This window comes from Cyprinus carpio, chromosome A24 (assembly GCF_018340385.1).
Source record: "Cyprinus carpio isolate SPL01 chromosome A24, ASM1834038v1, whole genome shotgun sequence".
In the NCBI taxonomy this organism is placed as follows: domain Eukaryota; kingdom Metazoa; phylum Chordata; class Actinopteri; order Cypriniformes; family Cyprinidae; genus Cyprinus; species Cyprinus carpio.
The window spans coordinates 14,430,983-14,719,340 of NC_056595.1; the positions used below are offsets into that span (position 1 = coordinate 14,430,983).

General features: G+C 36.3%; 4 protein-coding genes across 14 annotated transcripts; 3 read left to right on the forward strand and 1 right to left on the reverse strand.

The window, feature by feature from the left end:
* Positions 1 to 2,191: 2,191 nt before the first annotated feature.
* Positions 2,192 to 80,010, forward strand: LOC109048989 (uncharacterized protein C8orf34 homolog). The gene is made up of 15 exons (XM_042714278.1): positions 2,192 to 2,275; positions 12,475 to 12,619; positions 12,707 to 12,838; positions 20,400 to 20,528; positions 20,932 to 20,960; positions 21,610 to 21,773; positions 27,836 to 28,002; positions 46,116 to 46,251; positions 52,464 to 52,546; positions 53,811 to 53,884; positions 66,233 to 66,362; positions 74,217 to 74,689; positions 75,887 to 75,983; positions 78,536 to 78,583; positions 79,374 to 80,010. The coding sequence occupies exons 1-15, from the start codon at positions 2,207 to 2,209 to the stop codon at positions 79,379 to 79,381; spliced, it is 1,884 nt and encodes a 627-aa protein (XP_042570212.1). The 5' UTR covers positions 2,192 to 2,206; the 3' UTR covers positions 79,382 to 80,010.
* A 5,936-nt stretch (positions 80,011 to 85,946) lies between these two features.
* Positions 85,947 to 167,009, forward strand: sulf1 (sulfatase 1). 9 transcript variants are annotated; one of them, XM_042714287.1, is made up of 21 exons: positions 85,949 to 86,244; positions 125,879 to 126,130; positions 142,679 to 142,907; positions 144,444 to 144,683; positions 145,705 to 145,856; positions 148,671 to 148,840; positions 151,328 to 151,478; positions 151,568 to 151,743; positions 152,301 to 152,429; positions 152,734 to 152,790; positions 155,236 to 155,371; positions 157,579 to 157,789; positions 159,174 to 159,429; positions 159,541 to 159,637; positions 159,724 to 159,818; positions 161,324 to 161,496; positions 161,622 to 161,764; positions 162,036 to 162,159; positions 164,119 to 164,152; positions 164,593 to 164,646; positions 165,280 to 165,462. In XM_042714287.1, the coding sequence occupies exons 3-21, from the start codon at positions 142,739 to 142,741 to the stop codon at positions 165,311 to 165,313; spliced, it is 2,601 nt and encodes an 866-aa protein (XP_042570221.1). In that variant the 5' UTR covers positions 85,949 to 86,244; positions 125,879 to 126,130; positions 142,679 to 142,738; the 3' UTR covers positions 165,314 to 165,462. The 9 variants fall into 9 exon arrangements, with proteins under 9 accessions (XP_042570217.1, XP_042570216.1, XP_042570219.1 ...); XM_042714283.1 differs by lacking the exons at positions 164,119 to 164,152; positions 164,593 to 164,646 and adding an exon at positions 131,428 to 131,547 and having other exon boundaries at positions 85,947 to 86,244; positions 165,280 to 167,009; XM_042714288.1 differs by lacking the exon at positions 164,593 to 164,646 and having other exon boundaries at positions 85,948 to 86,244.
* Positions 167,010 to 169,709: 2,700 nt separating this feature from the next.
* Positions 169,710 to 215,476, forward strand: LOC109048992 (solute carrier organic anion transporter family member 5A1-like). 3 transcript variants are annotated; one of them, XM_042714290.1, is made up of 11 exons: positions 169,710 to 169,820; positions 170,271 to 170,412; positions 170,598 to 171,582; positions 195,135 to 195,267; positions 195,814 to 196,016; positions 199,460 to 199,624; positions 204,595 to 204,793; positions 209,882 to 210,041; positions 210,539 to 210,780; positions 211,367 to 211,431; positions 211,724 to 215,476. In XM_042714290.1, the coding sequence occupies exons 3-11, from the start codon at positions 170,628 to 170,630 to the stop codon at positions 212,164 to 212,166; spliced, it is 2,565 nt and encodes an 854-aa protein (XP_042570224.1). In that variant the 5' UTR covers positions 169,710 to 169,820; positions 170,271 to 170,412; positions 170,598 to 170,627; the 3' UTR covers positions 212,167 to 215,476. The 3 variants fall into 3 exon arrangements, with proteins under 3 accessions (XP_042570224.1, XP_042570225.1, XP_042570223.1); XM_042714291.1 differs by having other exon boundaries at positions 170,623 to 171,582; XM_042714289.1 differs by having other exon boundaries at positions 170,271 to 171,582.
* A 1,482-nt stretch (positions 215,477 to 216,958) lies between these two features.
* Positions 216,959 to 230,315, reverse strand: LOC109049342 (cysteine/serine-rich nuclear protein 1-like). Its single transcript, XM_019067058.2, is given in 6 exon segments — positions 216,959 to 218,374; positions 218,377 to 219,190; positions 219,761 to 220,057; positions 220,146 to 220,405; positions 223,686 to 223,888; positions 230,082 to 230,315. Coding segments are annotated over 5 exon segments (1,704 nt in total). The 5' UTR covers positions 223,870 to 223,888; positions 230,082 to 230,315; the 3' UTR covers positions 216,959 to 218,225.
* Between the last annotated feature and the right edge of the window lie 58,043 nt (positions 230,316 to 288,358).

Sequence of the window (288,358 nt, forward strand, 5' to 3'; positions counted from 1 at the left end):
TTTTGAATAAAAAAATGTCAAACCTTCAAATAAATTTGTAATTAATGGCGGGAATCAAATGCAGAAAAAATGCTTTTAAGAGTGGCATGGAACAATCAGCCTATTCACTGCTGAGGTGTTATAAAAAGCCTTCAGTTTTTTTGATGGAGCTGTGTGACTAAATCTTTCAACTTTCAAAAGACAATATTAACAGTGATTTTGTTCAGGTTAGGACTTTTGTGGTGCAAATCTGTTACAGATACCTCTCCAGTTGAATGTATTTACCAGTGTGTTTGGCACAGTATGCAGGTGCCAGTTCCGTGCTGCACACGAAATCTTCATCTCCAAAAGCTTTTCAGCATGTGGAAGCATGTGTTGTCCAAAATCTCCTCAAATGTGCATTGACCCCTGGCCCTTGATAAAACACAGTTTGGACCAACACCAGCAGCTTCATGGAAACCCCACCATCAATGACCTGGGTATGTAGGCAACAGGCATTTTGGCACATCTTCTCCCCAGTCTTCCTCCAGACTCTGGCACCTTGAATTCCGAATGGCATGCAAAATTTGCTTTCACTTTTTGACCAATGAGGTTTCCAGTGCTGCTTCTCTGTAGCCCAGGTCAGGCGCTTCTGTTTCTGGTTTCTACTCCAGACTCAGTCCACAATCTTCCTCAGGGTCCGGTCACCTCTTCTCGTTGTGCAGCGTTTTTTGGCACACTTGTTTCCTTCCCACAGACTTCCCACTGAGGTGGCCTTGATACAGCACTCTGGGAACAGCCTATTCGTTCAGAAATTTCTTTCTGTGTCTTACCCTCTCGCATTGAGGGTGTCAATGATGGCCTTCTGGACAGCAGTCACAGTCTTACCCATGATTGCGGTTTTGAGTAATGAACCAGGCTGGGAGTTTTTTAAAGCCTCAGGAATCTTTTGCAGGTGTTTAGAGTTAATTAGTTGATTCAGATGAATTAGGTTAATAGGCTCGTTTAGAGAACCTTTTCATGATATGCTAATTTTTTTGAGATAGGAATTTTGGGTTTTCATGAGCTGTATGACAAAAATCATCAGTATTTAAACAATACAAGACCTGAAATATTTCAGGTTGGTGTGCAATGAATCTAAATATATGAAAGTTTAATTTAAAATCATTACATTATGGAAAATAATGAACTTTTTATCACAATATATTTTTTGAGAAGGACCTGTATAATATGTGTTGTATATATCTATATATATATATATATATATATATATATATAGGATATATATATATACATTACTTATAACATTATTTATATATGTGGTGAACAAAAGTTTTAGCATTGTATGTAAGCCAACTCTGGAACTATTTTTTATTTATTTATTTTTTTAAATGGTTAGGGGCCATAGGGGCCAAAAAGCAACATTTTATTTATTTATTTATTTATTTTATTTATATTTATTTATTTATTTATTTATTTTCATTTTTTCATTCTACTGCCCTTTTTGTGTGAATTGCGTGTTTAGTTTGTATTGGTATTATATGTGATTATTGTGTTTAGTATTTTAAAAATATATATATTTTAATAACTTTTTTTTATTTACTTATTTTTATTATTTCATTCATGACAACAATCATAGTTATAATAAATAATGGGTCACTTATTAATGGTTACATCTTTTTTTTTCATTAATAGTTTAATAGTTAATTGGATAATGGGTCACTTATTGATGTGTGATGCTTATGTATTTTAATGCATTATACTTTTGAAACTGGGATAGGTAGCCTAAGCATTACAGCCTAATACATTATACATGTGGCTGATTTTCGTATATATGCTAGATTAGACTATAGAGACTTCATAAGAATTCTTTATAATGCAAGTTTCATAAAAAGTACGTGTATGTGAATTTAATAATGATACTTACTGTGTGTAAACAACGAGGGCGGGTCTCTCAGACCTGAACAGCCAATGAAAAAACACTCATGTAAGGTGTAATGTTTTTGATTGGCTTTGAGAAGAAGCCGTTGCCAGCTACTCTGCCGAGACCGGAGGAGGGATAGTCCCATCAGATAAGATAGTGACCAAACCGAGAGAGGACGCAAACCCTGGTACTCTCAGCATGTGCTGGAGCAGCAGCCGAGCTCTCAGCGCTGGATGAGATCCGTCCGCAATCCCGCGCCTATGAAGATGCTTGGCGATATTTAACGATATCTAAACCCTTTGCTGTTTAACGCAACACATTCTCATGGCGTCTCTACAGCAGTCAAGAATTCAGTCATATCTGGAGAAGAATAAGATCGGACCCTTGTTTGAGGTATGTTACAACTTTTCACTAAAGATGTTCGTGAGGCACCTCGCGATTTTGCTGCATTGTAAACGAATGAAGCAAGAGCTACTTGTGTCTGCTTCAACGCACGTTTAGATGTGAATTAGAGTTTAATTGTAATCTGATGGTGGCAAAATACATTTTAAGAACGTTTTATTGTCTTTTTATCAATTTGATTTTATAAGTGAATGACTGTAAGCGGGATATTTGCGCTTATGAGGACAGAGCAAATCCTCCTGCATTCACTTACCTTCAGTCAATCAATAAACTGTGGGAAACTAGAGATGTTGTACTTGATTTGTTGCATTAAAAATCAGCCACTAAAGCATTCAGCTCTCGTAGTAGCCTAGTCTATAGAAATAGTATGTGGTAATGTGATGGGAAATTTCTGCTGACTGGACGCTTTCTATCAGTAACTTAAACTGATGCCTCTGTTTCTGCTGTCGGGATTTTCGTATTAAAATATACTGTTTTTGGAAAAGTCAGGCTTATGTCAGCACTCTTCCTAGGTTATTTCTTTACAGTTGTAATATATGGTGTATTTTGGCCCATCTAATGAATGCTGTACTGTAAATATATGGAGACAAGGGAATGCTGTAACACGGTGTGAGTTGTAACGAGTTGTAACGTTTTAACCAGATTGCAATTGAACTACACAGGATGAAATGTATATCATACATGACCCTTATGAAGTGACAATAGAAGCTGTGAGAATCTGTAACAAATTTGGATTTATAGGACCAAAATCAGTTTTGAGGTAATGTTAAAAAACTAGAAGTATCATGAAAAGGTTCTAGGCCTAACACTTTCTAATAAAGGCTTATTCTTTCTACTGGTCCTACAAAGATTGCACAAAATGAGACAGTGTATATGTTTACATTTTAAAATGTTTATAGAATATTAATAATAATAATGTTTAAAAATTGGAATACTACAATAAATTCATGTTATTGGATTAACGTTACAATCCATATGTAACAGAAGCAAACTTTGTATTCCTCACTGATAGGAGTAAGTACTAGGTTTCTAAACTACTTAAATGTATAGCAGACATATTAAATAGGACATTTAAATGTTATAATCCCGGTCTCCTCTACTTTTGCACTGTCAGCATCATTGGATAATCAGCATGGTGTGATGAACTAAATAAAAACTATAATAAATGCATCAGATTGCCTTTAAAATAGTATTAGACTAGTCATGTAGCCCACAAATATGTCTTAAACAACAGAAACTGGACACACCAGTCACCTTGAGAAAAATTACTTTTTTGCTCCGCACCATAATGAACCAAAATAGCGTTGTCATCCACCAACGCTATTACCTCTATAAGGCATCTGTAGTAAGAAGCACAGTCCATACGAGACAAACTGCTGATGTATCAACTGTCTTGTAGCGGGGACTGTGTGCATGGGCTGAATATTGAACAGCAATAAAGCTAAAAGCAGCGCGTGTGTGACCTAGTACCATGGACAGCGGCGCCGCGCAGAGATCCGCCACATGAACGCGTTTCCCCCGGGGGCGAGCGCTGTGAGTGGGTTACGCGAATGTCTGTCGCCTTCTCTCTTTTTTTTCGCTTTTAAATTGTTTTGGTTTTAAAGTATTTCATATATGAGAATTGATTAGGCGAATAAACAGTCTCTTGAAACTGCCTCAGATTAGTCTGAAAGTTCAAGTAGTACTTCTAAAGATGGTATAACCGAAAGGACAAGAGTTTTAATTTAATTTAATTTAATTTAATTTAATTTAATTTAATTTAATTTAATTTAATTTAATTTAATTTAATATTTTTAAGTGGATGCTGCACACTGGTGGTGGTTGAGGAGAGACCCCCCACATGATTGTAAAGCGCTTTGGGTGTACAACTATACACAATAAAGCACTATAAAAAAAAATGCATCATTCATTCATTCATTTCATTTCTTTTCATTTCATTTCATTTCACACCAATCCATTCATCCACTGCTTGTCCTGTGTAGGGTTGTGGGGATGCCAGAGCTATAGGCAGGGATAATTTTATTTATTTATTTATTTTTTAATTTTATTTATTTCTCCAAAACTTGTATTATGACAGCTTACCTCGTTGAGTGCAATAGCGCACCCCAATCTTGGTCTTTGTCTTTTCTGTGAACTGTACTGTATCTTTTTTCTTAGGCATCAATGGTGGAAATGATAAATCTTTGTTTTTTATATAAAATATTCACTGGCGTAAAAAAAGTGTGACAACTTGCCCCAGTTCTGCTTGTATGTTCATTAGTATCATACAGTAAGTCAAATTCTGTAATGTAAAGTGTTACCCTAAAATTTTATTTGCACTGCACTTTCAAATCCATTCATAACATGTGACACAAATATTAACATATTAAAGAGTGACACCGGTTTTGTCCATCAGGCAATGCCTCTGTTATTTTATAACGTCACTGCAAACAGCTGATATAGAGCCTCGGTTTGTTTGCACATCATTACTATTATCAGTATCTCTTTGCAGGTGTGTTTGCCTGGTGTGTTTCCACAGTATGCTGTAACTGTGCTCAGTACGAACGCTTTGGCACAGCAACACAGACATACTGTACGAAAAAATAATGAATGATCCTCTCAAGCTACTTTACCGGTTCTTGAAAAAAAAAAGAAGATGCCAAGTAAACTTAAATCGAGGTCACTGTGAATGCAATATGCATGGGACTGGGGAATAAGATGATGACTGTAGCTGCTGCATCTTTAAAGTGTTAGACCTTCCTCACCGAGGCATGGCAACACAGAACTGTAATATTTTATAAGTCAGTATTTTTTGAAATGTGAAATACATTTGTATGCCACAGCATTTGGCCACTGATATGAATATTCATGCTATAAAACTAGTTCTTTCTCTCTTTAAACTGATTTATCACACTAACACATTCAGTGCCAGCAGCAGCAAGGAGAGAAGAGCAATTTGTTACCATTTTAAAGACGTTATCGCTTCACTTAAGTCCAGATAGGATGGGAGTTGACATAGTTAACTGGTGTTCGGTCCTCTGGCAGCTCTGGATTAATAAGGAAGTTCTCCAGAAAAAAACAGAAAGAAGGACAAAATTAAATAAATGTAACAATGTAGACAACACTTATAGCATGCTTATACACCTTCAAATAAATATCATTAAATCTAGGGGCTTTAGCTATTTAAATTTTTCCAGAAGATTGACATACTGTGTGGGGGTTGAGGATCGAGGTGTACTCTAGCTGTGTTGATTAGCGTTAACAGTTTTGCCTGAGCACTTTTTTTTTTGCATTCATTAGTGAAGAGATATTATAATTTACAACTTCTTGAGACTTTCCTAGAAGATTCGCCTTCTAATGATGCCCATGATCTATATTGAGAAATATCTTCTCATTTAGTTCTATAGAATTTTGCAAGAAGAATAATAAATATGGAGGAGGATTTTCACATAATAACAAACCTAAGACTAAACTTAATTCATGCAGAATTCATGGATTCGTAGGCAGTTGCTCCACTCAGCTGTGATTAGAATAATTTTGCGGCAGGAACAGGAAAACAGGTTATCAATAGCCAATCAAATTGGCCTCCTCACTGTGTAATGGTTGTAGGCAGTGCAATAAAGGGAGTGAAATGTTTGTAAAGAAGCAGCATAATTGATCTCTGTTGCGAGAATTATGCATTCAACCACAAAATACACTGGACTTTGAGCAAATGGAGGTTTGATTAGCATACTAATGCATTCAAGCAATAAAACCACAGGCAACAACACACAAATCATTTCAGTATTTGGAACATATACAGTTAATATATTCTTCATTCGTTCAGTATGTGTTTATGTTTATCCGGGAATCCTGTTGTTATGGCTGGAGGTTTGATTTACTTGCAGTTTACTGAGCCACAAAAAAACTCGTTAGGAATCTGGTAGCTTTATTGGCCCCGATTTCTCTACTTCACAGACGGGGAAGCATTTTTGTTTAAAGGAATATTTCACCCAAAAATGAAAAATTGCTGAACATCAGGCCATCCAAAATGTAGATGGGGTTGTTTCATCATTGGAACAGATACGCATTACATCAATTGCTCACCAATGGATGCTCTAGTGAATGGGTGCCATCAGAATGTGAGTCCAAACAGCTGAAAAAAAACATCACAATAATCCACAAGTAATCCAAAAACACTCCAGTCCATCAATTAACATCTTGTGAAGCAAAAAAACTGTGTTTGTAATAAACAAATCCCTCATTAAGACTTTTTTTTTAACTGTTTATTTTTATTTTTTTAAGATGAAATACACATCCTCTATCCATAATATTGCTTTCTCCAGTGGAAAAGTCGTCTTGTCTGAATCAGGAGAGAAATATGTACAGATCAAGCACTGTTTACAAGTGGAAATTGTCCAAAGCAGTTCTAAATAAGTATCCTGGTGGATTTTGATTTGTGAAGACAACAGGGGTTGGACATTTTCACTGGAGGAAGTGTTTTTAAGGATCATGGACTGCTGTATGGCCAGAAGCATTAAAAATATATCAATGGTAAATTTACTCGTGGATTAATGTGATGTTTTTATTAGCTATTTGGACTCTTATTCTGAAGGCACCCATTCACCGCAGAGGATCCACTGGTGAGAAAATGATGTAGTGTTAAATTTATCCAAAAACTCAAACAAACTCATCTACATATTGGATGTCCTTGAGGTTGAGTGCATTTTCTGATTGTCTTTTCTTTTTTTTTTTTGATGAACTATTCCTTTAAGAGTTCTACAAGACAGAACAGTATATTGACTGAAATCATGGCATGGATGCTTCTTGATAGGGTCTGACCATTGTGCTATATCATAAGGGATGTAAATGCAAGATTTATAAGAAAACCTGCCTTTGCCATAACACCATCCCAATGCATTTCAGAGTCAAGGGTACACCGGCCCAGAGTGCATTGCTTTGTTCTAGAAAGTAATTCAGTGTACAGAGCAATTTGTGCGGCTCAGGGCTCTGTGTAAGGATCACAGCCTAGACCTCTCTGAAATAGTGTCAGCCGATGTTCACTGAACTCTTGGTGTGAAGGAACTAGGGATTAAAAGTTGTTTGAATTTCTGTTCTTCTAATTTCTCCAGAGCATGCTGTACCTGTGTCTTAAAGCTGCAGCGTGTGATTTCTGCACCAGCATCATCAAACAGGATGTATAAGGAATGTATGTATTTCATGTGCAGTGATTTTCCCTTTTTCTTGTTCACACTCTTAGCCTTCAATGGTTTATTTTAAAAGGTCATGCAGTGTGACTGAAATACCGAATGCAAAAAGACTACCTTTTTTTGCATTCATTAATGAAGAGATATTTTATGATGCCCAAGATCTGTATTGAGATTTTTTTTTTTCTTCATTCTGTACAGTTTGTAACTGTAACTTAAACTATTACTTCTGGTAAGATTCTAAAATGTACATCCAATGGACACTTTACTATCCCATGAGGCCATAGGGAGGGTTTGTGAATGGCAGTGTAGTAATGCGACTGGTGCAGGGTATGTTACATGAAAATATGGATAATATGGTACGCCTGGATTAAGATATTTTCTGGCTATAGATTTCTTGAGCCGCAACTGTCATTGTGAAGCTCCTCAGTCTCCCACAAAGTGACAGATTGAATGCTACATCAGCACACAGAATATCGATAAAACCAATTGGCCAAAGAATCATTGCATTTCCCGCTTGTAATTGAAAATGACACCCACCACAGGCAATTGACACCTTTGGGTTGGTAGATCTCAATGGGTAATATTGATATATCATGTTTCAGCCAAAAAGTTCAGATGGGATTGGGAGCCTATAACTTAACGGTATATTGTTGAGTGATGTATGACAGAAAACCATTTTCTGTCATTCAGTAGTCAACCTTAAATGAGACAGAAATGCGTAGGATGTGTAGGTCTCGTTGAGACTTTGTTAATTACAGCAGAGGGGCTGGACACACACACACATGCACGCACACACACACACACACACACACACACACACACACACACACACACACACACACACACACACACACACACACACACACACACACATGCACAGCTCTGTACAGTACCCTGAGGAGAGACACACACTCACAGCAGGGTTGGATAATGGAGAGGAGATAGAGAGTTCCCTCTCTTGCCTTTATTTATAGAGGTTTCTTGGCGGTCTGGGCAGTAATTAATGTTTCAGTGACCTGCAGACACCCGAGGCGTTGGCGCAGCGTGAGCTCCCCTCCGTTGATCTTGAACAAATGCCCTGCATTACGAGATAAGCTCACCTGATAGTTAAAAGCAAAATAAATGCAATATTAAGTGGATCCCATGATCAAATGCTTCTTAAGAAATGTGACACTATCCGAATAGGAAAGTCTGTGATTACCACATTTTTTCACAACACTTCTGAAATATATTGACCTTTGTTGAACACCTTAATTAAAGGTAAACCCCTTGTTTTGCGGCTGCGCACACATTCATCATGGATTTTTTTTTGCCAGCTTTCTGCGTTTGTGAAACAGTTAGGTGGTTTAAGTAGATATCCCAGTCGACGTACTGTAAGAAAGTTAAAGCAGTACAGAAAGTCTGATTATGGACTGCTCTGAACGATGTATCAACGTCCTCATCTTATCTATTATCTTAATTATGCAAATCATTGTTTTTTTAATCAAAATTATATTAATGTTTTTTAATAATCTTTTATACTTACCAAGGCTGCTTTTATTTGATCAAAAAACAGAGTATAAACAATAATACTATGACATATTTACAATTTAAAATAACAGTTTTCTATTATAATATATTTAAAATTTTAATTTATTCCTGTGATTCAAAGCAGAATTTTCAGCAGCCATTAATCCAGTCCTCAGTGTCACATGATCCTTCAGAAATCATTCTAATATGCTGATTTGGTGCTCAGTTATTAATAAACATTCCTATTATTATCAATGCTAAAAACTGTTTTTGGAGCTTAAAATTTTTGTGAAAACCATAATGCAATTTTAAAATATATTCAGTAGAAACCGTTCTTTTAAATTGTAATATTATTTCACAGTATTGCTGCTTTTACTGTGTTTTTGTTCAATTAAATACTTGGTGGGATATATATATATATATATATATATATATATATATATATATATAAATATATATATATATATTATATATATATATATATGTGTATGTATATATATATATATATATAATATAGTTGCTATGTTGTCTGTATTGCTCTCTGCGGCTGTACCACTCCTTGCCTTTCCTCCTCCTTCTGTCTCAAGGGCTGGATCCCATCCAGAACTCTGACCCAGCCTTCAGTCAACGTCTCCCTGCTGTGACGTAAGGCATAAATGAAGGAATCAGAGGAATAACGAGAGTGCAGTCTCAGGAAATGCTGAGCTCTGGTTAAAAACTCAACATATAAATATACAGTAAGAGCAACTGTGGCAAAATATTAATAACTTATTGCATCCATACTGTGTCTAGACAGTGAGTCAGGAGACTAATTTTAATCCCGTAAAAAGGAATTGTTACTTAATTTTCTGAAGAGTTTCTGGCAGTGACTGAGACAGTCTGTAGTACTCTGTTGAAGGAAGAAGCTTAATGGACGTGAACAGAAGACATCAAGAAGATTTGCATCAGCAAGAGCAAGGATAAAATGTTTAATGAAAACAATATGAACGTTATTTCAACCAGTCATGACTATTTGTTTACAACATTTAATCTGCCCAGCTGAATGTTTCTGGTAAAGCAATTTTTATGATTGTTTGTTTAATCAGTATAAACTGTTCGTTTGAATGTTTCTTTCTAGGCAATTTTATTATTTTTGTGATTATTATTTTAAATTTTTTTTTTTTTTTTTTTGATTTATGTTTTAAAAAGTAAGTGTTTGTTCTTGATATAATATAAAATTATAAGTTTAGTCAACTGGTTATAACTAATTGCAGCAGCATTTTTACAGTGTACCTGTATATAAAATGCAGCACAAATAACATTAACTAAATATTTTTAATCAGGTTAGATATCTAAATATCTCAATATCTCAAAATTAAGATATGTAAATTTGTTAATTTATTATGTTCATTTTATTGATTTTTTAATTTTATTTAATGATTAATTCGATCTGTCAATCAATCATTCAATCAATCAATGTTTTAGTTTACTGAAAAAGTCTATATACAATTGTAGCCTATACAATATTTAAGCATTGTTTAAAAAGGGCCAAATTTTAATCTAATTTTTAGTTGAGTGGTGTTGTGTTTTGGTTTTTTGGTTTGTGTTTAATAAATTTGAGTTGATGGTTGTTGTCAATTGCATTGCACCCTGCACATTTTGGCAGATGTAGTAGATCACCTGGTGTTTTATGTGTGAAAATGTGCTTATTGTGCATGGGTTACATACTACTGCAGAAATAGTAAGAGTAGTACGGTGGGACTGGATATCTATCCAAACATTCTCTGACAGAGAATGTCAATGTGCTGAAGGAAGTGCTTTGGAAATGTTGTTCAATACCAGAGCTTGTTCTTTAAAACTGGCACTGAACTTGGCTTCAGATTGTCTATTAGAAAGGCTGAGATTGCTTCCCCCTGCCAATTTCCCAGTCTGTCAGTATGATCGAGAGATCCTGTGTTTCTCCATCCTGATGATGCAAGAAAATCAATTGAAAAGCTTATTTCTGTGCAGGGATTTTGACCTAAATTTGAGTATATCTATGTATGCAGATATTATTAGCATACAGTATCTTATTCACTGTCAGTCAGTCTTTTCTCATTGGATGTGACTTCCAACCATATCATCACCCTGTTTACATCTCTATTAAAGAGGTCAGTGAAGTAAGCAGGGAAAACCCTTCTCAGATAACATCAAATGCTTAACATTTTTTAAATGAGTGTGTGCTAATCCACGCTGTGCTTTCCTGTTTACCACAAGGGCAATTGCTCACTAGGGAGCCCGGGGTAGTTACAGTAACAAAGCCCTGCTCAATTTACATCCTGCTAAACCCACAAATTACAGCTTTCTTTTATGTACCCCCTGTTACTAGGTTAGTTTAATTACCCAACAAGGCTTATGTGCCTTAATTACCATCTTGTTAATTTGTGATTGTCTGGCTTGTAATACAGAACTTATGTTTTTTTTCGTGGAAGAGCCTACGCTAAAGTGGAAACTGATAAAACTTGTTTTTACATGCACTAGACTTATTTATAAAATGTCTAATTTTGTTTTTATATCTCAAAAAAGTCATAATTGGATAAAAGTAGTTTTCCCAGAGGAGGGTAAATTTGTGTTTCGCAGGTGTACTTTATGGTTTTAGTCCAGTCTGAATCAAATATGATTGTGATTTCGACACTTTGATTAAACAAATTACAGTGCAAATTGCATCTGAGGGGTGCTCTCAGGGGTCCTCTGAAAAAAATTTTCCTGTCCGGACTGGATTTTCTGTGATTACAGTGTATTATTGGTTTCAGACATCTTAAAAAGTCTTAAATTTGTTTTAAAACTCCTCAGATACCCCTGATCATTAAATATTTTATTAAATCTAAATTCCAAAATAAAATTTCTGCTCTAGCACCCCTTTTCCAGCCCCCTGTTTGGAAACTCCTGGTTTTGAAAACTAATCATGTCTGAATAAGACTTTATATCTACATTTTAAATGTAATTTTGATGATGCCTACAAGCCTTTTTTTAAATTGTATTTTCCAACATGAATCTCAATTTTAGTTTTGAACAGTGGAAAGGTTTCCAGAAATCGAATCCTGTCTGGATTGGATTTTTTTTTGTGATTGCAATATCTTATTGGTTTCAAAAATTTTGACCCCCCAAAAAATTGATGCTCTCCTACAAAAAAAAAAAATAAATAATTTAAAGAGTTACCTTTTTTTTACTGTGTGAGAATAGTGTTAGTTATGTGATATTATAAACAATATGTTTTTGTTTACATTGAATTTTTTTTTTTTTGGTATTTTCAGTTTTCAAATTTATTTTTACATTTCCTTCTGCAAGCTATAGCTCATATAATACTCAATATAAGTGAGAATATTACCCTGACCAATTACCTAAGTTTTCCTGAATACTTGCCAACACTGCTGATTCAGGTTGGCACGATGCAAGCTTGCGTGACAATGTGCCACATTAGCTCAAGTTCTCTGGCATTTACTCACATGATGCTGGATGTCGGTACTCTAATCACTTTTTGTTTGGCTCTGATAGGAGATGATGACCAAACTGATAACTGAGACACCAGACCACCCCATTCCTTTCCTCATTGGCCATCTGCAAACCAAGCAGGAGAGTCCTGGCAGGATTCAGAGGACCCTGTCAGGATCTGCAGCATTGTGGGCCGAGAGCTCCTCAGGTGGGTATAGTTCAGAATCCTTCAAGCTGTTTTGCACAAAGAGAAAATGTAGATCACTACGAGTTTCCTCCGCCTCTCTCTCTACAGAATACAAAGGTACACGACGGGACTCCAGGGGTTATGAAAAACCTTGGCAGATCCATCCCAAGAAACCCAAGAAATCAAAGAGCGACCTGGCCATGTCCAACATTTCCCCTCCGTCTCCTGAGTCTAAATCATGTGAGTCCCGCTGCAAGAGAGAAGCTAGTGTCATTACATCAAGTTTAATGTGATTCAGCTGGTGGCTAATATGAGATCAGCCAAGCATTTTCAGAAATCAGAAATAGAGGAGACTGTCTGTACATTAGTGAACAATGACGACTTCTATCTTTAGATAGTGCCATTATGGAGGCTATCAGCATGAGCTCTGAGTGATACGTATTGCTGAGGGAGTAATTCGTATCAGAGCCTTTAATAATTTAATATGATGCTTCGTTACTGACAGCAGTTCTATTTCTGCCTGAGTGGAGGCTGTTGGCCAGTTTTGGGGAAATGGCACGAAGGGAGATTGTAACCCCATTTTAAACTGTGGATGTGTGCCTGTGCCCATTTCCACCTGACTTATTTAGATGGTTTTCACATCAGTGAGTTGGTAAAACCCTGTGATTGTGTTTTTGTTCTTATACTTTTAAGCAATAGTTCAACCAAATTTAAAAATGTTTATTATTAATGCTGTTCCAAATGTACTGTATGACCTTTCTGCTCTAAATCCAAAAAGTATGAAAAATAAGAGCTTTATTTGAGGTAAAGGCCTAAAATTAAGTCACAAATAGAACACAAAAATCATTGGGTGCATTTACATACACAGTCATATGTAGATAAGGATTAACCCTATAAAGCCTACCTTATCATATTCAATATGAAGATTTTTAAGGCCTCTGAATTATCAACAAGATCAAAACGTTGCTGTTGTACACAATATTCTACATGCCTTCCCTCATCTGACTGATATTTGTACTTTTTTTAGCAAGTAAATTATATAGAATATAGAGATATAGAATTTTATTATATACTATGGGAGATATAGAAATTATATTTATATACATTTGTAATATGTTAGCCTATTATAAAGATCTCATTGGTTTAAATGACAGATTATCAGAATTGTGTTACTTTTTGACCATATAAATAACAACATCTGCACCAAATATTCAATTTGTTTTGAAGCTCTGTATTCCCACTATATCATACTATATAAACCATAAAAGCTAAAATAAAACCTTGTATGCAACCCCCCCCACCCCAGATCTTTTTTATATTTTGTCAGTTCTCAATAAACATTCCTTTTCCAATAAAAGAAAACTGATTTTTAATGAGTATTATTTCACATGTCAGGCTTTACAAGGTTAATTGTAGGTCATGTAAGCTAATCAAAAAGGAAACATATTCAAAGTCTCAAAAATGTTAATTTATTTTGGGGGTTTTATTATGAACATTTGGTAACATGTAAATGCACTTCTCAGAGTCAAGTTTTGTTATTCTCAAGTGTGTATGAGATTTGAGAGCTGCAGTAAATTTTGCTTCTTTTTTGCGTGAATTATTCATTTAACATCTTTGAAGTGTTAGCTACATCAGGTGTTCACAAAAATGTAGGCTCTTGGTTTCCAGGCAGTGATGTTTCACATAATGAGTCCAGAGGTTACTCTTTAGCAAAATAAACACAGTGTAATTTACACATGGATACATGCTGCAGTATGCATAGTAACTCTCATTTTCAATCTCATGCATGAGACAGAAAGGCAGAATCTGTTCTCCCTAAGCAACAAATTGTGTAGGACTCTGATATGCTATAGATCTACCTGATTTATTGTCATGATTTTACGCAAATCAAGCTCATGCATAAAAGCACAGTCCTTAAGGCATTAAGATACTCATTGCAGACCAATCCAAATGATCTCCCAGATCATCATAACATTCACTAATTGGTCGTTCTGGGTATCCAGCGTCCACTTTTACTGCTGTGGCGCTTGATCATGTAAGCTAATAAGCTGTTTTGTTCCTTTATCTGAGATAACCTGTGCTGTCATTGTGTCATGGAGTTATACTATTTTTCTACCCTCTATTATATATAATTAATTAATAAATTTTTGTCAGATGAAAATGCAACTCTTACTGTGTCATAACATTGCATGCTCACAGTATTTTTTGTCCACATAGGCCATGTTTAAAGCAATTACAGAGGCTTGGGGAATGTGGATGGGAAAACACCCTGTACAAAAATCATTTGCAAAACATGCACTGCACTGAAAGCAAATACCTCTGAGTCACAGCAGTGGCAAACACATTTATCTTGACGTTGTAAGTGTTCTAAATTATTCAGTGTTACACTTTTGCTGCAAGTGCTCTTAGTCAGACTCACAGAGGTATTGCACGTGTCTGGCAATCTGCGCACATTTGGATTTTTTTGCATTGGGGCTATGCACAGTGACAGCGCTAAAAAAGTACTTTTTTCTGAAACAAATTGTCAAGAGTCCTCGGATGATTGATAGAGTAAAATTGTCTTTAAAGTGGTGGTTGATTATGATTTCACTTTTTGAAAATTAGTTAGTGTGTAATGTTGCTGTTAGAGCATAAACAACCTCTGCAAAGTTACGATGCTCAGAGTTCAATGCAAAGGGAGATATTTTCTTTTAAAGAAATCGCAGTTTAAGGACTAAAAAAAAAAAAAAACGGCTGGTAGGGACTACAACAAGCTTCTTCCTGGGTTTGTGACATCACTAACCCCAATGTTTACATAAACCCCACCCCCGAGAACCTGCAACTACCCGTGATGGTAAGGGGGCATGACGTTTACCGACTACTTGCACTAGGTGGTTAGCGAATCTCAAACACACTCAGCCCGCTAACTAATCAGAGCCCATTGCATATTTCTGAGTGAGGGGCTTCATAGAACCACGAACTCAACAGAATGTTTTGATGAGAATGGAAAGAGCGGTGTAGAATAAATTTAAAATATGTGAAAATAATGCGCTTTTTTAAAAACTAAGCATGAACACATGTTACACTGCACCTCATAAACACAATCAAGCTTTTGAAAAAGCTGATCAACCACCCCTTTAAAATGCTCATTGATTGCTCAAGTCAGGAAAGTGACTGATACTGATTTTAGTTAGATGGGATATTTCCATATTTATCAGATTTTGGTATTTTCTGACCTGAGAAGTATGACGTGATTTGCGTAAATTAGAAGAACAAAAAATTGTGTTGTAATTCATTCTAACAATGTATGGTTGTGAAAACTTGATATGGCTTGTGTGATTATCAAATCACAAAAGTGATTTAATTAGTCTGATGTGCTACGTGTTTCAGAGTAAGGCTCAGCATTGTGTTTATTTAGACTAGGGATGTCACGATACCAAAAATCTAGTATTCAGTACTGAGACCACCAAAAGTACACAATACTTGATACCCAATTTGATACCATGGTAAAAAAAGAACACTACTTAAACTTGAACTTTTTTTTCCTCATCCATTGCTATGGTTATCACAATGTCAAACATTGCAATTTCAGATTCAGTCCCGCATTTTAATACAGTCGTCACTCCTGAAACTTTGCAGTGTGTACTTAGCATGAAAAATACAACTTTTATTCAAATTATGAATGGGTTATACACAGAAAATGAGCAAAGACATTCCCTTATAATCAGCGAAGATGATATCATTTAAGTTCAGCCGCATCACAAACTCAATGAGTGAAAACTCCTGTTATAATCAAAAAATCTGACTATATTGTGTCTATACAATGAATCTCTTATTTAAATCTTGTTTATAATTTGTTGGTTATAACAAAACTGTTGGTGAGAGTGCAGCGCTCATGCTGAATGAACTCTGTTGTGATTCTGATTGGCCATTGCGTTTACATACTCAACAAACATATGCAAAAACACTTAACTTAAGCACTTAACTTAAAACCTTTGACGCTCTTCACAGACACTCACACAAACACGGGACCATTTGAAAGCAGCCGCTTGTCAGTAGGGGTGTAAATCAGATCGTTCATCACAATACAATACGATATCGATTCTCATTTCCAGCGATATGATATTTGTCGATACTTCAAAAAATTCTACAATACAATTTCGAATCGATTTGATATGGGAGAATATCGATCAATATATCGATATTATTATATTATATACCTATTTTAAACAGCCATCTACATTTTTAATAACTAAAATTCAACTAAAACATATAGCATGAACACTTATCATACATTTTCACATCCTGTTCCTCAATTGGGACATTAAAAAAAAAGTCACAAACAAGATCAGTAATCTTAAGATATGACAAGTCTTATGACAAGTCAAGACAAGTCTTTCAGATTTCTGTGATAAAATATGCAATGTGTAAAATTATGTAAATCCTCATTAGGAAACAACATAAACGAGGTACTCCAGTTGTATGAAAAATGCATTAATGTATATATATATATATATACAACATAAACGAGGTACTCCAGTTGTATGAAAAATGCATTAATGTATATATATATATATATCGTGTACTTATATTTTGTTCAGTGCTAAAAATCTTTTCTACAGATAACCAAATTACAAGCAATAGCAGAAAATAAATACAATATAACAAAGAGACAAATTAAATAAACAGTGCTTTTCAGGTTTTTCAGGTAGATCTAAAATAAATTTTCAGGTACAGAAATGCAATAATCAAATGTAAAATAACACTGCATAGTATTCACTGTATAGATTAAATATAGATTAATCCTTATAAAAGTTGTCCAGTCAAAATCAGTTAAAGGTTATTTTCTTTGAAAGAAGATTTCTGGTAGTCTGCTTTTAGAATAGCACTGATTGAATATGCTGATACACATGCGTTTTCTTTCTCAACTGTTTACGTTAAGACATAGGCCTAACCGACTGTGTATACTAGTCCCGACACGTGAGTTTGAAGCTGGGCCTGTCCTTCCCATTCAGTGCGCGCCCATGCAAACTACCACTGTGATAGTGGACCAACATGCTCAAAAGTGCAGAGTGTGGCAAACTACCGTTCAAAAAACTAAAACAACTTTCCATCCGGCTTCAGGGTTGGAAAGCTATCCTGGATGTGTCAAGTTGGGCTCTAAAAACCATAGAATGAGGCTACTCACTTCAGTTCGCTCGCAGGCCACCTCGCTTCAGAGGTATCATTAAAATTTTGGTACGGGACAATGAAGTTCATGCTCTCCAGCCCAAAGTGGCCCCACGGACTTTTACAAAGTGCATAGACATAGCTCTTAACCCTCTGAGACAGATGGGAATCCACATTCTGAATTACCTTGACAATTGGCAGAACTTAGCCAGATTATAACAGGAACTCATTGCTCACAAGCCGTTGCTGCTCAGCCACCTGGAGCGGCTTGGCTTGAGAATCAATTTAGCCAAGAGCTCTTTGTCTCCCAGCCAGCAAGTGGTCTTTCTGTGGACAGTTATCGATTCTGCCTGGATGTGTGCATGGATTATGCCAGAACGTTCCCTGACTATTTAGCAGCTAGCGGCATTTTTCAAACTTGGGACTTCACATCCCCTCAGGGTTTTCCAGAGGATTCAGTATTGGCTCAAAGTGCATGTCCCATCACATGCTTGGCACCTGGGACATTTTCATCTCAGGGTAACACACCGCTGTATCGGTGTAGTTTAGAGTTGTGTAAAATTGGTAGACTGTTTTAATGTTTTGTTCATTTGTGACTTTGGTTCAGAAGGAAGGTGGTCACAACAGATGCCTCCAAATCAGGTTGGGGAACTCTGTACAAGGGCAGACTGGCATTTTGCTCCTGGTCGAACTTGGAGCTGGGTCAGCACTCCCCTGTATGGCTTACCTCCAGTTGCAATGCTTCCTCAGGTTATCAGATGGGTTAGGGAAGTCAGATCCTCAATTGTTTTATTGGCTTTTAATATGGGTTAGTGAGATGTAGTTCCCCGAGTTGATACAGCTGCTATCGGCAGCCCCTTGGTTGATACCACTGAGGAAGGACCTTCTCTTACAAGCAAAGGGAATGATTTGGCATCCCCGGCCAGAGCTGTGGAGCCTTCATGTTGGGCCCCTTGGCCAGGAGCCTTTGCAGCTGTAACTTTGTAGTGTAACTACCGTATTTTCCGCACCATAAGGCGCACCGGATTATAAGGCACACGGCCGATTTTTGAGAAAATTTATTTTGTGTTTTTTATATAGGAATTTATATATTCCGCCTTATAGTGCGGAAAATAAAGTAATACCATTTTAGAGGCTACAGCTCCATCTCCATCTACATCTAAGCCATTTAATGGTCAGTGTGTGAACTGTCAGTCAGTGCTTCCTGTCTTGAGTTTGGGCCTATCAGCTGTGGAGTTGTCCTCACACCGAGACACGGCCATGTGCCAAAAGTGCTTTCTACTCCATTCAGAGCACAAGTCATCACCCTCTTATTGCTCCCCAATTCAGAAGGTGAGCAGGGTCCTAATCCACTCTGCCTGGTTTGGTTTCTTAGAGTGTATTTTGAGCACACTGGCCCGTTTAGGCACTCAGAGCAGTTCTTTGTATGCTTCGAAGGCCACTCTGTAAAGGGCAGACGGTTACAAAGCAGAGACTGGCTGGATATTAGATGCTATAGCCCTGGCTTACGCCTCAGCAGGCGTGCAGTGTCCTATAGGTGTGACAGCCCATTCCACCAGAGGAATGGCCTGCTCCCGGGCGTGGTCCAGCGGGATTTCTATTGGTTATATTTTCTATTGGTCGACTGGTTGTCACTTTCTACCTTCACTTGATTTTATAATACCTAATCCCCTTTGTAAGTGGAGAGGGTAATGTTATGTAGTCCTCAGCTTAAGTGGCTTGGGTCTCATTATTGGCTCATGCTAACAGTGGGCCCTCAGTACGGGTGCTCCGTTGCTGGGCTCGCAGAGCGGCTTCGTTCTTCACTTTCTTATAGCACAGCACTATTGGATGTGTTCCCCATAAGCATCAGCTACACAACGGGAGAGACCATTCAAAAGGGAATGATCTGGCTATTAACATAAACTTGGTTCCCTGAGATAAGATAATGAGCATTGTGTAGGCTGCTGTGCTATAAGGCTGCACGCGAATCAATGACTGTCACTTCAGTCGAAAGATTCTGATAAAATGATGCTCAGAGCTGACTCCCTTATCTCAGAGAACTGAGGTTACGTTAGTAACTAGAGCATTTGTTCATAGTCAGTTTCCTGATTCCTTTATTTTAGTTTTACCTCCAGTTGTCAATTACCATGGACATTCAATAGCGAGCACACATGTTTGTATTTAGTTCATCACCATTGTGTATTTCATTGTGTGTTGCTCAGTTCCTCTCCCACATTGTCTGCTTTTGTTTGTGTTTATGTTTTCACACTGCCTCGAGTTTGTTAAGCCTTTGAAGTTTGTTATAATAAATATTACTTTTATTTGGAAACCTGAATGTTCTTCTTTATCATCTTGGACAAAACGACAGTTGTTGTGTAAAATAAAATAAAATAAAATAAAATAAAATAAAATAAAATAAAATAAAAAAATAAAATAAAATAAAATAAAATAAAATAAAATAAAATAAAATAAAATAAAATAAAATAATTATGATTGTTATATTTTTAAACTTTATTATAGTTATACTTTGTTTTAACAGTACAGTAGTAATATATTAATTAATTTATTTGTTTAATTTCTATAATTTTAATGAAAATAATAATAATAATAATAATAATTATTATTATTATTATTACGTTTTTGAAAGTATTTTATTTGTCTTCTGTTGCAGTGCCTCGTTCAATACTGCGCCCTACCTGGGACTGGAGGACCAAACCGGAGAGCCGAGACTTTGATGAGCTCAATCACATACTGCAAGAGAGCAAAAAGCTCGGCAAGGCCCTGGAGAACCTGTCCCGCAGTGAGTGAACTGACAGCTACCCAGTGCAACACACGCATGGAAATCTTAAGGAATAAACTGTGTAAAAGTTATATTCTAAAATAAACTCATTGTGTTGCATCTAAAAGCTTTCTAGGTCAATGGTTCTCAACTGGTGGGTCATGACCCCAAAATAATTTCTGACAGCAGGAAAAAAGCAGTGCCAGAAGCAAATAATAAATACAGCTAACTATAAATAGACTAAATAAATAGGCTTATCAAATACATATAAAAAATATATTCAAGGTGAAAAAAATTACATTTGGTACTGTGTAGGACCATCATAAATTCTGAGACCTGAAAACTAATTGAGAACCTCTAATTTAGAGTCTACAATAAACTATGTTCTGATGACATTGACCTTTGAATTATTTCCTTTGCACAGGTATTGCTGTTTCAGATGACTTTGACCTGGTATGATGTTTTTTTCTTCTACTTTTTATCTGGTGTGCTTTATTTCAGTAATGGAAATTAAATACTTTTATGGATTTATTAAGGAGATAAAGTAAAGTCTAGTTTGATTGTGGTTTGTGTGTGGAATTTAATTACTTTTATGGATTTGTTAAGGAGATAAAGTAAAGTCTAGTTTGGTTGTGTTTTTCTTAGTCATATTTCTCAGAATACAGTACAGTTTTTAAACTTTAGTAGCCTGTCTTTTTTGGCTGCTTGCCCAGGCTTCCCTCTGTTCCCAATTTAGTATTTCAAATGAATATTAAAACATTTAGCTATTAATGCAAATGAATTTCTTCCTGTAATACCGTTATAGAGGACATTTTCTCATAATTGCCAGATGCTGATAAACTAGTACAAAAGTGTAATGTCAAAGCTGCATTTTTTATTACTGCTCACCATGCGTGTCCTCCGTTATTAAAATCTATTCACTATAAAAATGACTGGCCACACAAGTAGCTTAGATAATGAGTCATACTTCAACATCAGTCCTTTTAATTATCACCTCTGTAATTGATTACTCCTTTGCATAACCACAGATTGTTTAATGTTTATGTCTCTATCCGATCATCTCTACTTTTGTGCTAATCACAACTTGCCCTCCCTTTCAAAGGACCCTCTGGCGTATAACTCAATACTGAGGCCGCGGGTGGTGGGTGAGTGGGTGGGCCGTGAGGAGGAAGATTCTGACCCACTTGCAGCTGAGATGCTTCAGCCCCCCGTCCCAAGAGCCAAAACTGAGGGTTGGGTGAGCAAAGACAACAGCCCTGTTGGAAGGTGAGAAACACACCATTTCATTGGATTAGATACCAAAAATGAGATATGCAAACAAATGATAATAGATATTTGTCTTGTGAAACCCTTATGACTTACCTTCCTTCTGTGAACACAAAAGGTGATATTTAGCAGATTGTTCAAGCTGTTCTTTTCCTTTCAATGGAAATAAGTATGGATCATGGAGATCTAGTATTTGAAGCAAAATTTGCAGTGAAAAACAACAACAACGAAAATTAATATATATTAATAATAATCAAAAAATGGCAGCTGTGGTTGGCAGAACTTTATCATAAAAAATATGGAAGCCACATGTTTTAGACATGTTAAGACAGATTTCACTTGAATTTACAGTAACATATAAACCATCAAGAATTCTGGAAATGTCAATTTATGATTTTTCTCTGTAAATTATAAGATTTTTTTCACTTCCAAAAACAGTACATTTAATAGTATTTTTTAAAGCATTTTTACAGTCTTTTGCTGTAAAATTACTATAATTTTGTACAATGTGACTTCAGAATACTCGCATATTCTTACTTCCTCTTAAGTTGTTGAAAGGAAAGAACATGACAGCCATCACATTATAATTTGTTCTAGAAGAAAGGGGAGTTTATTTACATATAAAAAGTGCCGTAATAAAGTGAGTCAGAGTTTAATAAAGCATATGTCATACTGTATAATGTACTTTCTCTCAATATCTCCATAAAGCTCAGATGTTTTGTCAGGCTTTCTAATCAAAGAATGCCGTAGCCTCCGGTAACCCCACATAAATCCCTCGAGGGGAAATGTTCTTTGAATGTGTCTGCATAGCACAGCTATATCTTTTAAACAGCAATTGCAGCTTCTTGACCCTTTTAAGACGTTACCAGGGTGATTTTAATTGGCTGGTGTTTGAATGGAGGGCAGAGGCTGGCCACAGAGAATGCAGCTAATTAGAAAGGATCAGATATTAAATAATAAATCATATTCAGAAGCTGGCTGACAGAAGAGACTTCATTCCATTAAAATATTCTCTCACTTGATTACAGTAAATTATGGAGCCTTGGGTGGATACCGCAGGCGTCCCCAGTGCACATAGCTATACAAGCACTGCCAGAGACTTTCATTGCAGAGGACTAAGGCAATGGGCTGCTGTGATCTCTAGCCTTAGTCCTCATCAGTATGAATGAATCATTAAATGAGTAAACACATTCTCCTTTAGCATTGTGCCTTTTTAGTGAACCACAATACAGCTAACAACCAACTTTGAGATTAAGTCAGTGTAGTTATCAACTAGCTCTAATTTTATAGTTACCATAGTTTTAAAACCTGTAAAATTGAGTTAATACCTACAGTATTAAAAAAAACACAAACTAATACATTCTTACCTTTGACAATCTATGTAATTACCTCAGGAATTAAAATTTTTACAACCAAAGGCTGCGCAATGTTGTGATCTTGAAACTCATTGATTTTTATTGTGAGTGATGACACACTGACTGTTTCAAGATGGTGGAAGCATTGACATGTCCGGAGCAGTAAAAATGTGGCATTTATTTATACATACTGTATCGACAGTATGTTGCCTACCTTGTTTGTTTCCTAAGTTAGTTTCATTTGTTTCACTCTCACCTTGTTAGCCCTTGTTATAGTATGTTTTTATACCACATTGTTTACTGTGTACATTGAAACCGATAACAGTGTCTCTTTTGATAATTGATAATAATAGTGCCTTGCTCTCATCCCTTTAACGTTCTTCATGATTAAGCGGTGGGGCACAACCAATTAATCAGTGTAGCTACTTGGTGAAAATAATCATTACACTACAAGTTTTTTTTTTTTGCAGTGTATTTGTGGTCTGTTTTGAACTTCCTGACATTTCCAGGGCTCGTTCCAGACGGGGACAAGACACCAAAACCAGGGCTGTCCCAGATAATGGGGATATCTGGTCATCCTTATTGACAGCCCTAGTTCAAACCTTGCTTTGTCATTCAAGACATGAATCTGCAAGTTCAAACCCCATGAGCAGGGGAGATAAATCTTCCCAATAGCCCTGCACATGTGCTGAAGCATAGCAGGGCTGTTTTCAACACCTGTTCTGCAATTTAACATAGAGAAAGAAAACGGCAGCTTCTCTGTATAAGTGACCACCGCCTTGCCTCTTCTGGAACAAAATGCTGTTTTTCCCTCATAACCTCATCCTAGAACAGCGAGGCTCTCCTTAGCTGTCAGTCTTCGGGTGCTGCAGACAGACGGTGGAGGACGTCTGGGAGAGAGTCGAAGATGCTGGGAAATTAGGTAGAGGCAGAGGTGGATTCTGGGAAGGGGTATTGTGACTGATTATAGAGATAATAAAGCCTCAGTAGGGGACTCCTATTCCCTTTACACAGAGACAACATATTATAAAGCATAACCCCTTGTTCTCTCTCTTTTTTCTCTCCTCCTCCCTTTCCGTTTCCATCGAACTCCTACGCTTCACTTCGTTCTTCTTTCCTTACATTCATAAACATCCCCATCAACCCACTCTCACTGGAGGGTTTCAGTTGATGAGATTCAGGGGGTCTAAATGCTCAGATGTGCAGTATATTCTGCTGAGACCGTTTGACTCTTTTGCAGCCCCTAAAGTGCCTACTTTGGTTTTGATTAAGGGCTAGGAGTCAATCCCACTGTTCATGTGGTGAAAGAGCACTTTCTTCCCTTTTATTCATCTGGTAACTCTCGAAATCAATTACAATTATCAGTGCCAGTTCCAAAAATTCAATTATTATTATTATTATTATGGATTACAATTGATTACAATTATCCGTGTTTGTTTATTTATTTATTACCGAAACACCATAATAGCACTAATTTTATTCCCTTTTATCCATTGATTACAATTGATTGCAATTATCAATGTCAAAGTTTATTTATGTATGCTCAGTATAAGCCTTAATGGAGGGAAGGTAATAAAACCTGGCTACAAAAAGTAAGTTCAGGAAAATTAGGTTTTAGAATATTTGCTTGTCTTATGTAAATAAAGTATCCATAATATATGCAAATACAAGAGGGGAGACAGAGAGTTCACTGCTAATGAGTATTGTGTATCACTGCCATCTGTAAAAGCTGCATCTACTAAACCACCAGCTGACCTGCGATCAGTGAATCTGTATTCACCACACTTCCCACTTACTACATAACACTTCCCAAATCATTCGTACTTAAAACACAGATTTGCTGTGTATTTTGAGTCGTATTGAGGTTTCTGTCAGCAACCAAGAATGACACGTGTCCCCCTTATTATACTGACCAATTTGTTTTGTTTGCTTAACCTTTCCAGGTCACCATCCATCCTTTCTCCAGTCCTATTGGATGGCTTTCCCATTTACAACCAGTTGACTCATGATGGCCCTTGTGGTCTGTGTAATTTCAACCTATTTACATCATGGTTATTCCATATTACTTCATTCTCAGCTTTGGTTTTGTGGTCTTGTTTTTCTTTTTTTGAAGCAACGAATTATTCTGTGGATACTATCTGTTCTGCCAGGAGGACATTGTGGAGAGTTTCTCATCCCACAGGAACGCGGCAGCAGTACAACTTTAGTTCTGTCTAACAAGGCTTCATGTCTCCATACCAACCCACGCAAGGGTTTACATAGTTTCCTTGAATTGCATTAATCTGAAGCAATATGTTCTCACTTTCATTTATATTAGTAGCGCAGCCTCAGATTCATTGTTTGAAACAGTCTAATGATTTGAACCCTGGTCAGGCCCCATCTGAGTTTCAGCTTGTTCCTAAATCATTATTTGTATCAGCTGTGCTTCACTGCATTTTGTTTAACACATTCCCCTTCACTAGAACAAGTGCCTTAATAAGTGAAATGAAAGGATAAATCAGGTCACTAATTGCACCTCTGTGTAATTAAGCCAAACTGAGCTGGAGTTAACATTTGTATTTATGTGAAATGCCACTGTTTTTGTTTTGTGATTTTTTTCTTCGCTCTTCTATGCATAAAACAATTCATGTAGTGCCATAGAGGTTTAATGGAGTGATTGATTCATAAAGCTCTCTGTTCACAGAATTAATAACATTTGTTTTCAGAGTTTTCATTTGCTGGTTTACATTGAAAATGTAGGATTGATATTCTAATTTAAACCTGGAAATCAAAAGGTGTTCTTAAGGGACAGAAACAAGATGAGAGGAAACACAAACGTTTTGTCAGCCAGTGGAATGCAGAAGTTTTTCGGCAAAACACAGACATTTTTGTAAGCAAATGTAAAGTTCTTTGGGGGAATGTACAGTAACAGTTTTGTGAGAGAGTGCAAATGCTTTGCGAGAGAACATGAAAGAGGATGCAAATTTTCATGGGGAATGCAACTTTTTTACAAAAGAACGTAAAAGCATTGAAATATTTCTAATTATCTCTTTTTTGTTCACCTCTGTAGGTTTTGGGTTTGTACAAAAGCGAAAACATGGGAACTTTATGACACAAAATGAGCTAGAAATATTAAAAATTCTGCTATATATTTCTAGGTCATTAATGATACTTTGTGTTGGAAAACAGTGGCATTAAATTAGAAAAAATACATAACTGAAGCGTCTTCGCTAGTGGTCTAAGACATTTGGACAGAACCATTGTACTGAATGATTACCAGTTTACTATATTTATATACCATGGTATATACACAGTTATCTAAGAACTGTAAAAATGTCCACAAAAAATGGCTGTGGCTGTTTTTTTGTTGTTGTTTTTTTTTTTGAGCTGTGACCTATTATTTATTAAGCCATAGTGCTTACGTTGGAATTTCAGGTTCAAATCTGGCTTGTACAATATTGTCTTGATCCTTCTCTTCTGTGAAAAAGGGCAAAAGGCCTACAAAATAATCCAATGCAAGTGCACAATACAGTGAAAATGAAAACAGTATCTGTTCTGAATACTCTTTGTTTCTTGTTGTGTTTCATACTGTGAAATGTGTGCTCATATGAATGTTTATGAGCACTGGGACATGTGTCTCGGCATTGCTGACACTGTTGTACATTACTGGAGAGTTGGAAATTGGCTAAGTGACACCCAATTAGGGAAAAAAAGGTGAAAAGGGCTAAATGATTTAAAGTAGACAGCTGTGCAGTATTAGCATAGCCATTAGCATAGTAATGTTCAACTCAGGATATTAAAACAGCTCTGCTTTGGCCTTAACCTTTCGATTATCTGTGAGTAATGTCATTCCAATAAGATAATAATCAAATTAAACCTCTGCAGACTATTTTTATCAGTATTTATCTACATGGGAATCATTTTGCCAGTATAGACATGAAGTGCAGCATATGTTCATTATTCATTCAATTTATTTCTCCATCAATTTGCTCTAAATTTAATAATTGATCTGGTATTTCTTGCCCAGAAGCGAACCCTATTTTCTTGCTATTTTTAATTAATTAAAGATTTGCAATATAGATACAAGGACATAATCAAATTTGCTCTCATGTTTATATATTCATATAGATGTAGGATTGCACATTTGGTGTAGTTAAATTCCTATTCTTTACTCGCATTTTTTGACAATTTGATGATGTTTTTAATATTATAATAAGTGAAATATCACCATTTAGTGTGTTTTTAATAAATGATGATTTTTAGCTTTTTTTTTTTGCATTTAGTTAGGTTTCTGTTGTGTCTGCCAGCTCAGAGATGCTGAAAAGAAAACACGCAGCCAATTTGTTATGGGCTGTTTGAATAAGACCTCCTCCAAGCCATATATGCAGTCCAAAGCAGCAATTCACTTATAAATGCGACCCACAGAAGAGAGGTGTTGGGTGAGCAGTAGCTCGATATCATTTTAAAGAGACATGCACCGAAATGGGACGCTGTGAACAGAGCTGTTTTTGACTAGGTTAAAAGTATGTTGATTTACACGACCATTGAGGAACTTTAACCAAAGTATGTTACAAACATTTCATGAGGACCCTAAAGAATCATACCAACTTGTGGAAAATGGGCATCCGATGTCCCCTTTAAACTTTTTAAAATTAAGCTATGAAAGCAACCACTGTTTTAGATGTTAACGCTATATTCAGTTTCCCCTCTCTCTCTCTCTGTCTGCAGCCTGAAAATGGAGACAAAGGGTAAAGGCTTAAAACAACAACAACAGAATCACAAGAAACTTCTGGCAGCCATGTTGTCTCAGGACTCGTTTGACTCCATGCCTGACTCGGCCCCCTCAGTCACTGAAGACGAGATGGAAGATGAGGATGATGCCATGGAGCTGCTGGGTAATGAGTGAACACACATGCACAGAAATATCACTCTAGCTTGTTTCTTACTTATTCCTCCTCATAAGCACATAATATACAGCAATCATATTCTCACCCACACACAATTACATGTTTGTGTCTTATATCACCACTGATTTTGAAGCATCATCTGCAATCTGTAAATTATGTCCTGAATGCCTTTGATTGCTAAAGAACATTCAACATCATCTAAAGAGTATCTTCTCATATCTGCACTCTTGCTAACAAAATTTCATACTTTTATGAGAGGGAGTTCACATGTAGTATATAATATATTAGTTATAAAATCTTGTAAGATGTACAGTATTGTGAATTATAGAATGGCAAACATAACAATAAAAGACAGGGTGTCATCCATAAAAACTTTGTATGATGAAAGTGAACTTGCACCAAGGCTTCCAGCTATGCAAACACATAAATTGTTGTTGATAAATTCAGATTATTCTACTGTAAGATATTCAACATATACTACACAGTATCAGTGTTGCTATTGTTAAGTCAAACTATTATAACTATTAAATAGTTACGCATACAGTAACTATTAAAAATTATTTTGATAAGCTGAAATAGAACAAAACAGAAATATTCAATGAAAAACTTAAAATTTAATTTTGATTAGATGAAATTTTTATTAAATTGAATTATTTTTAAGAATGAAATTAAAATTAAGATAGGTATATTATTTATTATATGTAGATTATATATTATATATAAAACATCAAATTGACAAATGCATATAAAAGTACCCAAATTTTTATTAAAATTCTAATGAAAACTGAAAATATAAAATAAATGTTAATTCAAAATATGAATACATATTGTAATATTATATAAATAACACTAAAGTAACACATTATATACTGTGAATCAGTGTTTATAAACCACTGTTTACAAATTGATAAGCAGACGGCAGCAAACAGCACAGTCATAAAATTATACTTAGAAAAGCAAGGACAAATGGCCATGGATTGTATTATTCTATTCTCAACAGACTGTTACGTTTAGAATCTCTATGAATCACTATGATTTATCCTTGCTGCTCCGGTGATTACATGAGCATGACATAAGTCTCTGTTTCTGAGCTGGTGCCAGACCACCCCTCAGGTACCAGAGATTTGTAGCTGTTTAGCTCTGAGGTGTTAGCAGGTTGGTCCCTGCATGGGTGTAAGACGTAACCCAGTGCCTCCCACACCAAACACAACCTGTGCTTGCATGTGGCAAATCCGTTGTTTTCAAACTTGAATGCATCTTTAATAGTATTGAATGTACCCTTGTAATGTACTTCAAATAATATATATATATTTTGATTGTATGTTTGTAATGTGTTGTTTTCAATATATATATATATATATAAATGTGCTTGCAGATAATATAATATTAATTAAATAAAAGGCTACTTGAGTGCACTTAGAGAGACTTTAATGAACACACTAAAGTAGAATTTTAAAAAGTGGATTTTGTAATAATGTCAAATTTAAAGTAATTCTTTAAAGTAAATTATTATGTTTTAATAATATTTTGGCATGGTTGTCAATACATTACTTACAAGTTTAAATAGAAAGGACAATATTTTGTTTTTGTAATTATTGCATTTTAGTTCTATAAATTATATTTTAGTGTCAGCATTGATAGCCTTGTGAGCGGCACACGACATGTAACGCAGTTGCGCTTTGAGTCATGGCTCACAGATCTTTGCCAATCCTGCCCCGCCCCCTTCTCTCCCACTTCACTTCCTGTCAACTTACTGTCCTATTGAAATAAAGGTAAATACCAAAAAATAAATCTAAAAAAATGAAGAAAAAAAAATGGTACTTCACTTATACAAATGTTTGTCAGTTTATTTGGCAGTACCAAAAACTATTTGAAATAATTATTAAATTAAATATAAAGTTGTACATAATTCTTACTTCAGTGGATCCAAAAAAAAGAATTAAATAAATAAATAAATTGCACATCACAACACATTAATCATAATATTTATGCAATAAGTATTCTTTTAAAAAAAAAAATAGTTCACCCAAATGTCAACACTCTGACATCAGTTGCGGGACACAAAAGGAGATATTTTGTGTAAAGTTCATGCTACTCTTTTCAATACAATGAATGTGAATGGCACCATAGCCCTAATGCAAGACTGTCAAGGCAAGGTTTTGAGTAAATAACAACTTAAAAATTGGTTTATTTGCCACAAAGCTATCGCAAGGCTTCAGGAAACTTGCACAATTCACATGAACTGCTTTTATGATGCTTTCAGAGCCTTTTTTCCTGGTCACTTTCCATTCTCATTGTATGCAACTTAGAAATGCATCTACTTTTGTGTTCCACATACTGCTTTGGATGAAAGTGTTTTTCATTTCTGTGCAAACTATCTCTTTAAATAACCTTTTCATGCATCAGCGTTTATTCCTGAAAGTGGTACTAAAGAAGCTTTTCATCAAGTGCTGGTCGTGTTCTTGTTTTGTATCTGAGCGTAAAGAGTTTGCCTTCTAACACTCCACACAGAGACCTGTCTGGGGCTGATTTCATTTTGTTCTTTTTTGTGGGACGCGGTGTGCCCTTGGTTGTGTGTGTCTGTTAGCCGTGACCTGGTGAGCTAAACTGCTGCACTGGGGCTTTCTCCTGCAGAGGATGCTGGGAGATAATGAGATTTTGTGTGCTCTGAGGCAGCAGCAGAGAAGGCATGCGGAGCTGGGATTTTGGGATGGGAATTCTTTAGTGATATTTAAACAAACTCTTTCTGTTCTTCATCATTCAATTTGTCTTTTGTCTAACTATTAGTGATTGTTCATTAAAACTCCCACTTTATTAAGCTGAGTTTGACCTCTTTGACAGAGAGAGTATGTTGTAGAGCTCCCTGAAACTTTCCAATTGCACTTGCCATCATTAAAGAAGCTCACTTGAGTGCCTGCTAGAAAGCCTCTTTACCCCCTTAGCTGACTCCCAATAACCCAGGAACTGCAAAAGAAGATGTCTATGGCTATCTTCACAATACTATATACTACTATACTACCAGTACTTTTTTTTTTTTTTACAGAAGAATATAGTCTATTATCTATACTGTGCATATTATGTATACTTACTACATTTGCCATAAATGTGCAAAAGACAAGGTTTTCAAAAATGTTAAAACCAAGGTCAAATATGATGATCCCCACCCCCACCCTCCTTAAATAGCTATATATTTGCACATAGAGAATATAAATACATAACTATAAAATATGTGTGACTAGAAACTCATTTATTTTGTGTAAGAAAATATTATGAATAAACCATTGTTATTTAAATTTTGCTTAATAGTGTTTATTTTATTTTATTTTTAACAAAAGCTTATTTGTTCATATATTGTCAGTGATCCAAATTAATATAACTTTACTTTAATTTACAATTTTAATGATTAAAAAATAATTAAAATTACAAACTAATTTATAATTTGTCTCACTTCCCATCACTATTTTCTGCTTAGCAGGAAACACTCCTCTCACTGTGGAACCCTAACTCTGTTGCTTTAAATAGATATTGTATACGGTTTGCAGAGATGTTTTGTAACATTTTGTGTGTAGACAAAAAGCCATATAAATCATATTTTACTCCAAATAATTATAGACTTATTGATTAGGTGAGAGAGATATATATGAGGATATGTGGTTCTGAGATGAACTGCTCTCAGTAGTTGCAGGCTGATGGAGTTCCTGGTGTCTAGTAGTGACCTGGGCTCATCACTCATATTGAACACCCTGTCAGAGGAACTCAGACAAACAGTGAACAGATGGGAGAGAGTCATCGAGACAGGAGTGAGACACTACATCTTTGGATCTCATTTCTTGTCAGTCCTGTGATCCCTCCTGACCTAAAGCAGACTACAGTGTGACTCCCAGTCTCATTACAGCATCATCACAGAGAGCTGTAAAGGTCACAACCACCATCATGTGGCTAATTAATCCCTTTTGATTGTGCTGGAAACAATATTACCTCAGAATACAAATGTGCTCTTATTAAAAGATAATCTGAACATAGGAAACATTGGCGCTTTTATTCTGGCCATTATGTTTAAGATATGTAAGAAACGTTTGTTATACACTAGCAGTCAAAAGTTTCGAGTAATTTAAATGTTTTAATGTTACTTTTTAAATTCTCGCATGCTGATCAAAGCTGTATTTATTGCAATGTAAAATATTTGTTTTATTTTTAAATATATTGTAAAATGCAGTTTATTCCTGTGATGGCAAAATTGAATTTTCATCCATCATTTTCAACAATTACTCTAGTCCTCAGTGTCACATGATCCATGAAACATTTCTTCTTATTATCAATGTTGAAAACAGTTGTGCTGCTTCATATTTTTGTTGCAACCGTGACACTTTATTTTCAGGATACCTTGATGAATAGAAAGTTAGAAGAGAATTTATATGAAATAGAACATTTTTCTAACATTATAAGTGTATTTACTGTCACTTTTGATCAATTTAATGCACCCTTACTGAATAAAAGTTGTTTTTTTTATTTGATTTGATTTTTTTATCCCCCAACAAAAATGTTAAGCTGCACAACTGTTCTGACAATTGTTCAGACTTCCTTTATAAAAAAACAACAAAAAAACAACAAACAAACAAACAAACAAACATAATTATTCCAAACTTTTAATATTTAACATTAGTACAGACAAATTGACAACGCTTAGACATATACCAGTCATGATTTCTATGTTTATAAGAAAAGTAAAATCTAGTTTATAAATGACTGGTAATGTGAGATTCAAAATGGAATATCATTTGATTGCTTGTATACCCCTTAGTTATGAATTTGGTATCAAATCTGTCCTTTTCATTGCCATTTCAAATGATCGGAAGTTCGCACGTGCTTATACTGACCTCTAGTGGTGGAGATCAGCGCAGCATTTCTCTAAATGTATTATTGTCGATTGTCCTGTTCTAAACCTCCTCATCGATCCTCCTCTCCTGCCTGCGATAAAAACTATTCACATATGTGCAGCATTACTGTGAGAATCATTTGAGCCCATCAGTCACCGATACCCTTCTCTCTCTGGAGAAAATCTCTCCCCACCTTTCCAAATACTCTATAGAGAAATTAACTTAATTCAAGCAAGTGTAATTATGCTAATGAATAAACCCTGTACCTGATGTCTTCAGCCCATTGTTTTTTTTCTCAATTTATCATGCATTCAGTGGAGGTTCTGCTCAGGCTGTTTACTGAACATACTGAATGGGCACTTCAGGGAATCAGCCGCTGTGCTGCTCTAATTGTCTTGCTCCTCCGGCAATTCTGTGAAACTGCAGTGAAATTAATTTTTAATATATCACAGATTCAGGGAAAACTGAGGAGAACTGCTTAATTCTGTTTTTCTCTATTTTTTCTTTTTTCTTTTATTTGAAATATTAACATTTTTATCAATAGGGTAATGGTACAACATGCTTTCATATCACTCAAATGTTTAATTTAACTGTTTATTATTATTATTATTATTATTATTATTATTATTATTATTATTATTACTAACCTCACAGGGATTGAAGTTTTGTTAAAAGTTACTGATACAATCATTCTAACCCTGTGAACTTTAGGTGTGCTCGACTTCACCTGAGGCTGGATTTAAATGGATAGTTTACTCAAGAATTAAAATTTGCTGTTAATTTACTCTGGTGATTCATAGAATGCAAGTCATTGGCTACCATCCCTTTGAGAAACAAAAAAAGCATATACAGGCTACACAAAAATAATACTAATGGCTCCTGACAATATATAGAGATAAATGTGTATAATGTATACATATATGTGTGTGTGTATGTGTGTGTATATATCTATTATGTGTATATATATATATATATATGTATATATATATATATATATATATATAATATAGTTATATATATATATATATATAATCCAGCCATTGGCTGGTTATCAGAGCTTGTGCAGCTGCTCTAGTTTCATTAACAATTAATATGTTAATGTTTTAATTGTTATGAGTTGTAAATGACTTCAGTATGTATTTTTCCATTTTGTCCTACAGGCCAAAATATATGAAAATTTAAATTGTTACCTGTCAGCTGTGTTATTCAGTATAGTACAAATTATATTATTCATGCAAATTGATCAGTACCTGTATATTTTTGTAAGTTTAATGGGTAGCATGTTTTTTGTTAGTTTTTTTATTAATTTTAAAATGATTAATAATTATAGTATAAAATGTTGTATACAATTATATTATATTAGTTTATGTTAGATTTTGTTATTATTATTATTATTATTATTATTATTAGACATATGTGACTTTGGACCACAAAACCAGTCATAAGCGTCTATTTTGCAAAACTGAGATTTATACATCATCTGAAAGCTGAATAAATAAGATTTCCATTGATGTAGGACAATATTTGGGAGAGATACAGCTATTTGAAAATCTGGAATCTGAGGGTGCAAAAAAATCAAAATATTGAGAAAATCGCCTTTAAAGTTATTCCAAATGAAGTTCTTATCAATGCATATTAGTAATCTAAAATCAAGTTTTAATATATTTACAGTAGGAAATTTACAAAATATCTTCATGGCGCATGATCTTTACTAATATTCTAATGATTTTTGGCATAAAATAAAAATCAATCATTTTGACCCATACAATGTTTTTTTGGCTATTGCTACAAATATACCCCAGCAACTTATAACTGGTTTTGTGATCCAGGGTCACATATTAGAGTTTGACTTTCTCAGTGTCAGCTTTTTACCACTAGATGGAAATCATAGTTATTTTTTCCTTCATTTGAACAGCTTGAACTTTTGGAAGTAAAATGAACCAGTGCATTTGCTGAAATAGGAGACATACATTGTTTACGGAGGGTTACACAAATCTGACATTAGTTATCCGGAAAATTATATATAATAGTCATAAAACTGTTGCCGACCCAAAGTCTCCTTTTATTCTGGGATTATTGACACTACATAGTAAGTTCTTTGTATAAACAAATCAATGAACAAAAGCAGTCTCAGTGGAAAATGACTCACAACTTTTGTATATGAGATAAATACATGTGGGGCCACTCATCATATATAGTCTGCACACAGTCCACCACTTTTTCAACTCTTCAAATGGGGTTTTTGAAGCAAAACCCTGTTTTTGGCAGCATGTTGTTGTCTTTTGGTTAGCTAATAAACCAACATGGTAGAAAACCCTTTTCCCAAGACAACAGTGCTTTCCCATACCAGAGCAACACTAAAGATTGCCTTTATGACTTTCATGGCTTCATGAACTTGATGAAGATACAGATGTAGCCACACATTTACAGTAAATGATGTCTGAAGAGAGAGCTCTGGTTGCTTTTTTGCTGTGCTAGTCAGTCTTGGTGAAGACAGATGCTGACAGATATGTGTAACTGAGACTAAAAGAAATAATGTAGATCTATTCTCAGGTTGTTTTACCGGTCTTAAGCTGTGGCCAGTCGGCGGGATGAATAAACTATTTCTGCCATGGTTTAGGGTTTCAGATTTTGTGGTAACGGCCTTTTATCTGGTATATTGTCTGTCTCTGAATATGAGTCAGGTCACGTCTGACACCTTTCAAACATGAGAAACAGATTTATGAAGGAGTGTTCATGTGGGATGATGGGACAGAGTTGATAAATGGTGCCCTAGTTTCACACAGATCTTGCGTTGTAATTGTCTGGAGGGTGATGCACATATGGAGGGGGTCTGTGGGGGGTGGAGCTCTCTCGTGCTGGATGCCCACCCGTATGGCACATTTGAGACACCCACTCCATCTCGTTCAAAGAGACCCAGATGATATAGGGGCTGTGAATCTCTTAGTGTGGTTTGGTTGGTTTGGCTGACAAGAAAAATATGTGAAATTATGGGATATTTTATTTATTTATTTTTTTTGAGAAACTCCAAGTGCTGAGAGAAATATTGTATACTGGTTCATTGGTTTTTGACTGATATGTATATAAGCAGAGTTATTTGTAGCTTGTAATTTCTATGTCTTTACTGGGACACATTAATTACTAAAATGAATTGCAATATATATATATATATATATATATATATATATATATATATATATATATATATATATATATATATATATATTTATATATATATATTTTGAATAAAATGTAAGAGGCCCTTGATCATACAAAATCATTAAGACTGATTGATTGATTGATTGATTGATTGATTGATTGATTGATTGATTTGAACAAACGTGACAGTGAAGACATTTATAATGCTACAAAAGATTTTTATTTTATTTATTTTAAATAAATGCTGTTTGTTCATCAAACAAAAAGCAGCACAATGGCTTTCAACATTTATACTATAAGACATGTTTATTAAGCACCAAATCATGGATCATGTGAGATGGAAGACTGGAGTAATGATGCTGTAAATTCAGCTTTGCATCACTGCAATAAATTGCATCTTAAAATATATTAAAATAGAAAACAATTATTTTAAATTGTTGTAATATTTCACAATTTTGCTGTTTTACTGTATTTTTTTGACTTCTTTAAAAAAAAACATTTTAAAAATCTTTCCAACACCAAACTTTTGAACGGTGGTGTATTGTAGTGTAATGTATTATTAATATAGTACATATATGTGTAATATTCCATATATCTGTCCATCCTGTACTATATAAAGATATTCCATCACTGGAAACAAATTTAATTAATTAATAATTGTATTTATTTATTTATTTTTTACCCAGGTTCAGGGAAAACTGAGGAAAGCTTCTTAACTCGCCACCTCACTATAAAGACTAGCTTTCTTCAGGCGATATCTTCTCTAAAGAAAGCTTCCTATCTTGACTTTGTGCCCGGTTTGGCCAAAGTGTTTCTCTACCCTCGAGCAGGGTATGTCCCTAAAGTCCCTCCTCTACACCACGGCCTGTTGTACTCCAGGCCTTCTGTCCTCCTCCCTCCCAGGAGTCCGACCAGCAGAAGCTAAGAGAGGTCTTCCTGCTACTACGCAGACCCTCCGCCGGTGGATTGTAGATGTCATTTCCATAGCCTCGAGTCCTCTGATCTCCCCTCTCCGTTGGGAGTCAAGACTCACTCCTTCTGAAGTTGGTCTTTGGAGCGCGATGTTCCCGCCTATTTTGTCAGGTGCCTACCTGCTTTCTGACCCACTCCTGGCTCCGTCCTCTCACTTTAGCTGAGCTCTTCCACACTAGGCAGCTATTTGTAAGTCTTTCAGCGTGGGCATTCTCGTTCCCGTAGTGTTTCGACGCAGCTCGAGTTCCTGAAGGAGAACGTCTCTAGGTTAGCATGTAACCATGGTTCCCCAAAAAGAACAAGATGCTGCATCTCAGGGCCATACTTCCGGCATCCCTTTCAGCACTTGCTTTCATTCCTAGAAGCTGATGCCGGTTCCACCGCAAGTGCTTTTAAGCTTCCTGGTTGTAACGTCACCCTGCCCGTGATGTCCGGCCCATCCATTGGACTGATTACACATGCGATTCAGAGCGTGGTCACGCTGAAGGCATTCCCGTAGCATTTCAACGCAGCGTCTCATTCCCTTCAGGGAACCATGGTTACATGCATAACCTGGAGATGTTTTTGCATGAACCCTGTGAGGACAGCCAAGGAAAGTATGTAATTTTTGGCCAATTAAACTATAAATAGTTTTATTATAGTAAAGTGTTTTATAGTCCCTACACATTAGCATAGAAGAATAGAAGGTATGTGTTACTCTGGACTGGTGATGACCCGAACAGGCTACAATAGTCCAAAAATAATCACTTATTATAAATGTACTGTAGTGATTTGGGATAAGACAAAAAGGCAGTTTGGTAGATGAATTTTTGATGTACTCGCTCATTATATATATTTTGCAAATATTGAACACTTTGCCTCTTATTGATTATGCTGTGATTAATCCTGTTATACTTGATCCTATTTTATGGCAAATCTGCGGGTTATCATTTTGATCTGTTTCACTTTAACCCCCCAGATGACGCTAACTCTTGGTATTTTATAGATGTGGTATAGTTTACTGTGGCAGTGGATTAAGCGATCAGGGTGCTGCTTTTGTTTGTGATGTAATGGCTGTCTTGGCAGCCGTCGCCAACCTCTGCTCTTCCCTGACGCCAAGAACTCTCTCCAGGATGCGGAGACACAACAGTTGCCCTGACAACAGTGTAAACAAATAACAGAGATGCACCACTGTAACCAGTATGCATAGTGTTTGTCAGTGATGCAAGTGATGATGGAACATGCTGGTGTAAGTTACAGTGATCTTCAATCTTTCACATGAAGGAGGCTTGGCTGTGGCAACTATATGGTATCTTTGATACACTGATAAGAGGGTAAAAAGTCCCTCATGAAAAATTATTGCTCTTATATGGCTTTTACAACACACTTGCAGATGCATTATCTAATTTCAAGAAGTGTGCAGTTGTGCCAAGATGCTGCAAGCCGCAGCTCAATGATTGAATGTACAGGCCGCAAGTGAGCCATTTATTAAAACTGAATGACAGCTGAAAAGACCCAGTGAGATTATGATGTAACCCACAGAACCCTAGAGGATTTACAGTAGAGCGGTAACCTCAAAATATGATGTACTGTATGGTAATAATGAACCCATAGACCTAACAACAAACATCTCCAAAAATCTGACATGTAACAAACAGTGAGTCATGTTTGAGTCCAGGCATTGTGGATATGAATGGTCTGTTTTGTAATCTTGCGATAATGTTATTCTACACAAATGCCCCTGTAACTTTTGGTTTGTGTGTGTCTGTGTTCCTCAGATTTGTTTCTTGGTCTTCATGATGTGATAACAGAGACATCACCTCTGCTATCAACAGTCAAGCATCTTTGCAGTCGAGAATGGTGTGTGTTTGCCGGAGATGCAGAATAAATGTAGGGTTTGTTGAATGACTTATTGGCTTCAAACTAGGGTCCAGGAAAGAAATTACAGAAAAAAGTATAAATAAATAAATAAATAAATAAATAAATAAATAAATAAAATATTGGGGTCTGAAACATTTGTTCATGTTTTGAAAGAAGTCTCACAAAGACTTCATTTATTTGATAAAGTAATACAGTAAAACTACAGTGCTAAATAAAAATGCTTAATATTTTAAAATAGTATTGCAATTCAAAATAACTGTTTTCTATGTTAATGTGATTTAAAAAGTGATTTATTCCTGTGATGACAAAGCTGAATTTTCAGCAGCCATTACTCCAGTCTTCAGTGTCACAGGATCCTTCAGAAATCATTCTAATATACTGATTTGGTGCTCAAGAAACGTGTGTGATTATTATTATTATCATGTTGAAAACAGTTGAGTTGCTTAATTAAAAAAAAAAAAAATACATTTGTTCATTTATATATATATATATTAGGGCTGTCAAATGATTAATCACGATTAATCACATCCAAAATAAAAGTTTTGTTTACATAATATATGTATGTGTACAGGGTATATTTATTATGTATATATAAATACACACCACATAAATTATATATTTAGAAAATATTTACATGTTATACATTTATATATTTATATTCTTATAATTTTATATTATATATAAATATATTTAATATATATAACATAACATATTCTTCTTAAATATATACATGCATGTGTGTGTATTTATTATATACATAATAAATATACACAGTATACACACATATATTATGTAAACAAAACTTTTATTTTGGATGTGATTAATCGTGATTAATCATTTGACAGCCCTAATATATATATATATAAATATATAATCATTTGACAGCCCTAATATATATATATATAAATATATGTAGAAAACAGAACAGGACATTCACAGTAGTCCCTGCATGATTTAATTTAAATATTGCTTTTTATAATCCATATTTTCAGATAATAATTTTGGAAGTTTTTCAATATATACTGTATATATATATATATATATATATATATATCTATATATATATATATATATTATATATATATATATTTAAATTAATTATATCTATATATCTATATATATATATATATATATATGTATGTATATATATATATATATATATAATTTAATTTAAATATTGCTTTTATAATCCATATTTTCCAGATAATATTTTTTTATTATTATTATTTTTTTTGTGTGTGTGTGACAATGTTGTTGTTTAAACAACATTGTCTTCATAATATAACTTTTATCCTCACGCAGTAAAAATCATTTTAAAATATGTAGCTGCATTTATATTTTAGGAAACGGTTTGTTCGCAAGGTGACCATTGCATTTGGGGGTCCTTAGCAACTAAAAGTTTGTAAACCTCTGCTTTATTGAACTTTATCTGTTTGGAGAGACTCATCTCTCTTCTTTTCAATGTAGCACAAAAGAACCATCTGTATCTTTGTATGGATCAATTATAACTGACCAGCAGGTGGCAATATTGTACATATCTGCTTTGTATTTGAACAGTTTTAACAATTGCCATTTGTGTGTAAACTGATTAAATCATTTATACTTAACTGTGTTAAAAATGTATACTTCTGAAGTGTCAGTGCCTCAGAGTCTTCCAGTCCTCATCAACATCGGCGTCGTGTGTAACTCCACATAATCCTGTCTTTCATTAACTCTACATATAAATTTTGAAAGATCATTCATCATCGCCCGCCATGACAGATGTGAAATTTTTGCAGCGCGGTAGGCAGAAGTATTTTAGAGAACGAAAGGGGCGACCCGGGACCGTAATTATAAACATAGTTAAAATACTGTTTTCATTACAAAGCATAACAAAAATGATTTTCCCACTCACTTCAAAGTGCTGTATGTATGTGAGGACTAAACCACAGTGTTGGAACGTGACATTTTAGTCTTAATGAAACACAAATGCGGAAAGTGTGCAAAGTCTGAGACGTCTAGAGCTTCTCGACAGCGAATTCTGTCAATTACCCGGCTCAGATAATTACGAGCTAGAGATGGAACATAAACACATGAAGAACTTTGAAGTAAATCTGGAAACGTCATGTCTGCATGCGTCGTCTGCATTTATTATAGTTTACTGTGGTATGGCTATGTGATTATCGTCAACATCTGAAATGAAGAAAAAAAAATATATATTTATATGTAACTCTTGGTGGGATTCATGTAACAGTCTGAAGAACTTTATTCAGTTATGTGTTACAAATAATGACTAACAACCTCAACATGAACCACAGTCATTTGTGTAGACTGTCTTTGGTGCATTATACTACATGGAAACTTTGTCTAGAACAGGCACACACACACACACACACACTCCTGCCCATTGCTTCGGTTGGTGTGAACAATTACAGACAGAAATTCCTTGTCATCACTCCTGTCTTTGTTTGGATAACACTTTCCACATCTCTCCAGGGGCTCAGCATCCCCGACAGTTGATTTATTCCACATTGAGGTATGCAGTGACACTACAGTAATGCATGACTGCTGCAAACGCACACTCTTGTTTTGTCTGGATGTGTGCAGCCACTGGTACTGTTTTTGCTTTTCAATGTTATCAAAATGTTTTATCTGGTACTGTTTTTTGCTTTTCAAATCAATTAGTGGCTTAAATTGTCATGTCTTAGCTTGTAATTGCTTGTAACAAGATTATTTTCAAAGTCACGCCACTCTCTTTGTCTTATGTTGTCAGCAAGCTCTAAATTCTCAGATAAGACTCAAACAAATCACAATGAAATTTGTGTCTTCATGTCATGTCTTATTTTGTAGCATTGCTGGATCGGCAGTCCTGGCAGATTTATTAAGGAAAGGCAGTGTACCATTTAAAGAGCCTGCATACACCTTTGTTTCCCTCTGTGTCAGTTCTTTCCAAATGGCATAGAAGAAAAGCCCACTCTGCAGTCTCTCGCTTTACTATGGCAGGAGTTCAGATCCCTGTCAGGCCGATGAAGAACTTTTTCAAGTCTTAAAGTCCACTTCTGGCTCGGGCATTGGTGCATTTGTGAAACAAGCAGCTTTAAGTCCACATAAAAGAAGAAATTAGTCAAAGCTCTGTGGGAAAACATTTAAAGAAAGACCTCCAATTGAAGCCCAATTAATCAGGGTGGGTTTTTATGGGCACAGTTTCTCACACACTGACCCCCTTATGGAAAATGCTCAGGAACATGCACTGATAATATCTGCCAATGATTTTTTCATAGTCTTTTCTATCCATTGATACAGTTTTGAAGTGGAAAGAGCAACTATTATACACCCAAAAATGAAACTTAGGCCTAAATTTAAGATTTATGTATTTGAATTGCTAATAAACTCCAAATTCATTTAGATTACACAGGGTAAAGTTAATGAGTTAATGTGATGCATATTTGTTAGTCATAAATACATTTACAAAGATTGGTATGCACTCTAAATGTGTTTTTGTTTTTTTGAGTCAAAGCAGGAGATAAATGCAACATTAATTTTATTTCCTGCTGTATCTCATAAGAAATAAATAAATAAAAATAAAGGGCAGACCAATCTTTGTAAATTTTTAACATAAGTCTTGGAACCTAACTACCTGGGATAGTGCAGTGAATACATTGATTGAGTCATAAATAAATGAAATGCGTAAGATTTCTGTACAGTACAGTACACAATGACCAGTTTTATATATTTATTATCAACAAATGCAGTTTGTTTTAATCTCTTACATTTTATTTAGACATTATAAACATGTTCATACCTTTTAACTGTATCAATTTAATTGTCTTCACAGTGAACAGATTTATGCTGATTCTAAGCAATTTGAAAAAAAAAATGATTTAAATAAAATAAAATATGCAAAGCATTAAGAAATTATGATCTGTTTCATGTATGTACTGTATGACTGACAAATATTCATCACATCACATTTTCCTTCACTAAATGAATGAAAATTTTATATCCAAACCAAACACATAAATCTTTATTTAGGCCTAAATATATTCTACAAATTACAGAAGACTGGAGGAATGGCTGCTGAAAATTCAGCTTTGCTATCACAGGAATAAGTTACATTTGATAATATATTAAAATAAAATATAAATATTTTAAATTGTTATTATATTTTAATATAATATTATATTTTGATCAAATAAATGCAGCCTTGGTAAACATAAAAGACCTTTAAAAAGCCCTTTAAAAATCATACCAACCACAAATATTACAGTAAAATTTTATATTTGATTCAATTTCATATGCAATTCAAATACATATATTATAAACACAGTTCTGCGCACTTTTTTGTGTCTATCTCTATACTTCTCTCAAATGCAAAATTTCAGCCAACTCATATTAGCAATAACAAAATCGCTGCCATATTGCCACAGGTGCCCCCCTCAGTGTTGACCCACACACCCTGGTGCCCAGTCCGAAAAGAGAGACTTTCCCACGACGGACAGCTGCGATCTCCTGTACAATGCTGCGTGTGTGTGTATGAAGTGGCCTCTGGCTCTCTCTCTCAGCTGGATCAGACCTGCGATGATGAATGAGGCATGTAATATAACCACACTCGCTGGTATTTCACGAACAAGGCAGTGTCAGCATTCCCGTGCCAAGCAGACCTCCCTTTTAAACAAACACATGCTTTCCGTGCTTGCACAAAGACTCATGGGAGAAATCTTGTGTTGACCCCATGGAGCGTTCGCACACAAAAAGGTGCGTTTGGGGGGGCTTTTAATTGTGACTGATAAGTTGTTTCCCACTGGGCCCCTTCCCACATCAGCAGCTCGAACAAAAAGACGAGGCAATTGAGAGATGTAAAGTGAGTCGAGTAAGAGTTTCATGGATGAATAGGCCAAGTCTAATCCCTGCCATTAGCTACACTTACTTGTCTAACAAGGTGTTTTTTTTCTGTGTGTCCTTCCACACGCTGTCAGTTGGCAGTGCGTCTCAGCATAAGTGGTATAGTTGGTATATAACACCTACAGCCCAAGGCACAGGTGGGAGGTGCTAACCTCACGGAATGCAGCTCACTTTACCCCACTGCTCCTCGTTCTTGCTGTATCATAATGTTTGTCACATGAACGAAACCCCCTGTGAGAAACATGCTTTGTCAAAGTGGCATTATAAAACAGTTCTGGCTCTGAAATTGGATTTGATGAGCCGTGCCAAAGATATTATACGCACACCTGATCATACATCTATTGAATTATATTGCTACAAACCATTAAATTGGTTGCAGTATTACAATTCTGCTTGCTGTTAGGCTGCTTAGATGGTTTTGTTATTCCATTTTAAATATAATTTTATAAATATAATTTAAGAAAATAGAAAATATAAATATAAAAACATATTGTGGAAATTTACATTTAAAGGAACTGTTCTCTATTTTAATATATTTAGAATTTTTCTTTATTTATTCCTGTGATGGCAAAGTTGAAATTTCAACACCCATTACTCCATGTTATCTTTTTTTGTATATTTAGATTTAATTTTTTTTTTATTCCTGTGTTTACTTTTACATTTTTCTCACAGCACTCTCTTGATTCTTCACAAAATACAGTAATTTTTTTACTTAAATCTTTCATGTTTATTTATTACTTATTTTGTAGGTATCTACCTTGCATCAGGGTCCTGTTGGGCTTGATTTAGTGACTATGACCAACTGACTACATGTTATCCTTTACATAAACCGGTTTATGCTTGTATACACACATTAATATATGAATAATGTTAAAGCTTTAAGTAGAAGCGTCAAAGCACAACAGGTCTCTGAAAAACCCCAGTCAGCTGTTTCTTCATAATTGTGCTGGGAAACCCTGGGAAACGTCCTAGCTTTCACCCAGCGACCCTGTTGCGTGTTGTAGAGGAACAGCTGTAGTGTTAAGAGATGTACAGCTCTCTGATCCAGTCCTCTGCACCTGTTAACTGGGCGCAGGCGACCACGCTGTGAGCATATGCTGTGAGAGAGTCACCAGTGACCTCCCGGAGTATAGAGTGGCCCATCTCAGTGCTGTTAGCTTTGTTTATCTCTATTCATGTATTTTCTCTCCTCTTCTTTCTGTCTGTCAGTCTGTTGTAATGCTAGTAATCAGAGAGTACTGCTGGGAACCCTAAAGTGCATAATATAAACTCCTTAAATCACCAAGATTCTATCAGATTTATTGAAGAGAATTATTTGTGCTTGTCATCCTGTGTGAAACTTTAATAAAATCCAGCAGATGTCCTTAATTTAATTTAATTTAATTTAATTTAATTTAATTTAATTTAATTTAATTTAATTTAATTTAATTTAATTTAATTTAATTTAATTTAAGAATAGAATAGAATAGAATAGAATAGAATAGAATAGAATAGAATGGAATGGAATGATAAACATGGTTAACCGTGTTCTGTTTGCAGTCAGTGTAAGCTCTTAGTATTTAAAAAATACATGCTTCATATTCAAATATAAAGTTGATGCTTTAAGACTTATGTCACAAAAAAGAAAGAGAAAAATGTCAGAGAACTCAATGTATAAAACATGAATAAATTCTGTGAATTTTCTAATTCAGTTTAAATTTTCTCATTGATTTGATGATTTGTATAATAATAATACTAATAATAATATTTTTTTTTTTTTTTTTTTTTTTGTTATTATTGTACAAATCATATTTATAATGATGACAACAACAATAACAACAATAATAATAATAATTATTATTATTATTGTTGTTGTTATTGTTGTTGTCATCATTATAAATAATAAATTAATCATGAAATGGTTAAATATTTTTATATTTTATTGTAATTTTAATAACAATGATATAAACTATAATCATGATGATAATAATAACAACAACAATAATAATAGTAATAGTAATAATTGTTGTTATTGTTATTATAAAGACAAATTAAACCATTAAATAAATTTATTTCAGTGTTATTATTTTAATGATTATTAAAATAACATTGCAAAATAAAAATAATAAATTATATAAATAATATATTTGTTTTTTTAATAATATAAAAATATGATTAATATTATTTTTATTTAAAAAAATGTATTATTATTATTATTATTATTATTATTATTATTATTATTTTTTTTACTCATACCTCATAAGGATCTTTGTGACTCCAAACAAAGGCAGTAAATTCAGTATGATCATTACCCGAAGGTTAAAATCAGATTTTGATTCTCTTTCTATCTCTGTCTCTTTGTCTCTCTCTCAGAGGATCTGGATGACCTGCGAATGGAGGGAGTCACTGGCCTGATGCTGTCTGGCAGTAAGTTCAGCCAGGGCCGCAGCTCCTACTTTTCAGAGCCCCAGGCAAAAGTTACTCTCAACATCTGCTCAAGGTGTGCAAGGTAAATGTTTGCACAGCTCAATATTTACCAACATGTCTACCAACAGCTCTTTACTCAATGACTTCACCACTCCAATAGAGCCGCCCCTCAGCCTGTGAGCGTTGTCACCTCTGCAAACTCAAGTGGTACACACAATGTGAAGAATGTCATCATTTTGTCTGCACTAGAATGCACTGCCATATATCTTAGTCAAGTCACGAGTCACGTATCCTGACCTCTGTTTGCTGAGAGGTCGCACCCGAACCCCTTTCAACTGGATATGATGGCAACACGCAGCATTCCAGCAATCTAGAGTTAAAACTCTGAGAGCTAAAGGTGAATGAATACATGCCGAGTAATGCACAATATACATCAAACTGAGTTGACTATGATATGTGCAGTTATCTTAAGACTATGCATCCGGGTGTTTCTTCGACTATGGGCACTTTTGGCCCTTTGAATTTTTAGAAAATCACTCTCTTAAAGCACACTTTTCATACTCTCACTAGTTGAAATCATTTGTTCATGAACACTGACTAATTGTGACAGAGGAATTCTGTGATTTATTTTTTTCTGAAAGTCATGAACATTTCCATCACACTGTCATTTCCAAAATATTTTAATTAGCATCCTCTTTCAGAAATGACAATTGTGGAATGGACATCTTTGTTTTTGGAATAAAATGTCTGACTCCTTTGTCATGCTAAGGTTAGTTTCACAGCTACAATTTTAAGCATTCTAAATACACAATTAAATAATATTTTCTCACTTCTTGCATAATTTGACACCTTGACTGGAAATATAAATAATATATATTTTTTTAAATAATAAAAATATATTATATTTAAATAACATATTTAGCATATTTTGTATTCACACATTGTGTCTTATAATTCATCTTGAGCTCTTAAATTTTAATTATGTATTAATCTTTTTTTAACTTTATGCACACAACCTTCAGAAGTTTGGGGTTGGTAAGGGTTTTTTTTATATACAAAGGATGTTACAATTTAGAAGAACTGTTTTCTATTTTAATATATGTAAATATTTTATTTATTCCTATGAAGGCAAAGATGAATTTTCAGCAGGCCAGGCGCTTCTGCCGCTGTTTCTGGTTACTTCCTATGAAGGCAAAGATGAATTTTCAGCAGCCATTACTCCAGTCTTCAGGGATACATGATTTAATGCAAATTGTGTTTAGATAATCATATTTTTAAACATGTAATAATTATGTTATATTTACTATACTGTTTACTATAACTATACTGTTTTAGTGTGACATTCATATAACAACAACAGCGAAAAGATTCTGTTATTTTAGATAAAATATTACCCCAGGACATAAAAGTGTCAAAAGTTGAAGAAAATTTTGAAATTAATGTGAAAAGATTATGTTATTTTAGATAAAGAGAAAGCATACATATCGATATCTTAAAAGCATTCTATAAATCTGATTGTATTCATAAGACCCACAAACAGATAATCTTCATTATCACTTGTTTTTGGTTTTTATTTCCTGTTGTGTAGCTTGGGTCTGGGCAATATGATCATATTTCACACCGTTGGCTGTGATAGGGTGACTCAGTGCTCATGTCCAAAGCCAGGCTCTGATAAGAAACAATCTGCTGCGTTAGATGGCTGCCATGCTCCTACATCCCCTGCATTTGTTTTGTTTGACTCTTTCTTTTTTGCTTTTCATTTCTGCCCCCTATCAGATTCAGCACAGATACTTTAGACATTCTTTACAGTCTACAAGATGCTGAACACATCTTTGCATGTTTATCACACAATCACCATTTGTTTGTGCACTGTTTATCACATTGACGTGGAAGTTTATTTGTTTATATCACAGGTTAAATGTACATGATTGTGGATATGGCCCACCCTGGTTACATATTCGGATCAGAGCTTGGGTTTCTTGCATTGATCTTTTTTTATCAGTGATGTCAGATTTATGAACACATCGTCCTTTTGAATCTGAAACTTGAACAGTTCATCTGAATAATTCATTCATGAATTAGATTGCATCAGTCCAGGTAACTGACCTTGACTGTTTGCACACCTGGAAGCTCTTCAGTGCCATATAGACTTGCCAAACAGCAGCAGCCATATAATGTGAGGAAACTGATGCCCATCTCTCTCTGTTTTATCTTCTCTGTTTCTTTGCCTGGGCATGTGGCTACTTGGAGGACCCAGGCAGCATTCTTCACATTTTCTAAGGCTCAGACATAGGAATCCTTTTATCTGGACATTTGTTATCTCAAGTGGTCAATGAGTGAAGAACACAGTGCTTAACAGCAGTTCGGAAAGTCTGAATGTTAAGAGACTTTCAAAACTTAAGCCCGTTAAGTCCATTCAGTGGATTCACCGATTTATTGGTGGTGTGGTGAAAATTCTAAAAATACACTGCCGTTCAAAAGTTTTTAATATTTTAAAAAAAGTATTTTTTATGTTCACCAAGGCTCCATTTGTTTAAATACAGTATTTATATTATACAGTAAAAGGAGTATTGTGAAATGTTATTACAATTTAAAATACAATTTTCTATTTTAATAAATGTTTGAAAATGATTTCTGGGACTGCAAAGTAAATTTTCAGCAACCGTTACTGCAGTCTTCAGTGTCACATGATATTTCATATATAATATGTTGATTTGCTGCTCAAGAAACATTTATTATTATTTGTGTTGAAAACAGCGGATTAATATTTATGTGAAACCCACAATTTTTCAGGATTCTTTGATTAACAGAAAAAAATATTATTTGAAATATAAATATTTTGTAGCATTATAAATGTCTTGTGTACTGTCACTTTTGAGTAAATATGTTCTTGCTGAATAAAAATATTAATTTCAAGGAAAAGGAAAAAATAAAAAGCTTAGTACATTTAGAATAACCTATAAACCTATAAAGCCTCGTTTTCATTTACAGTCGAAGTTTTATCAATGCAGTGCATTGCAAATAAAATGCAATTAATATATACAACTAAATAGTGAATGCAACAAATTATTTTTTCTAATTATTCATGTTTTAATAATATATTCTCAAAAGTTTTCTCACAAGGTTAATTTCAATCATCAGTTACAGTGAAGCTTAAACTGTTTATGAAATGTGAACTTGTGTGTTCTTGTGTGTTCTTGCACCACTGTAGGAAAAGGTCATGGGATTTATTCCTTATCTGCTGGTGTCTGTCCTCTCCGTGTGATGGATGAGGTGATAAACTATAGCCACACATGCTTAGGAAACAGCTCGTCTGGAAGTAGCACAATCCCTTTCCGCAGGGCTGGCCCTGACCAATTTGGTGCCCTAGGCTAGATTTTAGTTAGTGCCCCTTGCACAGCCAATTCCACCACCGATCATTCACGCAGAAACTGCATAGCGATATAACATAAAACAAATTACATATGAAATAAATAAAACGGTTGCACAATAAAAAAATTATAATAATACTAACATTAACCCAGCTAGCAATTTAAATTAGAGAACTTTATTGTCCAAAGGCAGATACAGTACTGACATTTAAATCTTAACTTCTTCATTTCAGACATTTATAAATTTAGGGATGCACTGATCTTAACTTTTCATGGCAGAATCCAAAACTGATTTTTAATGTATTTTATTTAAGCAAAAGGCAAGAAAGAATGAAAATATGAGTACATGAAGAATATGGTTAGATGCTTTATCAGCCTATATTTTGATATAAATTAGACTGTATAATTTCAAAACCTGAAGCAAAAACAGAATGGCCTGACTTTAGCTTTGTGAAATTAGGCTACATAAAACATACCAAACAGCAGATGGGCTGAATGAAAATGAAAATTCACTCTCTGTCAGCAGGTGGTGCTTAAGGAACAGCAGTGATGCATTGTTTGCTGATTTCTGCTGTAAATGCATTATACAGAGGCAAGTAAATGCATTATACAGAGGCAAGATGAAAGGAAAATGCCATCTAAACTGTTTCTTAAGACAGTCAGTTCCCCTCAGAGATGCATTCAGACTTTGCGCATTGTGAACAGTGAGCTTGCTCTGCCTGCTAATGTATTTTCTCCTTTTTGCGTCTCTGGCCTCTGTTAACGCCATTTACAGACTCCGAAATAAAACAAAAAACGTCCGGTTCCGATTTATGGGCGATGATCGATTGGTGCAGCTCTGCTCAAAATCAAATATTAAACTGCTTTTATTTTGGTGGTCCATTTTGGTGGACTTTTTTTTGGCTGCCCCTATGTATGGAAGGCACCCCTAGCATTTGCCTGTTTCGCCTATACCATGGGCCACCGTTTTCATCTTCTCCTTAAATTGGCTACAGATATGACACGTCTATATTACGTTTAGGGGTATATGAATGAAAAGTGCATCTGATCCATTCTAGGACAGGAGTAGCTACTATAAAAGGCAATATTGTTTATAGGATGCAGAGTAGCCTTTTATAGCAAAGCAGGGCCACAGCTGCCAAATGAATTCCAAGACTCAACCCGTGTCTGTTATTATTGGGGACTGACCCGATCAAGCACAGCTGTATGAATCATTCACCATCATTATTTTAATTATTCACTCAAAAGATGCTGTAAGAAAAGAAACTGCCTCAGATGGTGTGCAAGACCAGATCTGCTTTTTCTCAGGGGCTACTGTACGTATGAGAGAGAATGAGGGAGAAAGTCGTAGGTGGATTTGATATATGAATAGACAGAGAGAAAAATAAAGTTGCATAAGCTGCAGTGAAACAACTAGACAGGTAAATAGGTAAAAAGAAAAGAAGTTGTTTTCTTTTATGATTATGCGTATTAGCTGCCCTGATTCTCTTACGGGAAAAGGCACGCAATGGCAATGAGAAATGTGAAATGAATCAAGCCTATCATTTGCTAAGAAGCATTTGGTGATTTACAGTTCTGAAGTGAAACCGCTCCAAAATAACAGTTTGAGAATATGACATTGTTGAAGAATAAGGTATGACAATTGTACTGCTGTAAGTCTTAATTTTCCTGTCCTCTAAGAAATTTGTGAGAAGGTTTTAATTGGATGTGCCTACTTAAATCAACCTGGTATGATCCTGGCCACACAATCCTTTTTTTTTTTTTTAAGCATACTGATTTTCACTGCCTTAAAGCAATAGTTCACTCAAATGTGAAAATTTGCTGAACATTTACTCCAAGATGTAGATGCAGAACAGATTTGGAGAAATGTAGCATTATATCACTTGCTTACCAGTGGATTCTCTGCAGTGAATGGGTGCCGTCAAAATGAGAGACTGAACAGCTGCTAAAAACATCACAATAATCCACAAGTAATCCACACCACTCCAGTCCATCAGTAAATGTCTTGTGAAGCAAAGAGCTTCATGTTCCACTCTCATTCTGATGGCACCCATTCACACCAGAGTATCCATTGGTGAGCAAGTGCTAACTTTCTTAAATATGTTCTGGTTAAGAAACAAACTCATCACCATCTTGGATGGCCTGAGAAAGAGTATATTTTCATGATATTTTCATTTTTGGGTGAAATATTCCTTTAAGGATCATGGTAGTGTATACAAGATGGCCATAAAGGGATAATTCACCTGAAAATGACAACTTTGTTGTTTGTCTTTCTTTCCTCAACCACAAAAGGAGATGTAAGACATTATGTTCATGCTATCAAGCTCCAAAAATTACAATCAAAGATCTCTTCCCCTCTGAAATAAAGAGCAGCATCGAATTCTGCTTTTGAGGATGAGTAAATGATGAGAATATTTTCGGATGAACTGTTGCTTTAAGAGCAAGCCCTCTTTAAACAAGCTTCTAATCCCAGCATCCTCTGAGATAAGACATCATAATTGATGGGTGTTTGGGACAGCTGAACAGTTTGGTGATTAGTAGATTGTTGTCAGGTCTTAAGCGTTCCCCTGTGTTACGCTCTGTCTACATTCCAGCCTGCCCATATCCTCATCCTCTCCTGATAGTGATAAGACAAATAGACTGCTTTGGCATGGTCTCATCACCTTTTATGAATAGAGACTAACTGTCTCCACTTGTTCTCATCCAGCAAAGACACTGGGTAAAAATAGAGATTTTATTTGATACTGATCCATTACACAGAGTTCTTTCATAGCCTCAGGAGAGAGTTTGCTCTGAAAGGAGAACATGATAGTATTTTCACTGTTATCTTACACAGCTATCATAACTGTGGGGAGAAATGCATGCCACTTATGATGATTATGAAATTAAAACCTGTAATGCTTAATTTTTGTATTTTTTTTAGGCTTCAAGGGGACAGTCTAACTGCAAGGTCTGAAGAGGAACCAACACCCCATGTCCCGGAGCAAGCTGTGCCAGAAATACCTTGTAAGTATCTAGTCATCACTGAAATTAATGGGGCCATGGGACAGCATTTATCTATGGTATATAAAGTCACACAAAATGCCAATCCTTTCCTATCCAAATATATTGCACTAACTATATATGTATGTATGTGTATACAATATATAATATATATATTTTATATATATATATATATATATATATATATATATATATATATATATATATATATATATATATATATATATATATGGGTTATATATATATACACATACACAACATTTGGAATATTGTTGTTGTTTTTTTTAATGTCTCACACAAGCTGCATTTAAAAAAAAATACAGTAAAAAGAGTAATATTGTGGAATATTATTATAATAAAAAAAATAGAATGGGTTTCTATTTTAATATATCATAATCCTAAAAACTGTAGGATTCTTTGATGAATAGAACATTAAAAAAAATAAAAATAAGTTAAAAAAGTTATTTATTTGATATAGAAATCTTTTGTTACAGAATACTTCATTGTCACTTTTGATCAATTTATTGCAGCATTAATGGATAAACGTATTAATTTCTTTCTTTTTTAACTCTTACTTATAACTCAAACTTGTGAAAGGTGGTGTATGACAGTGGTTTCCCAATAAATCAAGGAAGAAATCATTGGGTAAAAAAAAAAAAAAAAATGTTATTTTAATTTGCAGTAATATTTTACTGTTATTGTATGTTTGGATAAATAAATGCAGCCTGAGCATAAGAGATGTCTTTTGTCATTGAGATGTCAAAAACATTAAAAAACAACAAACATTAAGTGCAAAGTCCAAACTTCATAATAAATCAATTTTAATATTATAATAATAATTTTACAATTTTTTTTGTTGTTGTTGCTTTTTAAAGATTTTTTAAAAGTATTTTTCCATTATATTTGTTTAATTTTTACATTTTAAATTCACTATTTATTAAAATTAAACTCGGTAAAGGACTTCTGTGGGCCCCTCTCGACACATAGCCCTGTAAATACCTCCCAAGCAGTTCTATAGACATCCCACACTGCTTTTCTCTCTTTAAATCACATATCATATCCTGAAAGAGCAGATTTATGTATCATGTTATGCTGAAAGAGGCAGCCTGTTAAAAATTATTTTTTTTGTTTGGGATTCACTCATTCTTAGGAGAAATTTAATCTATCCATTGTCTCTTGAGGGGCCCTTTGGTGCTGAGTGTGGGAGTGTATTGTGAGTGTGTGTGTGGTAAAGGCTTTATTGTGTTTTTTTTTTCTTCTGGATCAGGTCCATTACCCGCGGTGACAGAAACCCTGACAGCAGCAGAAGGTTTGTTTGAAGACTGTCTGTTGGGTGGGAGGGTAGGTGATGGTTACTCAAGCAGAAATGTTCGTTATATTACTTTCCCAAAGTCATTAATGTCTACAGCATCATCTCCATTGTGAACGCTGTCAGAGGGACAGCTAAAACCACTTGCATCGTTCTCCAGGGAGGACCGTTCCCAGCGTGACTTGATATTTGTCTCCATGCTAGTCAAGCTAGAGGGGACGCTTACCTAGCCAAACAATGAATAAGAGCTTATCATGTGAAAAGGGTACATTGTATTTGATTAAAAAGCTGTTAAATGGGTTCAGGGTTTGGATGAATACAGTCTTGGCTGTTTACTTCGTGAGGAAGCACGCAACACTTGCGTCCTTCTCGCAGTATTGTGTTGTTAATGGAAAAGTGTTCGTTTACATTCGAGAGAGAGGTCAGTGAGGACACCTGTGTAGAAATCCCCCATTCCATCAAATCTGTCAGCAACAGCCACCAGAGACCAGAACACTCTTCCAACAGGGAACACAATAACAGGAGTCTGGAGCTGTTCACACAGAACATGTTCATGTGTTCAAAGACAGCTCAACAGAAAGCAAGTGTCGAGTCTGTCTATCTGACTGATCATCTAGCCATCTGTCTAGCTGTCTTTTTGTCTGTCTATCCGTCATTCATTCTATCTATCTATCTATCTATCTATCTATCTATCTATCTATCTATCTATCTATCTATCTATCTATCTATCTATCTATCTATCTATCTATCTATCTATCTATCTATCTATCTATCTATAGCTACAGTATCATCTGTCTGTCTGTCTTTATCTTTTTTCGTCTGTCTGTCTGTCTGTCTGTCTATCTAATGTTATATTGGTCTTTCTGTCTGTCTGTTGTTCTGTCTATCTTTCTTACTTTCTGTCTTTCTGCCTGTCTGTTTGTTCTAATTATAGTTCTTTCAGTCTATCTGTCTGTCATTCTGCCTTTCATACTACTGTTCTGTCTGTTGTTCTACAGTATCTAAACTCCAGGGCTTTTCTGCTGATAAGCCAACAACTTTCTAGTTTAAATTAGTTTCTTTCTTCCAGATAATTTAATTCAATATTCTTACATTCAAATTTGTATTGCAATTCTGCATCCTGCTTGCTACCTGAGTTAAAATTCAAATTGGGGAGTTAAAATTGGAATTTAAAAGGTATTCAATTAAGTTCTGATTCACGCACCGCTATTGGTATTTAGAGTTTTTACAATTGCTAGGACACATTTGTCAATACTTAGAGTTAGGGTTAGGGTTAGGGTTACTTACAGTTGTGGAGAGTTTTGAAAAAGTGACCAAATTGTTGAGAAATGGATCGAAAAACATGTAAAGAGCACTCTACAACTGGACTAATGACTGTTTTCTTGTCATGTAGAAACACAGCCATAGAAAAACTATTAAAAACCGTTCAGACCTATGTGAACAACCCATCTCCTTGCATTCAGAGATTGACTCAAAATCTCATGAGAATTTAACTGTATACAGGTTTCTGTCACTACAGCAACCCCGAGATATAATTATATATTTTTGATGTGGTTGTTTTTCTATCAGATAATTATGTATAGAGAGTGCAGATATAATTACAGAGGAAAAGTGTTGGAAAAATCCTCTTTAGGAATCGCTGGCTGAGTTGTGTGTGGAGCTTATGGGCTGAGAGCTCCAGACAGAGTGGCAACACCAGGCGTGTGAGGCTTCTTCGTCGCCCAGTGGGGACACCCAAGGAGCTGTGACTACCCTGAGAAACCGTACCACAGAGTAAACAATGCTGTTCGAACACCGTATAGGGCCTCACACACACTTAGGTCTGCTTTCTCATTCACATAGAAACATGCTCTTTACTTTGGCATGCATTTTTAAGACCTGTCTCTCTTTCTGAAAGGGAAAAAAGAAAGAGAGAGACAGAGAAAGTGTGAAAGGAGGCCCCAGCATCTATAGATTAAACCGTGCCAGTGAGCTAAGAGCGAGACGGCTAATATTTCCCACATGGAGCGGCGTGTGTGAAAGGATCAGATCACCTACTGCTGCTTTTTAAAGCTTAATGTGGTTTCTTTATGGTTAATTGCTTATTTTGGGCTCTATTTGAAAGGCAAATGTGATTTGTCTTTCTAATAGCTTATTACTTTAACTGGTCCTTGGGGGTTCTCCCGTCTTGCCGCCCAGGGGGCACGGAAAACAAAACGTAATACTTTTATGAGCTGAGTCACTTCTTGGGACAACATCAGTCATAGGCGCTTTATCTGTGCTGGTCTTCTCCTGGCTCTAACTCATGTTTTTAGCCCCATAAATGATGATCAGGATGGGCAGAGCTGCTTTTGGGCTCCAGAATGCATAGAGCATCTTGGGAGACTTCAGTTTGCTTGTTGGCCTTTGAACAGCATGTATTTTTTACATCCATTCTACTGTTTTACCAAAATAATGTCTCGAAATAAAAATATTTCAAAAACATGATATTATTATAGAACTGGTTAATTATGCTTAAAATGGGCATGCTTTATTTATTTATTTATTAAATTGATATCACACTATTAAGTAGTTAGTCAGTTAAGTAGGAAGTCAGAAAATGTCAGAAAATATATTAGAACCAATTATTCATGCTACCCTTTGCCGGTCAGTTTAGGCTATAATTCTGAAGTTCTCTAATCAGCCGTTTTTAAATGAAATGATCAGTTTTGTTTTCATAAAATGATAATCAGATGATATAACTGAATTGAACCTCTTGAGTCTGGCCTAGATGTTTTATTGTTTCACTGACTGAGAAGGGATTATTTTATGTTTCTGCGGATGATAATTACATCCATGTCTGTATTACTGAAATATTTGTTTATGTAGGGCTAGAAAATGTGGATAGGTGTTTTTTTTCCTATGGGCTTCACTTTTGTTGTGACAGCCTCCCAGCTTGGTAGATGAGAATATTTCAGCTTCAACCTTTTCTATTAATATTGGCTGCCTTTGTAATATAAGCCATCGCACATTAATGGGTCTCTCTCGTGTGGTTTCCGGTCTTGATTGTCTTAGTACTGGGGTGATATATATATATATATATATATATATATATATATATTTATATATTGAACAGCCTTGAGGAGAGCTTGCTTTGACTGCGTGAGCTAAAATGGTAAAGTTTGGTCATGGCTGTGCATTGGCCTTCGTGATCTTTCTGATTAGGCCTGCTCATTAATAACATGGAAAAATGTAGTTGTTCTTGACACAGAACAATTCTCTGTTCCACGTTTCAAGTTCTGGATTTGTTGTTTCAGTCCTCTACTACAGTCTAAATTTACCTTCATGTCAAGCAACTACAGACCTGATTAACATAGTTCAGCATGTGCAACAGAATATTTTGTTTTTCTTGTATTAAACATCCTGAGCATGAAATCAGTGGACTACTGAAGCAAATTGCTCAAACAAATCTGATTCAAACAAAAGCATTTCAGAAGCATGTCATGTGCTCTGGTGTTTTTTCCTCTTTCTCATCCATTCCTATAGTCTTAAGCAAAAACGTCTGTTGGTTGGTTATCGATTGCTCACAAATGCACTTTTTGTATTCCTTGCTATCATTCAGTATTTGAAGTGCTTTTCTTAAACATTTACTTTAACATTTAACAGGAAATTATTTATTTAATTAATTTTGTAAGTATGGAGATGCTATTGGCATCTGTTTCTGTAGTGGTCCACACTATATAACATCTGCTCTTACTTCAGGAACAATCATAGATTACTTTTATTTTTACTTTTATTGACAGGTGAAAATGAGGATCCTGTGTCGTTTGTATAATGCTTTTCAGAACTTCATGTTATGCAGTCAGATTTGATTCCCTTAAGTTAATTTGGACAAATAGAAGGAAATAGCATTGTATTATTGTTTTCTTGAGTGAAACAGCTCGAGTGGCTGCAATTTCTTCTTTTGTTGGGGGTCCCTGAGCTCTTATGGGGACCCTGCATCTCCCCCTGAATTCAAACACTGAATGTAATTCAGGCAATTTATAAGATATATGCCAGAGGAGATGACAGACTCTCCCATATATTCCGTCAAGCCGTCTGGTTCATGTTTTTCACTCGTTACAAATTTCTGAAATGTTTACCAGCTAACATAATATACCGATAGCATTAACAAATGATTGAGTGGACCTCTAGAACAAAGATATATGTCAGGCAAGACGCAGAAAAACACGCTCCAAAATGTCACACACCTGCCTGAAGCAAATATACGATGCTCACTGTCTAAATGGATGTTTTTCAATGTGATTCACATATTTGACTTTCTTAACAAATCATAAACAATTCATTTTGTGATCTGGTTGAATGAAGTCTTTTCAACAGGTTATGTGTGTTTTATGTGAGCTCTGTGGGTTTGTGTTGTTTTCTTCATGTATAATCCAGGTGCACACATTATGTCATGCTGTAGGGCTCTGTGGTTTAGAGTTTAATCAGATAATAAATTTGTTAATGTCCAATTCCCTTTTGATTTTGGCACAGTGCCTGTTAACATACATAATGAGGATTTGGATGCTGCCAACTCAAGGTGATTTAATAAACCTTTATGTTAGGCATCTGCCGCTGCTGAGGCCCAGAGGAGAATGAAATCATGGTGCTCTTAGATGGACCTGGCTGAGGAGCTAGAAAAAAGGGACTTTCCCTTTTTTTGTGTGTCTCACATCCTCTGATCCAGCAGCTAGTGCTCTGCTGGGTTCCAGCTAGGGGAAAGAGATGATGGCTGATGAGGACGAAGAAGTTGAGACTGAGTCTTCCCAGCCCTCCTGCCCTCAGTACGCTGAGCTGTTTGAGGTTATGGAATGTGCCACAGCAAGGTTTGACTTGCCATGGAAGCGGGTCAGGAAGGAAACTGCTAGATGGTTTTGTGATGTGCTATAGCTAGGCAAGACTTTCCATGGCTGCTGTTCATTCCAGAAGAGGTTGCTTAGCTTCTGGGTGTTTCCAGTGATTGGGTTGTTTGAAATGCTTTGCATCACTGTCTGCAGTTGAATTTTGATGGTGTAATGTTAATGGATGGGATTACTGTGGGTGAACCTGGCTGATATTGAGGTGAAAGAGAAGGGTTTTATCCTAGATGTTTCCTCCTTTCTGCCGCGTGTGGGTAGGGCTAAGAGGAGGCGAGAGTCAAAAGGTAAGAGGCAAGACCTGAGGGAGGTGATCCAGATGAGGCACTTTGGTGACCTCTTTGCGTTTGTGGTCCACTAGACCCAATTAGGACCTGAGGGAGGTGATCCAGATGAGGCACTTTGGTGACCTCTTTGCGTTTGTGGTCCACTAGACCCAATTAGGTTCTATGAGTAGGTGTAGTTGAGGATTCTGCTCCTCAGCGCTCCTGAGGGCTACTTGTGGGTAAGTCTCTGGTACAGAATCCTGGTTCCCTTGATAGCGCATTGCTAGGCCTGTCTTACTGGGCCTCCCTGTTCATTCCATCACTGGAGAACCCTGACACAGAGTCGTTCTAGGAGCCCCCTTGGTCATCAAGGTCCCAGAATAGCGCTGCAACCTCAGAGGCCCTAACAGGGTCACAGAGCTCCCATCAGGTGACTGCTCTCATGGTTGAGTTGGTGGTGCTCCCCTCAATTGTGGGTCTCCTATGAGTATCCCATTACTGGAGCCCCCATCATGCGCCCCTGAGCATGTGAGTTTTCCTCTCACTCTGAGAATTATGGACTCTTCTCTCTTGAGCCTGTGAGGCAGTCATATATATATATTAGTGGTGTCAAAATTAAAGCATGTTAAAGCAGGCTATTAATTTTTCAGTTTAACACGTTAAAAATACTGAACGCAATTAACTCAGGGGCGGGGCTAAAGTTGGCCACCCCACTCACAACTGCTGCTTCTGTCACATTTTCTCTTGACAAGAAGTGGATTTATTCAGTCACAGAATGGCTGAGAATGGAAAAAGTTGTGCTCCACTTCACTTCAGCGCCAAGCGTGAGTCAAACGAGCGCTGAAATGGTACTGTGCTCGCAGCACGTACTCTTCATTGGCACGCACAAAGACCCCGACGCACGCTGTAGCCTGTATCCTTTCATATCAAAGCACAAAATAAACTACTTGCATGCAATGTCATGGTCAGTTAAGTCCTGAAGTTACCTAAAAGGCGATTAAAGCTGCCTTAAATCTGTGCATGCATGTAATATACTTTATATGAGTTATATTTAAGAACATGTCTCTGAAATGGTTTTCAAAACTGTTCTGAAGCAGCCCAGCATTGTGTCACTCATCTAACACACGCGATTTAACTCGTCAGCTCTTTAATAGAGACTTTAAGATCTGAAGTGGGTCAGAAAAGGTCAAAAGAGTTAAGAGGGATTAAACGTTAGTCGTTAGTCGGATTAATCGTTAGTTGACCAGAAGAGGCTTGATCGCTGAGTCGCAGAAGAAGAAAAAAATCCACAGGCGAATTCACAAAGTCTGTGACGGACAGATCGTTAATGGCTAGTCTACGGTAATAAAGTACATCAGACAGGACATCCAAATCATTCATCGACCTCAAATATGTCCTATCATCTGAAATATGTAAGTATTAGCAACTTTACATGGCTGCTCAATCTAATGTTAACAGAGAAATGTGCGTTCTTGTGTCTGTGCGGAGCATGGAGCTGAACAGTAGCTTTCTCGCTGCAGTACAGATGGAGGCGCCGGTGTGCTCACTTGCTCTTAAAATAGACTACTCCGTCATTTTTGGTCATACAGATAAGAGTAATGCATCTTGAATGTGAAATTATTGCAATATAAAAGTATATTTAAAAACTTTAATGTTAGGTGGGATTAATACGGATTAATCGTGATTAATTTTAGAAAAATGTGTGATTAATTAGTTATTTATATATAAACTTATAAAATAACACAACTTAAACTATAATTAAAATGGAAACTGAAAATCTAAAAACATCTAAATGTTGTTACTAAGAAGCATTACATCAATAACTTCCTTTGTCAGACTTTAAACTCAAAGAAATTGCATAAAAGAAAGAGAAATTATATACCGGACAGTTTTATGGCCATTTTTATCTCAGACACCCAGCAAACGAAAGGTGGAAGAGGCTTTCAACTGCTTTTAGCAGCCCAGCCCAGAAGGACTGATGCAATGTGGTCGGTGGTATTTGCTTCCTGCAGGGGTGGGCCACCGCTCTTTATTGTGATTCTCTTCCCTTGTGGCAGGTTGGTGTGGGCAGAACACTAGCCTCAGTGCTCTGTGTACTTGCTATACATCACTGTGGCTTGAGCCTGCGGCCTCCAACACGGCCGTAAAGAGCCAGCACATGCAGATGCGACAGCAGGCATTGAGCCAAGGCAATGTTGTCCCTGTGCGGTAAATAGACACAGGCCAGTCGCGATGGCAAAAGTATATCCTCGACTTTCCCTTGTGGCTTTTGATGTTTGATGTGCGTAAGAGAAACTCTGCAGCTTTACTAGCCTGTTTAATGGACTTTGAGAGTGAAGTGTTCTGCTTTTCCTGTGAGGATTTAGGTGAATGGTTGATCGGTCGCCAATGGCTCGGCCTAGGATTCTGAACATGGGTACACAAGCACAGCATGAGTACTTAAAATGCAAACGGTTGTTGAGTGGTCTCATACAGTATTTATTCTCAATCTGCATTTCATTTCTGAAGCAATTGGAACCATGCTTGTGAGTGGACGGAAGCCCCTTTAAAAGTGGTTACAAGCTTTGGTGGACCAGTCGGTTCGCTCTTAATCCACAATTTCTCATTGCAAACATAAAACAGCTGTTTTGTTTGGCCGGTAAACAGCTTGTCTCTGATCAGCTCACAGGAAACTGATTTGTTGAAACTAGTTTGACTCATTCTCTCCCGAGTCGCATGCACACATCACGATCAATAAAGACAAATGTCGCTGTAAACCGCAGTCATGCTGAAGGAAACAGCATTGCATTTCCTAAGTATTGTTTCGGTTTTCAAATATCTAAGATGTATTATGGGTTTGTATAGTCAATGATGGATCTAAGTGGAACCAATAAACCTCAATAGAACGGATTGGGCCAGTAAGGCGTAATCAGAAATGAATCATTCTCGAATATTAAAGCTGACATGGATCTCTTAACTGCAGCAACATTGTTTATGAAATTGTTCCTGTTAACTGTCATTCATATTTATTTGTTATTACTGTAAATGTAGATGCTTGTCTATAGAGAAATGTCAAAACATTTTTGAGGGAAGAGTTTTCTTCCCGGATGAATTGTCGCTATGAGGGCTGTGTGTCGAAAGGATTTGGAGATTCTCTGCAGAGTTAAAATGAGTGTGTGTTTGTATGCTTGTCCTCTGTCTGTATGTATGGAAATGACCTGAATTTGCTCTGTTTAAATTAATAGTGCATTATGGGCCAGGAAGCCGGAAACACAGATATGGTTTTGTTTATATGTATGTATCTTGTTAATATATATTCTAATATCTTATATCTTATTCTAATATCTCATATATATATATATATATATATATATATATATATATATATATATATATATATATTCTTCCATTGTTGTTTATCTTGTTAGTGTGTTGGGAGAATAATGTAATATATGAATATTCTCTCTCTCTCTCTCTCTCTCTCTCTCTCTCTCTCTCTCTCTATATATATATATATAGATATAAATAATCATGCACTTGTGTTTGTTTATATGATTTTAAAAATGTAGTTCAATTTAGAAGTCAACATCTTGAGGCTTTATAATGTAAAAAAAAGTGTAAAATTATAAATAAATGGAGTTTAGAAGCAGACGTTCAGCCAGTCGAGATACAACTGTTATTATGTTGATTTGTCCGCCACCATTACCAATAAACAATTAATAGTTTAGCTATTTCTTCCTGATTTAGATGATGGTGTTTATAAATACTTTTCAGCACTTGTGCAATGGAAGTTGGCAGTAGTACAAATGAATTAGAAAGTGTAAACAGTTAAAAAAAATAAAGATAAAAAAAGGCATTGTCCAAGGTCACTTGCTGGACAGTGTTTCTAGTCATTTAATTTATTAAAGGCAATCAAATATTTAATTTTTAGAAAATAAAAACATTATACACAATACTTACTGCATTCAATACTGACATTACTTTCAGACACAACTGCAATGACTAGAAATATTGATAGGGGTTATTTAATACTCTCTTTCACAAGTCAAAGTCTACACCCATGATGTGTACAATATGTATAAGAGCTCCAGATGACTGTTTAAAATGTTAGTGAAACAAAAAACTATCCAACATACCCACCCTCTCTTTTAATTGCAACTTCTCAAGTCCGTCTGTTCTCCTTGGCAGTGGTGGACGAAGTACACAAATCAAGTACTTGAGTAAAAGTACAGATACGTATAATAAAATAATACTCCAGTAAAAGTAAAAGTACTCCTTTTTCAATTTTACTCGAGTGAAAGTACAAAAGTACTCGATTTTTTATGTACTTAAGTACTGATAGATAGATGTATTTTGCTATTTTATATAGGCTGGCTACTTAATTTTATATTAGCACATATTTTTTTATAATCCTACTGCTCAAAATACCTGGAATTTTCTCAAAATAACCACTATATGGAGTCAAGATATATTTTTGTTGTTGATATATGGACTATGTTGATGAGAGTGATGTAGTAATGTTCACTGTGAAGCTTACACTGCGATGTACCTGAGAGAAAACAGATTGGTGACCCTGGACCACAAAACCATAAGGGTCAATTTTTTTGAAATTGAGATTTGGGCATCATCCGAAAGCTGATTAAATAAGCTTTCCATTGATGTTTTGTTTGTTAGGAAAGGATGATATATGTCTGAGATACAACCTATTGGAAAAATCTGGAATCTGAGGGTGCAAAAAAAAATCAAAACACTGAGAAAATCACCTTTAAACTTGTCTAAATGAATTCTTAGCAATGCATATTACTAATCAAAAATTAAGTTTTGATTTATTACAGTAGGAAATTTAGAAAATATCTTCGTGGAACATGATCTTTACTTAATATCCTAATGATTTTTGCCATAAAAGAAAAATTAATCATTTTGACACATACAATGTATTTTTGGCTATTGCTACACATATACCCCAGCGACTTCAGACTGCTTTTGTGCTCCAGGGTCACATTTGATAATCAGATTTTCACCGGTAAGAAAAAAAGTGTTTTAAAATTTGTTGTTTTGCAGAACATCACAGTTATATATGACATGAGAATAAGGCCTGAAGTTAGAAAGAACATTTTCTCAAACCTTGTCTGTGGTGTAAAAACACTCCTGGCCAAATACTCCCAGAGGGCATCACTTCCCACTTTGATAATTACTGTAGTTACCACTGTTCTGAACATCACAGCCTTTCTTTTTCCCCCAGATATAATATATCTAGGTGGTTGAATAAAAATATTTGGACTTTATTTTTTTAAAATAACCTCAACTTGTTAGCTAGACAGTTAGCATCAGCTACCAATATTTACTTATTTTCAGTATGGTTATTAATAAACATTCATATCTGTCTACTTGGGTGGTTAATTCAAACAATATAAACGTTTATACGGTTGATAAACAGATATAATATAAAAACAGACGTCACATAGGGATAAATGCGTAACATTTTAATACAACTGTTAATGTTATGGCAGCGGGAATTTGAACGTGCATTAGTTGCGCGCGCTCACAAGATCTCCCGGTTGTGAATTGAGTTCACTAGAGACTCGCACTAAACGGTTCATTTGACTCAGTGAGTTGTAGACTCGAGAACAGCTGCAATCAGATCATTCTAATTAGTGAATGAATCGTTTGGTGCGATTTGCGAACCGATTTAAAAGGTTCATTGAAAAGAATCCATTCGTTCTTGAATCAGACACCGCTTCTGCGTCTCAGAGCACGTGATATATTATAAGGAGTAACGATATGTTTTATGAAATGTAGTGAAGTCAAAAAGTACGATCTTATGCTTTGGAATGTAGTGAAGTAAAAGTAAAAGTTACTTAAAATAAAACTACTCCAGTAAAGTACAGATACTTGAATAATGTACTTAAGTACAGTAACGAAGTAAAGCTACTCCATTACTGTCCACCACTGCTCCTTGGGGCATTTATGAAAAATATACTGCAGATCTGCCTAGATTTAGTGAGTTGCTGCAACAAAGACCAAACCAGAATCAGCATATAAAGTGGAAGTGAAGGACTGCCAGCGTATTCAGTGTGATGTAGGAGGTGGTCAGGCCTGAGCAGCATCTTGACTTGCCTTCAGTAATGTTCTGAAAGACAGATATTTCCTGGTTTGGGTGGGTGTATGTGTTTATTGAGATTTACGATGCTGCTTATGGTCTGGAAATCAATGCGAGATGATGATCTTACAAGGTTTTGACTTATAACGTAATGTTGTCGCTTAGTAGTGAACATATTACTTCATGTACTGCTTTACCAACACTTATATACTGTTCCTGTGGCTTGGTGGTAGAGCATTGCGTTAGCAGTGCAAAAGGTTGTGGGTTCAATTCCCAGGGAACACACATACTGATAAAAATATGTATAGCCTGAATGCACTGTAAGTTGCTTTGGATAAAAGCATCTGCTAAATGTAAATATCCTTTGTAGTAGGTAGCAGCTTGCTAGCCTAAGTTTTATACAATTGTTCTTCACTCTTTCTTTAGCCAGTTGGCATGTTAAGGCTTTGAACACCCATCATTCACAAAGTACGCTCTTCATTTTAATTTATTAAATATTTTTGCTATTTTCATGAAGCTAAAAGTTAAAATTTTGTATTTCAGTTTTGTTCACCATGTTTTACCCTCCCAAAGAACAACAACCAACAACAAGAGAATGTTTAATAGCAAATCTGACACACAGTTGTCAGTAGCTAGGCAAACCAGTTAGCTTGCTAGCTCAGCTAAATGTTTTTAAGCTGTTTGTACACTTGACACTTGTCAATTGAAATTCAATACCTAATGCTGGCTTTAATATGTGGAGGTTAGGTAAAATAAGAATATTTATCTGTAATTCTTTTTGTTGTTTGTCTGTGGTGATATTATTGGGGTTAAGCATCCTTCTGTTACAACATTTAATGATTAGTGATTAGCATTTTGAATCCCACAAACCAGTCATCATCCGTTCTTGGATCCCTAGAGTTTATTGATTGTTACTTCAAAATCCTGTTACCACTACTGAACATCTAGCACAGTGTTCACAAATAAAAGTTCAGCCCTTGCCGCCATCCAGACTTTCATCCCAAAGAATTGTGGTTTTCAGTGTTTTTGTAATTTCTCTTAAAAAATAATTGGCTCTCATTATAACTGATATGGCACAGTGTTGTAACCATAAGTAGTATATAAAAAAGGAGTGAAATTCAAAGCTAATGCAACTCTCTGTTTCTTGTGTGTGTGAATATGTATATGTGTGTGCTATAGCGTCACCCTGTCTGGGCATCGGATGTGAAGCCGATCAGAGGCACGAGCCCCCAGACGCCCAGACGTGCTCTGCAACTCCAGGACTCACTTTTCTCCAAAGAATTGGAGAACATGGGCAAACATCTTGCTGGTAGGCTTTTAACACACAGACACCCACATGCATATAAAATGGCACCTTTCCATTACAGCGTGACACTGTCAAAGGCCACACATTTCAAAGTCTGCCTGCAAACACAGGGATGAAGGCGTCTGATTGGCTAATTAAAAGCTGATCCACCTATTAAAATATATAGTGAAAAATGGTGACCATCTTTGATTCATTTAATAGTGCCACCGCCACACTAGCTTGTTAATGTCGCTGTGAAGTGACAAATCTCTGTCTGTAGATGATCAAGCTCAGCTAGTGGTTTGATCTCACAGACCTTTGTTAGATGTTGTGTGTGTGTGTGATGCTAGCTCGTTTGGTAACCGCTTGAAAGCTTTGGGCAAAATCAATGGCACAAACAGCACCAAGTACTCCAACATGTGTCGCACAGTTGTTTGTTTACGCATGTGCTGCTTTTTATTTCAGTTTGCGTTCATACACCGAATACATTTGAAACATATTAAGTATTTAAGATGGGCACTTTCACTAAGTCATCAGGGCAACAGCTGTGTGTATGTGTGTGTGAATGTGGGAGGTTGACATTTAAACACGAAAGGTTAACAACCTTAGCCAAGTAGACACAAATATGTAGCTTTTGCACGCATACTTAGCTAATCGGAAAATACTATAATTGTTTTTGATGTTTCACCTAAAACTGTTATTTCAATGTGATTAATGTATCTCTCTCTCTCTCTCTCTCTCTCTCTCTCTATATATATAGTAGTATATATAGTTATTATTAATATAGTTAATAATTCTTGTCACCATTGTCAATATCACAAAAAATACAAAATAACAAATAATACTAGACTAAATAAAATAAATAAATAAAATCAAGCTCACTGAAGACAAATAATTGGTCAGCGATGAAAGAAACTTATTCTGTCAGGACCACTATCGTCAAAGATGATTGACAATTAGCATACAGTTTGGATTGGAGTTATGTTTCTGTTCTGGGCAAAAACTCCCTGTGCATCCATGCAGCCTAACATTACCCCCCTAGGGTAAACAGAACAGAACCAACATAAATGTATTGCAGATCTAATTTATGGTCAATAATTAAATGTATACATTTTAGAAATTTGTCTGATTCAAAGGGAATCAGAAGGCCGAATCCTGACTGGGTGAGAGGAGGAGCTGGGGATGGAGGAGGGTAATTAGCTATTGAGCCAGAGTGAAAGCTGCTGGTAATACTGAAGGACCTTATGTATGGAAGCTGTGATAGGCATCATATCACTATAGTTAGACGTGGATATATATATATATTTATTTATTTATATATATGTGTATTTTGGAATTGGAATGAAATAATTCCCACATTTCTCACTATAAACATTAAAGAGCTACATGAACGTGTATGCGGTAAATGTTTATATATTTGTACCAAGTGTGCTTGTTATTCCATGACTCAGTCAGTGGGAAGCTTATTCTGACATCACTTTGCGGGAAAAGTCACCCCTGCTCTCAGATGGCATTGATTTACAGCCATTTGTCTGTTGAGTTATATCTGAACAGAGGCATCCCCATAGGACCAGGCATTAGGCCCATTCAACAGCCTAATTTACCTCTTTCATGCTTTTATTAGCTGTTAATGTTCTCTGTGTTGAAAGCCAGGCTTCTTCTTTTATCTCATTATTACCTCAATTATGTGGTCAACTAAATCCTCAAGATTCCTTTTAATTTACGATCAAGCTGCGTTTTTTTGTTTTAGGAATTTAAGAGCTTGATATTTTACTTCTGCCCAAAGGACAACATTATTGGCTGTTTTTTAATGGCAGAGAAAAGCTATCCGTCACTTTTGAATAAATAAAGCATTACTTTTAGCTAGCTGGAATTCCTCAGATCTCTCACACTCTCTCTTCCTCTGTGAGATGAATGTTTTGAATGTGCATAAATGTAGGGAGAAAGTCGGGAATCAATAAGGTTGCAAGACTTTTAGTATTTAGGCGACTTCAGCATTCATCTGGCAAGCCTTATGCTACAGACTTCCATTCACTCCTTGCTTCGTTTGATCTCAAACAACTTACCACTGCAAGCATGCACAAATCAGGCAACCAACTTGACTTAAAGGGTTCATATGATGCGATTTCATGTTTTCCTTTCTCTTTGGAGTGTTACAAGCTGTTTGTGAATAGATAAGATCCCTAAAGTTGCAAAGACTAAAGTCTCAAACCCAAAGAGATATTCTTTATAAAAGTTAAGACTTGGCCACGCCCTCCTAAAATCCCTCGTTTAAACACGCCATGATTCCAGTTCGAAGATTCTTTATAAAAGTTAAGACTTGGCCACGCCCTCCTAAAATCCCTCGTTTAAACACGCCATGATTCCAGTTTCTATCACGAGTTGCTACGGTGCAAAAAACTCTGGATCCCTAACATCTGTCATGGTTTGCTGTTCTGAGGAATTCATTCATATTGCAGTGAATCACACATAGCACAAGGAGTAGACATCAACAATACCGGACAAAGAAATGACTAGACACACCTGGATTCAATCAAAACAAACGGGGAACACCTGGAATGAAATCAAAGCACAGCACAGGAGACAGAAACTGGGTCACAGAGCACATGGGGAACAAAACACAACCAAAGCACGGAACAGAATCTGACAATGTCACACTTGACTGTGTGTGAAGACGTTGCGCAGTGCAAATCCTTGAAGTGGTGTAGTGTTGTAAAGTTTTACAGTTTTCAGGGAGTAGGGAGCAATGAACACTGGGATCATGTCAATGGGAACACAGTTCATGCACGGAACTCACTTGTAACAAGCTGATTATCTGAATCAGGTGTGTTAACAAAGAGAGACATGCAAAATATGCAGAGCTGGGGGGCACGAGGACTGGAATTGAGAACCACTGGTGTAGAGTAGTGCTTGTTGTTTGTCGTTTCTCTGATCACAGATGCAGACATGGTTTTATGTTTACACGGCGCGATGCAATGCAACACGTAAAAACACAGTATAAGTCATTATAATCTGTAATTATGTCCCCACTGGATGCAACAAATGGCTTGTTTGTAATGGGTTTTATTGTTTTTGTCTTGTCGCACCGGTGTTCAGACTGGAACATGCATCACAGTATGGCAAGGGGCATAAAATTTCGTCACACGCTTTAGGCATTTGGCCAATCACAGAGAACACCTCGCTTTTCAGACCGACGAGCTTTGTAAAAAACAACACGTTTCAGAAAGGCGGGGGATAGAGGAGAAACGATAATGTACAGTATTTGGAAAATAATGTGTTTTTTGAACCTTAAACTGCATAAGCACATTTTATTACACCAAATACACAAAATAATGTTCTGTTTAGCAACATCATATGACCCCTTTAAATTACACATGCAATTGTATTGCAGACAACATTTTGGTAGAACACCTACATATCTCTCACTATTTCTTCATTACATTTAAACTACATTTTGCTACCTGTGTGCCACCAACCCTTATATTTTAGATGAAACCTACGATCCCTTTCCCTCTCCCATCTTTTTAGTATCCTCCTCTCTTCCCTCATCTTTTTTTTTTTTTTTTTTACCATTTTTTATCTCTGGATGTGAATGCAGCAACTGACACTTTATGTTCTACTTTAACCTCTTGTCTAGACAATATTTGTCCTCTCGCCTCCAGACAAGCACAGGCTGCCCCTTCTAACCCCTGGTTATCTGATGTTCTTCGTGAGCATCGGATCAAACTCGGGGCAGCAGAGAGAAAATGGCGCAAACCGAAAGATCTGTCAGACCTGAGTGTGTATCAGTCTTTGCTTTCATCTTTCTCTGCTGAAGTCCATACTGCCAAATCTTCATACTTCCACAACAGGATCTACACTGCTCCAGACACACATAAAATTTCTTTAAAACATTCAATTCTCTCCTCTGTCCCCCTACACCAACTCCCACCACTTCTATAACAGCTGATGATTTTGCCACATTCTTCACAGACAAAACTAGAACAATCAGTAGTCAATTCTCAGCCCCACACAGGACCTCAAACCAACCACATCCACTGCTAAAACTCCAATCTTCTCTTTCTGTCCCCTCACTGAGACAGAAGTATAAAAACTTCTCCTCTCCAGCCATCCTACAAGTACTCTAGAGCCAATCCCCTCACACCTTCTCCAAGCAATCTCCCCTACACTTTTACCAGTATTCACACACATCATCAACACATCCCTCCTCACAGGCACCTTCCCCACTCCATTCAAGTAGGCTCGGGTAACCCCACTGCTCAAAAAACCTACATTAAACACTTCTCTTATAGACAGCTACAGACCTGTCTCTATCCCTCCATTCATAGGGAAAACCCTCAAATCAGTTGTTTTCAACCAGGTATCATTGTTTCTTTCACAGAACAACAAACTGGACGCTAACCAGTCAGGTTTCAGGAGTGGCCATTCAACTGAGACTGTGCTACTGTCAGTCACGGTAGCCTTGCAGATTGCAAAAGCTGATTCCAAATCATTAGTTTTTATTCTGCTGGATCTATCTGCTGTTTTTTGACACTGTCAACCATCAGATCCTCCTGTCTGCCCTCTCATCAGTGGGCATCACAGGGATTCCACACTGGTTTGAATCCTATCTCACTGGTAGGTCTTTCAGGGTGGCCTGGGGAGGGGAGGTATCCAAAGCACATCATCTGGTCACTGGGTTTTCTCTGGGATCAGTTCTTGTACCCCTCCTCTTCTCCATATACACTACATCACTGGGTCCCATCATACAGGCACATGGCTTCTCCTACCATTGCTATGCTGATGACACACAGCTCTATCTCTCATTTCAACCAGATGATCCAACAGTAGCTGCACAGATCTCAGGGTGTCTGGTGGATGTCTATCTCTGTGTGGATTTCATTATGATCTCTGGTATGTCTGACTTGAGGTGGTGCTGCGCAAAGTACTGCAATAGCAATTTGAAAGCAATCAGACACATCATTCCAGCTACGTTCTTCTACAATTACCCCATCAACTTCAGTCAGAAATATTGGTGTAATCTTTGATGACCAACTCACCTTCAAGGACCACATTGCAAAAATTGCTCAATCTTGCAGGTTTGCATTGCACAACATCAGAAAAATCAGGCCTGTTCTAGCGGAGCATGCTGCACAACTTCTTGTCCAGGCCCTTGTCATTTCTAGGCTGGACTACTGCAATGCTCTTCTGGCTGGACTTCCATCAAGCACAGTCAAACCTCTACAAATGTGTTCCTGTGGCTCAGTGGTAAAGTGGTAGGTTGAATTCCCAGAGAACACACATACTGGTTAAAAATAAAAATAAAAAAATGTATATGAATGCACTGTAAGTCGCATTGGATAAAAGTGTCTGCTAAATGCATAAATGTAAATTTAAATGATTCAGAATGCAGCGGCACGACTGGTCTTCAATCAGCCCAAAAGAGCCCATGTGACACCTCTTTTCATCTCCTTGCACGGGCTACCAGTTGCGGCTCGCATCAAGTTCAAGACATTGATGCTTGCATAGAGAGGCTTAAAATCACTTTCCAGAACATTCTTGTTCATCATTCCTGGCTGGTGGAATGATCTTCCCATCCCTATCCGGAATGCTGAATCCCTGACAATTTTCAAGCGACAGCTGAAAACTCATCTCTTTCGACGCTACTTGACTTCATCCTAAATTAAAGGAAAAAAAATGTCTTTCTCTTTATTTATTCCTTCTAGCTTGTACTTATTTAAACAATGCCTGAAACTTGGTATTACGACCACTTCCTGTGTCTGTTTGCCTCTTTAAGAAGAATCACTTTATGTATTGCCCAATTGTAAGTCACTTTGGATAAAAGCATCTGCAAAATGACTAAATGTAAATATAGATGTTCTAAACGATGGGTTTGCGTGCTTGAAGACTGTAGTCTTGTGGGAAGCACGTTTGATTTTTTTGATCAAGAGCTGTTTATAATAGATTAGATGTGCTGCTTCTAGTTAACTCTTTAGAGTCACCCCTCCTTATCTTTGCTTCTTTTTTTAGTCATGGGGTCACTATATATGCTATAGTTTCCTTTGTCACTACATTACCTTCAAGGCCAATGCTCAATATAATAAATAATGATAAATAATTAAACAATTTTGTTAGTAAATGGATGACACAAATAACATTAGTAATGTTTGTCACTTTTAATCAATTTAACACATCCTTGCTAAATAAAAGTATATATATGTATATATATGTATGTACTTGTATGCGGTGAAATCAGAGATGCATTCCTTAAAAATTTAATCACAATTGTTCAGCACAGACTCCTTTGAGACATCTTAATACCATGTGTAAACAGCAATGTGTCTCATCTGACCATATGTTTCATTAGAAGTAATACTCTTATCTATTTTGTAGGACCAGGAATTTCAGCATTCGTAGTTCATCATCAAGTTAAAACCTTCTGTTCGTGATGAATGATTGTTCAAGTGTGTGTGGTGTTTACAGTGAGCATAACTGTGGCTCCTATGTTCTCAGCCTCCAGCACGGACTCATTAGGACCCGTAAGCTCAATTGCATACTGTTATAAATATTATAAATATAAATGTGGGATATTTTAAACACTGGCACAAAAACAACAACAACAAAACATATTTTTCATTCATTTTGTTTTAGTTGTCTTTATTTGGTATGGTTTGCCATCATCACAAATGATTTATGTCTGTGTAATAATTTCACAACAAATCCTTTCTGTCACAGGTGAGAAAGCACTGGAATAAGTTCCTGTATGCCTTTTAAATGAGACAGCGAGGGTTTGAAATTACGTATGGTTGACTACAGACAAAACAATCTAATTATCCATTCACACAATTAACTGTATTATATATCCCAACAATCTGGAATAGTTTCTATAAAGGTGGAGTAATTAAGAGCGGTATTAGGGAAAAGAAATAGCATTGAGCATTTGCACTATTACATTAATAATCTGGACAAGGTGCGTGTGTTTCATATTGAAAAGTATCATGAGGTTTCTTTGGAGAAAGAACTGTTTGCTTACAAGTAAAGTAGTCAAGGTTTCTGAAACACATTTCAAACTTGTACATACTGTTTATAATATGTCACATCTTGTTTCCTCCGAATCCTCATTTCCTCTCAGACTGAACACTGCTTGATGTGTCCAGATGTTCCATCTGAAAATGTGCAACAGACTTTCATAAAAACATATATACAAAAAAATATTTGACTTGCTACCAAGCAAACAAATATATTGACATAAAGCAGGCCATATTAAATTGCTCTTGTACTCATACAAAGTAAATGTGCCTTCCAATTTACACTTTACAGCTGACAATAAATACTGCTGCCATGACTGTTAAAAGACCTTGGCAAAACTTCAGGAAATTGTTTTGGTGGTTTGTTAATGGGAATCTATGAGTGGTGAGTTAATACTCCACGTCAATACACTGATGTGTTTTAAGGCTGTTAGTGTGTTGAATCAGAATACATGCTGGAAAAATGAGTGTACAACAATTTTTGGGAATGACTAATACTGTAAATCTGTAAATTATAATACACATAGATTCTTAGCTGAGCAAACAAAAGTCAAACATGCTTGGCTAAAATGTCAACTCTTTCTCATATGCATCTTTTAAGTCATTAATTTGAATGAGTCATTTTAAATGTTGCTATATATATATATATATATATATATATATATATATATATATATATATATATATATATATATATATGTTAAATATTTAAAAAGATATTAATGATATTAATGAGCATACTCAATGTATTAATCTCAATTTATGCATTTAGTCATGTCCCACATAATCTATGCACAAAATGTTTACAAGCCGTGACTATTATTGTCCCCTAGATGGTGATTCTTTGCTTTTATTGTCTTGATTTCTTCAGAGGTGGAGAAGGACTTGGCCAAGCTAGCAGAGCAAGGGAAGTTGAGCCGAAGTCCAAACAGCCCTCATAGGAGTTTGCTTTTAACCCCCCTCTTCCACACCACTAACACTCTGCCTGTGCTCGGACAGACGTCCAGACCACAGTCTCCCAGCAGCCTTTCCACAAAGACCACAGGCCTGCCCTTTCACAACACTAAACCCACAAGCTTAGTCATGGACCGGACATCTCCCAGCAACCCCAGCAGCCGTGCCCAGACCCCTAGTGGAGCACGGCCACCCAGCAGACCTTTGACCCCCAATAGTCTCATGATGCACTCGTTGACTGCCGGAACCCATGGGAACAAAGAACGAGTGTACAGGCGCTCTAGAAGCAGACCCGTCACACCAACGGGACAGATAACCAGACCGATCCTCACACCGCCAGGCCTGAGCACTACGGATTTATATGGAGGTCTATGGAGCACATTGACAGAGGTACACACGCACACACAATCATAGACACAATGTTTTTATATATATATATATATATATATATATATATATATATATATATATATATATATATATATATATATATATATATTTTTTTGTTTCTTCTGCCTACTCATTTAATTACTTTTTTAAGAATGATATAATATGTATTTAATAGCCACAAACAGGAATTGTATTGTTAGCTCATATTCTTATGACTGATGAGATTATAAAACATAAATGGACTGATCGTGCTCTGATTCTACCCACCTGGTCCCACAGCAGTTATTTCAGCTCCTGAATAACAAAAAGGAAATATCCGCCTGTACATCTCATTCAGGTCAGAATGGGATCTACAGGAAGAAAACAGACGATTTGTCCGTCTCTTCTGTTTTCATATAAATGATTTAGCACCGAAATATGGCATACTGTAGATGTATGAACGCCTCCTGTCTGGCCTGTACCAACGATACCTTTAATGCTGAAAAATAAGAACACATAAAAGTCTTTAGAAGCGAACAGGGGGCAATTTATTTATTAGAGGTTGGCTCAGAGGATTCGACCCAGAGGTGTACTTATTTCAAAAGAAAATAAAAACATCTGTAGAATGAATGGACCTGACATGCACATTCACCGGCTCTTTGCATCTTGGGTTTCCAGTTCACAGGGGATTTTGTTGCTTTTCAAATCACCACCTTTCTGCACAGCACACAGCAGTTTTCACTGATACATCATTACACTTCCTGAATTTTGAAGCAAATTATGTCCTTTAAGAACTCTTGAAATCAAAATTGGAGTTTTGTGGTATTTAGTTGATAGTGTGTCAGTTGTATGGCTATGTATATGCTAGTGTACTCTTAAAAACTGCTGTTTAAACCATCTTAATTTGGTTTTAGCTACTTCAAGATGGTCTCCCAGCCTGGTCAAGCTGGGTGGCCAGCTGATTTCCCAACTTCACCAAACCAGCCAAAAGACCAGTCTGACCAAGTAGGGAGACCAGAAAACGAGCTTATGCTGGTTTTAAAGGATTTTTTTATTTTTATTTTTTCCAGTAAGGATGTTCAGCAAGGCTCTGAAAGCATTTGGACACATTTTGACAATTGAATTCAGACTTGAGTTTAATTGCATTATTTAACATATATCAAGCCAAGTTGCAATTGTTATGATTTATGTCTCTGTTCCCATCATATGTGTTACTAGGATGAGTTTTACCAGCAGTTGCAGGCAGTCAGGAAGCCCTGGCGCATCTCTAGTGACACGGAGAGTGACTGTCTGGAACCACCCGAGCAGGACAAGTGTGAGTATTATAACTCTGACCCCATCCCATTCACAGACCAGATCATGACATAAAGATTTGATTATGATATCGTTAGAATCACTTTCAAAACTATTTGTTTTCCAGCCGATGAATTATATAAACATTGATAGCCAGTCAGAATTCACCTGAGTTTAAAGAGCTTGAGTATTTAAAGAGAAAGACAGCAAAACTGTATTTGTTTTCCAGCCGATGAATTATATAAACATTGATAGCCAGGTTATCATTATAGTTATTGGTGTGAACGGGCCTTAAGTGTACCATTTCATATCCAACATTAAAAAAAAAAAAACTTTAGAAGTGTCTTATTACAATTTTTGTCAGTTTAAAAGATCTTTTAAAGCTACAAATGATGCATTTACAGATTGGCAAGCCTGGAATTCTGTAGAAGCCAATTAATGACAATATCTGAGCTCTCATCCCTTGGAAATAAATGTGTCAGGTCGAGGGAACCACTTCCAAGCGGTGCTTTTTCAGCTTCCCTTAGTCCTCACATATGCAAGACTGCAGCATGTGTGGCTTTGAGGTTGAAAAACATTGGGCACTTTAATTATGTTGATATGGTCTCATGAACATATCTTAGATCTCCATTCCAGTGGAAGTCTGAAAGATTTAAGCAAGCTTGGAGTCATTAGAGGATTATTATTTGTCCAAATCACCGTCAGTCGTCGCTAATAAATACCGCTGGCCTCATTTTTCACTATTTGAACTTGACATGGCCAGAATCTCAATGTCCCTCATGAGCCATTAGTCTGTTAATGACCACAATATTGTAGTGTATTAAAGCTCTAGCCCTGAGAGAGTGTCTCTGAGTTCATGGATTATGTAAGAATGATTGTGATTTTTATCAGGATGAGGAGAATTATCAATAATTGATCAAGAGCATAATAACAAAATGCCAGATGCAGAACCAAATCCTAAGTTCTGAGAAAATGTTACTGTGGATACTGTATCTTTTTAAACTCAGAAGCACTTTTAGAAAAATATTTGCTATAGACCTGGTATAATATTTCTTTGGTAAACCAATGATTTCGACATATGTTTGGAACACAGAATTGCACGGTCCACAGATTTCTAGACAAGCAAAATATTATACAAACAATCCAAGCTTTGCTATCAAATGTAATTTAACTGCACATGACAGGAACCATTTTGCCAAAAACATATCTTGCGTAAAATAAGTATATATTGTGCTAACAAGCATTCCTGCTGGAACTGTCATGCCAACCCAGTTATTTAAAGGAACATGAGGCACAGTCTGTTAGTGAGAACGCCTGGCACTGCCAGCCGCAGGACGTGACAAAATGCCATTTGGCATTCAGGACATTTGCTGATTGGCTGCCACAGTGACTGTTGACGCTGTCTGTTAGAGTTTAGCTTATGCCAACACAGGTTTCTGAGCAGACATCAAGTGCAGGGCAAAGAACAAGTTCCATAACAATTTCCTGTTATTGCAGGAACGCCCACAATGGGGTAACCACTAACCCTTAAAACATTTCGGTGACTGCTCCATTCATTTTGAATTTCATGCCTTTAATACAACGACTCCCTTTCCTAATGAGAACTGATAACTCTGGCTTATGTTCTGTAGGGAAGTTTAATTTCTCAAATGAAATATTTTAGTAGTTTGATGTTAGTAGTAAAATGTTTGTATATTTTAACTATGACTGATCGCCAGGACCACACAGAATCTCTGTGTAGAAATCCACAGAACTGGAAGACCCGTTATCCACAACCTCCGGCATTTGTGTATTATTTTTGTATATTTGGTAATATCTTCAGCTGCTAGTACAAGTATGGTAAACATAGCTCTATTTTAAGCATTATATCATGTTTACATGGGTTCTGAATGTATGGTGCAGATTTGGCATTTCCTTCCAAAATCAATGCAAAATGACTGCAAACTTAATTTGGAAATTTCGTTACCATACTGCTTAAAAGTTTGTGGTCAGTATGCTTATTTTAATACTTTTGTTCAGCAAGGACATATTAAATGTTTTAAAAGTGATAGTAAAGACATTTACTTTTGTTACAAAAGATGTCTACTTCATATAAAAACTGTTCTTATCAGCACTCTATTAATCAAAGATATGTTAAGGGTTCCACAAAAATATTAAGCAACGCAACTGTATTCAGTATTATTATTAATAATAAATGTTTCCTGAGCATAAAATCAGCATATTAATATTAATATTATTAGAATGAATTCTGAAGGATCATGTGACAACTGAGGAATAAATTACATTTTAAAATATATTATAATACAAAACAGTTGTTTTAATTTGTAATAATATTTCACGGTAATACAGTTTTACTGCGTTTAATTAAATAAATGCAGATTTGGTAAGCATAAAATACCTTTTTCAAAAACATTAAAAAAAATCTTGCCTACCTCAAACCTTTTTTGCTGAATTTTGATGCTGTTTTTAGGTTTCGTTTTAGGTGTCTCATTGTATTATATTGAATTATATGTTTGAAAATTCTCAGCATGAAACCATTTACAAGCTTTTCTTCTGTATTTTGGCTCTTTTTAGGTAATCCAAGTGGAGGGAGAGATTCCAGCAAGAGATCAGTGTTCTCAGGTAAACATTCCAACACATCAGTCCATCAAGCTCACAGACGGCCAACTAATTGCCTGCGAATGAATCTTATGAATCTTAGCCTCTGAAAAAAGGTTGACAGCAGATTTGGGTCCTAGTCTTGCCATATGAATTCTTCTCTGAAATAAGATGAGTTACAGACATTCAGTTAAAAATATGATAACTAGCTTGTCTATATGATGATGATCTTGTGAAAGCATTCAGCATTCCTTCACATTACAATCATCGAAATTACAAAAAGTGACCCGGGCCTCATTTACTGACATAGATAAATGGCACCCACAATGCTATGAGATCACTTTTATAACAATCTGAGACTACATGAGGTCCCAGTGTTTTGGAAAGAGGCCGTCTGATGTTCGTTTCTGTTGACTTAGCTGGGTGCCACTTGAGCATGTGGCAGCTGAGAGTCATGGTAATGACGAAAGTGTCTCCTCTGTGGTTTGACTTTTCATGCCCAGCCGAGGTTTTACAGTTGAAAAGGGCAGACAAGCCTGTATAGTCACATGCAGCCAGTTAAGCTTTGTGGTGGAACTACACTAACCGGCCCAAAGCTGAGTGCCGATTCCTCTTACCTCATCCGTACACAGGCCTGTGAATGTGCAGCATGACATGGATTGGCTCAGTTTTCCATTCTCACGTTTATCTTTGACATGTTCAAATATTAAAGGCTGTTTCTATGGTAATTACTGAGGTTGTTATGATTATTAGTGGTCATATGGAACTGCCGTCAGTCTCCAGGCAACTGATGTTTTTTCTTTGCTTTCTACAGGCTTGTAATGGTGTGTACGGAGGACACAGAGCCAATCAAACATTTATGCAATTTAAAGGGGCATTTGAATATTGTGAGTCAGCAAGAGACACTTATTTTTTTTTTAATTTTCACTAGAAGAAAGATTGTGTACTTTTTTTCCACAGAGGCCAGTATTTCTTAGAAATAAAAATGTTACAACCATTTGAAATTCTAGAATGTAATGTGTTTATCAGAAAAAGATAAGCCTGCACTTGAACTTTTTTGTCTGTCAGCATGCTTAGATGTCTGTTCATAAAAGTATTTATTGCTGCCTTGCATAAATAAACACAATTTATCACATGATGTGCCAAATCAATGGTTGATAAAGGGATTTTTTTATAATTCTTTCAATAACAATCAACAAAAGTGGACTTTTTATTGCTTTAGAAGAGAATATGAATGTTAGAAATGTATGTACTGTATAATGTTGGACATGCACAGCACTGCCCCTGTTGACCTCAGCATGACACTCTCTCATTCCCAACAGCATACAACTGGAGACGACACATTTCTATAGAACTTACTTTAACTTTTATACTCACAGAAAAATATGTAGCCTGTTACACCTGGTATACAGTATCCTTGTATAATGCCAAATAAAAAGATTTGTATAAAATTGGATTTGTCTTCATTTGTAAATTGCAACTTGTGGAAAATGGGCATCCTATGACCCCTTTAAGTAAGAGCATAGGGATACTGACTTGAAGGATTCATGGGAGTGGCCGTGTTCCTTTGCTGCAATTTGCTTGTGTCAGATCTCTGATTGGTGATTTCTATGCAGAATCATGAGTAATGTATTTACCCACAAAATGTTTTGTGGACTGTTGGATTCAACAAAGGCATATACAGTAGCATGGATTAACTACCTCGTTGCTCAGGTATGTCTTTACATTTTACAAGTAATCATAATAAAAAATGCTCCCCTATTGAGAAAATGAATGTGATTTTTAATTCAGAAACCTGAGTGCAGCACTGTATATTTGCTGTTGTCCATGCCAACGCTATTTCTCATACCTAAATGCAACAGGTTACATCTTACATCTTACTTCTGTAGTGTTCATCTTGTTGCAAGGCTTAATGTTTGGTACATTGTAATGGACTATTTTTTACTTAGTGGAGCTTTAAATAATATACAGGTTGGATTATAAAAATCTCATCTCAGATCATTATTTCATGTTCATGTATTTATTTATGTCACAACTTGTTGTGTAACAAACATGGATAATGTATCATCTAGCAAAATAAATCCTGCCAGGTTGATTAGGACTCAAACATAGAATGGAACATCTATTCATCTTCTAGTCTTTCTGTCTGATGAGTTCTGAAATAGACTAAAGCAAATTCACTAAGCAGCAGTTACACAACTACACATGGCAGACTCCATCTGTTTTGTTTTTGGACATAAATTTCAGTGGAAAAGACCTAGATCGCCTTCAAATCTCATTGGATTTTAATCCAGACCCAACTGTGTTTGGGACTCGATGGTGACATATTTCAAAACAACTGCACTTGTTTGACAATCACTGTAATCTCTGGAAATCTTTTCCCACTTATGGTTGATTACACTTCTCCTTTTCCCCATCAGCATGACAAATGTTGTTTTCGAAGCTGACTCTACTGAGAAATCGCCAGCCCTCATTTTGTGGTTCATGCTTCAAGTGTTTCAAGTTGGTGGTGGTGATGAGCATGCCTTCGAGACACTCTGCACTTACTGTAGGTGTTTGTACAATTCAAAATAAAAGCGATAGTTTGAATGGCTTCTTTTGAGTTGAATTTCTTAAATGTTTAAATCAAAACATCTTCAACTTGAGAATTTGCAATAAATGTAAAATATGTGTGACTGATTTACATGAAGTTGCTACTGCTTTATAGAGTTTCAAATTGTTCAGTCTTATGTGCTTTATTTAAAAAAAAAAAGCGAACCACTTAACTTAAAGTACTAATAACATAAAAAAAAAAAACTTGCATTTTGGCTTTAAATCGCTTAGTATATCAAACACAAGTATATTAAACACAAGAAGTAATCAACAAATTGATAATTTGAAAACTCATCCTAACATCACAAGACAAAATCAAAAACAGTGTAAATAATCCGGCAAATGGTCAAACAGTACAAACATTCATTATTCATACATGACTTATATGGTAAAAAAGAAAAAAAGATGCATTCTATGGAAGCTTGTTTCCACCACATGATGTATATGATACATAAATCTATCTATCTATCTATCTATCTATCTATCTATCTATCTATCTATCTATCTATCTATCTATCTGTCTATCTGTCTATCTGTCTGTCTGTCTGTCTGTCTGTCTGTCTGTGCACTATATTCATGCTGCAAAGATTTTGATGGTACATGATTAAATATATATATATATATATATATATATATATATATATATATATATATATATATATATATATATATATATATATATATATATATCCCACATCCTTTTTTGGTTTATTGGGGAACATTTTATTGATAAAAATTTTTTTTTGACCACCCCTTACCCCCCATCCCATCAAGAAATCATTACGTGAAAAGGGAAAAACACTTGAAACACATTGATATATTGCATTTGATACAGACGAAGGTTTGTGTCGTGGTGCAGGGTTGGGAAACTTTGGTCCTGGAGGACCACTGTCCTGCAGAGTTTAGCTCCAAAAACAATTAAACACACCTGCCTGTAGCTTTCTAGTGATCTTAAAATACATTCATTAGCTGGTTCTGATTTGCTTGGATTGAGGGTTGGAGCTAACTCTGCAGGACAGTGTCCCTCCAGGAACGAAGTTTGCCAGCCCTTATGTAGTGTGTCATGTCATATCATGTACTTCATGGAATGATATTTTACTCCGTGTGAAACTTCAAAAAGCACTTCTTCTCTTCACTTTGGGTGTTCCTGTGTGCTCAGGAACCTTGCATCTTCCCTTTTTGTCACACATTATTTGCCCGTATGTATTGTCAATGGGAATTTATGGTTAGGGATGGGAGCTGTGGACCCCTGCTTCCTTACCCCTTAAGAAAAACTGAATATCTGAACATGCAAAATAAAAAAAAAGTTCATAAAACCTGACAAAAGTCTCCTCTACACCTTCATACATACACACACACACACACACACACACACACACACACACACACACACACACATTTTTTTTTTTTTTATGTACAGCTCATGTCATTGTCAAAAAGATTACTAAAGCAAATAATCTTACCTTTTTCTCACACCATGTGTCAGAAAAGGAAGTCCTGTCTTCGAATGGTGCTTGATAGTGACTCCAACACCTGGACTGTTTTTTGATACTTTTCAAACATTTTAATTGGTTGCAATCATTTAAAAAAACATGTTCTGAACATGGGAGACAAGAAAAACTTTCCATTGCCTGAGGGCAACGCTATGCTGTAGAGGGTTAATTGTAACTTTTAAATGATTTGCTATATTATAATATTATTTTATTATTGAATGGACATTCATAATCGTGAGATTAAAAAAAAATGCTATTGCCTTTTTTTTTGTGGTGGACAGAAAGAGTTGTGAGAAAGTCAGAATTATGAGTTTATACCTTATAATTCTGCCTTTTTTTTCTCTCAGATTTGCGAGAAAAAACAAAACAAAAAAAGCCTGAATTGTGAGATATGAACACAGTGAAATAAAAAGTTGCTCTATTATTATTTCTTTTTTTTTACTTTCTTGGAAACAGGTTTCCATAAATATATTTTATTTTATAAAGTTTAAAATAGTCAATTAGTTAGATTAGTTTAAATGTCAACGTAGGATTTAAATTTCATGGACTATAAGACATAGTCAAAGCAGCCACACCCAGATCAAGCATCTGATTCCTGGGGTCTTTAGCCCCTGCCAAACCTCAAACCCCTTTTCACACTCCACTCTCAAACAGGATGTGGCTAGTTAAAGGGTTTTGTCTCGGTCAAGTGCTACAAAATGAGCAATTCCATTAAAAGAGCTATGAACAAATCTTCATCAGTATCCTGTGTAAAATTAAAGATTTAATTATGTGTGCCATCTCATTCCGCTATATCCCCACAACGGGAGTCAGAAAGACGGTTATTGCTTGAATGGAAACATGACTCAAACTTGCCATTACAAAAGAGTGAACAAAAAAAAAGAAAAAAAAAAAAAACCACCGGTATTGAGATATTTCATTTATGAGATTTCAGTTTTAGTATTGAGATGTTTCATTTATGAGATTTCAGTTTTAAACTTGTAAATGGTAGAATGTGTTCCATTCACACAAGATGGAATATAGACATAAGGTTGTCTCTTTTTAAAGAAGAAAATTAGCAGATTTTTGGCAAAATGAATTTTTTTTTAAAAAATTAAAGTCAAAAGTTATAGAAGTTTAAATGTACTGTAAATAAAATGCGCTATATTATTTTTTATTATATTTTATTTATATAAATATTTTACATAACAGGTTTTACTCATTGGTATAAAATTAAAGCCTTGTGTCTAAATAAGTTATGTTCCAAATCTGAAGTTGATATGAAAAAAATTGAGGTTCCTGTGAGATTTTATTTAGGGCGTTATACCACAAACAGCCACTGGGAGCCATAAAAATTGCTTTGAATTTTGTTTAATGAATTTTTACCTAGATTTCTCTGTCAATTTTACTTCAATACTCAAAATAACCACCAAATGTGGAATCCTGAGACTCAGACCTTTCATGATATAGATTATAAAAAGTTTTGATTCTAAAAGACCGTAATGCATTTTGTAATAACTTGACACTGCCCACTAAGGGGGAGGAGACCGCCATAAGATTTTAAAGTACTATTCCATGGTGATACGCAATGTCCGATTTCAAAATGGTTTTTACAGGATGAATCTTGGGCTTCTAAGCTTTCAAATGATATATAATTTATGATGATTACTAAAAGATTTATAGAGAAAAAGGACAATAGCGTCCCACAGGTGGGACGGTGACAGTTAAGGGGTTAAACTTGTAAATGGTAGAATGTGTTCCATTCACACAAGAGACTCGCATACAGTGCATGCCTTAATGTCATGATATTTTGTCTGTCTGTCTGTCTGCATTATATTTATATATTATTTTGCATTTACTTTTATCTATCTATCTATCTATCTTTCTATATCTATCTATCTATCTATCTATCTATCTATCTATCTATCTATCTATCTTTATCTGTCTGTCTATGCATTATATTTATATATTAATTTGCATTAACTTTTAGATGATTTACTATTTGATAACACTATTTTATTATTGACTGAAAGGCCAATAAAATATTTGTATATAAATAAATTATTTATTTATTTATTGCATACTTTTACTATTGGACGTGTGGCTCTATCTCTGTACTACATTTACATTATTATTATTTTTTTTAAGATCCCTGTAGTGTTACATTAAATTGATATATCGAGGTCTAAAAAGGTTAACAACCAATAATATAATATAATATAATATAATATAATATAATATAATATAATATAATATAATATAATATAATATAATATAATATGTGATATCATTGAATTATATACAGATATACTGTCAAGGTCTCCAGGCCACCTAAGACCATTATGCAGTTTCACTTTTTTCCCATCTCTTCCTCTCCTGAAAATTTTGGATCACCACCAGTGGTCAGCTGTGATGTATACTGTCAAGGTGTCCAGGCCACCTTATGTGTTTGTGAATGCAGTTAAACTGTTTTCAAAGCCAGGCCGAGGAACATTCATAACTGTGGAACTTCTGTTCATAAGCGTCTGCATTTGAATTGCATATTTTTTGGAGAGCCAGCTGTTCCTTCTGAAGAAAGTCTTGCTTGAAAGTATTTGCTATGATCCATCCCCATACAAAACAAATTATTCAGCTGCACATAGTCAAAAGAGGATGTCATTTTTTTCAAGTTCATGAGTTCTCTTTTTTTAATTTTCAATGCTTGATTTGTATCTGTGACCCCTCAGAGATCTAAAGGTTTTAGAGAACAGGTTTAATCTGACCTTTCAATAAATGAAAAACATTGCTTGGTTCCCAGAATGTCAGACCAAAGAGAAGCATGAGTGAAGCATTATGTGGCAGGATCTGCTCTGATGGCATTTACTTGGGACAAACCTCGATAACAACTAGCAGAACAGGTAGGGACACAGGCTTTAGCTACACATGTGCTGACAATTTAGGGCTCTGAACTAAATTTAACAAAATAGCGGGAAGGAGAGGCCGGGATAACATATTTCACATTTACCTTCATAATACACAGACACTGCAACAAATCTACCTGCAATCTTTTGGTATAAGCAACATTCATGTGCCAACAATTACAATATCATTAAAATAAGAAAGATTTCAAAGTTTTAAAAATGTATATAAAGTTAAAAATGTGGTCAAGAACAGTCTTCAGCCGTTATTCCATAACTAATATTGCCCATAACCTCATCAAATGCAACAATCTAATAATTTTGCAACTTTTTTTGCAATTAGATGTCATTTGTTCGGGTAGTAAACAAACCAGCTTTGATATTGGAGCTTTCAAAATGGCTGTCATTTAATTAATTAGCTTCAAGCTAACAATCCACTGAGAGGAGCAGCATCATTGATGTTGAGTTCAGCAGAGGTGGGGCCTCCAATCTACCTGCCTTAAGGCAGATAGAACAGATAATCAAAGAATTCTGAGGTTTCCCATTGTAATTGGGCTATTATTTGGAAAAGTGGAGGAAGTTTATCAAGCTTTTAACAGAAGGTCTTTTGGCTGAAGTAGCACAGTGGAGAACTAGCCCTCTGGCTAACTGTTTTACTGGAAGTATTGAGACCAAACATGGCTGGCTAGACGATTGTTTGAGGTCCTGCTCTAAATGACTTAAGGTGAGTCATATTTCAGTAACAACAAAGACTTCTTTATATTGGAGCAAGGGAGCTGCTTGAGCTAAATTAGTTAGTCTCTCATAAACTCGGTAAACTGTGTATTTCAAGGTATTTTGTTTAATCTTCAAAAGTTACTACTAGTTTGAGCAATAGTAGCTAAAACTAACTGCTTAAATTCACTTCTGATATGAAAAATGGAAAGATGCCTCTAAATTTAATGTTGCTCAATGCAGGTCATTACAGGTGTTGATGCTTTTTAAGTGAATTAACTTTTTTCATCTACTTAATTGATTTCTGCAGCCTGGAACTTTGACTGCAATGATTTTGTGTGTGTGTGTGTGTGTGTGTGTGTATTTATTTATTTATTTTTTTGTTGTTATTTGAAATATTTTGCAGTCCTTTACTGTTGGATATGTAGCTGTTTAACACAATATCTGTCTGTCTGTATAAATTTATGATTATTAATAAATCCGTTTTTTTTTTTTTTTAATTATTAGACAAAGAAATGCCAAATTAAATATTATAAATAATATAAATATTAGTTGTGTGGGGTGTTTTTTTTTTCTTATCCTTTTAGAAATCAGGGTTATTTATTTATTTTTATTTTTTTCAGAAAAATTTTGCATACTTGTCACTATTGGACATGCAGCTCTAAACACAATTACTTGTGGTCAGGTTGTTGGCCTTTTCAGTTAGAAGTATGTAGCTTCCAACAGAGCCACTGAATCATTTCATCCTTGAAAGTGTTTATCCATGAATGTGCTCATCCAAATGATGTGTTTTGGAGTCGATAATCATCACTTGAGGTTTTTGAATGAGCTATGTACTTATTTGAACTATGCACGATTGGTCACAATAAGTACGAATAATTTCAGGCTCAGCAAAGGTTTAAAATAAGTACAACAACATCAAGGCCTATTCTCACTGAGTTGTTAGGCCTGGAGAAATGTTTCAGGTGTGAGAGTTTGTGGTCAGTAGACCAACATGAACTGTTTGGTTCGAGAGGCAGTATTCCATTACTGGCAGACAGTTGTGTCGCAGGAGAGAGTGACTTTACATAGGGGGGTTGCATTTGTGAACCAACAGCACTTCATCCAGCAGGCAGGGGAACAATTGTGCTTTTCATTCAAGTAGAAAGATTATGGATTTTGTGCAGCCCTCTATGTCATTGAGCTGTTTCGTTATTTCTTCTTACCTCATTTGTAAGGCCTTTAAATGATACGTTATGCCAAAACGCAGCACACTTGGTAAGTGTGATGATGTTTCTATTGACTGTAAATTATCGTGGACTGATGAGGGAATCATCTTTCTCAGGCACACACACATTGAAGCCCTCTAGGCAGTAGCGTTTCATACTTAAACTGAAACACATACTGTAGGTTGTATTCCCTTTACCACAATTTGGCGTTAAATTGCAAGCCTTGACAGAACTGGAAGAAAATCTGCCTTTGAGTTCTATTTCATGGTCATTTTATAAAGATACCCTTGAACATGAAGTGCACATCTGGATTTTTATTAAACCGTTATTTGTGAAATGGGATCAGATGTTTTATGCAGTTTCTTGGGATCAAGACCTCTATGTCTTACTCAACTCATTCACCCTCATGTTGCACTGATGAACAGGCAGTTTTTAAGGGTGATGATACTTTGAAAGCTGGAGTTGTTTTCTTTGGCTGTGTACTTTCTGTAGACAAACTCTGGCCAGTACACATTTTTGAATCTGGCTTTGTTCAGATGCTATTGCAGTAAGTTTGCATCTTTCTTTCATGCTGACTGAAACAAACAAAGACTTCTTGTTATTGGTCATACTTGCTTGTGGGGGCTTTTATATTGCTAAAGCTGAACCCCCGATTAGGACATATTTGAGAGATGAGAAGTGACTGTTAAAGGCATAGATCAACCAAAAAAAATAAAAAGTGTAATTTACGCACCCTGATCCAAAGCAACTTGTAGAACACAAAAAGACATTTAGCAGTATATCCAAGCTCCACTCTTCCATTTATATTTTTAGTTAGTTATATTTTTATTGTATTAATGTTTTTAATAATACCAATTATGTTATAGCTTGATGCTATAAAAAGCTAAAATATATACTTTAAAATATATCTCTGACATATATAAAAATGTATATATTTATATATTTTTTATATTGCTATTTTTTTGGTATGTAGTATATATCTATTTATATATATACCTTAAAATACAATGCTATTTAATCTATCTAATTAAAAATCACATTTATTCTATTTCATATATATATATATTGTGACAGGCTTCATTACTTTTGCTGACCCTTTGATAGCATTAATCTTATCATAAAAGTGGCATGCAGGGCACACAGTATGTTTTGTTTCCATAAGCCTCACATTGTACAAATTGGTTTGTAATTGTTGCTACTTAAGTACGTTTTTTCGTATGATTAGTTTGATTTTCTCGTATGTTTTTTTTTAGTTGTTTTTTTGTTGAGTTTTGATTGTTGATGTGATCATGTAATGGCCCGATGTCTTGACACACATGAGGTGGCTGAACACAAACTCCATGAATAGGCATGTTTACTAACCACAAGTGGTTCCACTCACAAAAACTATAACAGCACAGTACACAACAGGGGTGTAGTTGACTTTTACAGCTTCCTGGTGGAAAAGAGCTTTCAGCTGGCCAGCACCTGCAGAGTCTGAAGGCTGCAATGGGCAGGTTAGTGGATATTGGCTAGACAGAGATGACCTTCTGAGCAATGTGGAAACCTTTTTTAAAGGCCATCTTCAAGCTTCAATATCAGATGGATGAAATTGGCTAAGACTTCACTGACAGACTTGCAAATGATTCTGTCAGGCTGACTCATTTATTGTGCCTTTTTGTTTCTGAGTCCCCGGGACAATAGGGTTTAGGCGTGTTGCTCAATGTTCTCATAAAGCAAACTGTCCAAGCGAATAATAAAAAAGGCTGTACTTTGGGTGTGCTGAGGTTTTCCTGTCTCTTCATTTCCTCTAAATGAAATCAGACTGAAATGTCAAAAACATCTGTCCTAACTGATTACCTCCTCTTGGTGTTCAGTCTGGTTTTTTTTTTTTTTTTTCTTTCTTTGATTTATTCAAGCGTGAAGCGCAGTAACCATAATGGGTTTGCTCCAGTCAACTTCCTCAGTGTTCAGGAGGTCATCTAAAACTCGAGGGCCACCTAGTTCCAAGGTTGTGGGACGGAACTGAGCGAATATGATTGGGTGAGGTCTTTTTGAAGGAAATGTCCTGAGAGATGCTTGACCGAGTCAAAGTACACATGGATCAAATGTTTCATGTGTTTCATGTATTCATAAGGTGCAGCAGGATCCCTCGATGCTGAGCTCATGATTAGCCACCTGAAAGGAGGCCAAGGGCTGAATTTCAGCCCAACTGGTAGATATCCAGATGTTTTAAGGGAGCCGCGCAGCTTGTATGAAGAAAGAAGGTGGTGATGTGCCAGACTAGCAGTGTAACACTTAACATGGACACAAATCTTAATGACTGGTTTAAAGAGAAACAGACTAGGCTGTAATTTATGTCCTTTTATTACGCTGCTCTGTGGTGTTTGTTTTTGGTTTAAGGATGAATATGATTTGGTTTTTGTCTTTTTTTTAAGGAGAAACATGACTAGGCTGTAATTTATGTCTTTTTATTACACTGCTCTGTGGATCATCCGGGTAACTGAAGTCGGCGCTGTACTATTTTGTGTACAATTAATTTGTCATGCTGGTATCTTGGACTTGCTCTCGTTTCATACAAATGCAGCTGCTGCCATTTTGATACGATTGTTTTGTACGCTGTAATTGATTATAAGATAACTGACAAACTGGTAAGATTTTAAAACATTTTTGTCTTAAATCTTTTATCACCATAATTATGTAATGAAATGTTGTGTAATAAGTGATATGACTGTACCGTTTCTGTTAATTGTCCGTCTAGTTTGAACTTGCCGCTTGCTCGCAGCTGATGTGTTGTGTTAAGTGAAGCTTTGAATTATTTTATTTCAGATCAGTTTTTTATTTTTTATTATTTTTTTATTTTGTGGGTAGTAGTGTAATAAGCGGGGTAATGTACATCCAGCCATCTATACATAGCATAGACTTCTCTTGGCTGCCCTGTTTATGTTATTTCAGCTGTGTTTACATGGGTGGAACCAGGCTTCTGTAAATTTTCTAATTATTTGCTTTTCTTTTTTTTTGACTCTGGTATCACATTCTGAATCCTACACTCTTGACTGGAGTGAAAGCCCCCCTTTTCTCACGGAATGGATTTAACAAACACTTTTTTTCTGTACTTTCTAAGGAAAACCCAGGTTTCTGTTTTTTGTTTTCCATAGTGCTCTGAATAATATAATCTTAAAATTTAAATGACATTGATTGCTTATAGCTTCATACTCGATCTGCTAGACTTGACTTCATACATCAGTTTAAATAAATAAAATTTATTTATTTATTTTTATTTATTCATTTATATATTTATACAGAAAAGTTCTACTTCAAATGTGCATAAAATCCCTTTCCTATTTTTAAATGTGATTAAATCAGGCTTGTAAAATAATTTTTTGATTCAAACCAGTACTTTGAGCTGATCCATTTCATTTCAGGCTTGTAAAATAACTTTTTGATTCAAACCAGTACTTTTGAGCTGAGCCATTTCATTTTAACAGTCACTATCACACGGGCTTTCAGTTGGCTTTTTCATTTTTGAAAGGGAAATGAGTGTTTAATTTAGAATTTACTGTTATAATTTACACAGAAATCATTGGGCTCTCTTGGACCTCACTGGATTATTATGAGGTCCAAATCTCACTGGAGCATTCTAGAATAATGTCTTTTTCACCCACACCTGCAGTTTTATTTACGTGTATGTACTACAGCAATGAGAGGCTTTATAAGGCTTAGAAATATCAAAACACAAGATAATTCGTCCTTAATAAAAACAAGTTTTTCCAATTAAACTGTTGCTTTTTAAGCTTTTGTACTCCTCTTTAGATCGAGTGTTTCTTTTGGAGCAAATAAAAGCCTTTGCCATTTGATTGAGGTAGAGTTGCAGTTATAGGAACACAAATGTAATTTCAGTTAAGCCAGATGAGGAATTATACGATAAATGAAAAGTTCACGCTCTCTTGGTGGTTAAAACAAATGGAACAAATTTAACAAGCACTTAAAATGCCTTCATATCCTCAAGTAATTCCTTAAACTTCATAAAGACTTTCGGCTACTTGTCAGACACGTGATGGTGAGAACCATTTGTTTTAAAGAGATGTACGTCTTCAGTTCTCACATTTGGCACGCTATGGGTTTCATTAGTGTTAACTGCACTTTCTCCACTGCCAGGCTAATTGATACCCAGGCCAAGAGGAACAGGGTAAACAGGAGATAGCTGCATTGCCACTCCTGCAGGAACCAGCCTTCCCATAATGCTCTTCCTGTCAGGCCACATCAGAGGCTGGGAGATGGGCACACAAAGATGTTTCCTCAATCTATACCAGCGAGGTTGCTCATTTGGGGGAAAGTGAACTTTCCCATCGGTGCCATCCATTTTTTTTCTTTTAGTGGCATTCAGTGGGGGAAAAGGGCGATTTTGAGCAAATTTGAAGAGTAGCCATATAGTTGAGTATTTGTACTTTATTAAAACCAAAATATTTCATGTTGATTCTTAAGGTATAAAAGGTACAATTCTCATCTATGTTCTTGTTTTTCTTTGTCGTCTTGTCCTTTTTGTCTCGTTGTTACAAATGTAGGACCCACAATGGGTCATGTTGTGAATTTGAGGATGTTGTGGGCCAATAGAAGAGTGACTTCAGTGTTTGGCAGTCAATAGTTGCTAAGCTGTAAGAGAGGATTGTTTGCTTATGTCAAGACCAGCAGAATAAATTAGGGCAACGGTGGGCGAATGTATTGACCTGGCTCTTCTTCTTTGTCTTATTCTGTCCATATTTGTAAAGTCTTGGCAACCTCACAGATGGATAAAGACCACAGTTTTGGGGGGTAAAGCTTGGAAAACGAAGGACTTGTGTCTGTTGGTAGAAATGAGGTCAGTGTTGCCCTCCTAGAGTGTAGAAGTTGTTTTTGTAAGAGCTGCTAATTTAGGCGTAGCTTGACTCTGTACACTTCTAAACTGACCTAAGAACTTTGGGAACTTTCCTGGGTTTTGTTTAGCTGTCCATCTTTCCTCTTTTCTGTTTGCACATGTCTCATTTTATTAGTGTTATTATCTTTGTGTTTGAACCTTGTCAACATAATTGAAACTTTAAAAAATACCAATATTTGTCTGTTTTAATGTTTAATTTCAAATGGTGTTCAGACTGTCAAAGATAGAACATATGGTTCACAAATTCTCACAGTACATCTGGCTTCTTCCAAGTGCCTGCATTGCTTATGTGCCACATTATCAACCACTTCACTGTTTGAATGCCATAAGAATGTAAGATTAAACCAAGATGGCAAGCCACAGCTGATAAATCTAACTTGCTGTCTTGTCTTGAATCAGCTGCATTTATAATGTTCATGTGTTGATTGCTGACATGAAAGAATCTTTTACATTCTGACTGCCTTTGTATCAAAGCTGGTGGACTGGGGTTCAAGCTCAGGCTGAGCTGAAGAAGCACTCTGGAGAAAGAGCATTTATTTTTAAATGCCTTCTGTAGGGTTTTATTAATATGAGGTTAAACAAACAGTGACATGCCAGCTCAGACTACACTCATTCATTCAGGAATGCTGTCAGACTCCACATATATTCCAGCTCTCCATAAATAGCATCTGTTCAAAGTTATGAGGGACAATGAATTTAGAAATCTGCATTAATGTTTCAGTTTAAATGCACATACATTTTTTTTCAGGATTTATTTTATTTTATTTTATTTTATTTTATTATTACAGAGAAGGGATGGTATTTGTCTTGTATTTAAAGTATTGGCCATATATTTCTGTGAAACCTCCCTATTATAAAGCAAAAGATTCTAAGCACCTTATTTCCACATATGACTCATCTAATGTTAGATAATATCATTGTTTATACATATTTGGTTCATGTTTACTGTACGCAACTGGTAAAATTAAGGAGTGATGAATTATGGGTGGGTAAGTATTTCAAACTCTGAGCATGAGACAGATGATGAAACAGGATGGACACCTCCGCAAAAACCATGAGCTCATCTGTGGGTGAATTTCATGGCAACCTTTTAACATTGTAACCAAATATTTAGGACCAATAACCAAATATTGAGGACATTATTTATTTGAGCTTTTATTAAAGATGCTCTGACACGTTATTTTGTCACAAAGTTGAATGCCACTTCTAAAAATTTATATTATTTAGATGTGTGTGTGTTTATTTATATATATATATATATATATATATATATATATAATATATATATATAATGTATGTACTGTGCAAAAGTCTTAGGCCATTAGTATTTTCAACAACAACAACAAAAAAAATGGTTTTAAGCCAGTTATTTCTATATGTTGCTTAAGTGTGTAAGTAGGAAATAAGTTTACATTCCCAAACATTCCTTTTGCCATTAATTGTAATAATCCAGTGAGATTTGTGTATGCACAAGGAGTCTGACAACAACCAGTGCTCCACCCAGAGATCTGATCTCATCATCATCCAGCCTGTCTGGGATTACATGAAGAATCAGGAAAAACTGAGACAGACTTAATCCAGAGGAACTGTGGCAACGTCTCAAAGATGCTACAAGAAACCCACCTACAAAGCTACAGTACTGTGAAAAGTTTTAGGCACTTGTGTCAAACTGCTATAAAGTGAGGGTACTTTCAAAAATAAATAGATTTTATTTATCAATTAATGAAATCAAATCAACATTTGGTGCGTCCACACTTTGCATTTAAAACAGCTTTTGTCCTAGGTACACTTGTGCTTTTTTTAGTTAGCTTTACTGGAAGGTTTCTTGTAGCATCTTTAAGATGTTGCCACAGTTCCTCTGGATTTAGTCTGTCTCAGTTTTTCCTGTTTCTTCATACAATTCCAGACAGACTGGATGATGATGAGATCAGATCTCTGGGTGGAGCACTGGTTGTTGTCAGACTCCTTGTGCATACAAAGGTTTCACTGTATTATTACAATTAATGGCAAAAGGAATGTTTGAAAAACTAAACTGTTATTTCCTACTGTCACAAAGCAAAATATAGAAATAACTGACTTAAAACCCTTTTTTTTTTGTGAAAATACTAATGGCCTAAGACTTTTGCACGGTACTGTGTGTGTGTGTATACTGTGTATGTGTATATATGTATGTGTATATATACACACACACACAGCCTATACATAGTAGCCAGAAATAAATGCATACATACACACACACACACACACACACACACACACACACACACACACACACACATTTAAAAAAAAAAAATGTTTTTGATAGAAGTATGTTATATTCAATGGCTTCATTTATTTGTCTGCTAAATGCATAAATCTAAATGTAATGTAAAGAAAATGTAGTAAAAACAGTTATATTGTGAGATATTACTACATCTGAAAATAACTCTATTTAAATTTTGATGTAACTCTTTGATCTCCCCTTTCACAGCCCCTTAGGTGGCCAGCATTAAATGATTCCTTTCTTTGAAACCTGGCTTAAAGTCTGCTTGATGTTAGCAAAAGTTACTTTTTCTTTTAATTTCTTGTATATTAACATAGCTTTCCAACATGACCCAAACAATGATGACCACCGTTAAGGATATTAGCATCATCCTCATCCACTCAATTCCTATCCTCCTCCCCTACTTTTGTTCTATTACCTGTTGTATTACCTGACCCTCCTCCTGCAGTCACTGCCAGTAAAATGCTAATGTAGCTTAATTGTAAGAACTTCACTGAAAGTAGATAAAAGAGGAGCAGGCTTATTCAGATGCACATGAGCGACAGCTGCATTTAACCCATCCCCATATAATAAAACAGCTTTGGTTATCAGAAAACAAACCTTTTTGACATGAAACCAGGTTTAATTCTGTTCTCACAGGATGGTTTCTCAATTTCAATCAGTGTGTAGTATTTATACATTATTACAGTATTAATATGTTCAATTAACTTTTTCTATATTTTCAGTTTAAGTGATTTTGATCAGTGCTTTTATCATTTCCAATATTTTTTTTTTTCTTATTTAGTTAGTTAATTTTGGTAGTTTTAGTATTATACAATATTTTAGTTCAGTTAGTCCCCAAGGCAGCCTTTCTAATTTTAATTTAATTTAATGGATGGTTTTATTTCTGCTTTCAGGGTTTGGTTGTTTTGTTGTTGTTGTTTTTTATTTTACATTAACACTGTCAATGCTTTTCACACCAAGTTTGGTGGTAATAAACTAGACAAAATTGACTTCTTTTTTTTTCGCCTTATGTTCATTAATTCATGGGCCTTCCCTTTTGGCTAATAATAAAAATTTGGCTATAACAATTAACAAATAATAGGTTTGCACTTTTATTTTAATTTTTAATTCCATTTCTTACTTGGGAACATCCCACTTGCTAAAATGTTCATTGAACTTGTGTGTATTTTCCTCTGGTGCATTTGAGTTTACTGAGTTACTGTATCTACACGGTTAACAGCAGTCATTAATAAATCTTTTCTTGTGTGCTTAACAGCTCCACCGCAGACAACAATGCTCTATTGACGTCTAGTGGGTTAATTTCAAGAGTGGCATAAACAAATTAAGCCTTATGACTTGCCATGAAGGTGATTTACCTGTCTGCTTATCCTGTGCACACACCCACTCTTAAATCGACTGCCGCAGAATTTAAGTGGTCATAAAGTTGTGTTGCTGCAAGCAGCTGGTCAGGGTTTATCCCTTGGGGATCTCCAAAAAATTTACTGCTTTATACGGATTACCAAGGGAAAATGTGTAAAGTTTATCTAGAATTTCCATTGTGTACACTGCCACCACGTCCCCTTCTTTTAAAGTAGATATGGGTTGGCATTTTAAAAAGAAAACTGACCAACATTTGTTTGAATATAATCTGAGTTTATTTAACTGCAGCATGATTTAATATCATCCGAATATTTGGACATATTTCCTATGTGGTCAGAATTTATCCAAACATTTAGACATCTGTCGGCTAATTCTTAATGGCCATGGGATAAATTAACAGTGGTATAAATTTTAAATGGTGATTTAAAATCAACATGTTGTCAAAACTGATTTTTTTGTTGTTGTTTTTTTATGAATGTTCCAGTGAGCAATTCATTGGTGCATGTTATTCTAAAAGGAAAAAACGTCTTTGTCATCTATAATCAAAATGTTTTAACTTGGTGTCATTATTGGATAATGTTTACCAATAGCTAAATAGCTATTTTGGCGTTGCTTCATTTGGTCTGGGTTTATTCTAGTATGTGACTCACTCTCCATGGCTTAAAATCCATCAGGTATTGATTCAAAACCTTGTCCCGCCTCATTTTTTTTCTTAATTAATATCCTGTTTTAATCTGAAAGGTCACATTAAGTAAAATGAGTTTCAAATGTCAGTTCTCATTGTTTTTAAAAGTATTCTAGCTGATATAGTATGAAATCAAAGGTCTCTGAGAAGGTAGCGATTTCAAAATTGTTGCATTTTTGTCATTTCCGCTATTAAAGCTAGAGTTTTGGCATGATAAACTGGTTCTAGATTAGAACTTCAAGAACATTCACCCTGGTGCCAAGAGCGCTGGATTGGCTCATTACCCGTGATAGTGACCTGCTGATAAGACCATTAGATACCAGAAGTTATTGGAAGCTCTTCTCACAGACGGTCATTTCCTCCCTTACACAGTCTCCTGTTAAATATGCGCTAACGTAGGGTTTACTAGCCTGTTAGCACTCCCTGCCCCAATTACTCGTGCCCTAATGGAGCTTCTTTGACAGGTGTGTTGAGTAGTTTACAGTTGGAAAAAATCTCTTTAAAACCTGTTTTAAGAGTGGCCAGTAAATAAAAGCTTCTCAGTGGGAGGATTATTGGGAATTGGCTGTTATGCTAAGAGTTCAACAGCTCTAGTGTTGAAGTTGCTTAGTTGATTACACACTGCAAATCTCACTATCAACAGCCACTCTGTGTTTGTCTCCCAGACTCTCAGTTAGATGGCCCAACCTCTGCGGAGTTTGGAAGGCCTCAACGCTTGTGTCTGAGGTGTGGGTAGAGCAAACTAATCTGGGTGTAGGAGTCGACTGGCACAATGTGTGTTAAATGGCAGCGCCATAATAAACTCCGAACAAATAGAGGGTTGCTAACGCTGTGCACTGGCCAGGGTGGAGGGCTGCTGGGAGCCGTCAAATGTCTGGCATTCTAGGAAAGACCTGGAGGCAGTGGGCAGACATTACAGCCTGGAGACGACTCCTGGGGATTTGGTTTATTTCAACACCCATTTGAGCATATTGTCATGCACCCAAAAGAATGGGAAGAGACTTCTTTTGTATTTGCTTGGGTAACCGTTCACCACAAAATAGTCCCGTTTTATAATCCAGAACGTCCATAGTACAAAACCTGAGTCGGTTATACGGAGTGTTACCTTCCGGTTTCACAACACCACCTCCAGGTTTAGACCGCTAGATATGACATGCCTCTGCAATCAGATCTCCAACTGATGCAGACCTTGCACAGAGGATGCTTTTGAGCACGCATCCATGCACCTTTACAAAATAAACCCCCATGTTTATAGACCGAAGGGACTGAGGAATGTAGGAAATGTATCCAATCTCTATACTCACTGTCCTCTTAATGTTTTGTTTATAAACCTCCCTCAGGGGCCATTTACTGGAATGGTAAATTCTTAGATAAAGGAAATGGTTTTCAAACACATTTGAGCAGTCCTTTTGCAAATGTTTCAAATGACATATCTGTTGAATTGAAAGCACTACAATCCAGAAAAATGGCCCTAAATTGATTGATTAGCGTATTTTTTATATATATATATATATATATATATATAATATAGAAAATGAGTGGGGTGAAATAAAGAGAAGAAGCACCAACATGGAGCTGGGAATCTGAAAGACTTGGAGAGATTCTGGACGAAGGAATGGTCTCTGATCTCTTGTCAGGTGTTCTCCAAACTCATCACACTTTATAGGAGAAAACTCTTGGGAAAAGGATATTGAAATAATTGGGTGTCAATAATTGTGGCCAATGCGAAAAACATTTTCATAATGAGATTTCCCCCCACTTTCCATTGGTTTACTTCAATGATGGTTAGAATTTGGTTGATTTGATTTGATGGTTAATTTTCAATGCAAGATCAAAAGAATAAACCTGTTTTTTTTTTTTTTTTTTTTCTAAGCCAGCTTTGCTCATGTTTACCAATGGTGCCAAAATTAGTGGAGGGCACTGTATAAGCATGTATTTATTTATTTATTTCGATATTGGATATATATCATCCATTTATTGATTTATTATTCATTTTATCTGTCAATATTGGATATATATCAGCTGTTTATTTATATTAGTCATTCTGTCTATCCATATTGAATCTAAATCAGCCACTTATTGATTTATTAGTCATTCTGTATGTCAATAATGTCTATTTATCAGCCATTTGTTTTATTTCATTACATTTTATTTATTGTTTTCCTGCATTGAATATTTAATGGCTTATTTGTCCAGTTTTACATTAAGACTTTAACACTGTTAAAGCATATCTAAAATGAAAAAAAACAAAAAAAATGTTTTTTATGTTTTGTCTTTATTTTGTCATTATTATAGAAATATTATAAAATATGTTTACATATTTTTAAGCTGGGTCTCCATTTTTGCATGTGCATTACACGGAGCATAAAATGCTATTCATTTTGGCTGAGGCACAATACGTCAGCATTTCCTAAGTCATGAAAATTCCTCAGAAGCATGGCAGCGCTTTCAGGAGTGTTGCGGTGGTCCGATACCCTCAGGAATGGCCGGGATGTGTTTCTCCCGCCGGCAACAGTCACAAACCCCTCTCTGTCCACTCTCCTCCCCAGACCTTGGCTTGGAGCTCCCCTAATTTATGACCCATTTCCTAAACAAAATATAGCGTTTCAGGCATAAGTGTTCATATCAGTAGACTTAGGGGAGCGTGGAGGCTTTACAATGCATGAGCTGATGGAGTCAGAAACAAGGCTGACAGGCCCGGCGTAGATTAATACAGCCCTTGTGACAGAAGCTCACATCTGGAGGGTGACGCAGAGTGCAGACACCTGAGCCCGGCAGCCGCGATCTTGCTCAGAACGTACTTAAGCGGCAGTCAGTGAGGTCATGGGGGTGAGAGACAGGAACTTTGCTTATTTTCACAGACAGAATAGCAGCCATGAGAAAGGGAGCAAGAAATGGGTGGGAGACAAAGAATGTACAGATGGAGAAAACAAAGTGAAAGAGTGTTTGTCAGCACAATCCCTTTCTTAAATTTCATCCGATGTAGTTCTTGGTAAAGCAGCCTCGAGGCATCAAAATGGCACACGCCTGGATGAATTTATGATCTGTGGAAAATCTGCAGCTGCTCTCAAATTTAACGAGTTCTACCAAAGTCAAATGCTGTATACACAGGTGAAAATTTCTGTTGGCAGCTTTTTACATTTTTTATTTTTCTAACCAATTTGACTGACCACTTTGGTTTGTAAAATGTGGCTTATAAATGGGCATATTTTCGTGTCTTTTGCAAATGAAAATGTTTGACATGAGAGTCCGGCATTGAGTAACACGTTTGTTTGTGTTTATGAGATTCTAACAGTACTTCTGCTGTAAGGCCGAGGCTTTTCTCACCTATTAGGTTGTGAAATCTTCTGGTGGTTAGCTTGAAAGTTACGAGCTATTACTTTAACACCTGGTGCTGAAATGTTAAACAAATGATCTATTGCTGTTGAGATTGGTACCTTGAAAGTTTCCATTTGGTAGGTAATGGGTCACGTTTCTGACAAAATGTGTCTTGTGACTTAAATTTCACAGTATTTTTTTCCCCACTGCTTCGTGTTTCTTTCCTGTTTTCACATTCAATCATGTACTTTCTCCAGTAGTAAGACCTCTAGTTATTCTCCTGTAGTCGGTCTGGTTAATTAGGGCAGCCAGATTAAACAAAACTGAACTAACAGCGGAGGTCATATGTTTGAGGGAAGAGGAGATATATTGATGTGGTGGTAAAAGTTGGAGTGTCTTACTCCCATCCACTCCTGTCTCCCCACAGAGCTGCTCAGATGTCACTATCCCAAGGCTATGAAAACAAACACTTCAGTGTCTCTAAACCGGTGTCTGTTACTGCTTACACACTGCTCATGCATGGGACGTTTGAATCTTTTGAGTATTATGGGAGATACAGAAGCATAATAAATGGTTCATATTTTTCACACGGCTAATGCCTGTTACTTAAAGTCACTGGTAAATATATGATTTCTGCTAAATGTTTTTTGATGGCTCGTTTTTAAAGTAGTAGAATAATAAATTATGGAAGCCAAATTAAATTAAAGGCTATTTAAGGGAAGTCAAGGCTAATGGTGTTTTTATTTTTTTTCCCCTTTTCATTCTCATTTTGGCAGTACATGCAAAGAGTAATGAACAAATATTATAATACATTTCCTTTTCATTTTATCAGTTCACTGCATCAAGGTAGTTCAGGATCAACCTTTTGGATGACATTTAAAATGCAGTGGTTTGTTTGTGTTTCTTTTTTTAGGTGATTTTTTTTTATCACTTGTTTATCTCTTGCTGCTAAGGTTTTGGATTAAAATTGATATTTTATGCATAAAAATTATTCATCCCCAGGTGGTTCCAAAACCAATATTAGTGACGGATTTCTTTGCAAAACTAAAATAAAAATGTATAATATATCATTTAAATTGCATAATGTGCTAGTCACACTTTTTCATGCAATTATGATAAATGGAAATTGCACTCAATCAGGAAAAAAAAAAAAAAAAAATTGAAAAGTTGTTTATTTAGGTGTACAACAGCTCATCATTGGGACACTATCCTCAAAATGACATCACTGTACCATAAAAGTATTATAAAACTAGTCTATACGACTTGTGAGCTTATATTCCAAACATTCTGAAATCATACCAGTTGCTTTGTGTGACCAACAGACCAAAATTTAATTAAAGAGAGTTGAACTTGAGAAACTGATCTGTCTGAATAATGAATGATTCATTGAACAGTTCTGACTCAAAATAACTATTCATTCATGAATCAGACATTGCCTCTTATGGATCACTCCAAAGAGAGTTAGGATGGATAAGATTTTCATTATTATTTGTTAAATGTTTTCTGTTTCTCACACAAAGGATATGACTTCAGAAGAACTTTAATATAGTTCCACTTTTTTATAGACCACTTTTATGATACGTTCATGTAGCTTTTTTTGGCTTTTTGGAGCTTGACAGCCTCAATCATTATTCACTTTCATTAATCCTGTCAATGTTTTTCTTAAGTGAAATGAAGCCTGCATGATGTTTCTGTTCCTGCAATTCAAACAATGGTGTCCACTAGAATGCAGATGGTGATTTTAAAGTGCATAAAACACTTTTCTGGAAAAAAAAAAAAAAAAACATTAAATTAATACCCTCTGGCACTAAAACACAACCATGACCCAATAAATCATAGAAATAATGAATCCCTCTCCACTTAATATCAATAATGACAGAGCAGTGTTCTTAATTGTTAAAATGAAAAGCCTCCTTGGTCGTAAGTTAAAATGCATTTTCTTTTCCCTTCACACCACAGAATCCAGATGTTCGGAGCTATGCATGTTAAACAGTGGATGTCATATGGGCTGTACATCCAATACGCGAAGAGTGAGTGAATGATCTTTTCAGATGCCTTGTAGTGTCTTTGACATTAAACCAGACTCTTAAAGCATTCTCCAGCCCACCACTTTGTTCTCCTCAAGCAGTCTTGTCTCATAACCACAGTAACAGGTGGGCCGTCCCTCTGTCTGCTCGTGCTGTGCTGTATAGAGTCGTGTGTTCTGCTTCTCGTTTCTCCAGCTTTTAAATGTCTGGTGAAGGGGTGTTTATGGTGCATCAATTTTTTTTTTTTTTTTTTTTTAGATCATCAGAAGGCCTAGGCAGTCTGTTCAAAGTCTGAGCCTGTGCGTGTGCTTCGCCTGTCCCCTTGATGGAATTAATAGCATATCCTCCCGGCCTTAGAGTCTCAGCCAGAAAGCCACAGTAAAAGTGTCTGGAAACATTTGTAAAGCTGCATAAAAGTCAAGAGAACTGAAAGACATTGTGTAGTCCAATATAAAGCAATATGGGCATGCAAGCAAACAGCGGGGTTTGTGACTTGGGCATAGGCAGCAGTTGTTTACTGAAAACTCTTTTGCAGCAGTTGTTTACTGAAAACTCTTTTGCACCCAAGGCTTGACGAGTAGCCAATGTCAGTGAATAATCTTTTTTTCATATCACAATTTTGATCGATAGCAGACTAATTGTAGTAAACATGCTGCCTCTTGTCATTAAAGGGATAGTTCACCCAAAAATAGAAATGGTCATATGTACACATTCTTTATGAACACAAATTAAATTTTGAAGAATGTGGGTAACCAACAGTTGCTGGCCCATATTGATTTTGATGGGTCAGTGCCGATCCTAGACTGATAGAAATTTTAATTAACATTCATGTTTTCATAACCGCCGGCCAAATTTTTACGTAGAAAAAAAACAAAACTCAAAAACAAAATTAATTAATCTTTGAGAGCAAGGTGGGCCCCTGGTGTTTCGTGCTACTATGGAAGTCACTGGGGACCAGCAACTGTTTGGTTACCCACATTCTTCAAACTATCTTCCTTTGTGTTCAGCATAAGAAATACATTAATACAGGTTTGGGACAAACTTTTGGGGTGAACTATCCATTTAATGTTAATAAAACAAAACACAAAATAGAAAAAAATCACTCACTGCTCTTGACTGAAGAACTTTAATAGTTGCTTTAATAAGAATCAGTATATAATTTATACAGTGAAGTGTATATAATGTTTTATTTTTATATTTGTTCATTCAATTTATTGAATGTTACTGCTAAATATACATATTATACATGAAAAAAAATAAAAAATGTTTTTTTTTTGTATTTTGTGTGTTTTTGATGTGTGTATATTTTTTTTTATTTTTTAAGACTTTTTTTAAAATAGGAAAATTAGTTGGGTTGTGCTGCTCAGACAACTTGTGGAAAATTAGTTGGGTTGCATGACAAAGAATTGATTAAAATTGTGATTTTTTTTTTTTTTTTTTTTTTTTTTTTAAATAAAAGGGAAAAGAAAAGAAATTGTGATTTTTCTTAAAAAAAAAAAATGCCACCCATATGATCCACACATCTTTTGGTTTAGGTTTACTGAGGATGTCTGTTAGTAGTTCAAAATGTGCAGATGCCTATCCATTAAGGATATCTGCTTAATTATAATATAGCACAGATGGAAGTGCACTTATGGATTGGAATCTTTTCTTTGCACTTATGACCCCAAGATCTTTTGGTGGTGCATCATTAGCACTTCTTCCTTACTCAAATACATGTGTTTTAAGAACAACTCTAAAAACTAATACTGTAAATCCTGTCTTGAGTCTTTCAGTGATCTATGATTTCCTGAGACTTTCACCTCCAATTTGAATTGGATGATTTTTTCAATGTTACAGTACATTTTAAGGACTGATACATTTGAATTGTGAACGGAAGAACACCTCTTGGTTTTGCTCTGAAAGAGATGCAAATTGCAGTCTTGGTGTATGGATTATATCCTGATGTATTTTGGAAATAGATTTTATAATGTTGATGATTCAAGTAATTCTTTATTTATTTAGTGCTTTATACAATACAGATTGTGTCAAAGCAGCTTTACAGTGTCAAACAGGAAAATAGTTTGTCAATAATACAACAAGACAATAACAAGTTTTTTTTTTTTTTTTTTGATGATGATGTCATCATCCAGTTCAGTTCTCTTCCAATAATGTTGTGCAATCAAGCCAACAATATTGCCAGAAAGTAAGCGTCCCCAACTATGCAAGCCAAAGGCGACAGTGGCATGTAACCAAAACTCCATCGGTGATAGAATCAAAATTGTGTATGAATCAGTTGATTATTATTTTTTTTTAAATTGACAGTCAATGATCACCATGATATTTTTGTTTAATTAAAAAGCAGCTTTGACCTTTTTTTTTTTTTTTTTTTTTTAAAAAAAGGTTTTGAGTGGCATGAGGGATGTAGATGATGACAGTTCTAAGTTGTGACTTGATTGGACTCACCAAATTTGAACATAACCAGATTATTCCCAGCTTAATTTTAAAAGACATTTTACATAGAAATTGCTTGTTAAAATCTATTTGGCACAAAAATATTAGGGGGCAAGTTTCAATGGAAACACTTTTGGCATCTTTTTATACAAGTTGCAAATATTCACTTAGTGTCTTAAGCAGTTGTTTAACACATTTTCTTTGTTGTTTCACTTTATTTTGATGGTCCCTTTAACACATTCTGTTGACTATAAGTAACGTTGCACCTACATGTCTCATTAGAGTGTTAGTAGAGTATTAGTAGGCTGGTAGGGTTAGAATAAGTTGACATGTACTTGAAAAATTACTTATAGTCAGTAGAATGTCTGTGTTAAAGAATTAGCAGATATTAAGCAGAAAGTCTTCTAATACTCTAATGTGAGTTAGGAGATATGTAGCTGCAACGTTATTTATTGTCAACAGAATGTTCAAAAGAGACCATCAAAATAAAGTGTTACCTTTTTCAAAACGTGCAAGTTTTTTTTTTTTTTTTTTTTTTTTTTTTTTTTTTTTTTTAATGGAAGTAATATAATCAACTGCAGATATGTTATGCAGAACATGTATTCTTATTAAGATACCTCCACAAGTATGCAGAAAGGCATTATGGGTGTATTGGACAGCATGTATTTAGTGTTGTTTTATTAAGTTGTGTCTCCTCTTGCCCTGGCTTTGTACATGCTGAGTAAATCTAGTGTTTCCTGCCTTAGATTTGCAAATAAATTAGTTATGACCATTTTTATGCATTTCATTTGCATGCTCTCTCTCTCTCCTTCTCACTCACTTACTCAGTCTCTTCTGTAAAGAGAATTCTTGGCTTTTCATAATGTGTTCTGTAAACACTTACATTGTTTGTTTGTTTGTTTGTTTGTTTTTTTATCTGACACATGTAACCACTTTATCTTCAAATTATGGGCACACTTTTTATTCAGCAAATTTGTTCACTGTACATCACAACACATTAAGGCTAATTGGAATCATATTGTGATGTCATATGTATAACAGTGTGGCCCTTTGTTGGTGTTTTGATGTGGTTTTGATGATATCTTACACTCTTGTGGTGAATGTGTTTGATTAATGATCCTGAGGGTCTATAAGTGGCATCTGGAATGCTGATCTCACCCTCCACCACGGAGCTCAAAGAACCTCTGAAGGATCACATCTCCAACTGTCATTACAATCCCTAACTGGTTTTGTATTTAGTAGGTCCTGACTGCCTCAAGACAGAACCAGTCTGAATCGCAGTCTGTTGTGCTGTGGTATGGAGACCTAACGGGTGGGTGAGCATCTCTTGACACTGGCCCCCCACTTGGATGCATAACAATGTGAAGCAGAGTGAACTGGCAGTGATAGTCCTGAGGGGAAACATCTGAAGCCAACATAACTCTGCCCCTCAAAATCCCGCCTTCGTTGTTCCAGCAGACTTTCTGTTATCATTTATTGGAAAATATGGTCATACATGATGTGGGTAATGCTTTTGGTGTGGTTATTGCTCTGAAAACTTGCAAGTCTTATATAAGTTAAAAACATTACACACTCTATTTTGATTATGTCTGTGCTTTAATCACATAGCAACCAAACCTTTTTAGTGAGTGCTGGGAGACTTTTATCCCTTAATTCGCTGTTTGTTTTAGAGAACTTGCAATTTATTCAGTCAGTTAGTTCAACGTTATTACTGAAATACTGTGCTTTCACTTAAGACACTACTTTTTAAATTGAATGTACTTGGAGTGATTTATGTGGTGTATGTGGTTTTAGTGGCTAAAACTCTGGAAAACAATTTCTGTTGTATCCCAGATATGAGCCAACTTTACATGAATAAAGATTTTTCTGCAGATTAAAGGACATATTAAAAGGTATTCTTAATTTTTCTTTTCTAGCCCCGTAAGGCAGTCTCTTTCTGTCTACCCTCTTGTCTCTCTGCAGGCTGTAGCCGCTGAACAGAGTTACTCTACTTTCCCTCATTAAGTAGACATGGCAAAATTGTATTATCTTGGCAAGCAGAGTCTGTAAATGTGAGGATTCCTGCAATTTCCAGCAGGGCTCAGTTGGTCTGGTTCTGGTGGGATGTGTTGACTGGTTTCAGCCTGAAGCCTTTTGCAGTCCAACCAAAAGGGTGTGAATTGGTTGCTGACCCACAATTTAACATTCTAACTTTAAGGCTTTTGAAATTAGCCTGACCTGAAATGAGGGGTTCTGAACCTCTCTCTGCGCCTTTGATCTTCTGTTTTGTAGAACAGAACTGTTACACTATGGCCTACTCTTTCTAATATGGTGCTCTTTGCTTTATTTAACAGTATTTTAGTTAATATTTAATTTTCTTTCTGAATTTGGAATTTGAGTGGTATTGGCAGGCCAAGCTCATATACAGTTCAAAGTTTACATACTGTATAAAGGGTAATTCAATGTCCCTTTCAATATCAGCAGTAGGAAAGAGATTTAATGGGAGACGTAAATGGGAGTCAATGTTGCTTTCATGTTGACTGATGTTGTGACTAAAATACAGATGAACTTTTCCCAAAGTTGTTAAATCTGAATAAACAGTATTTTAACTTTTTTTAAATTTTTATTGCTTACATTTACTTTAGGTCCTGGAATAATTGTAATTGCACACACACACAGAAATGTGTCCTCTGAAGTGTGTCCTCTAAATATTTTTCTAGTTGACAGATTAGAGCAGCTCAGAAGCATAAGTGCTTTTTTAAGCAACTTAAAAAAAAAAAAAAAAAATACCTGAATCATAATATGTTTAATGATTTGAACTGAAATGCATGAGAACACTGCAAGGCTGCCATAGAACATTGTGGTCTTTGAAACTTTTCAAGCATTGAAAAGCAGAAAGCTTGATAATGTCTTATGTGAGGTATTTGCCAAGATAAATACTGTATAATAGCTAAGCATGGAAAAAAGTAGTGTTTGTGCATTTTTTTTTAATTATTATTTTATTTTATCATTTCATTTTATTTTAAAATGTTCTGTTCCAGTTTGCATTCTATGCAAATCATATCTGGCAAAAATGCTCTAATTACAATTTAAGTTAAATGTGGTGATTTCCACACTTTCTGATATGATTAAATTTTCCAGCTCTATTCTAGGAATGGAATGTCTGGAGAAGCTTACAGGATTCCTGAGCAGCACCAACTGTGAGGTGCTTTCATTTGTTCTTCCGTAAACACAAACTTTTGAAGGATGAGGCATGCTCAATTTAGCTAAGTGAGCAGTATCCCTTTTACCTAGCCATTCCTTCAAGAAGCATCTCCCATTGTGTTGCCACTCCCAAAATTAGCCCATCATGCTCTGTCTAACATGTATGGTATTGAAAACTTTCCATAATTTCATTTTCCAAAGCCTGGGGGTTCAAAAATCCTTTATACGGGTTTCCAAAAGATGCTAGGGCCTGTTATACTACAAATAAAGCTTCTCAATGTCTGCTCTTCATTATGAGCAGGGGCTTGGGTAAGGGCAATTTCTACCAAAGAGGTTCAGGGATGCAAACAATCAATCGATTGCACATTTGGTCTCCGTTCCTCATGAATGCTGGGCATCCACATTCCAGCATGCTTTGGTGTGTTGCATGCAGACTGGGTGGGAACTGCATGCAGACTGGGTGGGAACCCATCAACAAGTCATTTGAATGCAGAACCTTTTTTTGTTGTTGTTGTTGGTGTGTTTTTTTTTTTTTTTTTTTTTTTTTTTTTTTTTTGCTATTGCATACTAACATTAATGTTAAAATTAATATTAAGAAATTTTGATACTTCTGCAAGTTACTTGCATATAGTTGGCCTAGTGACAGCATGCCTTTTATAAACCCATGCCATTTCCATTTGCCACTTGTATGAGGAAGCCACTGACAGGCCTATTGTTTTTATTGTAATGCTCCAGGAGATCCTTCTATCTATTAACAACAAACATGACATGGTTGTCTGGGTATGGGAATCTCCTCAGGCTGAAGCAAAAGGTGTCCAATACTTAAACTCTATACATCATCACTTGACAGGCCAACTGACCCTCTGATCACTAAAGGGGCCGGACACTGCTAGAGAAGTGCCTAGTAAAAGGAAATGCCTGCCTCCCTAGGTTTAAAATGTCAGATTTATCAGTCCAATTGCAAATCGCTCAGACAGTGTATTTTCTTAACACTGATATGTATATCCATGTATCCTGTAGGGCATCTGATGGGCAGTGTTAAACTCTTGCTTATCTTATCTTTTGAGAGTCCTGTGAGTGTTGGATTCATTGAGGAACTCCCGGTAGAAGCCTAGAGCGAACATTCCAGGGAAATGCAAGCCATGAATTCTTAAAAGGTTTTTCGTTGCCCTGACACTTCACAGCTCAGTCTCATCTTGTCTTTGCTGTTCTTTAAAATTCAAGCTTTAAATACTTTTACTTTCAGAAAAAATAATATTTGTATTATTATTATTATTATTGAATTCTTCATAATTTTAAATTATTAAATTACTTTTATTACCTGTAGACAGTAATTTATTGTATTTATTCACAAATAAAATTATTTTTTTTTTATTATTATTATTATTTTTTTTTGCATGGCAGTCACTGATAATGGTCTCAAAGCAGACATGCATTAGGTCATAACAATGTAGAACTTCTCCTCACAGCCTCCTTTAGAAATAACAATGGCTAAGTTGTGGCTTTGACAGACTAATGGTATGTTGGAAAATATGAGCTCCGTGTGACATTTTGTTAAAAATAGTGGTCCTTTACGCATCATACTATCAACAAGCCCTCAAGACAGGCGTTGAGGAGGGCTTGATTAATGAAGACCTTGACTGTTTGTCATCCTTTTTCCTTTCACACTTCATAGCTTCAGCCCATAACACCTCCAAACCTCTGCCTTCCCAGACTGCAAGAGGACCAAGAGAGGATTGATGTGGGCCATAGAGCGTTTTCCGTGCTAGTTCGTTTAGCTTGATACCATGTAAATCTCTAGAGAAGACAAGCTCAAGCTCAGCCACCTCTCTGTGATTCAAACCAGACTTTAAACCAATTTGAAGCTGCTATTTATTGTACTGTTTACTAAAATACACATGTTGGGAAATCGCACATCTGTGTACCAACTGATGGATGAAGTAGTGCCGTGGTGTGAGAGAATTAAACTTGCATATGTGTGCGTGAGAACAAGTGTCAGTGGTTCTCTGCTGAAGGTCATGGTTAGTAAAATGTACCAATACGCCACACGCAAGCTGCTCTTTACCCTTGTTCCCCCTTTCTCCATTCAGAAACGAGACCCCTCCCTTCTAAACTGTTGTCCCTGAGGTTATTTTCCTCACTGAACTGGGATTCAGGCATCTCCAGATCTTGTTGCTTTCCTACAGACAACGAGTAGCCAGAACTAACTTGCAAATTATGACTGGTGTGTGTTGATTTCTAGATGAGTTCCAAGAATATTTCTGGAGCCACACCAGGAGAATTTGCAGATTTCTCCTTGCTTCATTAACAAAAACTTATTGACATTAGATGCTGAGATTGAATTCATTTTCATACATCTTTGTAAATCATTAAAATAATGGAAAATAAAGGGCGGTAATGATTTTGTGGTGCTGTGCTCTCAAAACCATGTTGGGAATGTTCAGGGGAAAAGGCTCACCTGACCTTCCCAGAGGTTAAATACATTTCATTTTAACCCAACAGCTTTAGTACTTGGACCAACAAAGAGGCAAGAATGTGATGAGAAGGCTATGTGTGTCTTTTCCCTTTTCAGAAGCCTCTTTGTCCTTCATTTGACTTGGTATTCCTGATGATGAGATTCTTCTATGTTTACCCACAGCTTTGCCTAAACCTTCATCCTTTATGGTCTGTTGAACAGAACAAACCTCTTTTTTACATTTTAAATTCAGAACCGGTTTACCAGCCTCCATACAGCTCTACAGTAGTCAGCATTTGAAGTGGATCAAAACCTTTCATCAAAGTTGTCCTTAAAACCAAAACAATACCCTTTCTTGTCTTAGGACAACTTTGATGAACTTTTTGGATCCACTTCAAATGCTGACTACTGTAGTCTCCCCATCGCCGTCACATGCAGTGACCCTCACCAAACCAAATCTGGAGTTGTTTCTGTTAGTCACCTAAGTGTTAATTCTCATTAATGCCCCCATTTAGGTCAGCACTGCAGGTCTCTAGCAAAATACTGCTGGAGGATATTTTGCTTTCCTACTCCTAAACAATGACATTCAGTCTGAGGGGGTCTGCACATTACCATGTGTGCATTTGTGGTCTTTGCAAGCAATCAGCTGTGTTTGAAATGGAAAAGAGAAGCTCATACATTTTAATATATCTCATGGCATCAAGAAAGAAGGAGCAAAATCGAAAAAAAGGCAGAGGCCATTTAAAGTGAAGAGTAAACTCCTTATGACTGCAGTGGAGAAGAAAATAACTAACATTAGTCTTTATGGTCAAGTCATGAAGATGAAAAGTTGTCTTCCATCCTGAGACAGTATTGGATGGAAACCCTTATCATTTATTTGGTGCCATTTCATTCTCAACCTGTCTGACTTTTTCTTTTGTGGAAAATAAAATATATTTTCAAGGATGTCTTTGTATATTCAGTAGAAGTCAATGGTCTTCAAAACAGAATTTGGTCCCTTTGAATTACAACGTAAGGACAATTTTGGACAACATTTCGTGAGATTGAGAAAGTCTTGACTTGTCTAAAACACATGCAGGGTCAAAAGTCATTAGCTCTTCTCACATCTCCAGTGATGTCATTCCATAATAAAAACCCACTGACTTTTATTGGAGACCAAAGAAATGGCACGGAGACGCCACTGCGCTATGCAAAACACTTTGTTTGGGCCCTACACTGTTTCAAGGGCACATGCAGTTCTACTTATAGCTCTATTAATGATCATTATACTCCTTTCCAGATGTTCACCTTGTTTAATGTTGCATGCACATGACAATTGACTCCACCAGCTTGGCTTGGATGCAGCCCCACCATGTACTAGTGCTTTTTTTTTTTTTCAGACCAGAGCTAAAACCTATGAAGGGTTGAGTATATTGGCCTTGTCAGTCAACAGCATTGCAACGCATGTCTTAGTTCGAGTGGTTCATGACTTGGCATAAATCTGCATGGGAGTCTTCATGGGAGATCCAAATCGCAGGAAAGGCCCCACGCTTGCAGATGAATGACGTAGGCGAAGGAAGTTGGATCCAGCATTTGGTCTGGATCGTGTTGGCTCAGGACAATGCTGGCAAGGTGTTTGGAGATGATTTTCTCCATAAGGTTGTGTTGTCTAAAGGGGTTGAAGGAGAAACACTAGTGTGGAGCTTGGCCTGCTGTCAACTCCATACGGTCTTGGCAGTGTGGTGATGTGAAGCCAGCTGGCTCTGGTTTTAACAGTGAGTGAAGGGAATCATTTGGGTCCAGTGAGGATACGTTCACGCACAAGTAATCCAATCTAAAAGCTGGGTGGTCAGTAATGTACCATTTAGATGTATATTACCCTTTGAAATGTAACTTTTGAGGATTTTTTTTGTGTTGGGGGGTGGGGGGTCTAGTGCCATGGCTATTTCACATCTAATTCCATGAGCAAGAGTGATCCACTGGCTTTTGGAGTTATTCGAATGCAAAGGCTTTACTGAGCCACATGGCTGATGGAGAGCGGATTACATGGCTGCTTAGGAAAATACTTGGTCATGTTATCGACTGTGTACACAACCTGTGAATCTAAACCTTTCAGAAAGCCTGAACCCCACAGTGCACTCACAGCTTGAATTAATAAACAAAATGGCATTTACTCACAGCAAGTTTAATACAAGCAGTATTTTTGGTCACATGTCTCTGGTGTGGAAAAGTTATTTATCCACCATAAATGGCTTTTTGAAGCTCAAATACATTTGAATTGTTTTCAATTTATATAAAATGTTAGATCAATATTATTCTCCCAAATGTCCAAACTAGCATTACAGCTGTCTGAACAATTGCATATGGAACATTTTTGCTTATTTCTTAAAGGTTTACTAGCCCAACATGCACGCATTTTTGCATTGTCATAATTTTTGAGGTCTGTGGGTTATCCAAGGTTTATGTGACTATATAAACACACTGAATATATTTCTTAGCTTTCAAATGATTTTTCCTTCAGATGCAAAAGTTGCAGTTTTTGTGTCAAATAACACCATATATATGAATATGGTGATTTGTTGAAGTCAACTCACCTTTATTTATTTAGTGCTTTATAAAATATACTGATTGTCAAAGCAGCTTTAAAGTGTCAAACAGAAAAATAGTTTGTCAATAATGCAAGAGGACAATAACAAAACCGTCAAATAAAGTCAGTTCATTGTTGATTCAGTGATGTCATCATCCAGTTCAGCTCTCTTCCAATAGTGTTTAATAGTGCAATCAAGCCGACAATATTGATAGAAATTAAGCGTCCCCAACTAAGCAAGCCAAAGGCGACAGTGGCAAGGAACCAAAACTCCAACGGTGACAGAAAAAGAGAGTCTGATTCCTTTATTTGAATCAGTTGTTTAAAATGTCACATACTTCCTGCCATATTTCATATTTTAAATATACAATAAAGGCATATGTAGGTGAATAATGCTGTTTCAAATAGGATATTTATTGTAATTGGATGTCCTAGTTCAGTTCAGTGTCATTTAGAATAAATATATGGTGTCCTTTGCATTAAATTAAGCAGTCAATTTTAATTTAAAATTTCCACTATTAAATTTAGTTTGATTAATGAACAAATAATTCACAAGGTTTGGTGAAACGGTTCAACCAGTTGAATGAAAAGATTAAAAACAATGATTCATTTAAAAACCTGACATTGCTAATAATGATTACAGATTAACCTTTCTTGTTGCAAATGTTACATTTGCTGAAATCTGTAGTTGGCTTAACAAAATGTTATTGGCTGACTAAAAAAAGTGTAGTGTTATTGAGGCCCAATTTCCCTTTTTTTTTTTTTTTTTTTAAATGGGCTAAAAAAAAGTCTGGCTCAGTTAGGCTAGCCTGATGTATTAAAACTCTTGAGTGAAATGTGATTGTAATAGCTCTAGAGAGTGTGAGATTTTAGTGTATTTTCCAATAAGCTTTTAAATCTCTTATGCATTCCTGTCTCAGTTCAGTTCTGATATTTTGTATAAGTGTAGTTTTTAGAATCAAGATAACACCTGGAATGATTCCTCAGTAGTACATTGTAACCTATGTGCTTATAATCACAGTAACTTGTCTGTTGCAATAACAGAGAAAATGAGAATTTAAACTGATGAATTCACAGGGATGAGTGAGCCATTCTGTAGTCTTCAGCAAACAGGATGTGAGGTACAAAAAGTATCAGCTGCATTATACTGAGATATAAAAGGACTAAGAGCCATATTGTTGTCTTGACTTAGAATTCTGATCCACGTGGGTGGCAAAGAAAATCTTATTCTTGGCCTCAACAACTTATTAACCCTTGTGGGAGACTTGGTGTGTGTTCTATGAAACAGCAACTCTGAAGATGTAAACCTACTTGATGTCTAACAGTACTTGCATTATTATGACTTCAAGATCATGCAGAACATTGCCAAATGCATTTGTGCTCATCTAAATCAGTCAAAAGGCTTGTATAAAAATGAAAAACCAAACTTTTGACTTTTGATTTCAGTGGTCTATTTCAAGTGCTCTTCACCAGGCACTCAACAACAAAGCAGGGAGCAGTACTTAATTTTAAAGACAAACTTCTCAAATGGACAAACCTTTGGTTGCAGTGAAGATGGTCACTGATGCCCTTTTTCCATCCTTAGCACAACAAAAACACACATCTCAGGTTCCATGACTAGTATGGACAGCAAACCGCAGTTGATGGTTTTCAATATGTTTTCCTTAATTCTGTGGCGTATCAGTGTCCAGTGTGGAGAGAAGGGGAATTTTATTATCTTGTCATGGAAGAAACCATTGCCTAGGCTTGAATGGAAGCATTGACATAGTACAGGCCTAAATTGGCACTGTGTGACTGGAAACTTACCCAACAGAGACACTCTTCAGTAAGTTAAAGTTCAATTAAAGTTCACCAAATGACTGTTAAGTGGTGTTTAGAAAGGGATGATTTTCTGTGTCGTCTTATCCTTAGTGAATGAGTGAAAGAGACTTTTTGTAGCTTGTTGTAATTGTTTAATCTATAAAGTCTCTTTGGTTTGGTGACCTTAGTGCTCGGACATGCAATGAAAACCAGTTGGGTGCAAAAAATATATATATTTTTTGTTCCACAGGAAAAAAGAAAGTCATCAGGTTTGGAACAATTTTTGTTTTTGTTGTTGAATCTATTTAATTCTGTGGTCTATCAGTGTCCAGTATGGAGAGAAGGGGAATTTTAGTCTTTGTCATGGTGAAAAACATTGCCAATGTAGGCCTGCACTATATCCCCAGCTTCTATTCAGTCCTCAGCACTGTCTAAACATGCAGGATCTGAATCAGCCCTCCACATCAGCGGGAGGAAATCACCTGGAAAGCAAGCGTTCTGGCTGGCTGCTATCTACAACAGAGAATGAAAGTAAACAAGTATGATTTTCAACAAGAGAGGAAGGGAAGGGGAAAAAACTAGATTTATCTGTTTTCACCGTTTCACCAAAATCACAGTCCATCAAGATCTTTTTAGGAGGACTTGGGCTGGTAAAACAAGCATTCTTTTATTTACTTCTCTCGTTTTCTGGTCTGAAATGTGGGTAGGTGCGCCGAGACAGTGGTTGGGTCTTCTGGGTTGAACGTCAAGAACTACCCATCAAGCTGTCATGTGAAGAACTCAGTAACTGGTAATAAGGCTGTGAAATGTCCTTCTGTCCAGGATGTGTTTTGGCTCTTAGAGGCAGGGGTGAGGCCGGACGGTTCCTCCTTCATGCATATGCAAGCACATCCTGAGAAAAATTCTTTGCTGAGTATCAGACGAGCTCTACAAAAGATTGGTAAGAGGCAGAGGCTTGACAAGAGGCTGAGCTCCCTGCTAGCCAGGAGGGTTACAAAGTGGAACACAGGGCCTCAGCAATGTTTGCTGAGATCTAAAGCTGTTCTCTAAAGCACTGTTTACATTTCATTCACTTGCAGAGCTGAAAAGTGCAAATGTGTTTTTTTTTTTTTTTTTTTTTTAATAACCTTCCTCTTCCACTGTCCTTCCATTTTATTTCTCTAATGGGATTATTAGTTGGTTTGTTCCAAGGGACTCTTTTACACCACTGGTGCGCAAGCAAGATCTTCCATTTTATTTCTCTAATGGGATTATTAGTTGGTTTGTTCCAAGGGACTCTTTTACACCACTGTGCATGCTGTGCCAATTATTATTTTTAACTAAAACCATAAAAATGCTTTAATTACCTGAAATGATAAACTAAATATATATATATAAATATATATATATATATATAATATATATATTATATATATAGAATATATATATATTATATATATATACGTTTCTAATTTTGTTAATGTTGAAGTCTACTAAAACTAAATAAACAAACAATAAATAATGTTCTCCTACATAAAAACTACTAAAAATTGCAAAAATTCCGTTGTAGTTTAATAAAAATTAATTAATGTTCTATTAATTATGTTCTACTAAATATTGAAAAAATTCCTATTTTCTAATACAATATATATATAAAATACATACACACACACACACACACACACACACGTTTTAATAGCGTATCAGTGATGATAAACTACAACAACACTGGTGCTAATGAATTATTTGAGTGAGTAAACTCCAGACAAGAATGCCAGATGGTTATGACAATGTAAGATTCAACACAAATTGATTCGGTTATACATTTATGGATACATGCAATTTTGGTTTGGGTTACATCACATCCTGTCTGATTTTAAGTCATAATGTTTAATGCAGCATTCATATCTTTGTGAATTCATGGCTAGTTTCAGAGGAAGTTCTACGAACAGTAGCCGTCCTGCTGAGATGAACCTGATCCAGGTCAAGCTCTCATTCCTTAAATCGAGGACATTTCTTAGCTGCTTGTGGGAGAAAGTGGCTGTCATTGCGGGTTAGAATAGGATTTCTTGTTCCTCTCACAAACTGGCTTTTTTATGGCTGTCAAGAGGGTCCTCTTTGGTCATTGTTTATTGCCTTTGTTTAAATGGGCACCCAATTAGCACCGAGATGACAGCAGATCCCCACCAGTACCTTTTAAGATGTAGAGGGCTTCCTGCTCATGGATGGATGCACACAAAGGCTGAAAATTGCCCTGGCCTCACAGTCTTAACATTAGGCTGTGAATTATTATGGGTAAAACAGACAGATCTATTTTGTTTTTGAAACAGAAGGGACAGAGTTAAATCTGTCCTAAATTAAGGCCGGTTCTCCTCCAAGTGCCACTGGAACAGCTCTGATAAAAGCACAACACTCCCAAACACAGAGGTATTACTGGAATTTGCACCTGTTGCACGGCAAGCTGTTTGATCCATTTCAATCTCCAAAAAAGATGACCGCTGCTGGCCACGGCAGTGCAGTTCACATTTGATAATAAGTGATGAACCATAGAAATGAACCATTTTTGACCATTGACCATTTTGATGTTCCAAAGTGATCTTTTTGGCTTTACATTTATATGAAAACTTTGAAAAGGGTTTTTATCATTTCTTTTTAAAACGTGTGTGTATATATATATATATATATATATATATATATATATATATATATATATATATATATTATATATATATATATATATATATCTATAATATATATATAATAAACTTGGATATCAAAGATACCAACATTGGTTTTATGTTATTATTTTACCTTTATTTATTCATTTGTCTATTTATTTTAATACTTTATTTAAAAAAAAATTAAAAAAATCCTACAACTTGGATTGATTGATTGATTGATTAATTGATTGACTGATTTAAACCTGCAAAAGTTTGTTTGTTTGTTAGTTTTCTTTTTCTTTCAATTTTAATGATATAGAATATAAGTTTTTTTTTTTTTTTTGTTGTAATGAAGATATATTTTTTTTATATTGTGTATGTAGATTAAATAAAAATATTTATACAAAAATATTCAATGAATAAAAGTATTTTTATTTATTTAATCTAAATACAATATTTGAAGAACGTATTTTTTTTAAACATGCTAAATAACAAAGGTATTTAATTATTTATTTTTAATTTTCCAAGTTAACTTTTAAAGATACTCAAGTTTTATGTTCAGCTTATTTGTTTATTCATCATATTTATTTATTCATTTAAATAATATTATTTATTCATTTTTGTTTGTTTATTTATTATAAGTACACTATTTACATTTTATTTATTAAATAACAACAAAGGTATTACCACATTTATTTACTTAAAGTTTTTTGTTCAGCTTGTTTGTTTGTTTATTTAATCTAAGTACACTATTTTTTCTCTAAAATAACAAGTTAAATATAACATCATAAATGTTTTAAAGAAATAACATTTCAAAACATATTTTGTTTCTTTAAAACATGTAAAGTAAATATCATTGTTACCATAGTAATGTTAAATGTTAAATTTGTTAAATGATTTTTTTTTTTTTTTTTTTTTTGAATAATGCATGATTCCTCTCTATTCCATTTCCAGTTCAAAATCTTTATTTATTTATTTATTTATTTTTCAGAAGAATGACATCTGCAGTTCCCATTATTTCACTTTCTTAAACTTGTGGAAAAAAATGTATGTTTAGTTTTGACTTGACCAACCCCTTCAACATCATTTCATATTATCTCACACACAGGCACAGACACACACACTGTGACGAAGACCCTTAAATGTGGTCATTCTCAGAACGGCAGCTGTGTCCATTCTCTGAGAGGACTGGGCACAGACATTCTCTATTGTAGCACAGGGCCATAATGTCCCCTTTCAACTGCCCCCTTCATAAACAGCCAGGTGTAAGCGTGGTGAGAAGGGGGGCAGGCAGAAAGCAGGAGGGGTTTGCCGGCACTTTCCATAGCTATTTTTATACGAATGCCCCCTCATGTTCGTAGGAAGAGAGAACTCATAAACATTATAAATAACCAGAGATGTGATAAAGCCCAGTACTTGAGCAGTTGTTGTTTAGCAGTAATGCTGTGTGGTAATTATTTCCTCTAAAAAAGGAAGAGAGCCGGAGGCTAAATTAAAGAGTTCCCTACTCTCATGCCAATCACAAATTGCCAGACTTTTGTCGCTTCCTCTACTCGAAGGCTGAAATTATTATTAAAAAGCCACAGCCACTGGTGTCTTTTCCCACCACCTATGGATGGTTTCTGCACCAGAGAAATGTGCTTGTATTATATATTATTTCTGCATTCTCTTTGTGTGAGGTCTACCCTATTTGAATAATTACATGTGAAGACTTACAGCAAGGTGAATCATTATACCTTTAGCACATATTCTGATAAGCCAATATTCCAGTCTATAAATCTGAATAAAACAACTGGCTAGTATGAATTAATTAAAATTTTGAGTCATGTAAAGGCCTTATTCGGAATATGCAGTGTAGCTGAACATTCATGTACATCTTCACAAGTCCAAACAAAGTTACTTCTGTGTGATATTTGATGCTGACAGTTTGTCTGATTAGAATTTGTGTATTAATTTATTGATTGACTGATATTTAACTACATGATTTTATTTATTTTCCATTTAAATTTTTTTCCTGTTAAATTTATTTGTTAAATTATTGTTTGTTTATTATTTATTTATGGATTTATTATCATTTATTAACTATTTATTTAACTTTTAAATTAAATTTATTCTAATTCTATATATTTTAATATTTATTTTATTTATCGACTTTTACTTGTTTATTTGACTGACTAAATTTGACTAACCTTTTATTTACTTATTAAATGTTTAGCTATTCATTTAACTTTTAATTCATATTTGAATTTTTTTTTAAACATATTTATTGACTCACTTTTTCTGTACTCGTTTAAGTTTATTGAATATTCATTTAACATTTACATTTTATTGGAGTTCTATACTTTATAATATTTATTTAGTTTGCTGACTAACTTTATTTAACTTTTTATTTACTTAGTTTGCTAATTATTTGTTTAGTTTTTAAATTGTATTTATTTTAATTCTAGATTTTATAATATGTATTTGACTAACTTTTTATTTACTTGTTTATTTAACAAAGTTTAACTATTTAAATTACATATATTTTAATTCTGTATTATATATTTTATTTTTATGAATTAAAAAAATATATATTTACATTTTATTTACTTTATTTAAATTTATTTTTACGTTTTAAACCTATTTAAAGTAGCTATTTTATTAAATATGGACCTTATTTGGAAAACTATATGCATTTAAACATGGTTTGTTTTGGTTTGTCATCAGAGGTTTCACCTTTTATCACCTCTTCAGTCCTGAACTGTCCTTTTGTTCTTCAGCTGTTCAACCTTTTCAAATCTTCTCCTTGTCACTGCCCTAAGCAACCTCTAAGATTGAGTGGGGGGTGAGCATTATCAAGATAACTATCCACCCCACACACACCAAACATTAACTCTCTCTGTCAATGACCTGCTCGCGGCATGCTTTTAGGGATTATACTCAACCAGCCATTTCAGGATGTCGAAGTGCGGACAGGCCCTCCTCACATGAGGATTTGCCTTCTCTGTCTTGTTCCTGCTGTTCACCTCTGGGCCTGAGAGGATTAAACCACGCTTCCGGATGCAGAGCATTATTTGCCTGGGATGAGAAAATTAGAGGAAGTAGACAGAATTATCCAAAAGTATCAGACTTGATACAGTTTTGGAAACTTACTGATATATATTAAAACCCTTGTTCATATGAATCCATACTTTTAAATGGAGAAAGTAACTGCAGTTATAGCATTATACATAGATAAACCATTTTCATATATATCTTAGATTAGAACAATCGAGATCTCTGATCTTTTCCTCTACCTGTGTAAGGATCAGATGTAGTCTACTCTAGGCATGGGATGATGGCCTGTCAGAGTTAATGCAGCTGATATTTTTACTTTTATCCCTGAAGAGAAAAACTGTTAGGTTAAAGAGGCATTTACATTTTCACATGTATGGATTTCGCTTTTATCCACATCCAAATTTGCAGTCAAAGTATATATTTGCATTTATAAATAAGTAATTATTTATTTATTCATTTATTTATTTATAAAAAACAATAAAGAAAACAAATAAAAACAAAAAAAGTAAAGCTGTAGAAATTTAGACACAAGTGTTTATCTTCCCACTTCTCTTTTGTCACCTCTCTGAGGTTATGACTTTAAATTTTCATCCGTCGTAAGTGCTCAGTTTGTGCTCTTGCAGTCTGAGTTTTAGCTGAACCCCAGGAATGGCGCCAGAGATCAGATCGAGACTGTCGTTTTATATTCAAGTGAGCTTAATCATAATGACTCTATTCCTCTTTTGGATTTGGGGTATAAGTGGCATGTAATGTGGTTTGTCTTGCAAGAAACAAATGAAAAAGAATAAATAGATTCCTTAGTATCTAAATGTTTGTCCTTCAAATTCCTTACAATGATACTGACTTTGACTGTTCATAGTTGTTAATAGTGACAAATAAAAATGTTTGATATGTATTTGACCTAGTTTTATTTTGTCTCATTCCTAGAGTCTTAGAGGTTTTCTTGTCATGGAGGAATTCCTTTCTGTCTTCCGCCCTTCACTCTGACAATGCAGCGATTCAAAGCCTGTTTCATTGGAGATAGTGGTTCACACTAATGACCCTTGCTTGAGGTGCCTTTTCTGCATTGAAAGAATGCTGCAGAATCTTTCTCTGTCTCTGTTGCAGCTGCTTCCCATCTGCTATGTATGCAAGATTAGTATCGCTTTATTCTTACATGTGGGGCTCCCATGGGCTAATAATTTACACATGCTGTCATGCCACACTATGCTTTACTGTTTCTCGAGCACTGAGATGCTGAGCAGTGACAGAGCCTGAGGGGACCAAGGGATCTTGGGATTCCTGAGTGCCACTAAGCATGCTAGGGGCTTACAAACCCCAGGAAAGTCTGGGCAACAGCCTGTCCCTTTCACCCAAAACATCACTTTCGTTGTTCATCAAGACGAATTAGGCTTGGAAGGTGAACCAACTAGATCTAAGGCTTGACAGCAAAGCGGTCTGGAGAATATTGAACAGATAATACCCATTTGACTTCACCCAAAATATATGCCATGTGTTTGATTTTAATAGCATGTAGCCATTTAAAGCTATGTTTTTATTGAAAATCTCAATGAGTTTGCTGATTTGCCAATATGATTTGAGTAAAGTCATGTCATAAACTGCTTTACATGTCTTTGCTGCCCTAATATGTTTCAGAAATGCTAATGTACCTAACCGTGCAGAAGTTTTCTGGCCCAACATGACTGAGGGGCCCATATTGCGGATCCAGATGATGCTTCTGATAAAGACTCCAGAGGAAATGACTTTTATATTCAGTTTCAAGCTCGACAGGCAATGAGGGCCTATGAAACCAATACACCGTTTGAAGTGTTAGTCAATAAGTAGGCCTTGCACTCGTTCCCTGATTGCACACGACAGCCATGTAGCCTAGCAGCTAAAGTAACACTCTTTTCTGACAGTTGTTTCAGCTGAAAATGGTTATTGCTTGGGATCTGGAGGTATTTCTAGATACTTTCGTCCAAGAAAGTACTAGACAACACTCTTAATTTTTCTGGCAAAGGGAACCATCCACGGAGCGGTCAGTCTGGGACATGTGCGGGCAATTAGCTTGAAGTTAGCTTCCCCTGATCTGAGACACAGGATTGTTTTGTCAAGAAATAAAAGTATGCTGAGTATTAGCTAAGCAGTTGAACTGCTATTAAAACATGTGATAGATCTGTAAAGAAGTTTCCTTACATTAGCAGGTCTGTTATTGGTAATTATTCAATCCAGTGATGCATGAATCCCCCTCCACTTTCAGCAGAAAATGATTGAGACAGATATGCAAATACTGGTTAAATGTCATTTTGACAGTGTGTAAGCACACTTTGTAATAATAGTGTGAAATTACTCCGATTTAAGTTTCAATAATTGAGGTTCCACCCCATAGTTATTGGTTGATTAGAGCCAGTGACACATGACACTTGTCTGTATAGTGATAATTGCATTAACTAGCAACCCGCTTTGATGTCGAATATCAAAGAATGGTGCTGACGAGCCTGACAGTGGTGACTGCTGTCTGGGAAATCAAAGTGGTGCAATTAGTTTGCAATTAGCTAACGGTTTACCTTTTGATCTGTGTGATGTCCTAGTCTGATGAATAGCATTCAATGATGTTTTTCAATAGCTGTTGAGTTTTGGTATATCCTAAGGGAAAACTCGTTTCCCTTTGGGATGTGTTCTGTCTTTGACACCTAAGCTTAGCCGTGTCATGCACGTTGGAGATAAAGATGTGGATGTTTCAGGATAGTAATGGGGTCATTTGCTGAGATCAGACCATGCTTGAGGTCAAAGCATTAGGCAGCTGACTCTAAAAAAATCTTTGATTCAGAGCATGGCTGCATTGCATGCATGCTTTTGGTACTCGAAACCATGGAAGACAACACCACAAATGTAATTTATGTTTAGAGCTTGTTCGCACCCTCTCTCTGCCCCCCTTGGCCCAAAGACACCAAATCTCATCCAAGCATAATGAATGAGACAAATGAACCAAGTAGGCCCCCTTTAGCTGATATACACACACACAAGGTTCTCGCTGCACCTGTGAGCCTCATTTAGGCTTGTAGATAGAAGAGGGCCCTTGCAGGGTTTAATTCTGTGTCCCGATTTTGTGTGTTGGGAGGGGGACTTTTTTTTTATTTTGCTCTGGACAGCCTAAGTGACCTCCTGCAGGGTCTTTAGGCTTATCTAACACAAGAACAGTTCACCGTATACTATTCTAGAGGCCTCAGACATGAAATCCCAAAGATCCCTAATGATTGTGTGTTAGTCTATGGATTCCATACCCAAGGAAAAAGGTTTTATGGCGTAAAGCAGAGTCTTATTATATTATTCATTTTATTTTTTGATTCAGTTTTGTGTTAGATTATTTTTCTATCTCACAAACCCCCTGCTGTTCCCTTACTAAGCCTTTTAGGTGTTTGCAAATGGCATTTTCAAACCCTTATATGTTTTCAATGAAACTGCAGTGGGTTTGTAAGAAAGAAATTAATTATTTTTTAATAAAACCATGTACGATAAGAGACATGTCTTGTCAGTGATCAGTGAGTCCACTGAAGAACATGGTTGTTTGCCACTTCTCGCCCTCAAAGGCTTTTAGAAATATCTGGAGGTGGGGGTTGGGGGGCTGGCTTTGGGGTTTGAGGTACGGCATGTACTAAGTGTGTAGTTGTAAAGGGGTGGGTCACACTTTGTGAATTCAGTCAATCTAATTTGAGCTCTTCCCTGAAGCTTTCATCCCATTCCCCTTTTTTTCCAAACCTCATGTGAACCAAGACCAGGGGTTCCTTGTGCTCTGATGAAAATAGCCTTTGTTGCTCTTAATCTAATATCCTTAGCATTTAAACAGGAGTGAAAACGCGAATCTTGCTAAAATTGCGGAAGTATCTGTTTTCACCCAGTTGTTCTGCTGAATACACCGGCTGGAAAATGGATAAGAATGAGTCTCGAAACAGCATGCAAATGAAGTTAAGATGTGATGAATGCTTTTGCTGGAAGTTTGTGTCAGGTTGCATAGGAAACCCTTTAAAAACGAGACTGTTTGATTACATGCTTGATGAGTAGAAAGGGACAAAACTGTATAACAAATGTATGTCACTTCTGAGACCTGAGTCACCCTGTTCTTTCCACTGCAAGAATATGCTAAATCTCATGTTTTGCCATCTGCTGGATCTTATTGACCCTTCCAGCCTTTCCTGAAACTGTCATCAGCCTAGTCTCGGTCTCAGATTGACATCATTAGCATAGGAAAGGTAAAACAGATATAGTATTAAAGGATAGGCCTATAAGTTGTACTACTCTTCTCTGTGGCTACATGAGTAGGGTACGTGATGACGAGCTCGTTGTATTTGTTTGATTTGAGGCTTTTGAGGGGTTTGTCAGGAGTGAAGATTGATCAGTGTTTGAGTTTGGTCTGGCCTAACGGAAACTTTTACCAGGTGTGAAAGCAGCTTTAAAAAATGCTAATAGGTCACTTAGCAGCCTTTGTTTTCATTTCCTCAGCTGATGAACTTAGTTGCTAAGATAGCACAGAACCACGGGTAGCATGTTTATTAAGCTGCAGTTTGATAAAAGACAAGCCATTTTCTGTTGACGTTCTACTAACATGAGGATAAAATTATTATTTTGATTGTCAGTGTGCACCAAAGTGCATACAGTTTTTCTATAATCTTGTGGGTCCAAAGGGTCAATGGCATGACTCCTTTGTCTTTTGTGCAATAATTTATTCAAAAATACATTCAGTTTGCAGTGCATATATACAGTGACTTTCTGTTTCAGAATGAATTTATTGAAAATAAATGTAAAAATAAAAATAAGAAAAAAATATACCTTTAAAAATCTGGGTGGGCTTACTGTCCTGATATAATGCTGAATAATAACTTCATGAAGAATTTTTTTAATCTTTCTTTTTTTTATAAAGCAAAGTTATTCAAGTTGTACAATGTAACAACCCCCCTCCCCCCCCCCCCCCACACACACACACAAAACTAGTTATTCATTAATTTATAAAATATATTAAACTTAATGCAAAATTGCAATGCAAAAAAGAAAAAAATGTATACTTTTTACTTGGTTACATCACATTTTTAGAGTAAGTTAAATGAAAACATTTGAACTTTGGTTTTCAATAAAATACACCACTTAAAAAATTACATTGCTAAGAATTTGGCACATGTGTTTTATTTACATTATTTATTTATTTATTTATTTATTTATTTATTTTTTAATCGTAGACACTCTTATCTGCCATTGTCCCTAAGGCAAATGTTTCACAGAACTCAAATTTAACTAAATGGCGCTTATGATCCTGGCTCAGTCTCTTATCTCTGGAAAATCTCGTTCTTGGTTAACTTAAGGCAGTAGATTGTGAAGGACAGGAATGCTGCTGAGACAGCTGAGGATTTATAACAGGGAGGTGTGAGTTAGGCAGATGTAACAGTGTAGTGCAAATGGCAGTGCATTGTTGTCTATGCAAGACTTTCTTACTTGAACTGACCAAACACTTTTTGTGTAGTTTATTTCCCTCCAGGCTTTAGAGGGTACTACATTACAACTATATGTGTGAGTGAGATTTGAGGATCATCAGGCTGCTTCTATTGGATTCCTGTGAGCTACAAGTGGCAACATAACTGTTCAGAGACGTGCTGCCCTCCCTCCCTCCCTTTCTCATTCGTATTCTCAATCCCCTCCCTCCTCTTCTCCTCTCCTCCCTCTCTCTCTAAATCTCAGGTTACTGTGGCAAGAGTTTTTAGACATCTCTGACTAGTGTTTCCCTTATGTCCTTGTCCCTGCCTCCAGCCTGGGAAGAGCCACCCAGTACCCTCTCTGATTGGACTGGGTAGTTTGTCTTGACGCACCACTGTGCTGAGTGCTGGAGGACGTGTTTCAACAGATGGTTGGGGTTAGTGTGTGTCATCACATTGGAGAACGGATTAGAGGAGGAAGGTTGTCTTCCAGGAGCAGTGTGGTCCCCACAAACACTCTGAGGAGCTCAAGCGCGAACAACCCACAGCAAGAGAGATCAACTCCATGAGCAAGACTGACATTCAGGTAATAACACTTCTGATTCTCACTCTCTCCAACTACTTTGTTTTGCCTCTGAGGGTCTGGGATTTTTAGCTTATGTGCATTAAATGCTTTTTGGCTGTATCATGTGGTTCTCTTGTGTGAAACTGAAATGCTGACAGGTTTGGAATTCAGTGAGAGAGATTTCTGAATGAGAGATTGTGGTTTCTGAATGACTGGACAGACATCTTTTCCATGTAATGCAAGTTTTAATGAACCATCTAATTGGATTTTGACTTCATGAAGATGACATGGAAACCTTGGTTGAACTGCTGTTTCTGTCTTAAAAAGTTGAACTGAACATCCCACTGTAGATTGAGTATCACCTTCAAACTATGGCCATTATAACTTTGTATAAAATATAAAATACTTAAAATTGATTGTAATTGTTTGGTAAGCTAGATCTACTGTGACTTTTCTTTTTAAACTTTAATTTGCCTCTATATTCACTCACAAATGTGTTTTGAGTCTGAGCCTGCACGTTGCCGGCAAACACAAGTTGAATGCATTTAAATGGCATCGATTGTTTCCTGCTTTAAGCTGACAGTGTCTTCATTCTGAACAAATGTGGCGTTACGAACATCTCCTGGACCAGGATGCAACTTATGCAAACCAAAAGGTGATTCTAAAAAAATCATGCCACAAGTTTCACTCAACTCCAGTAATCCTAAAAAGGGAGACCTGCCAATGAACTAGAACTAAATGTCTAGCATTAATATGTAGCTGCCGGGCATGTATACAGTGCAAGGTGTTTGCTGAGGGAACTGTACAGTTGTATGGGTGAAGGGGGGGCAGAAGAATGATGCCAGGAATGCAACAAAGACAGAGTTGTGTGAATGATGTTTATTTACACACATTAATCAGCCATGTCAACATCACTCACTCACACGCTGAAATTCATTTGAGAAAACCACAAATACATCAGCACCAGTGTTGAGATTTTACAATGAAGGCAGTCATTACCAGTGACGACTGCAGGATTATGAACGGGTGTGAATTTAGAAACTCATTTCTTCTCATTCAGTGTGTTTTTATTTCTGTAGTTATGCCTTATTAGGTTTTTTTGCTCTAACTTCATTAGTGTTTGAAAAATCATTTGGGAGATTAAGTTTATGTAGACATTACCTTTCGTTGAATCATTTTAATGCACAAGCAGAATCAATTTAATGTGAGGTTAAAAATCACCTTGCCAGATCAGTCTTGACGGGCTGCATTAGTAGCCAAAAACTGCTTTTCAGTATGTCTTTCATTTACATGAGCCATATGTGATTTAGGTGTTGTAGCACTGTGGTATTTGAGGAGATCTAAACTAAAGTCTGTTTATGGTCTGAAAACCTTGTTTAAGTTAGAAAGCAGACAATACATTTACATTTACATTTAGATTTTGCAGACACTTTTATCCAAAGCAACTTACAATTGGGGGATACATAAAGCGATTCTTCTTAAAGAGGCAAACAGACAGAGGAAGTGCTTGTAATACCAAGTTTTAGACATTGTTCAAATAAGTACAAGCTAGAAAGAGAAGGAATAAATAAAGAGAAAGCCTTTTTTTATGATGATGAAATAAAGTAGTTTCGGAAGAGCGATTCTTCTTAAAGAGGCAAACAGACACAGGAAGTGAGTGCATTCCAGATAGGGGTGGGAAGATCATTCCACCACCCAGGAATGGTGAATGAGAATGTTCTGGAAAGTGATTTTGAGGCTCTCTGTGATGGTACCATGAGGCGTCCCTCACTTGTGGATCTCAGACTTCTGGATGGGATGTAGATTCGTAGTAGTGAGTGGTAGAGGGCGGGTGCTGAGCCTGTGGCTGTTCTATATGCAAGCATCAATGTGTTGAACTTGATGCGAGCCGCAATCGGTAGCCAGTGCAAGGAGATAAAGAGAGGTGTAACATGGGCTCTTTTGGGCTTGTGGAAGACCAGTCATGCCACTTCATTCTGAATCATTTGTAAAGGGTTTGATTGTTCTTGATGGAAGTCCAGCCAGAAGAGCATTGCAGTAGTCCAGCCTAGAAATGACAAGAGCCTGGACAAGAAGTTGTGGAGCATGCTCCGTTAGAAAGAGCCTGATCTTTCTGATGTTGTGCAATGCAAACCTGCAAGATCGAGCAGTCTTTGCAATGTGGTCTTTGAAGTCAGCTGGTCATCAAAGGTTGCACCAAGATTTCTGACTGAAGTTGATGGGGTTATTGTAGAAGAACCAAGCTGGATGGAGAAATCATACTGTAGAGTTGGAGTGGCAGGGAAGACAAGAAGCTCAGTCTTTGCCAGGTTGAGCTGTAGGTGATATTCTTTAATCCATGCCGAGATGTGGAGAAGAGGAGGGGTCCCAGGACTGATCCCTGAGGAACCGCAGTGCTTTGGATACCTCCCCTCCGAACTGTACATTCTTCGCGAACAGAGCCAAGCCGTAAACTTGTCAGTTAAAGCTTTTAATCAGTCACTTGCTCTAGGAGCAATTAGTTTTAAATATATGGGCCTGCTTCTCATTTCCTTTCACTGTTTTGAAACGAATGGTACTGTCAAAAAGGAAAGTTGTCAATTACTAATCTGCATGTCCTTTCAAACTTGTATGACTTTGTTATGTGGATTGCAAAAGGAAATATTTTGAATGTCCTGGCCACTTTTTTTCATAATGAAAGTGGAGCTGGGATTGTCAAGCTCCAAAATCATGACTGTAAAAGGGTTTATTCAACTCATGTACTATATACAGTCAACAGAAGCCATTTGATAGCTTTGTCTGATGAACAGACCAACATTTTGGAGCTTGACAGCCTGGATTCCTATTTACTTACTTCATTGGAACACAAAAGCAGAAATATTTCATATCTCTTTTTCACATAATGAATGACAAATGTGTTTGGGGTGATTTGAGGGCGAGTAAATAATGACAGAATTTTCATATTTGGGTAAACAAATACATGATCATGATCCCATTATCTTTTAGAGATTGCTGCGGTTTTGTATCAAAGTCTAAACAGTCACTGCAGCTGTTGCGAATAATTTGTATTTCAAGATTTGGATCTGCCAACACTAATATTGTTTCAGTAGCTGTTTGGTCTTTTGGAGCGTTCGCTGCAGCTGTTGCGAATAATTTGTTTTTTGAGTTTTGGTTTGGTATTTTTTTTTAGCTGTGTGTGTGTGTGAGAGAGAGAGAGAGAGAGAAAGTCAGGCTCATTTTGAAGAACAACTATGGGAATGATTTTTGTAATTTTGAATTTAGATTTAAGTCTTATTGTCAATGACCATTTCATACTCTGTGATTTAATATCCTGTATGGCTTCTCAGTTTTCCTAAGGCTTTGGACATGTGTTAAGTATTTTACCCCCTGCCATTCCCGTTTACTTACCAACTCAAATCAAAAGCAGCGTGAACCCTTGTGTCACTGCACTGCATGGCTCTTGAGCCGGTTTATAAAATGCCTCTTCACTTCTTCAACTAATTGCATATATTCCGTCACATATATTCACAGTTGCCAGAGTGCTGGACATTTAACAGCCTGTATGTATGGTCCGTTCTGTCAAGTGCTGGAAAAATGGCAGCATGTGGAGGTGGCAACCGGTGCCAGCTGTTCCCAGGATCCTCTGAGGAACACCACTGTGTTAGTTACACAGCCTCTCCCACTACATCAGCATTAAAAATCTTGTTTAGATAGGCGGTGAGAGAGAAAATTGTGCTACATTGTGTGGATCTCTGCTTAATAATAGAGTTCCTACAGGAAGTGAGGTAGTAATTTAAAAGGGGAGGGTGGGTGATATCATAGCTGTAACTGAGAGTTGACAGTGTTTCAGCATGATGTTGTCTTGCTTATCTGTAGCTCATAGCCCTGTTTTAAAGTCTGCTGTTTATAATTTCACTGTGAATATCATTGATCTCTCAGAGGGCAGTCATTATATTTGGATGATCCTATCTGCTCTAGGAATGACAGACTCATGAGAAACATCAGAATAAGCTCTCTATAGTGCCCCCAAGTGTTTGAAGAGAGTCACTCTGTTGCATCATGGTCGTGGTAAGCGAATCCATTTTGGATGCCTAGATTGCCAATATTTGAGGAATGTCTCAAAGACAGACCTGTTAGGGCCTTTAAAGAACTTACAAGAACTACCAGTGGTTCCTGTAGTTAGAACTTGAAGATGATCAAGGTTCCTCCAGTAATTCCATTATAAAAGAAAGGTATCTGAGAGTTCTCAAAGATTCTGTCAATGTGGCAATCTGAGGAACTCCAAATGGTGTCTCCATATATTTCACATTTACAATGATGCTCTCTCAAATAAATCAGAGATGCTAATAAGTTCTAGACTTGTCTTGGGTCTTGATCATTTGTTAATGGAGTAAGTCATTATTGATCTTCATTCACATTGTAGCTGGTTAACAGGTGTAAAACCGCAGGTGGTTGTTTTTGGCCTGTCCAAAGAATAGACAGTGTTAGGATCTTCTGAACACTCAGGACTGGGTAACTCTGGAGGAGTCATTGTGGAGGACTGGGATGGACTAACCAGGTCTGGAGGGAACTTAGGGCCTTTCAGGTTTGTAAGTGGAAGATGAAAAAGTTTGGAAGCTTTTGTCTAGGAGTAGCTCAATGGGGTCAAAGGGTCCAACCACTATTGTGCCGCCCCAAGCCCTCCCTAGTATATTTACACATTTTCTCACACACATGCCAGTAGTCATGTTGAATGATGCTATTGCATGTGATCTCACACAAACTAGCCTGTTCTTACCTGCCTATGGATGACATTGTCCATACCATATCAATTCTGCTTTACAGTGTTGTAGAGAACAGGCAATCCTATTTAAGTTTAAAAAAAAAAATGGCCTGCCTATATCACATGCAATTAAGCAGCCGTCAGGATGCATTGGAGTGAAGGAGGCCCAAAAAGGTGGTGTGGCCAGGGGGTGATGCTTTTATCCTTCACTAATTCAAAATGGAAATAGAGAACCAACTGGGGGGAAAGAATAGGCATGCAGCTCTGCCGACAGCTCACCTAATAAAAGACAGTGTGAGATGCTTTCAAAAATGTAACCTCCCACCCTTCCCGTTAAACTTTTTAATTGCTGCTGCATGAACAAATTCAGTGGGTTCATAACGGCCTCTTTCAGAACATACAGCTCTACGCATGCAACGTATTGGAACTCAAGCGTATTCTGTTGCTGAACGACTTTGATTTGCTTTCATGGCTCTTTCTTGTCTTTACCATGGGGATATGAGTCTGACCTCTGCTGTGGCTTGCTCTTGAGTGGAATGCCTATAAACCTTTCATTGCTTTGGGTTTGTCTCGCCAGAGCCCAACATGCAAGCCACTGGAAAGCTGTACCATTCAAATGAAGTGGTGCTGTGGTTTTCCTGTTTGGTTGCCATGGTGTGATCGATGTGGCAGTGAAGAAATTAGACGTAGATCAAAGGTAGGGGAATAGTTTTCTGCTCTTTTAATTAATTTTACCAAAATGTTGTTTTTAGTCCGATTGACAGATATTTTATGATGCAAAGGGAAGGAATAATAGGCCGGTCTCCATCATTTTTTGTGACTGTTCCAGGACCGCTATGAAAGCCATAAGTAAAAAAAAAGTCTTAATTGCAACTTCAGAAATTTGATTTTTTTGTTGTTGTTGCAAATTTATCTCCCTGAATATATTTTGTCTTGCACAAGACATTTCCACCAACAATTCCCATTGTTTATTTTTAATTCTAACTTCTCAAAATTGTGAGCATCTCAAAACATTTCTTTCTCGCAAATTGCTGCTTTGTTGTAATTGCAACTATTTATTTCTTCAAATTAATTCTTTTCTTAATCCCAACTGTCAATATTCTGACATTTCTATTGATTGTGAATTTATGCAACTTTCTTTCTTTTCAATTATATCACAGTTTAACTTTCTTATTTTGAACTTTCTCACATTATTTTTTATAAATGTATATACATATTAGATAACTCCGTCATCTCCATAACTCCATAACTCTGCTCAGGCGCATTTACATTGGCTCATTGTTTTTCCTCTGGCACTCAACATTTTAGGTTTGGCCTGCTGGCTGTGAATTCGTAAATGCATGTGAATATTTGTCTGCACTGCTTTTGAAAATGAATCCTGTGATTTTTGAAAAGATCATACAGTCTGTGCATGGGGAGTGACCTGTAAGTACAGGTGTCAGAAAAATGCCAGTGCACTCAAAGATAATTACTTTACAAATGATGTGATCGCACGCTTCAAAAAAAGCCACACGCATTCACGCCTCAAGCGCTGGTGAATAGAGCATCAGAGTACAAATTACAGGTTGCATTTCTTTGTGTGTGTGTCTGTGTGGCTGAAAAGATGTATAACAAATAGTTTTTTTTTTTTTGTTTTTTCTTTTGTAAGTAACATCCCACCGGTATCTATAGCAGAGATTAGTCAGTGTCTTTCTGCAGAGATTCTGTCTGTACATGCCCCAAATTCTGGAAGTGTACCATTTCACACTAGGACAGAAAGACTCTGACAGGGGCCTGCTGACGGAGCCCTCCATCCTCCCACTTACCCCTCCCAAAAACAGTCAGGAATTCGGTTCCTAAGCACCCCTTGTACACGTTCAGCATTCAGGTTGCCGGAGTCTTTACTAGAAGAGGTTGGGTCTCAAATGATCATCCACGGGACAGTGCTGGTGGTTATGCCAGCAAGGAGTATGTGCTTTCCGACCCATTTAATGTTAAGCTCTGTGATGTGCACTTCTGTGGCTTTGTCATTCGAGGTGCTGCAACTAATTCTCTTACTTTAGTCTTACTGATGAAATAAGTGCGAGTTGAAAGCCGATACTGGCATTAAATGGAGTTATGCAGTATCTCCTCTTTCAGACAGGCCATTTGTTCCAGAGGTGAGGCATGCCGTGTAGACCAAGTATTTATATTTAGGGTTTGAACATATTTCAGTTTGGCTCATTAATTTAATCAAGGGAATTATGGTCTAATTCTGTTTTGACCCAACTTTTTTCTCCTCCTTTCTACCTGTGCCCTATGACTGAATTTTATTGGATTGACATCACACACTTTTAGACTACTTATACAAGTGCACAAAACCCTGGATTTACACTCTTTCTTATCAAAGAAACTTGTCTAAAAGTGCAAATTTGTTTTGACAAGTGTTCCAGTTCGAAATGGTGCAACGCGTCTTCAGTCAGTATGCGACACATATAATATTAGGATCACTTAAGCAGCAAGGACACTCCAGCTCAAACAGATTTGCTTGGCTCCCTGTGTTCTTCATGTGGGAGCTGGCTGCTGATTTCATGGAAAAGACATTGATTTATTTATTCAGGATGGTTACGTCAGTGGAAACTCACTGAAGCAATTTGAATATTTTCTTTATGTGGCATTTTAATGTGTTTGGTGTATTTGTGACTGTGGTGAGAGGAAGATTTCTTTAAAAAATGAAATTAAGATGAAACATTCTTTGGGAGGTTCTCTTTAACTGGTTTTATATTGGGATCTGGAGTTATAAAAAGTCTATTTTTCCCCCATGTTGATGTATGTTTTGTGGAGAATATGAACTGAACGTAAAAGTCTCTGAAAGAACCAAGACCAAGAAGCACATTTATTACGGTATGGCTGGTTGCAGCTGTAATTAATTTTTCTCCCCCTCCTAACAAAGACCTGTTAAATGTTTTTACTGTTTCTGTTTCTCTGTTATTTGTCTCATACAGAGTTGATCAAAGGCCAAATGTTTGATATTGCCCCTCCTCCATTATGAGGTCTTTGGAGATTATTTTTTTTTTGCTTCTTTCATTAACCACACACTTAAAGGAATGACCTGAAAACCTCTCCGGCGATACCTCCCAGCTGACCGAGAGAGGAGAGGATGGCTTGCTTCAGCTGCTTCAACTCGAGCGAAAATGCCGGGAAGAATCTCTGTTAGGCTTGCTAGAACACTGCCAAATTTGGTCAGAGCTGATTTCAGCCTTACCTGGCAATCTCAATTGATTGTATTTGCGTTTAAAGTAGCCAGAGAATGTCGAGGAGGTCTGAAGCCCTGACTGCGTTATGCTGCGCCGACTTTGCAGGTGGTTAATGAGTTGGGCCTTCATAAGAGAAAGCTAATCTCTCCCAAAGCCAAGCTGAGGAGGAGCTGAATGGAATTTGCTTAGCTCTGAATTCTGTGCCCTGTATGTTTAAGCCCGTGAGCTGCTCGCTCTTTCTCTCCCACAGTCGTTGAGATGCTGTCATGTATGCCGTGGTACAGGTCACCCATAGCTCCACCGTGGACAGCGTGACTTCAGGGGCCTCTCTGCTGCTAGTATATTGGATTATGGAAAAATCATAAAACTTGCTCTAGCCCCCCTGCCTTGGCATTCAGAAATAAGAGGTAGTGATGTGTGCTTAGTTTGGAGATTAGAGAGGGGTTTTGAGTGGGCTTTAAGGTGTAAGTAAGGCCCAATGGATGGGGTTCTTGAGCGACGGCTCTGTCGGCTGCCATCAGCTGCAGCTGGGTGTGGATGTGTGCGAGACTGGTGTCATTGGAGAACCCGATGATGTGAGCCGGCGTGGCAAAGCAGCTTGGCAGCCTGGGAAACTAAAGTGGCCATGCATCAATCTTTTAAAGTCTAAGTGCTCAAACTGTCTGCACAAGTTCACAGAAGAACAAATTACTTTTTTTTTCTACCACTGTCCTAACTTTCTCTTTCTGCCATCTAAATTTGTGATTTTGTCCTTACTAGCTGTCACTGGACAGTTTTGTCAGTCGCCAGGTTTTTATTTATTGTTTCGTGCTGGGTAGCCCCAACTCACTGGTCCAAATTCATGCTCCCCACAAGGCTTTGAAGTCTGTGGGAGGCTAATTATTTTTCTGATATTTACATGCAATTTAATGAATGAGATGGGCTCTATCAGGTAACAGGACCCCAAAGCCCCTATTTTTTGGGGGTCCTGTTGGAGGGTTGGAGATTAGACTTGTTTTCAGTGAAAGTCACTGCTATTTGCTCTGAAATCACAATGTCAAAGCCTTTATGCCATTCAATATAATGGTTAAACTAACAATTTTCTGCTAAATATAGTCCATTGCCTGCTGAAATATTTCATAAAAGCCTCTAAGAAAGAAACAGAAAAAAATTGTGGTTAAACACTAACAATTTTCTGCTAAATATAGTCCACTGCCTGTTGAAATATTTCATAAAAGCCTTTAAGAAAGAGATAAAGTAAGAGTTCATAGTAGTTTGTGTTTATCTTGTAGTGAGAGTTCATAGTAGTTTGTGTTTATCTTGTAAAGCTATTGCATTTTGGCTTAAAAAAAAAAAACACACAACCACTAGAGTTTGATTGTTTTAGTCTATTTCTGCAAAAACCACGAGATAACTCTATCAGGATGGAGAACTTTGGACTACAGGCGTCCATATGGCATGCGCTTCTATTTGGACAGTGCAGTTTTTATGCTGGCTGGCATCGCACTGTTGACAACTGCTGCCACTCCTGATTTGATTTGATTTTGGAGGTTTGCTCAGCTGTTCTGGCAGATAGAAAAGCTTCTGTTCCCTCAGAACAAGTCAAGTCTCTAGATACATACACAAACATGGTAAGTGCCAAAGAGAAAAACTACCCAGGAACATCAATGGGATGTTTCAAGCAAACAGCCTTGCATTTGAAAGAACTTTTTTGAAAGACTCCTGCCATTAGGGTAGTGTGACTACCAGGGCAAAGCTCTGGCTTGTATAGGTGGCTTTTGTTATGGAACTTATCTAGTCATTCAAATGTAGAAATGGAGCTTTCTCTGTTTGTGTGATTTAATTCAGATTTGTTCGTTTAGAAGTGCTGTAGGTATTAGCATCTTGCTAAAGTCATTATTTTTAAATTCATTACTTCGATTTTAGGAGATTTGGAACTTTAGAGAACCATCAAAAAGTCATTAAGGCATTTGCAATATGTTGATGTTAGATATAGGAGTTTTTTTTTTATTAATTTATAATATTGTGTTTATGTAAGTTTATATATTTTATATAAAATAATAATTGTAATATATTTTTGTTTGTTTTATAAATACAATCATTTATAATTAAAATTATTAAAGGTTGATATTGGAAAGCTATTGCATGTTCGCTACTGTGATTTGAGACTAATTCAAACTCTTGCATACTTAGTACAGATATGATTGTGATTTACTAAACTTCATCAGCTGAATCATCTTTCAGTTATTAAAAAAGTTTCTTCTCTGAACTTTAAAGCAGAGTTGCAATGTCGCACATGGCTTTCCCATTTAGTAAAGGTGTTTGCGTGCGAGTCAGTTGGCATGGCTGTCTTTCATGCGACTGCATTGTATCCATTCACTCTGCAGTGATTTGGCAGAATGTTCCAGTGGCGTGAGAACAAACTGAAGCCACTTCAGTCGGATTCCACATTCTTGTTCTTACCACATAATCAGTCATCTGTTCCATCAGTGAGAACAAAATGTGCCCCGAAGTTGATAGAGGCTCGTGCAATTTGCCAAACCCTGTAGGGTTTGACACTGTGGATGGAGCAGCAAAGTCCTGACTTTGGGACTCAAAGTCCTCCCCACCCACCACATTTAGGAATAGTCAGCATACAGAAATATGCAAACAGCCTCTGCAAAAACTCTCATCTATGTGCAGTTTCTATATTTACTCACTCATGTCATTCCAAAACCCTGTATGATTTTCTTTTTTTTTCTGTGGAACAAAACAAACATATTTTAGAAATAGTTTACAATGTATTTTTGTCTAACGAAAATCAACGTGGTCCAATGTTACATTTGGGTGCACACTCTAAAACTGGTCACATCACACTAGTTTTGTTGGCTTTCCTCGGTCCCATGTGGGTGGATGGCTCTTGGTGATGAAGGCTCATGCGGTTGCCTGACCACAGTTCTCCAAGACTCTGTAGGCTTTGACACTGTGGATGGAGCAGTGAAGTCCTGGCTGATTTTAAAAAAAGAAACATTGCAAAATACAAACCTCAAAATTCTGTGGCTAAGTAATCATTTCTCCCCCAATGGGAATAATCACCATGCAGAAATATGCAAACAGCCTCTGCAGAAACCGACATCTGTGTGTCTCTGTGCATCTCTGTATTCAAATAGCCTGTCTTTTGCTATGTATAATTTACCAGATGATCACCCAAGTGAGGGAAGCTTCACCCAAAAATTTAAATTCTCATTCACTCACTCGTGTCATTCCAAAATCTCCTTTCCTTTGTGAACAAAAAATAAAATTAAATAAATAAATAAATATATATAATATATATATATATATATATATATATATATATATATATATATATATATATATATATATATATATATATATATATATAATTTATTTTTTTTTTTTTTTTTTTTTTTTTTTTTTAAAAATTTGTTTAAAAATGAAAGTCATGTTGTTTTAAATCCTATTGACTTTTAATTGTATAGACAAAAATTCTCTCTCTCTCTCTCTCTCTCTCTTCCGCCTCCTCCTCCCTTCTCTCTCTCTCTCTCTCTCTCTCTCTCTCTCTCTCTCTCTCTCTCTCTCTCTCTCTCTCTCTCTCTCTCTCTCTCTCTCTCTCTCTCTCTCTCTCTCTCTCTCTCTACAGAATAAAGCTATACAGATTTGGAAGTTTTGTTTTTTTTCCATCTTTGAGTGAACAATCTAATCAAAGGTATACTTGCAAATGTGCAAAATAATTGACAAGCTCCTGAGACAGGTGTGATGTTTCAGGACACCTAGTGCAGTGATATCTGAGCGCTGTCATCTAAAAATCACTTTAACAGTGTTGTTAAAGTAAAAACAAATCTTGCCTCGGACTCTTTGATAATTAAAATGCAACTGTCACAACCAATAAACTGTGAAGTGTTCTTACTGCTGATTGTTCTCCAGTGACTTGGCTTCTGTACAGGCTCATTCTATGGAGAACATGGACCGAGCAAGTCTGTAGTGAGGGAATGGAAAGGGGGATTAGCCCTCGAGACTGTCTTTGTCCATGAAAACCTTGCATTTATGAATGGCTGACTCACTATTTAGCAGTGCCATCTGGTTTGATTTATACTTGTTCTTGGCTCACGAGAGGCTCTCATTTGCAGTGAAGATGCACAAACAACTTTGCCATGGTGAAGGACGAGTTCTTGCATGGTGCTCTGGTTTAAAAGGAATTATTTCAAGCTGACAGGGATCAGGGTTTTTCATTTTAAGTGATTTTAGAAGCTGATCGCACATGTTATGAATGCGGCCTTGCCAAATTCATCTTCCTGGACGAGGGATTGACAGAAACCAGACTATTCGTGATGCAGTCTAGATGTTATAAAACCCAGCGCGGTTGGAAAGAATGTGCCGGGTCATGACATTCTGATCTTAATCGTGTGGCCCCTTCCTCAGGAACTCATCTATCCTTACCTGTGAAGTCTGTGAATTCGGCGGCACTCATTTCTGAGAGTCTTTTCAGAGTCCAGGTGCTTGAGGTTTGGGTTAACCACCCCACATTACCACGTGGGTCAAAGGGGGTTCAGGGTGCATGAAAGTATGTGGTCTGGGCCTTCACCACAGGCAGCAGTGGCGGCTTTTGCTCGCCAAGAACCTCTGAGCCACTGTCTCTGATAGCACTACATGGTAGAAAACAGGAAGGGGGCTGGATGCCTTAGTATGCATGGAGGGAGAGAAAGTACAGTGAAATCATAAAAGTACAGATTTTGGATCACAATGAAGGACCCTGGTCCTGTCATCCATTAATCTGAAAATTGCACCTCTTTCATATGTGGCTATTTTTTGGCAGCTGTGTGTCAGGGTTGAAAAGTCCAATAGTAGCCTTTTTGTTTTGCTCCTTTGAACCTTTGAGACCTTTTTTTTCTTAATAAGTCCCAAATATTATTCCCCCAGCTTAGCCCTGATTAGTACAGTAGAGGCTAATTTACTGGGTCATTTATTCTAATCCCTAAAAACAATAAGGGCTTGGTCGATGCTTGCTCTGGTCCTTGTCTGTGACCCAGAAGAAAGCTTTCTTGTGTTCTTCAGCAATGCAGGTCTACAAAGGCATGGCACTCAGCAGATGTGCACAGACCCTGAACCATAGTCTTAAGTTACTATAGTTGATGTTATAAAATTATGATGAATTTGTTTATAAATACATTTTAATGTATTTAATTTATTTATTGGACAGTATATTTTCATGCATATTCTTATATTTAGATTACTTTGCTGTCATCTAGACCATACAGAACTTCTTAACACACAAATGTGATCTTTAAAAGATCTCGGAATGAATATATGTTCCATAATTTCAAATATGTTCAGTATCTGGCACTTAAAATTATTTATTTATAATGTTTTTTAATTTATTTTTGTATTTTATTTTTTTTTTTTCGTTTTTTTCGTTTTAGAAATAATTTTTGGATTATTATTGGTTTTTTAATATTTTTTTATATTTTTATTATCAATTTTTCAGAACAGCATGGTCTAACAATACTATCCTTTTTTCTTAATCATTGAAGGAGTTGTAGTTCAATGTGGTGATCTGGGTATTTTATCTCCGGATATTCACTGTACTTTAATATAACTGACTTCTAAATAGTTGCATAATGTTTAAATCAAGTGAGTTGGAAGTACTTTTTGTTCTGCACATTACAAGCACATTGTCCAAACAACAGTTTGACTAAGCCAGAGGAAGTCGCCAGGTTTTCCGCTGAAGGCTTCAGATACAAACATCACATCATTTTTGCATACCAGCTCAGTGCTGTTTCGGTGTTAGAGAGTCATGGAAGTGTGGAAGCTTTGTTTCCCATTATTCATGGAAATGGAGGGTAGCGGGTCTGTTTTTTGTCAGGGTCAGTGGAGGACTCGCGCATCAGAGAAAAGCAAAGTAGTGGTTTATGTTCTTGCCAGTGCCACCGACTGGAACACATTTTCACAGTAATGAGGATAATTAAAACAAAATTATAATTCACGACCCTTTTTCCCTCCTGGGAAGAAAATAGAAGAGCTATTTTGGTTTGACTGTATTCTAAAATTACAGTGCTGGAATGAGGGTAAATGTGTCATCTTTGAGGGCAGAGACCATTTAATTCAGGGCTGTTTGAGGAACACATGATTGAGCTAAATAGCAAAGTATTGGCTCTCTTAAATTTGTATGGGGACTTTTTTGGCTGGAGTTATTAATGTTAGTTTCAGATAGCTGGAGGCACATCATACAATAGTTCATCTTGCAGTGTCACATGAGAAAGTCAACGAAAGGATTCGTTTAGCACTTTAAATTAAATACTGATGCTGAAATGTCAATCTAATTTCCACCATATAGACATAAAACAGATGATGGAAAGGAAGCATACGTCTGAATGAATGGTTAAGGGAATTCTTTATGTATTTTCAGGGCCTTAAGAGGTTTTCATGAGATCTGGAAGTCATACTGTGTGTGTGAGTGCACATTCTGGTCTGACTGGACCCTGCCATCCCCAGCACCAGGGGTTTGTCTAAACAGCGCCAGTGTTTGCACAGTGCTGTCAGGGTGACTGGACTGACTATCCCTCGTGCTGCCTGTCTAAAATCCACTCTATCCAAAAAAGCACTTTGAGACCCATTTGAGAGGCAGCCATTAAATGCACAAGGAATGGTTTTCCGTTCAACTGCTCCTTATCGGACGTCATATGGTCCACCTCCTGAAAATGAAAATGGACTATGTTTACTCACCTTCACGTGGTTTCAAATCCATATGACGTTATTTTTTTCACATTGTTATCAGTCCATACAGTGACAGTTCATAGTCATTACATGTCAAGCTACAAAAAAGCACTATAAAGACAAGGTAAAAGTGATTGTAAGTTACCGTACATTATTGTAACTGTAAGTTATTTTGGGAATGCCATCAGAGTGAATAAATGAAAAAACTTTTGAATGTAAATTTTTGCCATTTTGAAATGAAAATAGCTTTTATCATTTACTGTACATGTTTGATGTAAAGTAATTTGTAATTGAATGAGGAAGACAATAAACAGCCATTTTCAGCATACTGGACTTGTTAAGAGTGAATGTGTGCATATTTTAAAAGAAAATCATTATTTGCAGATAGTTTGAAATAAATTGGGGTTCTTTTACTACTTTTCTATTCCTTGAAATTCCTCTAAATCTTTTAATTATTTCATTTCCATTACATTTGCGACCATACCCATTTGTTTTTGTCCCCACCAATGTCCAAGACATGGTTACATCCTTGCTCTCTTATAATATGATTTTGCTTTACGTCATTAATTTGGAAGGGATTTCCCTTCTGTCAAATGGAGTACTGTTAGTTGGAATATGTGAATACATTGGCCTCGAGTTACTGTAAAACCAGTGCTGACTCTAATTTACTCATTTATTTCTTGACTCTCACTGGTCTTTTTGTCACAAGTATAAAATGACTATTGAACTCAGGTCATTTAACATTGCCAAGCAAAATTATCAAGCCAAATGAATGGCATACGATGAGGATCAATTGCATAAATGTCCATATTGTTCTACAGCTCATTGATCGGAGACAAAGATCAGCATGGGGCCACAAGCAATATGGTCCTCCACAAGGTTTATACAATAAACACGCATAAAAAATGGACAGGTATATCAATCAAACCCACTTTTATGCATGCAGCCGAATTGTCAGGAAAATGAAATTGCTTTACCTTAATGCATTAGCACAAAAACTACAAGACTTAAAGGAAAGACATGGGTTTTGGGAAATGAAGCATGTCTATGGAATATGAAACGAGTCATCTTTGCTGGTGTAGAGCGAATGCCATGCTGTGTAAAGGGGTCAGTTTGTAAATCTGCGACTGGCAACTGCAGCACAAGGGTTAATGTAGCGGAACCCTCTCCCCCGTACTGCCTTCACTGGCTTCGTAATTCCCACTGGGTGTCCGCTAGGGGTCACAAGCTTTGGGCCTTGTGACTGACAACATGGCCATAAAACATGATTGGCTGGGTGTGGGACGGTGCATCCCTTAATAGCCAATGGCAAAGCTTCAATGCTACTGAAGGAGTGTGACTGATTAGTGAGAAAGAGCTGGCTTCTCTGCACACACGGAGAGAGACACTCAGGCCTTTCTGACTTCAAGAAAGTGTCTGTAAATATGAGTGCAGAACTGAAGTAAACATATTGGGTGTATGACTCCACATTTGACATTACTAAGCTAAGAACATAACAGGTAGGGTTATGGAATGTTTAAGTATTCAGTAAGTTACAATTTTACAAAAAAAACTTTTGCGCTAGTGTTTTTTAAAGTATCTTTTTGTATGTTTATTTTAGTGGGTGGACATCCTGGAAATGTGATGGAAGTTTAAAGCATGTGTTGATTCCTTTGTTTATTTTCAGTGCAAGGTTTGAGATTTTCTATGGTCTGTTGCTGTTCTTGTGGATGGATGTGAAAATAGATGATACTGAGCTTAAAAACAGATGCAAATGATTTATTAGAGGTTGCAGACAAGGATCTGGAGTTGTTGTTTGTCTTGTGAAGGAAAAGAAAAGTGGTTATTTTTAGTCTCTAGAATTTGTGTTAACCGTAGTAACATTTGTTTTGACCTTTTTAGAAATCCCGAAGCATTAACATCTCTTTGCTTGTTTCTGAACAGATTACGTTGTGAGGATTCCAGCCTTCTGATTCCTGTTCACACGCCCCGGTTTGCAGTCCCATGATGCAGCTGGTGAGCCTGGCCTGGATGATGGTCCTGGCCGCCCCACTGGTCTGCTCTGGTTTCACCACCCGTGGTCAGGGCCTGCGTGGGCGGGTCCTAGGTGACCGACGGAACATCAGACCCAACATCATACTCATCATGACAGATGACCAGGATGTGGAGTTGGGTGAGTATACCAGATGCGATTCATCATTAATGGCCCATCTGTTCTGCAGACGAATGAGGTGGAGACCTCTCTTGAGGCTTGCAATAGTATGAATCAGCAAGTAGTCTGGAAAGTTAGTGTAGAGATCCTAAAAAACCATAATGATACTTGGAGAAACATGGGAATGGAACTCTAGACTTTTTTTTTTTTTTGTATTCCCCTCACTGATTTGGGTGTTTGAATTTGCACTCTTCACATCAACATTTGTGAGATGGATATCTTTAATTAATAATGATAATAAGAATAATTTACTTATTTTTATATTATTATTATTATTTTGTGGTGTTTCAAGTAGTGTTTGTTGACCATTTCCATAGTGGCTTAAAGAATTACTTACTAAGCATTCTTAAATCAAGACATGTTTACTTGAAGCAAAATTGTGTAAGATAATACGTTTTTCTTTTGAAAAATGTATAAAAATCAGTCAGATTTTTACATAAAACAAGAAAATTATCATCCACTGGGGTAAGAAAAGTTAATGTTCTTTTCCATTTGGATTATGTGTATTTTTCTTACCACATTGGCAGATGTTTCTTTCTTGTTTTAGCCATGAATTCATTTATTTTATGTTGAATTGTTCAGACTTTTTGAATTCAGAATGTTTACATAATTATCTGTTCTGGAAAACAAGACAAAAATATACAAAAATCACTTGCAGGACTCTACTGGAAAAACTATCTGGAAATGTCCATATACTGGTCCATGCTGGGTTAAGGTAGCACTGGTCTGGCTGGTGGATCACCATAACCAAACTTAACTGATGGTGCTGGTTGACTGACATTATGGCTGACGAATGTCTGAAATGTTCAATCTTGATCTTGGAGGGTTATGTTCCTGCACAATTTGGCTCCGACACATCTACCTGGTAACCCTGAAGACCTTGATTAGCTGGTTCAGTGTTTATTTTTGGTTTAAGTTAAACTAAGGCAATCTTGCTGGTTAAACGAGTTAAAACACCTGTGCTGGTGATAGTGTATGCAGGTTTTTTTCAGCAGGATTGTCATTCGTCTTTAGTAGGAGATCTATTTAAGTTTAAGTCATTCATTATTAACTCAGCCTTGGAAAGAAAAGCCTTGAGCCTTCTCGGACTTCAGTCCTGGGAACTTTAGCTTGCTTGCTTGTAAGTCGTCTTGATCTGCCAACCAAGTCTGTCTTGGTATCTGTCCCATTTGGTAAGCCTAACTGTTGTCACTGGATCAGGTTCCTTCCTCTGAGAGCATAACATCCAATAGGTATCAATCTCAGACTGTCATCATAGCTTTGACTTATTTCCTCTTTTAATATTTAATGGCTCCCCTCAGACATCTGAGAGGCTAAGGGCCTTAGTCCTGAAACCACAGCCAGTCGTTGCATTGCCACAGAACTGCAGGGATCCTTCTCCACATCGAACACTATTAGGGCTATTTTTGACATCATGTTGTATATTAAGACATGTTGAGGTTTGAAATTATTAAATGTACTTTACTGAACATGCATTTGTCTTGCTTGGTGTGTCAGGCTCATTGCAGGTGATGAACAAAACTCGCAAGATCATGGAGGACGGTGGAACCTCATTTACAAATGCGTTTGTAACTACGCCCATGTGCTGTCCATCACGCTCTTCCATGCTGACTGGGAAGTACGTCCACAACCACAACACGTACACCAACAACGAAAACTGTTCCTCACCTTCCTGGCAAGTTCAGCATGAGCCGCGCTCCTTTGCCGTTTATCTCAACAACACTGGATACAGAACAGGTAAGAAACTAAATGAGAGACAGACGGACTCTTTGTGACCTGCTTTATAGGAAGAATACAGGAAAAACAGTAAAATTGTGAAACAGTATTGCAATTTAGAATAACTTTTTTAATATATACAGTTTTATAATACAGTTTTTGTAACAATATGAAAAGTCTGTCAGTTTTGATAATTAATTTGTCCTTGCTGAATAAAAGAAATATTTTTTTTTGTATATTTTTTTTTAGAAATTTGTTTTTTTTTTTTTTAAATTTGTGTAATATTAATTCATCAATTTAAATATTGATATTAAAAATAACAGACCATTTTAGTTTTATACTACTGCAATTTTACAGGAAAAAAATGTGTATAATAAATTAAAAAACAATGTTTAAATCTTTTGACCTTTATGGTCTACATGAGGGAATAATAATAATAACTTTTTTTTATTTTATTTACATGGAAAAAAATGTGTATAATAAAATAATATATATATATATATATATATATATAAAATATTTAGTGATACAACAGTTTCCCACTTTACCCTTAAAAGTCAGTTCGAAATGTATTTGTCTGACAACGTTGTGCAATTTCACTAGAATTTTGCTTTCACGTTTGTTCCTAGAGGTCAAATAAAAGTTTTACAGGAATTTTCAATTTGTCTGGTTTGTGGAAGCTAAGCATGGAGCTAAACGTGCCAGTAGTCTTGTGCTGTGTGACTTGAGTGGCAGCACGTTCTGACCCTGAATGCAGGGGTTCAGGCCTCACTGCTGCCTGTGGTTTCCAGCTGATGTGTTAGTCTACAATTAACTCTCCAGGGCAGACTGGCTGCTTGCCCAGCTCTTCTGGAAGATGTTTTGGCTTAGCTTAGAGGAGAAAGGGTAGAGGAGACATGTATACAATGCAGAGATAGACATTTACAGGTAATGTTCAAAGGCAGTGTTTTGAGACGCTTGTCGTAAATGATCATTTTAGACTTTGTGTCGACCTCACTGAACATAGATTCAAGTTTATGTTTTTCTTTATTTTGTCCCACAGCGTTCTTTGGGAAGTACCTCAATGAGTACAATGGCAGCTACATCCCACCTGGGTGGCGCGAATGGGTGGGGCTGATCAAAAATTCCCGTTTCTATAATTACACCGTCTGTCGGAATGGGAACAAGGAGAAGCACGGCGCGGATTATGCCAAGGTATGTGCGCCTGGTCACATAAGTTCACAGCCCTGTCACCATGCCAAAGATTTCTTTTAAACTCTATTTTTAGTTTATGTTCAATTGTATGGTCTGTTCGCAACTAATTTCAGGCCTCCCTAATTACATATAAAATTTGGGTCTGTTAACTCCACATGGAATATGGTTAGATTAAAGGGGGCATGGGGAGTTATATCGGTGTCTTCTGAATCATCAGGGGGTTACACTGAATAAAACTTGGCAGAAAAAGAGACAATGTCCTTGGGGCAAAGTTCCTTTTGGAAACAATTACAGTTCTGCTGATTTGACAGGTTGGACATTTGGACTATGTTCAGATTGGCTTACTTCTCTTACTATTTTTGCAGTAAATATTATGTAATCTGTACACAGTTTTAAGTCAACATTTTAGCACAACATTTAATAAGGTATGCAAATTTAACAAGCAGTATGCAGTGCAGTATATAATACTATACTATTACTGTATGATACTATATCATAGCCATGGTTTAAAGTACGCTGTATGGCTAGATGTGAAGTGATAGTGACTTTTGCCATCCTTGTGCAAGACCTTCAGTATGAGCAAAGTGATAAAATCCAAGTTTAAAAAGTTTAATTTGACATGGCTACCTTCAATCTCTAGAGTGTTTTGGAGCTGCTGTCAAAACAAGCTTTTGGAGTCTCTCAGGTAGCATGTTTTTGGGAAATGTGGAATTTGTGCTGAGGTTTCATGGTTTGGGCATAAATTGACTTGGAGGCAGTCTTAGGGATGAGCAAATAAATATTTGGTCGGATGTCAATTACCTTCTCGTTGAATTACCACAAGTGGAGAGGCACAAGAGGCTGAAGGTTTCTCCATGAGGTTTGCAGAAATTTTGTGGCTAGGTGATCAAGTGGTTCCTGGAAACCCTTAGGAACATTTATGTTCCTGTTTAAATTTTGAGATTTAATGCTAAAAAGGAATCAGTAAGTAAGCAGAGCTATGAAGGTTTAGAAATGTTTCCCCGAATTTTGCACCAAAAATGATTCTCATTGTTGAAGAATGTAACACACTTCATATTAGCTGTAGATTTTTAATCCTGTTTAGTCAACAAGTAAGAATTACTTAGACAATAAGAACTCTTTCAATAAGGACTCGTTCTTTGTTGGAACAGCAGAGATTGTGTGTTCAGTCAGTCCAAAATCTTTAATGTATTAGTTTTTTAAAGTACATTCAGATTCTGTTTCACTGAAATATTCGAGATGATACTGTATAGTTTTCCAATATAAACAAACATGCTGGTTCAATTAGTTGTACAACAGAGAACCTGACATGACATCGATGTGTTTTGCTGTAAGGCTGAGGAACAAGGTCCACTGAGCACGTCTCTAAACAATAACTTGTATAAGACTTTTACTCCCACAGATGCTAGTAGCTGCATGTTTTCACAATGTCGGGGGGTGGGGTGGGAGGGTGGAGTCTTTCCCACAACCAGCCCAGACCCAGAGCACTGCCATCAGAAGGCTTACGGCTTCAGCATCACGTGATTTTTACCCCCAAGCCCTTGTGCACATTCCTGCTGCTGCCTCAGTAAGATTGAGACCTCAGTGTTGTCATAACACCAGACTCATGGAGGGCTAAGACCTTCTGTTAACATTGAATGAAGCCGTCAACGCACTTGTCATGCTCAGTACTGAATTGTGAGCATCATGCCATTAGCTCTGTTGTTGTATTTAAAAATAAATAAATAAATAAATAAATAAAAATTTTACAAACATAAGTTTAAATTGACTCTGAAAGTATCATGTAGTGTGACCAAGTAAAAAGTAATTTTCCATTACTCTTAACACATTGTACACCATTATACACATCATTTATATATATTTATATATATATATATATATATATATATATATATATATATATATATATATATATATATATATATATATATATATATATATATATATATATATAATTGTATTTTTTTTAAATGTATTATTTATTTTTTATTAATTTATTTATTATTGTTATTATTATTACACAAATATGAATTCATGAAAGTATTTGGGGAGCTGCACTACATGCTAATTTACGACCAGAACTAACCTTTCCAAAAAAATTTAAAAAAAAAAAAAAGGCAAGAAAAAGAAAAGTCACATGATCAGATATTTTAAGAGACTGACCATGACCAATTTTGAGGGTTTTCAAGGGAATTTGTTTTGGCTCACTAAAGGTTATATATATATATATATATATATATATATATATATATATATATATATATATATATATATATATATATATATATATATATATCCTGTTATAAATATATCCTGTTATAAATATATAACAGGTTATACCTATATAAAATGTTTCTAAGATATAAGATCAAGTCAAACTACTTAAGGGTTTTTATTTTGTTTGTTTGTATGCAGCTTTTTCCCATTTATAACATCAGGACAGTTGTTGTATCTTAACTTGACTTTATGCCACCTGAAAATATCAAAATGAAATTTCATTTAGAAGTTAAAAGCATACTTATCAAAGAATCAATGTATTTGTCACTGCATATGAATTGCATTTTAAATGTTTATAAATGATTGATTCTAGTTCAAATGAATTATGAATAATTCAAATATGTAAAAATTTAATTCCAAATTAATATAAAATAATAATTTGTTTCAATGATATTCAATAATCGAAATAAATAGAAAAAAAGTTATTGATTGTTATTGATTCTAGCTTTATTTGTTTTGTTCAAGAAGCATATCCATGTGAAGAGCATTCACTTTATGCATGTATGCACTTTTTTTTTTTTATTCTGCATGTTCAAGGACTACTTCACTGATTTGATTACCAACGACAGCATCAACTACTTCCGAATGTCCAAGCGCATGTACCCGCATCGGCCGGTGATGATGGTGATCAGTCATGCAGCGCCTCATGGCCCGGAGGATTCAGCACCCCAGTACTCCGAGCTCTTCCCAAACGCTTCCCAGCACATGTGAGTGACTCTCAGAACATTCAGTTACACTCTGCTACACTGACAACGCTGAACTCCACTGAACCTAGTCTATCCTGTCTGAGAGCCAAGCCCTACTGGTGTTTGAATTGTTGAGTCTAGATATTTTTATTGCTCTGTATGTATTTATAATAGGATATTCCAAGGGACACATTTTTTAGTAGAACAGTAACATTCCAAGCAGATCACTTTCCTATAAATTTTAAACCATTGTAATTTGGCTTGCAGGTAAATATAAGTTTGTAGCTTTAGGAATTTTTTTGTGGCCTCATATTTTTGGATATGTCATTAAAATTAGACTCTTAAGAGATGACAGTGCACTGAAATGCACTTCACACATGACTCCACCACCCTGAAACTAGAGTGATTTATCATCCAAGTAAAGTTCTGGCACATGCCAAGTAAGATGATGGGGGATGAGATTTTTATGATCCTCACACCGGGTGCCAAGACCTTGTTGGGTTCACTGCACTATCATCAGTTTCGTGGCTAAGTTCCTATTCCACAAACAGCGTTGTGGCAACAGGCCATCCATCTCCAAGTCCTTAACATCCCAGGCATGTCAGGATCCTGGTCAGGGCGACATCACACTTTTGTCCCTCGGGCCTATCCATTTCTTTCTGCTTGTCTTCCTACACAAAATTCTGGCACTTCTCATATCAATCATGCCTTTCACTATGTAGGTTTGGGGAATGCATTGTCTTAGAAGACCCTTTTGTGTTATTAATATCTTTTTAAGTGTATGGGCTCTGAATAGATCACACTTGGATACCCCAAGGTTCACATCGGCTGGCAAGTCGCTCTGGTGCCGAAAGGGTTGCCTGGCAAGTTGTGCCAAATGAACAGGGAAACAGATGGCAGGCGCAGGTTGCATTCTGGAGTGATGCAGCAGGGTTTCAGACACTTTTGGGGGTTTATTTATCATCGGCGTGAAAAAGAACAAAGGCACACTCATCCAAAATACCAAAATAAGGTGCTCAACCAAAAATAGAAAGGTAAAAATAGAAAAAAATGGCTTCAAGAAAATTCTCTTTCTTTGGTTTCTTTCTTTTTCTTTCTTTCTTTTTCTTTTCTTTCTTTCTTTCTTTCTTTCTTTCTTTCTTTCTTTCTTTCTTTCTTTCTTTCATTTATACTTTTATTTACTTATTTTTATTTACTTATTTACTTTTATATTTTACATATTTATTTTACTAAAGTTATAATATATAAATATATTTTTAATTAATAAATATGTATTTACTTTTATTTATATTTTACTTTATATTTTACTTAATTTTTTTTTTATTTTACTTTATTATCTGTCTGTATTTTATATTTTACCAAAGAAGTAAAATGTACATAAATTAATAAAAAAAAAAACATTTTATTAAAATTATTTATGTACTAAATAATTTTAAAATCGTACTATGTGGCCCTGCTAGAGTCATTACATAAAAGTTAAATAAAGCCACAGATGATTTTCTTGCCAGTCTGGAAGAAAAGCATTGTGTAAGCCTGTGAGCTTTTTAATGTGGTAATTGATACAAATAATCTCAAATGCATGAAGTCTGCATTGCAATTAACACCAATCCCCCCCACCCCACCACCACCAGTAACATTACAGGGTTTTTTTTTTTTTTTTTTTTTTTTTTTAATCGCATAGGAGGAAATAGTATTAAGGGAGATTTGTGAAACATGTGATGCTTCCTGTGCTATAGCAGAAAGTATTTTATCTTAAAGACAAACATTCTCTACCCTTCTTTGTGACAGGTGTCGAATCTGGACTAATTCCATCCTTTGACCTCCAAATTCCAAATTTGCTTTACCTATGTGCAGAGCCAGGTTTCTTTTGTGAGGTGTATTAGTTTGCCTCACTAGCTGGGTGAAGAGTTCAGTGAGGGGACAAAGGCAGACTGAGGAGGAGAGGGCAGAAGCAGTCCACTCAGACAGAATGGAGCTTTCCTGTGGGCATCATTCATTATGACACTAGGCACAAGAGTCTGGTCTTGAAAGCAAAGGAAGGCCATGTCTTTCAGCTGTGGAGAAAGGCCAACTGCAGTCAACAGGTGGCCATCTCATAGCCGTAGCTTCACAAACAAGTCCGCAGCCTCCCAGCTTTTTATTCTCCACTTCAAATGCAAATGAGTTATAGCCCTGTCATTGCTGGACTTATTACAAACTTTATTTTGGGCCCGAAGGCTGGGGAAGCTATTATTTTTCTTATGCATGTGCCAACCCTCAAGCGATTAAACACTGCCAAGAAACCCTGAGACTCTCAGCATGGTGTGAGGAGAGATGGAGAGCGAGCCCAAGAAAAACACCTAGCGAGGAGAATTAGTACGTTTCCGTGGAGGTGGAGGGCGAGTGCTCTGTTATTGATGCTTGTCAAGTATGTTATAGAATAGGCAACTCCAAAAACCACAAGTGGTTGTGAAATGGCAGACAGGTGCATGATTTCCTCACAGTAGCATGTTGTGCTTATTCACGCAGAACTCCCAGCTACAACTACGCACCAAACATGGATAAGCACTGGATCATGCAGTACACCGGCCCAATGAAACCAATCCACATGGAGTTCACCAACTACCTGCACAGGAAGAGGCTCCAGACGCTGATGTCTGTAGATGACTCTGTAGAAAAGGTCAGTGGTTTATGCGTTCTTGCTCCTAATTCTGGGTATTTAACAGACTTTGTATATGAATGGAAAGGAAATGTATGTTTACTTTTCAGATATATAATGTCCTGGTCGATACCGGGGAGCTGGAGAATACCTATATCATTTACACAGCTGATCATGGCTACCACGTTGGCCAGTTTGGCCTGGTCAAGGGGAAATCTATGCCCTATGATTTTGACATCAGAGTACCGTTTTTTGTCAGAGGTCCTAACGTGGAACCAGGAGCAAGGTAAAATCAACTTCTATTTGAAATGCACAATTTGTACAATATAATTTCTTTCCACACTTTATCTGTATATTTCTATATAAAAATTTGATTGACACTAATTGTTTAAAAAATAAATGAAAATAAATATTTACAATTGTAGTAATATATATTTTATATATTTCTAATTCTAATTTTATTTATTAGCATTATATTATAGTACAATGCACATTTTGTAATTTTCACAAATTAAAATATATAAATGTATATATTTGTTTTATATATATAATTTAATTTATTTATTAAAATAAAATACTCCATTTAAAAACAAATGTACATTTCTATATAATTTTTCACACTTTTGAAAATATAATTATATAAAATTATTAATTAATGTATATATTTATATTTTATATATTTATTTATATATATGTTAAAATATATAAATTTACTGTATGTGTATGCGCAATATATATAAAATGTTACTAGAAATAATGTTGTATAATACACGTCATATATACAATTTCTTTCACAATACACATGACATGACATGAAATGACATGTTAGGTGTTACTCCGCAGGAACAACCATCTTGTGCTAAACATTGATCTCGCACCCACAATCTTGGACATAGCTGGGCTGGACACTCCACCTGATATGGATGGCAAATCTGTCCTGAAGCTTCTGGAGCAGGAAAAGAGTGGGAATAGGTGAGCTAAATCCTCTCCATGAACACATTCCCAGTGTAATAAATGGTTGTGTAGTATCTGTTTATTGCTTTTAATTAAATTAAGTTAAGTTTAACGGTTTGTGAACATTTGGAGTACATTTATAAGGGGTTTTTGGCAGGTTAAGAATGCTGCAAATGTTCTGGGGTCGTTGCCACTCATGATGGCAGGAGATGTTGAGCAGATTAAGGTGTCATAATTCAGGCCAATCTAAACATCTGCTTATGGTATGCAAATGACACAAAGACTGAGCGCGAAATAAAATATTTATGTTTTCGTATTGCAGATTCAAGCCCAACCGGAAACCCAAAGTCTGGAGGGACACATTCCTCGTGGAGCGGGGGTAAGGCAAACATTATCCCCTCTCTTCTCAATCATACTATAAAATCACTGCTGAATGTGTGAAATAAATTTGAATTGATTTATTTTGTACGGGAGGCTCACCGCATGCAATTCAAACCATTCCAGAATTTCAATGTCAAATCGCCAAAAGATAAGATCCAGAAGTACATGTTATGATTTTTTAGGATTCCATTACAAACATCTTTCTTCTTTGACGTCTCTTGGTTCAAGATCACCTAAAAATGTGGGAAAATATCACAAAAATATTCTTGTTTATCCAAAATGCCATTACCAATCACTACAGCGTCACAGTAAGATCAGACATTCTTCGATCAAATATGTTCTCAGGAGTTCAGCTATTCAGATGACAGCTTTAGACTCTCATTATCGGATATGTTTCAGTAACCTAGGACACTCACGACAGAAAAAATCCTTCCCCATGGGGAAATATATGATATTACCTGTGGTATCAGACTCAAATTTGATACGTGTGCATAGCATTTCCCTTGATTTCTGTGACTGATGTGAGGAATGTGGGTATGGTATTGAGGTTACCCTATTTAACTTGTGCTGCCTTTGTGCGGCCATTGCACATAATCTCTATATATTGTATCTGTGGCCGTGGGCACAACCACGCTGCTGTCTCGGTCTAACATTCCTTGTGTCACTCACAGGGAACTGTCAGTCTGTGTAATGGCATATTACCACTCCCACAGTCAGCCCGTGCTTTGTTTTTGCTTAAGGCTAAGTGAAAGAAGGTTTTTCAGGAATGGCGCAATCATAAAGCACATTGTTGATCAGTGCCGGCTGCTGCTTCCGTGACTCAGTAACTGTTGTGTATAAAGCCAGACCACGGACTCGAAGCGTGTTTATACCAAAATGCCATTAATTCACCCTGTTTTGCACGGTTATGACAGCTCTCATTTTGTGAGAATCAGATTAGCGACTACTTCATTAATTAGCTGTGGTGAAATCATGCAGAACGCTTCATTTCCCTTACAGGCGGAGGTTAATTTGGGCCGGAATGATTTGTAATAGTTTCAGCTCTTTAAATATAAATTAAAACCCAAGTTTTAAATGAGTGTAAGAAAATTACAAAGTTCATTTTTAAGTGTAAAAATGTGCATGAACAATTAAATATGTATTATTGAGTTTCATAAAATACTTCAATTCAGGCTTTTTGATAAACTGCATTCATTTCTTGCCTAGGCAACCAGAATTACCGGCTTTTTGGGTTCTGTCAGCCTACAGAATCCTAATTCTACCTTTTATGATTTGTTTTTATAGATTGGCTGGGCTTAAAGGACTAATTCACTCAAAAATTTAAATTTGTAAAATGTACTCACCCTCAGGCCATTCAGGATGTAGATGAGTTTGTTTTCAAATCCATTATTAAGACGTTTTTAACCATCTCTTCAATCTAAAATACGAATCCTCTGTCCATAATATTACTTTTTTCCAATTGAAAAAGTAATCTCGTCTGAATCAGGAGAGAAATATGCACAGCTGTTTACAAGCAAAAGCATTCCAAAACAGTTCTAAATAAATGTGTCTATGGATTTTGATGTGAAAGAACAACAGTAAATGAACTTTTTCACCGGAGGAAGCATCATAATGGATTATGGATTGGTATTTTGGCCAGAAGAAGCAGTTAAAATGCCTTAATGATGGATAAAAAAAAAAGAGATTTAGACAGCTTTTCACTAAAAAGTGTTAATTGATGGACTGGAGTCATGTGGATTACATGTAAATTATTGTGCTGTGTACATGTACATTATCAGCTGTTTGAACTCTCATTCTGATGGTACACATTCACTACAGAGGATCCATTGGTAAGCAAGTGATGTAATGCTAATTACATTCAAATCTGTTCTGATGAAGAAACTAAACACAGTCACACTTTTGTTTATTGACCAATTCTCACTATTAACTAACTATTTACAATTTTTTTTTCTCAATAAATAGTAACATAGTTGTTAAGTTTAGGGATGAAGTTGGATTAAGAGATCTAAAATATTGTCATGCAAAATAAGGCATTATGTGCTTTATACATTCTTATAAACAGCCAATATGCTAGAAATATACATTCTAAAAAGCAACTAGTTAATAGTGAGAATCTGTCCCTAAACTAAAGTGTTACTCAAACCACATCTTGGATGGTCTGAGAATGAGTAATTTTCATTTTTGAGTGAACTATTCTGTTAACAAATGTCATTAAAAAAAATCTAAATAGAACTAACTACAGGTGGATCCAGAGGAAAGCTATATCATCATCTGGGTCACATTGTTGTTTGTGTGCGGTGAAAGCTTTAATACTCTCCATATTTAGTTATGAGATGCTGACCTGGGTGGGACGGCTATGCTTTCCAGGCTTCCGAAACTTCAGTAAGGCTGCCAACTTTAAAACGTGGCCTAGCAACTCACCAAAGCACATTTGTTATTCCAGCAAAATCCTGCGCAAGAAAGATGACTCAGAAGGCAACTTGAACACACAACACTCCAACAGCTTACCCAAGTACAAGAAGTTGAAGGAGGTGTGTCAGCAGGCAGAGTATCAGACGCCCTGTGAACAACCAGGACAGGTACAAACTCAAATAAACACATGCATTACTCTTTTTTTTACCTACTGTCTATATATATATTTTCCCCTTATGAATTTGCACACATATGCACAATATTTGCTATCAAACATCTTAGTCGTCTCAATCTAGACCTTTTTTGCTTTACTAGGGGCTTGAACCAGGGTGTTTATGTACTAAAAAATGCTTTTTGCCCCAACCTTAAATGATGATTGCGCACATTTATTTGCACCTTCAACACGAAACCTGAGATTGGTGTGTGTGGCTCACAGTCAAGTATTATGAGTGGTGCCACTGTAATTGAAACTGATATTTACAACAAATTAAGGATAATTAGAGATTGGCCATAGATTTCTTTCATCAGCACAGAGTGTGCCTGCTCCACCAGACCCTCTGTGGCATGGCAATGAATCAAAGAGGGCTGAAGAGAGCTGAACATTACAAATTGGTACAATTTCAGGTAGTGTAAATGCAGACAGTATTTCAAGGACTGTAGTAATACAAACCAGATTCTTTTTATGGTCAAGTTAAGTGTTTGCCTGCAACAATTTGTCTGGAAATTTGATTGAATGCAGAAAAGTTGTTGGAATAACACATGGCTTTCAGTCTTCTTTAGTCCAGTCACCTGCCAGAACAAAGCTGAAGAAGTTTTGGAGAAAGATCCAAAAATATTTTTATGAATAGACCTCAAGTCTTTACTTGTCAACATTAAATCAGAGTTGATGCCATTTGCTTTCTTAATAAAAGACCCTTGTCTTATAGCTTAAATGCAGCAGTAAGTTAAGTGTGCACCAAACGCATGATGGATTTTGCATAGCAGAGGACCACATTTTTTGTATAGAATAATTATATAAAGAATTATTTTCTGAACCTTATTATGTGATGCTGACTGGGATAATGGCTGCTGAATGTGTTTCCATCACAGCAATAAATTACATTTTAAAATATATTAAATTACAAAGCAAACAGTTATTTGCATTAATTCCCTTTTAAATGCAGCCTTGGTGAGCATCAGAGACTTCTTTCAAAAATATATATATATTAAATATATGGATTAATGGTTGGATGTTTTTAATAAGTACGGTAGCATTTGCTACTGCCATTGCTTTCCTGTGAAATCCACTATTTTGGAGGACGGTCATGGTTTAATTGTTGAGCACAGACAAAACTTATAGTTCTGGTCTACTGCTTCCAGCTCAAGTCTTAGCTTGAGTAGAGTATCAGTATCTGTTTTTCCAATATACTCTTGCTTTTTCTTTGACTAGTGGGAATGTGTTTAAAAAGCCTCGCAAAGACGGCATTAACACAGTCCTACTGCCTGCAGTGGGGTCAGTGAGGGCAGTGTGTTTGATTGAGGCTGTGTGAAAGTTTATGTCTGTTTCTTCCTGAGTCTGAGTCCGTCATTCAAGTATAAGGCTTCACATATTTGGCTGTGGTGCTGTTTGCTTATGTCTGTTTGACTTCTGGATATTTGGAGCCAGTCTCTCTCTCTCTCTCTCTCTCTCTCTCTCTCTCTCTCTCTCTCTCTCTCTCTCTCTCTCTCTCTCTCTCTCTCTCTCTCTCTCTCTCTCTCTCTCTGTCTCTCTCTCTGTCTGTCTGTCTGTCTGTCTGTCTGTCTGTCTGTCTGTCTGTGTGTGTGTGTGTGTGGATGTGAGGTACAAGAAATGCTCAACATGTTTTAGTGTGTTTGGCTACTATGTCTGGAGGAACTAAATGAGTGAAAGTGCTCAAGCAAGCTTTGGCTAACTCCTTTATGGTTTACCGCCCTTCAAACAAACATCCTTGCTGCGAACAGATACAGCATCACCCGCAGATACATAAACTCAGTGATGGGACTCCAGAGCTTCTCAGGAAATCAGAACAGGGTTGTGGCCATTGTTTGGATATGGTTTCCCATAGCACATGTCTGAGCTGTGGTCAGTTTGGAAAGCAAACAGCTCTGCGAAATTAGGAGATTAAGTCTAAATTGGCTTCTGATTGCTTTTTTATGGGAAAAATTGTGAGGTGGCTCTTTTGCCGTGTGATTGGGAATTAATGGGGTTACTCTACAGATGCAGATGTTTGACCACTAAGTTCACCGATCACAGACAGAAGATTAATTTAATTCATAAAAACAGCTGTGGTCATAATAAGTTACGCTGTGCATAATAAGTGGTTAGGCAGACAAAAATGTCTGCCCACAAACTGAATTCCCTCCCTTTTTGTTACAGAAATGGCACTGTGTGGAGGAGGTCAGTGGGAAGTGGCGTTTGCAGAAGTGTAAGGGCTCTCTGAAGGAAGGATCCAAGAAGAGGGCGAGGAGTCTGCACTCTCGAAGCTACGACAGCCGTGAGAAAGACTGCCACTGTGGAGACCGGCCTTACAAATCGGCCAAGGCAGCACGGCGGACACAGAGACAGTTTGCCCACAGCAGTAATCCAAGTAAGTATATGCACTCAAATGAGGAGGAAGGATTGCTGGCTGTTCAAGACTGTATAGACAAACACTGGACCTTTTACACTAGGACTGAAAGTCACTCACTTGTCGCCACCTACTGGTTTAATGATGCGGCCTACAGGAACGGTCAATTAGCAAATCAATAGAGTGAATAGATTCAAAAGTTTTGAGTCACTGGGAAGAATTAAACTTTTCACTACTAAAGGACGGAAAACTGAAATGGTATCTTCCAAAGCTACAGACTTCCCAGAGTTTAATTAAACTAGTTAGCTACCCTAAAACTACATACAAAACTATTTACCAAGGTAATTTGGGGTTAAATGTTATAAATGCTTTGATTTAAATTTGAAAGGTAATTTTTTGTTAAATGTTTTAAATGCTTTGTTTTTAATTTTGATTTTACAATATATATATTTTTAAATAACTGTTTTCTGTTTTATTATCATTTAAAATGTAATTTATTTCTGTAATTTCAGCAGCCATTACTCCAGTCTTCAGTGTCACATAATCCTTCAAAAATCATTATACTTTGCTGATTTGGTGCTAAAGAAACATTTTTTCTTATTATCAGTGTTGAAAACAGTTGTTCTGCTTAATATTTAATTATTTATTTAGTGAAAACTGTAGTATGCTGCTGCATGTTATTATTGCATTATTAATATTATTGCATTATTACTACATGCATTATTTTCATTTGTTCAGGATTCTTTGAATAGAAAATTCATGAGAAGCAATTTTTTACATTTATTTAAATTAATATTTTTTTTTTTTCAATGTAAAACTCTTTTCTGTCACTTTTAAACAATCTTTAAATAGAGAGGGGAAAATACTTTTAAATGATAGTTAAATTAATATTTCCTCAATAGTAACGAGCTCATTTAAGCTGAACTTGATGCTAAATAAATGCAAAATAAAACTAGACATGCACTATTATTAATGAAGCTAAGTCAAAAGCATATGAATTGTTATTAATGAAGCTAAGTCAAAAGCATGTTTTAATTATATATTTTTATGTTTGTTTTGTGGTTTTTTTATGTTTTTTATTTACAATGTATGTATAACAATGTATCATTTATCACATTTTACTATTACACATAAAACTATTGCTATGAATCTAGCTGTTATACTACTGAAAATGGGATTTAATTAATTTAGTTAATTGTACTTCAATGCTTCCATGATTGTGAGAGAACTTTGAGTCATATTTTTTATTTTTTTTATCTATTGGTGTTGAGCACCAGTTGGTGAAGTGACATTTTTTAAATATATTAGAGGAAATGTAATGAGTTCCAGCATTATGTATATAAATATTTAACTATGACATATAAATATTTAAGTATGTGTAGCTGACGCTGATGTCTTCCTTCAGGCTACAGACCTCGCTTTGTTCACATGCGGCCAGCCAGATCCCTGTCAGTGGAGTTTGAGGGTGAAATCTACGATGTGGACCTACAGGCTGATGACAAAACCCCCCTTGAGCCTCGACCAGTCAGCAAACGGCACCATGAGCCTGAGGGAGGTCTAGATTCGGACTTTGGGTTGGAGTCCGATGACGGATCGGAGGAGATGCAGTCGGATGACACTAATGCAGTGGGCTACCCCAATTCTCTTAAAGTCACCCATAAGTAAGAGCTCTAAGCCTTTGGTTACCTCGAAACATAAACTATATTATTGTAGTTTAGGCCATTTAAAGTGTGTTTTACTCATTTGTTGATCATTTTACCTTGGAATCACAGATGTTTCATATTAATGAATGACACTGTGCACTGTGAAAGAGAGATTTACCAGTCCTCCAGAGCATGGAAAGACCACAAGAACTTTGTGGACCAAGAGGTGAGGCCCACTGTACCATATTATCTTTAAGATTACAGCCGTTCAAACTACATGAATGATGTTCATTTTATGCACTTGTCCCATAGATTGAACTTCTCCAGGATAAAATGAAGCAACTGCGTGAGGTTAGAGGCCATTTAAAGAGGAGGAGACCGGATGAGTGTGACTGTGGAAAGAAGAGGTCAGTTGACAATTATCTTTGTTAGGCAATTCCTTGTTCAGTCATGTGAACTGGGTCAGTTTGAGGCAACTCTGAGCGGACTACGGAAACATGATTGGTCATCGTTCCACTGCTCACCTCTCTTGTTTAATTTTACTCCTCTATATACACTACCATTCGAAAGTTTGTGGTCAGTAAGTTGTTTTAATACTTTTAACAAGCATCTGTGCAATCGATTGATCAACAGTAAATGCTTTTACATTATTATTATTAAAATCAAATCTATTTCAAATATAAAATGCATCACAGTTTTCACAAAAATATTAAGCAACACAACTGTTTGCAACACTGATAATAAGAAATATTCATTAAGCACCAAATCAGCATATAAGAATGATGTCTGAAAGGACAACGTGACACTGAAGACTGGAGTAATGGCTGCTGAAAATTCAGCTTTGTTAAAATGTGTGTGTTATATTAAAATATATTCAAATGGAATACAGTTACTTTAAATAGTATTTCACACTCTTCACACTTTTACTGTTGTTACTGTATTTTGGTTCAAACTAATATAGCCTTGGTGAGCATAAGAATATATTCTATTGTAACTGTATTTTGGTTCAAACTAATGTAGCCTTGGTGAGCATAATTCATGTTAATAATGCTGCCACTCAATTCAAAACAGACAGAGTTTCTCAATCCTGATTAAATAACAAATTAATAATTTTAAATCTGAACGGCAGTATTTTGCAAATCAAAGTTTGTTCAAGGCCTCTTTAGAAACTCCAGCTGGACTCATTGAATTTAGTGCTGTTCTTTCCTTATTACAACCAGCTACTTTAGCAAAGAGAGAAAGCAGAAAAACAAACCTGAAAGATTGAAGAATAGCAATAACCATCTCCATCCCTTTAAGTGAGTGCTTCTTGTGTGTGTACGTGTGTCCGTGCCTCGTCAGTTTGTCCGTAGTATCTTGTTCTGATAAAGTGTCAGATTTATGTCCAAATCCATGTTGAGCATCTCTAACACACTTTGACTGTGTGTACAACATTTGGTTCAAACTAATGTAGCCTTGGTGAGCATAATTTATGTGCATTTATGTTTTGACTTGTGAATTGTTTAATTCAGTCAGTCAGTCTGGTTGAAAACAGTTCTTATTTCATCCTGTTTTATGTGTATTGTTGCATGCATGCATGCATGCATATGTGCAACATGTTGTTGATTAGTTAATTTTCAGTCCATGGGTCACAGTCCTTATGGGGTCATTAAATTAAGAGCTCTTTTCTTAAGTATACAATCCCAGCATCAATATCTACACACAAACATCAATGTAAACACATCATTACAACCACAGTCACTTTGTGAGACTGAAAAGTTTTTAGGTTTTTAGGGGATCCTTCCACTTTCTCGTGACCCCTGACCCCATCTATGTGTGGAGCTGGCTGGTCTGCCTCCCCCCATAATTGTGTAATTCACCTGGGATGGAGTTCCCTTTCACTCTGGGTCTAATGTCTCATTTATGCCACCAGAGAGGTCATGCAGGAAGTGGACAGCAAGACTCAACTCTACAACGAGATCCGCCGTAGAAAGAAAGAGAGGAAGGAAAGGAAGAGGCAAAGGAAGGGTGATGACTGCAGTCTTCCTGGCCTCACCTGCTTCGCACATAATAATGACCACTGGCAGACCGCCCCCTTCTGGAACTGTAAGGAATTGTTCATTGATTTTGCTAGTCCGATTTTTTTTTTTGTGTTTTTTTTTTTTTTTTTGTGTGTGTGTTTTTTTTTTTTTTTGTAAATAAGTTGACAAAAAATGTTCTCTTATTCATAGTGGGTGGCTTCTGTGCCTGCACAAGCTCTAACAACAACACATACTGGTGTCTGAGAACTATAAATGAAACTCACAACACACTCTTCTGTGAATTTGCCACTGGTTTCCTGGAGTACTTTGACCTAAACAGTGACCCATACCAGGTGAGGATGTGTTTTCAGTCATTATTTTTAATTGGATCATCTGTTCTGAGTCTGAGATGTGGCGTAGCAGTAGTGTTGTAGTGCTCCTATGGGGATGCAAGTTCAATATTGATCCCTCTTCCTCACTTCTTTCTTGATTCTCTCCAGCACACTTTTAAATAAAAGCTTTAAAATACTGTATGGATAATGACTTTTCCTGTAAGGACATGCTATTATCTTAATTACAGCACTTACCATAGCTGACTTAATAAGTGCATGTTATGTTTTGCAGTTAACCAACGCAGTTTATACAGTGGAGAGGGACGTCCTGAGCCAACTGCATTTACAGCTGATGGAAATGAGGAGCTGTCAGGGCCACAAGCAGTGCAACCCGAGGCCAAAAGGCTTAGATGCAGGTAACACTCCTGTCCTGTCTCTGCACTACCCATTCTGTGTGAAATGAGGGATGAAACATGCTAGCACGCCTTTACTTTTGCTTCTGAGATGTTTTCAACATCCCAGTCTGAAAGATTCAGTTGCATCTCTGCTGAAAAACCAGATTAAACTACCCTAAAACGGTTTGCTGGTCTTAGCTGGTTTAAGATGGCTAAGCTGGTCTTTAGCTGGTCTCCAACTGGTCTCCCAGCCTGACCATCTGAAGTGCTTAAAACCCCTATAAAATCAACCAAAAGACCAATTTAGGCTGGGGTAGGTTTTTTTTTTTTTTCTTCAGCAGGTATGTACTGTAAAAGCTCATTTGAGAAATGAGAAACACTGGCTTATTTTTTAGCTAATACCTTGTTGTCCAAGTTGTGAGGAAAGAAGTAAATACTGGTCTAGCATGGTTTACTTTGACACAGCCTGATGCATAAACAGGGTGAACCACATATTGGATGCCACATGGCAGGATCTCTGTAATAGTGGATGATGGATTGGTCACTGAGTTTGGTTTCTCTCTAAACTGTCTGCCCATCTCCTGATTTTCAATTAATATTTTCCATTTTATTCCCTCTCCAGGGAACTGTAATATTCAAGCAGTCTAGCAATCACATCATCTCATACTTTTGCTTTTTTCCCCATTCCTAGTGAATACCAGGCTAGATGAATGGCTCCTGTGAAAGAGATGCTTTCTTTTATGTTTGTAGCTGTTTATGTGCTTTGTGTAATTTTGAAAATCTAAAACTATAAACTTATATATTGACACTTTGTGTAATTTTGAAAATCTAAAACTATAAACTTATTTATTGTATTTTTATTTTTTGAAGTGTTATTGTGATTTATAATATTTTTATTTATTTTGTAAATCTATAACATTGGCTATTTGGGCATTTAAAACCTGTTGTCACCAGTACCTTTGAGATTTTCACTTTTCTGAAAACGATTTATAATTTTCTGTGAGGAGAGACTGGCTTATTGTAATGACATCATAAAAGACCAGTTATAAAGATTTTTGTATTATTGAATAATCTGATTTAGCTTTTCTACAAGTATAAAAATCATGGAGGCAAAAACAATGGTATCAATAATGAGGTCAGCGCCTGTGTTTTGGAGGCAAAAACAATGGTTTTGGTTTGGAATAAATGTCTTATTCTTGTTGAAAAAAAAATTCTCTTCCATACAAAGTGAATATCAAAAAGCTCCAAAAGCACCAATTCTTCTGAAATTACAGTACAAGATTATCATCGAACATTGTCTGTTTTTTTTTTTGTTTTTTTTTGTTTTTTTCAGTAATGAAGCTGTAATATGATTTCAGACTTGAAATATAGCATCGTATGGACCACTTGTAGTTGGATGTTTACAGCCTTTAGTTACAATTCACATTCATTATATAGAAAAGTGCATTATAAACATTGTTAAAATTCTACTTTTGTCTTCGATGGAAAAAAATATATTGTCTTGAACAACATTTGTAGTTTGATGACATCTCAGGCACAACTGAAAAATTTGGGGGTGAACACACACATCCATACATGAATAAATGGTTGAGGAATAAAGACAAATAAAAATAGGCTTTGCCACTCAGTAATGTACAAAATATTACAAAAACAGATGCATGTTAATACATATTAGTCTGCATGTTGGCATATTCTCATGTTATTTGTGATCTTAAGTCATGCAACATTGTTAACAATGTCATCTTATAACATTCATTCCATTCTTAACACTACACTTCCTTACCATCTTTTTCTTCAGGACCATCCGAGGATTTTCCTCATTCATCTTTCACATCATCGTTCCTTCATTGTGTCTTTAATCTAACAATACCTTTCCTCAGGAGCTGGGGTTTATGCATGAAGAACTGCAATGTGATTGTTTATTATTTTTTTATTACAATAGACATTTAACATTTTAAATGCTTTTATTTTCCTGATCAGGAAATAAAGATGGAGGAAGCTATGATCAACACAGGTATCCACACTTTTTGAATCCCTCACTGGCTTTTGAAATAACTGCATGGGCAGCTTGTTTCCACTAATACGCCATGTTTCATTGAGCTACATGTGTGGTTGCATGCTGGGTTGCGCTAACAATTCAAGTACAGTATATTTAAACATCACATGAATATTAGTATTTAAAATCCCACAAGTTTTAGAATTTCAAGATCAGTCCTCTAATTTTAACTCTTAATGGATTGCTTGTTATTTTTATGCACTTTATGTATTCCTAGATGTCATTTAAACTCAAATAATTTGCATAAAAACCAAGGCTGTTCATACACATCATTAGTGGGGAATAGCACCTCATAGACTTCTCAGTCCACAGAACATCAATATTTCAGGCTTTTTCTTACATTTTCCTCGTTCATGCCTGTCTTGACATTTCTGTTTTTTGGCTCACCTGCTTACCAGGCAACAGCAGCATCGAAAATGGTCAAAGTTGAGGAGGCCAAGCCTTTCATTCCTGTGAGTCTTCGAGACCATACAAACCCATTTCTGTTCTCATTCCACTCTCAAGTAGCTCTCCAAACTGCACACCACATCTCCATAGACCCCAAACTGAGTGGCAGTTCTGGTTCAGTGCGGCCCGTGTCTCCTAGGCCATCAGTTACTGACCTGACCCACTCTGGGAATGCTCATTTCATTCTCTCGCCCTCCTTTAACATGCTTTTTATTTTGCAGTTTTTCATTTTCTACCTCTCGTCCACACTTTCAGCTTCATATTTATTCATTTTATTTTAATTTTTTTGGGGTTGCTGATTTCTTGGTTTCAGGATTTTCCATCTTTTCAGTCTCTCGTTGGATGTTTTATTTTTTTTGAACTTCATTGCACAGATTTTCAGTCTGTCTTCACATTTTTTATGATGTATTGGTTTGGGGTGTCCATTTGGAGGACATCTGTTGCCTTGATTTGCATTCACACTGCTTTACTGCTTCAGAATAGAGCTTTTCTATCAGTCTAAGGCTTTTAAAAAAAAAAAAAAAAGGCTGGGAATAACTGCATGTTATAGATTCATTCCAAAGCAAATGCCTTTCAGCACAGCAATAATAATCAACCTTTACTGATTTCTCTTGCTCCCCCACCCCTCCCCTTCCCAGAACACAGCCAGCCTGGGATGTCCACAAAAGTTAAGCTGCCCAATTTCACAGAGGACATCGACTGGCAAGGACTGGCAGATTTGTACTGCATGAACGAGAGTCTGTACGAACACAGACGCAACTACAGTCCCGACCTGGATGACTGGATGAACTTTTGGAAGGATGTAGATACTATGTTTGCACTGCTGGGAAATTTAAAGACACTCAACCAAACCAATAAGCTTGACCCCCTGGCTGAGCTGGGCTCCGGGGTCCTGGAGGAGGCCAGCGGTGCTGGATTCCCGATCCGAGAGGAACGCCCCCTGAATCCTGTCACCGAAGGACCCTCGAGAGGTCCAACACCCCAAACTCTTCAAAAGAGTCGTTTAAAGTCTTCTAATGAACTCCCAGAAGGCCACCCAGCCAAACCAAGTGCTCTTCCCAGGGGAGACACCTGGGTTCAACAGCTGGAAAAAGAGTTGGACAATGATGGAATAACGTTTAGTGGCAACGGGGTCACTGAACTGGAGACCCGCCATGACTTTCTGTTGCGCAGCTCTAAAATTCTGGATCGCCACCTGCCGGAAGAAGAGGAGGACATTTTTCAGGCCCAGGGTTACCTTCCCCTCTCGTCGCAGCCAGCCAGACCCCCAGAGCCCACTGGGGAATCTCCTCCAGCCCAGAATGACACCCCACAGGAGAAGTGGAATGGAAGCGTCAGACCTTTTACCCACAAGCCCAGGGATGTTCAAGACTCGGAGGGTAGCGCCTCGGGACCATCCCCTTTGTGAAAGGACTGCTGCCATGCACTGTGAAGCCAGCCAACTCAGAGACACTAACCCCACGGAGCATGGACTGCTCTCCTGTATAATCCAATGAATTATTTTATTTTGCTTCCATTTATTAGAAATCAGTGTAATGTATTTTGTCTATATATATAAATATAAAAAATTAGAGGTAAAGTATCGAATGCATCTTAAATGTTGGGTTTGGTTTTAAATCTCAAGGGGGAAAACACCATCAAAGTAAGGTTTTAATATATTTTTAAGTAAGAAACCGGTTCAAATGGTGAAACGGTCACATTCAGTCTTGAATTAACCACATGCAGATTGTTTCCCCAGATATCTGATGCACTTTTTTCAAGTTTCTCGACTTCAACACATTCTGCAGTCTCATTTAGACGTAAATGACTACATGTTGACACCCAACACAAGTCGTCATTTGTTGAATTCGCCTTTGTTAATGAATATTCTTGGTGTTTTCTTCCATGTTTACTTCAACTTTTTAGGTTCAGTTCACTGTTTACACTATAAACACTGCTTGAACATGTTTCATACACTTGGATTGTGGGTTTAATGGTTTGACTTGTTGATGAAATGGTTCTCTCACAAATGTTGTATAGTTCAGCTGCATTCAGTCCACATAATGTAAGAAGGGCATTCACCGTAAGTGCATTAATCATTGATGACTAACATTTTCACTAACCTACAAAAAGTAATCACTTTAAAATAGCTTGTTTCATTTGTGAAGAATGTGAGATGGGCATTTATTCAGAGTTTTTTGACCATTTTCTTTTAGAATTGCAATGTCTAAATTCATTTTTGAAGAAAAAATGGTTTGAAGATGAGATGACCTGCCAAATTTGCAAATATTACATTACTTTTTAACCAGTGGTGTTGAAACTATTCTGGCTTCTGGAAAGCCAAGAAGCTGTTTTGCAATAAAAACCTGCCAAACATTTGTTTCACCTACCTTGTGCCTCTAAACTTTCATTGATAGATTGGATTTCATTGGATTCCAATGTGACCCTGTTGTTACACTGCAAATGGAAGTTGTTGAGCTTTTTATAATGTACTACAAAGTAAACAGTTTTACAGTTAATGTTCTTATCTAGTGTGATTTGGGTGTAGAAGACGCAATTCTGCCTTTCAGGATCTGAAAATAATTTAGTAAAATATGAACATATGATGAAAATCCACATTATTTCTTTGTTCTTTCATATTTATCATACTTTGTGGACTTGTAATTAGTTTTATCCTTTCTAGCCTTAAAAAGCTGTTTATATCTCCACATACTCTTTATTCTAGGCCGTGTCCTGAGCTGAGTGCTTTGAAAAACAGTCAAGCCATTGGTAACATTCTGGCAAGAAGTCCTGAACAGGCTGTCTTGGCATGACTCTACCAATGCCATTAATTTTTCTTCATGTTTGCTCTATAAATATATGCACTCCAGAAACCAGTTTTTATTTAAGAAAAATTGTAACTGTGGTCAAGTTTGGAAACAACACAGTTTAAGAAATTAGAATAATAATGGTTTGATTTATTAATATAGTGTTTAAATTTAGTGTTAATTAAAATGTTGTACAGAGATGCAGTCACTTGGCTATAGTTTTGGGTGCTTGATTAGAGTTTAAACTTTAACCTCAACATTGCATAAAAATAATCTAATATTAAGTGTTTTTAGACATTACTGTTTTACTGTTAAAAACTAGCCATTAGGTCTACTAAAATACACGCTGCTTATTACGAGGTATGCTGTTCGTTTCTTCCAAAAACTGACAATGTTATTATCTAGTGTTCTATAATTGTACTCTAGTAATAGTAGTCTACCACTAGAGGGCAGCACTGTAGTTTGTCTAAACCTGAACGTGATATTAAAGGGACAGTTCACCTTCAGTTGCTGTCCCCAAATTGACTTCCATAGTACGAGGGCGAGAACACACACACACACACTATAGGGACCAGCAACTGAAGGTGAAATATCCCTTTAAGTTTTCATTGTTCAGGAAACATCCGAGTGATTTTTTTGAAGTACAATTTTGATGAAAGTGTAGGATGGCTTAGTTTTATTACAGTGCCAATAAATATATTGGCTACACATCTTAATGTTATACAAATGATGCAATTATTTAAATACTGATGATTAAAAGAAACCACAAAGTGATCATTTAAAGTTTTATATATATATATATATATTTTTATATATATATATATATATATATATATATATATAATTAAAATGTTCTGTGATTATATAAAATAGAAGTCTACACTGAAGAAATATAATGAAATGTTGATTGACTGAGCTATGGTTACTTGCAATAGGCACATGTAACCACCAGGTGGCGTCACTGTACTCATTTTCCCAGTGTATGTTTGCATTCAACTTAAAGGGTTACTCCAACCCAAAATGAAAATCTCACTAAACCACATGTTGTTCCAAACCCGTAAAACCTTTGTTTCGTCTTCGGAACACAATTTAATTTGTAGTATATGTTTTGGATGAAAACCTGAATAAATTAGCCTGATTTTACATATACATCACATTTCTCATCAATAGGCAATAAAGATTGTAATGACTGTTAAATCCCATTGACTGCTTATTAACTAAGTCATTAAATTAAAATTAAATTGAAATTAATCATTACACTGTCAAGGTCCAGAAAAGTATGAAAGACATCGTCAGAATAGTCCATCTGCCATCAGAGGTTCAACCATAACGTTATGAAGTGACGAGAAGCATGGCTGGCACAGAATAGCATACACAGTTTGCGTTTAGTGGATGTTCTCAAAAATGGCGCTACGGTGATGCGGAGAGACACCGAGGAGACAAATTGTTGAATAAAGTCATTATTTTTGTTTTCTTCGCGTACAAAAAGTATTCTCGTCGCTTCATAACATTGCGGTTGAAACTCTGATGGCAGATGGACTATTCTGACAATGAAGCATTTACGGGTTTGGAGCGACATGGGGGTAAGTGATTAATGAAAAAATTAACATTTTGGTGTGGAGTATCCTTTTAAGAGGGCTGGGAAAAAAGAGTGTCCTCACTGACAGAGACAAGACCGAGACATCACTCAAAGCAAAAACTTGCAACTGTGCAACAGTGATGTGAGATGCTATTCATGTTCCTGTAACTGGATGATTTGAAGATAATCAACATGCTTCTCTCAGACTTTCATTGGAATCTTCATAAGCTGGACAAACACGCCACATACACATTCTAAGACTTTTTCAGGGAGTAGAGTGCTGATTGACACTGACACTGTCCAAAGGTCAGCTGGACACCTGGGTGAGAGTGACCCCTGAGGAAGACCATAAAGATTGGTTTTGCTTTTAATGTGATACTTGTCATCATGAAGAAGCTTTTTTTTGGTTATTATTTTTAGGCTGTATATATGGAAGTCTCAAACGTTTAACACCATTATCTTTTTATGGAAATGTAAAAAGTCTACATAGGCTGTATATACACAATACATGTTCAAAAGTTTGGAATAAATAGGCTAAATTAAACACGTTACAAACAGTGACAGTAAAGACTTTTATAATTTTACAGAAGTAATTCTGTTCATTTGAACTTTCTACTTGTTTAATAATTCTGAAAAAAATCAAAGTTTCCAAATTTAAATACATCCTCAAACTTTTAAAAAAGAAATAGGCCTACATTTCCCAGCATGCACTTTGGAGGGCTCCGTCACCCCCTTCATCAAATCCGCTATCTCTCATTCACTCACTGTTCGTGTCGAGGACAACAACTCACTACCTCTGTCTCCATCTGCCCGTGTAAGTACAATACTCCTCATTCAGTTCACTCTTCATTCAGTTCATCATTATTATTATTAATCAGAGCTTAGAGTCGAGCTGTAAGCGATGTGCTGTGAATAAATTCAATGAAAGAATCACTGTTTGGACTGACACTGTATTGTATTATATTTCTGCGAATTACACTCATGTATAAAGTCGTGACTTCGTAGACGTTAGGTCGGGAATTAGTTGTATTAGATAAACAAATACTTCGGGCAGGTTGACACGGTTTTTAATTTTCCTCACAGTGTTTTATCAGTAGTCTGTCGCACTTTTACTGTTATTCTTTGTCTTGCTCGACCGCTAATCTACCAGACAGCAGCTCGACTTCACAAAACAATTGACAGGATCAGTACGCTGTTTCTATTGCTTCTTGAACAGTAATTAAACAAATATTAATACGTTTGTCTTTATTTCCATTGTCTTTAGGACTCTGAATCACTTAACTACAAAGAATCATTTCAGCACCATGACCAGAGATCAGTTTATCCTATGTATAATCAAGTGACATGAATTGAACTTTTCGCTGCTATTCTTATAAATGAGGCGAAACTGTAGGCAGCTTCAACAGGTGAAATATTATATAACAGATCTAATGCATATGATATGACCACATTCTGACTTATTATGATGAGGAATAAGAAAAATAGCTGTTGGACAGCTATGCTTGGAAATCTAGTCATCTTTAATCTGTTTATTGTGTGTCTAATCTGTAGAATACCTGCTTTAAACTTTACATTTCATTTATAATCTTAGTTGTATTTGCATTGACTCCACAAAGCCAAAATGACTTCATCGTATAACAATGAGACCAGGGGTGATATATCAGAAACACTGGAAGTCTGCAAATTCCTGGGACAATATGGAGATCCGGGTGGTTACCACAAATCCAAAAGCCTGCCCGTTCTTAACGGAGACTGTCCTAACGTTAATGAGTCAATGGAACCAAGGCTTGTCAGTACGACGCAGACTTTAGTAAATACCAACCAGTGCTTGCCATTCACCGAGCTGCGACAGAAAGGAGACATGTGTGAACTGGAATCACCCACCGGGACAGATTTCTCCCCTTCCATGTCCAGTATGGTGGGTCTTAGTAGCTCCATGAGAACTGAAGCCAACCGAGCAGGTGGCAAAAAGATAGGCTTTTCATTGGCAAGATTCATCCGCTTTCCTGCAAGAAAGTACATGAGGGTGATTCTGTCAGACTCTAGGTGTTTTCTGTTCTGTATGTGTTACCTGACATTCATCCAGTCGTTGATGGTCTCTGGCTACCTTAGTAGTGTCATCACCACTATAGAGAAGAGATACAGCCTTAGAAGTTCAGAATCGGGACTGCTGGTTAGCTGTTTTGACATTGGAAGTCTTTTGGTGGTGGTCTTCATCAGTTATTTTGGGGGTCGAGGCCAGAGGCCACGCTGGTTGGCAGTAGGAGGGGTGTTCATCGCCGTGGGAGCAGCTCTGTTCTCCCTTCCGCATTTCATCTCTCCACCCTATCAAATCCAAGAGGTCAATTCGTCCACGGGGAACGAGGGCCTGTGCTCCAACGGGAATGGGAGCAGAAAGGATGCTCTGGATGGGTCGTCCTGTCCAAGGGACCAAGAGGGCAACGATCACTCTATGTATGTTGCCCTGTTTATCTGCGCCCAGGTCCTCGTGGGCATGGGTTCCACTCCTATCTACACGCTTGGACCAACGTACCTGGATGATAACGTGAAGAAGGAGAACGCTTCCCTCTACCTTGGTAAGAAACTTCTTTGTAGTTATGTGTCATTACCTACTTAGTTTTGGGCTTCTGTTTTTACTTTAGTTGATGAAAGGATGACCTTATCAATTTTTTTCCCCAAATATATATTTTATATTAATTATTACATTTTATATTTTGAATTTCCCTAAACATATAGATACATATATAAACAAAAATATGATATATAACATGATGTAGAGTTGTTATACTGTATATAATAAATCTTTTATATAATATAAATATCTACACATAAAACTGTATATTAAATATACACTAGATATATTTGTATTTTTTAAATGTTTTTTATTTAATATATGAATATAGTTTTAGTTATATAATATACAAATGATTTATTACATTTATAAAGTAATAAATACATAATATATACACAGTGTGTAAAGTGTATCAATATTAAACAGCAACTAGTTTTTTTTTAATTAATTAAAACATACAGAATACAGTATACACAATTTCTATATTATATATTGTCTATTTTAAATAAATGTATAAATAAATAATGATAAATATAATATAATAATATAATTTTTAGATATAATATTATATAATTACATATAATATGTTTACCAAAAAAAAAAATCTTGGAGCAGCACCAGAGGTCATTGCAAGTCGAAGTGGGTATAATACATGATCACATGACCTTTGTTCTTTCCTCTGTCAATACCTTTATCCTTAATCTTTTCCAAATCCCATTTCTTCCAGCCTGTGATTGAGCATGCTGATGAATTTGTATGAAGTCTCTTTGGGTGCACTTGTATTTAGAGAGACTTTTGTTGAAGGAACTGTTACATACAGTACTTGGAATAAAAGGTGGCATCACAGTGTTAAATATTCTTCTTGTTTTGGTTTTAATCAGCATCATTCTATTATCAACATGTTAAGCCATAACCATGGTAACTTTGCAGATAGGAGGCATGCTGGGAGTGTGCATAGTGACAGGTTTTGATAAAACAAAGCTGCTTTAGTTGTGTGATTGATTGGGACACACCAGTGTTTTTGAGTTTTGTAGGAAGACCTCTTTATCTACAGCTTGGTGAGTAAGTGGGGCAGTGATGGACCCTCTGTCTGGGGCACCCGTCTGACTGTAACCCCCAGCTGTACACACTCCCAGACAGCATCTTTTAAAGAAGCACAGCATTGATCCAGAAACACGGAGGGGTCTTTGTTATGGGTAATAATGCTTCAGTGAACATGTACATACAGTCTTGGAATAAAGAGCACCCCCTTGTAAAGTACATGTGCTGCAGCCTTAAAATCAATGTATTGATCACTGCTTACACCTGAAGCCAGTTCAGTGAGCATGATATGACTGAGAGCCAGAGACACACAACAACTGGCTTCTCTACATTCTGACAGCCTGAGGTTTTTCTTCTCCCTTGAAACTTCATGGCTAGGAATACATTTTTTTTTATCTTAAAATGCAATATAAACCTTAAAGAGATTTTTTTTTTCTTGTAGTTACTTTCCTTAGCTTGTTTGAAGCATTAAATGGGTTGAATAAGATTATAATAATGCGGTTGTTTTTAAATGTTAAATGCTATGATTGCTTTACCTTGTGCTTTTCATTCAGTATATTGTAGATTAAAAAAAATAAAGTATTTAGAAAAAGTGCATAAATTGGACTTTTGGTTAAGTCTTGATTTACAGACTGCAACTAACATGCAGCTAAAAATAATATGAATCATAAAACGAACCATTTATCAAATTTTGCCTACTTTCTTTCTGACATCTCCCTGTTCCAATTATTTCAAACCCCATCACAATTTATGTAAAGCACTTGGGGCAAGCGAAGACAAATTGAAATCTCCTATATGTTGAGAGGAAGTAGAGTGGAATGTTTGCTTCGTCCTCAACACTTGTTTGAGCTGTGCACTCATTCCACTAGTGTCGCTTAGGGCCGTTATACTTCCCTCTGAGCTCTTCACAGGTAGTTCAGACAGGGTTTGTCATTGCAAAACAAAAACATACTTATTCTCTTTTCTCTGCATCCTTTCATTTGCCTTCTTTCACCTATGGTGTCTGAGTTGGTTGTGTGCAGTGGACAGGGAGTCTGGATTATGAAAACATTTACATACCCCAAAATCCCTCAGGCATATTAATTTTAATGAGCTGATGTAAGTCCATTGTCTACCGTTTCCTCTTTCTGCCACACTTTCGCATACTAAAACTGACCCCTGTTCAGTTATCAGTGACACTTGTAGAATGACTGAGAATAACATCTCTAACCTGTTTACTTAAAGGCATGAACATTAAAAAATGGCTGACGCAGATAAATAAAAAATGCCAAAAACACTTAAAAACAAGTTGATGTATTTTGATCAACCACTAAGAAGAACATAAGCAGTTTTTCACAGTGCCAACAATGTTGAAAGTATACAATGGAATAGTTGACACTCTAAACAGTATTACTATTACAAATAAGTTTTTATTTTGTATTTATAGTTTTATTTTTATTTTTCTTTATTGTTTTAGTTTAATTTTGTTGAATATTGTGTTTATTATTATTGTGGCTATTAATAGAATTGAAGTCTGGAGCGGTCAATAAAAACACACACACACACACACCCACACACACACAAAAAAAAAAACACCATAAAAGTGCACTGAAAAAAAAATGTGTCAGAAACATTTTCTCTCTGAAGTTGCTTTGTATTAAATGTAAAATTCTTAAGTAGAAAAAAATAGAACAGTATTTCCTTGTTAACATACTCCAACTAATCTTTTTGTTTACAACTTCAAAAACAGTGTAGTTAATATGACTTGTGCATTACATTCGAAGTCAAAGTAATCTTTGCCAGAATATTCATATATCATATTAGAAAAAATATATATCATAAATATCATATTTTTCTCTTTAAATAAGAAACAATGCATACAGGTTTGTAATGACATGAAGCTGCATAAATAATGACAGAATTTAAACTTTATGGTTGAACTACCCTTTAAAGGCACAATATGTAAGATTTTCGTAATAAAATATCCAAAAACCACTTGCACATTGTTATATATTTCATACAATTGTGCACTTAAGTTATCCCAAAAGTTCCCAAGGATTTGTAAATCCAGAGAAGTTCCAGTTTTAAATAATGTCTCATCGCAGTTCATTGTCACCTATCAATGACGTTATATCCGTAATATCGGTTTCTGCTTGTAGAAACTATGGCAACACACGTGGACAAAAATGCTGCTGCAGTTAAACTAAATCCATTACGGCAGTCGCAAATGAAATAAAATGAAAACTGTTGACTGCAGCATTAATTTACATCTGCTCAATGGTGCACCATGAATCTTTTTCCGCGTTTTTACAGTGTTGCGCGTTACAACCAATCACACATGAGTCTGTTGAGTTTATGAACGCAGTGGCCAATCAGAGGCATTTAGATGAGCCATCGCTGAAACACCAGAGTTTTGTTCAGTGCGCGTACTCACTGAGTGTATTCTCTCATCATAAACAACAAAGTGTAGATGTATGTATGATGCAAATAGGAGATTCATTCATCAGACAGTGTATAGACAGCTTTACTGATTATAAGGGGAGTTTTTGAGAGGCTTAAACTCACGCTAGATTAAATTCAAGCATACTGTTCTTTGACAATGTAATGTTAAATGTTCTTTGCTTGCTTTCTCTGTATAATTTATTCGCTGTTTGATTAACTTTGGAAGGTACAGGTAATAAAAAAAAAAAAAAACAATTAATTCATTACATCCGTGAACATGATTCGGACATCTCTGGGTAGTGAAAACGACATCTATTGTTCCACTCTCCTTCATAGCGTCATCAAGCTTCACCTTTGTTATAGTTTTGAAAATGCGACCTCTAGTGGCGAAAACTTACATGTTGTGCCTTTTAGTGTTCTTGTTCTTCATTTGAACACTGGACAGGAGTTTGACCCCCAATTGGCAGCTTGCAGCTTTTCCTCTTACGTAGCAATTCATTAATGAAGTGGGGGCCCAGGTGTTTCTCTGACTGATTTACAGGCCAACGATTTTTCTTAGCATGGTGCTTGTGACTTATAGACTGCAGTCAGCCAAGGGGGTCAGTTTTGATTGGATTGTTCCTTTGTGTTTGAGTGTGTGTCTGTATTTTAGTTTGTTGCCAAATGCAGATTTAACAACAATACTCCAGTAGGCAGCTCTGTAACTTTAAGTTCTGACACTATAGGGCCTTTTGGTCCGTTCTTTCAATCGCTTTACGTACACGTCGACATTCCATGTCCATTATTGTGAAACCCACAAGACACAGAAAAACACAGCTCTGTTCACAGCGTCCTCCATCCTCCTGTTGTTAACGTTGTTCTTCATTTGTTGACGTTGTTGAATGCTGCGAACAAATGACATCACTGTCGACCAGCTTACGTCACGTCCTAGTACACACTCTCGGTACAAATGCAACCTTTTAAATGGTACTGGGAAACAGTTTGCGCAAAATCGTCCCAGTACTTTAGTACTGTACAATAAGTTCTGGAACTAAAGCAGTGCGAAAGGCCCTTATAATAACTAAGGGCCTGCATTATTTCTGTTTTGGCTGTTGTGCCTTTTGTCAGAGATAGTTGATCATAATGAACTGATGGGTCCCTGATGGCTGAGCAGTTTTATTTGTGGTAGTAATTGAGGAGTACTGTGAGATGGATGGAGGCTCTGTTAAATTGGTGTGCACAATATCAGGACTATTTAGAATATTAGTATCAGAATATTTTGAAGGGAGTAACAGCTGCCGTTTTTTTCTGTGTGCATATGTGAGAAGGATATATATATATATATATATATATATGTGTGTGTGTGTGTGTGTGTGTGTGTGTGTGTGTGTGTGTATATGTATATATATATATATATATATATATATATATATATATATATATATATATATTCCATCCTCGTTGTCACTCTCTGTTAAAACCACTCAGCTTTAAGGGGTGTTACCTGTTGCAGAGACCAAAGTAAATGCCCACTGCTGTGATTGGCTAACAACCACATCAATTGTAACAGTTAGTTTCAGCATGGAAAATGCTTTTTCTTGCATAATTGCTTAATTTTTGGTATTTAATTTTAAAAGTACTATTATCACCTGTACTACAAAAGACCTGATTTTATTAGCAACAAACAAACAATATTATGCTTGGTGTCTAAATACCATCAAACACTGGTTTGACATTAATAAAAAAAAAAAAGTACCTGCAATGCCTGTGTATTGGGCCAAAATTATATGTGTCACAAACACTGGGACAATTTATACAATTTTAAAATGTTTATATAAATAATTTTGCATATATAATCCAAAATGATATGTCCATATAAATCATTTGTTTGGATTATCATCAGTAATTTATATTTTTATAATGAATTCTTCTAGACTAAGATTAAATCCTGGGACAAGAGTAAAACAATATAATCTATACATAAAAGGCCTTTTTTAAAGTACACTGAAAAAAAATGTAGGATTTACTATATATATATATATACTAAATATATATATACACACACTCATATATATATATATATATATGTAAAAAGTGCCCAAGGTTGAAGAAACACCCTACGTTTTTATTGTAATACATTGCAGTTTTCCCTCTTTGTGGGCTCAATGTTTCCAACAGCACACACTGAGCTAAATACATTCGTCCTTCTCTTGCTCCGGAGTTTAATATTTTCCTCCACACACTCCATCCATTAAGTGTGATCATGTTCCCAGGGCTGTGCTTTTGCTGTTATGTGGCCTCACAGAACATTGCCACCCATGTCACGCTACTGACTTACAGAACAGCCACTTCCAAACTCAGCCACTGGCTTCAGTTACATGTTACACGCTCAGCAGATAGTGCAAGTAACCAGTGAGGTTTTTACCACCCTCCATCACTGTCTCATACTCTCCTCCACATTTAAACACGTCAGCGTCCTTGTGTATGTATCACGTCACCGGGAATGAACTGGATTATTAGAAAGTCTTCTGCTTCAGTATATACAGAAAAATTGATTTTCTGCAGCAATAGATTCTAATACAGGCTGTTTCTAAGTGAGTGAATTGCAGCTTTTGGTTTTGTGATTGTTAAAGGTCACATGAAAACTGAATACCCAGTTTTTGTGTGTTCTGAAACAGTTGGCTTGTTTTTGGGTGCATTTTATAGTAGTGTTGCTGCTCACAAACTCCAGATAACATAGTTTAAATATCTGGGCTATGTGAATAATGTATGATTTTGTTTTTTTATGTAATGTTTTGAATGACATAATGATTATGCATTGCCAATTTATATGGCTTGCACATTACAAATCGGGCCATTACACCTACAGTATATGCCTGTGAGCAGGCAGATTGGCTCTGACAGATGTCACATAGAGAGTTTGAAATTACATTTGTTATGGCGTTAATCGAAATTAGTTCCTGTCTGCAGGGGTTGCGAACAATGCATGTCAATTTGAACAAAATGAAACAATCTTATTCTCCAAATGAACCCTAATTGCAGATCCTGGACTGTCACTAAATGACAGCGGGTTGAGCTAAATTATTACAGATCACTTTATTCATTGCTTTGACCTTGGGAGTGTTACAGCCTTCTCCCTTTGAAATGAAAATTGGCTGTTAAAGTAGTTGATGTGACATCAGTGATAGGGATGTAACGATTAACCGCGAGCCGGTCGAAAATCGATTCAAATATGTGACAATTTAAATCGGTTGAGATGCCAAACAAATTGCGATACAATTGGAGTAGGAGTTTATATGAATGTATCTCTGAGGGGAACTGACTAGCTTTACAAAAGTTTACTTGGTATTTTCTTTTCATCTTGCCTCTAAACAATGCATATTAAAGTAGTGTAGTGTTCATAACCACAGCTCTGCTTTGTTTACAGAGGTAACCCAGGAAACACTGTATCATTGCTGTTCATAAGCACCACCTGCTGTCAGAGAGTGAATCTGCGTCTCATTCAGCCTGCTGTTTCATTCAGATATCAGTCCCTCCAGGATTTTGCCAAAATGACTGATTTTGCTGCATCTTTTCTCAAAATTTGCGGTGATATTTGGGGCATTTCTTAAATATACCACAGACAACATTCTTCTAACACTGTTATGACTTTTCTGACTTTGAGAAATTTTGTAGGGCTCCAGACTAACGTTTGAGGACACCAGCACCTGACAGTAAAGCAGTCACCATAATCGTACATGTACATCTCGGAGACATCTATTTAATGTCTGCATTTACATATGCAAGATCTATTTTTAAGAGTGCTTGCTCATCTGCAATATGTCTCTAAGATGTTTCCTGTCAGATGTCAAATAGACATTTATTAGAACGCATGTAAAACTGCTTCTGAGACGTTTATCAGATTACACAGAAGATGTTACCCAGATCTTTTGCAAACATCTTACAGATTACTTTTGCTCTCTAGGTCGGTGAGATGCAGATAAAATTAACTTTTATTACTGTCATTCATAATGTCTAAATATAATTGAATAAATACAAATATATATATATATATACTGTATTAGGGAGTGGAAATGGCCTATAAGTACTTACCTGCAGCCATCTACTAGTGGTAATTTAATATATTTTATTTTTAAATAAGTGTTTGCTATGCTACATTATGAAACTTAGTTTTATACAGAGGGGCAACATAAGAAGGATGAACAAATATCATCACAATAAAAATAACTTTCAAATCCGGTAATACTTAAAGCTTTGAAGTGTTAGGAAAAGTTGTGTGAAGAATTAAAGATCACTCAAACATTAGACCATTTCTGCCACAAGTTGTTCCTGTAGTTTTACTATGTTAAATCCATGGTGAATGGTGGTGATTTGTGTTTACTGAACAATGTTTTTCCTGGTTTCCACATCAGCTCCAGCTCGAGCAGATAAACGATCTGTGCTGCATAGCCCAAACGAGTAGTGCTGATTCGTTCCGCTTTCGGTTTGTTTATCCAATGTAAATCTTGTAAATCGGTCATGATGAGAACGCAGGGCTGTTAATTCCATTTTTGGAACTGAGAAACAACCTTTCTTTGACTGAATACGCATTGCGATGACGTCACGGGACACATCTAAGCCCAAAATCTGCTGAAAATCTGCTGCAATTATGAAAATTTGCAAGCTTTTGCGAAAATTGCAGAATTTGCTTGATTTTGCAATAAATTCAGTGATCGCAGAATCGCAAAATCCTGGAGGGACTGTGATATGTTTTATGTAGTATAGTTTCAAAAAAATTAAGTCAGACCATTCTGTTTTTGCTTCAGATTTCAAAATTATACAGTCTACTCGGCGCCTGGTTGGGAAATGTCATGCCCCTTACCATAGCCGCCTGTCAGCTTCATTGTAAATATTGCATCAAAATCAAATCATTTTGAGCATGATTTAAACCCGGATAATTGTGACCACTCTGAGCTCGTCAGCCTTGGGAAAGCCAGCGTGTCTCCGACATTGTGATAACACTCGTTGCCTTCTCTAATGCAGCTCAACCAGGTCTCCACCATTCGTTGATATTTGTGATATCACAAATCCCGGAAAATATGCGTTGTAGTTGAGCTTATGAATGCAGTGGCCAATCAGAGACGTTCAGATGAGTCATCGCTGAAACACGTTTTGTTCACTTGCTCACTGACTGAATTATCTGGTGAAATCTCTTATCAGAAACAACAAAGTGCAGACGTGCCTAGTACGAATGTAAGTTAAGATATTCATTTCACAGTGTAAACAGCTTCAGTGATTTTAATGGGAGTTTTTTAGTGTCTGAACTCTGGCTAGACTGAATGAAAATGTTCTTTGATAATGTACATGTTCTTTGCTCTCTGTAAAATGAAAGTGTTATAATTAGTAACTTAAAATATTGTTATTAAATTCACATTAAATAAAAAGTCAGTCGTATTAAAAATATCTTATGGCATGACACCCATATCTGGTACTTAAATAAAAAAGCAGGTTTTTATGTAGATTACACTATTAGTCTACTTTAGCCATCACGATTTATTGATCAAATAACATAATCTATAAAGGTGCAAAACGCAATTACTTACAAATATTTGAGAATGGAGATATTTCCTGATATAGCCTAGTTAACATGCACACACAACCACATGCCCCCTCAAAAATCATGAGTGCATGACACCGTGTTAACCTATGAATAATGAGTTGAATTTCTCTCTGTTTCTCACACAAAGCTGTTGTATGAAGAAGGTAAGTCTAGAAGTCATATGGAAGACTTGATGCTTTTGCTTTGTATTTGAAGCTTGAAAGCTTCTGTCCCCATTCAGTGCTTGCACTTAGAAAAGAGCGACCAGCACAGTCTTTGGACCATCTCCTTTTGTGTTCCACTGAACAAAGAAATTAATACAGTTTCATATTTTGGGTGATATGTCTCTTTAATTAGTGCATTTGCCCCCAGCTTTGTGTGTACTGTCGACATGTAAAAATCGTCATTACAACACTGGTCTGAAAGACACCTAGTGTCTTTGCTGACCGTGTTCTTAAAAGAACGAGAATCTTGTTGCTGCTTGTTGAAATGGCACTATATGCAGTTGAAACCATATTAAACCTAAACTAGAGGAGAAAGAGTTGTGCAAAACCTCATGTCATTTCCATTTTTTTCACAGAACCCTGTTGTTCTGCTATAAATACATGGTAAGGTGATGATTTGCAGCCTCACACTTTGGCCTGTATGGGATTTTAGATGTGACTTTGTCTTATCTAGTGACCTTCCCTCAGGATATAAGGCTTTCTGAACCGCAGAATGTTTTCCATGTCTCTGTCCCAGCCCAGAAGCTGTGGCAAAATATCTTCTCGGAGGTACTAAGCAAGTGATTTATCTATGAGATATGCCTGTACTGAGATTCATATGTTGAAATTCTAAATATAACTATTTAGTATTTAGAAACAACGTCAGAAATGTAGAATTTTTCTATTTGTCACATTTTCCATGTGCCAGTTTGCCGTGTAATGACACAAGCTCTTGACTTGCTGGTCACTGTTATTGCAGTGCATCTTAATTGGTCTTAATTAGCGCAAATTCGCAATTCTTACGCTAATCTCATTTTGAAGACCTTGCCCCAGTTCAGAGCGGCATGTAGAGCTGAATGTAGATGTAACATCTGCCACTCAGTAGGTTTGGATGTGTTTTTGTAGAATGCCTGAAGTATTGATTTACATTTAGATTTAATCATTTACCAGACGCTTTTATCCAGAGCGAATTACAAATGAGGAGAACAACAGAAGCAATCAGACCAACAGGAGGGCAACAATAAAGTGCTCGGACAGGTCTCAGTTAGTCTAGCACAGTACACATAGCATTTTAATTTTTTTTTTTTATATATATTTAAATTAATTTGAATTTGAGGAAAAGAAGAATAGGTTAGTTTTGTGTTCATATTAATTTGTTAGGTGATTTATTATAGGGCTTGCTTTATAATCTTTTGCATGGATGGATGTTTGTGGATCTGACTGTGAATTGACCAAAACAGAGCTTTTAAAGTTTTAGTTCAGTTAAAGGTTTAGTTTATGTAATTATTGACTCACCCTCATGTCGTTCGAAACCCGTAAGACCTCCGTTCATCTTCGGAACACAGTTTAAGATATTTTAGATTTAGTCCGAGAGCTTTCTGACCCTCCATTGAAAATGTATGTACGGTATACTGTCCCTGTCCAGAAAGGCAATAAAAACATCTTCAAAGTAGTACATGTGACATCAGAGGGTCCGTTAGAATTTATTGAAGCATCGAAAATACAACTGTGTTCCGAAGATGAACGGAGGTCTTACAGATTTGGAACGACATGAGGGTGAGTCATTAATGACATAATTTTCATTTTTGGCTGAACTAACCCTTTAATGAATTCTTCTGGGTTGTGTTCCTGGAGATCTGGTTTTTAATGTGCACCCACATACAGCCCGTACAGATGGGACTTCAGGGATTAACCTTTCTGTAAAACCTAGAATTACCTTTTATGACATTGTCTTTCATAATTGTGATGTATGTTACTATTAAAAAAACATTCAGAGCTTCAGGTCTGTTCTGTAAATCAGTTATAATCAAAACTCAAGCTATTTCTATAATTTGTGGTCGGAGTTATATTTTATAGTGAAAGAATGATTTGTTTGTTTGTTTGTTTTATTTATTTATTTATTTTTTTGAAGGCATCCTGGCATGATCTTCATAAACTTTGGTAGATTATTATTATTTTTGCAATCAGAAGGGTATTTTTAATCTGTGTACAATTTACATCAGCTACAGAATGCTTGAAGGGTCAGTAAATACAGCAATATAATTGCAGCACTTTTTACTTCTGTTTGAGTCTGAGGCTGGGTTTAGGATTAGTTGAACATTTTTAATTTTACATCCTCCACTGCTGAATTTATTGAGTAAAATGGCTTATATTAAATTCTGTTTTAAAATGTATCTAAAGGATGGCCCCAGATGCATCCACAGATGTCTGAGCTAAGCCCTGAATATCCATTGACCCCTACTACACCAACCTGCCACTGACTTTGAGATAGAAAAGCTGCAGGTGTATGTTAGTTAATTTTTTTGACACCAGACACACACACAAAAGAGTGGGTACCCATCTCATTGCCCCTTCCCCCATTGGGCCTCATTGTTTGTGACCACTATGCAGATAAATACAGTGCGCACGAGCCAGTCAGCCCAGATGGCTCTTTTAGAAAGAATGTGCCGAGGGATCATCTGTCACTTACCCAGAATACTGGGTCATGGCAAAGGCATTTCTAAACCTCATGCAATCAGTGAAAAGCCAGTAACCCAGCGTGAGGAGGAAAACACAGACATGCACGTCTTCACTCCACCTACCTGTGATTGTGACACAGAGTTTATTAAAACAGTGAGGAAATGCTTGTCAGCGTATTAGAATATTATAGGGATGACATAATGTATGGCACACATATGCTGTGCTTGCTGAATAAGACAGCAATTTTGAGGCATCAAAGTTTACCAAACTCTTTAAAAGTTAGGCAAGCTAAATTTGTAAGGCAGCATTGCATGAGTCTTTTGCGCAATGTTTGTTTTGTTTATTATTTTTATTTTATGCTATTTCATTTTATGCTGTTCATTATATTTCATTAGATTTTATGCTATTATTTTATTTTATTTTATCTTATGTTGTTTACTATTTTTCTTTTTTATTATTAAAAAGACAAATTAATACAAATAAACAAACAAATAAGAAATGCAACATAACTTATGAGAATATATGGCCTTTTCAGTGTAATTTTATTTTATTTTACATGCTATAATTTTAGCTTATGCTATTATATATAATATATATATATATATATATATATTATATGGTTATTATTGTATTTTATTTTATTTCATTTTATTTTTATTTTTCATTCTTTAAATGGGTTAGCAGCTGTTTCTTGTTCTGTCTTTATTTTCTTAATTCTAGTTCCCTTTAGTACTGTTTTCTCTTATTTCATGGTCAGGTGACAGAGAAAGAGTGAGAGAAAGGAAAAGAGATGCAGAAAGAGCAAGATAGATCGCACAGAGTGGATGAGATTACAGATTTAGAGGCCAGAATGAGCATTTGACCTCACGGTGAATGACGCTGTGGCTGGCAAAGAAAAAGGTACAAAGGGATTACCGACTTTTTCTTTAGGCGGTTCCTCATAATAACATTCCTGCACCAAAGCCCTTTAAAGAGTGGAGCGCAGCTTTGATCGGCAGGTCACATGGAGGTGGTGATTGCCAGAGTGTGTGTCGAGCCATTTTGGGCTGGGACTGTCTTGAGCATCAGCCGTCCCCCTTCTCAGGTGCTGGCAGAGGATGTGATGAAACATCAGCTCTGTTGATGCAATATATTTGGCTTTTCAGAAAGTTTAATTCTGTTTTTAGGTGTACACTCACATAATTCCACTGGTGTGCATCCTCACCCCCATGCTTATTTATTAAATATTTTGTGCCTAAATGTGTCTCCTATTTTGTGTTCCACTGAATTAAAAAAAAAAAAAAAAACTAAAAATGCAAAACCAGTTTATAGTATCTTGAGGTTGAGCAAATAATTGCAAAATAATATTTTTATCGCCAACAAGGATAGTTGTTTGTGAAAAGGACATCACTTTGTGCAGATTTCAAGAACTTAAGCAAAACCTTCATAAAAATTGGTATTCACTGAATGCCCTTCTACAAAAAATCCATTCAAAGTTTTTTCTCTTGCTTTGAAGTACTATCTTACCTTACATGAAATTGGTCCCAAGTGCACTTCTTGGCAGCCAGTAAAACCAAGGCAGCAAATAACAAAGGTAACATTAAGCCAGTAAAACCAAGGCCGCATATAACATTAAGGTGGCAATTAGTCTCGCCACCTCAGGATGTAGGAGGGAGACGAGAGCCTCCTGAAAGCTTACCTAGAGAAATCTCCAGCTGGAGAAGGCTTACCTAGAGAAATCTCCAGCTGGAGAAGAGCACATGGAGAATTTCTTTACATTGGGAAGACACTCTAAAGTTTGTTTTCTTAGAGAAGAGACCAACTTTGCTATTTTTACTTACTTATTTGCAGAATAGTTAAAGGAATTAGAATAAAGATATTTTATGGATCAGTTACTTAACTGTGCAGAATAAAATGAAACAGATAGGTTTTCTTTTTTTTTTAGCGAATTTAGAATTTTTTTATTAGTTACAGTGTATTCTGTTGTGGGTGAATCTTGGAACATCAGCAGTAGTGTTTCAGATTTGTAGTGAATGTTGCTGTCAGCATCAGTCGGAGTTCCACACGTTTGCATCAGAATCAGCAGAAACCATGAAGGGAGTCAGCAATGTGCAGCAGAACCCCTGGAGAGACCCACCGGTTCAGCAAATAAAGTGCTCAGTCTCTCGGTGTGAGTGAACCGTTTATGGCTGGATGCCCTGTCCTGTTTATTTTTCTTTTTTATGAAGGACTTAAAGAACCCAGTGCAGTCTTCGAGGTCTCATTTTGAAAATGCCCTGTGCAAGTTTATATAATGCATAGCAAAAAAAGAGCATCAGTTATTTCTAATATCTATTCAATATTAAAGTTTTCTTTGCTTGCATATGTGGTTCTAGTTTGACATAAATATTACAAATTCATTTGTCATAGCTTATATACAGTGGAGATCAAAATTAGAGAACAATCTATACTTGATTTCTTCTGAAATATTGTTCATCTTTATCACTCAAAAATTTCAATAAAAACCTTTATTTTGTGAAAAACAGTTTTTCCTCTTCCACCTTTCACTGACTTCTTTATGCACTCAGACTTCAGTCTTTCCCCAGTTTGATGGCAAACATGTCATATACAGGTAGTTAAGGAAATTAGCACCAGGCACCAGATTAACACTAATAACTTGGAGGTATCTGTAAGTGTTCTCTAATTTTGATCAGAGTTCTTTTCCAGATATCTCACTTAAGTTATATATATATATATATATACATACATACTGTGCACCAGAATACAATCAATTTCTGAAATACAGTATGCTTGAAAAAAAAAACTGCCCTTCTATTCTTGTTAAAATAACTTCAAATAGGGCTATTCAGTGACCTTGAAATTTAGGAAATGGTAGGTTGTTCTCTAATTTTAATCACCACTGTATGTGTTTAATTTGTAGCTGTGCAACTGGAGTGCATAAAGAAAAAAAAAAATTGATAGTTTTCATAGCTTGACTTCCTTAAAATTGCTTCTCATGCTTATTAAATTCACTAATCAAGCAGCTTATCTAATGTGTTTCATCTCATTTCATAATATTTAAACAAGATTTCATAAGTGGTCCCATTGGATAAACAACGACAGTCTGTTTTTCATGCATCTTAACTCATTTGCTTCTAAAAACTCATGGTGTTTGCTGAATTAAGCATTAGCTGAGTTTGAGCATAAGAAATCGCTACACTACTATTTAGATAATAATAGATAATAATAAATTAATTAATCTGTTTGAAAGAAGTCTCTTATGATTACCTAGGCTGCATTTATTTAACAAAAATAGAGTAAAAATGTTAATATATTAATAAAATGTGAAATATTTGTACAATTTAAAATAACTGTTTTCTGTTGTAATATATTTTAAAATTGAATTTATTCTTTGTAGGCAAAGATGAATTTTCAGCAGCCATTACTTCAGTCTTCAGTGTCACATGAAAGTTTGAACGGTTGTGTACTTTATCATCAGATGTAGCCAGAGGGACTGACCATATGCAAACAAGACCATATTGGCCATAATGCGTACAGGTGGATGGGTTTACCAGCTTGCTTTAAAAAGGTCAGGATAAATCTTTACATGTCTTCAGGCAGTGCCTGCTGAAGATGACAGCTTCTGGAATAAGATCTGGTCTTGTGAGGAAACCTGACAAATTATGGTAGTGACACATGACCCAGGTAACACAGATCTGGCTTTGGCAAAACACTTTTGAAGGGATAGTTTGGCAAAAAAAAAAAAAAGATATTCTGTCATCATGACGCTGTCAAGCTCCAACATGAACAGGAAATCACCATAGAATTAGCCCATGCCTAATTGACAGAAAATTAAGGTTTGGTCACCCATTTCCGACAGCTGAAGCCCATAGCCTTCCTGTTGATTATCCTGTGAAGTGTATTTGTGTCTTTGTCAAGAGTCAAGGCCCGGAGTCAATAACAATTACAATACATGAGCATCGCTGCTCTGCCAGAGTGTTTATGATATTGTTAGTTGTTCAGTGTAAATGAAAAGTTGTGTGATTTAATCATTTGAATCCTGTTCACTAGTTGCTTAGAAATGGTGAGTTTGTTGAATGAAGCACAGTCTTTCTCTCTCTCTCTCTGTCTCTCTCTCACTCTCCCATTTTTCTCTTTCTGTCTCTTCTGTGTCAGCTACATTGCTCTTTTTGTCTGATGGATCACTGCTGCTCTGTGGCCTATGAGGCCTCTGTGTCCTCTTTTCACCTCATTAGCCTCAAAGTCATACCTGCCCCGGGGACACAAATGCCCTCAGAGAGGACTGTGGTTCCCTCACAGATTTGTGCTTCAGGTGCAGCTTAGTGAAGTGAGTTATTGCTGCTGTGTTTTGTGAAGTTTCTGACCATAATTTTAGGAGTGCCTTAAGGCTTTGTAGTTAGGTTATTCCCATTCTTACATTTTTTTTTTTTTTTTTTACACAAAAGGTTATGTCTGTGCAACCCAATATGACCATTGTTTTTTTCCTGTACTTCAGTTAATTGATTTTCATAGTCCTGTGTACACTGCACATGTACTTTTAATGATTTTCTGTAACAATATTATTATATATATTGTAAATAAGATAAATTTAGTAATGTAGATTAGGTAATATTAAACATTTGAGCTTTATGAAGTGAAGTGACGAGTGGCCAAGTATGGTGTCCCATACTCAGAATTTGTGTTCTGCCCATCCAAGTGCACACACAGTAGTGAACACACACACGGAGCAGTAGGCAGCCATATTGCTGAGGTACCTAAAGAGCAGTTGTAACGCATGGATATATTATCATATCCATTATATCCAAGATACCATTTGGTTTTAGCTGTATAGCACATTTGCACGTTACACAGTTTATACCAGGGGTCTCCAAACTTGGTCCTGGAGAGCCAGTGTCCTGCAGAGTTTAGCTCCAACTTGCCTCAACACACCTACATGGAAGTTTGTAGTATACCTAATAAGACCTTAATTAACTGGTCCAGGTGTGTTTAATTAGGGTTGGAGCTAAACGCTGCAGGACATCGGACCTCCAGGACCAAGTTTGGAGACCCCTGGTTTATATTATCATACCTTCCAGTCCTATTTCACATTTTACTCAGTGATGTAGTAGTACATATTATCCCATATGCTCTCTGATCTTCAATATAGTAAAACACATCTGTCCTTGAACTGGCAGCACAGCTGTGTCAGGCCATTCTGATGGGGCTCTCTGAGAGAGATATATACGTTAGAACTTGTAAGAAGACACTGCTGCATCAGCAAGTTGCCATGACAATGTCATTCCCCGTTTCATTGTCTTTTACCCCTGTCTGCTAGCAAGGCTACAAGGTCGAACAGCCACAGAGATTCAGTACTGTATACTCAGATGTTCAGTGGCTTTCTCAGAATTTATATTCTGTTATATTTCATGCTTCACCCCACTCAATGTAGTGTGATGAATATTATGCTGTTGTTGTACTCCAGCACAATTCTCTAGAGATACAAGGCTTCATTAGAGCCCAGTGTGAGATTATACAACTCAAGCCCATATTTAATCAGCTTCATGCTCTTAACAGGACAAGAAAAACACAGACGTCCTGCAATCCCCCACAGGGCACAATCGGTGACATTGGGGGACGGTGCACTGTTTTATTTCATCATATGCTTCATGCTCAGTTGTTTTAAGGCTGTTAAAGGCCATTAATTATTTCTAGCTTTATGGACTTCACCTTGTGCAACCTTTTTGCTCTCTTTTACGACAACATCGGTGTGCGCATGATTTTTTTTTTTTTTTTTTCGGTATGTAATGAAATCAATTTATTAATCTTGCCTAATTATTTTTGCCACTGGGGATGCAGCTCATTTAGCATGAAAGATGCTCGTTTCAGACTTCATCTTCTTCTGCTGAGATAACAAATCCTCAAGGAGTCAGTCAGGGTTGGGAGCGTTTCAGTCAACCTTTGTGAGCGGTGCCTGACAGCGGGGGTAGAGAGAGAAAACAGCAGTTCCTCGCACCATGAAACAAACCATATCTAAATCCATCACACAGGGGAGAGGGGAACACACACAGCTGCACTCCTCCAAAGGGATCGATGGTGTTTTTAATCTAATCATTTAATCTAATAGAAATTACTAGTTTATTAAATGTATCTGAATTACTAATATAAATGTACCAGTTCTATTTGATATTTAAAAGGCTTGGGGATACATTAATCTTACACGATCACATTAAAATGCGTTTTTTTTTTTTTTTTTACATTTATTCTTTTAGTTTATTTATATACTACACTATCAGAATATATATATTTTTTATTTATAGAAATTAATTTGTGTTGTTATTATTATGAATAATAATAATAATAACAATAATTAAAAAAATATTTATATGAATTATTATAAAAATTTGTTGGTATAAAAATCTTATCATGTATGTATTTTTTTTTACTTTCATAATAATACCCATCTTCAACATCATCATTTCCTTGATTTTAAGTAATTGCTTTCGATTATTTCTTAATAAACTAATATAATTTTTAGTATAAAAAGTTATCTCTTATATTTAATAGATTTTTTTATTATTAATAGCCACTATATTTTTGGATTTTTAGTCAGTAAATCCTCTGTAAAACTACAAGTGTATTAATGGAGACCGAAGATGCACCTTTAATTATAAAATGAATGCATCAAAAATCACATTCAGGTTCATTTAGATTGTGATGTGACCAAAAAGGAGTGAGTGAGTTTTTTACTTTGTAATTGTGCCTTCTAGTTTCAGTAATGTGAGGCACTCCTCTCATATGACTTTTCACCAGTATTTCATTATTTGTATACATTATTTGATCTCATATTTAGAAATATATTTCCCCATCTAATTAATTTTGAGGAAAACCCAATGCCTCCCAGGAGAAGGCGATGTCCTTGAGTGACTTGGATGCATGGTGGTGTATGTGTGGTTCTACCCATACACAGCTAAATGTCCTTCAGCTCCCACTCCTGCAGCTCAGGAGATCTTTTCAGTTTACTGTAATCTTTTGAGATTTTTTTTCTTTTTTCTTTTTTTGATAGGACCATATTGCATTTGTGTCCAGTGTCAACTCTGCATCATATCTGCTGAGCAGGTCTGTTGTGTAAGATTCATAGCAAAGGTTCATTTGAAATTCGTGGAGCGTGCTGTTGTGACGTCAGTTGTTGACGTTGATTACCACAGTACGGTATTGCATAGACAGCATGTTTTTCTCCTCCTCAAGCTCCTCCTCTGTCCTTCCCAGGAAGAAGGAGAAACATCACATTGGCCAGTGGTAAAATCTATGCTGGGTTTCTGCCAGGGAACAGGTAACCTTGAAGGATCTCCAATTAAATGACCCTCCTTCACCTTCTGCTCAAGCATAACACTATTTACATGATCACTTGAGCCGAAGTAAGCCGTTACACAATCTGAAATGAAATAGGCTCATTTTAGTGATGGGTAATGATCAATAATATACTGACTTCCAGTATATGATTGTTGACTACTAAAGTGGTCAATTTCTGTTACTTGTACGTTAATGATTATCAATTGCTTTTGTATATGTCTGACATAATGATTGTGAATTAATGAATGAACAACTTGGAATAGCATTATGAAAGTGACTGGCTGTATCAACACACTTCTTTGGTTCTAATATGAACAATATTCATAATAACTGATCATATTTTAAGGCTAGGGAAAAGTCAAAGTTAAGTGTAAGCTTATGGATGGGGTTAGAAATGTATTTCTTTAATATGAAATATTAATATTAACATTATTATTAATCATGGACCAAAAATGGTTACTTATAATTTATTTGAGTTAAACCCCCCCCCCCCCTTTTTTTTTATTCTTATTCCGTTTTATGTCTTACAATGTGAGTTAAGATCTCGTTTTGTTGTTGTTGTTGTTTTCACATAATTGCACAGTGTGCCTCTAATTTACAATTTTGCCTTTATTTCTTGTAAATGTGACATCATACTTTACAATGTAATTTTATATCTTACGCCTTTTATCTTATTGCCACTTTTACAGGGAATTGCAACTATATCTCACAGTGGGACTTTATCTCAAAGTGTGACTGTATTTCACAGTTTTGCATTTATTTCTTGTAAATGCGACTTCATATTTTACAATGTGACTTTATATTTTGCATCTTATAATGTCTTGTGACTTTCACATAATTGTAACTATATCTCACATTGGAACTACTTCTCACAATTTTTATTATAGCTTATCACAACTTTGTAATTGTAATTGCAACTGTATCTCACAATGGTAATTTAACTCATAATTGGACTTTATATCTCACAGTGCAACTTTACTTTATCTCACAATTACCTGTTGCATTGTTTTACACTGAGGCTAAAACAGACTTTCATACACTCATGGCAAGCGTAATCTATTCTGTGATGTTTGCCATGCCAAAGAATTCAAATGTGGCTCAATTCAAAGCTCTTGACTCGACACTTACAGATAAGCTGGCATGCTGGGTATTTTTTTCTACAATAAAAATGCACCACATATCTCCATCTTTATATCAAGGCTATATCCAGCATTTCATTGCCACATTTTACCCAACAAAAATTATTCAACCTCTGTTCATTCAGGGACAAAATTATTGTACATAATTTCTAGTTTCGCAATTACTTAACACTGAAATCAAGATTTCACTTCATTAAGCAAGACTTTAGAGGACTCTTGCTAGTCTTTACCAATACTCATTATGTGCTCAGTGTGAGCACTTGTTATTGTTAAAGTGGATTAGTATTGAATCGTTAATGTAATGACATGCCACTCTGATTTCACATCCTTTATAGTAAATTTCTATCTGCTAATGTTGCGCAGTAAAAATGGGATGCCTGGTACCATGAAAGCTCTAATAAAATGGCTTTAATTATTGATGAATTCATGATGAATTAATTGATTACTTTAAAGTTTATTCTTCTGTATTTGGCTGTCTGGTGGAGGCTGTTTCCTCTCTTTATTTGTTTGATGTTGGCCAGCTGTTTGGTTCAGTGTGTTGGGCATTTCTGTTTTTGGCTGATAAGAGCATTTATCAGCAGCTTTTGTGCTTTTAGGAATAATTCCTCCATGCTCTCATAGTCTCCAGGGGTATTTTAGAGGAACCTGTTATTTAATTAGGCTGTAGATAAGGCTGATTGAATATTTGAGAATTCAAAACTAGACGAGACCCTGGTGTTCCATAGTTTGGAAAGAAAGCCACCCAAATGACTAAATGAATAGCAATACGGGAAAAGGCTGCAGCATTATTTTCTCTGCTCACGCTTTGAAGTGCACAAAAGAATTATGGGAGACATGATTCAGACTCTCTGTCATGTTATTTCTCAGCTGTGGCACATTGTGGCTTGTAAGTGACTTCAAACTGACACCGCTTTCTTTTTAAACTGATTTATTGTGTATTTTTTGCAGGCAAAAGACAGATTGAAAGGGTTTGTGACTGAGAGCAATAATATTACCAGTTTACCATACAATGACTCAACTAACAGCAAACCCAGCTGCTAAATCTTCTGAAATACGAATGGTTGCAAACTTGAATGATATAATGCATATTTTCTGAATGGTGACAGTATATTAATAATTGCCTTTCAATTATCAGATTTCAAGTATCAAATAGAACTGTTAATCAAGGACATACTAAATGAAGATAGAATCTGTGCTCAAGTGTTGGAGGTGTTGGTGAAGTCATGTTTAAAGTTTGAAAATTAAGAAATTAAGATATAAATATTAATATTGCAATTAGTTGCAGTGTAAAATAAAATGATTATGCAGTCCAAACAAGCACAGCAAACCTGGAACTTTTATTTGGAATTTAATTAAATCGCAATATCAGGAAAAATCGCAATTAGATTCTTTCCCCAAATTGTGCAGCCCAATTGTGATGCTTAAATGTACTTATTCACCTTATTTATTTAGTTTTAGTGTGTTTTTTCTTTTTTTAATTGTAGTATAACTTTATAAAATCAGGCATTAATCAGCAGCCATAACATCAAAATAATTGACTTATAACTTAATGGCCAGAATTTTAGTATCAGTGCATCCAAAAAAAGAAAAAAAAGAAATTGCCCAATACATCCATTTTATTCCAACCAGAATCACTTTAAACACCTCACATTGTAATCGTGTGCAAATAAGTATGAATTTCCCCGGAAGACTTGAAAGCAGAATAATGTAAAATCAAAGAGACAAAAGTCAGCCTGTCCTAATTCACGATGTGATCAACAGCCATTGCTAAATATGGTTCAGAGTGTGAAATATCTGTGCCCAAATGTCATGCCGCTCTGCCTGTAATGTGCAAGTGTGTGTGTGTGTGTTAGATTTAGCTCATTCTCGGCACTGGCTTCTCTCGCGTAAGGACAAGACACAGGAGTCTAAGCCAGCGTAGTCCTGTTTACATCAAATAAAAAGTGACTTATCTGTCTCCCTCAACATGTTTGTACTCGTGTAATATAACCTGGCAGGCCTTTGGCCAAACCTTCTCACGTTCGGAGACAGATTAGAGATTAGGCCTAGTTGTGTTGCTGCACCTGCCTCAGTTCTGTGTGAGCTTCTGGCTGGATCAGAACCAGCTTGGCAGCCGCGTGGGCCATGTGGAAGGGGAAAGAGTCCACTGCTGCTTTCTGTGAATTAACACTAGAAGACTGCAGAGATGATGCTCTCCCGACAGTACACACATCCCTCCAGCGTCGAAACCAACAACACAAAGTAATCGAGCATTGCATATGCACCTGTCCATGTCAAGGATTAGCAAATGCCTCTAAAAGTCCTTTTTAAAAAGTATGAAGTATATATTTAGTGTGTATGCTCTTTTCTATTTTGTGAGTTTTAGGATATTTCCTGTCATGCGAGTATAGCTTAAATCTACTTAAATGGTGGCTGATCTTGTTGCAGTATCAAATAAAGTCACTAATGAGGTCTGACAAAAATCATATCATACACTTTAGTTTCTTGAGATCTTAACTATATACTTGGTAACAGTACTAAATATCCATTAAGTTATTCTCATAAAATTCTATTGACTAACATAATGTGCATAATAATACTCACAATGCGTATCTTTACTTATGTTGTCAAATGGAAAAACATGTTATTTAATCAAATACATTATTCACTAATAAGAACCAACTCGAGAGTCATTTGTTGGAAGTTGAATGGTTTTTGTTGGTCACACTGTATGTTTTTGATTTATAAATAGAACTGGCTTATAAAAGTCATTCGGTAAGAGTTGGATTGCGTTGGCCGTGTTTTTTGATTTAATAAGAAGAACCATCATCCAAAGAGTCACTTAAAATTCACAAACAAACAAACTATTTGAAAGAAAAAGTCATTGATATGAGTCATTCTTTCAGAAATTGGTTGGAATGCACTAGTGGTGCTTTATGTGTTTTTTATTTTTCATAAGGACTCATAAGAGTCATTGTTCCACAATCAGACTACACAGGTCATGCAGTATATTTTTGATTTACCAAAAATAATTGCTTGGAAGAGTCATTTTTCCAGGAATCAGACTACAATGGTCGTGCTGCATGTTTTTGATTAACTAAAAAGAATCTACTAAATTGCTCTTGTTTTTATAGCAAATGTTCTGTCTCCTCCGTATACTGTCATATCTGGTGTATAAACAGAGCTGTACAGCATTTAGAAAACTGCTACTAATACATGATGTTCTTCAACTAAATGGAAGCATGACTCACTATAAATGATTAGTCCTTCATACTCTTCACCATCTCAGTGTGGCTGACTCAGTCGCCCAGTGAGTCAAGAGTGGCACTGAAAGTGAAAAGAACATTAACAGCCTCAATCAGACATCCTGTGAAATGAAAAAAAAAAAAAAAAGTAATTATGTGGGTGTACAGAGTGTGGTTTGTAAAGGGTTGTTTGTGTCTTTTAGCTATTATGTATGTGATGGGGGCTCTGGGGCCAGCTTCGGGGTACCTGCTTGGAGGCGTTCTGATCGGCTTCTACGTGGATCCTAAAACCATCATCAACATTGAGCAAAGTGATCCACGCTTTGTTGGCAACTGGTAAGATCTGCTGTTCTGTAGCTTCATTCCAGCCAATGAAAGAATAACAAAATATTTTTTCCACTTTTTTTTAGCATATATACTACAAATAACATTGTAGACACCCATTTCAATTCATTTATTTCATTCCAGCCTTTGAAAGAATCGCATTAATTAAATTTTTAGCTCTTTTTGAGCACATTTTACTAAAAATAACATTGGAAATCTCCATTTCAATTCATTCATTTTATTTCAGCCTTTGAAAGAATAGCATAAACTCCATTTTTGCCACTTTTTGAGCACATTTTACTACAAATACTGATAGAGATCCACATTTTTATTCATTTCATTCCAGCCTTTGAAAGCATAGCATGAATTAATAGTGATAGAGATCCACATTTTAATTCATTTCATTCCAGCCCTTTAAATCCTCATTTCTGATCCACATTTTTCAGCCTTTAAAAGCATAACATAAATTAAAGTTTCTACACTTTTTGGGCACATTTTGCTAAAAACACTGGAAATCTCCAGCATGATTGTCATTAATCCATATCGCTTTGTTCTTAGGTGGAGTGGTTTCCTGCTCTGTGCTTTCGCCATGCTGTTGGTCATCTTCCCCATGTTCACTTTCCCCAAAAAACTTCCCCCTCGACACAAGAAAAAGAATGGGGCAGACAGCACCTCCAAAGATGATGATGTCCTGAAAGAGAAATCCAACACCAAAGGCCAAACTGTGGCTTCCTCCATGGGCTTTGGGAAGGACATCAGAGGTGTGTATCTGATAAAGGTCATGTGAAGATGCACACTACAGAAAGTGTGCACGTACATATTGGAGTGTTACCTTGAAAATGTGGTTAATTTTGTCCTCAACGCATTCTGAGAAAACATCAGATTAGCAGAGATTAATAATATCATAATATGATTGTGTGATATAAAGCAGTGATTTGTCATTTAGCTAATGCTTTTAACATCTTACAGTACAGTTATTATAAAAACAGTCCTCTGGAGTTTAGTGTCTTGCACGGGGCAGGATGTGAACCTGCAGTCATTCTGTTATCTGCCCAGATCTTTGACCATGAGGCTTTGTCTCTGCCTCATTTAATTACACAGTGCTGCTGACCACCACTGTCAGGAGACTTACAAATGCTGATATAGAAACTGTAGAATGATGATCAAGCTTAAAAAGTTATAAATGAAGACTGCGTAAGCTAGCAGAATTTGCTTTTCATTATTCATCTGGGAAGAGCATTAATGACAATCCTGCCACCATCATCACTAATACGGTCCCGTTCATAACCAATCTGCAATCGCACTGCTGTTGGGAAGTTAAGGAATTACTGCTGAAACTTTATCTAAGAGAGGACAGAAACCAGTTTCTGCTTTAAAACAAAAAAAATAAAGCAAGTAATTATATTTTTGATGTTTGTTTTAAGTATTAAACTTAAAATTACATTGTTAATAAGTAGTCATTATTTACTGCTAGTCAGAATTTTAAGATTTAAAGACAAACTTACAAGGAGTAAAATCTAAATTTAGATTAAAAGAAAATCAATTAAAATAAATAACGTTGTAATTGTGAGATTTAAAGATACCTTTTTTTTTTGTATTCTCTCATTTTTATACAGCACTGGTATGATTGAAATGTACATTGAATTTGCATTGATTCAAGCAATCATAGTGACATGATACATCGAAATCATTTACCGTCTTTTTTATTCTTACTGTAACAATATAAAACTCCATAGTCAACGGGAAGAAGGAGGCGGGAACCGGCGAGAATCAAATAAAACTTTAATAACCAAAACAAACACAAAACAAACCACAAAATAAAACCCAGGCCTGGTCCTCTCTCTTCCTTCACTATCGTCGCTCCTCAAAGTCTCCTCCATGGGACTCGAGACTGGTGAGTGGAGCAGTGTCCCTCATTTCCCAATCACTCCACCGGCCTCGCTCCGTCCCACGGCTCTCGGCCCCGCCCCCCTTCACATACCCCCATCGCCCCTCGCAGGCCGGGGGTACTCCCCGAGACTGCGCTCTAACCCCCCCCGCCCCCCCACACAACCCTCCGGTGGGGGACCCGCTCAAGGAACATGGGGGTAAAGACAGACAGAAGAGCGAGAGAAAAGGAGATGGAAGGATGAGAGCGACAGAGACGAGAGAAGAGAGAAAAAATAAATAAATTGTTCCGGTTCCCAGACACGCTGCCGCTCGTTGGGTGAACTCCTCCGCGGTGCCTGTGGACTGGACGGCCCCGTGGACGGCACGACACTCCTCCCCGCCGCCCCGTGGACGCCGACCTCCTCCGCTTTCGGGCAGCCGGCAGGAGTTGTTTCCCTGCTCCTCCCCATTTCTTATGGCAGCAGGCTCCGGCCACCTGAACGGTGCCGACTCCTCCGCCCCCCCACGGGGATGGCAGCCGCCCCTCCACATCACGGGCGGCCGGCAGTGAGCTTGTCCGTCCCCGGCAACTCACTCCAGCCCACCGCCTCGAGCGTCACGGCGGCAGATGGCTTCGCCCTGCTCGATTCACCACAGTGGTGAGGGATCTTCGGCAGCGTGTCCCTCCTTCCTCCCGGGTTTCGGCACCATGTACAATAACAACTCCATAGTCACGGGAAGAAGGAGGCAGAACCGGCGAACATTCAAATAAAACTTTAATAACCAAAACAAACACAAAACATCGCGACAGCCCCTCATTTGCCGCGCACAAACCAAAACCAAAACCCAAATAAAACCCAGGCCTGGTCCTCTCTCGTCCTTCACTATCGTCGCTCCTCTTTTGTATCCTTCCGATCTCCTTGGACTCGAGAACCGGTGAGTGGAGCGGTGTCATTTCCCACTCACTCCACCGGCCTCGCTCCGTTCCCACGGCTCTCGGCCCCGCCCCAATCACACTTACAAAGTCTTCTATTTTAAATTGTTTTTGTAACTTACATCATCCGTAAAAAAAAGTGTATCACAGTTTTCACAAAAATGTTAAGCAACACATTTTTTTAATATTGATAATAATAATAAATGTTTCTTGAGCACCAATAAACTGATTTTCTGAAAATCATTGACACTGAAGACTGGAGTAAAGACTGCTGAAAATTTTACATTAAATGAATAAATTACTTGCTATTATTGTCACACTGTGTCTAAACTTTATTAAGATAAGGGCCAATTATTATTTGCCTGGAGAGACTTTTGTCCTGCTTTGACAAATATACACAAGTGACTACAAGGAAGACAAGCTTTGTTCTATAAACCCGCTGTAACCTACTTCCATTCCTCCTGGCCTGCATGTGTTTGCATAAGTAGGCTTTCCACATTTGAACTTTTTCTACAATGCGTTACAGTAGGCTAGAGTAGTTTCTGGGACTTTATGATGTAGAGTAAGACAAGCTGTTTTGTTCATTGGTAGGTGAAGGTTCTAATCTTTTTGTTTTTTAAGGTTTTATATGTCTCTTCTGTCAGTCCCATAGATCCCATAGATGGTATGAGAGTTCAACCTTCAGGACGAAATTAAAGTTTGATTATAGTCTGTTACCATGGAAACAGCGCTACGGTGCTAACCTGCTAATAAAAAGTGGTGGCTTTGTTGGCCATGATTAAGCATTTGGCTAAAACTTATGGGATTTAAATGGATTATCCGATGAATCCAGAAGAGCTGTGGAGACACCATGTTTAGGTTTAGCTGTCTTTACCCTATTAGAACAGCAAAATATGTTAGTATGGATTATAACTTGTTTGAGAGCTGATGCGGAGAAGAAAGCAGGTTGCGTCTGTGACCACAAGCATTTCTTGAAGACAAATTATTTTATTTATTTGTTTGTTTTCATTTTTATTGAATTTTTATTGATGCATAGTATATTGGTACTATACTGGTTATTGGCTTATATTATAGATGTGCTTTAAATTTAGTTTTTATGTATCTTTTGGAATTGGATATATCCGCGGATATAAGACATTTATGCTTATCTTCTCTATTTTTTACATTTAGATTACCTTTACTGTCATCTAATGCTTACTTAAATGTTATATCTAAAATTGAACAGTTAATTTTTAGCAAATGACAAAATTAATATCCATTTCAAACTGATTTATTTTGGTTTTTGGTGTTTCATTTATTTATTTATATAAAATATTACAGAATTTTGATGTTGGCCATTTAATGGTTATTGATGTGTGTAGTTTAGATGCTGTTTTTTTTTTTTTTTATCCCATTGTACAGACCTCCCCAAGGCTGCCATCAGGATCCTCAGCAACATGACGTTCCTCTTCGTGAGTCTGTCCTACACAGCTGAGAGCGCCATCGTCACTGCCTTCATCACCTTCATCCCTAAGTTCATCGAGTCTCAGTTTGGAATCCCTGCCTCCAACGCCAGCATATACACAGGTACATGTTTTCACCATAATTAGTAATTAGACCCCTCGATCTATATTCCCTTTTTTCTCCTTAACACTTTTACATATGATTCTTTTTCTAGTCATATCACACATTGCACATGATTCACACTCTGTTCTTCACATTACAGAATGTGTGTTAAAAATGAAGTGTGAAGACGTCACGTGTGATATTTCTTTTCACAGCTGTGCCCGCTTATTTTGTGGGGGCATATTTGATAGCTACTATATAAAGCTGTATAACCAAATATGCCTGTTTAAGTGAGTATCACTGGGTCTCAAGATATCATTAAAATGTCATTGTTACTCATCTACATTAACCCTCAAAAACATATTGCCTCTACCTAAGAATCTACATCATTAAGCCGTGCATATGTCAAAATATCTCAGCACAGATGCTCTCTCATAAGGTAACGGGAGACTGGCCAGGATCCCCAATCAGAGCCCACCAGGACTGAGCAGAGAGTGTGATCCGCTTCTGTCAGCACGGGTCACTGCCACTTGCATTCAGTTTGTTAACTATATAAATAAATGAATATAAGACATTCATTTTTAAATAAGACATTACTGGGTAGGTTACTTACAAATTGTAGTCCATTACTGATTCCAAATTACATGACAAAAATTGTAGTTGGTAACATAATCCATTACATTATACATTTTAGGTTATATAATTAGACTACTTTTTGATTAGTTTTTACCTAACTAATTTATTGCTTTGATTTAGGATAATCTTGCACCATGTTGATATAAAAATAAAAAGAGAAAGTAACATTACATTGTAATAGCATTGTAATTAAGCAATACGTCATATAGTATTTGACATATTTTATAGTATTATGCAGTGTGTGTGTGTGTGTGTGTGTGTGTGTGTGTCATATAAAATTATTATAATGCAATAAAATCTTAAAATAATTTAAATTTAACATTGGAAAATAATCCATCTGTATTCAATCTTTATATTAATATTTGCAATCTTTGTTGTACATGTGATTTTAGGGCTTTATAGCAGAAGTAAATGTTAATGTTGTAAACTGGTAAGGGGTGGGGGGGTGAGAATTAATTATTAATATATACTTAATTTAATTAAATATTTAATTAAAGTGAATAATTAATTTACTTTCATAAGTAGGCTTTGTTTAAATATGCACAATCATGATGGCTTTTCCAAATATGAGCAATAATAATAAAGGTGCTTTCTAAGTGGAGTCTCGGTGATTAGTGTCTGTATATAAACTAGCAGGGTTCTGGTTTATGGCCCCTAAGCTTGTTGCCAGGATACAGGGAGAGACACAAATTAATGGTATGGTTGCTATGTCGACTCTTAACTATGCTTGTGTGTTCTTAGATTATAACAGGAAAACAACTTGTTGGCTAGAGCTGTCAGGACATAACCCTCATTGATAAGGTCTCTTTTTCAAACAGAAGCGAGCAAAACTTTCTCTGATTTAAACCCATGCTGTATTGACAGCAGATTGATGTGCGTGCTGAAGTCAGAGCATTCACACAGGCCTGGATGTTTTACACATCAATAGAAGCAAGCAGTTTGACAGTTTTGTGCTGTTTCCTCAGTTATGGTTGCCAAGATTCTCTTCAGCCTATAAGACTGCAGCTGCAATAAACTAGAGACGGACAGAAGACAGATGGTGTACCATAAAACAGAAAACTGAGGCCAGGGAGCATCAGATCTACATTTATGCTCCAGCTTTCCTACAAATTAATTCAGTTGTAAATCATAGCTTGACTCCAGATTCAACAATGTTTCTAGATCACTTATATAAATATATGAGTTGTTTCTATGAAGGCATTAAAACTTGTGTACGACACAAATGTTAATCAAAATATATTGTGGTTATGTAGTTAATGGGCAATCACAGAAGTGTGTAAACCAAGATTTTAATAAAAAAGGTATGCATATTTATATTTATTAAAGGTATGCATATTTATATGTATTTATATTAAATAATTATATATAATAACAATAATTACACATAATTATATTTAATAATAATAATAATAATTGCAATAATTATTAATATTATTAATGTTATAAATTATTTTGTTTTATTATGGATATGTGCATTAATATTATTAATGAAAATATGTTTAGTTAATTAATATTTATCATAAGAAAAACAATTATTTGGCCAAATAACACTTGTCTAGCTGTAGGTCATTTACATTTGCTAAGTAACATAGTAACTTGACATTATTGCATAATGTGCATCACATGTGCGTGTCTGTATTTTTTTAGTGCCATTAAACATGACTCATCCAAAATTAAGAGTTAGAACTTTCTGTTTTAATAACAGTAATTTAAAACTTGTTGTCTAACATCAAACAGAGGTTTGATAACAAAGCGTTTATTTTCAGTTTCATTTCTTTTCTTACTATCATGCATCTCACTGTATCTCACTGTGTCTCACTGAAGTCCAAATGACTTCAGACGGCACTAATGACAGCGATACAATTGTGTGTGTGTGTGTGTGTGTGTGTGTGTGTGTGTGTGTGTGTGTGTGTGTGTGTGCACGCGCGCGCATGCAAGAGATCTGTCAGTGGGTTGTGGTCATTAACACCCTGCTTTGCTCCAGCTTGTGGCCTACAGGAATCGTTGTACTTTGCCTTTGCATGTCCCACCCTCCCCTCATCCTCAACACACACACACACACACACAGAGAGAGCTCTATGCCAGCTGTGCATGCAGTCTGGCCTGAATCTCCCAAGACATCCTCTCAAGGAGACTTTCCCTGCTCTCCTTCTAGATACACTGAGGGTTTGTGTGAAAAGTGCTTGTTTCTCCTTCTATTTCATGACAGGGAGGTGTTCCTGATGCACTTCTGGCTAAATATAGCCCAGAGTAACACTGTATTGGCTTCACACAGCCGTGGCTGTCTCATGAACAGGCGTTCTTACCACCTTGTCAGGTTGGAAGGGTATGTGTGTTTATCCTTGTGTGGGTGCACAAACATTTGATGGAGTGTAATGAAGTTAGGTGTAATCAGCTTGAAGCTGACTGCCATGGATTTGGCTAGTTTATGCTAGTTTAGTGCTAGTCTAGCTGGTGAACTTACTGTTGAAGTTGGCTGACTAAGGAATGCTTGCTGGGTTAGCTCAAGAGGTCAAAGTTTGCATCTGGTTAGCATGGTCCAGTTAGCCCCTGCTAGTAGATTTTGCAGCTACACACTAACAATCCATTGATGGCCATTCAAAATTTGCTGTGTATTCTGTCTTTTTAATTAAAAACATATAAATAGTAAATATTTGCATTTTTTTCATAGTAGATTTTTACCAGTGCCTTTTTTTTTTTTTTTTTTTTTCAGTTAACACAATGCTGGTTAGTAGGTTAAGCAGGTAGCTAAGGAACATACCAATAGCTAATATTTAATTGTTATTAAGAATTTTTCACCTGATTTTTATTTTTTATTATTATAATTTTTTTGTTAGATTTTTTTTGTAGTTAACACTATGCTATGCTAGTTGGATAAACTGTTAGCATCGACACATCACCCATCTTAGAACGCTCAACCTGTCGTCACTCACAATAAAAATCAGTCTTCCAAGATGCACATTGCCCAGCCTCTGGTTGTAAAAGCCACTGAGATTTAAATTCCAGTAGAAATGGGATAACCTTTCACAGTTAAGAATGTGTTGGTTTGTTTTTTTGTATGTATCTTAATATTACAGGTTTTTAAACTATGATAACTTTTTAATGCCTTGTTTGTTAATGCCTTTGTCTTGTTGTATAAGTGCCTGATTTTCTTTTGACTTTTCAGTTAGTGTTACTCTAAGCTAGTAATTTAAGCTGGTAAAATGCTAACTGAAAGCAAAACCCAAACAAAATAAATATCATTTCAGTTTAAGTTTAATTTGACTATTTAAGCTTGTATGTACATTAAAAGTTATTATTTTTTCCATCTTGAAAATGATTGTTAAATAAGTGGTTTTCTCTCATTTCTACACAAGTACTTTTCTTGCTTTTTGGCAAGAAAGGGAGAAATTCTGCGATGGAATAGGGTATTGCACCAACCACATGACTGCCATTGAGCTAAATAATAATGCTAATGGATATATAAAGACTTTTATGGTTTAGCTAGAAAAATACCTAAAGGGGTTACCTTGACGGAATCAAAAAGAGACTGATGTTGAATATGAATTCTGTTTAGATTGTGTTACAATGCAATTATGACAGAGAGTGAGCCTGAGTTTCTACCCAGCGTTTCTTACACATTATTTGTTTTTATGAAACGTTCACTGTTGTCCGTGCTGAAAGCAGGCATGTGCTTGCCTTGCCCACCCAGTGGATTTACACAGTGACCTCGAACTACCAGCAGTCAGCTTTGACTTTCAAATCCCAAGCTGTGATGCCAGCACGTGTGACACACTGCTCTGCCTCACACACATTTCTGTCCCTGCTCACTGCTATTCTGCCAGCCTGTTATGTCTGTCTTTGGTTCTTAGTCGCTCAATCACTACATTAGCGTTTGTCCTTTTTTTTTTTTTTTGTTGCATTTTTTTTTTTACTCTTTGCTCCAGTCTTTAGACTCAAAAATTCACAGCTAAATGGCTGTGACGTGAACAGATGTGTTTCTTTTTCATGATGGTCCTGTGAACTATGTTCAGGATGCTTACATTCCTTTAGGTCTTTGTGTTAACTTCCACCCATAGAAATATGTGGACATTCGTTTCCTTGAGCTGCACTGTCACATTTTACTTCTAGAATTTTATTTTTGTCCCCTATATATATATATATATATATATATATATATATATATATATATATTTATATATATATACTGTGTGTGTGTGTGTGTGTGTGTGTGTGTGTGTGTGTGTGTCAACAAGTGACATGTTGATGTGCTCTTGGCTACACATTTCTTGACTTTTTCATTCAAGTATGATGTTTGTGTATTACAATATTGTTTACAATATTGAGTATTGTGACTGATCTTTTTTTTCATTTAGGGGTCATTATCGTGCCCAGTGCAGGGGTTGGCATTGTACTGGGTGGCTACATCATAAAGAAACTCAAGCTTGGAGCTCGTGAGTCCGCAAAGCTGGCCATGATCTGCAGTGGGGTGTCTCTTCTGTGCTTCTCCACACTCTTTATTGTGGGCTGTGAGAGCATAAACCTGGGTGGGATCAATATCCCTTATACCACAGGGTAAGTGAAATACGCAAGCATTAAAACTTTTCAGTGTAGGATTTGATGTATACTGCACAGATTTAGGTATCCTATTTACGTTTTGTGGTTTCAATTGTACTAGAGTTGTATAAACTCTTACATATTACAAGTACAAATGATGTAAGAAGCATATGTTGAACAGCAGGTACAATAGCTGTTTCTTGTGTCATGGCACATTTCAATGCCCTTACTTATGTCTGCACGTATGGTCTGAAAATACATTTTGATGAGTCAGTATGTGATCGATTTTGTGGTTGTTTGCTTGCAGCTCTAGCTAATCCTAGACAACCTTTTTTCTTCTTAAATGTATTATACCTGTTGAGAAAGCATGCTCAACTAATGCATAGTTCAGGCCTTGAAGTGATAACCCATCCCTAAAATGAAAATGTTGTCATTAATCACTTGCCCCCATGTCGTTCCAAACCCATTAAAGCTACGTTCGTCTTCGGAACACAATTAAAGATATTTTGGATTGAAAACCGGGAGGCCTGTGACTGTCCCATAGACTGGCAAGTAAATAACAGTGTCAAGGTCCATAAAAGGTATGTAAGTCGTCGTCAGAACACTCCACAAGGATGCTCTGTTTTCTTTCAAATCAAAGCTAAATACACATAGAAACAGCGCATACATGGAATATCCTGACGACGACTTTCATACCTTTTATGGACCTTGACACTGTTATTTACTTGCCAGTCTATGGGACAGTCACAGGCCTCCAGGTTTTCATCCAAAATATCTTAAATTATGCTCTGAAGACGAACGGAGCTTTTACGGGTTTGGAACGACATGGGGGTAAGTTGTTTGTTTAATTATTTTATTTTTGTTTTGTTGTGGAGTATCCCTTTAAAATTTGCATATTTATGTGAAATTAGTAACCATTGGTGTTTGATTGATTGATTTCAACATATTAAGCCACCTGAAAATTGCTCTTGGCTGGATAAATTAAAGATGAAGAAAGAAAGGATTATGTAACATATATGATAGATGGATGGATGGATGGATGGATGGATAGATGTAGATAGATATATATATGAGGGGCCCAGGTCTTGATCAGCATGGCTGAGGTAGATGAGGTGGCCGCAGAAGTATTTCAGCAAGCTATCTGGGTTTTAAAAAATAAATAAATAAATATTATCATTGTGAAAAGAATACATGGCCTCGTCCCTTGAGCGAGTTGTGAGGTTATTCCTGACAGGATGCAATTTGGTAACACAAATGTAGTGATCATCATGATATATTATCTTTAAGACAGATGCACTGAAGACGGACACAAAGAGGAGAGAATAGTCGCGCAACAGAGAGACAATACTGAAAGAAAACCATAATTATGGAATAAGGGTGGGGTGAATATAGGTGTATTTCTGAGGAGAACTGACTGTCTTCCGAAAAGTTTCAAAGGCATTTTTTTTCCTCTTACCGTCGTTAACTACACATTAAAGGAGTGTTATTTAGCGCAGCGCTGCGTTCAGCAATAACTCAGGAAACGCCAGTGTTCTATTAGCGCCACCTGCTGTCAGAGATTGAATTTGCATTTTCATCAGAATCAGAAAGAGCTTTATTGCCAAGTGTGTTTACATGCAGAAGAAAATCATCTTGCTGTCATGAGCTTCCAGTATAGAAAGTGCAAACATAGTGCAGACATACATATAATTAAGATAATAAAACTAATAATAATAAAGAGTAATAATAAAATATTCATTCAGCAGGTGTTGTTTTTGTTTTGTGCAGTTGCTTCATGTTGCATATATTTTTGGTTGTTTGTTTGTTTGTTCAAGGTTAGTTTGGCCAGTAACAGAGTAAAATAAACATTTAATAAATGTATTAAAAAAAAAATAAATAAAAAAAATAATTAATAATAATAATAATAAAAGTAATAAGAACTAAATAAATTGGCAATGATTGTAAAATAAATAAATAAAACCGAAAAATGAAATTGGTCACAAAAAATCCTGATCAGTGCATCCTTAACTGGAATAGAGTTAGACGTACCTGAAAGACCTGAAAAAACATGGTTCATTTCAGTTCTATCTTTGAACTATTGTACCTATTTGTGCAAAATGGTTATTTATTACAATACAATGTTACAGTCAACAATGAAAACAATAAGTCTTATTTACTGATTTATTGATTGATTGATTGTGGCAAGGCCTGTGAAAATTTTGCCAGGGCAAGGAAAAAATTTAAACCACTGGCTGAACAGGACCAGTAAAATTAAACCACTGGCCAAGCAGAAAATTTCCTTAGAGTTACGCCCTGTGTTTACGCTTGTACACAGATCTGTAGAACACGTAGGTTACATAATGATATGTTAAAGTTAAAACTTAAAATATGTACTTGAAAAGAAAACAGGATGACTTTGAATAGCATCACTGTAAAATTGTGAGGAAGAGCTGAGCAAGTCTTGCACATGTATTTCCTGGTCTGAGAGTGACTTCCTGCTTAAACAGGAAGTAATGGATACCAATAAAAGGGTAAAAATATATGATTGTAAAAGGAGAATGCATGTGTGTGAAAGCAAAAAATGTATGTATGTGTAAGGAGAATGTATATGTGTGAGAGAGTAGAAATGCATGTAAGTGAAAGGAGAATGTATGTGTGTGCGAGTACTAATGTATGTATGTGAATGGAGAATGAAAGTGTGTGAAAGCAAGAATATATGTCTGTGAAAGGAGAATGTATGTGTGTGTGTGAGAGTAGAAATGTATGCATGTGTAAGGAGAATGTAAGTGTGTGAAAGCAAAACTATATGTATGTAAAAGGCGAATGTATGTGTGTAAGAGTAGATATGTATGTATGTGAATGGAGAATGTAAGTGTGTGACAGTAGAAATGCATGTACTGTATGTGAAAGGAGAATGTAAGTGTGTGAAAGCAAGAATATATGTATGTGAAAGGAGAATGTAAGTGTGTGAGAGTGCCAGAATGAATTATGGCTTGTACGGCCCCTCATAAGGAGAATGTAAGTGTGTGTTTTTAAACTTTATCTGAAGCTGAAAATTAACTAAATTAAAAAATAAATAAAAACTGGGCCTATTAAAAACGTATGTAACACATATACACACACACACACACACACACACACACACATATAAAATTTACTAAATTAAAAAAATAAATAAAATATATATATATATATATATATCTATATAAGAAATATATACATACAATTAAAAAATATATACATACAATTAAAAATAAAACGAGAAACATTTTTGTCCATTTATTTATGTAATTGTCTAACTTTATAGTAATATACAAATATACAATATAAAATTATAGTGTACATATTTAAAAAATTGAATATGTGGTATGAATTTAATAAGTGGAGAGAAATACTTCTCATTTTTATTTCTTAATTTTTGGTTTGTTTTATTTTATGTTATGTGTGAGATGTGTGGTTTGCTTTGCTTTTCTGTTATGTGAGTTGTCTATTTCCTGTTGTTCACCTTACAAGGCACCATTGAGTGATATAACAAGTTTCTTGTGCTGAAGTATGCAGTAAGGGAGTTTGCAGGGCCCTGACCAGCGAGACAGCATGTTTGTGGAAGGCATAGCATTTAAGTGCGAGGCCCTTTCAACACATAGAGCTGCCCCGTCAGACACAGATGTGGAAATACAATGCATTTGTGCTCAAATTAATGAGTAAATGCTTACATTTCACATCCGTCCAAACTAATTATTTCAACTACATTTCTCAAGGTTAGCCTTTGTCATCCTTTATGTTCTATAACAGTTTTCTTTATAGTTAAAGGAGACACAAATGCACATTCAGAAGCTCTTATTTATTATTTATTCATTTACTAACCACAGCTGTTTCAGCTCGGGTGACCTTGATGAGAAAACAGCTTCCGTTAACTGAAGCTTAAAGCCTACTTTGTCTGCATCCGGTTGGTACAGAAAAGAATCACTCCCCTTTAAAATAATCACATTTTGCTGCTTTGCAGCCTAAAACAACAGGAGGCTGTAAAAGGGAACTAGAATGTGAGCTGCCAAACTTCAAAATGACAAACCAAAGCACCATGTTATCCTTTTATGTCCTATAAGAATGAGAGATGACTATTATGGTGTGTAGTTTTATAGCAGAGGGGTCTGTCTCATTCAGTGTTTAAAGACTGGATTCTGATCGCTGCTGTTTCCGTCCATCTTGCTGGCTGTGTAATGCCGTGATTCATCCCCTCATTCTGCTGTAGATCTGAGAGGATAATGTAAAGTCAACCAGAGCTGTTGCTGATTGCTCTGTGTTTTATGTGGGAAAGAGCTCTGTTTGAATTTGCCTGCCGTTCCCACAGCATTAAAATAACTGATCCTTTCTCCAACTGTGATTCTGGTTTTTATTTTTTTTTGACATGTTAGTGTTATATCTTTCACTTGAATGTTATAAGTTGCACTGAGTAAATACAGGCTGGATAAAACATACTGTGTCCGTCTTCATTTAAGGCTGCAAAGCAACAAAATGTGATTGTTTTAAAGAGGGGTGATTCTTTTCTTTACCAACTGTATAGTCCATAGATAACAGTTCAAGGTCTGAGATCACATATTTTATTTATTTATACATGTATGTGCTTTCATTTGACACAGTAACATGTTCACCATATAATAATCACTATCCTGAAATATATTTCTATTTACTTATTTAGAATCGAAAGTATATGTATGTATATTTGCAAATCCATTTGACTCAGTAACATTATATGTTTGTCACGAAATGATCATAATTCTAAAATTAGAAAAATAATAAAGTAAATAAATAATATATTTTATAATGTATTCATTCATTTATTGCAAATGTGATGTATGTATTATCAAATATATGATTTATATTGCATTTATTTCATTTTCTTTTTGGCTGATGAGTTCAATCTTTAGTTAATGCATGAATACAGAGCCTAGTCTAGGGTTGTCACATAGACAAGTGTGATTTCCCAGAACACCTTTTTTCAGTGTTATATGGCAGGTCATAATTAATGCATTTTAGAATATTGCAAACATTGCCTACAGCAGCTGATGTGATGCCTTTTATTCTTAAACTAAAAAAACCTCTTGCCCCTCTGTTTCTGTTTTTCTTCAGGCCGACACTCACTCTGACCCACAGAAACCTGACGGGAGGCTGTAATGTGAATTGTGGCTGTCGGATCAACGAGTACGCTCCTGTCTGTGGCTCAGATGGCATCACATATTTCAACCCCTGCCTGGCGGGATGCAGCACTGTTGGCAATGACAGCACCGGGGTGAGCCACACTGCATGTCTTTCTGGAGATGCTCCAGATTTTTAGGACAGCACAGATCATTTCAGGTCAAGACATACCCAACACCAAACACTGATATTAAATCTTAATCATCTAGTCAGAAGTTCTGTACAGGTCTTTCATTCCAGCTACATTTATTTACATGTAAACATCTCATCTCACTATCTTTGCCTATTGGTCTGGGACACTGATACAGTGTCCTTTTATCGTTGAAAAAAATCAGTCAATACAAAAAAGCAGGTCTGAAAGCTAGTTGGTGTCAACATGTCTTGTCACTTTTGAGTCAGAGCATAAATTTACTGCATAAAATTTGGATCCCTGATTATTGTTAATTATAAATGTATAATTATTATTATAGTTTTTATTATAAATGTAATTTGGCATTAATATTTTGCATAATCACAGAATTGCATTGCAACAGTGTCTTTTGAATTTTTGCATATCTGTGGTAATGCTCATGTGCATTTTTTTTAATGCAGATCAGAAACTACACAGACTGTGCATGCGTGCAGAGCAGGCAGGTCATCACACCACCCACCAGTGGCCAAGGCAACCAGCTGCAACTGGTCATAGTGAAGACCTACCTGAACGAGAATGGATTTGCAGTGTCAGGGAAGTGTGATCGCACCTGCAACACACTCATCCCCTTCCTCATCTTCCTCTTCATCGTTACACTCATCACAGCTTGCGCACAGCCCTCTGCCATTATTGTCACTCTCAGGTAGGAAACAGTAACTAATATATTTCTGATCTTTCATGATGACTTTAAAGGTGCATTTTTTCTTAATTAAAATCAGACATCATTAGGGCACTTTAAACATTTGGAATCAGTAAGACATTGATGTTTTTGAAAGAAGTCTGTTATGCTCAGCAAGGCTGCATTTATTTGATAATTTTGAATATTTTGAAAAATTATTCAAAATGAAAATAACTTTTATATTTTAATATATTTTAAAATTTTATATTAACAGTTCTAATTTTCAATGTTGAAAACACCATCTTAATATTTTTGGTGGAAACTGATACTTTTTTTCAGGATTATTTGATGCATAGAAAAAAAAAGAAAAAAAGCATTTATTTGAAATAGAACACTACTGTAACCTTGTCTTTCATGTCATGTTTGATCAATTAAGTGCATTCTTTCTGACTTAAAATAATTTATTTAAAAAAAAAAAATATCAAACTGACTCCAAGCTTTTAAATGGTATTGTATCATAATTTATTTATTATTATTAATATTATTTCAATTTATTTTATTTAGTAGTAGAGGGTATTAAACAATACAATAAAGTCATTTTCTTTTGCAGGTCAGTAGAAGAGCAAGAACGTCCGTTTGCTTTAGGAATGCAGTTTGTGTTGCTAAGAACTCTGGGTATGTCACAAATGCTTTATTTACTTGAGGAATGCAAAGCTTTAAAAACTAACTTTGGTATGAAATCCACCAGTCTTGTTTATCACTGCAGCAGAACTTTTCATATTGCACCACCTTGTGTTCTTAAACATAAACTACAGCTCAGTACAAAGCATTATACATTTAAGTTAAATAAGATGAAGGAACAAATGCAGTGTAAAATGTAAAGCTTGCAGAGCCATAAAGTGACTAGATTTGATTAATAAATCAAACTTCCCTTTACCAAAATTCTCTTCTTCTTCCATGTCTGCAGCCTACATTCCCACACCAATCTACTTTGGTGCGGTGATTGACACCACCTGCATGCTTTGGCAGCAGGACTGCGGTATTCACGGCTCTTGCTGGGAGTATGATGTCACTTCCTTCCGCTTCGTGTACTTTGGCCTGGCCGCCAGCCTCAAGTTTGTGGGCTTTGTGTTCATATTCCTCACCTGGTACTCAATTAAATACAAAGAGGATCGTCTAGAGCGCTGGCAGCAGCATCTGCCTCCTCTGGGCACCGTCAGCGAGCTCATCTGTCACGTGGGAGGCCACAAGAGCCACGCTCGTACCCGCTCCTGCCCCGTTTTCACACCCCGTCCCGAGCCCCCTGACCAGCCCCCACTCAACCGCGGACACTGCAGCCAAAGCTTCCCTGGAAATGCCCTCAAAGGAATAACCCCACCTGCCCGTTCGCTGCAGGAAATGCACATTTAAGGAACATGCGCCCTGACATCTGCCTCCACGTGCCTTCCTGTCAGGTGCCTCCATGTGGCTTTCAGGGGCTTGCTGTGCTTACCAATCTCAGTGTCACCAGTACAAACTCACAGCAAATACAGGTTGTGAAAAATCATGGAGTATTTGCTGTCGAAGTGTATGGAAGACATGTCATGGTGCTAAATGAGGAACGGAGAGGACATTTCTCTGTATCCAATCTTGGATTCCAAGACTATTATATCAAAGACGAAAGTACCACAAGCACAAAAGGATATCAGTACTATGCAACGCCGTACCGCATTACAGCCTCCAGGCAGATGCTTTCTACTCTATTATCATTAACAACAGTATTCCCAACAGCAGAATATCTCACATGGTTTTTATGAACAGGTTTGTGAAGAAATTCACCTCAAAATGATGTTATCAACTCGCTTCTTGTTAGTTTGGATGGTTTGGTTATCGTCAGTGTGATTTGGGTGGTATTCAAGGAGCTGTACTAGAACTTTCAGCCTCCTCCAGATGGATCACATAGTGCTGTATTTAAGTTCAGTGCCTCAGATTGCCCCATCAGCAGTGAGGTTTGCTGGCTAACATGCTAAGCACTGAGTGGACTGGACTGCTAAAATGCATTTGGAGAAGGACTTCAAAGCCTTGTCTTCTCATTCTTCATCTTCATAATCATTCTGTCTATTCAGTGATTGACTCTCAAAAGGCCATATGTGTTTTGATGCACACTGCGGGATCAGATGTTTGTTCAGTGGTCTAGTATTAGGTCTCAAAGAAGTCAGGCTTTGGTCAGATCAATTTGATGGATTTTTTTGGCGAATCCGTATTCAAACCGGTTTTGTTTTTTGTAAGTGTGAACAGCAAAAAAAAAAAAAAAAAACATGAAACCTGAAGTTTAAAAACCTAATCCAAACCACTTTCATATCTGGTTTGAAATCTGATTCAAATCAGTTTTTTCTTTCTCAGCATGATTGGTAAGATCAGACATGGAATGACAAACTAAATCTGTCAATTTTTCTCACTCTTTCCTTATGTACACAAAAATTCTTCATTGGCATATGGTTTCAAGAAGAACCTTTAACATCCATGGACCTTTCCATTGCACAGAAGGTTTTTTTTTTTTCAAAGTGGAAAAAGGTTCTTTAGATTATTAAAATGTCCTTCACAATAGGAAAAGAAATGATTCTTTTAAGAACTGTTCAATGACAGGTTCTTTTGGGAACCCAAAATGGACCTTCTATGGCATCACTGCGAAACCCCCCTTTCAGAACCTTTATTTTTAAGAGTGTATAGTGAAGTATGTGACTCTGTAGTGAATTGGTGATCAAGTCAGTGATTTTGGACACAGTATGAATTCCTAAATGTCTCATTTGGTCAAAAGCTTAAGAGATATCATGATAGATATGAGCCGAGGCTTAACTTTACATTTTTCATCCTCCCTTTCCACTTTTAAGGCACATTCACACCAAGTACGATAACTATAAAGATAACTATAACAAGATTGGTGTCCACACCAAAGAACGAAAATGTTCTGTTTATTATGTGCGCACTGCAGTGTTTTCATATGCCACTTTAAACATTCAAGCTATTTATAGTCGGGTGGATTTTGATTGGCTGCCGATTTTTATATCATGTAAAAAAAAAAAAAAGTAATATTTGAAAGAGATTTCAGTGATATTGTTTCTCTGTGTAGTTAACATTGTGGTGTGACTTTCCTATTTTCATAGAAGTAGAATTCATTAAAACATTATAGTTATCGTCCTTTGTGTGAACAGCTATGAATGATACAGTCTCCTGGCATCGTGCTGACATCATCATTACTATAGTACCCAATGTAGATAGACCCATTATAGATTTCATCACTGGTTTGATCACAAAAGTCAGATTTGAAAACCAAATCATATTTGTGTGTAGTGTGAACACACCGATTCAAACCCAGATTCAAATCAGTCGACCGCTAATGCTGCTTCTGTGTCCAAATACCTGAGCATATCTGAGCAGCTTTAGTGATAGCATTGGTAAAGCCATAGCAGAATGAGAATGGATTCTCCACTTTGGTTTGGGAGCTGTTGACATATATGAGCATGTGCTTCAGCTACAGGGAGATCCTCAAGCACTGGCTCTATTCTTATGCACCGACTATATATAATTAAACTTCTGCCTAATATTATGCAAACCTCAGATTTTCAGTAGTCTGTGATGGGTTTATAAAGCTAGTTTGGCAGTTCATTAGATGTAATGCAGTTACTTTTGAAGTCATGGAGAAGTTTTTAGCCATGTGTAATCATTTACATAGGTATTATTTGGTTTACTTAAGATTAATGAGGGACTAACATGATAGTTAGTGCTTGGCATGCAAACAACAAAACGCAGCTTAATGGAGACCATGCTGTATTAATTCCATCCTTTTACATATATCTCCACTTTAAAATGATTTTGTAAACTGTGCTGTATTATGATCACAATTTCAGAACCACAAAATGAGTGCATACTTTTTCCAGACCTCTTATTGTCAGTGTTTTTCATAAAATATTGTGTTGAAAAGGTATTTCAGATGATGACTTCAGTATTAGAATGTGACAAAAATTGGGGTGTAAGATGTGAAATCAAGCCCTTCTGTGAATTTGAAATGGCTTTTTCCATGTTTGTGAACTATAAGATGTACAGTGGTGAAAGTCTGACTTCTTTACAATAATCAGGAGCTCCCCATTAGTTTGACCTACAATGTGAGCTGCTCAAAATCAATCTGATGAAATCGTTCATGTAGTGTCTGCAAGATATCAATAAAGGATCTTGAAATAGACAAAGTAAAAATGAATTTCAACATGAACAAGTAAATGAGAACAAATGCAAAAACTACAGAAGCTTGAAGAGCACTCTCTCAGTATCCTCTTGTTTTTTTATGCTACATAATTATTTTATATATATTTGCCCCCATTTGTTAAATTAGAACGCTAATGCTTTTCTTACAGGTTTCAAGGTTGTTGTTGTAGTTGTCAAGTGAACAAAAATTTTATTTTGTGCCCATTTAGTCAACAGACTCATTTGCATCTAAAACTCAAGGAATTCCTTTTAAAGAGCATCTCACATTTGAAGTCAAATGAATGCATTAGTGTCTATTTTGACTATCAGCAGGGCTGATTTCAGATCAGTGTAAAGACTAGCTGGAATTGTCTATCTTCAGTACTCTTGGATACAAGATGTCCTGAACTCCCACATGTGAACTATTCATCTAGACATTTAATTCTGTCTTGGTTCTTCAATATTTTATTGACGTATTTATTGAAATAAAAGAATTTAGAAAGAAGCTGCAAAGGAGACATCAATGTCTCAATGTGTGTTGTTTTCAAATACCTTGAGTTAAAAACAACCAAACGGTTTCATTCTTCGGACTGCAGTGACATCACATTTTTATATTTTACATTACTTAAATTTTCATATTGTTATATATTGGTTTATAAGGAATCGGTTTTTTTTTTTCCTTTTTGTATTTTATTTTTGTTATATATTGTATTATAAGTAATTGTTTTTTCCTTTGTAAACGATCCTAAGTAAACAGTAGCACCACCTACAGTGAGATCATAAACATACATTTTTAATGATGAAAAAATCTTTGTGATCAAATTCAAAGATTGGCCTTTAAAACAACTTCCTATCATTTAAAAAAAAAAAAAAAATATATATATATATATATTAATATATATATATATATATATATATATATAATATATATATATATATATATTAATATATATATATTAATATATATTAATATTAATAGAATATTTATGGTCATATTTTTATTTGCAAACTGCAAAAACAAAGTATGAAATCTTTTAACGTCACCCGTGTAATCAAATACACAGTACAAAGCAAAAACACAAAGATTTGAGGATGTGATTGAAATTTTGTTTTTTATTTTGAAGGGACTGTCAAATGTCTTGTGTGTTGTGTGAAGTTTTATACTGTTAAGCGTGAAAATATATAATATAAAATAACTGCTTGGTTTCGTCTTTAGTTTCATTGAAGCAGAAAATATATACAACAAAAAAAGGCAGAAGTAAGAAACACTTTGAAAAGCATCAGAGATCAAAACATACATCAATCGTGATTAATAAATACCAATCATTTCCATTTCATCGCGATGAGGTGATACATCTTTACAAGGGAATAATAAGCTTAGCTTCAAGAACAGCACGTGAAGGCAAAAATGAAGCAAATACATTTCTGATTGAGCATTTTTTGCTCTAAACGCATGTAGTACTGAGACAAATGAATGGGTCTTGCATGCAAATGCTCCTATCAGGTCAAATAGTTGAAGTCTGGATGGTCAGATATGTACATCAATTCATTTCCTCAAAGCTCATTCAGAAACATACAAACTTAAACGTCTTCACTGTGAAGTGGAAACTATATGGGCAACACAAATTTGCATAATATGATACACGTTGCATAATATATGCAGGTTTTATTAACAAAACGTTTTTGAAACTACTAAATTTATACCCACAATTCATGTTGTCAGTTGTGTTTACCCAACCAGTAAGAGCACAATCAAATTGAGCTTGGTAAATTTGTTTAGGTAGTTACATCGTAAGTAAACCCCCACTTTATGCCTGTCCAGAATACATCTTTCAAGCATAGATTTAGCTCTATTAATATATTACAAATGTTTCGATATTTGAAGAACAATGTGGATTTCATTTCTTAATAAAATAATTTGTCAATAAACAGATTAGAATTCTCTCAAATCTACATAGTTACAAAATGTTAATTCTCTATATCATAGGCAACGTCATCAGAAACTGATTTTTAATCAATAGGTAGGTTATACAGCATCATCTCATTCATTAAACAGGAAACAGCGACTCCTCGTGTTAACAGGCACAAAGACTAAACTTTTCTTTTGTTAAACACACCTTTCTCTTTATTGCCCAAACCATGAATAAATTAAGTTCTAATGCTGAAATTCTAAATGTGAAAAAAAAAAAAGTGTTACTTCATAGAATAGATTATTAAATACTTTGCAGTTGGTGCCCCTTCCTCCACAGCTGAAACATAAAGATGTGCTTCACACAGGTTAATGTAGGTGAGAAACGTGAACGAGCTGCATTATTTCCACTTCTCCCGAGCACAGTGTGGCTCAGATAATATTCAGCTGGCATTCGGAGAAAAAAAATAAATAACTTGCTAAGAATAAATAAAAGCAATTTGAAATAATGGTCAACAGATATCAGTTACATTATGAGATATCTGCGGCGTGTAGAATAAATTAAAAGGAAAGTGTTCACTTTTCTCCACCTTGTGCTGATGATCCAACACCATAAAATGGCATGAAAACAATCTTAGATTCAGAGGCAATGGGGCCGACATGAACCCATCTGCGCTCTGATTGGTTCATTTTTATCACAGATAAAGTGCTAACTGAGGAGTCTCTGGGGGATTTGTGTACCGTTAGTAAATCCCAAGAAGCCGTTTTGTGGAACAGGAGTCTTCCTCTAGCTTTGCAAAAAAAAGTGCAGACCACCATCTCAAGTCCAAAAAGAGACCCCTCCAAAAGGGCTCGTTTAAATGCTGTTTGTTTTGGTGAAAATTCTCTGAAAAAACGCCAAATAACAGCGATGGTCAAAATGCATTGCTTCTGAAAGCTAGAAAAAGTCCCTGAGATACATAATCAGCATTATGACTCCCACTGGTGCCCCTTCTGAATTTATATAAATAACCTTATAATAGCAATAATAATAATAATAATAATGGTAAATGTTGATAATACCTCCAATGTGGGTGAGAAGATCTTCACCTTCCTGGCCATATGTACAAAAATTCAAAAATTTAGTCGGCCAGACTTGTTTTTGAACTGAAATGTTAGCTGCCACAGCAATGGCAATAATGATAATAAAGATTGTTACAATAACTTAATGCTAACATCTTAAAGGCAGATAATGCAAATATTGATATCCTGGGATGGAGGGTCTTCATTCATAAAGTAAAGAAAAACTAAATGTATAGAATTCATTTACAATCACCTAGTTCATTTGTACAGTGATCCCCCATTAGACTTTGACAGACTCCATCACTGACAGCTTCATGGCATCTTCTAGCATTTGATTGTCCGTGAAGGTGGCCGGCGGTTCTGGGACAGAATCCGACAAGCCAATCAGAGACTCCAGGAGACATGTGCCTGGGTCCGTGGCCTTGGAAGGCTGGGGTAAGTAGGCAGCTGGAACTGAAAGAAGGTGTCCATGTGTTCGTACTCCTTTAAGGAGTTGTACAACGAGCTCGGTCCAAGACAAGGAAAGCTGTCAAAGAACTCCAGGTCTGATTCGGATGACAGGCTCAGGTCCATGTAGCTGGCCGAGTGATCGATTGAGGGCGAGGGCGTGTGGGGGACGGAGGTGCTGTGGAATAGGGCGTTACCTTGATTAGCGTTCTCGTCTAAGAGCTCAGACATGGCTGTGCGGCTGTTGTCCGTCATGTTGTCTGTCGTGCTGAAGATGCCGTAGCCCATTAACTCACTCTTTTTCAGCTGGTAGTCGCAGTTGTTGTTATTGTTGTTGTTATTGTTGCGCTCCCTGACAAAACAATCCTCATTGTCTGTGTCGCTAAAGCTTAGGATTCTCGTGAGTCCGTTTTCGTCGACGCCTAGCGGCGACTGCTCGCTCTGAGCATTTTCCGTGGATTCTGAGTCCTCGCTCTGGCCTGAAGAACTAGATGAATCGGTCATGTCGCTGCTACAACTGTTCTCTCCCGAAGCTACTAGCTCTGAGTTGAAGTGAAACGTGGGTCTGTCTGGCGTGGTGCTGCTCTCTGCTGGGTGGCTTGGGGAACTGCAGTCTGGCTGATCTTCAGAGGGCGTCTCATTCTCTGGCGTGTGCTCCTGCAAACGCTTCTCTAGCTCTAGCTTCATGATAGTGTGGATGTAGTGGGTCTGAACTCGGCTGGAGTTGAACTCGATGCGGCCTTCTGTGTTCCCACAGCCATCTTTAGTGCAGCCACATGGGAAGGATGAATGGTCCATCTGTGAAGTCAATACATAGTACATTGTGTTTGAATGTATGAAGAAAGTGTATATAAAATACAATATACAATCTATATCAAAATAAAATTAAATATGGCATTTCAAACTATTTTACTATTTTGATAGAAATAAAAATGTTGAAAATGTTTTTTTTTTTTACATTTCTTCTGCATTAAAATATAATACACTACTTTTTTTAAAGTATAGGGTTGGTAATTTTTTTTATGTTTTTGAAAGAAGTCTTATGCTTACTAAGGCTGCATTTATTTGGTAAAAATACACTAATATTTAAGTTTATAATAATAATGTTTTGTGTTTTAATATATATTAAAATGTAATTTATTCCTGTGAATTTTCAGCAGTCATTACTCCAGTCTTCAGTGTCACATGATTCTTCAGATGTGTCTTCACTTTCACTTTTGATCAATTGAATGCATCCTTACTAAATAAAAGTAATGTTGCTGACACTATTTTCTACAGTTTGAGCTACAGGAATGAAATCTGGAAGTATTACCCATAACTTTGGGATGGCTTGTTCTAAAAGAAGTCTGTCATGACTGAATCACTCACCTGACATTTGATCCCAGCCAGACTACAGCTGCAGCTCTCCGGCTCACAGAAGCCCTGGCAGTCGCATCCGCAGTCTTCTCTTGATGCACGCAACTCATGCAGTTGATGCTTCTCATCTTTATCGATTTTCTTCACGCCAGCGGCTTTGAGGATGGCGTATCTTCTCTTAGAGGGGTAGGGATGCAGGAAAGAGCCATCATCCAAGTTTACTCCGCTGAGGTCAATTTCATCCTCTGGAATGTCATCGATAGTCAACCTGTCAGCCTCTTCGGACACTTGGGTACCATTTTTGGTAAGCTACCACAGGAAAAAGATATTTACATGACTAAAACTTTAAAACCTCTCATGTCTGACAACAATTTCAGAATATTAAACTCAAGAATACCTTCAGCTTCAGAGCTTCCAGTTTCTCCTCCCTCAATCGGTTTTTGATTTTCTCTCGCCGTAGGTGGCGCTGTGCTATGGCAAACTCCGCTAACGTGTAGCAGCGCTTGGCACTGTGCCTCTGCACCATGCCAAGGGTGCAACCTCCCCGGCTTGGCACGCTGGTGAAGCCCTGACAGCGAGGAAAGAAGAAGACCGTAACCTGGTCAAACTGCACATTGCCTCGCCGTGTGCGCTTGGCCTTCTTCAGGATAGATGTGGCTGATGAAAGAGAGAAAGAATGAGAGGATAAATATAAGACGTTCAGGCTTGTGGTGGACTTGAAAAGAAAACATTAAGTGGAAAACAGTGTGCGAATACATTCATGGAATTTCACTCTCTGGAATTTCTTAAAGGAAAATTAAGAGCACATGTCTGAGAGAGTGAGAGAAAAGAGTGGTGGAAAAAAGTCCTGTTCCTAGTATCTCATTGGGGAGTATTTGAGTAGGAAGTATGCCAAGCCAAATGGGAAGACTTGGAGTGAGTGAGTCTCTTGTGTAAACATCAAGATCACATTAACATTATTGTTGCGTGTGCACTAAATCACCACTAGATGGCAGGCTACACACAGCAAATCAGCTCAGTCAGCGCTATGACCATTCAGTCATACTAAACACAATATTCCACCACTCAACATCAGAACAGATGTGCAAATAGTTCAGCTTATAGTTTTCGGTCTGATCCAGTCATATGAGAAGACAACTGCATTCCTCTTTGCTAGTGTCTGACAAACAATCCACCCAGGAATTTCCCCTTGGCGCCGAAGTGTGCCAGAAGAGTATCCAAAATCACAACCCAGCAGCTGGATGATCTGGAAGTTTGAGGTTTTTGGAAGTGGTGAGGGCACTCAAGACAGTTGCTATTTAATAAAATAAATCCCATCTTTATATGAGACGGGCCATCTGTCCGCACTTTCCTTGAAAATTATTCCCACAACTAGCCAAAAATCTGCATTTACCGATTCAGATGGCTAAACCATCTCAAAGGCAGGAATTTTCTTCTTGAAAGAAAAAAAATAAATAATTTTCACTCATAAATTCCTTGTCCTCTGTACAGGAATACTTGGGTGTCGAATTGTTAGCCTCTGTGAGAGAGAAGCACATTCTCCCTCAGGGCCACCAGCTCCCTGATTGTTATCTTAAGGGAATGAAGGAGATAGCTCTCACTGTACCTACAGCTGGTTTATATTAGACTTGCAATGGTGGGAACTCATCCTCGCACATTTTCCTATATAGAAGCTTGTGCAAATATGCTTTGCTCATCTAATGAAAAAAAAATATATATGTCTGATGGAAACCACAAATGCTCTCATATGCCCTCATATATGGGCTGGACCATCTCAGAAATACAACACCATGTTATTGTTTGAAGAACAGAGCAGCTTTATGTATTATTGGTGATTTTAAGAATTAGAGTATACAAGCACTGACTTCTCAGTGACATCTCAGTTATGCGATAAGAAAGTCTGATTCTGGTGTCTTTTTTCAACAAAAAAATGATACTCTGTGGATGTTAGTCAGGGTGGAGGCATGTTTTATTTTAAGTCAATGAAAACAAGGTACTGAGCGACAAACAAACAGCATGTTCAGTGGTTTGTACTTTTGAGTGTGATGGTGCCAATCATTATGCAACACTGAAAAGACATCCAAAAGGCTCCAGAAAACATGGTTTGTGAATATTAGACATGTACAATCTAGTGAACAGACTGTGCACTACTGTTCAAAAGTTTGAGTCAGTAAGATTTTTTAAAGAAATTATTAAACATGGTTTGTGAATATTAGACATGTACAATCTACTGAACAGACTGTTAAAAGTATTTATATTATTAATTTAAAATATCAAAGAATCCTCATAAAAAATTTTTTTTTTTGATTTTTATTGGTGTTTTGTCTGTAATATTTTTTTTCCCCATTCTCATCAAATTAAATATGCCATCTACCCTGACAATGCTCCATTCTCTGACTTTGTTTCATAAACACAAGCAGACAGCAGTATCGTTTCCCTTCCCCTTCTCTTTATCCTTGCCTTCCTGCTCAGCGATCTATAGTGTCATTGGTGCATTATCTGACTTTGTTTCATAAATCTGATATTTACTGCGATAACGATATCAATGACGATAATTTAGGGAATCCTGTTTTTTTAGAGAAAAGTATTATCTTTCCTAGTTTTACCCAAAATAGGGTGTTGTGAGCAGTACACACGACTATTTATTTCATACTGGAAGCCGGAGGGCGCCCTTGCGCAGAAAACTCCACATATGCACAGTAGAAGTAATGCTCCAGGAAATCACTGATATGGACAGAGGTATCCAGTGATCGCTGTAGCTGAATAAAACACAGATAGAGAAATATTGACTGAGGAAACCTGAAGACAATAAACACGCGATTGCACAAAATACATGGTCTGTGTTCTTCAAGCAATCTTGGGTATTTTCATAAGAATAAAGTATATTTATAATGCAATGGTAATCGACATAGCCTTTATCACTGTATATAATGCTATAAAATAGTATGATTTCTGCCTTATTCTGTGATACGAAACCACATCTGATCTCAAAAATAAGTTATTTGAAACCTGTTATGAAGTTAATATGGAGAAAAAGCACGTCAATAAATAATATCTTTGTTGGACAACAGGTTTGTAAACGACTCATACACATGTAAAACTGTATTGCACACGTGCTACTGTAGTACATTTACTCAAGGCTCAGAGCGATTTTTGTCGCACTGTACAGTGTTATCCAAACCTGTTCCAGATTGTAGGAGGAGCTGCTCAATTTCACGTCCGCATTCCTTCACATCACTCCACACAGTCCGCACACAGAAATGTGTCATCAACTAGACTTTATCGTTATTATCGTGGGAAGACTAATTTTTTTTATCGTGGGGAGAATTTTTACCGGTATATCGCAAACGATAAGATATCGCCCATCCCTACTCAGCGCCCCTCTGCATTTCTCAGCACCTGTGCTGGGTTCATGCCCAGTGCTCAGACAAAGCTCTGCGTTCATTCTGTCTCCGTCACATGGCACACTCGCTGGCTCCCTGCCCTGCCATCCTGAGAAACTCACAACTCTTTGCTCTCCATTCCCTGACTCACCCCAACAACCTGGATGAAGGGCCTGGAGGGGGTGACCTTGTGAACGGGTCATGCATCAAAACAACCTGTGTAATTAGTTGCATCCATGCAATTAATCTTGCACCCTCCTGCATCTCAATAACACCTTATCAGGTAGAACACAAGGTTGAGATAAACCTTGCAGACCGTATGCATAAGAAAAAACTATGGGAATAGGAGTTTGTCACACGTAAATTTAAAATATTCTAACTGATTCTAATTTCTCCAAATCCGTTACGATGAATAAACAAACTCCTCTGCATCGTGGATGGGCTAAGGGTAAATTTTCAGCAAATTCTCATTTTTGGGTGAACTATTCCCTTAAATAAGAACCATTTCCGAACCTTAATCGGAGAATAAATGAGTAGTTCAAGGGGGAACTCACTGTTTAAGGATGTTGCTGGGGAGCTGGGGTTGCTGGGGGTTGAATCCAGGGTGTCGGAGTAGCAGCTCTCCCCATCTGAGTCCCACTCTGAGTAGGCAGAGGAGGAGAGAGAGGAAGGGGAGGAGGAAGAGTAACACTGGTCCTCCTCCACCTCCTTATACTTCCTTTTGAGAACCCCGCTCATGGCGCTAGCGTTTGGTGATCTGTAGGAAACAAGCAAAGACAGAAAAGCATTACAAGATTGTTAAAGAGGCAAAAATGAAAGTTGCACTTTCATGCAATCTGCCTTTGACCATCAGCTAATTTTCATTGCTATGGAAATGGCATCAATATTGCAAGCATTGCTTAGATGTTATCAGCCTATGTAGAACTTTTATTTTCCTAATAGCAGCTAAATGTCCAGTGAGGTCTTTAAATACAGGCTGAGCATTACTCTCCAAACAAGCAGCTGATCACGCTTTATGCCACAAGGAAAACAGTAAGCAATCAATCACGTCCTCCTGCTGCAAGTCAACAATTACCAGACCCTTCACCCACTTCTAAATCCAATCGCTTAGACAAATACATTGATTAGGATGGGGGTTGATTATATAGCCACATTAGTGTGGAGGTTGAATTTAGGTTACCCCTCTCAAAAAAAACACATCCTAAAGCCGGTAGCGGCAATTACGCTTTACAGAGCTACTAAATGCATTTTATGAGACTCTGTAGTAAATGTGTGTACAGCTTGGCACAGTAAACAGGTTTATGTAAGCCCAGACTGCATTTGTCGCTGCTCCTGTGGAGAGGTTGCTTATTAGGCAATAAAAGCAATCAATCCTTTGCAGAAAGAGTCTAGCCGGTGCCCAACAGCTTTTAAGGGTCAGAGCCAGTGCAGCACAGTGGCGTTTACACAAAACCATCATTTGATACTGGCAGCTGTGGACTCGTTTGTTTCTCTGCCCTGAGATAAACCCCAGTCAGCTAGTTCACCTCAGGCTCAGCCTCTCACTGCACTCCACAGCTCAGATACGTTCACGCTGAAACAGGCAGAATGGAAGGAAGGAGGGAAAAAAGGAAAAGAAGAAAAGGGTTTGAAAGATGAGTTTTCACTGCTGCTTGAAGTGAACAGACAAAAATTAAACTTAAGATGTGACAGCTAGTCATTAGTCAGTACTAGAATTATATCCTGTGCTAACTGGACTAAGAAAAGGCTAAGTGATAATGAGTAGTAAATAAGTGTTTTAGAACAAGGATTGATCCCAGCAAGACAGCCACTTCAAAGAAAAAGTGACAGACGGTCGTGAATGGCAGATTATATAGCTCATGGTTTTGGTCTATGGTGTGTCATCGACAAAAAAAAATAAAGAGCCAAATGGCACTGAATCATCCCTGCCATACAGAGTGTGACTAATACAATATGACTCAATAGTAGTCTGCTATTTGTCTAATAATCAACCCTTGGCATTTAATTTTATATTATCAAAGTGTGTGTGTACTAATACTTTTTGGTGTCACTGTATTTAAAAAGTTGGAGTCAAATTGACCACTCTAATTAATGGACTCATCAGGGTTAGTCAATAATGCATTTGCATAACAATAAAGTTATGTTGTTTAAAAAAAAAAAATCCTATACCTAAAAAACTACAGAATATTAGTTTTTTTACACATTATAATGTCTGAATTCACTTGTAGCATTTTTAAATAATACTTTTAGTTTTAAATGTTTGATTTTTAATTTACACAAAGCAAAATAGTGTAGAATTTTAATACTGGCGATTTTTCATTATTGGACATAACAGGAACTTAATACATGTTCATCCCTGATCTTCAGACATGAGTATGTAGACTTCCTATTCCCACAGGTTGCTTTGTTTACGAGCAGAACTTCTATCACTGTGCATGTGTATTTCACACATTAGCTCTGCAGTCACAAATGTGCCAGACTTCGAGGGGACGTCTGTGCTGTCTGCACATTCAGCCGTGTCTCCCCGGCTGCCAAATATCACTGCCAGAAAGCACAAGGTGAGTCTTTATCTTCGGCTGAACCTGAGAACATCTTCCACAAGTCAAACTTATCTGCTCGTGCAACACCAGCCAAAAGCAAACAATCCTCGAACCCTGACAAGAGGAGATATAGTTGGAAAGTTATGCAATAGTTTGTCATAATCCGATATGGGTTTTAAACGGACTTGTCTGAAAACAGCAGTAGAGGCGAAGGACAATCTATTTTTATTGCAAACGGTATGTGTCCAGATCTGTCCTCATTTGCATGCGGACAGAGCCAGCACAGGGAGCGTGAACCCTTACATGTTACGTCTTGATTGAAAACAAGTAGCTTTTTGCACAGACAAGCCCACAGACCTCAGCAGGAAAATCTTTTTATGCAAAAGGCAAAATGACAAGAGAGAACCTGACACTTGACTTTTGCCACAACATGTGGAGAAGACTGCAAACCAACGAAAAATTCACCATCATCTGCTCATTTGACTAGTAAATTGCCTTTTGCCTTCTCCCACTGTCACGTTTCTAGACACAATCCACTCACGCTTTGTACAAGAAACCACCTGCAAATGGTATCTGGTGCACGTTCTTGACAGAGTTTACCTTCACATTCAACAAACAACTACTCATTTAAAAGAGAAAAGGAGACAATCCCTGAGGACAGTATGCATGCCTACCAAGCAGAGGAGTTTTAATTAAGGACTCTGGACAGTGAGGAGAGGGGGAAGAGAGAGCGGGTCATTGTCTCTTGACTGCAGCCTACCTGACACTGATTTGTTCATCTTTCTTAACGGGCAGAAACAATGACAACAAGCTAATCCCAGGAACAAGAGAGGAGGGATGCAGAGGACACAGCTGGAGGTCAACCTGGAGCTTGTCCTGTTGCGCTCCAACATCATTGTGACTAGATATACGAGCGAGAATCTCACAAATAAAAATTAGCAGTCCAAACACACATAAATTCACTATAGAGCACGTCTGGATTTCACATCCAGGCAGGAGCTGTCACCGGCGAAGTATCCCAGAAGCTCCGAGCAGGTGAAACGTTCACACAGGGGCATAAATGCTGGGCTGCCATTCCAATAAAGGCAGTGCACTGATGAGGTATTCTCAATGCTGTTGTCACTAAGAAAAGTGGAAATAAATCTCAACCAGAAAGCGAGAATGGCCACAAAAGCAGCAGACAGCTGAAACCGGATCTTTATCCATTGTCGGCAGACTCACTGCAGTTTAGTGTAGCATAAACTTCTTGAACTCCCCGTTGTTGCTGTCCTGCTTCCAAAAAGCATAAAAAACATTGAGCAGCCTGTCTGCAAACAGTGGAATCCCAACCTGATCTTATGCAAGTGTTGAATTTGCCCCTCCAGCTCACGGCTTCCATCCTGATGATAATCAGCAGCACCTACCTCTAAAAACTGTGACTACGATAACAGGCTGCGAAATATGGAGTAAAAACCCTTGCAAGATGAATGGAATCAAATCCAGATTCCACAACTCCAACAGAATGAAAGAAACTCTCCCCCTGCTGGTCAGCCCTAAGGAACTGCAGTCAGGGGGAGAAGGGAGTTGTGTGTTGTGCCGATCATCACTCTAGATGTTTAACTATGCCAGAGACATTCTGTTCCTAAACCTCAACCCATGCAGAGTACACATTCATCCCAAATAGGAGCACACACTGATTGTGGGAGGAGGGTAGCCGGTGAGAACTTTAAACAAATAAATAATGCAATGTCTCCAGCCCACAGGAATTCTCCCCTGGCAACGGCGACACATTCTGTAATAGTCTCGCTATCCCAGATGTGTCTGTGTAGTACAGACCACTATTGCCCAAGAGGAACCACCTCAGACTGAAACATCTATAAAAACACCTGATGGGGCGTCACGAGTCATCAAAGATTACATTATAAAAGTGGAGATGAAGACTTAGCTGTATGGACTCTCTTCATCATAGTGTGCATTTCCAAATTTGAAATACACAGACAAAGATTTATAAGAGTACAAAAGTTTACTTTACTGATATCCAAAGTGAAATTTAGTATCTAACTAACCACAAAAAAGACAATTCTGACTTAATTGATTTTGAAGTGGTTTTCAAACTGGGGTCCAGGGAAAACAAATAAATAATGAAAATCAGAATAAATTATTTTTTATTATTTAAACAATACATCTAACAGTAGAGTAATATAGTAAGTAGAAAAAAACCTTTACAGAAAGAATTGCAGCCTTAATTTTAGGATCAATCATATTAGGATGATCATATTTGGGGGTCTGAGGCAACTGAAAGATTGAAAACCCTTTACTTACACTTTCAGAGGTAAAAAAAAATAACAGACATCTTAAAACACCCTTTGAAAGTTATTTCAGAGTTTTGAGTGAATTGTTTCTCACATTTCAAGCCAACGAGTGGAAAATATGATCACTCAGGAAACTGCCTAAACTGAAAGCAGATATTTCCATCACACATGGAACAATTTGCATCAATTTCCGAAATGCAAACTTCCAACAGTGTGCAAAGTGTTGCTTTCTCGAGAGGTCATCAGCATGAGTTTGTTCTGACTAACTTGATGGTGGCAAAACAAATACTAGCCATCTTTACCAGTCTCTTAAGACTCCTGAGGGAGTGTGTGTGTGTGTGTGTGTGTGTGTGTGTGTGTGTGTGTGTGTGTGTGTGTGTGGGAGCTCAGGGGTCAGCAGCTCATGTCTGGGGCACTCACTGGTACCTCACAAGCTGGGAGGAATGCTAGAGAGTGACAAAACAGATGGGATCCCTCTGCTTCTCTGTTTTAAAAACATCAGGACCTCCACCTCCCCCAATACAACTGCCACACACTGAACTGTCCCAAATAGGAACACCCAGTCTGAGGGTGGGAGCTTAACAAAAAGATGACATGTTGTGATGTACACTAATGATGTTGACATCATCTCAGTTAAAAGGTATGGCTGGTCTAAATGAGACACGTGAAGACTCTTAAGAAAATAAGGAAGGAAACTACCCAGACATGTCACTCAAACCAGTTGACTGATTCACAAGTACGGTCACATTGATTTCAATGACCATAACACACGTGCAAGTTCACAACTCATTAACCCACAACTACGTAAACAAAATAATGCTTATCTTTTATGGGTCCTATTTGATAAGTTTAACGTGCACTCCAATTTAAAACAACACTCGTTTTATAGAAAACACAGCCTCTTGGGACCAGTGCACCTTGAGAGACAAACACATTTTAAAAGACATGAAACACAATAAAAGACTTACTAAGGTTGAGCATGTAGGTGGAGTAAGTAAACAAAATTCGACAGCCAATATTAATTATTCCCACAAACAATTCAAGTGAGGTCGCGCGAGACACGAATCTGCGCTCGCTCACATGGAAGCACGCGCGACATGAACCACAACATAAACTTTCAAAGCGCACGCGAAGAAGATCATAATAACAGGCTCCGCGAGCTGGTATTTTGACAATATACCGAGACGCTTTAACTAAAATTTACATACAAGCTCATAACTTCCACTCTTAAACATTCAATCTTCTTACAGGCAGGGACTGGGAATTACCTCACAAAAGAATCCAGCGAATATGTATTTAACGAACTCAACAGCAACTAACAAACGAGTGTGGATGAGCACATTAGGTTACATCTTCCCTTATTCCAATCACGGCGTGCACAACGTGTCAATTGATAAATCGCCTCTCGTGATGAGCCTCAAACCCGCATTTAGCCATTCAGGCACCCGCGGTGACGTCACTGAGGACTGGAAGTGTTTGAGGATGAGCGCAGATCTGCAGGCACACTATTGAAATGATGCGGTGTGGCACCTTAAGGAGTCGCTCGCGCTTCAGAAGACACACTAGCACTATGAACATAAACGAGGAATGCACCCAACACATACACACTTCCAAACCAGCAATTCCGGCTTATCGGATACACACACATAGGGTCCACTATGCTGGAATCCTGCCAATGGATCCGATCAGAACCGCCAACAGCTGCTGATGAGAATGATCTTCTAATCAAACCCAGCGACTGTTTGACAGGGAATACGCTTATGTTTACTCCGAACAATACACTACACTTAATCATCTTTTAAAATAATAAATCGTTTAAGAGTTTATAAGTGAAACAAAATGTAGCCTATACAAGAGTGTATACATTAAAAACGCAATAATGGTAAATAGTGTAAACTTTAGTTTTTTTTTCCCTTCTTCTTCTTCTTTCTAACAGCATTTTACAACAATATCATTCGCTTTACCTTCGCTATTTGAAATAGTTACACAACACATTGTATCTGTTTACACTGGCCGACGAAAGAACACTGAAACTATCTGGCTGGACTCCAGCACCGAGGTTTGCCTATCAGACACATTACAAGTGCCGCGTTAAACAGCGCGGACCTCCGCTACTCACCAATAACGTGTCCGATCAGCATTAGTATATCACAATAGAGGAAAAGAAGAAGCGGTAATAATCCAAGTGATACGATGGCGCGTTTATCCGTATAGAGATCACGCTCTGTCCGTGTGGCTATTGTGCGCTCGGCGTACTGAAGCAGCAGCTGAAGCTGTTCCTCTTGTCTGAAGCAGACGGCTGAGCAGCGCAGTCTTTTCGTCAGTGGAAAACTCCCTCCTGGCGTGTGACGCAGGCGGTGACACTGCCCACGCGCCGCTTCCTGCCTTCCGCGCGGAGCGACACTCCTCCTGGCGCGCTAGCATCCTGACAGAAAATCACTATAGTAACATGATTGAGAAAGGACCGGAACACAATAACCGCGGGTTATGGGAAATAGTAAATGGTTCATGACCCTGAAAAAAATGAACTGTAACCATATTTCCTGTAAATACTGTAGCAATCATAAATAACATTTCCTAAAAACATTGTAAGACCTTTCAGAATCATTCTGCTTTTTTGTTGTATAACACTGGTGCCTATAACACCTGTATATAATATATTCATACAATTTAAATGTATGATTTAGGCTACTCTATAGCTACTTTTAAGGTTTTTCTTTTACTTTCCTCTATTTTAATATTTATTCATCACTCTCTATCGTGTGATTTTGTGACTGAATAAATTAAATAAATGCAGTCTGATGTTGTCTGGGTGGTTATTATTCATAATTTCCTGAGTCAACCTCCACTGAATTAATGAGTCATACATTTTTTGCATCTTTTAGTAGTAAATCCTGTTATACTTTTGCATCATTCAGTAGTAAAACTTGTAAAACCATTGCCTCATTTATTGGTCAGATTGTTGCAAACGCTGATTGCAACAATTGATGAAAACCCCCAGACATACTGAATAAGTAATTGGATTACATTTTATGCCTTTTTATTAAAAAAGTTAGACTGGGACTGAAGACAAGTGTAAGGTGAATCACACTGTTTTCAGGTATGACTGAACGTTACGTCCCCTTCTATCTAAAGCATCTCTGCAGTGTTACAGTTGTGTCATCATGACGCATGCATTACACAGTATTCCGCTAATGCGGTATTTATCATAGAATGTTGTGCAGCACAGATGTGTTTAGGAGGAGCAAACTTAAATTTCTAGAGAAAAAGGAAGCGCTACAGGATCACAGTCCTCATTTTAGAGGGCTTCGGTCCTCGGGGTCCCATAAAGAGCATTATCATTCACCAGCCCAAAACAAATAGGCAGGTCTGATGGCATGCTGAGAATCACACGTCTGCTGCTGCTGCAATACACAAATCAAACTGTTAGACTAAACTGTGCTCAAATCACTTCTCTTGAGCACTTTTATAGTTAATTTTGCTGTTTAAATGAGTACATCGGTGTTCATGTTGCTAATAGGTGTTTACTTATAATTTTTGCCATGATTTATCAGTGTTGATTTACATATTAGTGCATGTGTTGAGACAACAAAACTGGAATGTATGTACTGTAGTCTCTTCCTGATAAACTTGGTTGTTGCCTATATGCTTTTAGACACCGTTCAAACATATCTAGATAGTATGCCTTTTGATACTTTGTCACTTCTCTACTCAACTCCCACCAGCAAAACAACTAGTATCTGTTAGCGTTAAAGAGATTGGTTGACTCTTGCTGTGTCACTGTGGTCTTCAGTTGAAAAACTTGTTAAAGAGAGAAACAGAAATGCAGTGTGCTTACAAAGTGAAGGCATTGCTGTTACACACAATAATATTAATAAAAGATGGTTCAGGACATGAAAGAACTCATCACAAAATGTGGAAAAAGTTCAAGGGATGAACACTGATACTCACAAATGTTTGTCTTCTTTTCCAAGAAAAGAAGCCTCGGGAGGGGGAGGGGAATGATTTTGCCAGGGCCACTGGCTCAGGCCTGCATATATTACCCACTATGTCTTTAAAAGTGTGCCAGAGACTTTACCGCAGAGGACGCCCCACATTGAGAACAATAATGGCCCTCAATGCTTACCATCTGCAGGGAGAAAAAAAAGCCATTGCTGCACGTGTTCTTAGCAGCACCTCACATGAAATGACTCACACTCATATACCTCACTGAATACATTAGAAAACAAGTGCACACTAAAGTTTCACATTCAGGTTTAGAAGGGAAAAAGCACCCAAAAATTACAATTCTGTAAATATATAGTCACTCTCGTGTTATTCCAAACCTCACAAGCTGAATTTTTGAAAAATAGTTTCTTGTTGTGGTTTAGAAGGGAAAAATCACCTTTTTTTTTTTTTTATTAAATTAAATTTAAAAAAAATTGAAGAATATACTGGAAACTCTAAAACTAAAATAAAATAAAACCACAAAATAATGTATCTAGTGAAATAACACATATGGATAACTTTTTTTTGGTCTATTTAAAAACTTGATAACCCCAGATTTAATTAGTTTTTATTGACGAAAGTGGCCAGGATATGTCTTAAAAAATTCACCCTTTGTGTTTAGAGAATAAAGAAAGCCACCTTTTTCGTACATTTTTTGGGGTGAACTATTCATTTTAGTTTGGTTAATATCTCAGAAAAAAAAATTCCTTTAGTTAAGATGAAGAATAAACACCCTCACAAGAGTTTGCAAATTAAAGGGAGAAACAGTGATAGGTCCTCAGGACAAAGCTTTCCAGTGAGTGTTGAGAAAGAGAGGGGTACTTACAGGAGACAGGGTGAAGTGCAGGTTTTTTGGGAACAGATTGATGGCCCCAGCTGTCCCTAAGGAGGGAGGCGAGACAAAGCTGGGCAGCTGGGCAGCTGGTCACCTGATACTGCACTTCTGGATCCGCTATTCAGGAGCTCAATTACTGCCTGCAGTCTTCCTACATTCTCACTGCTCCTGATTATAAAGTAGCAAAAACTTTTGAGTATTATAGAATGAGGCGTGCTGACAGCAGTTTAAAAAATTTTATGTACACAGAATGTTTAAGGTAACTTTTGCAGAATGTTTAGAAAATTCCAGTCTTGACTGGCAATAGAGTGCATTATTGCCTGCCCACTTTTTCAGCTGCTTTGGTTACGGAAGTTTTTTTTTTTTTTCTCTCTCTCTCTCTCTCCATTAATTTCTCCCATAGTGATTATTAAAAAGTATTTGTTAAAGCATTGTATTAACCAAGCCAACCAGCTACGATGTGAATTACAACATTATAAACTTTTATTTGAAGAGAAAAAGTATTTGAAAATCAAACAAAAAGGCAAAGTTACAAGACACTCAGTGGCTTTAGTGAGGGAATGAACTACAATTCCAAGTAAATGAGATAAATGAATTCAAAATGATGAAGAAATATACATCTATTAATTTAAAGTTGTTTATATCTATAGAAACAATACATTTTTGGTTTAATGCAAAATACACACACACACACACACACACACAAATATTTAAGTATTTAGAGAGCATAGGGAGAAAGAATGTAGTTTTTTTCTTTTCTTTTTTTCACCACACATCCCACTGTTAAACACAATTATAAATTGAAACAATCCAAACAGACGGTTCCAGCAAAAGCATTTACCATCAACTGACAATCTCAGAGCTCACAACAGGTCTGTCTTTAAAGGTTTACAAGTTATTGTTAAAAAACAATTTCACTGTGGAGAAAATTAATTTCATTTTTACTTCTAGAACCTGACTGTTGCACACCATTGGATGGGTCACAATAGCAGTAGCACATACAAGTTTGATCTAAAGAACACAAAACACATAAAATAAACTTTACTGAACAGTGCTTTTGAATAAGAAATGCAGTTTCAAAAAACAGTTAGGGTATGTTGAAAAACTCCCATCTTGTTTTCTCCTCCAACTTCAAAATTGTCCTACATCGCTGCAGAAGTACTGACCCAGTGTTTACAAAGTGAACATGCAAAGAAGGTCAAATGCCCTTTATAAAAAAAAAAAAAAAAACCGATGTAGGATATAGGATGATTTTGAAGTTGGAGGAGAAAAGGAGATAGGAGATTTTTGACATAACCTAACTGTCATGAACCAGAATGCACAAAGTTCACGCAGAGCTAGACAGGACAAGCGTTTGAGATTAAAAAGTATATAAATTGTAAAAAAAAAAAAAAAAATATATAGAAAAATGACATAAAAATTAGAAAATAAGACCCTTCTTCCTCGGCTGGGATCATTTAGAGCCATTTGAAGCTGCATTGAAATTGAATTTTGGAAGTTCAAACTCGCGGGCACCATAGAAGTCCACTATATGGAGAAAATTCCTGAAATGTTTTCCTCAAAAAGAATAATTTCTTTACGACTGAAGAAAGAAAGACATGAACATCTTGGATGACAAGTGGGTGAATACATTATCTGTAAATGTTTGTTCTGGAAGTGAATTACTCCTTTAATGTGCAGGAGGAGGAGAGCAGAGACACCCTTCCCCCAACTCACTGCCAACCAATTACTACTCAAGCTTCTGCTTCACTCAGAGACAGACGGATCCAGCCAGTGATATGACATCATCAGATGCCCATTAAAGGAGAGTTTACTTGTTTTCACCCCCTCTCTCTTGCTCTCTCTCTCTCTCTAAAGACAAGCTCAGAAACGTGAAGCTTATTCTCCCTCCGGAACTCTGTCACAGGGTGCAAAGACAAAGAACTGTTTGTTTCTTTCTTTCTTTAACATTAGAACTTCCTTTAAAACTCTGGTATGCAAAAAGAGTTGAATAATTGGATTCTTATATTTGAAGAAAATTGTGAGCGTTTTATACACTTAATTAAATGCAATAGATATCAACTTTTTATTTTTGTAAAGCTTTTAAATATTAAATATTGCATACTTCTAAAATATAGGTGTTTACTGAACGGTTCTTGTGCTAGTACTTGCATCTGCACCATGACTAGACACTCACTGTTTCCAATAGTTCCTTTCAGTTCCAACAAACACTCATTATACTGCCCCTGCCCTCTATGTGTATGTCTTTTTCTCCTCCACAGACTCTCTGTGCATGACTTTGGCAGCTGAAGGTGATGGGGGGTGTTGTAAGAGAGAGAGAGAGAAAGAGAAAAGACTCAACTGGTTTTGTTTACTTAGCAGCATTGCTAGGCTGTAAACTAATGCCTTCATGAGTCTGTCTTGGAGGGATTTTATTTAATATTGCTCACATTGATTTACAATTAGTTATAGACTAAGTATATATCAATATTGATTTGCTGATTAGAAAAAACATGGAAAACTATAAAAAAATTTTTTTAAAAAATATGGAAGCTGGGATAAATTTCATGTTTAATTCACTGTTTTACTTACTGTTTCTTTGTAATTATTTGTAAAATTAGTGAATTTACTTATGGATGAATACTTGATGTAACAAGTTGTGGATTTGGGCATGCAAACAACAGAGAGCAAGTTCATTTGAATGATTAGGTACCAAATAACAGGTTAATTTCTCGTAGCTTAATGCTTTAAACAAATGCTTTCATGCCACAGCCCCCGTCTCTGCACAGGAACGCAGTAGAAAGTGAACGAGGGGCATGAATTTAGAGCTGCAAAGGTTAATGATGAGTGACAAGTGGATTAAAATGGCCGTATCCCAGACAGTGGCTGACTTTGACCAACCCCCTACCAGCGTTAAAGATCTTTGTAGTTTCACGAAGGAGTCTGATCTCCTCGCTGATCATTCATCAATGTTCAACATCTGAGTAGAAACAACAGAACGGAGGCCTATACTCTCAGTGTGTGGTCAGATGATCTCTGTTCTTGTAATACACGGACAGACTTTTATAGATAATTACAGTGTTTGCAAGATGATTCCCGCTCTCACTTTTCTAATTAAGATTATTAAAACAGAAAACAGTTATTTAAAACTGCATTGAACTTCTTTCCATAAATCTTACCGACCCCAAACTTTTCAAGAGTAGTGTATGTAGAAGTTTTAATATTTATTTCAAAGAATAATATGAGCATGTTACGATTTTCATAAAATAATATGTATATATTGACATTGCTTATTTTCACAGCTTTTCCAAAACACCTTGCTGAAGCTCCTGTGCAATGGGCATATCTTTTAGAGCAATACAGATAAGCCAGCAGAAGTCAATACAGCGCTGAGTGTATGTCAGGTCATGTCAGTGGGACTGCAGCACTTCCTTATTGAAGTGTTTACATGCAGCACACGTGCTTTCAGACTTGCTTTCCTTGAGCGCTGCTGCGGCTTCAATGCAAAGAAGTCAGTTGTCAGTTGAACAGCGAGTTTTTACAAGGCTGATAACAGTACGACTACCCCTCTGTGTGCATATTTGTGCATGAAAACTCCCAAAATAACAAGGGGAGAATGTAGATGAGAGATTGTTTTGCATGTACTCGAATTTCACCAGCAGAAACATAGTGGTGCATTTTGAGGCTTCTTAAACTAAATATTGTTTATGATCTGTTAGATGAAACAGTCGTGTATTTTTCTTATCTGTATACACTGTATGGAATCTGTTAAGTTTATGTAACATTGCTTTCAAGTTCTATTTATTAGCTTTTCTTTTCCTCTTTCTCATAAGCAGGTCTTTGTGTTCCTCACAACACACAGAAAGGTTTTTTCCAAATAACTTTCCCAAGGCTAAATATCAGTTTCCAACTAAATAGGCGGAGATAACAGACAGTGACGGAAACCCCTTTAAGACGTCACACACTCTGCCTCTGAGAAAGGGAAACCAAACACACTGCGAAGTTTCCCGTTAAAGCAGGGTACTTCCTTATTACTGAACTGACACGCTTGCACAGTTTGCTTGCTCCATTTAAATAGACTCTAAAATAACAAGCTATGTTTGAACGACCATACTATAGCTGGGAAACGCTGCCTCCAATCTATCCATACACAGAAGTTGTTCAACAGGAATATTGGTTGGATTTCCTTTCTTGTTTACTGAGAGGTATATTTAGCATGACTCGACTTGTGACTAACACAAATGACATTAATCACACCCATTAGAAAAATGAGCCAAGGCAGGGTTTTTTATTTTATTTTATTACTACGTAACATTTGGATGAAAATTTTCTCTTACAATCTTTGTATCTCAATAGAATATTTTAGCAGATACTTTAAAGATCAGATTAAGCACTGTAAAGGACTGACAAGAATTTACAATCAAACATGTGACTAAATCTAAAATGACTTATAACTCTGAGAAGAATTTTAATAGACATCGATTAAATAAATAAATCTGTTTGTCTTAATGATTCTGGAACCTTCATAGTTCCATGAACAATTCATTTTAGTACTTTTAAGCAAGAATTCCAATTCCATTGCCAAATTAATGTGATAATTTCAATTAAAAAATTCACTTAATTATTAATTAATTGCAAAAGGTGTGTTTACAGTCTTTTTAGATATGGCATAACTGGTATACAATAACTGAAGGCCTGAGGCCTGCTATAGGGCTTAACTATTAAATAAAAATATTTAGCAAACAAAAAATGTAGAAACACATTTAATTCATTATTGAAATACTGACAAAAGGTGTAATGTGTATCTTTATCACAGTGTGTGTATTTGTCAGTAACTACACTGTGTGTTTGATTTACTAAAAAGAACCAATTTATTAGATTCATTTGTTTAGCTATCAGGCTGCACTGATTTTGCTGTATCTGTTTGATTCACTAAAACAAACTGGTTCATAACAATCATTTGTTCGGGAATAGGACAACACCGGCTGTGTCGTATGTTTTTGATTCACTAGAACTGGTTCAAAAGAGTCATTTGTTCAGGAATTAGACGACACTGATTGTGCCGGTATGTATTTGATTCAGTAAAGCAAACTGGTTCATAAGAGTCATTTGTTCAGCAATCAGACAACACTGGTCACACTGTATATTTTGGTACACTAGAACTGGTTCATAAGAGTAATTTTTTTCAGGAATTAGACAACACTGATTGTGCCGGTATGTATTTGATTCAGTAAAGCAAACTGGTTCATAAGAGTCATTTGTTCAGCAATCAGACAACACTGGTCACACTGTATATTTTGGTACACTAGAACTGGTTCATAAGAGTCATTAAGTTGGAAATCAGACTACATGCACTATATGTATTTGATTCCGATGATTTGGTTTATAAGAGTCATTCATCTGGATATCAAACAACATTGGTTTTGCTGCATGTGTTTTATTCACTAAAACAATTCAGTTCATAAGAGTCATTCACTTGGGAATAGGACAAAATTGGTAATGCTGTGTTTCACTAAAAAGAATGGACTCATAAAAGTCATGTTCCTGTAATAACAGGAACTACCATCATTTTAAAACCAAGGCATTTGCCTAAGGAGAAACTGACCTTAAAAAATAAACCTAGATTGTGAAATATTCACTAGAGTACCAGTGTGACATGTTGCCCCAGTTTCTCATTCTACTAGTGTTTAAACTGAACTTACATACTTGACCAAAAACCCACAGCTCAGCGACTCATCTACATGCTGGTTTCGGTGTGCCTTAAAATCTCTTTTTACATAAGACTTTGGGGAATGTTTATGACACACTAGTGTGTGTGTAAGAGAGAGAGGAAGGGGTGAGTTTGGCAGGACCTCAGCCCTATGTTGTTACCAAGGCTACAACAACGTGCGGGCCAACCGCAGGTGCCGCTGCAACAACAGCGTTTCCCAATTAGGGACCCTGAGAGAGGCCCAATAATGAAATGTACCCCCGGGCTGCGCTGGGTTAACTAAATGGATCCACAGTCGTTTAAAGTTAACAAAAGGCTGACTCGAGAGGCATTTGAATGCCCACCCCCTTCTCCGTGTCCCGCTCTCATTCATATCGCACGGTTAAGGATGTGCTTTATTTCAGATCCCATAAAAATTTAAGCACCAAAAGTACACAAGTGAAGAAACTTAAACAACTAATCCCATTCTCGCAGCCAAAGCTCACACAAAAACGTTTACACACACTCAGACCAGCTTTGCCCTCAGAGCCTGAGAAAGGAACCAAGTCGTCCTGTTTGCCGAGGGCTAGTGTCCACACATCCACTTCCACAAAGGCCCCATTGAAAGTGCACCCAGGTTAAAGTGTGTTTGAAAACCATGTTTAACAGCACAGAAAAGGAGGCACAACCCTGACTCAGAGCAGAACCAGCAGGCCTCAAACTGTCTGCTTTATTGCCCGCCTCAACACACATACTGGCTGTTGTGCTGACACTTACTTTTTCTGTCTCCCTCTCCCTTCCTGGTGAACAATATAAAGGGAGGAGCAGGAGAGGAAGTAGCCAGGCTGGGTGGTGAGCGGGAGGGAGGAGCGGGCCCCTCTCTTTCCCATGTGAAGGACAAGTCTGTTGAAGCGTCAGTCTGGGGCCGTGATTGTGTTCGGCGCCTGGCTGCGTCTCACAGAAGACCCCCATTAATCACTGGAGCAGGTCTCTCGCTCTTTCTCTTTTTCTGCCCTTTTATGCAATGCATCACCTACATCCAGGACCCCACACACAGAAGAGGCATGTGTGCACACATTTAGCACTTCTAAAATGCACACAGGCAGAATACACTGCACCTTCCACAAATAGGGTACAAAATAAGGCTCCAAAGTCTTAAAAAGTGACTTTTTTCTATTTCAACAAAACGGTCATGTTCTTCAAAGGAACGTACACAAAAAATGCAAATTCTGTCATCATTTATTTTTATCATTTATTATTTATTCTGCATGTCTGCATTTTAGAAGTGTTATTTTAGCCATATGTTGTTAGTTGCCATTGCAAAATACAGTTAAACAAGAATACTGATTTATTATTTTATTTATAAAAGTACGCACAATTAATTATTTTATTAATACAACTTATTTTATAATACCACCAATAGAATTTATTATAATTAATTTAAATAAACTTTTAAAACAGTTAAATACTAAACTACTAAATATTGAGTATTTAATTATTCAGTTTAATTATTAATTTAAAATAGTTTTTGAATGCAATGCAATACAATGAATTGAATGTCAGCTCAACATATCATGTCAACAATATGTAATTTTAACTGTTAAATACAGTTTAGAAGGTCAAGACATAGGAGGTTGAACAGGCCAAAATCATCATTGGGATGGGAGAGACTTCCTGTGGTTAGTTACTTTTCATGCTAAGTTAGTTTTATGTTAGATAATACTTTATGTAACACATCTAATAGGTCTCACAACAAGAACATGCTTTATGAAAGAAAGAAAGAAAGAAAGAAAGAGAAAGAAAGAAAGAAAAAGTCATAGAACTTTGTTGTATTTATAGAAAGTACTCTTTTGCATACACACATACTCTACTTAAAAACACAAAGCAAAACAAAAGAGAACCTCATTCAGTCAAACAAACACACACACACACACACACACACACACACACACACACACACCGACATTCCCATCGGGCCCCAGAGTCTCTGAATCCCCCCCGACACACACACACACACACACATACACGTTCATTCCAACAATAATTTATTTACTGAACTCATGTGGGTGAACAGCTTGTAGAAGCATTTCATGAATGCAATAAAAACCAAATGTTCTGAAAATACCACTATTTGGAAAAGCTGCAAAGTTCTTTTAATCCTCTTGCACTGAGGTGGAGAATGTCAAATAGCTGGCAATCCAACCTGATGAGAGCACTGGAATTGTTGGCTTATTCACATGAGGATTGTTTACCTAAAGTGCTAAAGCTGGATGCAGCCTGTCAGCGCTGCTCTGAATTTTAGCAAATGCTCACCAATTTACATACCTCCTATATCATATAAACATAACTCCTACATTTACATTATATTTACATTTAGTCATTTAGCAGATGCTTTTATCCAGAGCGACTTACAAATGAGGACAATGGAAGCAATCAAAAACAACAAAAGAGCAATGATATGTAAGTGCTATAACAAGTCTCAGTTAGCTTAAACACAGTACACGTAGCAAGGGCTTTTAATAATATAGTAAATTAAAAGAAAACAGATAGAATAGAAAAAGAATAGAGCAAGCTAGTGTTAGAGGTATTTTTTATAATTGTATAATAAATGAAAAGAAAAAATATAGAATACAAAAAGATTAGAAAGGTAGTTAGAATTTTTTTTTTTTTTTTTTTTTATAAGAATAGAATAGTGAGTGTTAAAGTTAGAGGGTCAAATAAAGATGGAAGAGATGTGTTTTAAGCCGATTCTTGAATATAGCTAAGGACTCAGCTGCTCAGATTGAGTTGGGAAGGTCATTCCACCAGGAGGGAACATTTAATTTAAAAGTCTGTAAAAGTGACTTTGTGCTTCTTTGGGATGGCACAATCAAGCGACGTTCACTTGCAGAACGTAAGCTTCTAGAGGGCACAAAAGTCTGAAGTAATGAATTTAGGTAAAGGGGTGCAGAGCTTTTGGTGCTTTTGTGGGCAAACATCAATGCCTTGAATTTTATGTGAGCAGCTATTGGTAGCCAGTGCAAATTGATAAACAGAGGTGTGACGTGTATTCTTTTCGGCTCATTAAAAATTAACCTTGCTGCCGCATTCTGGATTAATTGTAAAGGTTTGATAGAACTGGCTGGAAGACCTGCCAAGAGAGCATTGCAATAGTCTAGCCTGGACAGAGCAAGAGCTTGAACAAGGAGTCGTGCAGTACGTTTCCGAAAGAAAGGGCCTGATCTTCTTAATGTTGAATAAACCAAATCTGCAGGACCGGACAGTTTTAGCAATGTGGTCTTAGAAAGTTAGCTGATCATCAATCATAACTCCAAGATTTCTGGCTGTTTTTGAAGGAGTTATGGTTGATGTGCCTAACTTGATGGTGAAATTGTGATTAAAAGATGGGTTTGCTGGAACCACAACCAGTTCTGTCTTCTGTCTTAGCAAGGTTGAGTTGAAGGTGATGGTCCTTCATCCAGCAAGAAATGTCTGTTAGACAAGCTGAGATGCGAGCAGCTACCGCCGGATCATCAGGATGGAATGAGAGGAAGAGTTGCGCGTCATCAGCATATCAATGGTATGAAAAGCCATGTTTCTCAATGACAGAACCTAATGATGCCATGTAGACAGAGAAGAGAAGTGGTCCAAGAACTGAGCCCTGAGGCACCCCAGTAGTTAGATGTTGCGACTTGGACACCTCACCTCTCCAAGGTACCTACCTGATAGGTAAAACTCAAACCACTGGAGTGCGGTTCCTGAGATGCCCTTTGCCAGTAGGGTTGACAGGAGGATCTGGTGGTTAACCATGTCAAAAGCAGCAGATAGATATCTATTATACATATCTATTATATCTCATGAAATCTTACAATATCCTTTAAAATGACAACAGAACTCACAGCTCATGAACTGTTTTGCATAATCTGTAAATAAAACAGATTATTGGAGTATGGTGTAAAAAACAACACTATTATTTTACAGATAACAATTTATATTAAATTATAAATGTGTATATGTTTCAAATTTGTTTTAAGTTCTCCGTCATTAAAAAACACATGTTTGTCTTCACTAGTTCATTTTAAATGTGGTGACAATATGATATGAAATGATATGATATGATATGATATCATATCATATCATATGATATGATATTCATTTTATTTTGATTTCATTTATTTTATTTTATTTTATTTTATTTTATTTTATTTTTGTGTTATGTTTTTTTTGTGATATTTTTTTAATTTTCCATTCAGTTAGGAACTTGCAGATAGGATTTCACCTGAACTCCATGTCACTCACATCCTCACACTCTCATCTCCTCCAGCTCTCTAATGCTAATTTATAGAGCAGTGGAGAGCAGAGAAAGAGAGAGGCGGATGGTGCAGCAGGTCAATGGCTTCTTCAGCACATAAACCCTCCTGTAATGAGCAATATTTGTGAAGCAGCAAGGTGACAGAGCCTCTAGAGTCTTGAGTCACGTGTCTGTACAGTTCCCCTCAACCACACCTCCTGCATTCAATACACTGCACATACAAGCTTTCTGTGTGGCAGTCAGGTACCATGGATGGAAATTAATAATTCTGGCCAAACATATGATGATGTTGCTCTTTTATACTGGCAATATTTCAGATCAGTGGTTTTCAACTGATGGGTTGTGATTCAGAAATGTTAATGTCACACTTTCTTATTTCTTCTAACATTATTAAAAACCAAAATAAAATAAAAAATACATTTCAATATTTGCACAATATTCAATAATATAAACAATATTTATATTATTACACATACATTTATTCTAATACAATAATTATAAATATTATATTATTAATCAAATCTTTGAAATTCATGAATGAAATAATGTAAAGGAAAGCTATTATTAACTGAATTATTATTATTATAAATCAATATTTATGTATTATATTTATTATACTTTTATATATAGTATATAAATATAGTATTACATATATATACACACACACACACACATACATATTCATATATGTTTATTTATATAATAATTTAGAATACCAATATTACTAATAATAATCTAATTAATAGTGTATTGTATTCTGTCAAATATATATATTTATATATAATTCATGAATGAAATATAATGTTAAGGAAGAAAATGTTGTCACATCAAGCGTTCATAGAGTAGCTGTGATCAATCATTTCATTACAGTCATTGCGGTGACAGCATTTGGAATAAATAACAATTAAAAGAGAGATTATGCAGAATTTGATAGTAGCATCGTAACATTGGGATAAATCCATTAGATAAACACCAAACAAAACCCATCAGAGACATAAACAAGACAAGGAGTCCGATGTCTCTCTGTTGTTCCTGTGCATGATAAACATGTTTATCACTAAACCCAGATTATGTGAACTGGGATTACAATCCATCCATATTCCCATTCCCAACATTGGAATCTCATTATGAACAGGAACAGTATCTTTTCAAAAAAAATAAATGCTAGAAAAACATCAACATTTCACACACTGTTTCTTAAAGTACCATTCTGAAATATGTGGACAGCTCATTTAGTCTGATCAAAACACACTCAACAAGGACAAATGGACCTTTTGATTGGCAGAGACTGAGTGAACGGCAAAATAACATTGTAAGCAGGCCTGTGGGTTGTGTGTGTGTGCATTCTGGGTGTCTATGTGAGGTCACTAATGGGTGTGAAGATGTATTGCTGTGTCAGCTTGATGAAGCACTGGAAGCTTCCCATCCATCGGCGGTGATTAATCAACCCATCAGAGGCTGTTAATCATGGAAACAATACACAGATTACAGACACACACATGCATCCTAAACAGCTCATACACGAGATCAGACAGCAGAGAGTGATTTGTATTTCATTTTACAATAATAAATCATCAAACACACTTGATTGGCTATTTGCATGTTTGTTTTGTACTACACTTTGCACAAAAGTAGATTTATATAAATGTGTAAAAATCAGTCTAATTCCAAATATCTATGCCAAATTTCCAAATACCTAGACTTCATTAATACATTACATGTACATCAACAATACATTTCTGTTTGAGCATAATGAGTATCTGCAAAGTTACGACGCTGAACGTTCAATGCAAAAGAAGATATCATCTTTTAAAATTATGGTATTTTAAAATTATGGCAATTTGATGATTGGGAATAGAGATGTCTACTTCCCGGATTTGTGACATCACAAACCCAGAAATTTACATAAACCCCACCCCCAGGAATATGCAACAAAGGGGCGAGGCCATGTTGCGCTGCTTCAGAGAAGACGAAGAGTTGTTGCCACGCCGTCAAAACTAGGGGTGCATGCATGAAAAATATATCCATATATGAATCGTGATTCTGTCTTCTAACGATTCCAGTGGATTCACAAGTTTCACAATCTATGTACCTGTTCCTCGCGTCCCCTGCTCTGCACAAGCTCTGCATCTTTCTCTCTCTCTCTTTCTCATTCAGATCATCAGTTCACCAGCTCAGCTCCAGCAATGAACTGTTCCAATTATACACTTTATGCATATAGACAGACATATATTTTCACATAGCTATGAGAAGCGTTAAACATGGTGAAGTAAATACTCACTTTGCTGAAGAAGAGTTAGCAAAATCTTGCGCATCAACAACAGTACCATGTACTCCACCATTGTTGTGTATGTTTGTTCATGCTTGCCTTTGAAATCGACACATACTGTGCATGTCTACATACTCAACACGTTCTACGCACATGCATGACGTCACCATTTTCAAAGATTCCCGTATTGGGTGTTTACAAGAAAACGATAACGGGGGTGTTTTCAAAAACTTGCACTTTGAAAAAATATGCGTTTTCAGTCCCGAAAACGGCGTTGTCATGTAAATGAACTGGCAAAATGCATAAAAAAAAATCTGTTTTTGCTGAAAATGTTGTTGTGTAAACGGCCCCTAAGCCCATCGCGAATTTCTGAGGGAGGGGCTTCATAAAACCACGAACTCATCGGAGCGTTTATCAGAGAAGGGACAGAGCGGTGTAGAATAAAGGTAAATTATGTGAAAAATAACGTGTTTTTTTTTTTTTTTAAACAATGCATTAACACATGTTAGACTGCAGCCCATAAACACAATCAAGCCTAGAAAAAAAAAAAAAAAAAAAAACAGTCAACCACCCCTTTAAGACAATATAAATTTACAAAATGTCATTATATTTCATTATAAAAAATAGCAAACATTAGTAATTGGAAAACATTTTTTTCTTGTTTTAAAGATACGTTGTAGCAAATTTACTAAAGTTTGTATTTATATAATCAGAAGTATTCATAATAAAACTGTTTTAAATAGATTAATTTGTGTTATAAAAGTGTATTCATTTGCCAGTAAATTAGCAATCGGTGATGAATTGTAATGCTGTTAAGAAACCATCTGACACCTGAGAGTTGTAAATCCTTCATTTGTAACAAAAAGCCACTCATTCCTTAATGGAAAAGTACAACTACCTCACTCCTGATGTATTTCAAACAGTAATTTGCATGTAAATGTTGTGTAAACAATTACTTTTATGCCTACATATGCAAAGTAAGCTGAATTTGACAAAAATAAGCTTTTGTGCTCCTTAGAAGTCCTGACAAATGTCTCTTAAATGTCTATTATGCCATTTTTAAGGTTGCTAATATTGTTTCGAGTATCCCAAAACAGTTTTACATGCATGCAAGGTCAAAAAAAACTTGTTAGTTTTCTCAGAAAAATAGATTAAATTTTACCTAATTTCTAAATGATTTGTAAACGACTTGTGCAAAGCCCCTCCTTTCTGTGAGCCTTCACTGCTGTGATTGGTCAGATTGAGCAGTCCTTTGTGATTGGTCTACCGCATACAGCACGTGTCAGAAATGAAACTCCCATTGCCATGACAGAATGACAGCCGTGGAGACTTGTCAATACAAAGAAAAGATGGCATCGATTGTACCTTACCAATTCAAACCAGAGTCTGATGATGAAACAGTTACACAAGTTACACAAATAAAAGAAATCTCTTAATATGAACAAACTAAGCCTTTGTCTGTGCTCTTTCCATTTAAAATTACAGGCAACCACTGGATTTTAATCATGGTCCAAACAAAGATGCAGCAAATATGCAGCATGGGTAGTTTTTAATCTAAATTAGACAGTATAATTTGGAAGCAAAAAACAGAATGGTCTGAGTTTAGTTTTGTGAAACTATACTACATAAAACCTATCTCAACGAAACAGCAGATGAGCTGAATGAGGCTGATTGACTCTCTGACAGCAGGTGGCACTTATGAACAGCAGTGATACATTGTTTCCTGGGTTACCACAGTAAACAAAGGCAGAGCTGCAGTTATGAACACTACACTTCTTAATATGCAGACCGGCCTCTTTAATAAACTACCGGAACAAAACTCAATGTTTACAAGTTTCCTTACACTCTTAAAAATAGAATTTCCAAACGGGGGGTTTCTGTGGAAGCTTGTTTCCGCCATGGGATAAAATAAATAAATAAATAAAACTTTTTATCTCACACTTCAGGGTTTTTTTTTTTAAGATATAAACTTGCAACTCTGAAAAGTACAAATTGTGAGATATAAATTCACAACTGTGAGAAAAAAAGTCAAAACTGTGAAATAAAAAGATGCAATTACCTTTTGCGCAATTCTGTTTTTTGTTTAAAAAAACAGAATTGCGCAAAAGGTCTTTGCATAATGGTAATTGATATAATCTGAATTGCAAGAAAAAATGTCAATTCTAACTTTTTTTCTCGCAACGCAGTTTTGAATTGTGAGATAAAAGTCGCAATTACCTTATTATTATTCTGTGGCAGAAATGTGCTTCCATAGTTTTCACAGTGATGGCATAGAACAGCGGTGTCAACTTAATGCCTGGAGGCCTGGAGCCCTGCAGAGTTTAGCTCCAACCCTAATTAAACACACCTATTCCAACTAATCAAGTCCTTCAGGCTTATTTGAAAACTACATGGTGGCTGCACCTGAAAACTGAAAAATGCTGCCTTCGGAGGACGCATTCCGAGGTAGGAAGGCATCAAGGCACGTCAGAATTCAATGTTAGCTTCAGTTCCTGTAGCCTGAGATGCCTTCATCTGGCCGATTTTTGAAGGCAGCATAGATGCATCCTTGGCTGCCGTTTTTGATCAACATTTTCCACTTTTGATGTCATTTCTAGCGAGAAATTAATATTGCAGTAATTAAGTATTCACTTAGTTATCACCAAAGCTCTCTATATTTTGCTTTAGATCATTAAACTGTTACTCTGCCTCAAAAGTCTGTCCGAAATCAGTTTCATGAAGTGCCATCATGCAAAAACGTTTCCTGCAAAGTCATTGCTTCATACGGCAGTGAGGCAGCAAGTCAGCTGCCTAAGTTTTCAGATGCAGCCGGTATGTGTGTCGGAGCAGGGTTGGAACAAAAGTCTCCAGGGCTCCAGCCCTCCAGGAATTGAGGTTGACACCCCTACCATAGAAGAATGATTTTTGGTCCCCCAAAGAACTTTTCAATGAGTCAATTAAAAAATTTAAGGAACCTTTATTCCACTATAAAGACCATTTTGTGAAATGGAAACATGCCATGGATGTTAAAGATTCTTTATGGAAACACAACTTCCAATAAACAAACTTTATTTTTAGGAGAGTAGCTGTGTTTTACAAAGGCATTCCCTTCTTTTTGGAACAGAACTGAGAGTATCACACTTCCCAGAATTCCCTCAAGCCACTTCACATGACAAAAGATTTCTTCAGGTATCGTTCCCCATGAACGCAGATGTCCTGGTATGGATGCCAAACCTTGTATTTTCATTTCAGTAATTAGACCCATTGATTAACCCAACTTTGGCTGCATTCCACGAGAGACGGGAACCTGCTATTTTCCGTCTCCCTTAACCACATGTTTGATATCAAAGATGACTCATCATTTTAATTGTCGTTTTTACTGACCCTGACTCTGTGTTTTTACTGGCACCTCACAGCTGGGGAGTTTTATTTTTCCGCTGACCTCTCCCTTGCTAGTTCTCTCCCGCTCTTTCTCTTTCCTGACCGCGAGATGATGAGATATGAGTGTTGGGTGGTAAATTAGAACAACAGGCAGTTTTCCACTGCATATAGAAGATGTGCTAATTTAGGCAATGTGGTCAGGGTGCGTCCTCGCCCCTCATAACCATTGCCCCGCGCGCTCCGTAGAAGCTACGCACTCTGGCAGATGGCTGTTCGCAGGGCAGCTAGATAATGATGGAGGATTAAATGCCTGATTCCCTTGCCATATTCCCCTCCTGCATGTGTTTGTGTTCCCTCTTTAGTGAGAATTTATGGATTCTGTGGTGCAAAGATAGACTGCCACAAAAAAAAAGCCTCTGAGAATACGCCACTAATCTGCGAGTGATAATTCCCATTCAAGTGAGTGATTTTGGATTAATAAAAATGCTAATTCATAGAAATGCAATGCAATGGCTTCCAGTGAGGATGATTCGTTGCATGTTTGCCCTCGACTCTATTAAAAAGAAAGACACAGGGATCATAAATATGTATCCGGTTTTGTCAGCCAGTGTGGGTGGTTTTTGCCAAGCAGTTACACTCATCCCAAACATATCACAAGTTGTCAACCATGGCACGTTCTTGTTTACACCTGGTAACTTACATCCTTAATGTCTTCTTTGAGGTCCGGGACACATCAGAATATTTTCAACTACCTCCACAAGATGTGGTCAACAGGGTCTAAGGGCACGAAGAACAGAATATTTTGCAACATATTGAAATGATTTCTATATAAATGCCCTGAGGCAGAGAACAAGCAGGACAAAGTTTAACTGTTGTACTGTAAATATTAAAGCATTTACTTAATACATGCTCACTGGGGCATTAGGTCAGCAAGTGTGTTGTAAGTGGCTGATTGTTTTTCCATTGTGATTTATTTGAGCACCTTGAGAATAATTTTTTGTATGTGTGGTGAAACTGCTTTCTGTTTCATCATAACTTGACTGACTTATAACTCCAATTCTGGGTGAAAGGCAGAAGTCAGCAGAACATCTACTAGCAGAATCAGAAACCAAGGAAGGCTAGAGGCAGAAATGCCACTGTAATGGACAAAAATGCCCCACGTACTGGGCAAAAAAAAATGTCCAATGACGTTTTTCTGCTGTATAGTTTAAAACACCTGCACCAGATATGAAATATAATATTTGTACTCATACTTGTTTTATTGATAAATGTCTAGTTATGTAACTATTAAGTAGAAAGTAAGGATAGAAAGGTTTCAAACATATTTTTAAGGTAAAATAATAATATGTAAGTAATGTGTAATAAGTAATAATAGGTTTCAATACAAATATCAAAGGTGCTGTTTTTTTTTTTTTTTTTTTTTTTTTACATTCATGAATATCATTAATACCAAGGCATTTCTGTAGGGTTACACCATTTGACCTGAATGAAAGTGCTTTTTCATAAAAAGATCAAGAAGACTAATACACTCAATTTGATTTAGCAGACAGTTTTCAAAGGTTTCAAATAATATTTTAATATTTTATAAACATATTTTAATAATATTTTATTTGCTTAATTGAACTTTTTTATTTTAGAAATGATTCCAAACTACATTTTTTAAAAGCATTACAGTGTTTTAATAAGACATTTTTTTTTATCCAATCTCATTATTGACACATAAATGGGTGATACTTTTACAAGCCTGCTTTAAAGTAGAAAAATATGAATTCCTCACACAGCATAACAGCAGAAAACTATAATCCTTAATCTCACCTGTGCATTCAATAGAAACATTCTCCCATTACCAGCAGCCAAAGGTGATCCTTCACAGACAACATAGTAGAGATCTGAAATTGTTCAGGTTAAATATTAAGATGGTAGAGGATTCATCGGCATGTGCCAGAATGCACTGCACACACATACTCACACTTAGTATTGCAGAAATAAAGCAGGCTGGATCATTAGTCTCAGCACATAACCACATAACTCACTCATTGCCACCATGAATATTCCTAGAGCATGATTTGTGATCCAAACTGTCTGCCCAAGTTCTGTTTATTTAGAGTCAGTCTGACTGAGACAGTACAGAGTATCACTTAAAATAACACACACAGCCTGTAATTTAAGGACAGTGTTTGTATGTGATAGAATCCAGCTCGAAAATACACAATGAATGCTCTGGTCCATTCAACCCCATCGGTTTTAACTTTGGAAAGGGAGCTGGAGTGAGCTGCATTCCATTTTATTTCACCACATTTATTTGGCTTCAGTGTTATTTTATCATTAGTGTTTTGTGAGTTAAACAGCTAGAGTTTAAACAAGGACAATCATTGCAAGCCCATTTCCACCATGGAATAAGAATATAAAAAAGGTAATAAAATTGTTTAAAAAAGGAAATGCAAAAGGTAAGTAATTGCGACTTGCGAACTATCCCAATTCTGTTTTTTTTCCCCTCACAATTCTAACTTTCTCCGCCACATTTTGGATTTGCAAGATATGAACTCAGAAGTAGGAACTATAAACTCACATTACGAAAAAAAATACAGAATTGTGAGATATAAACTTGTAATTTGGAGAAGAAAAGTCTGAATTGTGAGATAAAAAAATCACAATTGTGAGAAAAAAGTCGCAATAACCTTTTTTATTTTTTTAATGGCTGCAACAAGAAACAGAATTGTGAGATGTAAGCTCAGAATTGCAAAAAAAAATAAAAAATAAATCTCGCAATTTCTTCTTCATAAATAGTTTCAGTCACCTTCTTTTATATATATATATATATTCCTTGCCGGAAACAGGCTTCCATACAATGGGCTCTGAAGTTGCTTTAACATGCACAACTTCCTCACCATGCAACATATGGCATTGGTGACATTTACAGCCGGGCTTTAAGTCTGGTTCATGGTCATGTAAGTTGCATAAATGCATTCAAAATCAAGTTTTGTTTTTTATCTGTTGCAAACGGCTCCCAAAGGAAAGCTTTATTATAATGGATCGTGTTGATGTCACAAGTAGTTTTAGCATCAATGACAAATGTGGCCTTTGTTTCCCGTGAACCGCCGTTCTCACCTGGAACCAGATCGGGACTGGCCAGCTGCCAGGTGCGTACTTAGCGGAGGATATGGCGAAACAGGGCCCTGTGCTCCTGCAAGAAGAGGCCCCAGTGGAGGATTTGAGGGCCTGATAGGATTAGACTCCCTTTCTTTACACAACATTGATGAGGATAAGGAATCTGTAGAGCACTCAAGCACTCCAAAGCTTTCCCCAATGCAATGCATCAGATGCCTTCACTGCTGCGCTTACACCATTACACATGCCATAAAACCTCTGCACAGATGATTTCTCCAGGAGCTGGTCTGGTTACATGTGCCGGAGAAACTTTGCTTGATTTTGCTTTGACCACAAACCAATAGTGGTGTTTATTACCTCATGGGGAATTTGCTCACTTCGCTCCATACGTCTCACATACCCTGATCCTAAGATAAATATTAGTAATATTTTCCTTCAACAGTGAGCCAAGAGAAATATACATTAACAGTCATGTAAGGACAGTTGAGCACCAGAGTGAAAGTTCGCCAGCACAATGCATTATGGGAATGTGGATGACACTTGGATGACACACTCGGAAAGAAACAAATGCTGCAATAATGGGACAAATTGGAACATTTTAAGAGGAGTGTGATTTTAGACTACGTACAAAACTTTTTATGTTAGATTATCTTTTAACATGCAATGTCTATTTACACTAAAGTTCCCAATATATTTACGGCAAAGTTCTTTTTGTCATCCTAAAAAGATGTTTGAAATATCTAACCAAAGGTATGCTGTTAGCAAACATCCCAATGCCGCCCATGCTGCTAGGATTAGATGAATCTGTAAGTATGTGATATGTATTTTCCTCTCAATAACAAAATAAACACAGAGAGAGAAAAAAAAAAACATCAGTGAGAAAACAGCAGTTAAGAAAGATTTTGATCATAGCGATGTAGATACGTTTGCACAAGCTCTGCAGTCAAGTCACTTCACATTTAGCGCGTTATAGAATAGATTAAGCAAGCACCTCCTACAGTTTTAAACAAGAAAATGTGTTACTTACGATTAGAATTACAATGTTTTTTTAATTGTTTTTTTTTCAAAATGTTTAGTTTTGGTTTAGTAACAGCAGTTCATTCTCTGATACTTAATTTGAAGTATATTGGGGCCTTTAGTGCAAATAGCCTGGCAAAGACCATTTACGCTAAATCTGCCCACCAAAATTACAAAAGAAAACAAACCAGTAACTGGGACAGTAGCGTGGAGAGTAGGAAAGTGGATTTAACTTTTGACGCAACCATCCCAAGTTGGAATCTGTCTTTTTCTGATCCCATTCTTCTCCATTTTCCCATTGCATATAATCTTGGAAAGGCGTTTATTTTAAATAAAATTAATAAAAATAGCCGGAAAGTGGAAATAAAGTTCCTACATGGTAATTAATAGTTGGAGTACATTGTTTAACTTGAAAAAATTAAAAATGTCTTGTCTTTGCTATGATTGGACTGGCTGGAACACTAATGCGACACAAGGTATCTGTATCTGCCATCACTTTCACTAAGTATAAATAGCATCTAACTATTATTAACACTAAAATACTTTTTTGCTATTTTGCTGTCACTTAGTGTAAATAGCCTCTGCTTTTATCTTGACATGGCATCTTAAAAACCCACTTCTCATGGTGGAAGATGCTTAAAACCAACAATGCATAATTATATCATACCAAAAGTAACCTGCTCTGTCTCTGGCGCATTGTCTGTGTCCTCTTTGCTCCGCAATGTATTTTTCACTGTGTGAAAATATGATGTGTGCCATGAGAGCAGACATAGCAACAGTAACTAAGGGGAGGCAGGTCTTTCCGAAGGGTCACTTAGAATGTTGTGCTTTAGCTGTTAGTTTTAGCTGTTTGCACAAATTGCAAAAATCCTAAAGCTAACAGCCAATACACTAAACAATTGACTATTTAAAAATGAAACTTACATTATTATTTAATTAGTAAACAATGACAGATTTTTTTTTAGGGTGAATTATCTCTTTATTATCTGATAAAACTTAATTTACAATGTCAGTGATTATTCACTGAACTCTAGCATGACAGCACTGTTTAAAGAGCAACTAGATGATATTAACTAATTCATCCATAATCTGATGCGTCATCTAAATTCAAAGTCCATTAAATAAATACATATTACTCTTCATAAAATCTTCCCTTTGCGAGAAAAAAAAAAAAAGATAAGGTCAGACATGCTAGTACAAAATAGAATCATGTAGGAGGATCTCTTAGCAGCACTTAGAAGCTCTATGCAATGCAAAAAAGGGAGCTCCTTTTCCATCGTCTATGGCCATAGGTGAAACTTCTGTCTCCACTGCACGCCTCAAATAGATGCCATATTTTAGAGCAGTTCTTCAAAGGTTCAAAGAGCCAGGAAAAGGGCTGTAATCAGGTCAGAAAGGGGCCATTTGAGGCCCTGACAACCTCAGCTCAGACTTCAGATCAGTGTTGAGGAGCACGGAGCTGTTTAAGACAGTTATGTACTCCTGTCAGATAAGGTATGCGTCCCTTTTTGATCTTTTCCCTCAGCTTTGATCAGTGGTTTTGAGTCCGAGTATGTGGTGTTTATTTGGACATTAGGCAGCGGGCAGATGGGAAGACTTGCTACGGAAAGTCGAGAACATGACACACAGATTTGCCTTTGGTCTCTTACGCTGTGGGTTCTTTAGATCTGAGCGATGGTGATTTTTTTTTTTTTCAATCTCTCAGTAATGCACTGATCCTGGAGCTAAAGCAAACGCGAATGTGTCACTTGTCGCAGTATCCAATTATCCATAAATTATTGCTGCAAGAGAAAAGTCAACACAGAAATCTTAAAATCGGAAGAAAATGTTTAACACTTTAACACAAATAATCATAGCACAGACCTGTACATAAATTATGTAATAAATAATTTTTCTACCATCAGAGCAATTTAATCTAATGATTCAAGTACCATCTTCATGTTTTTTTTAATCCCAAGTCCATATTTAATTATAATTAATAATTAATTTAATATTTAATTAAACAATGTGTTAAATAATAAATATCAATATAATTAATAATTATACTATTTATACTACACATTTTATAATATATAGGATATATATATATATATATATATATATATATATATATATATATATATATATATATAATTTATCACAATATTATTAAAATATAATAATATTAACTATAATATAATTTATAATAATAACACAAATTAACTATTTAAAACATTCAAAATGTTAACTATTTATATTGCATCTACATTTTTATTTTAAAATAAAGAGTACACAGATGATTTTCAGTACTTTAGGTTCAAGGCACCGTAACACCATGTGACTGGTAATAAATTGCCCAAAATTCCTTATGTCCATTACAAATTCCGATGTTCATGCCAGCGATGCAGCTGTCGGGTACATATTACTGATCTGTTGCATCCCTTTGAAACAGATTTTGGAAATTGCGAGCAAACTCCACCAAGTTAAATCTTCTCTGATTAAGTGTGGCTGTCTGCCTCCTCTGATAAAAAGAGCTCTTTCCTTCACTTCTGCCCAGCCCCCATCATCCCTCACCAGCACAACACAAAGAAGACTTCCAACATTTTTCTTCAGAGTTTAAAGAGAGAGAGATGCCTATACTGTCTAAATCCATTTTGGATTTAAAGTGTGTTTAAGCCAGAATAAACCTGGATTGTAACATATGAGAAACAGTCATTGCTGTCTTTAACCTTGTTTCTGAGTTTGCAGCCCCAGCCAATATCTAAAATGGCCTCTCTCTCAGGGGGGTTGCAAGATCACACTGGGAATTGGACAATTAAGTCCCTATCTTTCTAGCAAAACAATAGGTTGAGCTTTGGTTATGGGTTTCTAGATTAGCCGGAGAAATGAAGCGTCTTAAAACAAAGAACGGCAACAAAGCACATTTGCAGGATGAGCCCATTAAAGCACACACACCAGAGCTAATTCTTATTTATGTAGTGAGTTAGTTTTAAATTATTTATTCTTTCTTATCAATCTATCCTATATAAACTCTCCTCTAAACAGCATGGTTAGATGCTTTATGTCATTCAGACAGCTCTGCCTATCAAATCTGTTTTTACTAACCATGTTCTTTCCTCTCTCTTTCTCTATATCTAAACATATATACATATTCCTATCACTAGGTACTTTTCCTTTTGGTTTTCCAGCTCTTTATGTTACTTTTCTGCACTTCCTGTCTTTGATCCCAACCGGCAGGTCAGTGGCATGGTCATTTCCTCACATTCAGAAAAACACTAATAATTATTTCCTGCATGGCTCCGGAGAAAACAAACTCTCAAATCATGTAACACAGTTCATATAGACACAATGGCAAATTTATTTAACTGTCTGTGTGGTCTTCATCTGAACAGAAAAGACATTATGCAACATTGCAAACACTATCAGTAACATTACTGGCTGTGAACATCCAGCAATCAGCGTGCTGGGTGACATCTTTTCCTTTAATGCTATCAAAAGAGTTGATGATCCACAGCGAAACAATCTAAGAGAAAAAGCTGCTTAACAGTCTTAGAAAAGGCTACATAATGAACCTTAGTGAACAAGGACAATGAAGTAAGTGTTGTGCAAATGAGTGGAACTGCCATCGTTCCCAGTACACACTTAGAAGAGATTCAAGCACTCCATCAAATGCTTTCAAACCACAGATCTTATCAGGTGTTAAAAGGGACTAGAGAACAAAAGCATCCATTCTCTAATGTTGCTCTAAAATGCTAACCTGAAACAGGACTGGGAAGATAGATTAAAGAGAGTGTTTGTTGCAGGTTTACAGGACCACAGAGCTGCCAAAAATGCATCCAAGCAGTCTGTTGGTGTTTAACAGCTTCATTAAGACAGTTTTGGTTTGTCCCCAACAGCGCTTTTTTTTTTTTTTTTTTTTTTTTTTTTTTTTACTTTTGCTTGCTTTTTATCCCTGGAGGATTATTGAAAGCAATTTAAAAATTTCATTACATTCGCAAAATATTTACATAATTATTAAGTAAATGTTTGAATACTTAATATGTGGTGCTTGTGGCAAAAACAAAGTGAAAAAACTGAGTCAGGTGTTACAACATTTCCTTACTGTACAAGCAGAAGAATTGGAATTGAATTGGAATATTGATTGATTGATTGATTGATTGATTGATTGATTGATTGATTGATTGACATTTATATGCTCACCAAGACTGCATTATTTGATAACAAAAACAGTAAGACCAGCAATATTGTGAAATATTATTACAATTTAAAAATATTATTATCAGTGTGGTCACGTGATCCTTTAGAAACAAGGAAACAATGTCTTTACTGTCACTTTTGATCAATTTAATACATCCTTCCTGAATAAAAGTATTACTTTCTTTAAAAAAAAAAAAATGTACTGACACCAAACTTTTGAATGATAATGCACAATATAATATTGTTATTTTACATTATATTATTACATTAAATTATTATTTAACATTATATGAGATTTTCTGTTTCTTCCACCCCCTATCCCAGTATAAAATGACCCTTGTGTGCTGTTGATAGTGGTCTCCATTCAGCTATTACAGACCAATGACTGGGTGATTACCTAGTATCCATCCCAAACTTCAGAGGCTTCGCAGGACACTCAGCTCACAGGACGTGTAATGGAGGCTGGGTCCCTCTCTGTGGGAGTTGTGATGTAAGTGATGAGTAATTGATGGGGTCTTTCTGCTTTTTTGTTGTTTTTTTCAGGGAGGAGGAAGCTCTAAATCAATCCAGTTCAGAGGCTCTTTAGAAGAGGAACTGGATCTGCCAGCAAGAGGAAGTGAGTCTGTCATGATCAATTAGATCCAGGCTATGAATGTTTCCCGGTGGTTAAGTGGCGTCTGTTTTGTGTATCTTGTTTGGACACTGGATAGATTCTTGAATAGAATAGAATAGAATAGAATAGAATAGAATAGAATAGAATAGAATAGAAAAAAGCCAGGTATGACTACTATCGCTATCAGAATCTTGAGTAAAATTATAGTTTTGCATTAACCAATTAACATTTTCTGACTGTTTTTTGGTTTCTTGATGTCATTCCTGATTATGAAATCAGTTAGGTTCGCTTTTTGAAATGTGAAGGTGTTTTAGATGCTGATTTGATGTGACACCAAAAAAAAAAAAAAAAAAAAAAAAAGATTACATTATGACAACATCTTCATCTTCCAAGACTCAAAGTTTGAACCTCAGCAACAGCATTAAAGACCTATTCAATCAGATTCAAACCACTGACTGTTACCTACATTGGTCACCAGTTGACCCTTGATTAGGGTGGTGGTGGAGATGGTCGTGGGGTGTTACTAATTACCTCACATGAACTAACAAGCACATAAACAGCCGTTATCTGTCCATCCCCAAGCAACTTGAGTGCTGCTTTAAAGCAAAGAGTGGCTGAGAAGAGTTATTCAGTTCAACTCCCAGAGCTCCCCTGAGTGAGGACGCTTTTTGCTTCACCGGTCTTCACTTGCAGGGACAAATCAGTTCATCAGCTGACTCGGCAGATTGCCAGGTCAGAGATAGAGAGAGAGAGAGAAAGAACACTAAAAGAGATCTGACCACCACAGGCTGTCATATATTTGGGTGAATCTTATGAAACTGGTCAAAAAATGACAAGTAAAGTAAACAGTATATATAACAGTAATGAGAATTGTTGGGTAAAATTAGTTTAACTGACTTGTAAAAATAATTTTACAATGCAAAAAAAGAAAAAAAAGAAAGAAAAGACTTATATTTTTTCTTTGTAAAAAAAAAGTTCAAGTAAAATATTTTCATTTTTTTAAAATATACACAATTGTTGGGTAAAATTAGTTTAACTGACTTGTAAAAATAATTTTATTTTTTTGTAAAAAGTTCTTTAAGTAAAATATCATTTTCATTTTGTGCTGAAATATATACATATAAAATATAAATAAGCAGTAAATCTAAATATAATATAAAATATTAGTGTGGGAACAATGTGGGGACGTTCTTTAATTTGAATATCATTTTCTGTTTTGTATGTGGTTAATTATTTTAGTTTTGTGTAAAGAATTCTTTATTTTAGCTTTGAATTTTTGGAATCTTATATTTTACAGTCGTATGTTATAAGTCATATATCTATCCTAAAATGATACAATAGTGATTCATAGACTCTCTTTCATTCCTCACAACATTTCAGAGCATTCACAGCTGCACCTGCACTGGAAATGTAAGCAAACAAGTGCACTCAAATATTTCATTTTCCAGAACCTCTTATGGTCAAGGCCATTTACCGTGGTATGTTTGGCTTGCTGGTTTACTGAAAATACAGAACATGTGCCTTATTTCTCAGCCCTCCCATTACCCAAAGGGAGAGAGAGAGAGAGAGAGAGAGAGAGAGAGAGAGAGGTCAAAGCTGGAGGAAGCTGGTGCGTTGAGTCTGCATATTGATTGTGGGGCTGCTTTGCCAATGTTCCCTTAATATGTAGGTCAGCAAAGCTCCAGACTCACTCAAGAGCATGTTAAATTCTCTTATTTGGGTCGCACCTCAATTACCACTGATCTGGTCCTGATAAGCTGCTCAAAGATGATTTGTAAGGAGAATTCCTTTTGAGTAATTCAAGAAATCACACTCAAGAGGTTATTTTGTGAGAATCGCGGCACAACAGGCGCACATGACAGCTGATAGAGCAGCAGACAGAATACACGGCTCTGTGTGTGTCGCTTATGCAAATCACAAGACCACCCATGTCCAGCCTTCCCAGTCATTCAAACTTATTTACCAGGTTTAGCATCATCTCAAGAAAGAGAAAAGCAGCGCTCCTGAAACAATGGCATGACGGTGTAACAAGCGGCTCTTTTCAAATCTGTGCAAAGAGATGTAGCAACTGAGGTCGGCTGCAGTGCACGATTGGCCTCGGCGCAACCAATGGAGAGATGCTGCTGCAAACCTCCAATCAGAATTAGATTCTTTCAAACAAAGGAATGTTGCACTGCATTTGATTATACGAGAGCTGGGAGACTTCAAGAAAAAGATGCTCCCAGGATACATGTTGAGAACTATTCAACATGCAGACTTACAGTAGCAGGAAAAAAGGCAACAATGCTGCTATCTTTGTTTTAATACGAAAGCTTTAATGGATTAATCAAGTGCTTTACTACTCTAAGGGATGTTCCATAGGGATAAACAAGCTACACATTCAATTAATACTCAACACACTCCCGGCATGGGGTCAGCGTTAAGCCTCAACCCTAAAGTCCTTTTCTCCGTATGGGGGGGAGGGAGGATGACAAGCTCAGTGATTCAACCCTCCGCACACATTGCCAGATAGATTAATGAAATGAATTTCAGAGATATAATAAACCACAAGAAGCAGACACATTCTTCAGCCAGGAGAGAACATGACAGGAACATGTCAGTGAACATTTCTTCTCAAACCGGTGATTAACGTTATGTATTTTGCATATTATGATTAGTGGTCATGTTCTGTAATTGTGCATTTTGTTGTGCATGTAATTCCCATTTATCGATAGTGATGTTAAATATTTTCTCTCTTAATCCTTTGCTCTTTTGTATTAAATATTTGAACACAGGTTGAGGCTGACATTTTTTGTTTTTGACTCTTTTATACTGACAGAGATTTGGAACAGGAAATAAGCAGAACGACTTAAAGTTAACATGATCGAAACTGACTCTATTTACATTCTTTGTAGATATTTATATGTATATATATTATTGCAATTGTGAGTTTATATATTTTGCAAAGTATTTCATATTGATTTACATGTGTCCAATTAAGCTACAAGTTCCTGTTATAATTTGTAGAGCACTGCTCTAGCAACACTAATGTCATGGCTTTGATTCTTAATACTCGTATGGACAAAAATGAATACCTTGAATGCACTTTTAGACCCTTTTAAGTGTCGGCCAAATGCATTTATATAAAAGCATCAAAGGAAATGAGGCAAACCACTAGACCTGCTAACCATTTGTTCTGTAGTTGCATTATGCTGATGTACATGATTCCACATTTGCCTTCATCACTCCACCTCTGTGTCTTCATGCATTTGATTTTTTCAAATGTCAAAAAGTATGGAAACTCAGCTAAAGGGCACACATATGATCCAGGTAGCGTGTAGGTGTGGCACCTGCTGTGCTTCTCAATAGGGTGCACTGACAGTAATGGTAGGGGTCCTTTAAAACGTCCCAACATGAGTGACGCTGGAACACACCTCCGTTACCAAAAAGCCAGCCACATCTGTCACCAGAACCTGTTGGAGCTCCCTAATTATCACACTAATTACCTGTGAAGGTGTATGATTACAATCACCTCCTGGACTAAAAGAACACAGGCTGGGATGCTGCTGTCATCTCTATTATAAAGAAGAGAGTGTGTTAAATTGTGTTCATTAAGCTGCCAAACTTCATACAGGATTTTCCTTTATCTGCTTAGGCTGTACATGCATTTACATCTCAACTCATTGTCTGAGTAATGTTGCACTTTGTTTCAAAGGGATAGTTCACTCAAAAATAAAAAAATTCTGTTATTTACTCACACTTTGACTTCAAGTTGTTTTAAACCTGTACAAGTTTCTTTCTGGTGTATAACATAAAAGAAGATATTTTGAAGAATGTTGGTGAGAAAACAGTTGATGGTCCCCATTGATTTCCATAGCATAGGAGAAAATACTATGAAAGTCAATGGGTACCAGTAACTGTTTGGTTACCAGCAGTTTTGGGGTCAGCAGAAGAAATAAATTCATACAAATTTGGAACAACTTTGAGTGTGAGTAAATGATGACAGAATTTATCATTAGATAGTTACAGAGTTTATCATCTTTTTGTTCTGTGACAAAACTTGTAAAGAGCAAATGGGAGGCTTTAGTTTAGCAGTTTCTTTTAAATTTATTTGTAGTATATTTCATTGCATTTTTAACAGTTGTTGTCCTATAATTGTCCATTCAGTGCGATTATATTAATAATCATAGGAATTTACGGCGTGGTTAAGTGTGGTTCTAGCACACAATTTCTGTACTTTAGAGACATACAAACTTTTACAAAGCCTTTGGTTAATACAATATTGAATTAACAGTTGGATTTTATTGTATTTAATCAGTAACATTAAATAAAAAATGTTCAGTTCCATCACATTTAACATTTATAAACATTTATAAACATTTAAAAAACAAAGACATTATAACCATACAACCATGGTGCCATATTCAACTTGTTTCAAATTTGAAACTTTAAACTAAACTAAACTAAATTAAATTAATTAAAATAGCTTAAAACATATGTATTAGTAAATTGTAACTTAACACACTGTACTGAACACTGGCTGTCCTTAAATATATATAGCTGTTTAGGGTAGGATGGTGTTGGGAGCTAAATAATGTGTCAATATAACAGTTCAATTTAACTATATACATTTATTTATAATATAAAAATAATAAAAAGGACTGAGCTGTAAGATGTGCGTACTACATAGGTTTTAGATGCTGTATTTAAGTCCATACTTAATACTTGTACCTTTTAATATTTCTAAATAAATATACACAAATGTATGCAGAATTTACATATAAGTGTAATGTACAAATGAGATCAGGCACTTTCTAATTAGAAATTCCTTTGAATATGTCATTTTTAGGGATAACTGACAGAGGTTGTACAGTCAATGCAAAACAGGCTTTCCTGTACACATGAATATCCACCTTTTTTCAACATTACATCCTACTCAAAATATGCCACAAATGCACAGAGATTTCCCAGACTTCCTCTAAATGTCCCTCTGTACACCCAACAGGGATCATCTTACCATGCATGAGAACCAGGCCCCACAACCTCAACCTCTGACACATCCCAGCCCTCATCATTTCCTCTACAAAAAAAAAGATGTTCAGGTGATAAGATGTGAGACTCTCATATCAAAACTCTTTGAAGGTTGTGCCCTTGAAGCACAAAAATAGTTTTTCTTTTTACCAATTTTCTGTTAAATCCATCTAGTTATTATTACTAGATAGGTTATTATTAGATAAATGCAGTGCTGCTGGTGTATCAAAGCAGTAGATGAGACTAATTCCCCCAGGAATCATTGGAGGTGGTGAGAAATGTTTTATCAGTGGTGTAATTATCTCACAGTGAAGTTTAAGCCTATTGCAGTTCCTAAAGTACGACCACAGTGTGTGATTAATGGTGCATGTGATCTGTCCAAATAAATATTGATAAATTGGAATACATTCCTAAATTAAAGATTTAAAAAAATTAAAAAAATAAAAATACAAAAAAAATCCAGATTTTTATGTGTGGAAAGTTCACTGGTAAGAGTTTGTATGGAGTGTCACTGGAAATGGAAAATATGAGTTGGACCTTACAGGCTGAAGAAGGGTGGAAGTGTGCAGGACGAGAGGGTGGGGTTGCCTCAGGATCGCTCACATGGTTTTACTGTTGCTTTGTGGAAACTTCAAAGAACTCTGTGGCTGAAGACGGAAAGAAAAAATTCCATTTTTTTTTCTTTCCCGCTTGCAACTAGGCAACATGCCTGTAGGCTAGTAGTTGTCGCAAAAGGAAGAAATTCTCAGGTTTTAACATGAACTCTGTGAGGTCATGTCTCTCACCCCTTTTCTAAAAAAATTATATTGGTCCTGTATCACGCAACAGAGCGGTGACGTAATGGACTAGTACCACAAAACCCAAAAAGATGCGTGTTTGTAGTAAATCCATCAAGATGTTTTTAATTTCAGAAAGCTGCTACTGGCTAAAATATGAGTCTACTATCCATAATATTGCTTTTTCCAGTTAAAAAGATATCTCATCTGAATCAGGAGAGAAATATGCACGGATCAAACATTTACAAGCAAAAACAGTATTAAACAAATATGTTGGTGGATGTTGATGTGAAAGGACAACAGGAGATTTTCGTGCCCTCATGATTATGGACTGGTATTTTAGCCAGAAGCAAAAGCGTCTTGGATTGGATTTGTTTTTCCTTTCAAGCATTTCTTACAAATTTCTCACTTCACAAGACAGTGATGGACTGGAGTCATGTTGTGAATTATTGTGATGACTCTCATTCTGACGACACCCATTAACCGTTGAGGATCCATTGTTGAGCAAGTGATGTAATGCTAGATTTCTCCAAATCTGTATCAATGAAGAAACAAACTCTTCTACATTTTGGATGGCCTGATGGTAAGAACATTTTTATTTTTAGGTGAACTATTCCTTTAATTCAAAATTTTTCAGCCATCACAAGCTTCTTCAATGTAACAGTCCGAAGTTGTTGAAAGTATATAAGATATAATCAAATAGTACATATTACAAATACAAATATTGATTTCTTTCATTTAATTCCTAACATATTCAGTAGAAAAGCCTCATCTAACACCTGGCTCTTGATTAACAACAGCCGCCACAAAAGCCACTGAAAGGGGATGATTACTGTCAAATATCAAAGCTTAATATTGTTAAGGAGAGACCTGCCACCTTGTGCAAAGTACTCTTCCACTATTTTATGTCAGGAATAAGAGGTCCTAAAAAATTCCTGGCAGATTCTCATGGCTGCGTGTCACAGAATCCAAACTGCGAGAAGTGGGGGAGGTTTATTGCTGTCTGCCAAGTGCTTCAGTCCAAAGTACATACAGTGAAATGACTAATTCGCTCTATTATTTCATAGTTATGTGAGGATGTATTCTACTGTTTGTGTCAGCAGAACTAAATACAGAACAAAGCTTTTGTTAGTCATTATATCCGAAGACTGTTTGTATGTACTCTTACTTCAAATACATATGTACTGTCCACAAAGCTATAAGTCAGTATGGTGGAATTCAGATATGAAGATCACATGCAAATAAGACCTGACCTGAGCGTACAGTGATAATCTGCCGCATTCAAATATCAGGTACGTGAAAATTAACAACACTATAACAGTTTAAATTAGGCTCACTATCTCTGCAATGTGGCTTTAAGTTAATGTATGCAAAACCCTGTCTTTCACAGGAGATCTCACAACCTGCCTCCTTTGAAGCCTCTCTCTTCGTATGATCAAAGAACACATAGCACTGCCTGAATGTTTCGTGGTAGATGAGGGTACAGGCACCTGCTTTATGGCTCTCAACGGAAATTACTGCCATCCCTTCCTACACAACACATCTCTGACTCTTCTATTATTGTATGTTCTTGTCTCATAATAAGCCTTTCCCTGCCAAACAGCTCATGTTTAGAGGAAATGAACTAGATTTTGCTTACAGGGTCAAATCCAGTCATTATATTTCTAACTGTACAATAGCACAAATCTCATATGAGACAAATGTCTGGCAATCTTCTCTCTTGCTCCTCTGTTACTGGTACGTTTCTTCTAATTTGACCACTTTTTGCATTGTTTGAATGCAATGGAATCACTTGTGATCATTTGTGTACATATGACTGGTATGCGAATGTTTTTGCGTACTAGAATTGTGTGTTAGCTGGTTATGTAATTTTAGTAGTGTTTGAATTGTAAAATTATGCATTTATAAAGCACAAGTACACTGTAATATATATAAATTTAATAGTAATTTTCCTTTTTGATTTGTTTTAGGTTAAAAAAAAAACGATCTCAACATACAGTTACTTAAGAAGCAACACTGCATAAAATATTAATACTTGTTTTTATAAACTGTATATTGAATGCTGTATTTTGTCTTACTTCATCTCCAGAGGTTGTTTTCAACTTGTTTTATACTTTTACATTCAAGATAATGTATATACACGCACATACATACAATGGGTATAGAAAAGAATCACCCCCGTTAAAATAATCAAATTTCGATGCTTTGCACCCTGAAATGAAGATGAACAGTTTTTGTTTTAACCAGCTGTATTTACTCAGTGCAACATATAACATCCAGTTGAAAGATATAACACCAATATGTCAAAACAACAACAACAAAAAAACAACAGAAACACTGAGTTGGAAAAAGGATCACCCCCCTCCTGAAAATGACTTGTAAACTCAATCAGGTGTAGCTAATCACCTTCACAATGACACACAAAGCCATTTGAATTTCAGCTGTGTTCAGTTGTGGTCATTTCGATTAGTTCGGCATGAAAAGAGCTTTCCTGGAGAATTTTTAGTTCTTGGTAGTGCAACTGAAGCAAAAGCTCTCTGGGATAAAGTTGTGGACAGACACAAGTCAGGAGATGGGTACAAAACATTTAAAAGGCTTTATCAATGCCTAGAAGCACAGTGAAGTCTGTTATATTTAAGAAGGTATTTGGTACAACACAGATCCTCCCTGGATCAGGATATCGCTCCAAAATGGATGAAAAAGCCGGGAGCAAACTGGTCAGAGAGTCTATCAAGAAACCTACAGCAACTCTGAAGCAGTTGCAGGAATTTATAACAAAGAGTGGTCATTGTGTGCATGTGACAACAATATCATAATTTCTCCACAAATGTTGCTTGTATATGAGGATTGCAAGAAAAAAGCCACACCTCAAGAAGGCCACATGCAGTCACAACTGAGCTTTGCCAAAACGCACCTTGAAGATTCTGAGGCAGATGAGACTAAAACTGAATTATTTGGTCTCAACACCAAACGATATGTCCAAACGAGAAATCCAATACAGCTCGCCATCCAAATAAAAGCATTCCTACAGTAAAGCATGGAGGTGGTAAGATCCTGTTATGAGCTGTTTCTCCGCAGCAGGGACAGGAGCACTTGTCAGGATCGAAGGAAAAATGGATGGGACAAAATCCCGTCAAATTCTGCTGCCCTCTGCCAGAAAGTTTGTCAATGGGAAAAAGGTTTACCTTCCAACATGACAATGACGCAAAGCACACAGCAAACGGAGAAAAAGGTGAATGTCGTTGCAAAACTTGAGCAGTTCTGCAAAGAAGAGTTGGCAAATATCGCAGTGTAGATGTGCAAAGTTAGTAGAGACAAATCCTAAACAGAATGAAGGATGTAATTAAAGCAAAAGGTGGTTCAACAAAATACTGTGACAGTGACAGTAAAGACCGTAGTGTTACAAAAGATTTCAATAATTCTACATAAATGTTGTTCTTTTGAACTTTCTGTTCATCATTACAATCTTGAAAGATGTATCACCGTTACCAGAAAATATTAAGCAGCACAACTGTTTTCAAAACTAATATTGAGAAAAGGTTCTTAAACAAATCGTAATATTAGAATGATTTGACACTGACGACTGGAGTAATGATGCTGAAAATATATTACAGACAACAGTAATTTTAAAATGCAATATTATTTCACTATATTACTGTTTTTACTGTATTTTTAATAAAATAAATGCAGCCTTGTAGAGCAAGAGAACATGAATTTTTTTTTAACATAAAATAAAAAAGAAAAATTTGCCAAAACTTTTGAATTGTACTATATATTGTCATTTTGTGAAATTAGTCTCTTTCTAAAATTAGAATTTAGGGGGGAAACCCTTGCAATATGGTTCAATTAATTAACAGCCAACTCATAAAACTTTTAATTAACATGAAACAATATTATAACATGCTGTAAAATAATTGCTCATGACACCTAATGCATTAACTAATGTTAAACTTTATCGTAAATTGTTACTGAAAATTTTTAATGTAAGTATTTTTTATTTACTTTAACACTGTCAGGCAAATCATGTCATAGAGAAATATCTGCTGTTCACTCTACCATGGTCAACATTAAAACTGCAGGCATACAGAAACAAAGGTCACTGCTTCAAAATTACACAACCCCGTGCTATTGGAGGACTTACGTAACAATTATCAGAAGAAAAAAAAAAAAGAGAGTATGTTTTCACATGCTCTCTCGGTTATATAATATCATCTAATTGAACTTAAGCTGCCTCTCAGCATTCATCCAATCAGGTATCAGGATCAATTTTGATTATTCACTAAAACATCTGTCAAATGTGTGTAATAGCATGGAGACTTTGAGGGGCCGGGACTGTGTCTCACACATGTGTGTGTGTGATCTATCTCACTCTCACTGTCTCAGTCTGCAGGTCCTTGCAGCTCAAGTGTTGACAGGACGGGTGTGTGTCCGTGTCCGTTGTCCGGGGACTGGGCTGGAAACACCACTGCCCTTTTCCTGTTTGACAGGACTTTGACATTCCGGAGAGGCGTTACACACAGACATCCCTTTCATGCCGCTGTATTAAAATGTTGTTGTCCTGGGAACAGCTAGTCACAGGCTGTCCTCAGGAAAGGGAGATACACAGGTTCTGTCCCACGAACAGAACACCATATTACAGGTAATGTACAGGTAAATAAAAAAAAAAGCAAAAATAATAAAATCCTTTTAGTTAAAGATTTTTTTAAATTAATATAAAAAAATAGTTATTCAATTTAATAAGTAAATAATTTATAGCCAAAAACTAAAAACAGTTGGTTGCAAAAATATAATAAAAAAATTAATAAAAAAAATGTATTAATTTTTATTTATCCAACCACCCTGCAAATGAATGAATGAAGCATTTATATAGTGCTTTATTGTGTATTGCTGTACACCCAGAGCGCTTTACAATCATGAGGGGGTCTCTCCTCAACCACCACCAGTGTGCAGCATCCACCTGGATGATGCAACAGCAGCCACGGTACAACGGCGCCAGTGCACACACCAGCTACAGGTGGAGAGGAGAGAGAGAGAGACAATTCAGTGGATGGGGATTATTAGGAGGCCAGTGGAAGGAATTTGGCCAGGACACTGGGGATACATCCCTACTCTTTATGAGAAGTGCAATGGGATTTTTAATGACCACAGAGAGTCAGGACCTCTGTTTAATGTCTCATCCGAAGGATGGTGCTTTTTACAGTATAGTTTCCCCATCACTGTACTGGGGCATGCTGTATTAGCTTGGTTATAAATGGCATTCTATGTAAAATAATAATAGTAATAATAAATATTTACTATTCCATTTATTTTTGAGTCATCCTGAAAGGAGAACAAAATGCTTCCAGTAAATCAGAGATGCAGCAGGTCTGCCGAGCCGCTCTGTGCTCATGTAATGTCTTTTGGGGAGAGCTCTTTGAAGCCCGGAGCTCCGTGGCAATCCCCAATGGCCTCGTCTTTGTTTCTGCGCCTCCCTGGTGTTGGCACAAAGCACAGGGCAAGAGGGAGCCCCACTTGGCACAGGAGGATGAAACGTAGCAGCCTGTCGGCTCCCCGGCGTTCAAGCCTGCCCCACGAACTGAGTTTTTAATAAATAATGAGACGTGGTATGAATAAACTACGAAGCTCTGCTACTGCCGAAGGGCTGCGAGATACCAAGGTAACAGCACAGAGAGAGATAAATACGTAAACAGCAACTCGTTATCACTTGCTGATGTCATGTTTGTCAAAAAACCACATTAACCAACACCTCAGTTTGGGCTAGATGTGATTTATTTATTTTTTTTAAGATATTTTCTGTCTGGGAAAACAGAGAGAGCGAAAAATTTAGGATTTTAATTACCATGTCAGAATCACAGCAGCAGAAGTTCCTCGAAGCAGGGGGTCGAGCCTCATGTCTGAATGCTGCTTCAAATGAGCTGGAATATAGGTGTAATGTGATAGTGTGCAGACATTACTATAAAGGGCACTTATAAAGCGTATTATTAGGGGTGTTATATTATTATATGTAATTTTATCAATTATTTTAAGTTATATATATATATATATATATATATATATATATATAATATATATATATATTATATATATATATATTATGTTTTTTAATAAAAAAAAATATGAAAAACAATATAACTTTTATAAAAAATATTCATATTAAAAAGTATAATAATAATGTTAGAATATTATTTAAAAAAAATTTTAAATTAAAACCTTATTTTATTTTATTTTGTCTACTTATTTATTTAACTTTATTTAACATTTATTTTATGAATTAAATTGAATTAAATTATAGCCAAACAAGTAAAACGAAGAAAAAAAACCCAAAAAGTTTTCAGGTGCTTGCATAAATAAAAATAAATATTGATTTCCAAATATAAAAAATATGTATTATTTTTTTATTTATCCAACCACCCCACAAATGTTTTAGTGCTTGTTTATAAAATGAATAAATAAATAAATCAATGTAAATAATAATGTTTGTGTGTGCATTTAACATACATAAAAAACGCATGTAGATATGCATGTATGTATATATAAACACATTACTTCACAGTGGCACTTATTAAGGATATTATTAGGGGTATTGTGTAATTTATATAATTTTACACAAACATTTTAAAATATATATATATACACACACACACACACACACACACACACACACACACACACACATATATACATAAAAAAAACACACACAAAAAACACACACACATACATACATATATATTAAGTTTTTTTGAATGTTTTATGATCTAGTTTTGATTAAATAAATAAATAAATACAATAACAAAAATGACCTTTAAAAAAGCCCAGCAGATGCATCATGTTCTGATATGTGTGCTCTATTCTCAGCACCCCTGCATCACACACCTATGGGTGATACATCACCACCAAACTATACTGACAGCAGACGGTGGGAGAAAATAGGTCTCCAATAACCAAACAGCTTGACATCATGCTGAATTCACTCTCCAAGACACTCTTTTACGCAGCCCTGCCACCCAACATTGAGGTCATATATCCCTTAATCTTTGACCCACTCTTATGAACTTGCAGCCAGGTTGCATAATGTGATATTAACGTGGGTTATGCCTATTTTTTTACTGCTTCAGTTGAGATGCTGCAGGTGAATAACCTACAAGCTCAGGTTCAAAGGGCAGTTTTGGCTGGAAGTGCATCAAAGTGATGAGCTCTACTTCAATGGAATTAATACCAAAAAAAATGTAGGGCAAGTGTATGCTGCTAGTTTTAAAAGGATCATTTTACAGATCTATTTTACTATTTGTGTATGTATAAAATATTTTTTTTATTTAAAATGAAACATCAACACATTCTTTAAAATCATGTATTTTTTTATTATTTAAATTATTTTTATAATAAAAATATATAAATATATTATATAAATATTATTTTATGATATTATTTATTTAAAAAATTACAATAATAAAAAAAAACATTTTAGTAACAGGATGGATGGATAAATTAAAATAAAATCATAATAAATGAATAAATAAATTCATTCATTTCTAAATAAAGTAAATAGGGTACCTTCTAATAAATAGGGTATTTTGAATATAATGTGTGATTTAAGAACATTAAGCATATTAAATCGATAATGCTGGCTTTAAATGACAGAATACACAATCAAGCAAAGCAGTTGTGGCATAGTTTATGTGATGATCATTGTATTTAGCAAGCTCCAGTAGAACCAAATGAGCTGTTGACTATTTAATAATTCATTAAATTTCTCAGATACAGAGATAGACAGCTTGGACGAATCTCCTGTGCACGCACATCTCAGAGAGATTGCAAGCTGATTTAGCTAAGAGCTGATGCGTTACAGTGCCTAAGAACCAGAAACTGGATTCCATCTGAACAGGAGATGAAGAGACAGTTAGGGGCCGATAAAAAAAAAGGAGGTCGGAGGAGAGATAATAGATAGCAAATAAGAACCAGTGTAAGGGATCTGGGACAAGCAAAAGATGAAAAATCATGAAAGGATGATGAAAAGAATGAATGAAAAGCTGGCTGGGTGGAAGCCTCTTTAAATGTTCTCCATTTCATCAAAGTGACTGTTGGAGGCACTTAACAGCTTTCATATTAAAATGATTAAGCACCTTTTGAAGCAGTGAGGGGTGGAACGGGCATCGCTCTGTTGGAGAGCAGGAGTGAGGAGACCTCAGAGACTGGATTTGAATGATGTCTGAATGTCATAACAGACGTCACCAACTCAACTGCAGATGCACACAAACCAATCAGCTGTTACACACACTTTAATCAAGCTATAGGTTACCAAGATGGCTATCATGTTAGAAAAAAACATAGCTTTCTCTGCGAAATCAGCAGGATTTGCACATAATTGCAAGGGTAATCTTCTTTCACACCTACTGGCAAATCCTCAATTTAATAAAAAAAAAATGTCTGTTATAGAAATTAATCGTTTTGAAGACATTCCTGTTTAGAACAATTAGACATTGGTTACCGATCTTAGTTAATGTGACACATTTAAATTGAACATATGAAAATACTCTGTTAATAATACTTGAACACTAGTTTAATTCTATAATGAGTCAAAAACAGTCTTGAACAGCAGAAACTTCTACACTGGGCCTAAAAATGAATCAGTGAATCTGTGATTCATTTGAGCGAATTTCATTAGGACATGTTATGATGGTTCACTGATTAATATAAACTATGTTTTTTAAAGAAGTCTCCTATAATCACCAATGCTGCATTTATTTAATCAGATATACAGTTAAATTGTGTAATTTTATTTCAATTGAAAATAACTGTTCTCTATTTTAATGTAACTTAAAACGTAATTTATTACTGTGTTCACACAGCTTAATTTTCTATTTTTATGTTATTTAGTGTTTAATTTTTTTTTGTGTTTTGTTGTAATATGATGATTTGGAGCTCAAGAAACATTATTATAAATGCTGAAAAGTTCAGGATTCTTTGATGAACAGATAGTTCGAAAGAACAACATTTATTTGAAACAGATTTTTCTTAATGTAAATCTTTTTACTGTTAATATTTGGCAATTTCATGCATCATTGCTGTATGAAAGTATTAATTTCTTGAAGAAAAAAAAAACTTTTAAAGGGAAGTTTATATTATTCTAAAGTGTGGTAACTGAAGCTGACCCTGGACAGCTAAACCAGTCATAAGGGTCAATTTTTGTTAGGATAGGACATTTGGCTGAGATGCAACTATTTGAAAATCTGGAATCTGAGGATGCAAAAAAAAATCTAAATATTGAGAAAATCATCTTTAAAGTTGTCCAAATGAAGTTCTTATTCTATTACTAATGAAAAATTAAGTTTTGATATATTTACAGTAGGAAATTTACAAAAGATCTTTATGGAACATGATCTTTATTTAATATCCTAATGATTTTTGGCATAAATAAAAAAATCTGTAATTTTGACCCATACAATGTATTTTTGGCTATTGCTACAAATATACCCCAGCGACTTAAGACTGGTTTTACGGTCCAGGGTCACATATTCTATTTTTTTCTAATTTATGCTAATACATATGTTTATATTATTTTCTATGAGTAATACTAAAATAATATTATTTATTATTATAAATAAAAATATTAACCATTGATTTGTTAAAAAATAATAATTAAATTTACAGCGTAAAATTTTTGCACCTTTAAAATTAAGTAAAATAGTTTAGAATGACCTAAAAAAAGTACAGTATCATACACACTATAAAATGTATAAGTTTAACCTTCGACATGGTTGTTAGAAGAGCCTAACATAAACCAATACAAGTACATCCAAAAATGTATAAAAAAGCTGTTGTACATTAAACTGCTGTAGAAATGAGACCAGCAGCCCTCAATCACTCCAGTCAAGAGCTGCTCGAGTCAGTGTTCACTACAGCCCTCACTTTCCGCTCTCATGGGCCGGCATTGTTCAGTATAACTCTAAACAGATGGTCTACAGGCTGGAAACAGGTGAGATCTCTCAGGCTGAGCAGCTATAGAATCAAGAGCAACTCTCAGACTCAACCGCCTCAATCCATTCACTCTGTAATCAAACAGCACAGCAGATCCTTTATCCCTGATGCCTCAAAACAGCCGTTGCTCATTTCTGGATTTGAAATCGATAGGATTTGTAGATCGATCACAGTACAAAGCACTGGATTGTATCTGAATTGGGATATTCAAGATCTCCCTGCTGTAAATGCAATAAACAACTAGTATTGATTAGCCGATCATTAAGTGAATTTGACAATACTCTCTGAAATCATTCAATGTAAAAAGCAGTAAACAGATGCTGGGACGATCTGCGCTACTTTTTCTCTCCAGCCCCAGGGGGACATTGTCACATGATCTGTGACTAAAGAGTATATAAAATGGATTGTGACCTACAGAGAGGGCAAACTAGTTTGTAAAACTATTGGGAACAAAAGAAAGCATTGAACCACAGTCTGAGGTGCCATTAGTCAGACTTATCTGCCTGTTTTTTGCTACTGCATCTATTGGTGCACATTTTATTGAGAAATATCTGGTAAAATTCTTGCACTTCTTAACCTCTTGACCTTGTCTTCTGTGCTTTTTAAACAGTCAGTTACAATAAAAACCAAGCCTCTGAGGGAAACATCACCAGGGTGCAGCTTACCACTTTGTATTTAAATTAAGGGATAGTTGTAGGAATGAAATTTTGCTGGAAATTTACTCACTCTCAGGCCATCCAAAGATGTAGTTTGATTAGATTGTTTCTTCATAGGAACATATTTGGAGAAATTTTGCATTATATCACTTGCTCATCAGTGGATGCTCTTCAGTGAATGGGTGCCATCAAAATGAGAGTCCATAAACGGTTTTTAGATGCTTAATTGCTCATGCTTAAAAAACAAATAAACAAAAAAAAGACCGGAGATCATAAATACACTACGAGTATAGCAGATTGCAGACACATTCTCCAGACTGAGACCTTGCCGCAGGGCAGCAGTGGAGTGTCATAACCCTGTGTGTACTTCACACATGAAAGTTGTTCTCTACTTGTACAGAACGATGTACAGCAAAGCAGCTGGCATTAAGTTTGGCTCCATATGTCTAACTAGTGGCTTGCATCCCAGTTTTACCCGAGCATAAGGCTGCAGTTCTGCTGCAACAGTGTATCTGAGGATTGAGACTTTGTGGAGATGCTGAAAAATTAGCGTTGCCATCACAGGAATAAATTAAGTTTTAAAATATATTAAAATAGAAAACAGTTGTTTTAAAATGTAATAATCTTTCACAGTATTACTGTTTTTACTGTATTTCTGATCAAATAAATGCAGCCTTGGTGAGCATAAGAAACTTCTTTCAAAAAAATCTTAATGACTTACTGAAGTACAGTCATTCGAATGCAGCCTTAAAGTCTGAAAACTTTGAGGCCATCTACATGATAGTTTACACCCAAAACAGACTAAACATGCATGATAGGCATGTGAAAAAATGCTTGTCCAATAGCTGCAGGACAAAAAAAAATACTGAATGTGAATTATAGGCATGTGTAGAGGCATCTGAAAAAATGCTTGTCCAAAGCTCTGCAGTGAAAAAAAAAAAGGTCATAAGCTGTGTCTTTCTGTAGGACAAAAAAAAAGGTCAAAAGCTGTCTGAATTACAGGAAATGCTCATAGAGGCATCTCAAATTTTTTTTATAATTTGTTGTCTTTCTTTCTCACTTTTTTTTTGCACACCAGGGAACACATACTTACCGCTTTCTACAACGCACTTTTAACAAAAGCTCAACACGTCTGCAGCTCTGTGGATGTTCCACAGCAGATCTGCCACTGTCTCGAGGCGATGCGAGGATTCTCTAACGTACCTTATTAATTCTCTGTTCTTATCTCCTGTAGCTGGCTATCATTACAGCTCTATATATAGAGTCTCAGTGGGACTAAGGGAAGATGCACATACACATTACATTAATGGCTCTGGGCTCTTCTCTGCTCAGGCGTAATGTACAAGCACACAAAGATACAGGAGCTACACACAGATAACAAAAGCACGATACGCTTCTGTTCTGGCAAAATCATCCTCAATTAATTTCAAATTAAATATGCTAATTACAATGAAAGAAAATAAAAAGGTCACTTCTGCTCACAACAGCATGGATATGTCAGCAAAATTTATTTAGGGTTTTTTTTTTTTTATTCGTTCTTTTATGTCAGAATATTTCATGAATATAAAATAGGCATTTTTTTTTTTTTTTTTTTTACTGGTAAATGAATGGGCGTCTACAGAGATCGTGAAATGCTTTTTTTGCGAATGTAGACTCCCACTGAGTTTGCTAATGAACAATCACCAGGGACTCCCTGATGGGTATTGTGTGGGAGCTGCTACTGACAGTAATGTGAAAGCCGGATTACTTTTTGTTGGGCCCTTTGCAGTATAATTTCCTCCATCTCCTCGGTGGGCATCTTAACCCTCCATTACATTTTTTATATTTACTAATCGCATACCACTTTCAACTTTTATCATCCACGGTCCATCTAGAAACATACTTCAGCTTTTGTTTGGCTACGTCTGCTGTGTACAAAGTGTTTTATGGAGCCACTCAGAGGGGCCTCTTTGCTCACTCAGCTATCTAATTGAAAACTCCCCTGTTGTCACCGACCCTCCCTCTGGGTGACTCCGTAGAGGGCCGGCATACGGAGCCAGAGGCCTGGGATCACCGGGGGTCATTTCAGCGCGGGCGGACTAGTCTCAGAATGTGACCTCTCTTGCTACCCCTGGGGCTGGACATGTTCGTCCATGTGGAAAGCAAAGGCAAGTCCAATGCCATTTCTCCAGCCTTCACAGGCTGCTGGACAGAGCGGTCGATTGAGGGCAATTTAGTGCATGCAACTTCACTGCAGCTCTGATCGATTGAGTATGTATGTGTGCATTTAGGTTCAGTCATTACATCTACATGTGAGGGATGGGATGCCTGTGGTGGATCAGCTCAGATGATGTGCAATAAATCTCAGGTAATTTTTTTTTTACTCTAAAAATCTCATATCACCTCACTTTTCATCTAGACAGTGTCACAAAGGTTTGGAGAGAGAAAGAGAGAGAGAGAGAGAGAGAGAGAGAGAGAGAGAGAGAGAACTTTTACCCAGAATGCAGTAGCTGTCCAAGTCCTGTATAATGTTTTAATAGAACTTTTACACAGAATGCAGAGGAGTAAAATTTAAAGTGTTATTTTATAGTTTTATATATTTTTTACAGAAAAAATAAAAAAAAAATATAAATTATTTAGGAGTTAAAATGAGGGGTAAAGATTAGCTTTTTTGGTTATCACAGGAATAAAATAATAAGCAGTACTGTATAAATAAATAAAAATAATTAATGGACTGATTTTTGAAGGTTAATTGTGTGAGTGTATTCTGTGGTTTTTGATGGTTAATGTTTGGCTGAAGACTGGTGTAATATGAATAAATAATTTTCAAATATATTCAAATAGAATTCAGTTATTTTAAATTGTAATAATATTCCACAATATTGCTGATTTTTCTGTATTTTTGATTAAATAAATGCAGCCTTGGTGAGCATAAAATACTTTTTAAAAAATAAATAAATAAAAATACAAAATACAAAAAACTCCAAACAAACTCCAAACTAAATTATATCCTCCACAGAAAATAAACAATGTGGAAAGATTTTAGCAAGCCATTCATTTGTTATAATTTGTTGAACTTTGGCTCTCTGAGCATTACTCTTACTTTTGAGTGGTCCAGCATAGCAACATTGCCTCATCCAATCAAGAGTTTGGGGCGGGACTATCCGTTTGTCCAACCAGTAGACAGGTGGAGTGTTTGGGAAACCTGTTTTCAAACCAAATCATTATTTTTGCAATTCTCTTCGGTGGTGCTAATACACACTTCACCTTTTTACTACCACCGTAGTAAATAAAATCACACTCACACCAAAACAGCTGCTATTTACAAACAGAAAAGATCTGAGCTCATAAACAACAGTTGTGCAATCATCTATGATGTAAACATCAGAAATAGTTGAACGCAGAATTGCACATTTGCGCCAACACTGAGCAATTTCCAAATGAAATTCCAAAGCACTGCCTGAGCCCTGAGGCTATTGGGAAACTGGAAAATGTCTGCTTTCCTGCAATTACTGGTGTAATAATCTCAGAGGACCAAAGCTATACTTTGCATTGTGACAAACATGATCACTTAAGCTATTTGCATGCAGGGATAATTAGAAAATATGCACTGATTAGCTTCAAATGTCTCATGTATAGCCCCGCATTAAAGAAGACTCATTAGGTAACATGACTAATTGGCATTAATATGATTTAGACATGTAGCAGCACAAAGGTGCACCAAGATGCTGTATATTAATAGTTAGGGCTAAACCTAAAACACTGCCAGCACAAACTGAAGCAGAGAGACCTGCAGGCGTGTGTCAGGAGCGCTATGCGTCTGCGATCACCAAATTTGGAATGACAGACAAGCAGGTAACAAAGCACAACATGAAGCAAGCACATCTCCCTTGGAGTATCGCCATGAATTAGTTGAAGTAAATCTACACTAAGAGGCTAACATATATGGAAACACTCTCAGAGCCCGTATCAGTTCTGCTCTCACTCTGATAAAACTAAAAAGGCATTTTGAAATTGAAGTCTGATCAAGGCGTTTTTGAGGCAATTCCTTAAACGAGAAGTAGATTAGAGACCGCATGGAGATTAAGCTCATTGGAAGTATAGAAGAACCATCTGGGCATTCATAGAACCCTGGCTTTAATTAATCTCATAGATGGGGGAGGGTAATGAGCACTTTTACCCAAATCAGCATTTTAGCACGAGATAGAAAGAGTGAGAGAGATAGGAGGGAAGAAGAAACCAGCGGTGGCTGTTGTGAAGACAGCAGCAAGGTTAAAATAGAGCATATTGCCTTCAGGGAAATTAGCACTGTGTGCGCCATGATGAATGCCCCATTGTGTCTTCCGAGTGAATTGGGGGGGGGGGGGGGGGGGGGGGGGGGGGGGGGGGTTTGGAGAAAGAAAAATGTCTGGCTGAAATTATGAAGTGCTCCCCTTTTTATCATCCTCGTGCCCATGTCCGGGAGTTTTCCCTGGAAACGGGGAGTAGAGAAGTGTTTTAATGAATGTTGTTGAGCTGGCCATTATAGGCTTCTAGTGAAGACACTGTGTGTTTGTAAATTGAACTGGAATCTGGAACCACCAGTTCCTATTGCTCATCATTATAAATTTAATGAGGAAAGCTTCTCTGCACTATATGCAAGACTGCATTATCTAGCGCTGTCTGTGGTCAATTTACAGGTTCCATTTTCTTTGGAAAGTATGAAAATGATAAATAAATTGCATAATATCGCAAATGTACGCATTACAAACCTACAAACGCACTTCTGCCTTCTATAATAAGCTTTGTCTTGAGGAAGTGAGCGGTTCTGTGACTATAGAAGACGGCTTTCATTTAGTCATAAGTCATGTGTCACCAGTCTGAAGAGTCACACTCTGGTGATAAATGCTTTTCCCAGGGCTTTAAGACATGTGATTGTAGTCATAAACTGTACATTATATATGACAGAGAGACTTTTTGAGTATGCCTATGTGTGCTTGTGTGTAAAAGTCAATGTATTTGTTAATTAAAAGTCATTTTTAAACGTTAATCTGCCTTCAAAAAAAAGCTGTAACTATGTTATATGTGGGATGATTCCCCTGAAAAGTGTATATAATATGACTCTTTTGTTTGTTTGAACATCACAGTCTGCCTGACAACAGTAACGTTGGCTCAACCAACGGTGTGAGCCTGAAGCAGGACAATATCTGTTTGATAGAGCATGATAGAGAAAGTGTTCAGGAAACCTGTTTGAAAAGTGTCTTTATTTTTGCAACTCCTTTTCAACATTTGTGGAAACTGGTAAAAATGCTTTTCCCAGGGCTTCAGCGCACATGTGATTGTAGTGAAACACTAAATTATGCATGATGTAGAGACTTTCTGAGTATGTTTGCATGTGCTTGTGTGTTAAAGTCAACATGTTTGTAAATTAAAAAAGTAATTTTTAAATGTTAAAATACTGCTCTGCTAGTTTAACAAGCAAAAACAGATATAGATATGTTATTGTTAGGATTATTCCACTGAAATGTGTGAAATCTATGAATACTGTCAGTCTTTTGTTTGACCATCACAATCTGCCTGACAACAGTAACATTGGCTCAACCAATGGTGTGAGTTTTTCCGACAAACAGAAGACAGAGAAAATGTTCTGAAAACCTGTTTTAAAAGTGTCCATTTTAACACCTATGTGTGATTAAAATTCTGTATATTAAGTTACTTTGTGTACATTTTTGTTTAATTAATGACAAAAATGTGTGTGTGTGTGTGTGTGTGTGTGTGTGTGTGTGTGTGTGTGTGTGTGTGTGTGTGTGTGTGTGTGTGTGTGTGTGTGTGTGTGTGTGTGTGTGCGTGTACAGATCATTCCCACAATGCTTCCCAAAGCAAGCCAGGGCCTGTTAAATAATTTAACCCCTGGAGTCAAGCATTGGAACAGCTTGAGTGAGTTTTGGAGGGAACTGTCCTAAAGCCTGGTGGTCCCCATCTGTGTCTGCAGAGGGTCCCCAGACGACCTGTCGCTTAAGAGTGTCCAGAAACAGACTCTCTTCAGATAATTGGGTTTATGCTGCTTCAACATTTAATTACGACCGTAAGGATCTAATCATGAATACACTCATTTCAAAGCAAAATGGTGGGATTTCACAAAGATTAAGAAGATTATTTAACAAAAGACCAGCTCTTTCTGCAACATAATTATAAAATCTACATAAATCTGGATTATTAACAAACGAGCAGCATGTTGTTTAAAACTACAGCACTGGAAAGTGTCAGATTAATCACGTCTTCTCATGACAACACTAAACAATGTCTTTACAAGGTTAAATTTGGAGAACATAAAAACATACAAATACAAACATCTGTACAAAGAAAGCAGCTGTATTTCCTCATTGTAACATCTCAATATCGAGAGCATTTTGGTAGCAATTTTAAGCAATGAAAAAAGCTACACTGTTAAATTGTCCCTGACAGTATTTCATCAACCAAGTCAGACCAAATCAGCTGTAAAGAACCAGAAGCAGCAATATCAGTGAATGAATCATTCATTTGAATATTTTTTAATTAAATGGGTTAGCAAAAGGTCTGAATCAGTTTGTGGTTTAATTAGAATCATTCAAACAGCTCAGTCTAAACGAAATCATTTAAAGGCTGAGTAAAAAAATCAATAAACACAAACACATATTCTGTTCACACACTAACAGCGTACGAAAATACTAAAAACTACAGTTTTAAACATACTTGATGCTTAGGCTAATATTTTAACTGTTGTGTAAGTAATTTCGGACAGATTGTATATACAAGTTAAGCACATATGAAATATATGAAATGTATGAAAATATGTACAAAATATACAAAATATGATAGTTTACAGTGGCTTCATACTGATTAAAAACATGTTCATCATCAGCGTTGGGGGTAACGCATTACAAGTAATGCGAGTTACGTAATCAGATTACTTTTTTCAATTAACTAGTAAAGCAACGCATTACTTTTTAATTTACAAGACAATGTAAAACAAAAAAAAGTAACGCTAGTTACTTTGTTTTCCCATTTTTTGACTGCCAAGTCTCCTGTCCGCATATTGGGAGAAATCTGAAGTACAGAGGTGCTGTGTGCACTGTGTGAACATGATGTAGTTCTAGACTAAACGTAAATGTGCATTAATTCATCCCACAAAAAAAAAACAAAAAAAAACTTAGTATTCATCAAAATTAATTAAAACAGTGAAATGCAAACTCAGAACATGATGCAAACCTGCAATAATTATTTGTTATTATATAATAACTATAATAATAATCATCTAATCCAATTTCATTATCTAATATCTTTGCTGCTGACCTTTGATGATCCAGTTCAACCATACTAATAAGCAAAAATGACTTTAGATAAACTAACAATTGTGCTTTGTTGTTTTTTTTATTGCTGAAGAATGTTGAACCTTCTTCTCCTGTGTTGTAATTTACAGACGTGAATTTACTTTTCCTTCAGCCTGAGGTTTATTCATTACACTTTTTGTTGTGAAAGGGCTTTTATATTTGCTATAAATAGAACTTCTTATATTAAAAACAATCAAGCCCTGCTCATATTTAAAAAGTAACGCGAAAGTTTGTTACGCGAAAGTAACATAACGCATTACTTTCAATAAAAAGTAACTAAGTAACGTAATTAGTTTTTTTTTTTGGGGGTAAAGTTTTTTTGGTTATGGTTTAATTTTGAAATTAATTTTTTAGGGAGTCTGTTCATCATATCATCTTTGTTCATCATTTTGTAGTATTTTTGTAATTAATAAAGAGAAGGTACACTTGCTCGACCAAAGACTTACCAACTTGTAAATACGAACTTTCCAGGAGGATCAAATTACATCTTACAGTTTTTAATACTTTAAAATAAATGTATAAAAATAATCAAAAAGTGTAGTAGTGTAGCAGTTTTGAATCTTTACAGTGAGCCAAATAAGGTAGAGATCAAGACAGAGCAACACTAACAGCTTTTTCATACTGTAGGAATGTCCAAGTCCCTTCTTTTCAAGACTTCCTCCTCTGCAAAACATGTGGAGCAAATTCCTTTCTGGAGTTCTAGTGAACCTAATCTGCGCTCTGAAGAAGACAGCAGTCTGCCGCAACTGTTTACACAAACACATGAAACCACGTCACAGAGACACGTGTAGGGAGTGGAGCGACTGAAAACACACAGTCCTGCTACACAACATGCACATACAGCCAGAGTGACTTGCGAGTCCTAAGAGGTGAAAGAGTTAACATGGGATGTCAGAAATCATCCTGCTATGCATTATGAGCCGCTTATTTTCAGCCACACATATCCACTGACCGTCACACAGTGGTCGTCAGTGTTATTCCCTCCTGCCCTGATGGCAAAAACAGATAATGCTTGAGCACTTTTTTCTGTAGAGCATCACAAGGAGTGATGTGAAAATGAGACACTAAAATTGTTTGTTGCTCAGAAACTTGTATTTGCATCACAAGAAACAAGAATTGATTCATTCCCTCTGAATAACTGCAGGAAATGTAATACAGATCAAAACCTGACCACTTGTCAGACATAAAGGCCCAGATGTTTGTTCAAACCAAAACCTTTATGTATGGTCCATGGACACATTTAACATAATTTTTAAAATTCAATGCTTTTTTTTATAATTTTTGCTACTTTTCAAATGGATTATATATAGTTTTACCCTTGTCCTAGACCTAGACTTTCAATCTGTTAAGAAAAATAAAAAATGAGTTACTTTAAAAACAATTCTAATCTAAATAAAGAGTAAAATAAACATTTAGAAAATTACTCAGAAACAATGATTTTTACAAAAGTCCTTCCTCTGTGACGTCATTTCAAAGTCAAGAATATGACATATACAGAATATGATTTATAATATAATTATGTATTATTAAATTATAATTTACACATAATATAATGCAGAATATTGCTGATGCATTTTTCCCCAACTGAGCTGTAATTGTCAAATTATGCAAAAACATAATATTATTGTATTTTACTATATTAATGTATAAAATGTATTATATGAGTTAACATATAATTATATTTCATAATTAAATATATTATTATAATATATTTACTAGTGTCTTAGTCTGTTAAAAAAAAAAATCATTTCCACAACGTCATTTCTATAAGTCATTTATATTAGTTAACATTAGTTAACTACTTTAGTTAACATGAACGAAGCATGAACATTTTAACATTTACTAAAGCATTATAAAAATCAAAAGTTGTGCTTGTTAACATTAGTAAATGCACTTTGAATTAACGTGAACTAACAATGAACGACTCTATTTTCATTAACTAACATTAATAAATATTGTAATAAATGTATTGTTCATTGTTTGTTCATATTAGTTAATACATTAACTGACATTAACTAATGGAACCTTACGGTAAAGTGTTACCGATTGCTGTTAAACAAAACACGATTTGAGGTGGAAATGACATTGTGATGGAAATTAAATGGGAAAAAAAGGCAAAAAATAAAAAATAAATAACAAAAGCATATATTTGCACATTGTTAATAGACAAATGAAATGACCTAGAGAGAATATAAAAGGTGTGAAGAGCTTTTTCTAGTCCACAGGGCTAAAACCGCCTGTTGTTATAATACAGCATCCCCTGATATATGAGGGAGTATTTTCTATTCCAATTGCACTAAGACAATAAAGCACAAGAATACCACAGTCTCATATTGAAGAGTGGCTCTTCTTATAGGCAGGCAAGGTCAATGCAGAGACTGACCTCTGCTAAGTCAATCAAACGGCTCTGCGGCTGACAGATGAATGGATTAGCACAGCTGACCCACTATGACTGGCCACTCACAGCAGTAAACAGCTCCATCCTCCTCAGAGTGAATATCTGTAACCTCCCATCCAACACTGAACAGATGAGCCTCTCTGAATGACACCGGGCCGCTTCATGACAGAATTCATAAGCAGCACACCTGATTTATTTATAGATGGATACAACAGAAAATCATTCTCACCAACCTTGGAACAAAACTAATTTGAGCCTTTTCATAAAGGGAAAAAAATACATTTACCTTTGACAATAAAATGATATATTAAGGTAAATAAATGTGATTCTGGTTAAAAACGGAGTTAGATTTTCATGAATAAATAAGCAATCCTCAAATAAATTTTTAAATCTGCCGCCCTTAGGCTTTATGAGATCATGAATTTATTATTAGACAACATAAAGGGGTGCCAAGAACTGTTTAAATCTATGTCTAAACAATCAGCGGATTACAGTTTCCTTTATTTACAGCTGCATTACAAGTGCACAGAAGGGTCGAGTCCCAGCTGAGTGCTACCTTGGTACCCGATGTCCATATTTCTCATGATCAAGCCTTAGAGGAACTCTCTAAAGGTTTAAGACCAGCTATTTTTGACATCTCGCCATTCTTAACACTGCAGTGTCTTCCTGTCCTGCTGTTCAAATGGTGCTTAATAATTTAGCGAAATGAGCACTGCTGTTTATCAGCTGACCACACAGCTTACTGTAAGTGCACTACAAAACACTGCAGAAAGCGAGAGCTGGAGGTGAAGAGACCTGTACAACGGCACACTTCCTGTCTATCTGACCTCCGTGACAGCGTCTTTGATGTGTGAAATAGACACAGTTGAGCACTATGGAAAAAGCCTATCGCGGAAGTCCAGCTGAGTACACCCACACAGCCCATCTGTAGTGGAGGTGATTCATACTCGTACACACAGAAACACAGCGCTGAGCTTCCTCAACAGCATTTACTAGTTCACCACACACACACACACACACACACACACACACACACACAAACACACACACACACACACACACACACACAGAGTTGAGCAAGTATAACACTAGTGTTCAAAGTTTGTTTGTTCACGACACAAATACATTAAGCAGCACAACCGTTTTCAACATTTATAATAATAATAAATGTTTCTTAAGCAGCAATTCAGCATATCTGAATGATTTCTGAAGGATCATGTGACACTGAAGACTGGAATAATGGATGCTGAAAATTTAGCTTTGTCATCAAAGGAATAAATGACATTATAAAATATATTTAAAAAAATTGACAATAGTACTGTTTTTACTGTATTTTTGATCAAATAAATGAAGTCTTAGTGAGCATAAGAGAAAGAACATACGTTTATCCATAACCAAACGCTCATATTTCCAGTAATATAATGTCATCCTAGTTGTTATTATATATATTTAAACTGCTTTGAAACAATCTTATTGTATAAAGCGCTATATAAATGTCACCTGACTTTTTTGACAATTTTTAAATCACATAACTGTGTAATTGAAAATTTCTTAAAAGAAAAATAGCAAACAATTCTTTGCAAAATCACAATACATAATATAAAAACATTTTTATGTTATTAGCACATTGAACAACAAAACATTCATAGAAATCTGCAGTCCATATATGTTCTATAAAGCTTGTCTGGGTTAGCAGCGGTAACCAAAAGAGACGGAGCTTAGTGAAGAGTCAATTCCGATTACTGTTCCTGGTTAATGTTGCCTGTAAGTGCAGTTCTATGATCAGTTTCCCCATCCAAACTCAAACCATAATTACTAGTGGGAAAAGGAAATCTGAGTCTTGATCATTGGCTGCAGGCAACTATAGCTTCATATACAGAATTTACTGAAACTACATCCAAATTCACTACATTAATTGATCCAAATCAATAAATCAAACCACCCACTAACAAGCAATTTGCAACTAGCACTGACATGACTGAGGTGACAATAAAATGGCATATGGCATACCATTCAAAATGTAAGGTTTGTAAGATTTTTATATTTTTGAAGGAAGGCTCCTATGCTCACCAATGCTGCATGTATTTGATGAAAATGCAGTAATATTGTGAACTATTATTACTATTTAAAATAATTTTTTTCTATTTTAATATACGGTAAAATTTATTTTATTCCTGTGATGGCAAAGATGAATTTTCAGCATCATTACCCCAGTCTTCATTGTCACATGATCCTTCAGAAAACAATCTAATATGCTGATTTGGTACTATTATCATCAATAGTTTTAATTTTCTGATTTTGTATTATTATATAGTTTAATATGATGATTTGGTTTTTTTATAATCTTTGTTAGATAGAAATGTTTTGATACATCATAAATGCCTTTACTGTCACTTTTGATCAATTGCATCTTTGCTAAATAAAAATATTAATGACACATATTTTTTGAATGGTATTGTGTGTTGAGCTTGCATTTTGTGGCACTAGGTGAGACAGTAGCTATTACTGAAACCATGCTGCTAAATATATGCTTTTGAGTCGCAATAACAGCAATTTAGCAAAGAATGGATATAATCATATAATCAAATAATAATCACCTGTAGTGCTTTGGTGAATCTTGTACAGTAAGAAATATGACCTGTAACTTGAAGATCTATTGTATGGCTCCATACAGCATGACATTTACTACATCTGTTTTAAAAGAAATAGCAAACAAATCTCTATGGGAATTTTATTCTGTATTTAGTTCACACTCTAAGAATAAGAGGCTTACATCCACTCTATTAGAAAGCTATGTGTTACTAGAACTTGAAAGGGCTACAGGCTCTCCATCACAAGCCCCATAATGTGTTTTCTTTGTGCACATATGTATGTGTGTGCATGTGTGCCAAACGAGCATTCCAGAGACTCAATGTGTCTTGATGTGTAAATTACCACCACTTCACAATCTCTGATCACTTCCTTTACATACTAAAGGTGTTCCTATAGCAACCGTATGACTGACACAATGAGCCCATTGGGTGGACTGCTACAATAGGGATAGAGAGAGCGTAAATATGTGAGGTCATACAGGGACAAAAGAAAAACTAATACATTAGATTACTGAATAGTCACTTCGGAAAGCAGTCTTACCTTTAAAGTCACGTGACAGTAACACTGACTCCATGACTTTATAATAATTCATGGTCTTAGTTTGAATGATTCGTCTGTCTTCTTTCCTCTACATCCCTACAAACACCTGCCAATTCCAAATAGTCCAAATAAATCATTAATTTTCACTGGACAGAATAAAAAGGTGGTTAGAGGGAAACCGTTGACACCCTTAGTAAAATTTATTTGAACTTTTGTCATGAATGTAACTACATATTAAAAACTGGATGGGATCAAAAGTTGAATAATAGAATACATTTTTTTATTTTTGTAATAATTAAAAAAAAAAAAAAGATAATTCTTAATGGAAAAAAAAAAAAAAAAAAAAAAAAAAAAAAAAAAAAAAAAGTTTGATAAAGTTGTCAGATAGGGAAAAAGCTGAAATTAAGTCCGCTGATACAGATAAACCAATAATTATTTAACTGTTGTGGCCAATAACCTACAAATAAATTTAAAATTAAAAACAAAACAAAACATTAAAAAATAAAATCAATCATTGTAAATGCTGCAACTCTAAGTTTTTTGTGTTTTTCAAGATTAGTCAGCATTAGATGATAAAGGTAAACTAAAATTTATAAATATTCGATATCAGCTGATGCAATAAATAAAATCAGAACATCACATCAGAAGTAAAATATCTAAGCTGCTTAAGTCTTTGCCATTTCAAACATAGATAGTAAATAAGTATTAAATAAAAAATTTAAATAAATATTTTATTTAATAATTGAAATAAATAAAACAGCAATAAAAAATAATTAACATTTATGTATTAATTAATTAATAGAAATAATACATACATGTAAGCATACACACATACACAAATACGACTGTTATCATGCATTGTCAACCACCTCCTGCTAACCATAAATAATTTTCTCCACCTGTTTCCCAGGCCATATCACAGTTCTACAGCCCCGTGGAGATGTCTGGTGTGTCTCCTATAAAAGTGACCTCTTGACCCTGCCTCAGTGTTTCATGGGTGGGATAGAGCAGTGGCGAAGGTGGGGGAAGTGTGTAGCACCATTGTGTAAAGCAGCAATCAGCTCTCTCCAAGCCACAACTATAGTCTGTGTGTAACACAGAAGCTCCGGCATTTACCTCACTAAAGACTCGTCATTAAACCGTCAGTCCTGACAACACTAACACCACATTTACACAGGTGCCAGCCAATGTACAAAACCAACCGTGGATTTTTTACCATACAGAAATATATTTAGGGATCTAGTACTAGCCGCTGATTAACGCGACAAATTATACAGTGCGATACAGCTAATAACGCCACTCTTCATTAGGACTACAGCATTTTGTTTATGTTATGATTGTGCTAATTAATGGTGTTTTGACTGACAGCTGATACCAATTACAGTGGCTGCACTTCTATGAGTTGTTGCAGGCCATATAATGAAATATTCATGTTGCATCGACACGAGCCAAGCGCGGCACATGGAGCCGTCCACGTTTTATGCACCGCGACCATATTTTCCAAAAATGCAAATGATCTGTAATTGTTTTCATGAGAAAGGAGATACTACGATCTACAGATGGGGGCATTCATGCGGTACTGTCTCAGTGGCAACATTTGGTTAATGGTGCACAAATATCATCTTCGCAAAAGGAAAGAGAGAGAAAGAGGCTGATTTAAGACTGTAATAAATGCTGGAGTATCTGCCGCAATTAACAACTGTTTTACACAGCGAGGGTTTTTTTTTTCAACGAGAGGCTAATTATAAGACAGAGAATTGCTTCTCAGCATAGGGAGATATAATAAACTGTGATGAG

Excerpts from the sequence above, each read along its gene's own strand:
- LOC109048989 (XM_042714278.1), top strand. The coding sequence starts at position 2,207 with ATGGCGTCTCTACAGCAGTCAAGAATTCAGTCATATCTGGAGAAGAAT. Across the intron at positions 2,276-12,474 it reads AGATCGGACCCTTGTTTGAG|GAGATGATGACCAAACTGAT; the intron begins GTATGTTACAAC and ends TGGCTCTGATAG. Across the intron at positions 52,547-53,810 it reads AGCTGTGCCAGAAATACCTT|GTCCATTACCCGCGGTGACA; the intron begins GTAAGTATCTAG and ends CTTCTGGATCAG.
- sulf1 (XM_042714283.1), top strand. The coding sequence starts at position 142,739 with ATGATGCAGCTGGTGAGCCTGGCCTGGATGATGGTCCTGGCCGCCCCA. Across the intron at positions 151,479-151,567 it reads TAGATGACTCTGTAGAAAAG|ATATATAATGTCCTGGTCGA; the intron begins GTCAGTGGTTTA and ends TTTACTTTTCAG. Across the intron at positions 157,790-159,173 it reads TGCCCACAGCAGTAATCCAA|GCTACAGACCTCGCTTTGTT; the intron begins GTAAGTATATGC and ends GTCTTCCTTCAG.
- LOC109048992 (XM_042714289.1), top strand. The coding sequence starts at position 170,628 with ATGACTTCATCGTATAACAATGAGACCAGGGGTGATATATCAGAAACA. Across the intron at positions 199,625-204,594 it reads CAACGCCAGCATATACACAG|GGGTCATTATCGTGCCCAGT; the intron begins GTACATGTTTTC and ends TTTTTCATTTAG. Across the intron at positions 210,042-210,538 it reads TTGGCAATGACAGCACCGGG|ATCAGAAACTACACAGACTG; the intron begins GTGAGCCACACT and ends TTTTTAATGCAG.